This window comes from Vigna umbellata, chromosome 8 (genome assembly GCF_029865625.1).
Source record: "Vigna umbellata cultivar VRB3 chromosome 8, Vumbellata_1.0, whole genome shotgun sequence".
NCBI lineage: Eukaryota > Viridiplantae > Streptophyta > Magnoliopsida > Fabales > Fabaceae > Vigna > Vigna umbellata.
This window is the reverse complement of record NC_142172.1, coordinates 16,813,877-17,075,179: the sequence shown is the minus strand read 5'-3', so window position 1 is coordinate 17,075,179 and position 261,303 is coordinate 16,813,877. Positions and strand designations below refer to the sequence as shown.

Sequence of the window (261,303 nt, the reverse complement as noted above, 5' to 3'; positions counted from 1 at the left end):
GAAATATGGAATCGTGTGGTTGCTTGCGTGTGGGTGTGTGTTCGAATCTTGTGAGGATCTCATGGCCACTGCCTTTTCTTTCTAATTTTTTTGAAGACACGGCAGGCCAAGCTCCTTTCCTGCTGAGCTTGGTGGTTCGATGGAGGTCGGCCAACTTCTTTGCATCCTGACGCTAACCGAGGAGATGTTAAAAGAGGAAAATAGGGTAACTTGAATATAAGAGTGAAGCACACCAGATTAATCTTTTGTTAAAAACAGTAACCAGGAAACAAAGTCCACCACATGAATCAAACATAAATAAATGGGAACCAGAGTGAAACCATGAGGCTGTGTTAGTCTAGTAAAAGTTGTCTTGGTTATGCTGAGGGCTTTGATATTGGTCATGGTAAAAACTAATGGAGTGGTGTAAGAGAAGTGGATGTAGCTCAACTTGTTGTAATCTTAAAAAAATTAATAGAATCTTTTAGGAAAACGGGACGTAACTCATATTTGAGCGAATAAATATAAATATTATGTCTTAATGTTTTTTCTTTTAAATTATTGTTAAGTCTTTTATATCATCGTCTAACAGAATTTATATTTTTTATCCTACAAACGCAGTGTCTAAAAATAGCTCATGTTTGTATACTATTATTACAAATCGTTGAACGCTGTTGTGTGAAATTATTTTGAAAACAATATTCATCCCTCCGGTAGTGTTTTTCTATGCACTTTAGAAGGGCGATTACCTCTAGCCAAAAGTCTACCACCTTTTTTGTCTCAAGATATTGTATCCATAAAATCGAAGACCAAACTACAAAAATACATGGAATTACTGACGAAATTTCACCGACGAAATTATTTTCGTCGGTAAATGATGCATTACCGACGAATTTTATCGACGGATATAAATTATCGACGGTAATTGGTCATTCGATAATTATCGACGGACAAAATCTGTCGGTAAAGCCTTCGATAATTACCGACAGACAAAAGTCGTCGGTAATTTCATCGATAATACATATTTTAGTTACTGACGATCATAATCCGTCGGTAAAAAGAGCGGCAAAATTCCCGCCCATTTTTTCTCTCTCTCTGCGCGAAGAAGACTATATTTTTATATCTCACAGATCACCTTTCTTACCTCAAGACCATTTCTCAGCTTCTCTGCAACCATTTTTCTCTCTCGTGCAACCATCTTCCCACACTACCACCGCTGCCGTTGGAGAGTGCCACCGCTGTCGTGGGAGAGTGCCACCGCTGTCGTTGGAGAGCGCCACCGCTGTCGTGGGAGAACGCCATCACTGTCGTGGGAGAATCACTATCGTCGCCACCGCTGCCGTTGGAGAGCGCCACTACTGTCGTTGGGGAGTGCGTAAAAATAGTTGTGTATGCGTAGGAAAAAATAACACTGGAAATTTTAACGTGGAAAATCCTCTCGGAAAAAACCACGGGACCTAGTCTAGAAAATTATCTCCACTATGAAAGTAGGATTACAGTGTTTCTCTCACTCTCTGAGGATCTCTCAATAAATCTCACCCTCTCGGATGGTATACAAAAACACTCTCTTTTGCACACTCACAGTTTCTACTACACAGTATCTTTCACCTCTCGGTGATGTTTCTCTCTTCACGATAGTACCCGTGGCTTTCTCTCTTTCTCCTCTTGAATTCTTTCTTCACCGTTTGATTCTTGGTGAGTTGTGTTTTGCTGCACATTTTGCATTCATGTTATAATGAATGAAGGAAGAAAGGACAAGAAACATGGTTGGTGCATTGGAGCAATTTAAGGAACTTTAATGAAGGTGGAAGACATTCTTCCTCAATATATGGTATATGAAAACATTGACCCTTGTTTTCAGCATGTGGATGGGTCCCATCTTTTGTTTTTATCCAACAAAACTCTTCCATAAAACTCAAAAATGGGTATTCCATCCTTCATTCCATCATTGCATCCTATCTTTAGTTGGAAGGTACCACGACACCAGCACCTTGACAACAATCTTCAACCTTCTTGGTTGGTATTGACTTAGTCATCATGTCGGACCAATTTAAGTCTGTATGGATTTTCTCTATCTTCAATTTCTTCTCATCCAACGCTTCTCGTATCCAATGATATCGGACGTCGATATGTTTCGAGCGTGAATGGAACATGGGGTTCTTGGTTAGATGAATGGTACTTTGATTATCACAATTCACCACATAATCATCTTGATCATGTGCTAATTCACTTAGGAAATTGTTCATCCATAGCATCTCTTTAGAGGCTTAAGTCACCGCTACATACTCTGCTTCAGCAGTAGACAATGTCACATTTTTTTAGCTTTGACTGCCGAGAAACAGCTCCCCCTGCAAAAGTAATCAGATAACTTGATGTTGACTTCCTTGAATCGACATCTTCAGCCATGTCTGAGTTTGAATATCCGATTAGCTTTAAATCTCCATTATCAAAACACAAGCTTCTTTTGAAAGATCCTCTTAGATACCTTAGTATCCACTTAACAGCTTCCCAATGCTCCTTTCCTGGATTTGACAGGAATCTGCTCACAACTCCTACAGCATAGCCAACATCTGGCCTTGTACAAACCATTGCATACATAAGGCTACCCACGACAGAAGAGTAGGGTACCTTATTCATTTATACTTTTTCTTCTTCATTCTTTGGACATTGCAACTTGCTGAGTTTGAAATGTCCAGCAATTGGAACACGAGCAGATTTGGCATTGTGCATGTTGAACCTTTTAAGAATCTTCTCTATGTAATCTTCATGAGATACCCATAGCATTCTTCTAGAACGATCTCTGGAGATTTTCATTCCAAGTATCTTCTTCACTGCACCCAGGTCTTTCATGGCAAAAGACTTACTCAATGCCTTCTTGAGAGCAACTATTTTAATTTTGTCCTTCCCTACAATCAATATATCATCAACATACAAGAGAAGTATGATGGACTCACCATTTTCATAATGCTTCACAAACACGCAATGGTCTGCGGAGGTCTTCTTGAAATTATGTTGATCATGAAGGAATCAAATTTCTTGTACCATTGTCTTGGAGCTTGCTTCAGACCATAGAGACTTTTCTTCAGACGACACACAAAGTGTTCTTTGCCTAGTTCTTCAAAACCCTCTGGTTGCTTCATGTAAATTTCTTCCTCTAGGTCTCCATGTAAGAATGTTGTTTTGACGTCCAGTTGTTCAATCCCCAGGTTTAGTGTTGCTGCTAGACCGAGAATCGCACGAATGGATGTCATCTTCACTACTGGTGAGAATATTTCATCAAAGTCTATTCCTTTCTTCTGGTTGCACCCCTTCACGACAATTCGTGCTTTGTACCTTGGGCTTGGGTTGTTCTCTTCATTCTTGAGCTTGAACACCCATTTCTTCTACAATGCTCTTCTTTCTTTTGGTAATTCTACCAAATCATAAGTCTGATTTTCCTTGAAGGATTGCATCTCTTCTTCCATGGCTTGCAACCATTTGTCTTTGTCTTTCATCTCCATTGCTTCTACAAAGCTTTGAGGTTCACCTTCATCAGTAAAATTAACATATTCATATGAAAAATACCTTCTTGATGGTTGCTTCTGCCTTGTTGATCGCCTCAATTGGGTTTGTTGCGGAGCATTCTCAATTGTTTGATCTTCTACCGTCAGATTAGGTTGATCTGCTTCTTCAGCCATCTCATCAAGTTGTAACTCCTGATTTGTCTCAGCTTGACGAGTCTCTCCCCCTAAGTTGTTCATCACAATAGGGCTTTGATCACTTATCAGCTTAAGTGTTGGTTTCTCCACTTTCTTGATGTCTTGGATTGTCTGATCTTCAAAGAACACCACATCTCTGCTTCGAACAATCTTTTGTTTGCAGGATCCTATAATCTGAAACCAAATTCATCTCTTGGAGAACCAAGGTATATGCACTCTTTCGCCTTAGCATCGAGCTTTGCTCTTTCATCTTTCGGAATGTGAACTGATGCCTTACATCCGAAGACTCTCAAGTTGCGATATGAGGCATTTTTACCAAACCATACTTCTTCTGGTATCTTACCGTTTAATGGTCTTGATGGTGATAAGTTGATCAAGTGAGTTGTTGTTAACACGACTTCCCCCCAGAATGACTTGGGAAGTTTTGCTTGAGACAACATGCTTTTGACCTTCTCGGCAATCGTTCTGTTGAATCTTTCAGCTACGTCATTCATTTGAGGTGTCTTGGGAGGTACTTTCTCATGTCTGATCCCATGAGTCTTGTAATAGTGCTCGAATGGACCTCTATACTCTCCATCATTATCACTTCTCAAGCATTTCAACTTTCTACCAATTTCACGTTCAACTGAGGCATGAAACTCCTTGAAGATTCGTAGAACTTCATTTTTTCTCTTCAAAGGATAGACCCACAATTATCTAGAGTGGTCATCAATAAAGGTAACAAAATATTGAGCACCACCAAGGGACCTTTCGGATGTTGAAAAGACATCTGAATACACAAGATCCAAAATATGCTCTCTTCTTTTTCTATTATCATATTTATGGAAAGATACTCTGGGCTGCTTACCTGCTAGGCAGTCTTCACATAATTCAAATGGTTGTCCTTTTATACTCTAGAGATGATCTTTCGCACGGATCTCTAATCCTTTCTCGCTCATATGGCCCAGTCTTTTGTGCCACAACTCCTTACTTTCTTCTTGAGCAACATTTGTCTCTCCTTTGCATATTTTTCCTTGTATGACATACAAAAAGCCTTCCTTTTTGCCACGAGCAACAATCATGCTTCCTCGGCTAAGTTTCCATTTTCCATCTCCAAACTGGTTGTTCATTCCAACATCCTCTAACTTACCGACTGAGATAAGGTTTAGTCGCATTTCTGGAACATGTCTTACCTCCTTCAGCACAAGTTTGTTTCCATTTTCTGTCGTCAAAGTCACTTTTCCTATGCCCACAATTTTGCTTGTGACATGATTACCCATCTTCACTATTCCAAAGTCTCCTTTTTGATAGGATGAGAAGAATCCCTCATGAGGAGTAACATGGAAAGATGTTCCGGTATCTACTATCCAAGTGCAGTCATCAAAAGCAATATTTAGATAGTTTACCTCAGTGATAAGGAACACATTCTCATCATTTGATACCACCGTTGTTGTGGTCTTTTCTTCCAACTTCTTTTTGAGATCTATCACATCCGGGTGTATAGTTCCATTCTTCTGATCTCTTTTCAGGAATCTACATTTTTGCTTCTTGTGGCCATCTTTTCCACAATAAAAGCATGTCAAACCTTTGGAACGAGACTTGAATCTTCCTCGTGACTTTTCACATTTTCCTTTGCTTTTGTGTTCACTCCTTCCTCTATTCTCAACAACGTTGGCTTTTGAGTGACTACTTATTCCTCTTTCTTTCCTTCTGGACTCTTCATTCAGCAAACTGTCTGTAATGTTATCCAGCCTGAGCTTTCCATCTGGTGTTGAGTAACTGAGAGTGACCACCAATGTGTCTCAACTCTCCGGTAGAGAACTAAGAAGTAGAAGAGCTTGTAACTCGTCATATATCTTCATATTTGTCTTCATTAATTGGTTCACTATACCTTTGAAGGTGTTGAGATGCTCGATCATATTCAGGTCGTCAGAATACTTCAACTTTACGAGTCGTCTGACAAGGTGAGCTTTATTTCTCAGAGTCTTCTTTTGAATCATAGATTTAAGCTTTGTCCATAACTCATATGCATCGGCATAAGTCGATACATGCTCAAACAAGCTTTTGTCGATGTATTTCCGAATCATAACCATTGTTTTACGATTCAGAATCTCCCAATCTTTTTCGGTCTTCCCTTCTGGAATTTCCGGATTTGTGATCGACTCATACAAATCCTTGCAGTATAGATGATCTTCCATCATCGGCTTCTAGTAAGAGTAATTATCCGCAGTTAGCTTGAACATGTCTCTTTCCATCTTGAGTTTCACAGGATTCTGACTTTTTCGAACTGGTGGCTCTGATACCACTGTTGGGAAACAACGGTATTTGTTCCCTCCTCTGCTAACCCAAAATGGGCACTATGCGAAAGCGTAAAAATAGCTGTGTATGCGTAGGAAAAAATAATACCGAAAATTTTAACGTGGAAAATCCTCTCGGAAAAAACCACGGGACCTAGTCCAGAAAATTATCTCCACTATGAAAGTATGATTACAGTGTTTCTCTCACTCTCTGAGGATCTCCCAATAAATCCCACCCTCTCGGATGGTATACAAAAACACTCTCTTTTGCACACTCACAGTTTCTACTACACAGTGTCTTTCACCTCTCAGTGATGTTTCTCTCTTCACAGTAGTACCCGTGGCTTTCTCTCTTTCTCCTCTTGAATTCTTTCTTCGCCGTTTGATTCTTGGTGAGTTGTGTTTTGCTGCACATTTTGCATTCATTTTATAATGAATGAAGGAAGAAATGACAAAAAACATGGTTGGTACATTGGAGCAATTTAGGAAGCTTTAATGAAGATATAAGACATTTTTCCTTAATATATGGTATATGAAAACATTGACCCTTATTTTCAGCATGTGGATGGGTCCCATTTTTGTTTTTATCCAACAAATATTATGTTAAAAATAAGCATAAAGAACACATACTTATCAGTGATAAAAATCCTTGGTGAAAGACGAATATGCGATAGAGAAGTTCTATTCTATATCTTTCTTTATTGCTTTTGTAGAACTTTCAGGTGACGTTGTATATATTATACAAGTATGACTAACTGTATTAATATCATATAGGTCTAACTATCTATTTTTATCAATTTTACAATATTTTATTTAATAGTTTTATACTATTAAATGAAATTTTATATTTTTTCTCAACATCTAAAACAAATGCGTTTAACAATTAGCATTATATTAGAAAACATAAACTAATAAATTAAAAAAAAAGGAATTTAGTAAATAATCAATTGAAATGAATAGTTATCGTTTCAATACCTATAAAATACATTATTATATTTAAGTTTTGAAAACTCATATAGTTAATTAAAGGATTTGAGTTTTAAACTTCCATTAACGGCACAAGTCCTTTAAATTTCTTTACTCATTTTTTAACCTAAAACAAACTAATAAGATTTTAGCATATGGAGATTCAATTAACATAAATAACATAAGTATTTACAAAACAATATTAAGAAAACTATTTTGGATACATTTCTATAAAACAATATTAAATTAGCACAACAAAAGATAAGTATTTATATATATAGACCAATAAAAAAATTACTAACCACCTAGTGCAAAAATAACGTGTATAACGTCGTGCGTTCAATGTCGAACCATTAAAAATGACCGGTGGCATTTTTGCAAATAAATACAATTATTAAACGTCATTTATAATTATAATTCGACGTAAAAGGATATAAAACGTCGAATGTCCTAGCGTTAGACGTTAAAAGATTAGTGAATTCAATAAAAATTTGAGCGGGAGATTGAAAACTCATTCACTTTATCTTAGCGCGCCAGACTCTCTTATCTTCTCAAATTTTTCTCGAACAAAGTTTGACGACCATCACAGGTAATCTTTCTTTCATTTGATACAAATGCATGTTAATTAACTACTTTATGTATGATTTTTGTTTGTTTAGACGGATTATTTTCGTGTTTTTGTCCTTTCTAGACGCATTTTGCTTTCTCTCTCACGGGTGACAACACTTTATTTGTTTGTTGTTGTTTGATTGTTGTTTGTTATTGATCAAAGTTCATGATTTATGAAAACCAAAAACTGAAATTTTTTATTTTTCTACTTTTCAGATCGGGTAGAGTTGTAAAAAAGAACACAATTAATTAAAAAAAATAAGAAGATCGATTTTTTTAAAATTCGACGTTAATTTAACGTCTTCTGATATAACGTTGTTCGCAAATTCACTGTTAAAAATCCAAAATATTCGACGTTGAACGTGATTTTTGTACTAATGCACAAAAAGTTAATAAAAATGACTCGGATAACGGTTGAAGTTCATGAACAACACAAGTCTTTAAATTTCTTTACTCATTTTTAACCTAAAACAAACTACTAATATTTTAGCATATGAGGATTCAATTAACATAAATAAGATAAGTATTTACAGAACAATATTAGGAAAACCATTTTGGATACATCTCATCCTTTGTAATATTGACAATTAATAAAAGCACTACCAACCAAGTGTTAATGAAGATGAGTAGAATAACAGTTGAAGTTCATTAACAACAGATAATATAAGATACATAATAAAAGTAAAGAACAAAATTAACCCTTAAATACCGATCTTTATTGGTTTCTGTTTAATTCCATTCCAATATAAAAATATTGTTTTCATAAAGATCCATCGTATTGTTCGGATAAACTTAAATTTTAAAATTTTTTTAATAATTTTGTTTAAATTTTATTTTATTACTTTTGAATTTAATAATATTTGATTTTATTTTGATTCAGATAAAATAGATATAGATAGTTTTGATTTTTTTTTTTGTCGAAAGTTTTAATTTTTCATTTATTTTTCTGAATCCAAATCATGCAAATGTTTCATCCTAACCTCTAACATCTCGTCAACTTTTCTAAAACTTTCATTTTTAACTTTAATAAATATTTTTTCATTTTTCTTCTTATTAAAAACACTTTTCACCACCTTAATAATAATTTAATTTAATTAAAATTTAAATATTATTTAATATTATTTATATTTTAATAATTATTAAAATATGATTTATATAATAATAATAGTTATATTAAAAACATAAAAATAAAATAATATTAATAATAATTAAAAATAAATAATAATAATAATAAATTTGATTTAATATATTCAAATATATTAAATTATAATAAAATAAATTAAATAATTATTAAATTTTAAATAAAAATCAAAATTTTAAAAACTTGTTTATCAGATGTTAAAATCCGTAAAATATGTTAACATTTTTGTTAATTATTAAAATATGATTTATATTTTTATAATAGTTTTATTAAAAAAATTAAAATAAGAGTAATAATAATGAAAATAAAAATAACATTTAAAATCACATTTAATATATTTAAATATATTAGATTATATTAAAATATTAAATTAAAATTAATATATATTTAAGTTTAAAAAAAACAAAATTATGAAAAATTTGTAAATTGGATATAGACCTCCAATAAGTTATCTTACGGATATCTATATCCGATGAATAATTGGGTTTAAAAAATAATTTTATTTAATTTTTAATAATTATTTAGTTTAATTTAATATTTTAATATAATTAAATGTATTTATTTATTTTATTTAATATAATTTTATTTGATATTCGATTATTTTTAAAATTTTGGTTTTAGTTAAATTTTAATAATTATTTAATTAAATTTAACAATTTAATATATTTAAATATAATATTTAATTAATTTTATTTTTATTTTAATTATTCTAACTTTATATTTTTAATATAACTATTACTATAATATAAATTATATTTTAATAGTTATTAAAATATAAAATTATATTAAATAATATTTGAATTTTAAATTTAATTATTATTTATGTTAATTTTAACAAGAAAAAGAAAAAAACAAAAAGATATTCATTAAAGTTGAAATTGAAATTTTTTAAATAATTGAAGATGCAGATAACGATGAATTGTTACGAGATAGAAGAAGGGAATGGAATTGCATAATCAGATATTGGAGATGTAGGAGTGGCAGAAAGAGCGACCCTCTTCTGAACTACCTTGGCCTTCTGCTGGTTGAGTTCTTTTATCACATTTTTCATCTTCTCACAATCTAGAGTTAAATCGTCATTATTTTTTTGAAGTGTACGGCCAGTCTCAACTGCGCGCTTCTCAATCTCACGGGCCTCAGACAGTTCGGCGGCCATAACCTCTTGTTTCTTTTCGCAGTCGGCGTGAGCAATAATCATCTCATTCAACTTAGCGTTCAACTCAGAATTTATCTTTAACGCTTTATCCAAATCGAACTGCGCGATAGACAAATTTTCCTTCAACTGTTCGGCTCTACCCTCTGCAGTCTCAGCTTCCGTCGTCTCTTGATTGGACATCATCCTCACCAAGTCTTTCTCGCCACCACCTCAAAATTATCATATGCAATTCAGGTCAAACAAAAAAGAACATCAAAACTGTTGATGAAGTTCAAAAGAAAGAAGTTATAAAGAATACATATCCACTGTCTATAATAAATTATTCTACAAACAACGTAATTTATGGTTTACCATATCTGAGTTCAGCCTTCAAATCGCATTCTTTAAAATCTTCTTTTACTTTCTCCAACCTTCTTGCTATTTCTAGATTTACCTTTGCTTCAATCAACTTTGTCATCAAAGTCTTTGCTTCCATCTCTAAGATAGTCACATTCTTTTCCAACCTTTTCATCTCAAGAACTCTATCAACACGAGGTTTCAGCCATGACAAATCGAATCCACATATCTCAAGTTCTTCCCACAAAGTTTGGAGATGATTACAAGCATCATCATCCATGTCTCTCATCTTTTTAGTGTTGAGAAAATGAAGAACTCTACCAAGTGCTGTAAAAGCCCATTCAGTAAATCTTTGACTTCTCCTCTTCTTAGTATCAATGAGTGAGGGATATAATGAACAAACTTCTTCCAATAAAGGAATAAAATCTTTCTCTACTTTTCCTATACCTCTAAAATCCACCACCTCACCAAATGATGAGATTGAAATCATTTCCTTGGGAGAAATAGTCTCAATGCTTTCAACCATTTTATTGTCCATGTTTCTCACTATTTCATCAATTTGTTTCTAATGCTCTAACAAACCAATATATCAGCTTCAATTATACAAGTATGATTTATAATGAACTGCGACTAGAGTTCCAAAGTTCACCCAGATATGATTGCGTATTGAGAAAAGTTCATTGGATTGCGTATCTTACGAACTATGGCCTTGGTAGAAGCAGTTTATTGGATTTTGTATTGAGAAAAGTTTTGGAAGTTGTGTTTAATTATTCAATCCTCTTTTCCCATATGCTGGAAATTGAACCACACCAGGATAATCGTAAAAGTCACAAATTTTAATAATTCTACTTAATGTAGTATTTAAGAAAAGTTATTCATTTTCTTGGATGAAATATTGATATCAATATTTTTCTTTTTTCTGTTTTAACATAATTAAGTTTTGGAAGTTGTGTTTAATTATTCAATCCTCTTTTCCAATACGCTGGAAATTGAACCACACCAGGATAATAGTAAAAGTCACAAATTTTAATAATTCTATTTAATGTAGTATTTAAGAAAAGTTATTCATTTTCTTGGATGAAATATTGATATCAATATTATGATAATTAACATAATAATAATAATAATAATAATAATAATAATAATAATAATAATAATAATAATAATAATAATAATAATAATAATGTTTTGGATGGAGTTGAAGTCTCGTATACAAAGCATTAGTGTTGTTATGAAGAACGAATGGAGTCTCTAATTGTTGTGGATATATCAAAGGCATATTTACTCCCTCGTCCAAAGATATATTTACAATCATGTCTGACGTATTAATTATTAATAAATGATTTTTATCACTTTAATTAATTTTTAATTAATGATTATTATTTTATCAATTAGTTACCGTTTTTGATCGTGGGTTATTTCATTGTTATTCTTATTAATTGTTCATATTAGTTATCAATTAATTAAATTAATTATCGTTATTAACAAGTTGATCTTGTTAGATAGTCGACCTTATGGTCCTTGACTGAATGGTAATCATACAGTACAGATAATAATATACCTGATATACTGTATTATATAGATATATGGTATCAAAATATATCATGACGTAATCAAAGTATTCAAATTTGTTCAAATATATTATTTATATATGAATATTTGCATTAAAATATCTTTATGATCATTTTATGTTAAAAAATGGGTCTTCTTAGATTATATTAGTTAGAAAGTTTAATGTGTTGGATTTGTGCAATTTTTCTTTTCTAGCTTTATAAACTTGTATATTTATATATAATAAGTTGTTTTGTTAGAAATTTAATTTTATGTTTATAAATTAATTGAAAATGTAAAATTTGAAGAGCAACTATAATAATTTTCATTTAAATTCTGAAGTATTTGTAAAATAAACACAATTAGATTATTAGGGACCTAATTAAAATTATAAAAGATTGGCAAAGGATTAAATTGGATTTATTAAAAAATATTCAAGGACCATGCTGCAAATACAAAAATTAAATTAAGTACCAATTTGTAATTTTAAGATATTTTAGAAACTTGTATGTAACATGATTTTTTTTTTTCAAAAAATAAAAACTCAATTTTGTTCTTGAAAGATGTAGACTACATTTTTAAGTTAATAGGAAAATCGATTATAAGTAATAAAAAGACTAGGGGTTACATTATTCGCTTTGAAATATGGAATTCTCTCATATTTTTATTCTTTAAAAACACTTTAGAAAATTAAAAGGAAAAAGATATTTAATTTTTTTTAGTTTAATGTTAGATTATTACCTATATCGATACAAATAATACTGAGGAATCATTCTTTTTCTTTATCAACAATATAAACATGGATGATAAATAGACTTTTATATATATATTGCGAACTTGTCCCAAAAGTTGTTGCAAAATATCCAATTATCCTGTATATGTATTTATATATTTGTAGTAGACGTTTTAAATTAACTAAAAGGACAAGAATGTGTACCTATATACTTGACCGTTCCACATCTCCATATTCTTCCTTTTTTAAATAGTTGAAACACTTTATTTATTCAATCATTTGTTTGGAAACATATACAATTTGTGCTATTTTAACTAGCAAAAACACATAAACTTATACATTTGTATTCACATTTTATTACATTTAAATAATATAATTTTAAAAGTATATATATAATTTTAAAACAAAGTATTAAATAGATTTGACTTAAGAGATAATATATTATCTCTTAAATAAAAATGATAAATATTCCAAATTTAATATAAAATATAAATCCCTCAAGATAGGGGCGAACCTGCTTAGAAAACAGACGCTGAGCTACAGGCGCTTACATTTTCTAAGCACTTGATTAAATTTATTCACATTACTTTATAAACGAAAACAAATTAATATTATTTACTTTTTTCTTCTTGTCATCACCTAAAACATATTGGTTTAACAATTAATATAATATTAAAAAACATCAATTAATAATTTAAGAAAGTAATATAGTAAATAATCAATTGAAATGAATAGTTATGTTCAATACCTGTATAATTCATTATTATATTTATATTTATGGAGATTTGAGTTTTAAAACTTTCCTGAACTGTGAACTTCTCCAAAATTGATTTAAAAGACACAAGTGTTTTAAATTTCTTTACTCTTTTTTAACCTAAAAGAAACTACTACGATTTAAGAATTTGGGGATTCAATAATAAGATAAGAATTTACAGAACAATACTAAGAAAACGATTTTGGATGCATTTCATCGTCTGTAATATAAAACAATATTCAATTAACATAACATTGACAATTAATAAAAGTATTAACAACCAAATGTATGAAAATCAGTGCCACAATAGTTGAATCACAAATAATATATTACAATATTTTAAGACTAAAAAAGAGAGAAAAGTGATGCAAAAGGCATACGAAAATTTGAAATATAAAAAGGTAGATTTACAATATAACTGAAATGAATATTCATCCTTTCAACTCCTGTGTAATTCATTATTATATTTAAGTTTTAAAAACTCCTATATTTATTATAAGATTTGGGTTTTAAACCTGAACTTTAAACTTCTCAAAAAAATTGATTTAAAAGGCAGAAGTATTTTAAATTTCTTCATTCTATTGTTAACATAATACAAAGTTCTGAGATTTTTTTAGAATTTATGAATTCAAAGAGCCATTTGTCTTAATAACTTTGCTTCTCACTACAATTTACTAATATCATTTACGATATATTTCATAATTTGTAATGAAAGCATGTTCAATTAACATAATAAAATATGTGTTTATATATAGACCACTAATAGAAGTATTGACAGACAATCACTCTCGTTAACTGAGATTAGTATGACAGTAACCGTTCAATTTCATGAATAACACAAGAAATATACTATGCATCATAAAATAAACACAGAACCTTTAAATATTAATTTCATTCTATGATTCTGTTTAATGAAGATTAGATACATAGGAGCTATTAAACACAGAATGACTATAAGTATACTAGAGAATAAAGTTATCATATGCTATTCATGGTTTCCATAATTCAGCATCCAAATCACATCCTACAAAACCTTTTTTGTTTTCAGCAACTCTCTTCTTATTTCTAGATTTACCTCTGTTTCAATCATCTTTGTTCTCAAAATCTTTGCTTCCATCTCTAAAATAGCAACCTCCTCCTCCAAAGAACTCACATTCTCCTCCAACCTTTTCACAACAAGAACTTTTTCAACACAAGTTTTCATACTCAAGGCAGATTGTACTTGAGGTTTCAGCCATGACAAATCAAATCCACATGTTTCAAGTTCTTCCCATAAAGTTTGGAGATGATTGCAAGCATCATCGTCCATATCTCTCACTTTGTTCGTGTTGAGAAAATAAAGAACTCTACCCAAAGCTGTAAAAGCCCATTCAGTAAATCTTTGACTTCTCTTCTTGCTATCAATAAGTAGTGAGGTAAGTGAGGGATATCTTGAACAAACTTCTTCCAATAGAGGAATAAAATCTTTCTCTACTTTTCCTATGCCCCTAAAATCCACCACCTCACCAAATGATGGGGTTAAAATCATTTCCTTGGGTGATTGATCAACCTGTTTCTCATGCTCTAACATACGAACCAATATATGAGCTTCAATTATACAAGTATCATTTACAATGAACCCGCGACTAGAATCCCAAAGTTCATCCAAAGATATGTAAGAAGGGAATCCCCAGTCATCATCCATTGAACTGAACGTGTGGCTAGTTTCTGACACATTTAAACATCAAGAGTTAGTTGTGTATAGAGGTTAAAACAAAATCATACGATCCTCAAATAAATACATATAACTTCAAGCAAATATAAATATTATTTCTATAGAGTATAAAAATAGTAGATGAGTGAAGGTGGATCCTTTTTGTTGCTTCCTTTACCCAATCTAATAGAACACACTAATATTTGATCATGTCTACTTCTCAAGTAAAATGGTTTCTACTTACAAAATTTCCACCAAACCATTTGGGATAATATGTAGTACATGCCAATAAGAGTGACAAACAAGTAAAGGTTGGATTTTGAGGTATTAAGGAAAAACTTACAGATAGAAAAAGGTAAAGGGGTCATTAGAAGCTATATGATGTGATTCTTTCAGGAATTTAAAACACGTCCAAAGGAGAGTCTTCATGTGAAATTATGAAATTGCTAGCAGGAAAACAGTTTCATTCGCCTAAGAAAATAATATCCAAATATCAACATGAGAGATAAGGATGAAATATACCTTTGATTATAGATTCATTTTGAGCTGATTATAATCAGAACGAGTTTGAAATTTGCATATTTTCCCAGTACACAGTACACAGTAACTTAATGAGAAAAACAGATAAAATAATAAAAGGAACATGTACAGTACACAGTAACTTAATCAAGCACCATGTGTGGCCATCGAGAGAAAACGTATCCGAGTACAATTTATTGGAGTCCAACATGGAAAAGATCCTAATGGTCCATGTAAAGTTCATAAACAAACCAATACTTATATCCTGATTCTCCATTTCAATGACTTGTAAGCTTCAAACGTAGCACTGACAAAAACAAATAATATTGATTTTCACTTAAGAAAATCAAACGATTGAGTATCCATGAGAAACAAACATCTTTATGGTTGAGTTCACAAAGAACTTCAATAAAATCACACTCATAAAATTCTTACAAATTTCCGTGTCAGAACCATTAAAAACGCACCCAAAACCCCTCTGAACTCAACCATAAAGATGAGCGGACGCCAGGTGTCAAGCAACGAGGATTCGAAAATCAGATAGTGGAATGCAGGTGTCAGCAGATGAGCGGACGTCCGTTTTAAGCAAAACTGAGTTTTTTTGAAAGTTACGTCACACTCTCTGCATGCACCTTCTTCTCCGAAAACCCTGATCTTTCATTTTCTCCTCCTTCTCTCTAAAAGCTCTCCCTTCTTTCTACCAAAACTCAATCTTTCTCTACTCCGATCTCCATTCAGGCACCGTAGGAGCACTTCCGGCGTCCCAAGCTTCAGTTTGAACTGATTGGTTTCGAATTCTGAACGGGTAAGTTCTTCTTGTCCTTAGCCGTTCGTTCTTGTACACATGCAAACCGAGTTCTGGTTGCATGAGTTCTTAGTTTCATTCTGAACCATTTTGGTCTGTTGTTTGATTTTGGTTCGAAGAGTCGTTGAGCGTTGAGGGTAGAAGGAATCGTAGTTCGGCGAACTGAATTTTCGGTCTGTAGGACGTTCGTTCACGCTCAGAGGTAAGGGAAGCTTATTTAATTTAATTTGTATGTTTACTGTGCTGCATGGACGTTCTTTGAGTTGCAGTGAAGCATGATTTTTGTGATATTTGACTATATGATATAGGATGATTATTATGTTCTTATGTATGAGGAATATGAAATGTGCTATGATATGAATGTATGAAAATATGAAGTTATATGTTGAGAAATGACTTTGAATGTAAATGAATTCTGAATATGAAATTTCCCTATGATAATTTGCAAAGTCGTTGCCAATGGGTTTCACCCTACCACACTCACGAGGTTAGTCTGTTACCACTCGCCTTGGGCCATACTGAAAGCACCCGAGACTAGGACCTCCTGCTACTCCTCACGACATGGATCAATCCTCTCTACTTGAGAATGAAAGACCATTGGAATTTCAGGATAACCCCCAAGACTAAGCTCCTGCATCCATTCTAAACTTACTTGAATCTCAACTAGAGATTTCACTTTGAATCACAACATAGGGCACCACCGTGTCTCCTCTCCTTGAGGATCATGGAATTACGTCCATTAACCACACTTGAACTTTACACTTTTAAATACAACATACATCAATCACCACGGATATTACATGATACAACTTCAACTTACTTCATACAACACTAATTGTTCATTTAAAACAACTTAAGATCACAAGAGAAATGAACTAGAACTGAACCTCTCGCACAGCGACCTAACTCGCCTTGCGAGATCCTTAGACAGAGACCAACTCCTTTTAACTTCTTGCATAACGACTAAACTTGCTATGTGAATAAACTGTGAAATGTATCAGACCCTAACCCCTCACATAGCGTCCTAGCTCGCTATGCGAGAACCTCAGACAGAGACTCAGACTTCCTAAACACTCGTAGAGCGAGACCCACTCGTTGTTCGAATAAAAATAATAGTGGTTCCAGACCCCAACTAGTCGCATAACGATTTGATTCGTTATGCGGATTGACAAACAGAGAGCAATCCTCTCAATTCACTCGCATAGTGCACCCATCGCTATGCGAGTGCGTTGGCAGAAAGCACCTCGCCAAGGTGACTCGCTATGTGAATCCATTCGCACACGCACAGCGAGTCTGCATAATCTGCAGAACGAAATTCTGCAGAATTATGCAACTCAACCACTTCTTAACAATTCCACTCAACTTTCCCAACTTCTAACACTCCTAATTCGTTGTATATGCTTAATTAGACTTGACTAAGTGATTCTAGACCTTCCTAGCCTCAATATAAAGTGTTTATGCATCAAATCCTACTCTAAAACCTCAATTTCATCAACTTAGAGATCCAAATCCTAATTTACCACTTGGAACCTGATTTTAACTAGTTTGATGACTCAAACAAGTCACAAATGACCTATCTAAACTACCCCAGCAGCCTCTAACAGCACTTGACCTCTAATACTCAAATTCACTACCTCACTTCCTTTAAATTGACTCTAAACAAGCTCAAACCACTTCACTTCATACCTCATCACTACCACAACAAATTACTCACATTAACTACCTCCAACTTGCACAATTACATCACTTAGATTCATCCAAAACAATTCATCAACAACACATTACCGTTTCATAATTTCACCGTTTCAACACATTCAATTCACATTATCCTAAAACTAACAATTTAGTCCTAAGCAGTAAAATACTACCACATTCAACATATATACAAGTCATAAAACAATTTAATACAGTAGCTAGCTCCCCTTACCTCAGAGATTCCAGTCTCGCTCACAAAATTACACCGACAATTGACTTGCAACGCAAGGAAACTCAACAGAAACCTACAATTCACCAATTGGTGATAGAGAACAACACTTAGAACCTAAATTGAGCTAGAAAATGGAAGGAAGAACGGTTAACCACATGCGATACAGAATCGTTGCATGCTCACAGTCCAATGAAGAACAAATAACAGTGGAAACCACTTACTAACTGAAGAACACGAAATTGATCGGTCAATACCGAAGCCCTCAACGCCAAGATCGCCTAGGCACCTCCTGATCGTCGAACAGAAAACTCAGCAGAGAGATCGTAGAGAGAAGTTAGAGAACTCCGAGGAATAGAGTTCTAGAGAGATGAAGTGTGTTCTTAGAATAATGAGAAGTGTTTATAAAATACTATTTATATTATAAGATTATTTTAATTTAAAATAATCCGTCTCATTATTTTAACACAACTATCTGCTCTATAACACTCTATTTTTTCTATCTTTACATAAATAAATTATAATTTAGTAACATGAAATTATATTTAAATTTAATATTTTTTGTAATATAAGTTACTACAAAGTTGTATGATTTGATAGTTGTTAATATTATATATAATTATAAAAATTATTATAAGAAAAATAAAAATAATTTTTAAGATGAAAATAAATTATATTATTATTATTATAATATGTTTATTATTAGTATTGTTATTATGTTTTCATGGCCCAGACTGCGAGCGAACTTCACCGTATTGCGAGGAGTCTCAATTACCTTCTCTTTGGACATTCTGAGCTTGTACTCCATGTGAAGGGTGTTGCTCCCTCCACCTCCACAGCCTTCTCCCTCCACCTCCCCAATTATCTTTAATTCCAATTATATCCTTAAAGTTAAAATTTTTTATTTTTATTATTTTAATATTTTAATATTTAAATATAAACTAATATAAATATACATTATTAAAATACATTAAAAAGATATTCAAAAATAATAAATCAAAATATTAAAATATCTAATAAAATAATAACAGAAACATAAAATTAAAACAAAGCTTAAACGGATGACATCCTTCAACGGATGTCAACATCCGTTTAAGGCGAAACGGATGTCGACATCCGTTTTGCCTTAAACGGATGTTGACATCCGTTGAAGGATGTCATCTTCGTTTTCATTTTACGTTTTAGAGTTAAATGATTATTGGAAAGATTATTGGAAGGATTATTGGAAGGGTTTAGGGTTTAGGATTATTGGAAGGATTATGACTACGTACCTGGAGAGGAACCACGACAAGCACATTATACCACAAACGCACTGCACCACGTACTGCACCGAAAGCAAGAGAAAGATTGCTTGATAATTCTTTTCACGATCACTGAGCTTTGCAGAAAAATATTTTACTCATACAAGGAACTACGTAGGTTATCAGTGAAATATGTTATAAACGAGTAAATTAAAAAACAATAATTCTAAAAATAAAATTTTACTGAGGGGCAAAATAGTAAAGGGGAGATGGAGAGAGAAGGCTGTGGTGGTGGAGGGAGCAACACCCCATGTGAATCGCGCTGGTGGAATTGAAGGTGTGAGCCCTGGGCCTCTTCGCGTGCTTAACCGCATCCCAGGCTCTTCGAATGTCCTTCTCGTTGCAGCGCGAGAGACCGCAAATGACTGGAAGTTAACCGTCGTCACATTATTTTTTATTATATTTTAAAAAAAATATATCTCGGATATTCAGCGCACACTTACATAATCAATAATCTCAAGACTCTGTTTCTCCGTAATTTTGTTTGATTGATCTCAAACTATCATATTACATTTAAATCAAAGTTCTATTTAACATAACTATATCTTTGAATATAATAAAATAAGTATTTATAGAACAATATTACGAAACCATTTAGGATACCTTTCATGAAATATAAAACAATATTCAATAGCATAAAAAAATAATTTTATATATATATATTAACCATTAATATGAGTGAGATAACAGTTGAAATTCATGAACAACACAGAATATAAAATACATCATAAAGTAAACAACTAAATTAATCCTTAAATACCGATCTTCGTTTGGGTTTAATTCCATTCCAATCTTCCTAAACGTTGTTTTCATCAGAATCATGGTAACAACAAACGCAGTTGATAATTCAAATCATCCACTTCCGCATAAAAAGCGTCTCTCTCATCGACTAACTTAACCTTCTCTTGGATGAGCTCGGTATTCTGTGCGACAAGTTCTTCAATCACTTTTTTCATATTCTGACATTTTAGAGATAGATCGTCGTTATTTTTTCGAAGTTTACGACAAGCTTCAATTGCGCGCTTCTCGGTCACACGGGTCTCAGACAGTCGAGTAGCCTTATCCTCTTGTTTCTTCTCACAGTCGGCCTGAGCAATGGTCATCTCATGTAGCTTAGCGTTCAACTCCAAATTAACCTGTAACGCCTTGTCCATTTTTTCCTTCAACTGTTCGAACCTACCCTCCACGGCGGTCTCAGTAACACTTAGGGTTAACAGCGCCGCTTGGGTGTTCATCTGAAAGGCAGCTTCCAGCATCTCTTGATAAGACATCCTCCTCACCAAGTCTTTCTCGCCATCGTCTCAAAATTATCAAAAAAATCATATATTGATGATTAGGAGAACATCTAAAGTTGAAAAAAAAAACATGTACACTATCAATAATAAATTATTCCACAAACAATAAAATCATAAATTATGGTTTACCGTATTCACATTCTGTAAGGTCTTCTTTTTCTTTTCCTAACTGTCTTCTTTTTGTTTCTAGATTTATCTTTGCTTCAATTATCTTTGTCCTCAAAATCTTTGCTTCCATATCTAAAATAGCCACATTCTCCTTCAACCTTTTTACCTCAAAAACTCTCTCAACACGAGGTTTCAGCCATGACAAATCGAATCCACATGTCTCAAGTTCCTCCCACAAAGATTGAAGATGATTGCAAAGATCATCGTCCATGTCTATCACCTTTTTAAAGTTGAGAAAATGAAGAACTCTACCAAGTGCGGTAAAAGCCCATTCAGTAAATCTTTGACTTCTCTTCTTCTTAATATCCATAAGTAAGGGATATTGTGAACAAACTTCTTCCAATAGAGGAATAAAATCTTTCTCTACTTTTCCTATGTCCCTAAAATCCACCACCTCACCAAATGATGAGGTTGAAATCATTTCCTTGGAGGAGATATGAACCAATATATGAGCTTCAATTACACAAGTATCATTTACAATGAACCCGCGACTAGAGTGCCAAAGTTCACCCAAAGATATGGAAGATGGAAAACCCCACTTGCCCTGCTTTGAGTTGAAGGTGTGGCTGCAATCTGACAAATTCATACAACAACAGTAAGTTGTGTATCGAATTTAAAACAAACTCATACTATCCTTATATATATATATATATATATATATATATATATATATATATATATATATATATATATTCAAGCAGGATAAAACTATTATTTGTATAGTGATAAGAATAGTAGATGAGTGAGAGTGGAAGTATTTTGTTGCAGTCTTTACCCAACCTAATAAAACTTTGTAATATTTTATGTAAAATGGTTTCCACTTACAAATTTCTACCAAACCATTTGGGATAATATGTAGTACATGCCAAAAAGAGTGACAAACAAGTAAAGGTTGAATTTTGAAGTATTAAGAAAAAACTTATGGATAGGAAAAAAGTAAAGGGGTAATTAAAAGCTAAATAATTTGATTCTTCGAGGAATTTAAAAAGACATCAAAGGAGAGTCTTCATGTGAAATTATGAAATTGCTAACGGGAAAACAGTTTCATTCGCCAAAGAAAATAATATCCATGAGAGATATGTGAGAAATATACCTTTTATTATATTTCTTTTGTGATTGAGCTGATTAATCAGAATGACTCTGAAATTTGCAAACTTTTCCCATCCATGAGGCATGGTAGCAACACCAGCATCCAAAAAAATTGACAAATCCTCTTTTTGAATGATAAGAATCCTCCTAAAAGCAGTGACCAAACTTATAAGAAAAACGGATGAAATAATAGAAAGAGAAAGATGTAGAGTAGACAGTAATTTAATGACGCACCATATGTGGCCATCAAGAGAAAAGGCATCCGAGTAGAATTCCTGGGAGTCTAACGTGGAGAAGTTCGTAATGGTCCATGTAAACTTCCCATACATTTCAACATTTGTATTCGGATTCTCCATTTAAATAACTTCTAAGCTTCAACTGCAGCACTGACAAAAACAATATTGATTTTCACCTCAAAGGATTGGGTATTCATGAGAAATAGAGATCTTGAATAAAATCACACGTATAAAATAAGTATTGTCACGTGTCAATATATCATAACGCAAACCAAAATGAAATAGCTAATTGGCAGTACAGTTAGCCTCAAAGATAGCTATAAAATACACAACTATGGATATAATAACTGCACAAAATGAGTGCCACAAACCCACCACTTACCGCAACAATAGGAACTTCCAAAGTTAAAGAGATTGTGATAACGTGCGATGCGAGCCAGTGAACGTTTTGAACTCCAACGAAACTTACTTATAAATAAAAATCTTATTTTTAATTAAAAATATATATATTTATTCTTAAACTAAAAGAAGTTGTTTACATAAATCATTCTTTACAATTTAGAAAATTGAAGTAATAATTTTACTTTTATGAAATTCTTACGAACTTGGGCCTTAGTAGACGCCGTTTATTGGATTGGGTACTGAGAAAAGTTTTGAAAGTTGTTTTTACATTATCACACCAGGATAACTGTAAAAGTCACAAATTTTAATAACTCTGCTTAATGTAGTGTTTAAGAAAAGTTTATTCATTTTCTTGGATGAAATATTGATATCAGTATTTTTCTTTTTTCTGTTTCAGTTTTTTTTAACCTATTCTTGTTTTTTAAAATAAGTTTAGTAGGGTTTAAATTATATATAGAATTTTGTAACAAATATAAAATAATATTATAATTAATAGTCATTTATCATTCAACTGTCTACCCTTAATGTATCCTTAATATCATTGTATATTAACTATAGAATTTCACAATGCTATATTTTTAATCTAAGAAATAAGACGATGGTACAATATAATAGTATGTTATTCATAAAAAAAACAATAAAGTACGGTTAGGATTTAATATTTGTTATGATCTTATTAGGATTTAAGATCTTGTTAGGATTTAATATTTTGTTTGTTATTATTTATGTTTGGTATTATTTTGTTGATATAACTGATAGATTATATAGAATTATAATTAATTTTGTTATAATCTTAATGTATAAATATCTGTATCTGCATTATGCAGATTTGGAATAATACACAAACTATTTTTGTTTCTCTATTTTTCTTTCTCTGCATTGCAATCTCAATACTTGGTTTGAACGATGATTCTCATTATTTAAGAAGTATAAATATCTAAATAAAGGACTCGAAACTTAATTAAAAAAATACACATGTAATAAAAGATAAATATTAATGTTGGTAGTAAATACTTTAACCAAACACTAGTTTTTGGGGGAAAAATTTGTTCATGAGAAAATTTTCCTTATATGTAGAGTAGTTTAAAATAAAGAATTTATTCATGTGCACTCAAAAATTATTAATTAATTCTTGTTTAAGAATTACTTTTATGTCAAGGGCTGAAATACAGTAGACATGAGACTCTCAACAACCAAAAACAAGTTATAAGTCAATGTTGCAATATTATTGTAGTGTATGTGTTGTAACAAGTTATTCATGTACAATTTTTTTTTAATTTTATTTATCTAGGTAGATTATCAGGAAATTTATTTTCCAATCTAGACCCTTTTACAATTTTAAAGAGGTCAATTTTTTTATCATGTTTTTGTTTGAAGAATCAAACTTTTAACAGCATTTTTATTATTACTGGGATATGAAACATAGACATTCACACAAGTGTCAAGATATGGGTAAATTGGAGGATATGATATTGAGAGTTGGAATACAAAGAAGATTTATCTGTAAAAGATTTTTCAACGCTTAAGTCAGTAAAATAGTTTGAATTGAGTAAAATGAGGTGAATATGAAAGATTGTATTTCTTTATGAAATACCATGCGTATTTATAGGGTATACGGATCCTAGGATTTATGTGAAAAAAACATACAATATCGAGATGATATAAATTAATATCAAAATTAAAGTTGTTTGGTGGCTTCAACCTAATCTGACTCACCACGGGTTAGTCACTTACTGAGTCACCCCAATCAAATTCATTTATTAGTGAGTCGAAAAAATTTAAACCTAATCCAACTCATTACGAGTTTGTGATTAATTATAAGGTTCAACAAGCTTATTGTCGATGTTTCTCACTAATTCATCAAATTGTTTCTCATGACTTATGAACCGATATCTGAACTTCAATTATACAACTATCATTCACGATGAACCAGAGCCGTAAATTTCACACAAATTTTGATTCAAAATATCCCACCTTGAATTGAAGTTGTGACTAAGTTCTGACAAATTCATACTCAAAAGTCAGTTGTGCATCGAGTTTAAATCAAAATAATATGATTAAGTCTTAGTGTGAAATTTACCTTTTATTATATTCCTTCTGTGTTTAGCTGATCAATTAGAATGAATTTTAAATTTGTAAATTTCCTATGAGGAATAGTAGGAACACCATATTCCAAATAAACTAACCAACAGTAAACATAATTTCCATTGGAAAGATTTGAATCCTCCTAAAAACAGATGAAATAATAGAAAGAAGAAAATGTACAGTACACAGTAATTTAATTAAGCAGCCTATGTGTTCATAAAGAGAAAACGTATCCTAGTATATGTAGTCTATATGGGTCCATGTAAACTTCTGAAACACTTTAAACTTTGTACTATGATGATTTTTTTTTTCACATAACACAGGTTGTATTTTAAATTACTGGATAGAATATTGTTCATATTTATTCAAGTATCACACTTTTTTCTTAGGTTAAAATTCGGAAATCAAATTCCAATTTATATTTTAATTTTTTTTTATAAACATATGTTAGAATTCGGTTATTTATAATTTGATTTATAATTTTTTTACAAATGTAAGTTAAAATTCGATTTTTGGAAAATTGAATTCTAACTTTTATTTTTTAAGCATTTATAACAAAGCAAAAACAATCATAGGGAGTGTTAGTAAAATTGAACTTTCTGTACAAATGACCCTTAGGTATATGGTAATCGATTATAGTATTCTTCTAATCGATTTTAGGAACCACAATTCTAGCATTAAAGTCCACATCCCATTATGAGAAATAATTAGTTATTTACTAGTTTTAATGTTTGATGTACACATAATATCAACCATGTTTTCAAACTTTGTTAGATATAATGTCAACCATGTTTTAAACTTTGTTATGCAAAACGATTATGTTAAAATTAAAGAAAATGTTTTAGATGTCAATTACTTCGTCTTCGTCCTTGTTAATTAATTATTGTATCTTGGGTCAAAAAATGGAAAATTTTTACAAAAACAAAGTAACAATCATCATGTGAAGTTATTATTCTAAATGAAGAGTATAGTTGAATTTTTTTATACAAATGACTCTTAATCCTCTGATAATGATTCTTAGGATACTTATAATCGATTACATGAACCTTGTAATCGATTACCAAGGGCATGAGAACCATTTGTATAAGAAGTTAAACTATACTCTCTAACTGGAACAATAACACTTTCCATGATGGTTTTTGTTCTATTTTTGTAAAAGTTTTCCATTTTTTATGAGTGAGTCAATTCAATGCTACTGGGTGTGTTTCTTGCACCAATAATTCGAAATTAGGCCATTGATTTCTTTAAAAAAAATTATTTAAGTTGTTTCCTCTAAGAAGTGAGACGCAATGACCATTGTTCTTTCTTTGAAGGCCTGATAAAAGATTTAAAATATAGGTTTAATGTCTCAATAGATCCCTATTTTTGTTCAGAATTTGAAATAGGTACTTTTATTTTTTGGCGTCCCAATTAGGTCCTTATTTTTGTTAATTTGATGCAAATAAATCATTTCCGTCAATTTCATCAAACGGCGTTAATGAATGTGTGACGTGGCCTTACACGTGTCAATACTGTCCTCAGGCCACGTCACACATTCATTAACACCGTTTGATGAAATTGACGGAAAAGATTTATTTGCATCAAATTAACAAAAATAAGGACCCAATTGAGACGCCAAAAAATAAAGGGACCTATTTCAAATTCTGAACAAAAATAGGGACCTATTGAGACATTAAACCTAAAATATAAGTCAGGTTTCCTTATTTCAATATATTTTTCCTATAATTGTTTAAAAACCTACGTTTGTAAAAAAGATTAAAATATTAATTAAAATTCAATTTTTCAGAAAACGAATTTTGACTTAGAAAACAGTGTACTACTTGTGTAAATATAAAGTATGGTATTCTCGTAATTTAATACAATGCTATGTCAGAAAAAAAAAATCTTATTCTGATTCTCCATTTCAGTAACTTCTAAGTTTCAACCGTAGCACCGACAAAAACAGCCAATATTTGATTTTCACTTAGAAAGATCAAACGATGGAGTATTCATGAAGCAAACATCTTGGATGGTAGTGTTCACAAAGAACATAATTAAAATCACACTGATAAAATTCTTACAAACTTTTGAGAACAGTTTTGAAAGTTGTTTTTACATTATTGAATTATGTAAATTTATACGTATGAAAATTGAAGTAATGATTTTAACCTTTACGCAATTCTTATGAATTTCGGCCTTGGTAGACGCAGTTTATTGGATTGCGTGTTGAGAAAATATTTGGAAGTTGATTTTACATTATTCATGTTCTCCAATATTCTGGAAATTGAACTACAGCATGATAACTGTAAAAGTCACCAATTTTAATAACTCTACTTAACGAAGTCTTTCAGAAAAGTTTACTCATTTAAAATAAGTTTAGTCGTGTATTAAATTATATATAGAATTTTTTAATATAAAATAATATTATAATTAATGTAGACAATAAGAGTCATTTATCATTCAACTGTAAGATTTCACTTTAATCAAAGAAATAACACTATGTAACAAGATAATAGTATATTATTCATAAAAAAATAAAGTACGAAGTATATAATTAAAGGACTCAAAATTTAAGGTAACGAGAAAACACTAGTTTTTGGGGAAAACTTTATGTTCCTGAGAAAATTTTCAAATAGGTAGAGTATCTTAAAAAGGAGAATTTATTGATGTGCTCTCAATTTATTAATTAATTCTTGATTAAGAAATATTTTTATGTCAAGGGATGAAATCGAATAGACAGAGACTCTTTTAACAACCAAAAACAAGTTTATAAGTTATTGCCACGATATTATCGTAGTCTATGTGTTGTAAGAATTTATATAACAAAAACCATTTTGGATACATTAATATAAAACGATATTCAATTAGCATAAAAAAGATACCGAGGGACTAACCTGTTCCGACGTGTTTTTCTTCCTTTCAAAAATTGGGGTCGATTGAGTTGCTTAACTTTCTTCTGTCTGAATTGGGTTGACTTCCATTGTCTTCGTGTTCCAATGTAAAAGATACTCAGCGTGAATTTAAGTTAGACGTGAATTTGAAGAATCTTGGTTCTTAATTGAGTATTTAGTGAACGTTATCACTATGGAATATTTGGGTGTCGTGAGTTAAACGTATCTGGCTTGGGACCATGACTCTATTTATAAGTTGTCTCATGAACCTTAACTTGACATAAGCCCAATAAAATATAAAGAGAATAAAATATAAACAAATTATTTAAAAATTTGGTTGGCTATTTATAATCTGCTTATCAATATATTTTTACTTAATTATTTTATCATCTGCTCGACTATTGTTCCAATAACTTAAACGCTGGTCAATTGCAGCCCAATTTTTGACCTGATTAACTATAACAGATGAACCAAACGGTCTTGAGAGAATGAATCAAATGGTGCCAAATGTTAACCGTTTCACTAGATACCATATATTTGATAATTAATAAAAATATTAACCACCCAGTGTTAATGAAGATGAATGGGGATAACAGTTGAAACACTTAATTTCCGATCTTCATTTGTTGTTGTATAATTCCATTCCAATCTTCATAAATGTTAACAACCCAGCCAACCATCGAGTTCGGCAGAAAGACCGTTCCTCTCCCTCACTAACACAGCCTTCTCTTGGATGAGCTTGTTATTATGTGCGATAAGTTCTTTCATCACTTTTTTCATATTCTCACATTCTAAAGTCTCACACAGTCGGGTAGCCACATCCACTTGTTTCTTCTCGCAGTCTGCATGAGCAATGGTCAGATCCTGTACCTTAATGTTCAATTTAGAATTAACTTTTAACGCTTCGTCCAAATCGGACTGCACGATAGCCAATTTTTCCTTCTAGTGCTCGACTTTATCCTTAACTGTCTCAGTAGCACGTAGGTTAACGGAGCCGTCAGGGCGCTTATCTCAGGCATCTTCCAACGCCTGATGGGACATCCTCCTCACCAAGTCTTTCAAACAAGTTCATCATAAAAAATCATATTAATGATTAAGAGAACATCAAACTTAAAAAGAATACATGTTCACTACCTATAACAAATTATTCTATAAACAAATAATCATGAATTATGATTTACCACATCTCAGTTCAACATCCAAATCACATTCTTCAAAACATGTCAAGTTCTTCCCATAAAATTTGGAGATGATTGTCTCTGATCTTTTTAGTGTTGAGAAAATGAAGAACTCTACCAAAGTGCGGTAAACGACCATTGGGAAATATTTGACTTCTCTTCTTCCTAATATCAACAAGTGAAGGATATAGTGAACAAACTTCTTCCAACAAAGGAATAAAATCTTTCTCAACTTTTCCTATACCCCTAAAATCCACCACCTTATCCAATGATGATATTGAAATCATTTCTTTGGAAGAAAGACTCTGAATGCTTTCAACAATTTTGTTGTCCATATTTCTCACTAATTCATCAATTTGTCTCTCATCCTCTAACATATTAACCAACCAATATATCAGCTTCATTTATACAAGTATGACTTATAATGAATCGCGACTAGAGTCCCAAAGTTCACCCAGATATGATTGTGTATTGAGAAGAGTTTATTCTTACGAACTTCGGCCTTGGTAGAAGCAGTTTATTGGATTGCGTATTGAGAAAAGTTTGGAAGTTGTGTTTAATTATTCAATCCTCTTTTCCAATATGCTGGAAATTGAACCACACCAGGATAACTGTAAAAGTCACAAATTTTAATAATTCTACTTAATGTAGTATTTAAGAAAAGTTTTTCATTTTCTTGGATGAAATATATATATCAGTATTTTTTTTTCTGTTTCAGTTTTTTTTAACCTTTTCTCTTTATACTAAAATAAGTTTAGTCGGGTATTAACTTATAGACATAATTTTGTAACAAATATAAAATAATATTATTATTAATGTAGACAATTAGATTTATCATTCTACTCTATACCCTTAATGTATCTTTAATTTGTATATAGAATTTTGATATTATTAAAATATGAAAACATAAACTTTGATACAAGTGTCATGAAATGAGTGGATTGAAGAATCTTCGTATATACGTTTGAGGGTTGGAATATAAAAAATATCTACTTGAAAAATATTTTCCCACTCTCAAATCAATAACCAAATTTAGATTGAGTAAAAGAAATAAGTATGAAAGATTGTATTTCTTAGTGATAAAAATATAGAATATCAAGATGATATTAAGTAGGTAATATATATATATATATATATATATATATATATATATATATATATATGTGTGTGTGTGTGTGTGTTTCTACTAGAATGGGACGAGGAAAACTTCTGTTCGGGAATGCTTCGCCTCACCGATCGGTCCTCCTTGTTCCTGTCCAATCGCCTGGATCTTCCTTTCTCAATGTCAAAATGGGGGTGACCTGCAGGAAACACTCTGACGCTCAAGTCAAAATTTATCTCCGCAAGTCTAGTTAAAAATAGAAATTAGAGACCTTATCTTTCTAATCAGTTGTTATTTACATGCCTCAAGAATATAATCCATTAATTTACCCCTTATTGAGAATCAATGCAAACCTTAACCGCTCCACGGTGACCGTTACATAATTAATTATGCATTTAATGACATTCAAAGGTTGTCTCCAACAAACAGCTGGAGGGTTCACACAGGTATTACTCTATAGGCCAACCGGGAATGATCGACCTCCATCGCTCTAGCATGGCCGATCGGGCTAACCTAATCAGTAGTAACAATATATATATATATATATATATATATATATATATATATATATATATATATATATATGATAATTAGCATAATAATAGTAGTAATAAAATAATAATGTTTGGGGCATGGGTTGAGATCTCGTATTCAAAGCACTAGTGTTATGCTGAAGATTGAATGAGCTCCCGTTGTGGTACATGTCAAAGACACTTTAACGCTAAAGTTAGTGATTTTACTTAACAATGTCAAAGACACTCTGACGCTAAAGTTAGTTATTTTACTTAATAATTTTGTGATAAAGATGAGTAATGAGAATTAATTAGTTAAGTCCCTCGTCAAACATATATCTATAAATCTTATAATGGACATAAAATCATGTCTGACCCATTAATTACTAATAATGACTTTCATTATTCCTATTAATTAATTACTATTAATCTTATTAATTGTTCATATTAATTATCAATTAGTTATATATCATTCTTAACCTTCGTCGTTGAATGGTCGACTGTTCGGTCCATGGCTGACTGAATGGTCATACAGTTCAAATAATAATAATAACAAAAATATGATACCTTATCTTATATACTATATATTATGTAGATAGATATATGGTATCAAATTATATCATAACGTAATCAAAGTACCTAAACTTTTTCACATATATTATTTATATATGAATATTTGCATTAACAAATATATCTTATAATATCTTCTCACCATTCTATATTAGTAAAATGAGTATTCTTTTATTATATTAGTTAGAATGTTTAATGTGCAGTGTGAGGACATGAAAAATTAAAATTAGAAAGTTGATAGGTGTATTAAGTTAATGAACCAGATTTTTATAAAACACTTTAGTCAGTATAAATATAATTTTCAGAACATTGTGGTTCATTAACCAAATCCTTTTATCTCTCTCTAAAACTCAGTTCTTCAGATTCTCTCTACCTTCTCTCTACCATTCCTCCTCTCTAAGCCATTTGATTTTCGATCAGGTGGTGCCCAAGTATCCGCAACGTAGAGGGCTCCGTATTTGATTGATCAATTTCTTCATTCTGATCGATAAGTAGTTCTTCCTATTTCCTCCGCTGTTTTTGGGAAGTAGAACATGCGATTCTGCTAGTTGCATGTAACTAGAAATGTTTTCTCTACTTTGTTGTCAAACTCTAGCTTTAAGAGATAATCTTGATCACCCAGTGGTGGTTTGTAGGGTGTTGTTTAGGTTTCTCACCACTCAAGGTATTGTTGAGGAGTCTTTGTGAGTTGGGCAGTTCAACTTTGAGGTAAGGGGAGTTAGAATACTTCATTAAATTTGTTGTATGATATGTATGTATGCTGAAATTTAACTTGGTGTGCTGTTTTGGAGTGGTATTTTAGGTTTTAAATATATGGTTTGGTATATGTTGAAACTGAAATGTATGAAATTGTGTCGTGATGTCTAGAATTGATTTGGATGAGTTTGAATTGTTATAATTAATCAAATTGGAAGTAATTGAAGTGTGGAATCTGCTATAACTTTGGTTAGATAGAAAATTTGGAGTTTTGGGAGTGTTTCAAGTTACTTTGGAGGAAGTGAGATAGGGAAATTGAGAGTTAGGAGTCTAGGGCTCTTGTAGCCTGTTGGGTCAATATAGGGAGGTTATTTGTGACTTGTTTGAGTCATTAAAATGGTCAAAAACAGGTTCATAGTAGTAGAATTGGATTTGGGTCCCTAAGTTATGGAAATTGGTGTTTTAGAGTTAAATTTGAGTCTTAATTACTTTAGATTGGTAGTAAGGAGGGTTGGGATCATCTATATAAGTTTAATTAAGTATAAAACACGAATTAGGGGTGTTAGAAGATGGGGAAATGACTAGAAATTGTAAAGGGTGTGTGAGTTGCATAATTCTGCAGAATTTGCATTCTGCAGATTATGCAGACTTGCTATGCGAATGGTCTCGCATAGCGAGTCACTGTAGGGGGTGCTATCTGTTTGAGTCATTTGCTGTGCGAGTTAATTCGTTGTGCGAATGACTAGAGGGTGCTGCTCTATGTATGGTGATTCGCATAGCGAATCTGGTTGCTGTGCGACTAGTGGTGGCCTAGAGTTTTTGCCAGTTTCATTCGAAAGGCGAATTGGACGCATAGCGAGGGGTTTTAGGGGGTTGGTCTCTGTCTAGGCTCTCGCACAACGACCCGAGTGTGCTATGCGAGAGGTTTGAAGTCTGGTGCATTCTGTGAGTTAATTCGCATAGCGAGAGGTGTCGTTGTGCGAGCAACTCCTATCTCGCCTTGCGAATCAGGTGCGCTGAGTGAATCACCTGAGAGGCATGTGTTTTTTAGTTCCTTATCTTGGTTTGGTTTTAATACAACGTTGTTTGAGATGTAAAGTGTGATTGATGTATATGGTTAAAGTGAAAGTGTATGAATATAAGAGTGATGTATATGGTTTAAAGTGAAAGTGTGGTTAATGGACTTAATTCCATGATTCTCAAGGAGAGGATCCATGGTGGTGCTCTTTGTAGGTTTAGAATGATGTGCATGGAAGCTCAGTCTTGGGGGTTATCTTGAAGCTCCAATAGTCTTTCTTCTCACTTAGAGAGGATCGATATATGTCGTGAGGTGTATCAGGAGGTCTTAGTCTTGGAGGCTTCCAATATGCTCCAAGGCGTGGTATAGACTAACCTCGTGAGTGTGGTAGGGTGAAACTCATTGGCAATGGCTTTGCAAAGCAGTAGAAGCCACCCCGAGTGCACGACCCGCCATAGCTTGACAATCATTCTAAGTCCGAACAAGTCAAGTTTAAAAGTTTAACAAGTTATGTTATGTGATCCAGTAACTTAGAATTAAACTTGTATGTTGTGTGTGATTGTTATAACATGATTTTTGTATATCTAGCTCACTCCTTTGTTTGTTTTGTGTCTACTTGTGTGGTGTGTCCTTTTTGCAATGATTATTCATTTGGATGTGAGCAGAGGCAAGTGATGTGCCTCTAGAGGAAGCCTTGGAGGAATATTTGTATATTTATTTATAAATTTGTATATTTATTTATAATAAATTGTTTTATTTGAAATTTAAACTTTTTTATAATCTAATGTGAATATAAATTTTAGTTTATTTTTAATTTTATATTGGTTTAAACCCTCAGATGGTCCTCGTATTTGTTTTAAGGGATCTTAAGTAGGTCCTTTTGTTGAAAACAGTCTCAATTGAGTTCTAAATTTTATAAAATCGTAATAATTAAGCTCTCTCTGTTGAATGATCATAAACGGCGTTAAAATGTGATGACGTAGTGCACAGTAAATATGCTGAGGTGTATATTTTATTACGTGAAAATAATTAAATTATGATGTAGAATTTAATAAAATAAATTAAAAGAAAAGAAAAAAAAATAGGAAGATTCTAGAAATTTCAGCCATAGGAGTCTCTCGTCGAGAACCCTAACACTCTTCACCGCCTTCATCGTCGTTGTACCTTTCCGTCGTGCTTTTCTTCACCGTTAGGAGCACTATCAGCGCCATCCCGAAGTAGTACATGTCTGCCTCCGTTCGGGTTTCAGCCGTGTTGCAACCCAAAATCGAAGATCCATATAAATACGCGAGACCACGTGCTATCCTAATCTCTACATTGGTGTCCCCTGTGGGAAACTCGTGTAGCCACCTTCCAAGGTCGTCGTTCGCAAGAACCGACATCATGACAGTGCAAGACTGCAAATTCTTGCCATTCATTGAATTGAAAACGACAACGACCTTATTAACTTTTACACACTTAGCATACATGTCAAACAAAGTTGTTTCCAAAATGTAACATCCATGTCCATGTGACTCATTATAAGGTAGGAATGGACTCACCAGCACGGACATCAAGCATTTTAGTACAAGCAGAAAGCAAGTTAACCAATGTCAAAGAGTTTGACTTTACATTGGTTTCTTCCATTTGACCACTTAACTGAAAAAACTTAATTATTAGGATTTTACAAAATTTAAGACTCAATTAATAACCTTTTTAATAAGAGAACCCACTTGATATTTCTCCTCAAGGATGACTTTTTAAATCTTTTATATTTATAAATTAATTGAAAATGTAAAATTTGAACAACAACTATAATAATTTTCATTCAAATTCTGAAGTATTTGTAAAATAAACACAATTAGATGATTAGGGACCTAATTGAAATTATAAAAAAATTAGCAAGGGACTAAATTTGATTTATTAAAACAATTCAAGGACCAAGTTTTAAATACAAAAACAATTAAGTACCAATTTGCAATCATTAGAAAATAAATAGGAGTCAATTTCTAATTTTAAGAAATTTTAGAGACTTGTATGTAATTATGATTTTTTTTTAAAAAAAAAAAACTCAATTTTGTTCTTGAAAGATGTAGACTACATATTTAAGTTAATTGAAAAATCAATTATAAGTAATAAAAAGACTAGGGGTTATATTATTCGCTTTGAAATATGGAGTTTTGTCATATTTTTATTCTTTAATAACATTTTAGAAAATTAAAAGAAAAATTATATTTAAATTTTTTTAATTCACTCTTAGATGATGTTAGATTATTAACTGTATCGGTACAATATAGTGAGGAATCGTTCTTTTTCTATCAACAATATAAACATTGATGATAAATAGACTTCTTATGAGAATAATGTCCAATGTCCAAACTTATCGAAATTGTAGCATTGTACTTTCTTTTTGTCAAATTTCTTTCTTCCTATGCCTCTAAATTGTTTGCTACCTCTCGAGACTGCGTAATATTCCTTTTGATCAATACTATTCTCATCATTCGAATGTTCTGATGAATCTCCACATCTGCCTCCGCTTCTACCACCGGTTGTTTTGCCTCTTCCTCTCTTTCTACCACGACCTCAAAACTTGTAGTTGTTGGTTCTATCTTGGAAAGCTTGTTCGAGAATCTTTTCACTATCTTTCTTTCATTCATCAGTTGTTCATGTACTTCTAATGAATTTTGAAGTTCTTCAACAGACATATCTTTAGGATTGTTGGACTCTTCAATTGCAGAAACAATATGATCAAATTGAGGTGCAAGATTTCTAAGTACCTTTTCTACAATTTTGCAATCTTCCACCAATTCATTTCATGCTCGTACGGAGTTAATCAGTACCTTTCCAAAATACTTTGCAATGGTCTCTTGTTCTATCATAGAAAGAAGTTCATATTGTCTCCTTAAAGAAGTTCATATAGACCGGTAGGTATGGTGTTTGTGACAATTGTGGCATAAATTGAGATGTTAAAGATGCACAAATATTCTGAATGTTGACTTTGCTATAATGGTGATAGTATACTGTTATTTGATTATGATAATTTATTATTATGTTGTTTTAAGTGAATGAATCAGTGTGTAAGGGATGTGTAATGTATATAGGATGTTTGATTTCATGCTCCTAATATGATCACACTTGGTCGTGCTCTTATTATGGTACAAACTGTAATTATTGTAATGAAACCATATTCAATTAACATAATAAAATAAGTGTTTATATATGGACAATTAATAGAAGTTTTGACAACATATCACTCGTGTTAACTGAGATTAGTGGGACAGTAACAGTTCAATTTCATAACAAAAGAAATATACGATACATCATAAAATAAACACAAAAATCAACCCTTAAATATCAATTTCATACTCTGTTTCTGCTTAATGAAGATTAAGCAGATAGTAGCAGCTATTAAACAAAATCACAGTTTTCAATGCTTTTTTTGCTTTCACCAAGGCTCTTCTGTTTATTTCTAGATTTACCTCTGCTTTAATCCTCTTTCTTCTCAAATTCTTTGCTTCCTTCTCTAAAATATAGAGATATTCTCCTCCAAAGTAGTCACTCTCTCTTCCAACCTTTTTATCGCAAGAACTTTCTCAAGAGAAGTTTTCATGCCCAATGCAGAATGTACATGATGTTTCAACCATGATAAATCAAATTCAAAAGTCTCAAGTTCCTCCCATAAAATTTGGAGATGAGTGCACATGTCTCTCACCTTTTTAGTGTTGAGAAAATAAAGAACTCTACTTTTCCTATGTCCCTAAAATCCACCCTCACTGATTCATCAACTTGTTTCTCATCCTCTAACTTATGAACCAATATACGAACTTCAATTATACATGTATCATTTACAGTGAATCCGTGACTAGAGTCCCAAAGTCACCAAAGATATGAATGAGAAACCCCAAACACCTTGCTTTGAATTGAAGGTGTGGCTACTTTCTGACAAATTCATACATCAAGAGTGAGTTGTGTATCTAGTTTGAAACAAAATCATACAATTCTTGAATAAATAAATAAATAAATAAATAAATATATTTTGTTTTAGTTAAAAAAAAATTAATATTTGAAGATATTTTTATCAATAATTAAAATGTTATATATTTTAAAAAGTTACATAAGTTAGCAAACTTTTATTTATTTATATATATATATATATATATATATATATATATATTCAAGCAGGATATAACTATTATTTCTATAGAGATAAGAATAGTAGAGGAATGAGGTGGAAGCATTTTGTTGTAGCCTTTACCCTATCTAATAGAACTTGGTAATATTTGATCATGTCTACTTCTTAAGTAAAATGGTTTCTACTAACAAATTTCTACCAACCATTTGGGATAATAAGTAGTACATGCCAATAAGAGTGACAAACAGTAAAGGTTGGATTTTGAAGTATATTAAGGAAAAACTTGCAGATAGAAAAGGGTAAAGGGATCATTAGAAGCTAAATGATCTGATTCTTCCAGGAATTTAAAAGCACCTCCAAAGGAGAGTCTTCATGCGAAATTATGAAATCGCTAGCACGAAAAAAAGTTTCATTCGCCTAAGAAAATAATATCCAAATATCAAACGATGGAGTATCCATGAGAAACAAACATCTTTGATAGCAGAGTTCACAAAGAACTTAATTAAAATCACACTTATAAAATTCTTACAAACTTTTGAGAACAGTTTTGAAAGTTGTTTTTAAATTATTGAATTATGTAAATTTCTACGTATGAAAATTGAAGTAATGATTTTACCTTTACGCAATTCTTACGAATTTTGGCCTTAATTATAATATGTTAACAATTTTTTTAACAATTTTTTTTAACAATTTTTGATAATAAATATGTTATTATTTTATTGGTAGATATATTTGAAACATGTTAATCATATATTATAAAAAAAATTGTTAATTTTAAAAAAATATTTTCTTCTCTAACTTGGTAGACTCAATTTATTGGATTGCGTGTTGAGAAAAGATTTGGAAGTTGATTTTACATTATTCAATTATGTTTTCCAATATTCTGGAAATTGAACTACACCATGATAACTGTAAAAGTCACCAATTTTAATAACTCAACTTAACAAAGTCTTTCAGAAATTTTTATTCATTTAAAATAAGTTTAGTCGTGTATTAAATTATATATAGAATTTTTTAAATATAAAATAATTATAATTAATGTAGACAATAAGAGTCATTTATCATTCAATTGTATAGTGTATCTTTAATATCGTTGAATATTAACTATAAAATTTCACAATCCCATATTTTTTAATCAAAGAAATAAGACTACGGTACAAGACAACAGTATGTTATTCATAAAAAAATAAAGTACGAAGTATATAATTAAAGGACTCAAAACTTAATTAAAAAATATATACACGGGTACTAAAAGATAAAAATGTGTGATACTAAATACTTTAAGAAAATACTAGTTTTTGGGGAAAACTTTTAGTTCCTGAGAAAATTTTCCTTATAGGTAGAGTAGCTTAAAAAAGAGATTTTATTGCTGTGCACTCAAAATTTATTAATTAATTCTTGATTAAGAAGTACTTTTATGTCAAGGGTTGAAATCTAATAGACAGGAGACTCTTTCAACCACCAAAAACAAGTTATGTCACGATGTTATTATTGTAGTGTATGTGTGGTAAAAATTTATATTAGGAAACCATTTTGGATACATTTCAATATTTGAAATATAAAATGATATTCAATTAGCATAAAAAAGATGGATATATATATATATATATATATATATATTTAAAATTATTAACCACCGAGTGTTAACAGGAAGATGAGTGTAGTTACAGTTGAAATTCATGACAACAGAGAATATAAAATGTCATAAAGTAAACATCTAAACCCTTAAATTCCGATCTTCATTTGTTTCTGTATCATTCCAATCTTTCTAATTGTTAACAACCCAGCCAATCATCCACTTGGGCAGAAAGAGCGTTCCTCTCCCTGACTAACTTAGCCTTCTCTTGGATGAGCTTGTTATTCTGTGCGACAAGTTCTTTTATCACTTTTTTCATATTCTGACATTCTGAAGTTAGATCTTCATTACTTTTTTGAAGTTTACGACCAGCTTCAATTGCAAGCTTCTCGGTCTCAGACAGTCGGGTAGCCACATCCTCTTGTTTCTTCTCGCAGTCGGCACGAGCAATGGTCAGATCCTGTACCTTAATGTTCAACTTAGAATTAACCTTTAACGCTTCGTCCAAATCGGACTGCATGATAGCCAATTTTTCCTTCAAGTGCTCGACTTTATCCTTAACTGTCTCAGTAGCACGTAGGGCGCTTATCTCAAACGCATCTTCCAGCGTCTCCTGATGGGACATCCTCCTCACCAAGTCTTTCCGGCCACAACATCAAAATTATCAAATGCAATTTAGGTCAAACAACAAAAATCATATTGATGATTAAGAGAACATCAAACTTAAAAAAGAATACATGTCCATTACCCATAATAAATTATTATACAAACAACATAATCATGAATTATAATTTACCATATCTAAGTTCAGCATCCAAATCGCATTCTTCAAAACATTCTTTTACTTTCACCAACCTTCTTGTTATTTCTAGATTTACCTTTGCTTCAATCATCTTTGTCATCAAAGTCTTTGTTTCCGTCTCTAAAATAGTCATATTATTCTCCAGTCTTTTCATCTCAAGAACTCTATCGACACGAGGTTTCAGCCATGACAAATCTAATTCACATGTCTCAAGTTCTTCCCACAAAGTTTGAAGATGATTGCAAGCATCATCATCCACGTCTTTCACCTTTCTAGTGTTAAGAAAATGAAGAACTCTACCCAGTGCTGTAAAAGCCCATTCGATAAATCTTTGACTTCTCTTTTTCTTGATATCAATAAGTGAGGGATACAGTGAACAAACTTCTTCCAATAAAGGAATAAAATCTTTCTCTACTTTTCCCATACCCCTAAAATCCACCACCTCAGATGAGATTGAAATCATTTCCTTGGGAGAAAGTCTCTCAATGCTTTCAACAATTTTATTGTCCATGTTTCTCACTAATTCATCAATTTGTTTCTCATGCTCTAACATATTAACCAATATATCAGCTTCAATTATACAAGTATGATTTATAATGAACCGCTACTAGAGTTCCAAAGTTCACCCAGATATGATTGTGTATTGAGAAAAGTTTATTGGATTGCGTATTGAGAAAAGTTGTGGAAGTTGTGTTTAATTATTTAATCCTCTTTTCCGATATGCTGGAAATTGAACCACACCAGGATAATCTTAAAAGTCACAAATTTTAATAATTCTACTTAATGTAGTATTTAAGAAAAGTTATTCATTTTCTTGGATGAAATATTGATATCAGTATTCTTTTTTTCTGTTTCAGTTTTTTTAACATATTCTTTTCTGTCTAAAATAAGTTTAGTTGTGTATTGATAGACGGGGCCAAGCCCAAGTTTTAATTAAAGCATATTTTAATATTACTTTATATTATACATGTGATAGCTAGAATATCAGCACATGTTTTACATGGTAGGAGGGTTCTCGTCTCTATAAAAGGCATGCTATCACATTTGTAAAATCACTTTTGAGATTAATTGAATTGCATTTTCGTAAAGAAGACTCTGTAACCAATTCATCCTTGAAAAAGTCATGACAAGATAATCCAACGGATTCTCCCTGCCACCTTCCATTCACCTTACCATTCTCTTTCATTTCCCAAGTCAGATTCTCTCTCCTCCAGCGTAGCATCCAGCTCACGCCACTCTCACAAATCCGCAGCGTCCTCGTGGCTTGCGTCAGGATTCCTACCACGCGTGCATTTTCTCTCGCGAGATTCCATCAACACAGCCACACATCTTCATTTCGCGTCATCATTTATGTTCTCTCTCTCAAGCTCTTCAATCACGAACCATATAGTCATCGCAGATCCTTCACCGTAAGTCATTTTCCACCGATCTACATCTTAGATTTGCCTTCACCTTTCTATTTTGCACCTTCGCACCGATTAACCGCCCACACACTCAACCTCAGCTCATTATATAGGGTTTCTCCCAATTCCCACCAATTAAATCTTCGCTTCCAACCTTTTCCACCGTTTAATCAGACAATTTCACCGATTAAACCTCCGATCTAGCTCCTCCATCGAACAAACCTTCTATGGTTTGTTTGACGTATTCCCTCTTCAACACCGAAACTAGGGTTTATAGATATTTGTGCTTCTTTCACTGCATTATCTTCTCCAACTTGTTCAACTTCAGTTGTGATTATATTAGTGTTGTTAAAACGGATCATCCAGACCTATCTAATCTGACTTACAATGGGATTGGTCATTAAATAACTTCCAAAATGATCTTAAATTTAAGACAATTCAAAATAATAAAAAAAGTACAATACAATCCACATATATTTTTCGACCTAAACCCGTGATAAACTTCTTAACTCGCGGGTTGTAATCCATTTTCACAGCTCTAAGTTATATACATAATTTTGTAACAAATATAAAATAATATTATAATTAATGTCTACAATTAGAGTCATCTATCATTGAACCCTATACCTTTAATTTATCTATAATTTGTATAAAATTTTGATATTATTGAAATCTGAAAACATATAAACTTTGATACAACTGTCAAGTTGTGAGTGGATTGGAGAATCCTTATATATACTTTTGATGGTTGGGATATAAAAAATATCTACTTAAAAAATATTTTTGGATGCTCAAATCAATAAAAGAATTTAGATTGAGTAAAAGAAAATGAGTATGAAATATTGATATAAAAGTGCATCCATTTATATTTAAGTACTCTTTTAACTCTTTTCAATAATTAATATAGAAATAATTACTAATTTAATTTTATTCACTTCTTAAAATATTTCTTAACATCATTTCATAAAAAAAATTATAATTTAATATCTCAAAATAAAATAATTAGATTAAAACCTCGTTTTATCTATACGGGTCTTATATAGAACACGAGTTCTAATGGCTCATGGCGGTCGACTAAGACAAAAGTTAGGGAAAATGGGACAAAGACCGTCCCAAACGAGAGCGCCACTATTAGTAAGTAACTCGTGGTGAAAACTGAGAACACGATCAGCATTTTGTCGTTAGTTCTCGCCATTATGGACGTGCACATATATGAATAATTCGTCCCTCCCTACTTAAGATGTATGATGGGTCGACCGACGTAAAGGATCACATAAAGATGTTCACCAATCGGATGATGTTTCACACTAGGAACGACGCCATCTAGTGTCGAGCCTTCTCTCTGTCATTGGAAGGAGAAGCATAGGAATGGTTTAACTCATTGCCTTCCAACTCAATCGAGAATTTTGAGAGTCTCAAACACATATTTGGGCATCAGTTCGCGAGCAACCGCGCTTAGGACTTGACTGTTTTCACACTCGTGAATCTTGAGCAAGAGAAGGAGGAATCATTGAGGATATTTATTGATCGATATCAGAAGATCGTACGGCGGGTGAAAGGCCTCAACCCGGAGCTTGCCCTACAATATGTAATCCCGATCCTCAAACTCAGAGAACTGGCGACAAAAGATATAAAGATAGAGGAGATGAGAGAATCTCGTAAGAAGCAGAGTCACAATGGCATTTGCGCTTTCCATACCGGGCGGCGAACACTAAAGGATAGGGTGATCAGGGTCGGGTATTAATGACGTACACGCACCACTGTATTACGCAATATGGTCTCTCCGTGCTCGTTCGCCCAATGAAGAATGAACATCGTGGGACCTTTCTTACCTAGGCGGGCTCAAAAGAAGTTCTTCTTGGTCACCATTGATAAATTCACCAATTGGTTGATGTTTTTATAAAGCCCTTAAGAAAAGACAGACTTGGAGGTCTAAACAGTAACATAGTTATAGTTAGTTTTAGTACTTTGAATTAAAGAGAAATGTTATATTAATTCAAGTATCTTATACTATTTGTGCGTATTCTATTTTGGATTTTGTTGTTGAGTCTATAAATAAGTGTCATTAACTCTTTTATCTGGTAATTTAAAAAAGTATACGCAGGGTCCCAAGTTCTCTCTTCGTAACCAACAGAATTTACTTGAAGATGAAAAGTATTAAAAATATTGAAATCTGAAAAAATTACCAGGTTTATTATATCCAAAACAAACCAACCGCTAATAAAAATTCATTTGTTTTGTAGTGACTTTACTCAATGAGAAAAAGGTTTAGAGAGTCTTCAAAATTAAAATTAAGATTAACGACTGAAATAACGAATAAAAAAGAATTGGTGAGAAAAGTTAACTGAGATTACTGCGACAGTAACAGTTCAATTTCATGAACACAAGAAATATACAATGCATCATAAAATAAACACATAAAAAGAACCCTTAAATATCAATTTCGTGTTCTGTTCCTGTTTAACGAAGATTACCCGCATAGTAGCAGCTACTAAACACACAATGAATATAATTATACTAATAAAAGTTATCATATGCAATTTGTGGTCCTCCATAACAGAGTTCAGCAATATTACTCATTATCATAGGTAATTCATGGTTTTCCATAACCGAGTTCACTATCCAAATCACAGTTTTCAAAATCTTCTTTTGCTTTAAACAAGTCTCTTCTTGTTATTTCAAGATTTACCTCTGCTTCGATCATATTTGTCCTCATAGCCTTTGTTTTCTCCTCTAAAGAAGTCACATTCTGTTCCAACCTTTTAATCTCAAGAACTCTCTCAACACGAGTCTTCATACCTAAGGCAGATTGAACATGAGGTTTCAACCATGTTAAATCAAATCCAAAAGTCTCAAGTTCCTCCCATAAAGTTTGGAGATGATTGCAAGCATCATCATCCATGTCTCTTACCTTTTTAGAATCGAGAAAATAAAGAACTCTACCCAAAGCTGTTAAAGCCCATTCAATAAATTTTTGACTTCTCCATTTCTTATTATCCAGAAGTAAGGGATATCGTGAACAAACATCTTCCAATAAAGGAATAAAATCTTTTTCTACTTTTCCCATGCCCCTAAAATCCACCTCAACAAATGATGAGGTTGAAATCGTTTCCATGGGTGAATGATTCTCAATGCTTTCAACAAGCTTATTGTCGATGTTCCTGTCTGATTCATCAACTTGTTTCTCATGCTCCAATATATGAACCAATATATGAGCTTCAATTATACAAGTATCATTTAAAATGAACCCGAGACTAGAATCACAAAGTTCATCCAAAGATATGTAATATGGGAATCCCCAGCTACCCTCCTTTGAATTGAACGTGTGGCTAGTTTCTGACAAATTCATATATCAAAAGTCAGTTGGGTATCTAGTTTAAAACAATTTCATACGATCCTCAAATAAATATATATTGATAAAATATTACAAAGGTAAAGAATTCATCAAAATGCTTATATCCCACTCATTTATAATATATCATGCTTGAATATATATTATTTTTATAAATAAATGGAGTGGAAGCATTTTGTGGATGCCTTTTACCCAATGTAATAGAACTTAATAATATTTTATGATGTCTACTTAAGTAAAATGGTTTCCACTTACAAATTTCTACCAAACAATTTGGGATAAAGTACATGCCAATAAGGGTGACAAACAACTAAAGGTTGGATTTTGAAGTATTAGGGAAAAACTTACAGATAGAAAAAGGTAAATGAGAAAAACACATTAGAAGCTAAATGATTTGATTCTTCCATGAATTTAAAAACACATCCAAATGAGAGTCTTCATGTGAAATTATGAAATTGCTAGGAGAAGAACAGTTTCATTAACCTAAGAAAATAACATTCAAATATCAACATGAGAGATAACTGTGAAATATACCGTTTATTATATTTCTCTCGTCATTGAGCTGATTAATCAAAATGAATTTGAACTTCGCAAATTTTTCCCATCCATTAGGCATAGTAGCAACACCAGCGTCCAAATATATTGACAAAAAGTCCACTTTATTCCCTTTTGGAAAGATAAGAATCCTCCTAAAAGCGAAGTTACCAAACTTAATGAGAAAACAAGGATGAAATAGTATGAAAGAGCAACATGTACAGTACGCAGTAATTTAATCAAGCACCATGTGTGGCCATCGAGAGAAAACGTATCCGAGTACAATTTCTTGGAGTCTAACGTAGAAAAGTTCCTAATGGTCCATGTAAACTTCCCAAACAATTCAATTTTTGTATCCTGATTCTCCATCTCAGTAAGAGCTTCAACCGTAGCTCTGACAAAAACAAACAACATTGATTTTCAGTTAGGAAGACGAAATGACTGAGTATCCATGAGAAACAAACATCAAATTTCACGAAGAACTTTAATAAAATCACACTTATAAAATTCTTATAAGCTTTTGAGAAGAGTTTCGAAAGTTGTTTTTACATTATTGAGTAATGTACATTTATACGTATGAAAATTGAAGTAGTAATTTTACTTTTACGAAATTCTTACGAACTTCGGCTTGGTAGACGCAGTTTTTTGGATTGCGTATTGAGAAAAGTTTTGAAAGTTGTTTTTACATTATTCAATTATGTGTTTTCCAATATTCTGGAAATTGAACCACACCAGGAATAACTGTAAAAGTCTCAAATTTTAATAACCATTTAATGTAGTCTTTCAGAGAGGTTTATTCATTTTCTTAGATGAAATATCACTTTTTTTAACCTATTCTTATTTTTCAAAATAAGTTTAGTCGTGTATTAAGATATATTCAATTTTACAACAAATATAAAATGATAATATAATTAATGTAGTAGTGTTAAAATTTAATACATAGGAGACCCTCTCAACAACCAAAAACAAGTCATAAGTCCCAACATTATTGTAGTAGTGTATGTGTTGTAACAATTTTCATTTATTATGTACACTATAATTGTGAATGTGCACAATTATAGACTTTTTTTTCCTGTTTTATATATATTTTTGAACTTGTTAACCTAAGCAGACTATCGAGATATTTATTTTCCAGTGTAGACCCTTTTACTATTTAACTACAATTTTCTCGAACTTAAATTTTCATCATGTTTTTTCTGATTTTGCAAGTTGTTTGAAGAATCAAACTTTTAACCGCATATTTATTCTTATTGCGATTCAAAATATACATCATCTTCAGACAAATATCAATATTTAAGTGGATTTGAAGATTTTATTCTTTTCAAATCTGAAATACAAGAAAAGATTTAAAAGACGGTTAGACATTTAAGATAGTAAAAAAGTTTGAATTGAGTAAAAAAGAGTAAGTATGAGAGAATATATTTCTTAGTGAAATATTATATATATTTATATGGTATCTGAACACCATGACCTATGTCATAAAAATAGTGATATCAAGTAACATCAAAATAACATCTTATCATATACGGAATAATTAGCATAATAATAATATTATATCTTACTGTTACATATATTGTTAATATATGAATATTTACACTAATAAATATATTTTAAAATATTTTATGACCACTTTATGTTAGTAAAACAGAACGAAACTTGTTAGACAGTATTATTTAGAATGTTTTATGGATCAAGTAAACTTTTTTTTCTAATTTTATTGATTTGAATATTTATTTATAATAAATTATTTTAATTGAAATTTAAACCTTTTTATAAACTAATGTGAATATAAATTTTAAAAAAAATGTATTTAATTTAATATTTATAAATGAATTGGAAATATAAAATTTGAAGAGCCATTATAATAAATAAGATTATTTGAAGAACGTCTAATTTGGACAGAAATATCTTTGTTTGAACTCAAATCCTATTTTACGTCATGTATCATATAAGAATGTTAATTTGTAACAACTATATTGTTCAATGACTTATCATACCAAATAGTTTTATAGAATAATTATGTAACTATGCTATCAAAGTCCCTAATGACATTAAAAGAGATACTAAGAAAAAGGTTTGGAGAGTCTCTCAAATTAAAATGGATTAAAAATGTTTATAATAGTAAAATTAAAATTCGTTTTTATATAAGATTTTGATACATTTTAGTTTTTAAACTTTAAAAATAAAAAAATATAATTGTTTTAATTTATTTATATTTTTATTTTTTTACATGTTAAATGTCTTATATACTACCATGTGAATTATTTACACGTTTAACATGTTTCTCTTCAATATTTGTTTGGAAAGTATTTAACACATCAAAATATTTAATGTGATTAAATTAAAAAAAATTATATTTATTTATTTTTTAAACTTTAAAAATCAAAATATGTAAAAATTTTGATTAAAAATAAATTTCAATTTCATGTTAAAGTTATGAAACTAAAATCATATTTAACTAAATTAAAATTAGAATGAAAGACTAAAATCACAAATAAAAAAGAATGAGTAAAAAGAGATAATCAACTTAATTTAAAATTTGGAAACTTGGTGTTACCAAGTTTCTCCTCTTATAATTTGGTTTGAGCACAAAAGTTTTAACATATATCCTTTGAAACAAATGAACATCTCATAAGATTACCAATGAACTTGTCTCTGTTTGAACACAAATCTGATTTTGACAGGAATACGTATAATACAAAAAAAAAAAGTAACTACGGAGACAACAATAATATGTATTTATACTGCATCTCATTTACTGATAGAAACGTGAATGAAAAAATAAATTATCCGATATGAAAATAAAAATAAATTATTATTTAGAAAATAAAAACACAATGTAAATTCCGTAGTCATTCAAGCATGCGTATATCAAGCATCATACATGCACGAAAAATTCATTTATTCACTTTTCTTCAAATTCATATTAAAAAAAACATGGTAACCTATTTAAAAGCATATGCACACCAATAAGCATAATATGACATTAACGAATCTTTTATCTATAATTAGTTTCGTCTACCTTTAGATTAGTGAATAGTAAAAGTTCAAATTAATGAACAACACAATAAGTAATAATTTTACTTCTACGCAATTCTAACGGTCTTGGTAGACGCAGTTTATTAGATTGCGTAATGAGAAAAGTTTTAGAAGTTGTTTTTACATTATTCAGTTCTGTTTTCCAGTATTCTGGAAATTGAACCATACCACGATAGCTGTAGAAGTCACAAATTTTAATAACTCTACTTAATGTAGTCTTTCAGGAAAACTTATTCATTTTCTTCGATGAAATATTGATATCAGTATTTTTTTTAACCTATTCTTATTTTTTAAAATAAGTTTAGTGGTGTATTAAGATATAAATATGTAACATCCCAAAAATACAGTGTAAAACCATATAATTGAATGATTACATCTAATAATATTACAACTCAGTCTTTCAATAGAGATTCAGTACAAATTCGGTCGAACAGTCTTACAATATAACGAGGAATTAAAAACTGCACCAAAGCTGAAACTAGGTCGAACGGTTTACAAAGGACCTATACCGAACGGCCTACAAAAGAAGTAGCCCAAAAGATGACCGAACGGTCAATACAAAGAAGCCAATATCTGACGGAACGGTTCTACTATTCGGTCTTAACTTCCACCTCGACAAGATTTTCCTCTAGAGCTTCTTCCAGCAATTCCTCTCCTTTTGCTCACATCCATACGGATGATCATTGCAACAGAAAGACAACCAACGAACGTACAAAAGGACAAGACAGGAAATAGGGTAAGCTTATGTAATTTAATTCAAACATCAACATAGATTTCACACAATACAGATAAATATGATAATCCATTCACGTATACATACAAAGCCTAATACTATATTCTAACTGTCCAGACTGTACGAATTTTGTGTAGCTACGACGTTCGTGCACCCGGGTGATGTAGTAACTGGGATACCCTCAACAGTTGTCACCCGAGGTTAGTCCTATCTGTCCAAATTAACCATAAGGACTAGGACCTCCTGCCACTCCCACTCATGACTTACCCTTCTCTACGTGAGAAACGAGTAATCACGGAATATCAGGATGAACCGCCAGCTTAGCATGCCCACATTCATACTTTACCAAATCCAATATACATTCATGAGCTATTCCTCCCCAGAACGCTCGTTCATAACTCAAGTTCTTTCATCCATATCATATTCTATCATCTTTCATTATTAAGACCTCAACGAAACCAATTTGATTAAAGGTCTATGAGGATACCAAATGTCGAACGTTAACTTCGACTCTGAATAAGATCAAACGCTTGGAGCAAGACCAAAGGTCTCCAGTTCCAAACAGATCAAAACCGAGGGAATGAATATCGGGCTTAAGAAAGAGACTGATTTCAATAATAGTTCTCGAAGACTAAAAGAATCAAACTTGATTTACAAGGTGAGCCAATTTAATGAACTGACTCATGAGAGTTTAGACCGAACACCAATAAGTCTAGACCGAGTGCTAAGAAGACTCTAGGCCGAATACCATAGAATCTGATGCTATGGAACATTGAATAATAATAAGTGACGAAATTATGTGAAGAAACCGAACGCTATGAGTACTTAACTTATTTATGAATTTATCATCAAGGGGAACGAGTGTTAGTCGAAGACCGAGCACTGTAGAGAGCGAACTCCATTGAGTTTGGATGAACACTCTTATTATAAAGGTCGGTTATGGAAACTAGAACGAGTGCCTGACGTAAGACCGAGCACTTGCTTAGTACGAGCACTTGGTGTAAGATCAATCACTACTAACTTATAGAGAAAAGGCTTGATAAATATAATGGATACCATTTTTAGTAGTGTTTAAGAACAAACAAAATATACAAATACATATAGATATAATTGAGTTTATAACCAAATATCAAGGAACGACTACCCTTGGCCCAACGCTTAAGGACAAGGATTACAAAACGAAGATGCTCGTCCTCAAACCATAATTCTTTCCAAATGAAAGAATCCATTCCAACGGAGTCCACAGGAAAAACTGAACGGTCAAGGACCATTCAGTGACGAACGTAAACTTTCATATGGAATTACGTACTTATCATTCTTTATACCAATTCATTTCTTCAATATTTATTTTCATACATTCATACATCCATATCATAGTAAATATTTATACAGTCCGAACGTATAAATAAACATACAATCAAATTATATAAGCTTCCCTTACCTCTAACGTGACTGAACGCTTCGCGATAGTGTATATGGTTCACCTCTATACGTCCTTCTACCCTCAACACTCAACAATCCAAACTACACCAAGTGAAAACCCAACATTATCAGAACCACTCATTTGAGAAGGGTGATCAACACATGAAACCAGGACTTGGTTTGCATGTCCAGGAAAACGCACGACTGAATGAAGGGAAGAACTTACTAGCTCAGCTTCACAAACCGAACGATTTAACTAGAAGCTCTTGACGCCATAAGTGCTTCAGCGGTGTCTGAGTGGTGATCGGAGAAGAGAATGAGTGAGATTTTGTAGAGAGAAGGAAGAGCTTTTAGAGAGAAGGAGGAGAAAATGAAGTTTCATAAATCAGAGAAGAAGATGGTTGCATGCAGAGAATGGCGTAACTTTTGAAACTCAGATTTTACTTCTACCAACCAAAATCGAACGTCCAATTTCTTGCAGCCACCTGTTTTCCACTCTCTGAAATTCTAACTCTCTTCTCGACACTTGGCTTCCACTAAAAAAAAGTTTTGGATGTGTTTTAATGAGGTGTGACAAAATAGATTTTTGTAACAAAAATAAAATAATATTATAATTAATGTAACCAATAAGAATCAATTATCATTATACTATAACCTTATATATTAAATATAAAATTTCACAATCTCATACTTTTTAATCAATGAAAAGAAATAAGACGATGGTCGAAGATAATAGTCATGTTATTTATACAAAAAATTAAAGTACAAACATTTAATCAAAGGACTCAAAACTTAATTAAAAAATATATATAAAACACATGAAATAATAAAAGATAAATACTAATTTGTGATAATGAATACTTTAAGAAAACACTAGTTTGGGGAAAACTTATATATTAGTTCACGAGAAAATTTTCCTATGCATAAATAGTTTAAAAAGGAAAATTTATTCATGTGCACTCAAAATTTATTAATTAATTATTCTTTAAGAAGTAATTTTATGTCACGGGTTGAAATCTAATAGACAAGGAGACTCTCTCAACAACCAAATACAAGTTATAAGTCATTGTATGTACACTATGTGTTCTGAAAGTTTTCTATTATGTACACTACAAATGTCAATATGCATAATTATAGGCTTTTTTTTTTTAGTTCTAGATCACTTTTGGACTTTATTAACTTAATAGACTATTAGAAAATTTATTTTCCAATATAAACTCTTTTATTATTCAAGTACAAATTCATAGAGGTCAAATTTTCATCAAAATTTTTTCTAGCTTTGCAAGTTGTTTGAAGAACCAAACATTTTTAAAGTCTAATTTTCGATGACAGAAAATTTTAAATTGTTAGAGAGAATGTAAGAATATATATATATATATATATATATATATATATATATATATATATATATATATATATTAAAAGAAGATGGGGCGAAAACATTATTAAGAAAAAGGGGGTCATTCATTTTTGAAATTTTTTTAAGAAGCACAATTATTTGCTTGGAAGCACCAGTCGCCCCCATAGTAAAAAGTTGATTATTTTTATTTGGCAAAATGGAGAGCAACACAATTGATGTTTTTGTCTTCTTTTGAAAAAAAAAATTAAATGATGGTGCATTCATTCTGCTGAAGTAGAAAGTGGAGATGCAACTTTAGGATATTCATTTTCCTTAGCCTTTTGAGAAAAGCACAAGGAGGGCCCTTACTTTCATTTTGCACCATCCAGGGAGCACAACATGTAGGGAAGCAAGACTTGGCTTTAAAAATGTTGCACGGAGGGGATAAAAGGAGGAAGTTTTGGTCATCAAAAATAAGTTTCAAGGTAGCAAAGAAGTTTCAAGATAAGGGGAGCTAACTCAATTTAATTGTTTTTACCATTGGATTTAGCTAAAAATTGAATATATGAATCCTAAGACCTATTTCTTCACTTTGACCGTTTGGATCATCAATTAGAAGTCTCTACTTGGAGAAATAAATCCTGCATGTTTGAGTAAATTAATTACCCCTATAATTTGGTTACTGAGTCCTCTCGGTAAAATATAGATCCTGACCTATTTGACCGTTAGATCAACCTGAAAATTTGATATATGATCCCTAAGATATATTAATACACTTTGACCGTTCGGATTTGTGGTTAGAAGTCTGTACTTGGAGAAATAAATTCTGCATGTTTGAGTAAATTAATTATCCCTGTACTTTTGTTACTGAGTTCTCTCGGTAATATACAGATCCTGACCTATTTGACCGTTAGATCAACATGAAAATTTGATATATGATTGTTAGATATATTACCACACTTTGACCGATCAGATTTGTAATTGGAAGTCTGAGAAAGTAATTTTGAAAGTTTGAAAAATCTGATGAACACTATATTTCTGTCCTTAAGTTATCATGGTAAAAACTTCAGATATATTTCATTTACCGTTAGATTGAGCCCAAATTTTAGTATGTAGTTCATAAGACATATTAAGTCATATTGACCATTCAGATTTGTAATTAGATGTCTGGGCTTAGAAGAATTCGTTCCGCATTTTGAGTATAACCGAAAACCACTTAAAATTTTGTCCCTGAATTACCTCGGTAAAACCTCAATATCTATCTAGTTAACCGTTGGATCAACCTGAAATTTTAATATGTAGTTTCTAACACATAGGGAATTAGTTTGACCGTTCAGATTTGAAATTGGAATTATAGATTTAGAGATATTAATTTCGTATCTTCTCAGGGATCTCAATATTGCTTAAATACAAAAATTATGAATTATAATGATTGTATTTTATTGGAATTGAATTTATGCGTCTGAAAATGATGTGATTTATGTGGGAAGTATATGTTTGGAATGCATAGTATGATGTGATTTATGTGTGAAGTATGTGCATGTATGATTAATGTTGTATGTTTAACAGATTGTCATGTACATTATGTATGAGGTATGAGTGGTTGAAATTAACGTGGTTGTGAACTATAATGATGTATGTGAGTATGAATTGGACATCTCAGGGTGAGATGACTGAAAGTGGTTGTGTGGGGTGTTGTTGTTGTTATATATAACTGTATGGAGCTTTGAACTGGTATGTCTATCCCTACGCTCAAAGCATTGTTCATGCTCAAATAGAGAAGAACAATGTAAGTGGTGAGAGTAGAGGGAGGTCCTCGTCTATAGTCTTTGAGTTTAGACATAGACAGATTGGGGGATTTACCTTGCTAGTGTTGGGGAGGGCCAGCTGAACTATGCAAGTGCAAAGACGACCAATAGTTCGACAGTTATACAAATCTGGATGAGTCGTGTGAGTGTGTGAGTTGTGGTTTAATGGGTATGCTTTAATTGTTCTTTTATACGTAACTAAGCATGATAACATGGATTGATTGTACTATATGTTTATTGCTTGTTTACCTAGCTCACCCTTACTTCTGTGTTGTGTGCTGTTTGGGTATGTTTTTCCTTTGCGATGATCATCCACTTGGATGGGAGCAGATGTTGTCGAGGAGGTTCGCTTGGAGCAAGAGTTAGAAGATGCTGATGCTGCAGTATAGTCTTTTTAGGATTTCTAAATAAGAGTTGGTGTTATTTTGAAATAATCTAAACTGTTTAAGTTTTAAATTCTATCCTTTATTTGGATGACTGTAATTTCGCACTTAATTGCAAGTCATACTCTAATTGTTCTCTTTATTTGGATGTTGACGCCTATATTATAAGATTGGGGTTATATAATTGAGATGTCACATACGTCCTTTTAAGTTCTTTTTATTTCTCGATGGTAGTGTGATTTAATAATGATGAAGAGTATCTAGTCTTTTTCCTATTAATGTAGGGTTCAATTAGTAATTATGATGCATTTCGTAATTGTGGGGTGGAGGAAGCAGTAGCCGAACATGTTGGGCAAAACGTTCTATTTTATAAAGGTGTTAGTGTTTCTACGACATCAAACTTTGCTAGTACTTCAAACAGTTCTCCTGGACGATATTCAAATATACATCATTCTTTATCTTTCTTTAATTTTAAAATAGTTTGAAAATTATGTTTGCAGGAGTAAAAAAATGAAGAGTTGTTTCTGAAAACTTTTAAAATAGTTTGATTAAATGATATAAAATCTCTAAAAAATATGAAATATATATATATAAATATTAAGAAGTATATTTAAAATCTAATTCAATTTTATAAAATCATAAATTTATAGATATACATTTATTTATATATTATAAATTATTGTTATTTTTAGTTGATACGAGACTTTTAACCGTAAATAATAATAGTATTAATTAAATCTTATTAGTGTTTCATTCCGGGACAATTAAATAATTAAAATTATTTCATTTTTTCATGTACATCTCAAGGATTTATGAACATGGATGAGCCAAAAGAGTAGTCAAACCCTAAGATTTTCATATTCCTTTTATAGTATTGACTATAAAAATATATACACACACAAAATTGTTGAATATCTAGAAAGTGAAGAAATACATGCAAGATTTTAAGATTTTAAGAACAAACAGTACAAGAATAAATGGACCTGATTAAAAGTTCTCATTGATTATATATGGACAGATTCATTATTTTAAGGGTTAAATATGTTTTTAGTTCTTAAACTATTGACCGTTTCTGGTTTTCGTCCCTCTTTCAAAGTAAGGTACAATTTGGTCCTCATTTTTTTCGAAACGTTCGTTTTAGTCCTCATTTGTTGCTAAATGAGGACCAAATTTTTAAACAGTGTTTAGTTTTCGAGGACTAAAACGAACATTTCGAAAAATATAGGAACCAAATTGTACCTTATTTTGAAAGAGGGACAAAAATCAGAAACGACCAATAATTTAAGGACTAAAAACATAATTAACCTTATTTTAATTAACATAAGTAAGGAAGAGACCTTTTCCTTCATCATGGGTTTAATCATTATTTCCTTCCCGTCATCAGAGGGTCGTGCATAAAAGTCCAAATTTTATCCAATATTAACTATTGATTGTTATGAACGATAAAATCATTTATTAATATTTATTATAATCTATCTATTTTTGTACTGTCATGTTTATTAAAATATTTTTTTTATTTTTACTGAACTATCATTTTCTTTTTGTTAATAATTTTTTCAGATAATATCAACAGGTAGGTTCGCCAGCTCATCACGATTGGGTGAGTTCATTGATATCTCCAACTACGTTCGGTCTTTTTCTTAAATTGAAAATTAACTTAAAAGATTAATTTTATATTATAATATATGAAAATTTTAATATGTAATAATAATATAATTTAAATAATTAATATTTACAAATTAAATTTTAATTATTAGTTATAATTCACAATGAAATAATTTAATATTTAAAGATAATATTTTTTCAACCTATTTTGTTAAAGATATTAATTAGTTAATTAAATTTTAAAAAAATATAACTAAGTATGCTCTTAAAAAAGTATTTAAAAATTTGCATTAAGATGATAACAAGATGGAGTGTGGTTTCCCATATCCCATACATACATATATATATATATATATATATATATATATATATATATATATATATATATATATATATATACTCATCCTATTTAAAAAATCAGATATTATTATATTCATATATATCAAATTAATATGAAAATTTTTCATCAATAAGACGAATAAGACGAATTCAAACAATATAAAAAAAAAGTAAATTTATATGTCATGACATGTTGAATCAAGGTTATTATAGGTTAGTCTATATAACAAAATGAACTGGTTAGTTTTATTATTTTTATAATATATTACTTAATTATCGTTAATTATTTATTTTGTTAATACAAAAATGTAAATTAAAAAATTGTTACGATTTTTGAAAAGATTTAAAAAATTGACCAATAAAATAATAAATATGTTTAATTAAGTTTTGGGTACTTATAAATTTGAATATTTTTTACTAAATTACATTGCATTATAATTGTTTATTATCTCTATATGAAAAAAAATTATTTAATTAAGTTTAAATTTCTTATAAATTTAAACATTTTTAATCTATTTTTTATAAAATAAATTATTAAATAATTAAAATATTTATATTTTTTTAATTAAATCTTACTAGCATTTTATTTTGATTTTGTAGCACTGACTAAAGCAACACAAACTTCGACAGTAAAATAATTAAAAGTTTTGAAACCCTAATCATGTTTATAAAAAAAATGACGTTGTTTCATTTTATAAATTAAACATTAGAACAAAAATCAAATCAATAATATGAAGACAGAATCAATGTTACTTAATAAAAATAAATCTTTCATTTTTTTTATCGGCCAAATTCATAATGTTCTTAAGTATTCAATAAAAGAAAAATATTTAATTGAAGCTAAATCTTAAAAACTTAGTTAAACCAAATAAATTAATAAATCCGGTACATTTATTACGAAGAATATTGAGATTCAATTAAATCTTCAACTTTCAAATAGCCATTACATGATTTTTCTCCATCTTCAAACACAACATAATTGTTTCAAATTTCATAGGAAAAAAAATAAAAAATAGAATTATAAATAGTCAACAACCCAAATACAAATGGAATTACATAGTACCCTCGTGTAGCATGAAACCTTTTTTCTCATTTTATAATACATTAATAAAATACAAGTTCCAAATATGAATTAATATTCTTCTAATAATAGATATGCTAAAGACTAAACTAAACTATTGAAACAATCATATATTGAAATATCATGAAGTCCCTCAAATGGTAACATTACATCTATTATTAATCAATAGTACATATATAATTTATGAGAATTAATTAAAGATGCATTAATTTCCTTGCATAATTATTTTTGCTTTCTTTTGAATAAAAATCAGCACCACATAAAACTCAATTAAGTGCTTTTGGATGCAATGTGGCTCCACAAACAGGCCTCCATTGTTGAAAAGTGTTCAAAGTTAAAGAAAGCAAAAAGAAAAAAGCAGTGTACAAAGTATTTTTAAGTGTAACTACCAATACCTTAAAAACTTAGCTTAACATATATATAAAAAAAAAACGACTTGTAACCACCTATGTCGAATATTAAATTAATAATAAGAAAATCATTATTTATAACTAAATATATTTTTGGTTACCTAAAATTTTACATATAAATTCACTCATTAATTTTTATATATAGTCTTTATAAGAAAACTTTTATCGAGTTTTCTGTGGGTAAATCTTTTTTTAAACTTCAACAGTTCATATTATTCATAAGGTAGACATTCTCCTTTCACACCTCGAAACACTGACTTTTTCTATTACAAACAGAACTTTAGCTATTAAAATAATTACATAAATAATAATACCAATAAATTTGTAATAATATAATATAATAACTTCAAAATAAATTTATCATTATTTTAGTATATTTGTCTTCTGTTTTTTTTAATAACAACTACATTATTATGAATTGATTAATATGGCATATTGATAAAGTTTTATATCTGAAAATGGTTGGAAATTAAAACTAGATAATGAGGAAACGATATTATGAAACAGACTTTTTTTTTACATTGAATATTTTTAAAATTTAACATCAAATAACAGTCTGATTTGGATATATGGATAATATAAATTTATATTAAATAAAATATTTGACGTAAATTTACCATGAATTTAATAAGAACTTACATAAATTTTAAATCAATTTAGACATAAGATTAAGGACGCATATAATATTATTTTAGAAAATATACTTTGGAATTTATAACGTTATTCTATTAATTTTTAGAATTATGTTATGACAGTGACGTAACGTCCTAGATTATATAAAAATATATAATATAGTAGGTTCACATTTTAATACAAGAGAACAGTTGAGAATGAAATATCATTGGAATGTCAGGATAACTTTCAATACTGAGCTATCATGCAAATCATTCTAAAACACACCAAGGACACCACCATGAATCCTCTCCTTGAGGAGCATGGAATTACGTCCAATGACATAGGGCACTACCATGTAACCTTCCTTGAGATCCATGGAATTACGTCCAATACTGGTACTTTTCACTTTAACACCAACATGATAATGCATACATAAGCCCTTAAAGCAATTGGAACAATTAATTAAAATAACATACTGGAATAAATAGAGATATAGGGTGAACAGAAAACATCAACACATAATGAGCAAGACCGAACACCCTGTGAATAGTGGAGACCGAACGATATCTCACTTCCCAAAGGACAGGACCGAACGGTCCATAAAAGGTAAGACTGAAGAAGTGGCCGAACACTATTTAGGACCGACCACTAAGAGAGACCGAATGCTACTACGACCGAACGCTACTTAAGAGACCGAGTGCTACTAAGACCGAACGCTACCTAAGACCGAGCGCTACCAAGATCGAAAGCTACTTAAGACCGAGCACTACCAAGACCGAACACTACCTAAGAGACCGAACGCTACCTAAGACCGAGCACTATCAAGACCGAACGCTACCTAAGACCGAGCACCATCAAGACCTAACGTTACCTAAGACCAAGCACCATCAGGACCGATTGCTACCTAAGAGACCGAACGCTACCTAAGATAATGAACGCTACCTAAGATAACGAACGCTACCTAAGACCGAGCACCATCAAGATCGAACGGTCAACAGCGCATGGCCGAACGGTTATCAGTTCACGTTCGGCGAAACTGCATAATTCTGCAGAATTATGAACAACACCTAACATAACCATTTCTAACCATTTTTACTAACTTCTAACACCCTTAATTCTTGTTTTATACTTAATTAAACTTATCTAAATGATTCTAAACATTCCTACTACTATTCTAACGTGATTAAAAGCCAATTTCAACTTTGAAACACCAATTTTCCCCAACATAGGGACCCAAAATCCAATCCCACTGCTTTGCACCTATTTTGATCAATTTAGTGACTCAAACAAGTCACAATACACTAGTTAAGACTGCCCCAACAGCCCAATTGCGCTTTAGACCCCAAATGCCCAAAATCACTACCTCACTTCCCCTAATTTGCCCTAAAACACTATAATTTCACTTAACTTTCCATTTTATTCAAGCTATAACAGATTTATCACTCCAAACACTTCCAACGCACCCAATTACAGCAACTAGATTCAACCAATTCAGTTTACAGACCTCACGCTACAGTTTCATACATCACACGCATCAACATGTATGACCCAACTTACTTTAGAGCTTAAACAAGCAAACCATACAACACACCCATTAAAGAATTTAACATACATACAATTGATGCAAGCAAATTGGAAACAATATCTAGCTCCCCTTACCTTAGGGTTTCACAGCTAAGCTCACAACTTGATTCAACAATGCCTGACTCAGTAAGAACTCAACCAAACCCGGTCCGAATGAAGGAAGTAATCGGTTCAAAATAGAGTCCTCTATGCTGTGGACGCTTGGGCACCTCCTAAACGGACATGCACTGAGTCAGTGAGTATGAAGCTTAGAGAGAAGGTAGAGGAACTTGGAGTTCTGAGTTCTAGAGAGAGGTTGGTGTTTATGCTAATGAACCAGGATATATTTAAAATCCATTTATATTAAAATAAAATTTGGTCTCATTAGTATAATACACATATTCACTCTTTTTAACCCATTTTCCAGGTTCTCACAATTGACATATTTAAATTGGTTAAAATTCTTTATTATGACAGAGTAAGGTTATGTTTTGTTGTTCGTTCAGCATAGACAAGTACTTACTGAAGTTTTTCTTTTTTTGTTGTCAGTTCATGTGATTTTTCTTCTTTAACGATTAATAATGATGAACATATGCCTAATTGGACTTTGGATGACACTAAAGTGTTTTCTCAAAAAACTATAAAAAAAATTTACTATTTTAGTATGAAATGTATGGTTATATGAGGTTTCACTAATTAAAATTATGGTTCTTTGTAAATTGTTGCATGGTCGTTTCACTACTAAAAAAAGTGTATAGATAACACTTTTTTTTTACCTGTTGATTTGGAGGTTAAAAAAAAGGAATGATATTATGTTATGTGTTCTATGTATGGTAATAATGTTGAATATTTCTCTCATTTGTTATTTCATTGTTCTATTGCTATACGGTTTTGGAATGATTGAAGGATGTTTTTTAGTATTTGTAATTTTCTTCTTTGGATTTTGTTGTTCAGTTTTTGAAGTCTCCTTATAGCCCTTTTGCTTAAAATGATTAAATTGATTGTCATTACTAAATTATTTAGATTATTTGGAGGATGAGAAATTATAGTAGATTTCAAAATCCAATTGTGTTTCCTTATGATATTTTCTAAATTGAGGAGCTAGTGCGTATGGTTGGGAATAAATCTAAGAACATATGAGTAATAATGTCTATAATCTTTTAGACTGAAATTTTTAATTATTCAAACTATGGAGAGTAAGGTGGTTTATTTATGGACTATGATAAGTTTCATCCGCTAACTGGCTTAAGGTGAATATTGATGGTGTAGTTAGGGATTGGTCTCCTTTGTTTTATGTGCTAGTATTTTTAAAGGAAGTCAGAGTGAATATGTGGATAGTTTTTCAAGAGTACAAACTTCTATTTATGATGAGTTTATGAGAGTCATTTATGCTTTGGAGTATGCTTGGAGGGAGGACTTTTAGAGGCTTTGGTTGAAAAATGATTATTCTTTAGCTCGTCATGGTTTTTTGAATCAATGAGTAGTTCTTTGGAGTATTAGGGGAGATGACGTCGGTACTTGCATTTTTTTATATATATACACTTCAAAGTTTTTCATGTATTTCATGAAGAAAATCATTATGTTGATAAATTATTTAATTTATCTTTTAATAATTTTTTTTACAATAAATTATATGTCACTATTTTATTGATCCGTATATTTAAAACGGATCAATCACAAACTACCACATAATTTATTGTAAAAAGTAAAAAGGATGTCACAAAAATTTGTTAAAAAGATATTTTCCTTACTCAATATAATTGATACAAGAACTAACATCCAAAACAAATTTTATTTTAAAATACGATTTTTTAATTTCGATATTTGTAAAAATGACAAAAAAACTACACATGTTTAGTATTCAACTTGAATTATTTTTTTATTGTACATCACAAAACAAATTTTACTTTAAGATACTAATTTTTCAACTGGAACTATTTTGATATTGAGTATACTATAGAATTTACTTTTTAAATACTAGGTTTTAATTAACATTTTAAAAATCGAATAAAAATTATGTAAAAGATACTAAGACTTTTCAATCGTGTGCGTTATTGAGTTATTTTAGTAATGGACATGTGACCTTGTTGGTAGTATTATTGCTCTCTGACAACTTGTTTTGTTTGACGTGAAAGTTTAACTTTGTGCTTATTTTGTTCTACATGAATCAATACCAAAGGCAGAGACTTTCTTAAGATAATTTTGTTGTTGTTGATATTTACTGAAAATTATAAAATAAAATATCATCAAATGAAATGTGAAGTATAACAAGTATTTTGTAATTTTTAATAAATTTTAGTGAACAAAATAAAAAAATATAATAAAGATGAGGAAAAAGTCACATGGCTTCTTAAGTATCGACCCCACTTGTTCCTGTGACAATGTTGAAACAGCTTCTTCAGTCACACACACACACACACACACATATATATATATATATATATATATATATATATATATATATATATATGACTTGTTCCAAAACAATTATCATAAAAGTAAACAAATTTTTTTTAAACAAACTACATGTAAAAATGTTTTCATAGGTTAATTTATATATAAGATCATTTTAATTTATAGAGGAATTAATTTAAAGTTATTTAAAGAGATTATGGTCCTATCGATAAACATATATTTTTTGTACGTTTGTTTTTTTAATATTTATTAGAAGATAAAATCAAAAGAAAATTTAAACTGTTTTACATTTGAAAAATCAAGTACATTTTTATATACGATTATTTTCAATTGTTAATCCAAATATATTCGTCATATTGTTCTGTAAAAGGTTAGAGATTACTTATTTAATTAAAAATTTAATTAGTTGTTTATAATTTATAATTGATCTGTTTTAGGGCTTTAATACCTAAAGAAAAGAAATGAAAAAAAATAGATAATAAGAATCTTTCTAAGCTTATGTGAGAAACAATATATAAAGAAGTTGCATAATTAATTAATTGATTATGTTATTAAAATAGAATGTAGTTTTAGGTTTCTATATATATTGAGACTCCGTAATTTATTCTAGATATTTTTAATATTATAATATTAATAATTAAAAGTAATAAATAACCTTATCAATAATAACCATTTTCATCCATTTCTTTACATCAAACATTTTACCTTTTCACTTATAACGTTTGGTAAATTTATAAGAAGTCCTTTAGAGTTTCTCTCTCTCTCTCTCTCTCTCTCTCTCTCTCTCTCTCTCTCTCTCTCTCTCTCTCTCTCTATATATATATATATATATATATATATATATATATATATATATATATATATATATTTACAATAATGTATAACTGCACTATATATAATTAAAATTTACATCTAATTGTTTCCTTATTTACACTTTCAATCTCTCTTTTAAAGAAATTGAAAAACTTAATTATTATTAGTTCTATATATTTTATAACTTTGTTCACTTTTACATTATTATTAATTAGTGAAAACACATGTTTTAGTGCATGTGTATTTACCTTTTCTATAATAATAAAAAAATAAAAAAATTATTTTATTGTTGTTAATATAATTATAAAATTATATATGAATAATTTTTATAATTTTATTGTAAATAAATTTTATTTATTTTGTATAAATTAAAAAGTGGTTAAATTTAAAACAGTCAAATTAAAAAACAATTAAATTTTTAAAAAACAATCACTTAAACCATAAAATTAGTAAAATAATCATTTTAATTAAAAAAAATAGATTTTAAAAAATAAAATTAGAAAACAAATGTAGACACAAAATAAATAAATCTTCTTTATATATAATTTATATATAGGTATTGATAAAAAAAACATAATTAATAATTATTTAATGCAATAACTTAAATCCTCTTATTATTATAGGATAAAAGGTGAAAATAATTGAGTTAATCATTATTTATTATGGCAGGTCAAGAAAACAACACACTTAGTATACTTAGTATTCTGTACCACTAAAAAAAGAATAAAATTTCTTTTGTTTAAAATTTTTGTTTCTATGCCAAGTAAGAAAATAATTAAATCAATTATTTCTACTTTAAAAATATGTGGATTGCAAACTTAATATATACATATAAAAGGAGGACAAAAATTATGTATATCACTATAAAAAAATTCCTAAATGATGATTATTTTAGTAATTAAAAAGAATTAATAATTATAGTGACCTTATAAATTTATAAATTTAAAACTATAAATGACTAAAATAATTTATATTATGAATTAAAAATTATAATTAATTTATAAATTAGTTTTTAAATTGGTCATTAATATTAATTATTAATATTTTGACTACCAATTAAATTAGTCTAAATTGGTTCATTGATAGTCAAAATCTTGATAATTAATATTAATGATTAATTTAGAGAACGATTCACAAATCAATTAAATATTATATTTATAATAACTATTTTATTTACAAATAATTTTTAGTTTATAAATTCGTATCTAAATTAATAACTAATTAATTTTTGTCACTAAAATTGGTTTTTATTTATGAATTTTATTTTATTACATGATATCTTTTAAAAGTTTTTTTTTACTATAAATCATTAGAATTGACATATAAAATAAATTTTATATGATGATTGATTAATTAATAAGAAAAAAATGTAAATTTTTTGTATTATTTATACCTATGTCAATTTCAAAAGCATCTCAAAAAATTTATTTAAACTATCATAAATAGAAAATTAAGTATCATAAAAAGTATTTATTACGTGTTTTTCTATATCAGCAGGATATTTATTACATGTTTCTTATTTCTACGGACAAACAAGGAGACAAAAAATAAATGAAGCAAGTGCATGGAAAATAGTATTTGGATAACTTTGAAAAAGACAAGGGAGGGCACATATATTCATCAATTTATTGTTACATGAAACGTCTGATAGCATAATTTAATAACATTTTTATTCTTATAATACTTGAAGAATTAATTAGCACAACTGAAATGTAATTACTAATGTTGAAGGACATGGGTGTTGTTAAGTATTTTTCTTTTAACATTTAAAGTTGAATTTGCTAAGTTTAAAATTTCATATAACCTAATTTTAAATGATGTTATATTACCAAAGACATTAGAAATAAAATAAATTCATGGATTTTATCATATTTCTTTCCATTATATTAATGTTTTTTATTTTCAATTTTATTATCTGCATGTAAACTTATCAAACCCATTCGGATAAATTTGATTAGTTAATTTTACTTTTTATAAAGATTTATAAAGACTTTTTTTTAACCTTCAATCTATAGAGTATTCATCATTTAAATATTAATTCTTCCTAAAACGAGTAAGGTTGTAGAAAACAATTTGTCGTTTAAATTAGTCTAGAGCGTGAGCAAACAATAAATACAGTATTTAATAAAATATAATTAACATATATCGTAAAATGTGTTATTTATACTTATTGATTACGGGTACTTTGATGGGCCTAGGCCCATTGGTCCAAATATTTGTCAGCTTATGAAGTATTATTGTTAATCATGAGTTACGGTGATTAAGTATCTTGTGTGATGTTGTACTAGCCGAATAGGGATGAATTAAGTATATCTCGACTTAGTAGTTTGATATGTATTTGACCAAGGACAAGTCCTATACCGGTATGATTGAGAGATACTTGATTTATACAGTACACTAGTCCCCTAGGCTTTACATGTTACATGTTAAAGGCTTGCAAAGAGCTTCAATGTATCAATTATTGGTAGTCGATCTAAATTTTAAACTTGTCGAGATCATGATATTGGTACTCGTTAGTTATCTTGCAAAGAAAATTTGTATCCTTGAATATATAATTCTATAGGTATAATAACCACCCGTCTCAAGAAGTGCAACTATGAACATGTTGTAATGACGAAGTATCATATATGATGTGGTAAGGGAGATGAAGAGGCGTGAGAATGACGTTTTGCACAATAAATGATGCAGTGCCTATAAGGGATAGAGTTGCAACTTTTAACCTTCAATCTCCAAAATACTCGTCCTCCTCCTAAATGCTCCTTCTCTCGGGTAAGGGTGTACTTGTAGAAAATGCTCAAGTTAGCCTATAACGTGTCAAGAAACAATAAATGTGGTAATTAATGAAACATAATTAACATACCTTGTAAGATGTATTATTTATAGTTACTATTTATGAATATTTTCTTGGATTGGCCTATGTCCATTAACCCAAATACTTCTTAGCTTATGAATTATCATTGTTAACCATGAGTTATAGTAATCAAGTGCCTTGTGTGAAATTGTATTAATGAATCAAGAACATGTGGACTTAGTAGACTGACATGGATACAATCAATGATAAGTCTTTTATACTGATATAGCTGATAGGTACTCCATCATAGTGCAAAAATATTATTTTATAATAATTTTTCAATTTGGCTTTATTATTTTAAATATTTTTGTTGGTGTGAAAACAATAAATAATAAATAGTATAGTATTATTATAACATCATCACCGTCAATTTGATACAAAAATTAAATTAATTCATATTTAAATAAAATATATATATATATTATAAATTGAAATAGAAAATAGTATAATTTATTATATAATATTTAATAAATAAATAAATATTTATCTATAATATTTATAACATCTGATTACATTTTGTTATGTAGATTTGTAAAGAAGAAAGAAGGAGACTAGTATCCCTCTCATGAAGAAGAAAGATATATTTCAAAGTTAATTTTACTAGTTTTCCTTGCTTTGAATTGGAAGCGGAAGATGCACTTAGAAAAAATGCGTTTGAAGTTGGAATATGGAGAATGCATATATGCACATAGTCAACAAAATCTTTATAAGTTGCAACTTTGACCTTGCAATTATTAAATTTATTTAATTAACATTTAATTTTTATTATGGAAAGTTGTACCTGAATATGTTTGAATAATTAGGAATTAAAAGAATTTGATCTAATTGCTTTCATTTAAAATTAATTACACTCCATATTGCATGCAAATTAATTGCATAATAGATACCATTATGGAAACACCAAAAATGCTATGAGGCAAAACCCTAACATGTGTCATGTGAAATAAATAAAATCAACAAGTCACTTTTTTCTCTACAAATATATTTTAAAAAATAAGTTATATAAATTTAAAGACTAAAATTTGGTTTGTATATATTATCTGTATTTCAACTGTTTAAAAATGTTCTTAATGATTTAAAAAGGTTTTAAGAAAGTTACTTTATATTTGCATTTAACTTTATATAGTTATTTTTATTTGATGTCATTGCCAAATAAATATTAAAAAATTTAGTTCGAAAATTTAATTATTATTTAAGTTCATGTAAATTTATAGAATTTTATCAAAAAAATAAATTTAAAAATTATTTTAAATTTTATGGGTTAATTATTTTTCAATTTTATAAATTAGGTTTAATACTCAATTTTGTCCCCACTTTGGTTCGGAAATCTCAAGTTAGTCCCTTTATAGAAATGTGAGTTCAATGGATCCTTACTTGTAGTTATTTGACTCTAATGAGTCCCTTCCGTTAAATAGAAGGAAACGGAGTTAGTGGGCTGATGATGTGGCAGTTGTATTTGGTGAGGTGTCAATATGCAATTGTTTGCGTGCTTACGTGGTGTTAGGGTTCCCCATTTTCAAATTGGGTTTTATTAAAAATTGGGGATAAAAGGATTTGGGGCTGATTTGTTGGAGATTAGGGCATGTCCGAGAAAGAAGACAGAGGCAGGCAGTGATCGCGGGAAGACGGAGCAGTGGTGGTTCGCGGTTGGCGAGTTCTTCTTCGTTGTCAGTGGTTGTCTCTGTTTGGGGTTCGCTCTTTCGGGTTCACTCTTTGGGGTTCGCAATGTCTTCGAATCACGGTTGTTCGTCTTGCTCATGGGGGAGCTGTCGTGGTGGTTCATCCAGAGGATTGGTTGGAAGCCAAATATGCCACTGTGGGGAGGCTGCTGTGTTGAGAGTGGCAAAAACAATTAAGAACGAGGGGAAACAATTCTGGGGCTGCCCTAACTACAAGCGGACAAGAAATGAAGAACTTCAAGGATGCAATTTCTTTAAATGGCTTAGTGAAGATTGTGTAGATGATACTGTTAGTACTATTGCAAGGCAAAGGAGGAAGATTAATAGTCTGGAGAAATGTGTTAGGGAATGTCAAAAAAGGGAGAAGATGTTAATAACAATGATATGTTTTCTGGGATTGATTAATATCATTGTTGTGTGTATTTTGTTTAAAAGTCCATGATGTGTTCTGTTAGATAGTTTATGTGAAGAGCACTTTGGACAAATTGTAATATGATGTTATCAAATGAAGGTGAAATTTGAATTCAAGGTTATGAAATTATGGTTTGAATTCAAGGTTATGAAATTATGGTTTGAATTCAAGGTTCTGTTAGGTAGTTTGAATTTACAATAAAATGAGGAAGATTCTTCTGTAATCCAAAAAGAGAAATCTGTATAAGAAGTTCGTTTTTAGACAAGAAGAAGTACACTTTCAGTGTTTGTAATAGTACTTCTGTAATCCAAAAAAAGAGTTATGTAACAGAGGTACAACACACTTTCAGTGTTTGTAATATAATTGAAGAAGAAATTGATATGCCAAAATCTGTGAACAAAATATAAATATAAATTGAATCCAAAAAGCTGTGATCACAATATAATCAGAAATTGATATGCCAAAATCTGTGAACAAAATATGTGATTGAAATTGATATGGCAAAGGTCCAAACAGCATTCATAATTACATCATAATGAAAACAAAAGCTGTCATAATTACATCATAATGAAACCAAGTAGATGTCTGTGATTACAAAATACATGTCTGTGATTACAAAATAGCCATCACTTAAGCTAAACATATTGTCAGTCCTAAATCAGTTTTAAACTTGTGTTGTAGATGGCTGAGTAAGTTGACTTGGTCCAGTAATTGGCTGACTTTGTTCAGCTTGGGTTGCAGGTTGCTCACTTGATTGATATTGAGTTTGGTTTGCTGGAGGAGCTTGTGGACAACTATTTCTTTTATGACCAACCTGTCTACATATGGAACATCTCTTACGAGTTCCATTTTTCTTCAGTTGTGTGTCATCCTTCTTTAGCTCCCAAGCCTCTAGCCTTCTCTTCTTCTTTGGTCTATCAGGCAACACTCTTTTAGTTGGAGGCAAAACATCAGGCTGAGAAGTTGTTTCCCATAGCTGAGGACCATTGACAGGGTAGATGATTGGAATGTATGTTTCTTGGTAGGTTGACTTTGTAAACCAATGTGGCACGTAGTCTTCTCCATTGATGTTGATAAATGTCATGGCAGCTAGTGCATGACAGCATGGGATAGCTGTTAAAGTCCACTTTCTGCAACTGCATTCCAGTTTATCAATGTCAACGACATACTTGTCACTCATCATTGAAATGTGTCTGACCTCAAAAATTTTCTCTCCAGACCAACTGCAAATTTTTAAAAGAGAAATCAGTGTTTAAAAGAGAAATCAGTGAAATGGTAATGTGGTCATGTCAACATACCTAGGTATCCAGTATTTTGTCAGGTGCAGTTCCTTGTCAAATCTTTTCTTAATCTTTGGACAAATACTACCTTCATATGTGGATATTTTGTTTCTATTTGTTGCCCATCTCTTCATGAGGTACAGACGAATGTCTTCCATCATTGTGATGATGGGCTTACCTCTTGCATGTAAAATTACACTATTAAATGCTTCAGACATGTTATTCACTAAGGTGTCACAAACAACATTACTTGTAAACCTTGACCGTGACCAAAATCTAATTACACAAATAACAAGTGCAAAATATCAGCTATGAAAACAAACAACATCCTCTACCTCAACCTCTGCCTCCACACCAACATCCTCTACCTCACCCTCTACTTCTGTCTGCCCCTCCACATCAGACTGGACGTCTACATTCACACCATTTCCCTCTACCTCAACCTCTGCCTCCACACCAACATCCTCTACCTCAACCTCTGCCTCCACACCAACATCCTCTACCTCAACCTTTGCCTCCACACCAACATCCTCTACCTCAACCTGTGCCTCCACACCAACATCCTCCACTGCATCCTCCACACCAACATCCTCCACTGCATCTTCCACACCAACATCCTCTACATCCTCTACCATACCCTCTATATCAGCCAGTACATCAACCTCAACTTCTATCATTTCTGGATGAACTTCTGATTCAGGTTCTACCTCAGGTGCTATTGTCTGAACCTCTGCTTCACCCACTGCCTCAACATTTGCTACACCAATCTCTATCTGAACTTCCTTTTCAGCACTCTCTCTCTCAACTTCTCCTTCAACACTAGGTCTATCAACTTGCAAATCAGCACTCTCTCTCTCAACTTCTCCTTCATCACTAGGTCTATGAACTTCCAAATCAGCACTCTCTCTCTCAACTTCTCCTTCAACACTAGGTCTATCAATTTGGGGTTCAGAAAAGTATTCCAACTGCAGAAGATACTCAGGTTCACACACCCTATGGATAACATAGAGGTGAGCTTCACCATTCAACATAGCAATATTGATCAGATGACAAGCACCCTTGTCATCTAATAAAGGTTCCAAACAATCTTCTAATACAGGACCACGACCCAATGAATACCATAAGTCCTTTACATTCCTATAACCCATCTCCTTTAGAATGCTTAATATTTCAAAATAACTCCATCGATCAGGGTCTATTTTTATAGTTGTGGTTTCACCATAGTGATATCCAAATGTCCCATTATTCTCAAATTTCCCCCCATGGTGAAACACGACTTCAATGTGTGAGTTGGCCATATTATCTAATATAAAATTGGTCACAGTTAGTTAATCTATGCTTAACCCTTAACCCAAATGATATCTAAGCAAAAAACAAAGCATAAACATACTACTGTACAGACCATAAACAACTCAAACAAAACAAAACCACATTTATGACATTAAATAAAGCAAATGCCACAACACAGTACCACACACTATGAAGGGGGACCACAACGACAACGTTGCAACAGAAACAAAGCAAATGCACTGACAATGGGGCACACAACACAGACAAACCATAAAATAAATCAAAACTTCTGGGGGGACCACAACGAAAGCAACGAAACACAGAACAAAACCTACCATAAACGCACCTTCGAAAGTCGCTTTTCCTTATTTACCCCACCAATGGTCGTCCACTCACAAATGCTTTGTCTAAAAGTTCTTACGAGTTCCCGCGATCACTGCCTGCCTCTGTCTTCTTTCTCGGACATGCCCTAATCTCCAACAAATCAGCCCCAAATCCTTTTATCCCCAATTTTTAATAAAACCCAATTTGAAAATGGGGAACCCTAACACCACGTAAGCACGCAAACAATTGCGTATTGACACCTCACCAAATACAACTGCCACATCATCAGCCCACTAACTCCGTTTCCTTCTATTTAACGGAAGGGACTCATTAGAGTCAAATAATTACAAGTAAGGATCCATTGAACTCACATTTCTATAAAGGGACTAACTTGAGATTTCCGAACCAAAGTGGGGACAAAATTGGGTATTAAACCTATAAATTAATTATTTTTCAATTTTAATCCATACTAACTTTATTAAAATTAAATCAAGATACTTTTATATTTTTTATATTAACATATATCGTAAAATGTGTTATTTATACTTGTTGGTTACGGGTACTTTGATGGGCCTAGGTCCATTGGTCCAAATATTTGTCAGCTTATGAAGTATTATTGTTAATCATGAGTTACGGTGATTAAGCATCTTGTGTGATTTTGTACTAGCCGAATAAGGATGAATCAAGTATATCTCGACTTAGTAGTGTGATATGTATTTGACCAAGGACAAGTCCTATACTGGTATGATTGAGAGATACTTGATTTATACAGTACACCAGTCCCCTTGGCTTTACATGTTACATGTTAAAGGCTTGCAAAGAGCTTCAACGTATCAATTATTGGTAGTCGATCTTAAATTTTAAATTTGTCGATCATGATATTGGTACTCGTTAGTTATCTTGCAAAGAAAATTTGTATCCTTGAATATATAATTCTATAGGTATAATACCCCAGTCTCAAGAAGTGCAACTATGAACATGTTGTAATGATGAAGTATCATATATGATGTGGCAAGGGAGATGAAGAGGCGTGGGAATGACGTTTTGCACAATAAATGATGCAATGCCTATACGGGATAGAGTTGCAACTTTTAACCTTCAATCTCCAAAGTACTTATCCTCCTCCTAAATGCTCGTTCTCTGGGTAAGGGTGTACTTGTAGAAAATGATCAAGTTAGCCGTCTCAAGAATCAATAAATGTGGTAATTAATGAAACATAATTAACATATCTTGTAATATGTGTTATTTATAGTTACTATTTATGAATATTTTCTTGGATTGGCTTATGTCCATTAACTCAAATACTTCTTAGCTTATGAATTATCATTGTTAATCATGAGTTATAGTAATCAAGTGCCTTGTGTGAAATTGTATTGATGAATCAAGAACATGTGGACTTAGTAGACTGACATGGATACAATCAATAATAAGTCTTTTATACTGATATAGCTGATAGGTATTTGATCATAGTGCAAAAATATTATTTTATAATAATTTTTCAATCTGGCTTTATTATTTTAAATATTTTTGTTGGTATGAAAACAATAAATAGTATAGTATTATTATAACATCATCACCGTCAATTTGATACAAAAACTAAATTAATTCATATTTAAATAAAATATATATATATATATATATATATATATATATTATAAATTGAAATAGAAAATAGTATAATTTATTATATAATATTTAATAAATAAATAAATATTTATCTATAATATTTATAACATCTGATTACATTTTGTTATGTAGATTTGTAAAGAAGAAAGAAGGAGACTAGTATCCCTCTCATGAAGAAGAAAGATATATTTCAAAGTTAATTTTACTAGTTTTCCTTGCTTTGAATTGGAAGCGGAAGATGCACTTAGAAAAAATGCGTTTGAAGTTGGAATATGGAGAATGCATATATGCACATAGTCAACAAAATCTTTATAAGTTGCAACTTTGACCTTGCAATTATTAAATTTATTTAATTAACATTTAATTTTTATTATGGAAAGTTGTACCTGAATATAAAGTAACTTTCTTAAAACCTTTTTAAATCATTAAGAACATTTTTAAACAGTTGAAATACAGATAATATATACAAACCAAATTTTAGTCTTTAAATTTATATAACTTATTTTTTAAAATATATTTGTAGAGAAAAAAGTGACTTATTGATTTTATTTATTTCACATGACACGTGTTAGGGTTTTGCCTCATAGCATTTTTGGTGTTTCCATAATGGTATCTATTATGCAATTAATTTGCATGCAATATGGAATGTAATTAATTTTAAATGAAATCAATTAGATCAAATTCTTTTAATTCCTAATTATTCAAACATATTCAGGTACAACTTTCCATAATAAAAACACACACATATGTATATATTGTGATGCAAATAGTTTTAATAAAACACACACATATGTATATATTAATTGCATTTAACTTTATATAGTTATTTTTATTTGATGTCATTGCCAAATAAATATTAAAAAATTTAGTTTGAAAATTTAATTATTATTTAAGTTCATGTAAATTTATATAATTTTATCAAAAAAATAAATTTAAAAATTATTTTAAATTTTATAGGTTAATTATTTTTCAATTTTATAAATTAGTTATTTTTGAATTTTAATCCATACTAACTTTATTAAAATTAAATCAAGATACTTTTATATTTTTTATATTACCTAATTAATGTAATCTTTCTATCACATTAATGAAATCCACTACCAATATTATTTTTTCACTTTTCTTTTGAACTTTCTCTTTTTTATCTAAATTCAAAGAACCCCCCATCTTTAATTACTCTCTTTCGTCCAAATCCAAGAAAAAGATGTGAAATAAAATAGTAGCATCACTAGATTTTGATATGTGTAGGTGAAAGAGAAACGTACCAGTGAAATGTTGACTGAATCATATATAGAAAATGATTGGTGTGTTAGAAATTAAGTTATAAACTTGCCTGCAGTTGAAAGGTCAAGCAGCTATAACATCTAATGGCCCAAAATCTTCTACTTATATTTTCTGAGTGTTTTGAATTTTATATTATTCAATACATATAGTTTGTAACAGTACATTGTTTGACTTGGTTTTAAAATTGCTTAATGCTTGAGCCACACTCATAATTAACTTAATAAACCTTTTCTTGAGATCAGATTATGACTTCCTGAAAGCAATGGAACTGCCATTTAATAACATTACATTCTTTACCATGATTCATTGTGGGAGATTTAAAACTATGTTCAACTATTTTTAAAGGAAGAGATAACATTGGAAGACCATTGTTCTAAGCAATCTCTTAGTGGTTTTTACACGTTTTTTTAATCTTTATATGACATTGATAGCTACTTAGGATGAAATAATATGATTAAATAAATTCTATCCTAGCTCTAATATTACGATTAAAAAATATATTTTAAATTTCATTCAATCTCACAAAATTTACTTATAAAATAAAATTTACACTAATTTATATATTATAATTTTATCTTATTCATAATTGACCGTGAAACTTCTAATATCCATTAGATGAAATAAAGTGGTCCACGTATATACATAACTCTTGAGTGATTCTCCCTGTATCTCACCGCCTTCGTCCTGCACCGCCTTCGTCCTGCACCTCCAAAACATATTTTAATTCTAATGATACCCTTCGTCTAGAATATTTTGAATCTTTTAAAAAGTTAACTGTCTGCCGCATCTCAAACTCAAACCCTACACCCCCTTTCCAAATCAGTTCTCCCTCTTTTTCTCTCCCTCATTCTGCCATTTTTCTCTCCCCCGTATTCTGCCATTTTTTCTCCGGGTTCCCTGTGCCAAGCTGCGTTCGTGTCGTGCCAAGCGTTCGTCCTTCGTGCTTTGTGTTCGTTCGTGCTTGCGTTCGTCGTGGTTCGTCTGTTTTTCAGAGTGAGGTTTTTCTGGCGTCTAGTACCTTCCATCTGCAAAACCTTCCATCTGCTTTGTTTGCTGTTCTATGCATGTGCTTGGTTGGGTGTTTGCTTCGTGCGCCGGAGGTTGGTTCGTGTTCGTCGCCGGAGAACTTAAACGCCGTTGGAGTTGCGGTCACAGACGTCCGCAGTTGGAAGTGCGGTCAGGTGCACAGAGAAACCGCATTTCGAAGGCAAAAACAAACCGTAGTTCGATCTGCGGAAAGCACAAACCCACCCACCGCAGTTCGAAATGCGTAAAGCACGGAGATCCCACCGCATTTCGATCTGCGGCCGAGACAAACCGCACTTCGAAGTGCGTTAGATTTTTAGGGTTTAGTTTTTTTATTTTTTTATTAGGTTAGTATATATTTATTTTATTAGGTTTTATTTTTATTAGGTTAGTATAATAAATTTAATTTTTTATGTTAGTTGTTAAATAAAATTTTTTGTTTTAAAATATTTTGAATTATTTTATTTGTTTGTTAAATTTTGTTGAATTTGTTATTTTTCAACATATTATTATTTTCGTAATATATTATTTATTATGTATTTAATTTTATTTAAGTTTTTTAATTTTTTATGAAATTGAAATAATTATTAAATTGTTTATTGAATTAAATAATAATTATTATATGTAATGTTAAATATTATTTTGGATTTATTTGTAATAATTTAATTATTATATATGTAATTATTTTGGAATTTGTATCATAAAAACGTGCACATAAATATTGCGACCACTAGGAAACGTACTTCGAAGTGCGATTAGGAAACAACATAAATATATAAAACGCATTTCGAAGTGCGACCACTAGGAAACAATTAATTAAGTTTTGATTTTTTGTTAAATAAAGGGTAAAGAAGTAAAATTGGGGGTGACCGAAGGCAGTGAGATGCAGGGAGAATCACTCATAACTCTTTTACTTTATTTTGTTATTCATTAACTTCATATTTAAATTTTTAGTCAATTCTCTTCTTTACGGTCAACGTTAATCAATTGCTACATTTTTTATTTTAGTTTAGAGAATAAATTATTTTTACGTTTATTTAAAAGATTTAACTTTAACGTATTTATTTGACATGAATTTTAATTTTATATTTAGTTAATTTATTTCAGTTTTACTATATAAAGATAAATTTATGACACAATAAAACTAACCCTCAATTTTTATGCGGGACGAACCTATTCCATGCAAGATAGGCCAATCCAACTCAAACCTAAAGGGATGGATGAATCTATTTTGTCATCCTATTTCAAAATATATTGATACTGACATATTAAAAAAAAAAATTTAAAACATCAATATCAAAGTTTAATAAATTTTTGAAGACACATTATGTAGAGAAAAAAAATTACTCAGATAATCTAAATTAGTTGTTGTAATCAACCTCAAAAAATTAAATGTTGGGGAATGTCATTTCCTTGAACTTTCATAAGCGTAGCTTTGTGCCTCATAAAGTTGTGGCCTACTCCAGTTAAGTTTCCTTTAATTGTTTGCTGTTTGAAATTTCTACACATTAAAAATGCCAGTTTGATGATTCCTTGCACCAAACCACCCTATTTGCATTTGACTTGACTATATTTTATAGCTTCTTTGCCTTTCATTTTCTCTCTCTTGCTCATCTTTCTCCAAAAAGCATTCTCTCTCTTTCTCTTTTACTCTTTCTTTGTTATCTTTCTCTCAAAGTCATAACAAGCATTCATGATTGCAAGCCTTTGATCTCCTTCTCTTCTCAGCACCAGCACAACCTCTTACAGGATCTTTGTGAGTATATAAACTTTTGGGGTATATGTATGTGTATATATGTACGTATGTTCTTGCTATTTTGTTTGTATCTTGTAATATTGATTTCTTTCGTTTGTAATTACAGCCAGCACCAGATGAACATACCGGAATGGTGAATGAATTGAGCAGAAGTGATGATTTCGAGAAGTTCTCATGGAAAATTGAGGATTTCTCTAAACAAAATATCATGAAACTGCGCTCCAGGCCTTTCAAAATCCGTGGCTGTACATGGTACGTGAAGATGATAAACTTTAGACTGCTTCAGATTTGTGTTCTTTTCATAACCACATTACATAGGCTCAACAAATTGAAAACAAGCACTGAATAATCTCCAACAGCTAAAAGTTCCTTAACTGAACCTTATCCTTCGCTTGATTTCATTGCTGTGATGAGAGAAAGATAATCAAGAGCCTTGTTTTGGAGAGTTTCTATGAATCAACCATGGGTTTTCATGATATCACAGGAGGATCCTTGTGCATCCATTGAGGAGTGATGTCAACCATTTTTCAGTGTATTTGATGGTTGCTGATTCTTTGCCTCCGTACGGATGGACCAGACACACGTTTTTCAAGCTGGTTCTGATCAACCAAGTGGACAACAGCAAAACAATTGAAAAAGGTACTTAAGTTTTCGAATTATGTGAGACTTTCTTTTGGAACAGCTTAACCAGAGACATAAAGACGAGGCTATAATACATAAGTGAAAACAAATTTCACTTCACAGTTTGATTTTGTAAGGTTAATTTAAGGTTAAAATCCATATTTTAGTATATGATATAAGAGATAAGACAAAGTCAACTTATGATATATAACTTAACGCAGATTTTACCTTATAAGCCAATTTTGTGATATGTTGAATGATTCTTGTGATTTTCAGAGACCAAACAGAAGTTCAATGGAGGACATCGTTGCTGGGGTTCATTTTTCGTGAATCTAAGTGATTTCTACAACCATAACAAAGGATATCTTGTGAAGAACAGCTGCATCATTGAGGCACACATCTGCCTCTCGGATTTAGCACCCAATATTCAGGTTCACCCAAATTGTTCTCCATATCATGACTCTTCTTCATCAGGTGGTCAAGCAACAGAAACATCCTCGGATAGGGACAGCATTAGTCCGAGAACCTCCGGATCTAGTGCAGCAGAAGGGGAAACTCAAAAGGGTTGTTCAAACAGTTTGACACTGAGAGAACTCATAGATTTGAAGAGTTTAGCAGGAGAAGAAGAAGCCTTCATTCCACTTCTGGAAGAGGCTTGCACATGGCATCCAAACCTTATACAGTGCCAGAAGGAGAGAACTCGCGGATTCAGACAATGGGCATTCGCATCATTAGGCCAAGTTCTTTACTTTCTCAAGACCAAAAGGGTTAAAGATATGAGTGAAGAAGACATAAAGCATCTTCGTGATTTGTGGAAGGAACTTGTGAAATCGTCAGGGTTTGATTTGGAATGGCTGGAGCCTTATGTTGAATCGGCATTGGGTTTGAAAGCTTACATGGAAAAAGCAAAGCGGTTGAAGAAACTGAAGGACACTGTGGTTGGTTTGGAGATCAAGATGAAGAGACTGAGAGGGGAACTTGCTGCTGCTGAAAGATTGTTTGAGGTTTCAAGAAGAGAGTTATCAGAAGTAAGAAGAGGTTTCAATGAGATGGATATGAACTCTACAATTGGATATGCTATGTTTTAGTGCAAACTGTTTGATGTGTATATGATTCTGGTGAACTAGTTTTTGATGAGGCTCATGCCATGCACAAAGTTCAGTTCTAGATTAGTACAAATTATGTACGAATAATATTAGTGCCTTTTTTTTATTATTATTATTATTTTCAAAAATAATTTCTTGTTTTCTTTATTTTATATTTATTGGGTTCATAATTAGGATCATTTTTTTTATTGTATTTTCTTGATTTAATTTGTGGTTTATAGAATAGATATATATATTTAGTGGAAGATTTTGAAAAGAAAGAAAGAGAGGGATGCACTTAGTGTTTTATGGGTGCAAAGAGAAGAGAAGAAAAACATATCTGCTCAAATATCACATGCGTATCTCTAATTTATTTCGGTGCAAATCAAGGGAATTTTAATTTTTAAAATTCACAGTGAGTAATAGATTAAGAATGTTTGTACCATAAGGACCGGTCAGACTTATAGTCCGGGCGACACTGTTTCCTCTATATCGGATGTTCGTGTTTGCGTAAACATTGTCCAACTACGCGACCTAGCTACTCGTCATCCGGGCAGATAACAATTCAATGGATTATTAGGATGGGCCGATCGAACCTAAACCTTAAGAGGAGGGGCCGGCCGGTCGAATCGGTAAATCAGCAAGATCAGGATTAAGATTAAGGTAAGTGATTGTTAAAAACTATTGGATTGAACTTGGATCGTGATTAACTTTTCACTAATCTCAAGTCCATAGCAAAAATTATAAATACAGGTCAAAAGTGAGTGGTATATATAGGTTACATTCACTGTGCATTTATTATTATTCCATTGAAATTGTCATTGCTCTAACTGACTTTGACATCAGAGAATCTTTGACACGTTCTCCCAAACTATTGGAGCAAACGAAAGAGATTGGAACTAGATCGGACGGCAGAAGAACAAAGTGTGGAAGTGTTTGACGACTCAGTCCCTACAACCGAAACAATGTTTAATTTCTCTTACATTTGCATTTGCAATTGAATATAATTATGTTTTTTCTTTCTTATAAAACAATTTTGATACATTGAATTTTGAGAAAAAGTTCTTTACAGTTTAAATCCTAACTTAATTTATTTTGGTGAAATATATAATCGTATTTTTCTTCTACAAGTTATTTGTCTCCTAAGTCTTTCGTATGCTGTCATAGTTTACTTTGCATTTGGGTCATTATCTTGTTATTTATTGTCTTAACGGGATTATTTTGTCCTTATTCTATTCATGGACGTCAACTTTCGCATGTTTATATAATTACATCAATTAAATTAGTATTCAGCTTTTATTTTTCTAAAATCATTAAACAAATTTTTTTTTCACGTTAAATTTAATTTTGGTTTTTATATTTTAAATGTTAATTAATTAGTTTTCAATTTTTAAAATATATAAATAACCTTTTTATAGAAAATTGCCATTAAATTTTATTATTATAATATTATTAATATTTTATTGAACTTTTCTTATCAATTTTCTTTAAAAGAATTTACAATGGCTTTTTTTTTAACTTTTCTATTAATTTTAAAATTCTCAAAGAAAATTGAAATCTAATACAATCTATTATAAATTTAACTATAAATTTATAATACAATCTATTATAGTGAATAAATTTAACTATAAAAAAATTAAGATAACATCACATGTCACCTACAATTTATTATTATCAAGAATAAATTTGTTGGTAAAACAAGATTTATTGATGTTCGTCGATAAATTAAAATCTTTATTATTTATAGAAAATATTTTTTAACAAATATTTATCGATAAAATTCATAAATAATTTGATATTAAAGACATAGTTTTCTATCGGTAAAATGGTATTATATTTTTTTTTAGTTTTGATCATTTTATGATAAAAGATAATTGTGATTGAATTTTTTAAAATCATCAACTCATCAATAAAATAAAATTTTAATTATCAATTAAAAAGTCCATTAAATAATTAGACGTCCAATTTCTTATCAATATGACTTAATTAGAGATGTGTGAAAAAGAAGATAAAGAAGAAGAAGAGAAAATAAAGGAGTCACAGGATGAAAGGTAACAATAGTGTGAAAGTGATAATAGAAAGACAAGAAATAAAGGTGATGATGGTAGCTAAGATTTATCCATAACCATTTTATTAACGAATTTTTGGTTATCGATAAGTTTTTAATAATTTCTATTTACAAACAAATTTTAACTATTATCTACAAAATTTAACCATCTATAATATCACATTTTAGTTAGTTTTTATATTTTTGTGAAAATAAAGAATTAAAATTTAAAAGAATAAAAAAAATCTAAAAATGACATTTTGTTTAACAAAACTAAAGTTACCATTAATTTGAAATTGCGAAAAACATAAACAAATTTGTAAGACAAAATAATGAAATAAAAAATATATTGAAAATTTTCACACTATAGGATAAACTTATATGCTGTAAAACTCATCTTAAAATTTATATAGTGTAAGATTGAGTTAAGCATATAATATAAAATTCTTACAAAATCTCTATATAAATTTATTATCGTTGCCATACATATATAGTGTTACAATATACTGTGGATATAAAATACTTAAATGTAAGATAAACAAATTTACATACTATAAATAAGTATAAATCTAATATTTTTTATTTACAAATCGTTTTTAATTATATCATTAAATTATTTCAATAATAGAAGTGAATTATGAAGATTTATGCATGAAGGCAATGGTAGCATTGATGTAAAAGGTTTACACGTATTGACCTGTCATGCAAACATGGACTGTGGAGCTGCCAGGTCTCAAACATTTGCATGAGGAAAACGACACAAAAAACTCAAAAGAAGCGAAAGTGTGAGGGGCAAAACCGTGAGAATAAGATGGTGTAGATGATATAGAATTAATTATAAATTGTGATAGAAGGGTTGAACTGATACTGATAAACTGAGTAAAAGCCATGGAAGAAAGTGGAGTAACAGAACAACGAAGGATGAGGATGAAGGTGATGGTCGGTGTAGATGAGAGTGATGGAAGCTTCTATGCTCTGAAGTGGGCCATTGATAACCTCTTCACTGCCATGGCTACTGTCGGAGAAGCAGCTGAGGAGAATGAGGGCATGGTGATTCTTGTTCATGTTGAACCTAAAGTTCAAAACTTTGTTCACCCAGTTGGACCTGGTGGAGCTGGTTAATTTCATTCCCTATAATCACCTCTTCTTTTGGAAGATTAATTTTCAGATTAAAATTAGGTTAAAATGTCTTTTTAATAAGAATTTCAAATCTGTGTATTTATTCTCTGATAATTATTTATGTTCTGACTTTTACTCTTTCAAGTATTTATTAATTTACCTTTGATTTCTTAAAAAATAACACTTTTTTATATTTTATCCATGTTGCTGTGTTTCTGTTTGTTTTTGTTTATGTTATAATGTTGTTTTATGTTGTCATGTCGGTGTTTTTAGGTGATTCCAAAAGTAAATAGGATAGCAATTAAGAAAAAAAAAATATATTAGATTTCAAATGCAAAAGAATAAAAAAATATGTATGTGTTTTTGTGGTAAAAATATATGATTTTTATGGTGGCTTCAGCAGCATTTTATCCTGCAAATGTAGTGGTGGATTCAGTGAAGAAAGCACAAGAAGAAAAATCAGCATCTGTTCTATCAAGGGCATTGAAAATGTGTCATGATAAGCTGGTAATTGTCTCATTACCTTGCCAAAAACTCATCTTTTATACTAATTATAAGCAGAAAGTTGTTGAGTAAAGATATTATTATATAAACAGAGATTTGGTATGTTTTTTAAAAATAAACATTTTTTATATAAATTTACTCAAACATATTAAAAATCATAATGAGTTTTTGTTTTCTAAAGAAATTAAACAAATAAACCGATTTTGAGTTCTAACAAGAATATAAATTATCCTTAAAATGTTTATAGAGATTAGATTGTGATTAGCATTATTGAGATAGTAAAAAGATTGCATTGAATTTGATTGAAACATAAGTTTTTTATTCTATTTTGATCTCTCAACTTTAGAAAAAGTTTGTCTAAATCAACATAGAATATTAGAGAATAAATATTCCATGAATGAGTGATGACAATGCAGGTGAAAGCAGAAAGCATGATTCTGAATGGAGATCCAAGGGAGATGATCTGTGAAGCAGCAGAACAAATGCAAGTTAATCTTCTTGTTTTGGGGAGTCGTGGCCTTGGTGCCCTCAAGAGGTTTGTGTTACTGCCTTTGCAAATACATTTTTTAGGTTAAAATAAAGTTTTCATCTCTTATTTATATGTTACATTTTTTTAGTTTTTTTTAGTTTAAAAATATTTTTTTGCAGTTTTCTTGATAAACCAAACTGGTACTTTTGTCAATTTTCTTCATTTTTTTATACTGGGAATGTTGCTGTTAATTTTGACTTATGTGACATGTGTTGTAATTTATTATTGCTTTTGGATCAAATTAGTATGATATTGTAAAATAATAATCAATTTGATCTAAAAGAAAAGCTTTTAAAAATCAAGGTGGAACTTGTTTAGTGTAAGACTTCTCACTGAAATTTAAAATATCAATTATTACTATATATATTTATCATTTCATTTATTTAAGTTTATTCATAGATTAATTTCACTTTGCTCGTTTTGCGAATATCCTAATATTACATGACAAGAATAATAAATTACTACTGAGGCACAGTAATTTCAATAGTTAATTTTCTCATATTTGACTGAAATTAATTACTCTATTAATTTATTTTGTCAAAATATTCCATTTTTCTTCTCACAAAGTGCTACATCTGCATTAAATGTTGGATGGTAACTTAACACACTGAAACTTCATAATTAATGAAACAATAATAACAATAATAATAATAATAATATTATTGTTTAATTTGATTTTCTTTGGAAGATTGATGATTCTATGTATGTATACATTTGGTTGCAGGACACTTCTTGGAAGTGTGAGTGACTACTGTGCACATCATGCACGGACACCTATCCTTATTGTGAAACCTCCAGAGCAAAACAAAAAGCAGTAACCCTACTTTCCAGTTTCTTCTGCATTTGTTTGATGATGAATAGAAATGTATTTAATGTTCTTTTTCTCTAAAAACATCTTTTAAGTTTATCTGCATTAAAATAATTTAAATGGTGCTCCTTTATTTTGTACTAAAATATTTAAATGATTCCCAAAATATCATACCGTTGAAGATGAATGAAGGACTAAATTTGGATTTGCCATGAAAGCTACACTAACCAACAAAAAATGTTCTGAAGTCTTTATGGACTTTATACTCATTTTTGTCTTCCTGGGATTTTATACTCATCTTTTAAACTAGAGAATAAATAACTATTCTTGCAATCATCCATTGCAACTTGATATAAGAAGAAAATGAAGTATACAACCTAATTCAATGCTGACATCTAGGAACAATCTTTTGTCTTGTGCAAGAGTCAATGTAATAAATCACCTCATATTAAAATGATGATGTTGAACAAAAATCCTTGCCGAATCACACAACTAGATTCCATAGTGGAATTTCCTTGAGAGCACATGCTGCTGTCATTCACAATAGTCAAAGCAAATATAAGAAAAGATAGGTTTGATGGGTCCATTGAAACCAATTTTCTCGTAATAATCTAACACGACCCAAAACTGTGCCTCTTACAAGAAATCGAGACAAATGGAAAATATATTGGAGAGCAATCTCAAATTCAAATACACTTGTTCCCTAGAGGCTAATATCAATCCACGGAAACGATGATATTTTATCAAAATTTCTGGCAGAATAACTTCGATGTCCTTGTAGTGGCAAACAAGATCATCCAATCAACCCAACGTCATAATATATGCAACCGCAGCTTCATACACCTACATCATATTCCAACTATCATTTTCAAATTGGAAAATCCCGAATCGACCACAATTTATTCTATACTCATTTTCATACGCACATTCCTTATAGAATATAATTTATTCTACACTCACTTTCATAAGCACGTTAACATATGGGATGAAATTGAGTTTCTGACCAGCTGTAGGGGGTAAAATGTGCTTCAAAAATTGGCCAAATTTTGTAACTTCTTTCAAATTTGGTTTTAACCCTTAAAAAAATTATTTTATTTGGTCACTTTAATTTGGAGAAGTAAACTATACTTCTGATCCTTTAAAGTGATTCTTGTGACGGTTTATAACTGTCATTAAATGTTAATTATATAAGTTTATAACTACTTTCACTTTCACGACTATGAGTGGAGAACTTTAAAAATGAGATAGATAAAAATAAAAATTTTGAAAGAGAGGAACCAAATTAGGAAAATTTTAAAACATATACCCAAAGTTATTTTAGTTCCTTTATTGTAAATTTTTGTTTGGTTCTTGTACTTTCTAAAATGTAATGGATTTCGTCCCCGTTCAAGGCAATGAAGTCAAGAATGAAATCTTCAAAATCACCGCTTTTAAAATAAAGGAACTAAAATTAACTTTGACCAAATTTTCAGAGACTGAGAACATATTTTATCCTAATCTTTACACAGACATGTAATTAGAGACATGAAAGGCAAGGCAACCAAAGGAAAAGTATGTACCTATTTTTCCCACCCTCCTAGTCTCGTTTCAGGGTCATAGTTAGAGAACAACCGAAACTCATTTCCAAGTTTGCCGGAATGCTGAGGCCTAAATCCACAAGGATACAGGCCCAAGATCTCTGCTGCCCTTTCTTTCTGCACTTCCCCTACAAAAGTGTAATACAAAAATTACAATACCCAACAACGGATATAGTTATATTTCATAATAATTCTTCAGACTGATCATCTCGTCATAAACATTACAAGTAAATTATCATTTTTAGAGAAATGATAAAAGCACAATATGATAAAATTCATTGATACCTGTCAGCAGAAGCACAAATGACTCTCCAGGTTGTATGAGCAGACGAATCGTTTCAGCAACTTTCTCCAAGCACTCTTGGCTCTACTATCAAATAATTAATTACGTCAAGAAAATCATTAGTTATGTCACTATGTTTTAAGGTGGAAGTATTGTATACTGTCAGTCTCAGCCTCACACTTGATGTCTTTTCTATCTCCACACCCCAACCCCTTCCCCCAAAGGAACAAAAATTTCATTACAAACTGAATAACAAAGGCTCACCAGTTACACTCACTCCTATTCCTAGATTTTGGAACCATTTGGATGAACTTCTTAGAAGAGATTATTCGGGGATTACGATACTGGTTCAAGACTGAATTTTTTTTATCTGTGGTCAAGCTATTCACCCAAACGAATCTTTAGGCAGTAATATAAATTTTTCTCTTTATATTAAGATGGAATGACAAAAGATTTGTCATGTCTTGAATAAGACTAGATTTTCTTATAATCTTGTGGGTTCCTCTTCTGGTAACAAGTACAAATACAAAAGTCTGTTACGCAAAAATAAAGCAGACTGGTGATTCATTGCCAGAAGCTGTGAATACACAAAACAGGCTTTAAATTAGTTCACAGTGAGATATAGAAACCTATGTATCCATGAAAAATGCAATTCAACTCATTGAAAAGAGATGTTAAGTAATGCACCACACAGCACAGCCTTTGGTTTGTCCAACACGGCATAATTTTCTAGAAAGCAAAATAAAAAATTAGCTGCATATTGATTTCTACTTGCAATCAAACGTACAGGGGAGAGAGGAATATCTGCTTCATACCACAGTACTGTTATTGCTTTTAATCAGGAAATGATGGGGAAAAGGTATATAAGAGATGGAGGAATCCAAGTTAAGAGATGTAAGCAATAGTTTTGTAATAAATAAATCTTAGTTGACTCGGAATGTTTTAACTTAATTATGCTACACAGTTCAAACTCTTGCACACTAAAGTTACAAAAATAATTTTTCACAAGAAAAAGACACGATGATCAATTTATCCTCAGCCAATCAAACCATTTATAGTTTTCTGTCAAGTAAAAAACAATTGACAGAAATGGAAGCAAAAGGTACAGAAGACGCCAATTTACAAGGTAAATCGTCAGCAATTAATTCTCACCAAGTAAGGAGGATCTGCAACTACAACTTTGCAGGAATGTTTCAATTCTGATGGTATTTCATCAGGAAGATTGTAGTCATAAAATGTGTAATCACTTCCATATTGCTGAAAACGTTTGTCGTACTCAAGAAGTTGCACAGTAGCATTAGGATTCATTTGCTGAAGATTGAAGAAAAGAAAAAGAGAATGTTAGAACAAAAGCAAATCCAATGGAGTTGAATTTTCATACAATATCTATAACATTGTCAACTACTTAAAAACTAGAAAACACTCTAAATATGAACTTTAAAAGTATTATAAAAAAAATTGTCGTGCATGAATTTGACAAATGTATGATAGTATGAACAAGTAAAAAAAAAATTTACTGTCAGTGTATTCTAATTGAACTCATTAGGTAATACTAATTACTGAAAATGAGGCCTACTTCATCTCTTTACCTTTCTCAAATGAGCTTAATTTTCATAGACTATTAGCGTAAAGATTTGTACTCTGTCAACAAATTAGAAAACATCACAAGTATTACTTATTAAATAATTATCATAAAAGTTCACAAATTTATGATAAATAGCAATAATTGATTCAATGCATTATAAATAAACTACTTTCACCTATAAGGATTTGAAATTGTAAACATTTTCTACACTGAGACTTTATATTACAAATTAAGCCAAGACCACAACAAACATCATACAATCTTTTGGGTAATCATATTATTGTTTCAAAATATCCAGACTTGGCACATGAGTAATCTTCTCGGAAAAATCTCACTGACTATCTCCAGAAGAGTCTTCCTTCCTTCAGTTATATTTTTTTTTCACACAACAATCAAACTCGATCATGAGATCAAGCTTAAAGAATCTAAGTTAATTTCAACTGGAACCAACTAAACTTGGTCTAAGCAAATTTCATACATAATCCAGGTAAGACGATGCTCAATAACTTTTCAACCATCATGAAAATTTCATACCAAAATCGTGAACAGTAATCCCAACCACTCTCACTCAAACAAAAAGGTAAATACAATTTACTAATTAAAAGAAAAATAAAAATCAAATTACAATAGCAGAGGAGCCGCAACAAACCTTGAGATAAACATAGAGAGTAGGGCAAGCAATGCAGGCAACGCGAGCGTGGACGCCACCGCAGAGAGTGAGAACTTCCTCGGCCACGGTTTTCGCTGTTTCTGGAGTGTACCAGAACTGGCTCAAATTCCAATTCTCGGACAAGAGAGAAACCTCAGACCCTCCTCCGGCGTCGGAGTGATGCTGCTGCTCGGCGAGGAATTCTTTGAGAGCGGCGAGAGTGTGGAAGCTGAGAGAGGGTTCGTCGTCATCGGAGGGCACCGAAGACTCAGTGATTCCGGTCACCGAGTTAGGGTTCAGTTGGAGTTGGTCCGCCATTGCTCTAAGCTGGTGTGGGAGGAAGAGTTGGCGAAGATGTTGGTATGGATTCGAATACAAGCAAATATATTCCGGGTTCGGGTCTCAAATCATCGGATCCAAACCGAACCAACATGAACCTAAGGAATGGTAGCGAATGTAATTGGATTTAAGCGAACCTAGCCGAGTTATTTTTTTATTTTTAACTTCATGAACATATTTATTTAATTATTATTATATTTAAATATAAAATTTCTTCGTAAAATTATATTTGAAAGTTAAAATTGTATTGAATATTAAAATATAATGTTTAAATAGAGTTGAATAAAATTATTTAAAGAAATTAAGTAATGAATGAAATTTACTATATTATATATATAATAATCTCGAATTATCAATAGGTTCGTGGAAAGTAATATTTATAATAATAATAGTAATTAAATTAGTTGACAGTTATGGATGCATATAATTGTCTTTATATATTGTTGAAAAAAAAGAACCTGTACTTGTTGTAATTAAAATTATATATTCTTAATTTTAATAGTATATATATATATATATATATATATATATATATATATATATTGATTACAATTTACAAGTGTAATATTGTTATACTTAAAATTATTATCTTTGGCACGTGAAAACACATTTATTAGTGTGTGTTCACTCTTTCTTTTAATAATTATTGACAGTAAAATTGCTATTATTATTATAAGGGTAAAATATGTTTTTAGTCTTTAATCTATTAAGTGAATTTTCTTTTAGTCCTTAAGGTACATTTTAGTCCTTCTCTTTTAGGAAATCTTAATTTTTCGTCCTCCAAAACTAACGGCATTAAAAAGAAACTGAGTTGGCTAGCGGTGAAGTGCCAAGCCATTTTTTTTACCTGAGTACTTCCCAACTTTTCTGTCACGTCAATCTTTCTCGTCGTCAATGTCACATTGCCAACACAATGTTGCGCCGACCAGCCACCATGTCGTCGTGAAACTGTCGCTGCAAAAACCCTAGTTGTCGCCATCCTCCATCACGCACCTCCACCATCAACACCCAGATGCAAGCAACCTCATTGTGCCACCACCCAACGCGAGTAGTGCCATTACGAGTTCAATCTCTCTGCCACCACTCTTCCTTTGTCATCCTCTACAAGCTGCATCGGACCATCACCATGAGCAACCATTCACCATTGTCGCGAGCCTCCACAACATAACCATTAGAATAGCAAAACACCCAAACCTCTAGGAAACCTACACCGTGAGACTTTTCCCTACGCCCCAAGCAACACCGTCGAACATCCAAACGGCGAAGCTCCTCCTGACCTGCAAGACAAAACCCAGAAAACGCAACAGCCCAAAAAACCCTAAATCAAACCCAGAAACTCAGAAAATTTCTTCTTAATTACGTTTTGGATTAACAAAATCATGACCCAAATCAACAAAATCTGAAATTGGGGGTCATCAGTGGAAATGGAGATCGAAGCCTCGAGATTTGAGGGAGTTGAAGAAGAGAGAGTGTGAGGATTTGACAACGAAGTCATCGAGCAAAACGAGAACGCGCCGATCTGAGGGTCCTCTGGGGTGAAGGAAGTGCAGAGAAGATCGTGAGGGCCGAAGCGGAGGGAGAGGAAGGGGGAGAAAAGTGAAGTGAGGGTTGGCGTGGGAGGTGATCAGGAATTAGATATCGGAGGCATCGCGAAGTTCCTGGAAGAACTGCCGGCAGTGGCCGCAGGGGGCGGCGAAGATCGCGAAGGAGTCCAGACGGGTCTTGCCGTGGAGGGCCAGGTTGGAGAGGAGGAACTGCTTGGAGACAGAGTCGAGACGGCACCAGTGAGGGAGGGAGATTGACTCAGAAAAAAAAAAGTAACGTGGCATTCCACCGTTAGCCAGCTCAGCTTTTTTTTAACGCCGTTGAATTTGGAGGACGAAAAATTATGGTTTCTTAAAGGATGAGGACTAAAATGTACCTCACTTTGAAAGAGGGACTAAAAGCAAATTCGCTTGATAGATCAAGGACTAAAAGCAAATTCGCTTGATAGATTAAGGACTAAAAACATATTTAACCCTTATTATAATTATAAAATTAAATATAAATAATTTTCAGCATATGATTGGATTAAATTAGATAAACGGTTGGATAAATAAAAGTGAGGAAAATGGATAACTACGGTTGAGTTTGGACAATGAATTAGAACTTTATATATATCCGACTCGACTCCAATTTATATTTTAATATTTATAAATTTGTATATTTTTTTAAAGATTTAACACCTATTTTATTTTCTAATTTTGTCTGTTTTGTTTAAGGTGGTTTTCGACTTTTTCCGATGTTTAAATTTATCCCAATTTTTGTATTTTTTTGGTTTAATTTGGTTATTTTCAATGCATCTAAATGGTTAACGACATAGTGTTCACATAAACTATCAGCAAATGATGCATTCCCTTTTTTTTCTCATGTGGCTACCCATGGTGGTGATGTGATTAGAGTTTACTGGTTCGCGATTTGGCTTCCCAAAACAGCGCAAAGGTGGAGTTCTCGTTGTTGTGATTTGATTCGAAGTCTCTGGTTCCATTTGAGGCTTGTGTTTGCGGGGGGTTGATGTGAGGGTGGTTCCATATGAGGCTTGTGTTTGCGAGTGGTTGATGTGATGGTTTTTTATTCTTGATGCTTCCATAGTTGATCGTGATGATGATTCACGAGTTGGGCTTCATGGCTGTGCAAATCTATAGTGGTTGAACAAACATAGAGTCTTGTCGTGGTTGATTCGATTTGTAGTGGTGGAGATTTTGGGTTTCATTTGCAATTGATGGTCTCTGGCTTTCTGATTTGTAGGTTCTAACTCGTAATGAGACTTTGTGTGCAAGAGGCATGAAATGGATTGTTAAGGTTTCGTTGTGGCTTTTGTTGGTGGTGTGAGGATGTAGTGGCTCAAAGAGGTTTTGGCGGTGGTTCGTGGTTGCCCTATTGGTGGCTTCGCGTTTGGTTTGGATGGTTGGCCATGGAGGTTTTTGCGGTTTGGTACACGATTAAGGGTTTTTTCCCAGGTTGCTCATGAGGTTGTAGATCTGCAATTGCAGCTTGCTCAATAAATATGTTGGTTGTCTCGCGATAATGGTACGAGAAAGGAGATGGCAGTGCATTGCGGCGGTGTAGTGGCGGGAAGGGAGTATTTAGTGATGTGTGATGTGGCAATGATGGAGTCGAGGATTTTAGGAAAAACATGAGATGATGTAGTAGTCACGGCATTCACTAATAACTCACGTGGACACTTTGTCATTAACATTTTAGACGCCGTGAGTCAAAATGACCAAATTAAACAAAAATTATGACCAATTTGAGCGTCGGAAAAAGTTAAGAACTACTTTGAACAAAACTTACAAAAATAAAGACCAAAATAAGTATTAAGTCATTTTTTTAATTTTAAATTTTACTTTTAATATAATATTACTTTATTAGAATTTAGTAGTAATTATATAAAATCATATATGGTTATAATAATCATTATTAAAATTATACAAGTAATCTTGATAAAAATAATATTTTTTATTAAAAAATTTAGTTTAGTATAAATTTAATCTAAAAAATTTAATAGAATTAACCCGCAACTCAAACCATCTGAATCTAAGCTGATAAATTAAATGGTTAAATATAATTTTTAAAATATTAAAATTAAATTATATTAAGCCTAAATTTGATCCTGACCAATGTTCACCCTGAGTATGCCATCTTAAAACTACAGAAGAATAGTATGTAGGTATATTTATTTCCTTGCCAAGTTTGTGTTGTTGTTTGGAAGTATGTAGTTGTTCAAGATATTCAATTTCTGAATTTATTCCCTACACCACCCAATATATTGCTTCCTGTATTACTACATTTCTTTTTAAATTCCAAAATTATTCTTTATATTTTAAAATATCTTACACTCTCACCTCTTTATTAAAACGGATGTGCCACATATGACGACATCCGTGAAGTTTTTTTTTTAAGTTTTTATTTTTTAATTTATTATATTTTAAATTAATATATAAATATTATTTAATTTTTTAAAATTATTACTTAATTATTTATAAATTAATTTTATTTAATAAAATAATTATTATTAATTTAGTTTATGTATTATTATTTAAATAATAATTAAAAAAATTTGAAAAATCTATTAAACAGATGTGCCACACCCGTTATCACATCCGTTGAAGATTTTTTTTTATATATAAATAATAAATTAAAATATAAAATATGTGAGTAGATGTCAACATCCGTTGAAGGTGAAACGAATGTTGACGTCCGTTTTATAACAAGGGCAAAATAGGTATGGGGTGGTGCACGGAGCATGCGGTGGTGGTGATGGAGAGAGAAACACTCTAATCACATTTAGCCATTGTTTTTGTACAACAAGAAATTCTTGAATAAACACAGCATCCACTTAGAAAAAAAACATGTGGGTGGCTATGTTGACTTAGTAGTGTTATGAAATTCAAATACAATAAATTTCATCTTATCTCATTTCAAATTATTTTATTTTTCAAGTGATTTATTTGAATAAGGTAATTTAAAATTAGTTAATTTTAATTGTCTTTTTTAAATAAAATATTTTAACTATTCCTAAAATAAAAATAAATAAATATTCAATAATTGTTAAAAATTAAAAATATTAATAATATTTTGTAATTTATCTTGATTGGTGTTATTTTTTTTGTCTAAGTTATTCAAAAAGTTTATATTTAATATTTTTGTAAAACTTTTAATAAATTTCTATTAAGTGTTATATTATTTTCAAGTTATGAAATACTAAAATAAATCATGCTCAATGCCTAAGAAAGATAATACTAAGTTAAATTCATATAATGTTAAAACGAGTTAACATAGGTCAATGTGAAGTCAACTTACCTTGAGTCCAAGTTGAATTGAGTTGGTTTGGATCCAAGTTGCACCAAGTAGGTCCTAACTTCAATTAAGTCGAGTTGTCGTGAACCCAATCAAGCTGAGTTTGTTTAATTCCAACTTGAGACAAATCAACTTGGGTTCAAGTCAAGCCATGTTGACAATGGCTTAGGTTCAACCAAGTTTACTCATGTCAAATCGAGTTAGCTCTTGAATAAGCTAACTCAACACCAACCAAAATTGAGTATTATTGGAAAAAACCCATAACATTGAATTAAGTCAAGACAAATCTACGATTATTTGTGTCGCACTTCATGTCAAGACTAGTTTTGACTTATAATCAAGACAATGTCAAGTCAGGTTAATCTAATTCAACCACAACATGAAAGTTGAGTCAAATCACTCCAAAACTAAGTTTACTTGAATTAGAATGAGGTACATTTTATCTAAGCTGAGTCTTTCCACTTTTAGTAAAATTAGATTAGAATTATGTGAGTTTTAATTCGAACCAAAAATAATTCGATCAAGACTCTCTAAAGACAAGTTTAAATCAAGCTGAATCAACTTTATTTCAAATCAAACTAAGTCAGTACAGATTCAAATTAAGGTAATCTTTATAATTCAAGTCTAAGTCAATATAATGATATTAAGGCAAGTTAGGTTAAAATTATGTTGTCCAATTTAATAAAATCCAAATGAAACTAAGACAGATTGCAAAAGAAATTAGAACAAATAGGTCAAATTCAAATTAGACCCTTATTAAACTATTAGATCTATGGAACCAAATTGGATACAACCTAACACACCAAAATAATAATTAGAAAACATAAATAATTTCAAATAAAATAATAGAAATTTAATTTACTTTTAAATTCCTTATAAAACATAATTACATTATCAACTTGAAATACCTTAAATAATCACACTACTAAGTTTCTAATACATGAAAAGGACCTGAAAAAAACACCAAACAAATTATATATTAAATATTTTGTTTGTATCTATATATCAATATATAAATATAAATGACTTTTCTATTATGAAAAATCATAACCCTGTATTTCAACTTCAATTCCGGTTAATCTTACTTTCGAGTAGCTTGTTTGATATTCAGCATCATTACATTTACTCCTTGCCAAAGAGGACAGTTAAATTAACAACTGCATTTCTTTAAACTACAGTTCTTAAAATTGGACGATGACTTTAGAATTATATTTTATGACGCCTTTACCGTGACTCATGTAATCAGTCTTTGATTTTAACAAAAAATAGAACACGGGAAACGGAGATCATATTCCCATTTAAATCATCACAATAATTCAAAAACCATGCTAGTACTAATATGAATTTAAGTCCAAGAATCAAAATCCTTCGTTTAAATTCTTCCTTAAAAGGAACTAAAAATAAACTAAAGCCAAAGAAAGTATTACACAATAATCGAAACTGTGATAAATGAAGTACAAAGATCGAATCAAAATCTTTCTGGTACAATACATGCTTCGAACTGCTTAACGATTAGCCTTGGCAACTCTTTCAATTTCATCTTTTTTCTTGATGGCGTAACTGAAATAAAGTAGTAACAGGGATTATAATTAAATACGATAATGCAGTCTTCACTTAATCACTGAAAATTTATACCTGTTGGATGAACCTTTTGCGGCATTAATAAGTTCATCAGCCAAACATTCAGCAATTGTCTTGATGTTTCTAAAAGCAGCTTCCCGTGCACCTGTTGTTAGAAGATAGATGGCCTGATTAACACGTCGAAGGGGTGAGATATCAACGGCTTGTCTCCTCACCACTCCAGCAGATCCAATTCTAGTAGCATCTTCACGGGGACCACTGGTAAAACAAAAGCAAATAAATAACTACAATACAATCAACATAATATTTAATCCTTTACAATACCAAGAACAGAAGATTATTCCATTAAACAAAATATCGCACATTAAGAGGCTACTTAAAATGCAATTTAAAAAATAATGTCGCAAGAGAACATAAATATCTAAGCACAACAAATTAAATAACAAGTCAGTTCCCTGAGGTAATGACGCACACTTCTTTATAAAGTGAAATCAACCATAAATATCAACATAGGAGAATGATCAGATAGAGCTAATACAATAGCGCCATCATCCTGGCAATCAAACCAATAGGGAAATAAATAATCGTCATGTCATTCTCCATATGTTCCATCATTGACCTCTCACCCCGAAAAATATAAGTCAACCAAAAACCGACAATTAACTTTTTCCTGTGTTGGTAAATAACTAAAGCATCCTCGTATAGATTAAATGCCCTAAACCAATATAGGAGAATGATCAGATAGAGCTAATACTTTTGCCATCATACTGGCAATCAAGCCAATAGGGAAACAATTAATCGTCATGTCATTCTCCATGTGCTACAACATTGATCTATCATCCCTAAAAATGTAACTAAACAACGAAAATTGAATTTCCTAACTCCATAAGATGTAAAAGCTCCATGAAAAACAAGTAAAATAATTAAATCACCCATGAAGTCACTATGAGAAGGGACTATCTCACTTTCAAATACTATATAAATATAAAAAATAGTTTTAGGACAACCCAAATGCACACAATTCATAAGTCTATTCTAATTTATTTAAGGAGAATGATCAGATAGAGCTAATACAAAAGTGCCATCATACAGGCAATCAAACCAATAGGGAAATAAATGATCATCATGTCATTCTCCAACTCTCAACAATGATCCCTAAAATTAGGTAGCCCTACTAATCAATTTTGGATGTCCTTTACTCGTAGTATAACTGGCCATTGTACCACTTCAAGGGGAAAAAACAATGTTTACATGTTCTGACATTAACACATACTTAATATCTCTTTTCCCAGCCAAAATATTTTATCACTCACAGATAGTAATAAGTAAAAAACATATTGACGAGAATGGTCAGATAGAGCTAATACAAAACGCCATCATTGAGGCAATCAAACCAATAGGGAATTCATAATCATCATTCCATTCTCCAAATCCATATACTGGAGCCAAAACACATTAAAAATATTTAAAAGACACTAACTTACCCCAATATATCAAACTTACAATTTTATGATCACAAACTTTTTCTTAAATTCCTACAAACAAATTTACAATAGGCGAATATATATGTTAACGTGTTTCCAGTTTCATCGAATACTTTAAATACAACAAGTGGTCAGTATCACAGCGACATATACACATTAAAACTCAATAGAACATAAAAACATCACAAAATCGTTTTCAATACTAGAACATACCTATTGATGACGGCATCAACAATGACTTGAATTGGATTCTGGTCAGTGAGCAAGTGAATGATTTCCATGGCATGCTTGATAATCCTAACAGCCAAGAGCTTCTTTCCGTTGTTTCTTCCGTGCATCATAAGAGAGTTAGTAAGCCTCTCCACAATGGGGCACTGCGCTTTCCTGAAACGCTTCACCGAGTACCTACCGGATGTGTGAGGAACATAAGTGGCATGCTTGGACGACACCACTCCGATATAATCAGCCAGCGAAATATCGTTAACCTAATAACATAAAATTCCCAAGATAAATTAAAAAAAAAACTTTTAATAAGTTTAATATCAGAGTAATACCACCAACCTGATTAGAAAAAAAAAATCTCAAAATAAATAAACCACATTGATACACATTTCAATAAATTTCATGAAAAATCGTGTAATTTTAGAATATAACAAGATTAATAGGTAGGTCATAGCAAGAGATAAGTACCTGAATGTCTTCGAAGCTCCAGCGGTTGAACAGTTTGACATCTAGTTGGGTGGGATCCGCAACGACGCCAGCTTCGGTGACGACGTCCGCCATGGCTGCAGAAGAAAATGAAAAGAGGAAGTTAGCGAAGAGAAGAATGAGAGGAAGAGAAGCAGAAAGAAATGTGAGAGAACAAACTCGTTTGTATTGGCGAGGCACAGAGGGTGCAGAGAGTGGAGTGGCGGAAGAAGCTGCAAGTCCAATTGCACGACACAAACCCTAGGTTTATCGAATTGACATTTGGGTATTTATAGTGATCGAAAACCCTAAGTTGAACGGTTAGGCCCGGCCCATTGAAGTTTGGGTATTTCTATTCGACTGTGGATTTGAGCCTTGGTGGTTTGCATAGGGGCAGCTTCTTCCTGCACCCTATCATTTTCTTCCTCCAACCTATTACTTCCGAAATATTTTCTGGAATACAATAAATAATTCCGAATTTTTTTCTCCGGAAGCTAATCAACCCCTCTTTTTATAGAAAGCATTTTGATGGGGTGGGAGTGGAAATTTGATCAGCTGCAGAAAGTAATGGCCTTGTGTAGGATGTGTTTGTTTTTGTTTTCATAATATGGAGAGATGAGGTGAAAACACTGTATAATACGAAAAAGTGTACTTATATTCTGTATCAACTTCAGAAAATTGATTTTTTTTTTCTTTTCTCCCTGGCCATACAACAGAATCAGCTTATTAGAGTAGATAGGTTCATTGTTGTTTTGATAAGATTGTATAAAACAAAAATTTGGTTCCTAAGTTAATCAACACATTTACTTTTTTATTTGAGAACAAATTCTTTTTGGTGAGACTAAAGGGTTCATCAATCTTGGGAAAGATAAATAGTCTTGTTAAGGTAGTTTTGAGAAGTTTGATTTGTACAGAGAACTTGTCTTTTAAAAACATGCAATCCAAAGGAAAGAAAAAACGTTTTTGCTTAGTGCATGTGCGTGTCTTAGACACTTATATTTTAGAACTTGGTATACCTACCTTCTCTGTTATTTACAATCCATCAATTCATTAAATCTGCACATTGAAAGATATTATAACACAAACCATCTTTGTTATCATACAAATTTTATAGCATTAAACTTGTCATATCATATTGTTTTAGTTCCAACACCTATTCACATCTAGAGAACTTTTGGTAAAGAACAAATTGGAACAGCCCTTGGTGTGAAAACAAAAGAAAACTTGAAAAGTAGCATCTAAGATTGTCACTTTTTTTATTACATTTAACATGACCATTATTCACCATGCCAAAAGCTTTAATCCTTAGGAGATAAATAACATCCTAACTCAGACACTGAACTTCTCCCATATGTCATTGGCCTTTGATCATTTCCTTTCACAGTCGTTGCTGCTTCCGGATTTTTTCATTTCTTAATTTTAATTTATTCCCTCACTAATTGGTGATTCCGAATTTCAATGTTACCTTTTAAGTATCCATTGCAAGTTTGAATGATAATTGTTGGGCAGAAGAGGTTGCCTCAAAATTAAAAGTGCAAATCTAACTAGAAACAAATTCGGGGGACAATCTAATCTCAAAGCATGATGCTTCTTTGAAATAGGAAACCAAGAATATTTTAGACACCAAGAATGCCCAAAAATTATATTGGATTGATCACATCCATTGTAAAAGGGAACATAAAAGGAGAAGCAGTACATAAAACCAAAATCACAATTTTACTCAAAACTCTGCCAGCTCAATAACGTAAGAAATAGAGTCACGGTGCAAGTATAATAATAACAGATCCAGGATAATAAAATATGGCATTGTTAACAACCACCAAAAAAACAGCATTGTTTCTCTTGAACACTGAATCAAACAATCAAAAGACTCTCTAACGCAATCTCCTTGCTTCTCTCTCAGACTCGAGAAGGGTGAGAATGTCTCCTTCTCTCACTGGTCCCTTCACATTCCTCATGATGTGACGGTTCTGATCATCCAAAAACTTCACTCTAACCTGAGTCACCTGCCCTCTGGACCCAGTTCGGCCCATAACCTTGACAACAATCGCATGCTTCACCTGGGATTCCATTCTGCTTAAATATAAGCAATGTTTACAAGGATGTAGTTAGTAAGGACTGCATACCAAACAACTGATAGTACATTTGTAGGGAAAAGAGGGAAACACAAAGCAACACAGTCATTATATAGAATCATGAATTAAACATCAAATTTTAACAAATGCAGCGAAAACCAAAAGTGAAATACTAACAGGACATAATTCAGTAACTACTACTCAATGGTTTGTCAGATAAACCGTTTGTTCAAAATGACGTCGTACACTTATATAAACCAACCATGAACGTATTTCATCTTGTTATGGAGAATGATCAGATAGAGCTAATACATGAGTGCCATCATCCAGGCAATCAAACCAATAGGAAAATAATTAATCATCATATCGTTCTCCAACTTAACATCGTTCTATCTCCTAAACCCTAATCCACTGAAAACATATAAATTCCATAGCATTACATGAAAAACATGTGCATTATCATTAACAGAGCAAACAGTTTGATTTTATTTCCAAGTCTAACACCGTGAATCGAACATAAATATATATACATATATATAAAGCAAACCATAAGCGGGATCAACACAATCACCAGAAGTACAATCACAGTCATAAAATGTAGAGGAACAAACATATAATTCAAAGAAAACCCAGAAGAAAAGAGCATAAAAATTTGGGCATATAGAACCAGAAAATCATTAACCTTCAACAAATCAAAATTTATAATGAACAAAAGCAACGTTGAAATTCAGTGCAGAATTCAGAAACACCAATGGGTACCTGATATTAAGAAAGAAAGGGGAAGAGGCTAGGGTAGCAGCCGCAGCTTTCACTTCAATCTCGCACAGAAGAACAGAAGAAACAAACCCTAGGTATTGAAATTTATAGGAACACCAAATTAGTTGTTAATGACAATTTTATCCATGGAATATCATGTAGGTACATAAAATGAGTGGACCTTATTGGAAATTGCTATGTTCAATTTTAAACATTGTATCAATTTGTTGTTATGTTATTTAAAAATTACCAATACATAATATATAATACAGTAAATAATAAATATTTGTAAATTAGATTCTAACTATTGATTGTATTCTTGTACATGTAAAAATCATAATCTTCAACTAAATTATAGACATATATTATTTAGTTAAATATTTCTATAATTAAGTATGTGTTTATATATATATATATATATATATATATATATATATATATATATATATATATATAATAAGAAAATTAAAAAGTCAACTTGCTCTCTGATGAGGTATCTAACTATGAGGATCATTTTGTTAAAGAAACTTATTTTTGTACTTTTACTGTTTAAATTCTCTATGTTCATATTTGTAATTATTGTTTACATTTTTCTTGTGTATAAAATTAATTAATAAACAAATAAAAGAATTAAAAATTCTTATTTATTTATTTATGTATATATAATATTCATTAATAAATTCAGACTACGAAAGTAATTAAAATGAAGAAAATTCTTATTATTATTATTAATTATTTGAATCATAATTTTTAAACATCTTAAAAAAAATTCTCCAATATATTTATAATAAATTTTAGGTTTAAACTCTTTAGTTGGGTTTTTTTTCAGTTTGATATCCTTCTTATTAGAATCTCCAATTGAGTCCTTATAAGTACTAATTTGAATCAGTTGAGCCTCTGCCGTTAAATTTAGTTAATGGGGTTAAGTTTATGCATAGATGGGAGGTTGATGTGTCAAATTTTTTAAGACGTGGCATGGTGAGAGTTGAAACGGTGGCACGATTCATGAGAAGTGGTTTCTTGCAGGGTTTGCGTCACGATCTATGGAGAAGAAGTTCTTGGTGGTTACGCGCTTCTGGCTTTTCTGGATCTGCAAGTGAAGGTAGCGCGATGTAGGCTGATGCGATTCTGGGTTGTGCGGCAGTGATGGAGGAGAAGACTCACGATTTCAGGGAGAGTGGCGGTTTGGTTTCTTTTTTCGTTTTCTGGATTTTGGGAATTACAGGTGAAAGAAGGAGATCGCGCGAGGAGATTCACGGTGGTGCTCTGGATGCTGTTTGGGTTTTTCTGGGTTGGGTTTTTACTGGGAATATCAGCAAAGTCTAACCTCAGATATCAATCTCCTTTCTTCTTCTGGCAATAAGATTGTCCAACCGTGTGTTCCTTTCCAGCTCTAAATTTCTCAAATCCATGAGGTTCTTTTGGTCATCCTCTGTCCATTTAATGACAGATTTACTTTCATCTTCTTTGCCACCTGTAGCTTCTTCTTCCTTTTCTATGAACCCTAAATCCCATTTCAGAAATTCATATTTTTAAAATTTAAAAAGTTGCTAAATTCCACGTATTCAACTCTCAATATGTCACGTTTTAAAAATTTGTCACATACCTGTGCAAAAACAACTTAACCCTATTAACTAAATTTAACGGCAGGGGCTCAATTGATTCAAATTAGCAGTTATAAGGACTCAATTGAGGATTCTAATAACAAGGGGATCAAACTTGGGAAAAACCCACATAAATAGGACAACTAAAGAGTTTAAACCTAAAATTTATATTATAAAAACATTCATTTAGTAACTACAGAAGTATATCATATTATATAACATCTACTCCTATAATAACTACAATATGTATATGTGTATCAAAACATTGAGTTACTCTACCAGTTTTCATTTTCATTGAATTTTGCAGAAAAAAAAAATACTATTTTCTAGATAAAAATATATTTATTATTTCGAGTATGGGTTCAATAACTCCACAAAATGCGTTTCCAGGAGCTGAAGGAAAAACTGACGAGCGCTCCAGTTTTGATAATTCCAGACACGACCAAACCTTTTGAAGTGTACTGTGACGCGTCCCATCAAGGGTTGGGCTGTGTGCTTATGCAAGAGAGACGAGCGGTAGCATACGCGTCTCGTCAGTTGAAGATTCATGAACGCAATTATCCAACGCACGACCTGGAATTGGCAGCGGTCGTTTTTGCACTGAAGATTTGGAGGCATTATCTTTACGGATCAACGTTCCAAGTCTTCAGTGATCACAAGAGTCTCAAATATTTATTTGATCAAAAGGAGTTGAATATGAGGCAAAGACGTTGGTTGGAGTTCTTAAAAGACTATGAATTTGAGTTGCTTTATCACCTTGGGAAGGCCAATGTAGTGGCGGACGCTCTAAGCAGGAAGGCAGTACATGTATCGGTGATGATGGTGAAAGAGCTCGGTTTGGTTGAGAGTTTTAGAGATCTAAGGTTGCAGTTTGAGTTGGAGCCGAACAGCATTAAGTGCTGTAACCTTAGGATATATAGCAACATATTTGACCGGATTAGAATGAAGCAACGAGAGGATGAAGAACTGGTGAAGATTTTTAGTGCGCTCGGTTCAGAACGAGCCAAAGAGTTCAATGCTGGGACGGACGGCCTACTGCGTTACATGGGTAGGACGTGCGTTCCCAATGATGGCGAACTGAAGCGGATCATATTGGAGGAAGCACATCACAGTCGTCTTAGCATACACCCCGGTATGACTAAGATGTACCAAGATCTTAGACGCTCGTTCTGGTGGCCTGGAATGAAGAGTGATGTCGCTCGTTTTGTGGCATCTTGCTTGACCTGTCAACGTGCAAAGGCTGAACACCAACGACCAGGCGGCTTGCTTCAACCATTGGAAATTCCAGAATGGAAGTGGGACAGCATTTCTATGGATTTCGTGACCCATCTACCACGTACGGTTCGAAATCATGATTCAATCTGGGTAATCGTGGACAGATTAACAAAGAGCGCCCACTTCCTAGCAGTAAATTTGAAGATGTCAATGACTAATTTGGCTAAATTGTACATCAAGGAGATCGTTCATCTTCATGGAGTGCCTTCAAGCATAATTTCTGACCGAGACCCAAGATTCACATCTCGGTTTTGGCGATCGTTACAAGGCGAGTTGGGAAGCAAACTGCAGATGAGTTCAGCGTATCATCCTCAAACGGACGGTCAGTCCGAGCGTACCATCCAGACGCTGGAAGATTTACTGAGGACGTGCGTCCTAGATCACTTGGGCGCCTGGGATGAAATACTGCCGCTAGTGGAGTTCACGTACAACAATAGTTTTCAAGCTAGCATTGGTATGGCGCCGTTTGAAGCTCTCTATGGAAGGAAATGCCGAACGCCACTTTGCTGGTTCCAGGAAGGAGAGAACGTGCTGACTGGACCTGAACTCATCCAACAAACGACTGACAAAGTGAAGTTGATCCAGGAGAGATTGAAGACGTCCCTGAGTAGGCAAAAATCTTATGCGGATAGAAGAAGGAGGCCATTGGAGTTTGCTGCAGGGGATCACGTATTCTTGAGACTCAACCCAATTACTGGAGTAGGCAGATTCGTTCGTCCAAAGAAGCTGTCGCCAAAGTTCATAGGACCGTACCAGATTTTGAGGAAAATTGGACCAGTAGCTTATGAATTAGCATTGCCACCTCAACTATCAAATCTACATCCGGTCTTCCATGTGTCTCAACTCAGAAAGTATATAGCCAACCCCTCTCATGTATTAGAACTGGAAGACATTCACCTACAACCGGATCGAACGCTGGAGTTGCAACCAGTTCGTGTTGAGAACGTTCGCACAAAGTTACACAAAGGGAAGGACGTTCGTTTAGTAAAGATAGTGTGGGACGCTAAGACTGGTGACTCAACTTGGGAAGTAGAGAGTGCGATGAGAGACTTGTATCCACACCTATTCACGGGTAAGTTATAAATTTTCGAGGACGAAAATTTTTGTAGTTAGGGAGAATGTGAGACCCTGAAAATTTCTCTGTAAATTACCTGTCACATCACCATTAATGCACCCCTCAATCCATGCTTATCTCATTTTAAAACCCATTTCCAAATCTGATAAACTCTCTGACATACACTGAAACCGCACCCATCATTCTCTGAAAACGCACATGGCTTCACATGCACACACGCCACGTGTTGCAGAAGAAGCTTCCAGTTCAGAATTTAGTGGGCACGTGTCAGCTTGGGGTACGTTCGCTCAAACGAACGTGAATTTCACAAAACTGGATTTCCTAGAATTCTCTCTCTTACCTGCACCACTCATCCTCTTCCTCAGAACCTAAACCCTTCATCTTCTCCAACCTCTCTCTAGAAACCTTAAAACTTCTCTCTACTGTTACTCATTCATCTCTTCTCCGTTTAACATTCAGAACCGTAGGAACGTCCCTTACGCCGTGAACTTCATTTTGGTCCGAACAACTTCAGATTCTGTTGACGGTAAGATTTCCAACTCATAAGCTCGTTTCTGGAATTCCTTCGAACCCAGATTCAGTTACATGCAAGGGCTTAAGTTGATATCGTTTACGTTTCTTTGGTTAGGCTTAGTTGAAGAGAATAAGAAAGATCTTGGAGGGTAGAAAACCATAAGTTGGGCAAGTCCAAGTGATACTTTTAGAACGAACACTGCTATCCAGGTAAGGGAAGCTTATATGTTTAATTTATACTGCATGTTGTATGATCTGAGTTGTATGTATGAAAACTATGAAGTTTGAGCTGTTATGAACGTTCTCTGATATCGGATATGATTTCTGGGTTGTTGAACTGTATGTTGGTTTGATACGTATGAATGATGGATGAATATTGTAATGTATGAGTTATTAATATGTTGATTGTTGAATGTGAATTAATCTGGAAGTGAAAGTTATAAAGTTCATAGACTTGAGAATCGTTTGAAGTATAAAGTATATGTTAAAATGTTGAAATCTGAAACTTAAATCATCCCCTTTGATAAATGACGCTCGTCATCGTACGGTCTTAGACCGTTCGGTTTTCCTTAAAATCACTTAGAATGGAAATCTTTCATTTGGAAAGAATTCTGCTTGAGAACGAGCGTCCCCATATGGATGTCTGAGCGTTCGTTCAGCTCAGCTGTTATAAATATTTGAAACTTTATAAATACGTAACGCTCGGTCTTTAACCGAAGCGTTCGCCCTTATAGCGTTCGGCCTTCTGTCGAACGTTCGTTCTTAATAGCGTTCGGCCTTCTGTCGAACGTTCGTTCTTAATAGCGTTCGGCCTTACGTCGAACGTTCGTTCTTGATAGCGTTCGGCCTTATGTCGAACGTTCGTCCTTAGTAACGTTCGGTCTGATACCGAACGTTCGTTTAAATGACGCAAGGTATTCTACCAAAGCGTTCGTCCTAAACAGCGCTCGGTCTTATACCGAAGCGTACGTTCAAAATAGCGTTCGTTCCAACATTTGAATATTCATCCTCTTACGTTCGTTCAAATACTGGCATCAGTTCATTTAATTGGTAAAACAGAGAGTTACGTCCGTCCATCTAGTACTGTATTTGGACGTTCGTCCTATTTTCTTCAAAGGACTGAACGTTCGTCCTTTTGTACTCTTAAAGTTAAAGATGAGATTGATTATGAATTATGATAAGTTACAGAGCGAACGTTATATTAAGTGATTTTATGATTATGGAATTTGAACGAGCGTTCCAAGGAGGAACGTCTCAGATTTGTTGAATATTGAATTGGTAAAGTATGACTGTGGTTAGCTAATGCTGGCTTGGTCCATCCTGATATTCCGTGATACTCATCTTCACGTAGAAGGGGGTAGTCATGTGTGGGAAGGGCAGGAGGTTCTATTCCTTAGGGGTACTTTGGATAGAGCTAACCTCGAGTGGCAGCTGTTGAGTGTATCCCAGTTATTACATCACTCGGGTGCAAGGACGCCTGTAGCTACACGGTTCATACAGTCCGGACGGTCGTCTAATATAGATATATATATATAAATTACTATGATGGATTATGTTAAATTGTATGTTGTGCGTGTGCATTGAAGTGTTGAATGTGTATGTTAGATGTATGAATTAAATATTATAAGCTTACCCTTTCGTTTTCCTTGTGTTGTCAATTGTCCATGAACGTTCGTCTTGTCTTGCAATGATCATCCGTTGTGGATGTGAGCAGATGGTGGTACGTCCCTTGAAGAAATACTGGAAGAAGAAAATTTGGAAGAGGCGAATCTAGTTGGAGTAGAAGTGAAGGCCGAGCCTTAGAGCGCTCGACAGATTAGAATTATGAATTGTTAGCTTAGTTGGACGTTCGGCTAAATATTTTGTAAAGCCGTTCGTCCTAATTATCCCTGAACCCTATTCTGAGCGTACGTTATTTGTATCTAAAACCGTTCGTTATTTAGCGCTCGTTGTTTTGAGTTGTATATTGAAACTCTGCAACCTTAAGCCGTTTGGCTTTTGAACTTGGTTAATTGTAAAGACTGCTTATTTACTGTTAATTGTAATTAATTCTAAATTATGGTAATTACTATATTTTGGGATGTTACATCCTGCGTGTACATACATAAGTTTGCTATGTATTTATAACAAATTAGAAGTTGTTGTTCTTTCTTCCTGTTTTTTAAAACAGTGCTTAGAATGTACAAGATAAATGTTATAAGAAATTCTAGAAAGAAGATAAAATTTGGACGCAAATAATAAAACATTATTCTTTTTTATATATTTTAAGGCTTGATTTGAGCTTCAATAATGGTTATTAGTATTTAGAGTTTCTATCCATGATGAATTTCCTTCTTGCTTATACTCCTTTTGTGTAAGACTCATGAAAAATATTTACCTTAATAGTAACAATTTTATTATTAGTAGTAATAAATTTCTTTGTGAATGGAAAATATAATTAATAAGTTTATGTAAAAATAAAATGTGGAAAGGTAAATAAGAAATTTTGGTAGCTTAAATGGTAGAAAATTGTGGTGATTTCAAGAACATGAGTTCAAACTCTTTTCTACCTTTTTGTTTAAAAAAAAATTAAAATAGTGATAGTGGATAAACACTCCACGTTTGAAGTCATTATTGAGGGATCAGATATGTCAAGTGGTGATTAAAATAATAAATAATATTAAAAAATTGTTAAATAGTAAACTTTTTGGACTATAAATAGTCATGAGAGGGGAGATTATTCTGCACAAAGAGAGGAAGAATCAAGTAAGAAATCTTGAGAAATAGAGAAGAAAGAGTTAGAAAGAAATTTTTAGTTGCAAGAAGAGTAAAGTTTCTTGAGGGTTTTCGGGGAAACAAATTCTGAGCAAGAGATTAAGTCTGGAATAGAGGTAGGGGAGCTAACCTTTCTAAGCTCTTATATTATGATTTAGTATTGTTTTATTACTATTCATGTTTTGAAATTTTGTGTGAATACTGTTAATGAAAAACATATGTGCTTGTTATATATCTATCTATATTGAATTTCTATGTTAATATTATATGTTGTTATTGTGAATATGTAAATAAGAAATTTGTTAAAACTAGTTGAGGAACACTTTAGCTAAGGAAAGACTTGGTACTTAAGTTGTCCATTGTGACGCACCTCTCTTTCCTGGAAGTCTACTCGACAAGTTTTTAACTTAAATCTTATTGAACAGATTATGTACTGTTAAATTATTGTGCAATATATCTTGTTGGAATGAAAATTTCTGATGAATTCATGTTATTGTGGTAGATATGAAATTATGAATTTGAGCATGGTATGAGTTGAACATGAGTCTCCTGGAGAGATTTTGTAATGATATGGTATTAGTGTATATGTTGATGTTGAGGGTCCTATTGTTGGAGGTTATCCTGATACTCTAATAAACATCTAGTCTCAAGTAGAGAAGGATGAATTATGTGGTGAGAGGGGTAGGAGGTCCTGATCTATGTGCCGGTTTTGGACAGTGTTGAGGACTAACCTTGTGGATGGTATGGAGTATTTTGGAAGTGTATTTGTAAGAAGAAGTAGAAGTCATCACAAGTGCATAACCTCCCGTGACCGCTCATCAACGTATCATCCGAATGAGTGTCTATTGGGTATTGTGGGATGAGTGTCTATTGGGTATTGTGGAATGAGTGTCTATTGAGTATTGTGGGATGAGTGTTTATGGGGTATTGTGGGATGAGTGTCTATTAGAAATTGTGGTATGATGGGATGAATATCTATGGTGCGATTGTTGTATGATGGTATGAGAGTGTCTGACATAATTATTATATGATGTTTGTTGAGTGTATCAAAGTAATTATGCATATTTTATAAATGATTTGGTGCATGTTAGCTCACCCTACTTGTTTGTATTTGTGTATGTGCGATGATCGTATAATTCGTTATACGAGAGCAGATGAAGGAATGTCGTCTGATTCAGTGCCAATAAAAAAAGAGATAGAATAATAAATTAGAAGAATTCGAGTTATACTTATGAGTTTGTAGTTGAAATCTGAGTTTAAATTTTATATATATATAAAGTATGAATTATCAAATATGAGATTATGAGAGGTTACAAGATGGTAAATTTTAAAAGTTTATTCCTAAAGTGAGTTTCCTGCATGATTCAGCTCCCGAATGTGGTGTTCAAGGTTTTTTTATTTTGAAGTTTTATTCTCGTGGTTTAAGCATCAACATGATTTTTCGATCCTTAGTTGTGAAATTCAAATTTGAATTCTGATATAAGTGTCTTTCACCACTCATGTACAATTCTAAAGCTGTAATTTTTCAATTCTTTCAAAAAAATGTTGCAATTCACATAAAATACATTCCACAGGGTTGATTCTCGATACTTCATTTTGTCATTTTTAAGTAAAAAATGGTTGATTTACTTAAGATTAACTCAATGTCATTCAATCTAAGTGTCAAAATCACGTATAAAATCAAGTAAAATAGATACTTGTCAATCTTCTCAACTTCCTTTGATGTAGTAGCATATACAATCTTCTCGAAAATGTGATCATATGGATGAAAGTAAGTACTTGTTAATCCTTTTTCTTTAAGATAATATATATGGCACATTATAGCCCTTTTGCACAATCTTCCAAATATCTATAAAGTTTAGCATAATTTATTATTTTTATTATCATAAAGAGGTGAACACATACAGTATGTTTTCACTAGTAAAAATAATATAATAATATAAATACATTTATATGATAATAATATCAAAATTAATACTGTTAATCATATAAGTTAATAATAATATAATAATAATGTAAATATATCTATATCAATATACAAAAATAAAGGCAATTTTTTTTCTCAATATTTTTGTTTTTCAATTTTACTATTTACATACACAAATATATATACAATAAATAAAAGTTATAATGATCAAATATATTATTTAATGACTTATTAGAATCAATTAAGATAAAAATAATTTTATTTTTGTATCATAAAAATAATGAACTTTTATAACTTTTTTTTGTGTTATCTCGTCCGTCTCCTAACTTTTAGAGTCACATTCTGTTCCTTTTCGTCTGAGACTTTGATAAGTCATAAAAAATAGAGGTTGTTTCGCCTGTAAGACTTTGAGTTTAAGCAGAATTGATACTCATAAAAACTTTTATAATTAAGGAAAACAAATGATGACCGTAAGGCTTTATGCTTAAGCAGAGTATACTTGTAAGACTTATGGAAGCAACAAAGGAAACTAAGCATAATGTTATTTGTAAGGCTTATGGAATGAATAAGATTGAGCTCCTTTGGTAAGAAGACGGTGTTACGATGGGTGGATGACATATTGTTTGGTATCACTTTGAGGTGATGTGGTTTCGTGTGAGGTTGTTTAGTATCTCTTGATGGTGATGTGTTATGGTGTTTCATGAATGTGATGTGATTTCATGGATTTGAATGAATGATTTGAGTAGCGTAGGTGAGTGCAATAATTACTTATTATCTCATTGTTTTCTGGTTAGTTCACATTTACATGTTTGTATTTGTGCTATGATCGTATGATTCGTGTTGTGTTATTATACATGAACAAATGATATTAGAGATGATGCTAATTCAGTTTAAAACAAAGAGACATCTGAACAAATCTTAAAAAGAATTTTCAAAATATATCTTGTACTTTAATTTATAAAGTTTTGAAAATTATTATAATTATAATTAGATTATTTGTTATTTTTCATGATTTTCATTATTTTTATGAAATTTAAAAATCACATTTTTTAAATAATTAATTAATCCTGGAAAGTGATGTTATAATAATAATAATTTTATTATTTTTTATTACCATAAAAATTGTAAACTGTGTATTTTTTTTTCATACACAATAATTTCTTTTTACATTTATATATAAAGAGGATTCATTTTTTTTACATTTTTGTTTTCCAATTTTACCTTTTATATGTACAAATATACACAATAAATATACATTATTTACAACAATAATTATAATAATAATTTTATTATCTTTTATTATTATAAAAAAAAGTTAAACATACACACATATGTTTTCAATAGTAATAATAATAATAATATAATATAAATACATTTATATGATAATAATAACACTTAATATTAACAACAATATAATTTAATAATAAAATATAATACATAAATCAATAATATTAAGACAATAATAATAATAATAATAATAATAATAATAATTTTTACCATAAAGATAATTTAGTCATCTTATAATTTCATTTATTAAAATAACTTTTCTTATCCAAACAAAGCATTATTAACAATTAATTAAATATCAATAGTATATATTGAAAGTTATAATCAATAACCATTTAATTAAATTATATATTTCTATAAATAATCGTGTACATTCTTAATCATACACTTATTTCATTATTATTGTATATTCAACTATTTACAGATACATTTTAAATTATATATTTAAAAATATGAAATGTCAAACGAAAAAAGTGTTGACCAGTGCATTAAAAAATAAATTCATTTTTTATTATTTCTAACAATTATAATTATATATAATTAGTCTTTTCTAACACAAAATTTACAGGTTCATATTTATCAAATTTGTAATAATTCATTAGTTCCTCTTATATATCAAATTTCTGATCATAACAAATATTCATTTCAATTATATCTAACTATTACCTAAAATAATTCCTTAAACCCATCATCATACACCAATTTAATTATTATTATACATTTTAATATTTAAAAATAAACATATAATTATGTTTTAGTATATGTAATGATATAATAATATAATTATTTAACCTTTTTTTAAAATTATTAAACTTTTCATTTCGATATCACATTTATACATTATATATAATTATAATAGTTAAATACATGTATTTAAATTTTATTTATTTAAATATAAAAAAATTATATTATACTTTTACAAAAGAAATAATAAAGGAAAAATTGGTTTTATAATAATTTTCTTTTAATTTTACGCATCTTATCACCGTTAATATGTAATAATACGCTGATATGTTAAAAAAATATAAAAAACCAATGTTTTCTGTTGCATTTTTTTTTGGCCTTTGATGTTTTATGGTTTTAAATATTTATGTGTTCATCAATACATAATGTGAATGTCGAAAAAAAAAAGATAAATTTTGAGAACTTTTTTATATAAAATAGTAAACTAAATATTATTATTGTTGTTATTATTTAAAAAAAAAAACAAAGGAAAACATAATCTAAGTTAAGTGGTGGTGGCCATAGAAGAATGCTAGCTTGTTTGAGGACGGATAGGTCTGCCAAAATCAATGCCAATGAATGTTAAGCAATTTGCATCAGAAACTATGTTGTTCTTCCAAAAATCATGTTCTTAACGTGCTTTTGAGGCATTCACCTTGAACTTCAACGTATCCTACAACACTATGCAACTGTGACTGTTTTTCAGGAAGGAGTTTCCAGACAATTCTTTTGCCTTGTGTCTGAGATTTGGAGTGTTTTTTTTTGTTAGCTAGCTGTGTTCAGCTTCGCATGGAGCTCTCACTCTCTCCAACTCCACATCGGGTTCCTTCCACAATTCCCTATTTGAATTCAGCTAGACTGTGCACTAAGGCCACACTTAGATTTTCCAGTCACTTCCACTCAATTGGGTTGCAACATCATCAACACAGATGCTGCTCAATTCCGGTTTCCAAGAGACCGCAGAGACCCAGTTCCATAAGGGTATGTTTGCTTTCCCTTAAAGTTCCAATTTTGATTCATTTACTTGTGCTTTCCCGAGAAAAAGAAAAGAATAAAATTGATGGGTTTTGTTGAATGTTTTCAAACTGTGATTCCTTCTGTGCTTGGAATAGTGGGAAATTTCTCAATCTGTAAATATGATTGTCTGGAATGTCATTTCTTTTGAATGTTCCACTCCTCTGGTGTTCATGACTTCGTTCAAGAACTGGTTGTTCAGAAACTGGAGACTGTGATTGGTTCTGTTATACTGACCCAATTACCTTTTCTATCTTCCTTTCTGTCTTTTAATATGTATGTATGTGTGTGTACATACACACACATATATATAATTTTAGTTTTATTCATTATATATATTTATGATTTAGAGAATATGCAGCTGCTATATAAACTTGTTATTTTCATTTAATATAAGTAGGTTTGGAAGGATAGTTTCAACCACATGTGCTAGAGAGATTGTAAAGTTTCCTAAGTGAATTCATTGACCTTGGGGTGAAGATTTAGTATTTAACAGAAGTAAAAATATTACAGTAGACGTGTACAAATCATGTTTGAGATGGTTAGATTATGTAGTGATTTAGTTGAGTCTACAGAGAAAACAAAAAAAAACAAAAAATGACGACGATACCAATGGAATGTGGTTGGAGTAAGATAGAGGCCAGATCACTTCTACAAAGGCAAGTCAACGGGTAAGGCTTTTTGTTTGGTGATTAATAGGATCAATATTGCAATAATAGTATAGAAAAACTATGGTATCTTGACAAACTATCATGGCATTGGCATGGAAAAACGATCAAAACAATTCAATGTGGTAATAGAACAATTGAAATAAAAGGTGCCAACAATAACATGCAGCGATGCTGATGATTGTAGTGAGTTGAGCTGCAAATAGAGAAGTAAGAAATATGAAGTGACATGTTTTATATACAGTAAGAGTGTTAGTGGATTGTGGTTGTCACAGTGTTAAGTAGAAGTCAGTAGATATGATTTTTTTTTCTGATTATTTAATGCACATTGTATCAACGAAACTTGGAAAATTGGGCTCAGAAGATTACAATTTAACTGCAATTGTAAGCATTTAGTGTTTACTTAGTCTCTTTAACTTTACTATAACCGACTTTATTTTGGTTTAAAGGACATTTTTGACCTACTTTTTGATCTTGGATGATATTTGAGTCTTCTTTACAAGTTTAAATGAAAATAATGCTGGCAGGCTTGCACTGGAGTTGGAGCTGCTGGATCTGATCGTCCATTAGTTGAAAGACTTTTAGATTTGAAAGATGCTTGCTGGAGATTTTTAAGGCCACATACTATACGTGGTACAGCACTAGGCTCATTGTGAGTAACTTTATAACTAGCTAGCAACTGTTTCATGCAGCTTCATGCCAAGTATACTTTGTCTGAGCTTTATTTTCTCTTTGTTTTTACAGTGCTTTGGTGGCAAGAGCATTGATTGAGCACACAAATTTGATAAAGTGGTCTCTTTTGTTCAAAGCTTTCTCTGGTCTTTTTGCCCTGATTTGCGGAAATGGTTATATAGTTGGCATCAATCAAATCTATGACATTAGCATTGACAAGTATGGTGCAGAAATATAAGCAACTGTCTTATTACATGTTGTCTTCCACTTGTTTTTTTCCTCTCCATGATTCCCATTTCACATTTCTTACGAAGTTTCAATATTTTTTTCTTGAACATGTTTAACTGCACAGGAATTTCATTTTAAGATTCTTCTGTTCTGGTTCCAAAATTTTCCAGTTGTAGTTACATGCCTATGAAATAAATCCTGATAGTAATATTAGCCTAAGTTGGTTTTATATTCTTTTTCAGGGTAAACAAACCTTATTTACCTATAGCTGCCGGAGATCTTTCTGTCCAATCTGCATGGTTCTTGGTTATATTTTTTGCAGTAGCTGGGCTGTTGATTGTGGGGTTCAACTTTGGGCCCTTCATTTTATCTCTTTACACACTTGGCCTTTTCTTGGGTACCATCTATTCCGTTCCTCCATTTAGAATGAAACGCTTTCCTGTTGCTGCATTTCTTATAATTGCTACGGTATGATAAGTCCCAAACTTTTCAGTAACACCGACAATTTTATCAATTTGTTTGTTTTTTATTTTGGGAAATTAAGTTGGCAGTTGAATTTTAAGTAGTTGGGAATATATTTGAACAAGATTGACAGAAGAGTCTTATGCAGGTACGAGGGTTTCTCCTTAACTTCGGTGTCTACTATGCCACCAGAGCTGCCCTTGGACTTGCATTTGAATGGAGGTGGGTTATGGCTTATCATTTATTGCTTTGTATCTGTAATTGGTTAAGTTGAACAACTGAGCTCATGGTTTATGATGTTTAATAGAGGATCACTGAAGAGTATACTGATTATGATTTTTTTGATGTTTTATCCAAGAAAATAATTGAAAAAAAAGAATAAAATATCTAAGGTGGAGTTGCTAAATTGAGGGCACCTCTAACTTATAACAGTCATAATGTTAGAAGGACGAATTCCACATCTCCAATATAAATTGTGCTTAGCTAACATCAATGAAAGCTTATGGTGTTAGCTTTTCACCACATTTTTTTTAAGTGTGCAACTTATCTTTTGTGAGCTTATTATATATTTCTTGTATCTCTGGCTGCAGCTCTCCTGTGGTTTTCATCACAACCTTTGTAACATTTTTCGCATTGGTAATTGCTATAACAAAAGATCTTCCTGATGTTGAAGGAGATCGCAAGTAAGTTTTGGTACCCAATTGAGGTTCATTGATCTTATTTTCCTGAGCTGTTAATTTTTCTGTTCACCTCTATTCCAATAAATATGTGTATAATATATATGTGTGTGTGCATATGCTCTGTATAAAGCATAATCTGCTTTCACGCTTTAATATGGTGCTGCATGTCTTAACTAACTTCAGGTATCAAATATCAACCTTTGCTACAAAATTAGGAGTTCGGAACATTGCTTTCCTAGGTTCTGGAATTTTGCTGATGAACTATATTGTTTCAGTATTGGCAGCAGTTTACATGCCCCAGGTGAATATCAACTTGCATCATGTGCCTAGCATGAAATTCTACATTCATTCATGAAAACAAAACCTAATGTGCTTTCCGAACTGTTAACAGGATTTCAGGAGTTGGTTGCTCATACCAGCTCATATGACTTTTGCAATAAGCTTGATTTACCAGGTTTGTTAATTGGATTAATAACTGTTACAAATGTTATCATTCTAGTTTAGTGGATTTTCATAAACGTTTTATTTAGTCCAATTTACTCTGAATTGTATTTTGTTAATTATTTTTGTTATATTTGTTTACAGCTGTCGATTTTCTCTAGATTTTTTTTTAGTTTAACTTGGATACATGTGTTCCTGAACAATATGAATAGTAGTACTATATCAGTCCTCAATTATAAGACTTTTCCAGTGACTGAGATTTTTTTTTTCTCGGAATGTTTGAGGGTGGGGAAGTGGGAGGAATAAACTGATAGAAAAAGAGAGGAAAACAGAAGAGACACCAGAACATAGAGGAAGAAGCATTAGCTCTATTAAATAAAAACTCGTGACCTGAAACATGCAGGGGCTAATAAAACAAGCTTCTCCTATGTAGATAGAGATTCTAACAAGATATTCAAGCCAAATGCATCATAATCCAACATTAAAGAACCCATTTGCTCAAGGCTTTACACTCGTTGAAAGAGGAAAAGAAAAAGAGACATGTAACGATTCCATGTGTGAAATTACACAGCCAATGGTCTTATTCATATGAAGAGACATAAATAGGATGAACAACTGTTGCCCTAATTACATTAGCTTATTATATCTCGTAATATCTCTAAGTACAATGTTTCCCTATTAACATAACATCTAGCAATACATATTTCTACTTCCAAAACCAATGAAATAAACATAGTAGAGTTCCATCAAGACTTAACTTGTTCTTCACAAGGTTGTTGAATCATTCAGTATTAACTTCACAGAAGTTTTCCACCTTTCCTCTGACAGTTGGTGCTAGTATGCAGTCTGTGATATTAGTGGACTGCCCAGTGCCTACTTTCTGATTTTAAGTTCAAAAACCAAATTGTCCACATGAAAGGAAACCAAAATAGATCCCCAGAACTCTTACCCCTCTCATCTAACAGTATAGCTTTACCCGTTTTCATCTTAATATTAGATGGCATAAGATATAACCTATTGTGATCAAGACTGTGAGTGCTTTGAGATATCCATGGCACCATAAACTGTAGTATTTTACCCGTATCTAAGATTCTTAAGATTGTGGGGGACATGTTATGCTGATTGGAGTGTATTGACAATATATGCTTGTTGATATTACAAAGCAAAGCATTTCCCTCCTCTAGTGTTGTTGAGATTTTGTCTACCTAACGCACCATATGCTTATTGAGACCTTAGTGCTATGCAGGATAGACTTGTCTGGTGCTTCTCATTTTTCTGTTTCTTTCTTTTTTTCATAATGCACGAGTGGTTGTGAAATTGTAAGATAGACATGACTTGTTTTCTTGTATTTCAGGCACGGGTACTAGAACAAGCAAATTATACCAAGGTAATATTTCTATAAGAAAATGATTGTAGCAACTTATTAATTGCTTTTAATGCTCAGATATTGGACCTCTATTTTTGTCTCTTGTAGCAAAACGACTTTGGATGACGTGAATCACTTCAACTACTTATCAACAAACCTTCTTATGGCACATTAGTTAATATCATTACTTTTTTATTGGTTAAATACTCATACCGTGGCACTAAATAATAGATTGACTGATACAACATTCCTGTAGTTTAGTGTTATTAGGTCAGGATAACATAGCAATGCCAATTGGCTTTTTAAAGAACTTGCTTTCCTTGTTCTGGTAATTCCACTTTGTCCTGTTGGGGTCCATATAGAGACAGTTGGAAGTCTCATATCAACTAGAGGTAAGACCAATTTAGAGTATATAAGTGGGTGCAAACCTCACCTTACAAGCCAGTTTTGTGGAGTTGAGTTAGACTTAAAATCCACTTCTTAACATAGTATTAGAGCTATGGTTAGAGCCTATCATATACCTCGGCGTGAGGGGATATGTTGAAAGTCTCACATTGACTAGAGGTAAGGCCAATTTGGAGTATATAAATTTAGAGTATATAAGTGGGTGCAAACCTCACTTTACAAGCCGATTTTGTGAGGTTGAGTTAGGCTTAAAGTTCACTTAATAGAGACCAAGATTTTTTATTAATGCAGTATGAATAGTTCAATACTCTATTACTATAGGTGGCAAAAATGCAGTGACCAAATTATTCTTTTAAAAATATGTAGATTCCCACATCAATGATTTTATAATAGGACTGCAATAAAAAACAGTTTCCAAAATATTGAGTAAATAGCTTTTTGTACACCGTCTCTACTGGCCTAAGTGAAGCATTTTTTATTTCTTATCTCTTCCACGAGTGTTTAAGCTGCTTTTAAAATGTCTGTCTGTATGATGCAGGATGCAATATCAGGATTCTATCGATTCATATGGAATCTGTTCTATGCTGAGTATGCAATATTTCCTTTCATATAGGAAACATCGCTATGTTTTTCCTTGACAAAAGGTGCACACCTGCATAGTTGGAGAAATCTTCTTTGTTGTATCAACTATCAGTTAATAAACTAGCTATTTGGTTTTTTTAGTATGTTTGTATGTAAATGTTTGATATTATTTGCTTTTACTTTGATGTAATGCCATTAACATATTTCATAATATTACACAGAAAATGTTTTGTATTGTTTTTGTACCTCTACTATTTTTTGGTGATCAGTTTTAGCTAAAACATGTGTAGTTTATTTTACAAGCATAGAGATGTAAAGTGTCAAAACAAAATATGTTTATGTGGCATCACTCAACTTTTGGATTTCATTTTTGGGCATTGGGTCTGGTGACCAAGGTGCATAATTTTCCTTATAACAGTTGTACAACTCTAATTTTGATTACAGAAAAGTTAAAACAATACATAAGGTTTGATCTTTGGTGATACCTCCATATATAGTGATATATAGAGAAACAATAATCATGGTATTACATAACACATTTAATACGCATGTAAATACAAAAGATAAAACTCTAAACGTATATTTAATATGGATGTTGATGAGTGATTGGGAGACATACAATGTAGGGTGAAGAAAGAGGATTAAGGCAATATTGTATAATAGAAATTGTATAATGCTGTGTTGAACTTTTTGTATTTCTTTCTATCTTTTTGTAATTAAGAACTTTTTTTGGCATTATTTGCTATTTGGCTAATTAGATAACTTGTTGAATCAGATTAATTAATTGGGAAAACCTATTAATCTTAGATTAATAATATAAACAGGCATTTGTTGATTTTTATAATTAGTTGACTCATTTATTTAAGAAGCTTTTTGCATGTGGAGAGAAATTCTCATTAGATTTTTGTGATTTTTTTTTTATTCTGTTCTTTAAGTTATTGATTTAGGGTGACAGTTTTTTCTCAACTTATCAATTAATCTTATTTTGGCCTTCTGTTTCATCTTTTACCTCTTCTGTATTTTCAATTTTGTCAATTTTCATATTACTAATTTCATAAACAATCCAATTATCCTAATCCAAAATCAGGCGTTGATCAAATGTTTGTTTGTATAAGAGTTATTGAAGATCTACCAAGATGTGTGTGATAAGAGTTATTCAAGATGTACCAAGATGTTCAAGACGTATCAAGATGTCAACAAATTTAACATTCCTAATGGTTTGTGTAAAGTTCTTTATATTATGAGTGTGTAAACTATTTATTCTCATCTTCTTTTGTTTGGATTTTACTACAAATTCGAAATGATACTTATATGCATTAAAAATATAAACACTGTAGAATAGTGAGAAAACGGCTGAGACGATTACACATTTTTAATGATAGATAAAGGTACTCAAATCGTAAGAATCACGAGAAAAAGTAAAATATGCTTATGCAACCTAATCTCTTTATGTTCGTAATCAACATTTTCTACACAGTAATAACTGAAAGCAGGACTGTGTTTTATTTTCTGAAGAACTGCTTGAAATTAATGTTTTTCTTTTGTTTGGAACTGTTCTTTATAATAGAAGCCATAGTAGACAACATTATTGAAAAAAAGTGCAAATGTGTGATATGACTGATATCAGCCATGGAAGTTGTGAGCTGTTGCAATTTTAAACTCCATCAGCAACACGAAATGCATTCATCACCGGCTCTTATTTTAATTTTCACTCATATAATTATCAAAGTACTTCATAATGTGTTGTTAAGTGCACCTCTATCACTCATAGTTGAACTTCAAAATATAGCACATTGTACATACCTCAAATCTCAACCCGATCAGGGTGTTTATTTATATCTTATATTAAGGATGGAAACCACTACGCAACAATTTTGGTGTTGGTAACAATTAATATATTCTGACTACCTATTTCATCTTGTCTATAGTATATAAGATAAACAGAGTACATGTTTTGAAGGATAACAAAGGTGGGGATTTGAGAAATTTTCTGCGTAACTATACATGTTATTAATGATTTGCAAGTTGCTATTATCTCAATCTAGATTGGATGAAAGAAGCCGATCAGATTCTATCCTCATTGGGAATCAGAAGATACAAAGTTATTTTGTTCCTCTTCCATCACACGACCTACAAAAAACTATATGGCTTAGAAGAATGGCACTAAAAGCATTGCAAAAAGAACTCCTATGTCATTTTCTCAGCAGAAGTGGCATCCCTTAATTGCCACTTCATCCTATGTGTTGTCAGCTGATACACTAGCTGCTTAAGGCACTTGGAGCATCAGGCAAAGAAGGTGGAAAAGCAATATGAGGGCTGAAGCGGGATAAAGGTGGTAGCCGGGGAGATGGATTCGTTGTTCTTATCCTTGGAGACAAATTTTGCTGCTCCAAAATCAAATTCTGAAGCTCTAGTGGGTAGTCTCTCATGCAACCAATTCGAGGGCCTGCACCTGTTGTCCATTTAGTAGACAAGTGATTAGCCAATTGATATGATTTCCTTCCCTTGTGTGAATCTATCCTCTTCAAGATTTGCTCCTTTGGAATAGTATTCCCATCTTCATTTTGATGTTCAGCAAACATGTTTGATTTTGAAACCATGAATTCCTCCTCCTTTATGAATGATTCTTCTGCTGTCTCATAACCACTGTCTGATGACGCATAAGGAGAATAAAATTGGGTACGAGGACCGGTTTCTTGCTCTCCAAAAAATTCAGGCACTATAACTCTTTTTGGTATCTCAATTCTTGCTATTTTTGATCCCAGTCTTAGAGACAATTTTGACAAGGGTGGTTGAGAGGTTGAATCAGCATTAGAATCCTCATTTCTCAAGTCAGGGAGCTTTTCAGGTGATGTGTTGGTGCTTTCTGTTTCAATGTTTGGAGGTTTCATGGCCTCTAAAATATTTTGTTGGAAGATATCTTGGTTGCTTCCAGCTATGTTTTCTTCTTCGTCATCTGGACTTTTCTGGATATAAGAAAATGGCAATCAGCATTTCACAAGAATTTTCATTCATCTGATGGAATGAAAATTGCAATTAGCTAATTTTTTGTGCATGGTCAAAGTTAAAATCTAGCTATAATTCTATCCCAAGTTAACTATAAAGAGATAATAGTGAATATGTAGTTCTGTTAATCTAGGAGTTTAATTTTCTTCAGTAATGCAAATCCTGAAGAAAAGTTACCCTTTAGTCATTTTACCTTTACATCTGTAAGATCCACATTATTCTCCACAAGGAATGAAATGAGTTCCTCAAAATTTTCTTCTGTTGGGAGATAATGCCCACTGTGAGGCCAAACCGCCTTTGGAGTTTAAAAAGTCTATTGTCAGTATGCAATACAACAGCATATAGAAAGAAAAGGAAAACAATATTCTATATCCATTATCAGGTTTCTGTCCTTCTTCATACCTTAAGAACACCATCTTCTGCCACTAGTCTACCAGCAGACAATGTGGCTCCCCCTGCTAGGAAGCTTGAATGTTGAAATGTGCCCTTGATCTTCTGCCCTACATAAAGAGTCTTGGATGTACTAAGTACAAAAATCCACTTTGCTTTTCCTGTTGTGTCAACAGGTTTCCCACTTTTCTTATACATGAGCCTTCCATCCTCAATAACTACTTCATAATCCATTCTCTCCACCTGCAAAAGAAACAGCTTTTAAAATTACTTTTACATGTTGCTTGACAGTTAAGGTACATAAACAGCTTTGAGTTTTTCTCTAAAGTAAAATATCATGGCTTGTTCATGACATATTTTAACATGACATTGATTCCTATGGTTGAAAAAGAAGATGAAAAGGGAAATCAAAGGGAACAACAAACTCACTGGACCAAGATATTTGATGCACTGCTGCTGAAGTTTTAATCTGGAACATCTCTCAGAAAGTACTTCCTTGCCTTCCCCAACATCAAGCCTACACTTGTAGGTTGATTTATCCGTTAGTTTGATTGAAAGTTACATGTTAAACAGAAATTGGATTTTCATTCTTGTTACAATCTTACCAATAGAAGAAAGGTTCATAGCTATCACAGCGAAGCCATTTCACATAATAAAATTGAAGATTGTGACCATAGCGATGTCGAGGGTCAATCTGTTCAAGTTGGCAACCAGTTAGAGAAATTATCAGTTTAATTTGAACAATGTCACTTTAGCTATGAGACTTACTGCCTCTAGCCAGTGCTGCAAAGCAAGTTTCCGAGCCTTCACATCCTTAGACAGACCCTTTCCAACCTATTATTAAACACAAAGTGAAAACATCTTACTAGTCTTTCAATCTACAACATCAACAACTCAACATATTATGATACAAGTCATGTCAGAGCCTACCTTGGCAGCTCTCTTCCTCGCCCTAGACCACCGTGACATGGCGGTCTCCGGTTTCTCAATGTCAAAAAAGGATATTGAACTGCGCTTAAGTTCGGCAAAATCCAAAGCCTTCCACCTATACATACAAATTTAGTTCAGTAACAACCAATATCATGGACATCTTTGTCTTTCATAGAGAGCACAAGCACATGGGTAATGGAAACTTTTTCAATTCCCTCATCTTTCAACTAAATTTGACCGCACTCTATGAGATTGCTCAAGACTCCTAAATCTAAAAGTGTTCACTCTCATACAAAAGATGAGTAAATAGTATATACATTGACAATGTACATTATTTTTATTTGTCATCCAAACACAGATTATATAGTAAATTTGTTGACATTTATAATAGTTGTCTGAAAAATTATACCTACCCTGATGTATGGTTGGTTGACACTGTAAAAAATGAATTGACATACGAAGTAACAAATAAAATGGACAATGTTTTATGTAAATTCCAATTGTGTTTACCCAGGTACATGTGTTGAAACTAACCATCTCTGCTCTGCAAGAACTGCACAATCTGCAAGTTGCCTCCTTGTCCTAAAACTTTTGTAAACTTTCTGCAACCTCAGCGCAGCTTGATCCCATATACTATGTGTCCCCCGCAATGGCATGTATGTGTTTTTCTCCAACCACTTACCACTACTGTCTCTACTCTTTGTGCTTTCTGCTTTACCAAAGTCCTTTTCCAAATCTGCTTTAGGAGATCTTAAAGAAAACATGCTTTCTAACTCGACCGAACCTCCAACCATCATCTTCCCTGCATATTTGGATTTCTGCGAGTCAAGTTTTAAGTCTTAACCATTAGACTAACTCACAGAAAAATATGTTCTATATCTTCACCTCTGAAGTTGATCCACCTCAAGAGAAACTTTCACAATAATATCCAAATCAAGTAATATGCACGGTAAGGCTTTTCTCATGTAATAAATTGCTATAAATATAACTCAAATAAACAAAATTTAAGGGTACAACCAAGTTTAGAAAAATAATTAGGAAAAAAGAACAAAGCTTGGAGCCATGATTAGAATTTTATTACATGTAGCAGACATTAAGATCTTTCAATCTTCGCCTACTAAGGTTTTTGAAAAGCTTCATGGACTCTTGGCATTCATGATCCTTTGTAAAAGGAGGAAGGAAAAGAAATGCATGAATGGGCATAAATTCCAATAATTTTTATTTGGACTTCGAAATCTTCAGAGCAGAAAGAAAAGTGAATAAATTCCAATAATCGCCAGATAAAATTACTGGCCTATATAAGCTTTAATTATATTTTCTGTCTCAGTGTCTTGTCCAGCAAAAACCAAATCCAATAATTCCATAAAAATTGATACGCAAAAGACTTATCCGTTGCTTCATCAGATAGGTTTCTATAGAATCCAAAAAATGACATATAGAACAAAGAATCAAATCTTCAACAGTGACAGTTTAAAAAAAAAAATAAAAATCAAACATTGTCTTGTCTAACATTCAGAAAAGGAGTTGAGGGACATTGTCATTGTTGGTACCAATTTATAACAAACCAACAACAAAAAATGAACAAATTGTCTCTTAATCCTCCTTCCCTTATGAATGCTTTGATGCCATTTTCCTCACTCTCACCTCCCCAACGTAGAAAAAACCAATGCCATGGTTGTGATCAAACCAGAAAACATGCAACCAACATGGCACATATTCAATCATAAAACATTGTCACATCTTTATGCATGTTTGAATATTGAAAAAGACAATGACAACATATTTTTATGTATATACATATATACATATATCGTAGGCCAACACCATATAACAACAACATCATCAACACCAATGTCTTTGTCATTGTCATCGTCATTGATGATTATGAAGAAGCATCAGAGTACCTGAATATGTGAAGTGGGATGAAGGAAGAGGAAAGGCTGAAGGAGGTGTCCGGCAGAGACAGAGAGAGATGAGAGATTGAACAACAACAGCAACAAACAAAAGGGTAGAGAGAGAAGATGAATGTGGAGAGAAAAGAAGGAAGGGATCCACCCAGAAAGGAGGTGGCACAATGGAGGGTGGCAACGTAAGAGAGAGAATGAAAGAGAGAGCGAAGAATGTGGGAAGAGGGTGCCTATGTGTATTGCTATGCTGTGCTCTCTCTTCCTTACAATGCTCATTGCAAACAAACACGTTGTGCCATGTTTATATGCTATTCTTGCACCACCCTTTTATAGACAAAATAACATTGCAAAATAAATAATGAAAATACAGAGAATGGAGGAATGACAAGACCATGGAAATGGAAACACAAAATTGAAAAAGGTTACTTTGTTTGTTTCTACGATGTTGTTTGGAGTGAAGTGAGACATGCAAGCTGTCTCTCAAACTCTGACTAACTCACATAACATCTTTTTTTTTTCTTTTTCCTTTTGCATTTTCTACACACTTTAATGAGTTCATTCATTTATTTTCTCATTATAATTATAATCTGTATTTTTATTTCTTAATAAATTTTACTTCTAGACAAAAAAAAAATTATTCGTGGGAGGAAAAGTTTCACTAAGGGGAATCATATTTTCAGTAAAAATTAATTATTGAACAGGATGTGTGATCCTTTGCATCAAATTAGTTTATTTTTAGATGTTTATTTAGTTACAGTTCCATCCTTGTTGTAAAAAATATGCAATTTCAGTATTTTAATATGCCTTTTTTAAATTTAGTAATTTGGTTTTGTAAGTTATTATAAATAAGTAGATCTGATGAATAGTTTGAGTCGGTTGGGTCCAATCTCACCTAATATGTCACTTTATAAGGTTGTATTGAACAGTTGTAAGTGTTTGTTCTGTTTTCAAAGATAAAAAATTGCTTTAAATATAAAACAAAAACAAGGAGGCATTTTAAAATAAAGAAAATTATTGAATTTAATTTTAGATATAATAATTTCATATACAAATAAATATAAATTATAATATATATCTATTTATCTATGCGTATGTGTGTTTTAGAAAAATATTATTATTTTACTTTTTTTAAAATATAATTATTACTTTATAAATTACACAAACTTATAAATTTATGAGTTAGTCCATTCTATGTCCATTTAAAATGTAGGTTAAATTGGTTGAATAAAAAGCGACTTAATATAGTTTGGATAATTTTGTTTTAAAAAAAAAACAGTCAACTTGACTGAAATTATTTTAACAACTTTACAAACAAAAAATTACTTCATTACACTTTTTCTTTTAAGGTGTATACCATAGTTATCTGAAATTATGTCACATCAACTTTGCACCTAAATTGGTTAATTATACGAAAACTAAAACTATAATAATATATATCGTAATTGAAAGAGTATTTGTTAAATTTATCCTTATCAAAATAATTTAAATATGTAACAAAAATTGTCTGTTAATATATAAATATTACGAAAAAAACATTTGAAAGAGTGTCACTTATATACTTGGTTATAATTTTTATTATATGCATATTATTCGAAAATTCTTAAATGTTATTTATCTTTTATTGTATTATTAGATTATGTTTCTTTTATCGATGAATTGTTAGTATGTATTAATGGAAGAATTGAACTGATAACCTATATCTATTTCATAACAAAGTGTGACACAAATGATAAATAATATAAATTAAATATATTGGCTGTTAATTAATTAATTAATTAAGTATTGTGTGTACAATTTTTTTATTAAACTTAAAAATGAAAATAATAGTATTATAAAAGATAGCTTGAAGTGCAGATAAAAATGATTACCATCTAATCTATGTATGTCGATAGGTTATTTTCATCTAATAATTTTAGTTATATTTTCAAAATATAACTAATTTGTGCACAACTAATTATTAAAACAAGGAAAATTTTAATCACTTGCTCTTTTTAAAACCTAAAAACATATGCACTTTGACTCCAATGTGGATAATGATTACATGCAAATATAAAGAGAAATATCAAACTTTTTAGACTGTTTTTCTATATAAAAAAAATTATATATAGCCCTAACTAATGGATATCTTAAACTATAATCGACATAATAAAATTTTGCATATTTTCATGAAAAATATGTAGAAATTGATTTTTAATTTAAAAAAAGTTATATTTTTTTAATATTGAAATTTTGAAGTAAATTTGAATCTGGCCTCATGGATTAAAAGCAAACATTTTACTTCCTTCAATTTAGAAATATATAATTGTAGTCCCAATGACTTGAGAGACTGAAAATAATTTTAAAAAAATTACTTTAGTCTCTTATATTTAAACTTATTCTTTTTTTTTTAATTTGAGAAATTACAGTAAATTTTCTTGAATTAAAAAATTACAATCAGATTTTGTTTTCTAAAAGTTTAACATAAATCAATAATTAAATCACTATAAAGTAAATGAGTTTTTTTACATATAATCGTATTTACTTTAATTTTGTACGACATGTGGTGCGAAAGTGGCTTCAACAATGTATGTTATACTACAACTAATTTATTATTAGTCTTAAATACAATTTTGATTTATTTTGTTTAATTTGATTGCTTTTCAGGTGTTTAATAAGGTTTTAATTTTTATTAATTTGGTTCTTTTTGTAGTAATGTTTAAATAGAAGGTGAAAAATATACATCACATGTAAGTTAATTTTTTTTGTTTTTTTTTCTAATTTAAAAGAATATTGTCTACATGTTTAGTTAATTTTTTTTATAAGTGTGTCAAGTGTCTTGTATTCAATTCAGTTTCAATTTTCATTAATTTTTTTCAATTTAGTTTCCATTTTCGTTAGTTCTGTTCAATTTAATTTTAATTTTGTTGTTAAGGTCAAATTTATTTTTTATACAAATGTTATATCGAAAGTTTTATTAAAATTCACATTTTTATTAAATATTTCTTTCATTACTTTTAAACCAACTTTAACCTTATTATTAAAAAGAAATTATTAGATTTATGTATGTTTTTTTAAACTAATTCTAACCCTATTTTTTACATGTAAAAAAAATTAAACAAAAATCTAATAATTTTCTTTTAATAATATAGTTAAAGTTTGTTTAAAAATAATGAAGAAATATTTAATAAAAATTTCAGTATAATAATTATATGAAAATTAAATTTATTTAAAGATGGACAAAATTGTAATTGAATTAAACAAAATTAACGAAATTTAAAATTAAATTGAATAAAATTAACAAATTGAGATTAAAATAAATATAAAGTATTGTGACAATGATTTAACACGTGATATTGATATTGATTAATTTAACACGATACTAATACTAATTTAACCATAGTACTAAAACTGTCACATAATACTAATTTAACTCTCAAACAATTTTTTTAAATTGAAAAATTAAAAAACTATCAACTGATATATAACATATATATTGAACACTCGAGACAAAGAAAGATAAAAATAAAAATAAAATTTTTATTTAAACATAATGATTATTATAATTAAAATATTATTATTATTTTCGTTTAAGCATGAAGTTGGTGGAACCGTGTGCAATTAAGGTACATTTTTCCTAAAGTGTATGATGGAGACAAGACTACTTATACAAAGTGTTACTTTGATTTAAGGTTCAAACTCTAGGATGATGCTCGTATTTATATGGAAATCTTAAATGGGTCATTATATTTTTAAATATCTCAATTAGGTTTATATATTTACAAAATATCTTAATTGAGTCCAAATATTTGTAAAATTGTCATAACCGTTAAGTTGTCACAAACGGTGTTAAAATGTGTTGAGGTGGATATATTGAGGTGGATATTTTATTAAAAAAAATATGTTGCCACTGATGACATGGAAATTAATAAATTAAAAAAAAATAGAAAAATTATGCAAGCAGAAAAAAAGGGGGAAAATAGCCTGCACTCAGAAAAATCACATAGACCCAATTTGAAAAATCCTTCGAACCCTCGCCACTGCCCTCATCATCCTCGCCGTCATACTTCTTATCCATCTCAAAACCAGTAGAAAACTGCACAGGAAACACCAATTGACCATCAAATTCATCTTTCTTGTTTCGGTTCTGGATAACCGAAACCGCCAGCTCGTGGCTCCAGCAGACGAGTTCAAGGAACCCGCCTGCAACTCGAAAGTAGTCCGGAAACTCGGGTACAACCGTCTCGGTGTAGTCATCCGGTAGGCCAAGGTCCCACCGCAAGTGCTCAATGAGTGGTAGTGGGATTTTGTGGATTCTTGCAATCATCAAGAGTTTCAAGAGCCTGTCAGATGATTGGTGTTTGAACTGGTGTGATTGGTATACAAGTTGCTCCTCGGCGTCGAGGTGTAGGATTTCCGGTGTGAGGCGGATGTGGGGTTGAAGGATGGTGGGAGTGGGGAGGAACTCTTCAAAGACGGAGGGGTACTTGCGGATGAATTCGATGGGGCGGAAGGGGAAGTGGAGGGTGCTTTTGATGAGTGAAAGAGGGAGGGATTTGGAGGGTTCACGTTTGATGAGGGTTTTGAGGGAGATCAAGGGTTTGAGGCTTTTCTCGCGCTCCACCGCGTGATCCAGGCCGCGGTCACGGACGGGCTTGAATATGCCATCAAAGATGGTTCGGAGGTGGTGGCGCTGCTGGTAGGGAGGAGGAGGACGGTTCCGGGTTGGGGTGCGGCGGGACAGGAGGAGGAGGAACCGCGTTGCGCTGGGTTGAGGCATTGGTGGTAATGGAAGTTTGCTGACATAGAGAGGGGAGATGGGGCTTTCTCGGATGTTCACCTGATTCATTTTGGAGGAGGAGCTTGCTTCTGATAAGGCGTAAATACCAGCCATTGCCTTCCACCGATGCAAACAGGAAATACCACCACAAATGCCATTTGGTTGCGCCATCGCGAGCACTTTCCTTGCCCCAGATAGAAGATCAAAACGAAGAAGTGAACGACCAAGGGTTGCCATTTCATAATCTCTTAAATTAAATAAAAATTTCACGTAATAAAATATTTTGACATCAGCATATTAATTATGCAACACGTCAGCACCAACTAACGCCGTTTGTTACAATTTAACGGTGATGACAAAATTGGCTCAATTTTACAAAAAAATATGATCCAATTGAGACACTTGAAAACATGAGGACCTAACTGAGATTACCGTAAAAAAAACGAAGACCAATGGTTTAAACCTTGATTTAATTTATATTATAAAGTAGCTTTTATGTATATCTATATATAAAATTTTAAATGTTTTTTTTTGTCAAATATTCTTCTTTAGATCAAATTATAAACATAGGTAAAGAAGCAGAAACCCTAACACTATACCATGACGTAATGCATGAAATCATATAAACTACAAATTTTAAATTAAAAATAGTTTGAGTGATATCGTTCTAATTAAGGTATAAAATAAATTATATAAAAAATGACTATATGTATTTAAATTTTAGACTATTCAAAACATTATTAAATGATAATTTAAAATATTTTGTATCTTCAAAAAATATATAATAATAGGATAAACTTACTATAATTATAATTATTCATTTTATCTTAATTTAGTTCTTGTGAATTATATTGTTACATAGCTTTTGAGATTTTTATGTTATGGTTTTACTTTTATACAGACTTTTATAAGATTTATTGTTATTGTCAGAAATATATATTTTTGAGAATTTTTTTTGTCTGACCTCAAACCAGTTAAAATAATATTGATAGAGCATCTCAAGTATTATTAAAGTTTGAAATAGATTTTGTCCACTTAAAAAGTAGAGTTTAAGAAAATATATTTTTAAACTATCTTGATTAAGTTATTGAATGTACCAAAACAATTTTATTATTTTTATAACACATAATTTTAATTTATGTCCTATTAAAATATTAAGAGGTATTAGAAAATCCATCTTATTAGGCCTTAGTTTTATGAGAATGAATGAGCTGTAATAAAAAGGTTATGATTTGAAATTCCTTTGCATTCATGTGTAGTCGGTTAGGGCTACGAGTAAGATTATAGCATGTTCATAACACAACAATATTGTAAGTTGTTAAAGTGTCGTAGAATATGTTGAATACGAGTTCAACTTCTTTTTCATCTGTTAATCGCAAAATAATTCAACGCGTTTTTTTCCTTCCACTCAGATGTCAAACTCCCGTCACACACAGACACCGACACGACTGCTACCAGCCTTTCACACGTGTGATTGGAGAAACACTGAAGTTAAAGTTCGTACATAAAATAACTTAATGTTTTTCTTTAGTGAACCGTTTGGTGCATTAATATGTTTTTTTCGTTAAATAAATTTTCGATCCTTTAACTTTTAGTAAAAATTGAAATTAGTTCTTTTTTAAAATTTTGAACTAATTTAGTCTTCAAACTTTAGAAATGTGTGAATTTAGTTTAACCAAATTTTGTTAGCTTTATTTGATGTTTCAAACGCATTTCTCAGTTAATATTGAAGCAAAAATATGTCAAACGGTATAAACAACTCAAATGCTATCATGTAACGCACTTGAAATATCAAATAAACCTAACAAAATTTAGTTAAAAGGACTAAATTCACATATTTCTAAAGTTTGGGAACTAAATTAGGCCAAAGTTTTGAAGATGGACTAATTTCAATTATCACTAAAAATTAAGGGACCAAAAACATATTTAACCATTTTTTTTAATGTTTTGCATTGTTATGTTAGTACAAATCATGATAGAAACAACTAGCCAAGGAGTAAGTGGAGCATTATTCAAAACTAATAAAAATACATTTATAAACAAAAGGTGCAAATTTAAACTTTTCTATTTTTAGGAAATCAATATCTATCTAATAAAATAATATAATACGAAATTACCAAAAATATCGAGCTTTTTAATTTTTTAGTTTTTTAGTCCTTAGTGATTTTAGAAGACATACTCAATTTTTTTATTAATGAAAAGCTTGAGTTATAAATAATAAAATAATTAATTGAGTTTTATTTTATAAAAATTACTATAGTAGTAAATCCTTTTTTCTCCTTTGCACTCTCTCGTATTTTAATTATATTAGTCATTTGTCTTGATATTAGAGTACGTCATATGACTCTTGACAGTAAAACTTACAACCATATCCGATTAATTTCTCAAATAGAGTAAGTTTATCTTTTATCTTTTTCTAGTCTTTTTGGTGTATCTATTACATGTGGGATTTATAGAGTTGCATGTGTTATTTAAGGGTTTTAAATGATTGTCTGTTCCTTAAGATTGTTAAGGTATGATGAAATCTTGATATCAACTTTCGATGTAGAGATCCTACTTCTTGTCTGAATAAGAATACTTATGGGCAATGAAAGTTTTGGTGTTTTTAGCTTATATTCTAGGTGAGAGAAACTAGTATTTAAATATATTATTATCATTTTGATGTGAATGATTGTGCTTTTTTTATAGGTGGGGAGTGAAGCTTATAACATAGGTAGTTACTTTTGTTCTTCACGTGAAAATTTTTATTCACCTAATCTGTAGTTCTTGTTCTATCCTTATATATGTAATGTTCAGTTTAATAGTTTTATATTACTAAATTTGGGATGTTACATCATTGACATAAATAAATTAATTCTACTATAATATAACAACTTCAATATTGGTAGGATAGTAGCCAAAATATTATTATGAGTAAGGCAACACAAAGTCGTCTCCCAATAAACACAAAAATATTTTTTAACAAATTAGATCTTATAAAAACAATACAAATGTAGATTATTTACCTTAACATAAAAAGTGAACTTTCTATAACGAATCCATAACTGACATCAAATGTAGATTTTCTATGGCTAGTCAGAATTGGTATAAAAAATGGAAACTTTTTATGTTGGTTGTATCTATTATGGGTCCCTAATTGACATAAAAAGCATTTTCTAAATGGCATAGAAAACTTAGTGCGCTAATGTTTGTATGAAGTATTTCCAAGGAGAAAATGTTTACATATGTGGTTTTAGGTAGTGTATTGAATAATGACTCCTTAAATAAATTATTCATACTCTAATAGATGTTCTAACTCATATAAAGAAATATTATATAGGAGTGAGAGTCGATGGAGGTTCGTATAATAGAATTTGGTATGAAAGAAAACCATTCTCACATACTATAGTCAATTTACTTTGTCATGTGATGAGAACATAGTTCCTGATACATTGAGAGCAAAGTAGAGCATGGGTGGTAGCCAAAATCCACTAAGTGTTCATATAACAGGTGCACTATCTTTGATCTTCAATTCAACACACAAGTCTTCCGAAAATAGTTTTTAGTGTATGATAAATTGTAGTTATATAATTTGCATGTATTAGTAAAGTTACGTGATTACTATATCTATTGTTAAAATCTTTGTTAATATATTATTTTACCTTGATTTTGTTGTTGTTGTTTGTTTTATTTTATAATCGTGGGTTATAAGAGAGCAAAGGATCTGTAGATAAAAGTTCTCAACATTGAGTAGCTAAGAATATCATACAAATGCATATAAAAAAGTAGTATATGTATATAATTGTTTAGAATTATATTCTCTATATGTTTTGTATCTATATATATTGTTTCGAAAAACTTTAACTGATGGAGGAATGTAAAACTAAATTTATACATTTATTTTATTTGTATGTACATGATTGAATTGTTTGATAATGATAATATAACTACTATATTTTGAGTTGTTGTAGAAAGTATTTATTAAAAGACTACTAGGTTATATGAATATCCATGAAGTATAAAATTGAAGAAATTCTTTTCGTGCTAAACTAAATCTACAAGATGGTAAGTGGTTTGACAACTTTTCTTAAATTTACATGTACAAATTATATATTTGAGAAATATATTATTAACCTGAGTAAATTTCTTAGAGAATTACAATTTTATTTATATAATGAATGATCTGAAGACCAATTTTGACCACATGTATTAATTTTTTAACATAAAAAAATTTAATTAATGGGGAGAATTTTATTAATTTGTCCGTAAATATAGAGATGATTAAGCCAATTTCAAATGAAGAATTGTAATATGGTAAATTTTTCATTAGAATATGTTCATCGAGAGTCATCCTGATCTCACCAACCAATAAATGAAATGTATTTGTCTCTATATGCTACTTCTCTACAAAGGCTAATAACAATCATTTATGTATAACATCTTTATTGAGAGGGTTACTCCCTCCACCATCACAAGTTGCTCCTTGTACCTTCACATTCCCATTTTGCCATGTAGTTAAAAGTTTTTTTTTCATGACGGTTGAACAACGATGTCCCACCTCCTCGTATTTGTATGGGAATCTCAAGTGGGTCCTTATATTTGCAACTGTCTCAATTGGGTCATAATATTTGTAAAATTGAGCCAATTTTTCCCTAACCGTTAAGTTGTCACAAATGGCGTTAGTTGGTGTTGATATGTTGCATAATTAATACGCTGATGTCAAAATATTTTATTACGTTAAATTTTTATTTAATTTAAGAGATTATGACATGGAAACCCTTGGTCGTTCTCTTCTTCTCCTTTGTTTTGATCTTCTATCTCGCGCAAGGAAAGTGGTTGCGATGGCGAGACCAAGCGACATTCGGCTCGCGGTGGTGTGTTGAGCGTTCTTCTTCTTTCCCCTAGTTTTTTGCGCTGTTTCGCGTTGCAAGGAGGAACTTCTTCCCTCTTCTCTTTCTGGTGTTGTTCTAGTTGCAGGGAGGAGGTAGCTAGGAAATAAGAAAGAGATTATTTTATGGGTACCGCGGGACTGAGAAAGGGTAAATTGGATTCCTTAAAATATTCTGGTGAGAAAAAAATTTAGGAGAAATAATTTACTAGAGGCTTAGGTTTCTTTTCTTTTAATTACTAAAAGTATTTCATTTGTCATAACTGTTCAAAAAAGGAAGTAATTTGTTGGTGAGTTCGCTTTAGGATGTAAAGTGTGACGGTGGGTCATCGATGAGGAAAGAAATAGCTTGAGTTTGAAAACCAACTCCTGCAACTCGCGGTTAAATCCCTGGGAGATTCAGTCCTGGAGCTGAGAGAGAAAGCGGTGGTGAACAAAACCTTCACCACCGCCCAACACGCCAACTTTCGAATGTGAGAGTTTTTGTATCTCCTATCTCGAGCGCCAAAGATTTCCCCCCTTTCTCGAGGACCAGAGATTGCATCTTGTAAGTGAAAAACCTGTTTGCGTCCTGTGAGCTCGTGGAAGCAGTGCCATTGAGAGTCACCATAGACGCGAGAAGCTCGATGCAAGCTATTTTCCCCCTTTTTCGCTCGAACCCTAAGAGAGGGAAAAGTCCTAATTTGATTTTGCAAAGTTTGTGGAGGAGCTTGAGAGCCCTTTTGAGAGGCATTTGGGATGCAATTGAGAAGGTCGATGGAAGGCAATGGCTGGGATAATGCGAGGCGTGGTCATTTCGTTCACAGTTTGTGACAATCCAACTCTATTTGTTAATGAGCTGGTAAGCAATTGCATTCTTGATTAATATGAACTTATAAACCCTGTTGGCAGATTACTATTTTGTGAGTTGCGTGTTGGGTGGTGGTGAAGGTTGTCGTGGAGCTAAAACCTTGAGTGGACAGGTGAGTTGCATCATTTTGTTCACAATGATAAAGAGAGGAGCTGTGGTGAACAAAATAGGAACGATTTAGGTTCGCCATTTTGGGGTTTTTACGATGCTTGTTGGGAAAGAGAAATTGATAATGGCTGATGAGGTTAATGGAGGATGAGATGCTCTCTGGGTGAGGATGAATGAAGTTTCTAGGGTGTTTTTTTATGCTGCTTGCATAAGTTTTCTATTTTTTTTTAATTTATTAAATTCCATGTCATAATTTAATTATTTCCACGTAATAAAATATTCACCTCAGCATATTCACTGTCATCACATTTTAACACCGTTTATGACAACTTAACGGTTAGGATAAAATTGGCTCAATTTTACAAATATTATGACCCAATTGAGACAATTACAATTATGAGGACCCACTTGAGATTCTCATACAAATATGAGGATCATCCGAGAGTTTTTATTTTTTAGCAATTTTTTATACTTAAAAATATTATAAAAGTTATTAAATTACGTAAAAGCTACACAAATAAATATTTACAATGTTCATAAATTAAAATCTACAAAAAAAAATTAATAAACTAAAAAAAAATACAATAAAAGAGTTGAAACCTGAAGGCTTGAGCGAATGTAGGAAATCCATTCAGCCTTCAACGTATTTTGACATTTGTGGACGAATCTCAAGATCCGTTGAAGGCTGAACGAATTTCCTACATCTGTTCAAGCCTTCAAGTTTCTCTTCTTCTTCCTCCTACACAACACACCACATACATCCATTTACATAACACATATACAAAAAGAACAAAAAGAATAAAGCTTTAACCACAAAAATGTGTCAGAGAAGAATAAATAAAGAGAAAGAGGGAAGGGGTAGGGACTCTGTGTGCGAAGAAGAGAGGAAGAGAAAAAGTGGGGAGGTGGGGGCTCTCTATGTGAAGAAGAGAGGAAGAGAGAAAGTGAGGGGATGTGGTTTGTGTATAATTAGAGAAAGAGAAAAGTGAGGAGAAGGGGACTACAAAATTAGGATTTTGAAAAAAGTAAATAAAGTTAAATAATAAAAGTTAAAAATTTTTAACCTAAGATATTTTTGGAATAAGAAAAAGTCTACAAAAGTGTAAGGAGTAGTTGGGGTGATGGAGGGAGTGACTCTCCTTTGTTGATGGGATGCAGTGGAGCTGTGCAAAGGGAGCAAGAAAGAGAGTGGAGTAGGGTTTTTAATTTGACTAAAGGTGAAAAGGGAATTTTAGAATATAAGGGTATTTAGGAAGAAAAATTGGGGGTGTAAGAAGAAATGGCCTTGTTGGTTTAGTGGAGCACTGGCCATTGAAGTCCAGACCCATTAGAAAATTCTCGAATCCCTGTCTCTTTTTATTTCATTACTTTTCTTTTAGTCCCTCTAAAGTCTCAACGCAGAGTATGTTCTGACAGCAATCTTCTTCTTCCTGTTCTTCTAATCTTGTTTGCATCTTTTGATTCCTAAAGCTTCTTCGAAATTCGCCTTTCTCTTCTTTGCGATTTTATATTTCAGATTATTGGTAATTTGTTTCACAAGTTCTTGTGTTTCAGCCATGGTGGAGAATAATCTCTTCGAGGATATTTTCAGAGTAGAAAAACTAAACCCCGATGATAAAAAATTATTCGATAAAGGTATTATTATTATTATTATTATTGTTATTTGCATCTGTATTACTTCTTCAATACTTCAATTCTCTTCATATGTTGTTTGTTTAGTTTAGCTTGCCATGCTTTGTTGTTGTACGTGTCTAGGGTTTTTCCCTTTGAGCTCTCTGTATTATTGGCTCTTGATTTCTTTATCATTTTTTTATTTTATTTTTGGAATCTCGTTTTTTTTTTTTTTTTTGTGAAATGGATATCAAATTTCGTGGAATTTGAAATGCATGACACTGTTAGTGCATGCGCTTTCAATCTATATCAAAGAACGAACGCATCAAAGCTTTGGGATGGGAGTGGCCAGTGAGACCATGAAAAATATAAAGAATATCCCAAATTTTCATTTTAGGTGTAAAATTTCTATCTAAAAATTCTTTACATTTGATGTCTAAAGAAGTGTTTTTTATGTATGATATTTTAAATTCACTTAAAGATTGAATTTCCTTTCTTAAAATTCCCCATCAAAACTCGTCATTAAAGTTTGTCTGTTGTTATTCGATTTCCATTTGTAGCGTGTCATTGGTCTTACTAGAGATGTTTTTGATCTACTTCTGTGTATTTAATTTCATTCTAATACTTCGATTTTGTGCATCTCAAGTTACTCGAATTGAAGCAAGGAGTGAAAAGTTTGACATGTTTATGCACCTTGATATCAATTCTGAGATATATCCATTAAAGGTTGGTCAGAAGTTCACCCTTGTGCTGGTTTCATCACTTAATCCTGATGGAACACCAGACACTGGCTATTATACACAGGTAAGAAATTTATTATGTACAATGAACCTTTCTTTCACTGTGAAGGATTGTTATTATGATTATCAAGTGAAACCATTGTTCAAAACATTAGTTACTGTTAGAATGTGCATTTAATGCCGTATGTCTGCACTCATTCTTTGTCAATTGTTATTACGTTTCCTGTGGCTGGGAGCTTCTGTCTTTCATCATGAACTTGTAAATCAAATCATAAATTGGGTTAATGGTGGTGAGCATAGACAAGATTGATGTGGAAGGCGTGGTTCTGTACTTTTAATGCAGGGATCTTGATGATTACACGATATCATTGCTTAATTTATTGTTGTAAGAAGCAAATTTTCTCTGTTCAATACACAGTTTGCTCTTTCTAAATTTTTATTTAGTGCCTTTTTATTGTGTATTGGAATATTCAGTATCTATAGTTGTATCGAACCACTCGGCAACTGTTATTAAAATAAGATTCAAGTATCTAGGACTGTCAAATACATCTATATATCAATGTTTTACCTGTATGTGATTCTGGTGTTTATGTGATGCAGCTCGATAAATATTACATATATATATATATATATATATATATATATATATATATATATATATATATATATATATATATTTAGTAATACATTTGGCATATAACTCAGATCAGATAATTTAAATAGGATCAGAAGACACTATCTTTTCTTCTGTATCCTTAGACACTATCTTTTATAACTCGAGAGTGATACAATTCAAGAGTAGTTGATGGGTTTAAAGGGATCTGAATCCACCCTAAATAGGGCCATTCTTCTAACCACAATGAAAAGAAAATAAATGAAAAACTTCAATTGTTTTTAATCAATCCTTCTGACAATCCTCTGGCTTGAATTCCTATATAATTTAATCCTAATTAAAGATGTTTCTGTCCTGGAAAATCATAGTAACCAGGACACTGGTAACATTGCTGTGGAACATATGCCATCAAGTTTGTCAATCCTAGAGTCTACACAAACTCATGTAGCTTCTGTCATCAGAGTATTCCTAATACAAAAATATTTAAATAAAACCCATGAGTGCATCTAGCATTTAAACATAAAGTCGGGACCCATTACCAAATGTCAATTGATTCATAGAAAACAAACTGCCAATTTGAGAAGGCTAACAATAACGGGTGTTTCACTTTTTGTGAATGAGTTTTTCTCTGCCCAGAATCTTAAGCTCATTGCTAGTCTGTGTTGCTTTTAACAAACTTTGTGTCTATGCATATCCCAATTTAAAACTAATAGTTTCCGTTGTCTTTCGTAATTTGCTTTCTATTTTTATCTATTTGTTCTCTTATATTTTCTCTATTGGTTTTCAACTCAGTTAATTTAACTTATCTTACAGAATTCTGCTGTATATTTATTTTTTCCAGATCAATCGACAATCACTGGCCAACAATTTTGAATATGTCATGTATGGGAAGCTCTACAGGATAACAGAGGCTTCTGGGCGTGAAAAGGCGTATGTCTATTTCTAGTTTTGAGTTTCAAATGCATCACTTAATAATTTACTAAGTAACTAAATTCATTTTAGGAACAATGTGTTCGTCATTTGGATTTGAATTGTTTTTAATTGATTGTGAGCATGAAATGAATAAGTGAATAGCATATTTGTAGTTCATATAGTTCCGATTGATTCATTTTGTTTGTAAATGATCTTTGCATTGTATAGTTCTGTTGTGCCAATCAGTTATGAATTATCTTTTGATTGTGAGATAATGAGTTATCTGAAGTTACGAGATTACGTTTCGTAGTAGCAGCTCCCCTAGTCAGAGATGAATGCGATCATTTCATTAATACTTTAATGTTGTAGTGAATGTTACTCTTGTCATCCTTTTTAGTAATAATATTTTTTACGGGTTTTGAATTGTAGGGAGCTAAATATTTCATTTGGTGGGCTTCTGATGCTGCTGAAGGGAGATACCTCTCATTGCAACAAATTTGAGCTTGATCAGAGGTTGTATCTTCTTATAAGGAAAGTCTGAAAATTGTATTTAAAAAGAATGGAGGATGTGAATCCTTGTTGTGGCAAAAGCACAGCAGCTACTTCCAACTTAAAAAGAAACGAGCATCTCTACTATGAGTCTCAAATTTAGTATTTAGGTGTTATAACAAATTGTATTGGTTCATGTTGACGAGAGTTTTAAAATTAAGACTTGCGACTTGTATAAGACTTTAGATTTTAAAAATTAAAAAAAAATATGATTCTTATTAGACTTTAAAAATGTTTTAAAAGTAGTGTAACATTATGAGAGACTTGAAAGTAAAATAATATTTCATGTTAAAGTTTTATAGGATTTTTGTATCGGCGATGCTGTCACAAATATCATTATTTTTTCCTTCTTGGTGTTTTTGAGTTCCGGCTTTGGAGACACTCTTATTCCTTTGTTTATGCTTTTGTGTCATGGTTCCTATTGGCTTATAAAAGTTATTTCATTTGTGTTCTTATCGAGAATCTTATTATTTCAAGGTTCTTATTGGCTTATGAAGATTATTTTCTTTTTTATTTATCTATCACAACTCTTTTCAATTTATAAAAATCGTTTGTATTTCTTTTTTGCCTATGAAGACAGTTTCTTTCACGAGAACTTATGAAGACATTTATTAATTCAAGGTCATTTCATTGTGTTTATGTATTAATGCTCTTACAAACTTATCTAGACGCATTGTTATCGTGTTTTTCTAATTAGGTGTCAAATTTTATGACTCGTCACAGCCACCACATTCTTAACAAGTTTTTGTTTGCATAAATTCTAAATGCATGTTCATATTTTTTTTAAAAAAATAAGTTTAATGGGTTTTAAGGTTTGAATGTTCTAGATTTTATATATTTTAATAAAGAAGTGTGTCAAACTAAAATAATTTTATTGAAGATTTTATATTGTCTAAAAATAAAGTTAAATTATATTATTTCATGAAGTGCAAAAACTCATTATATTCGTGAAGTTGAATTGAGTTATTGTATAATTTTCTAGTAGGTTCTTAACAAATAAGACGAAAGAATAGTCATAATAAACCATTATTTTGTTCTATATTTTTTTAAAATTTTATCGAGTTTTGCAAAATTTAAACCCATTGTGTTTACTTTGAACTTTCAACAACATTTCATGCTAAATGTGAGTTCAAAAAATTAATGAGTTTTATGTCAAAGTATATTAGTGTTTAATTTCCTTTTTAACATTTTTAAAATAAGCCATTTTTCGTTTACAAATTCAAAATAAAATAAAATTAATATTAAGTTCAAAAGGCAAAAATAAAACTATTTTGAAATAAAACGTAAGATTACAAAATTATAAAATTACGAGAATATGAGATTTTGAGATTATAAAATTCTAAATTCAATGTTTAAGATTTCTGATTGGAGATTATGTCAATTCTTTCTTGATTGAATTCATTTCTCATGGTTGTCGTGTCTCTCTAATAAATATTTGTTTAGACTCATTAATTTGTGATATAAACAAATGTGTCACATGATAAATGACAAGAGATTTATACTTAAGAGAGAATGTTAGAAATCAAATGTCAGTCCAACTTTGACATTAACTAATATGAGAAAATTAAACAATATATAAATTTATTATCTTAAGGTTTTATATTGAATATCCTGCCAATTCCTTATATATTGAACTTATATTTAACTATTGTTATGTTTATTTTAAATAAAAATAATAATAACAAAAAGAGCTTTTGAATTTACATCATCTCACTCTCGTCTAACTAGATAATGAAATTTATGATGGACTACAATGTTACTAAATTGTAAAAAGATTGATGAATGAAAAATAATAAATGTTAACAATATATTTTTCAAATATAAAATTTCAATTGCTAAGCATACATCTAAAATTAAAGTATAATTAAGAAAAACAATTAATGAACAAGTAAATTTTAAAATTATATATATGCTTGAAGCTTCAATTTAACTTGTGTATACAATTTTTTGAAATTGTAAATCTCAAATAACACTCTAAATTTAATATTGTTATACATGTATTCCTATTAAGTTCAATAATATATCATCACATAAAAGTCGAGGTCTAATGCAATCTAAATCTTTTTTTTAACATTTGATCCTCTAAAGTGTTTTTTAAATATAAAACTGTGACGGACAAAACTCCAAAATAGACAATATCTTAGATATGTAGTAATTGATCCTAAAAATGTTATTCGATGGATTTAAGATCAAAATATTGACGTTCATTGTGAAACTGATAATAAATAATCCCACATTAAGATCTAAATTAATTTAAATAATAATATAATTTAAAGAATAATATAGTATTGAATACTCTTTTACTGTTTTTTTTTTCATTACTCATTTTGTTCTACCAAATACAACCAACGAAAAAAAAATTAAGACAGTAAGTTGGGTATAATTTTGTCAAACCCTTCACAACTAATTTAAAAAAAAAATTAAGACAGATTCCTCATTTAACTAACGTATGCAGAGTTATTAACGGAAATTTCAATTTTAGGTTATGAGCACATCCCCTAGCATTGAACATCAACATTCTCAATATAAAAACCCTAAATTTGTATCATACATTCTTTGCAACTTCTCATGTAACCCTTTCCATGCATCTGCAACCCCTCTTCACATCTTACCCAAAATCATAAAAGAAAAAACAAAGTAATAATATTTTTGTATTATTGTTATCATGGGACTTGAGATAGTGCCAATCAATTCAACTTTTGAAGACTATCAAACCCTATACGAAGAGTGGTTCAATTATGTAGATGCAGGTTTTTATTTTCAATCTTCATTGTCTTTTATCATAATTTCTATGTCTTATGCAAAATAAATAAATCTATTTGTATGTATTTATCGTATATAATGAGATTATTATTCTGCATTTTGGTGTCTTCAGATGGAGATGGTCGCTTTACAGGAAAAGAAGCCATCAAGTTTTTGGCCATGTCAAACTTGTCACGACAAGAATTAAAACAGGTTTTCTATTTTATACATTTATTTTATGCATTGGAATAATAACAAGTATATATATATATATATATATATATATATATATATATATATATATATATATATACATGTACATGTATACACATGTACATGTATATGTATATATATACATGTATATGTATATATATATATATATATTTATATATAACAAGGATAATGTATTTTTCGATTGAAGTTGAGACATTAACATTTTTAAAATGATGAATGATGATTGTATTAATTTTGAATGTGTTATATTTCTAAATTCTTTAATATTTTATAATCATATTTAAAATTTTACTTTTGTAATATATAGTATTTATTACCAATGTACGAAAAAAAAATATCTATTTTTTTTATCAACAAAAATATATATTAATATTAGAGCACTTGGATGCTCTAACCCTAAGTTATATGCAAGAATATCCCATAAAGTACTGTAGGAAATATATACAAGTTTTATTCTTTTGAAAAATTTCAAATTTATCTAGGTAAAAGTTTACTTAACATACCCATTTTTCCCATATTGTTAAAAATCAAATATGAGTTATTTATTTAAGTTACATTATTTGATATTTTTTACATCATTCTTTTAATATTTTTTTCTTCCTTATAACTAATTATTTTTCTTTTTTTCTCTTATTAAAATAAGGTATGGGCCATTGCAGATTCAAGACGAGAAGGATATCTAGGTTTCAAAGAGTTTGTCACTGCTATGCAGGTAGAAAAATAATTCTTTTCTTGTGAAAGTTTTTTTTTTTTTTTTTAAGTTTAATTTCTTACCAATTTTTAAAACCTAACCCATTTGAATTGCAGCTTGTTTCTTTAGGACAATGTGGATACTCAATAACACATGATCTATTAACTAGTGATGGTAATTTCTGTTTGCTTTTATGTTGTTTGGTTTATTTAGTTTTGTTGTCTGCGTTAATTAAAATTTTGTAATTTATTTTTATATCACTCATTAAATTTATATTATAGAAGTTAGTATATAACATATGGTTGACTTTTATTTCAGCTATGAAATATGTAAAACCACCCACAATGGAAGGTTTAGATGCATTAATTGCAGTGAGTATTTTTTATTTTTTTTGTATTGATTGTATACATTGATCATTTAGTGAGATGACTTATCATTAAATGTTTTTTATTTTATGCAGAAGAAAAAACGCAAACATAAAGATAAAGAATTAAATGGTAATGTATAGTAGTTTAATTAACAAGTGCACTAATTAATATTACTTTGTTTTTCTTTTTCTTTATTTATTTATTTATTTTTATCGATTTCACTCACTTATAGTCATGCAGTTAGTCCTCAACCATCACCCGCAAGTAGTTGGTTTTCTGGAAAGTCGAAAAAAGAGGTAAGAATTTGTTACTTTAATTGCTTAATATTGTTCATCTTTTACTGGCTTAACTCTATAATATTTGTTTAGATATGTTTGACTAGAAATAAATCAAGTGATTTTATTTATCTAAGAATTTAAGACGATTATTAGAAATGTTAGTTAATTATTTAATGGCTCTACATTTGAAATATTAGTCAATAATGATTCTATTTCTTTATTCTTTTAATGTATCTTCTAATGTTTTTATAAGTGTGTGTAGAAAGAGAAATTAAGTGAGAATTACTTGTTAAACTTTTAATTTTCTTATAGTATTTTTAATTTTGAGCATATGTTCTTAGGTATCTGTGGCTTCAGTGACATCAGTTATAGATGGTTTGAAGAAACTTTATCTTCAAAAGTTGAAGCCTTTAGAAGTTGCATACCAATACAACGATTTTGTCTCTCCTTTTTTGGTTAGTGTGTTATTTGTTTTATTTAATAAGAAATATAACTAGTTAGTTTAGACTCAATATCATTGTTTACTTAATCATGTAACACCATTTATATATGAGAAAGGTATGCAATTAATATTTTTTTTTATCGATCATTATTTTTATGCATTACAGGCAAATAGCGACTTTGATGCGAAACCTATGATTCTACTTTTGGGTCAATATTCTACTGGAAAAACAACATTCATTAAACATATGCTTAGAACTACTTATCCAGGCAAGTGATTCTTCAACTTCTAATTCTATATCTATAATATACATTTCAAATTCCTCACAGAAGTTATACAATTTGTATGGCCAATGTTATTAGGAGCTCATATTGGACCAGAACCAACAACGGATAGATTTGTTGTTGTTATGGTACGTCTAAATCTTAAACTCTGAATTCTTATATGTTAAATCTTGAATTATGTTGAAGTTTTTCATATATTATTATTATTATTATTATTATTATTATTATTATTATTATTATTATTATTATTATTATTATTATTATTATTATTATTATTATCATTATCATCATCTTGAAAAAGAAAAACAATTTTTACTTTAGTTTTGAAGAGTTAATTGTAATTGTTTTTGGCATAGTCTGGACCTGATGAAAGAAGCATTCCTGGGAACACTGTTGCTGTCCAAGCAGACATGCCATTTAGTGGTCTTACTACATTTGGCACATCATTTTTGTCCAAATTTGAGTGTTCTCAAATGCCTCATCCTGTAAGACTCTTTTATACCTATTTAAAACAAAATCTAAGAGATTTATTTGTTGCATTTGAAACTTAACTCTCTCATTTTGTATCATTTGTTCAAAGTTATTGGACTACATTACATTTGTCGATAGCCCTGGAGTTTTGTCGGGAGAAAAACAAAGGACACAGAGACAATATGACTTCACAGGTGTAACATCGTGGTTTGCTGCTAAATGTGATTTAATACTCCTTTTGTTTGATCCTCACAAACTTGATATTAGCGATGAGTTCAAACGTGTGATATCATCCCTAAAAGGAAATGATGACAAAATTCGAGTGGTCTTAAACAAGGCAGACCAAGTTGATCCTCAACAAGTAAAAACATACATTATTAATATTTTAATTTGACTTAATCTAATGTGGTTTTACTTAAGGTCAAATTTGGCTTATATTTTTGTTTGATCCAACGTTGCAGCTAATGAGAATATACGGTGCATTGATGTGGTCACTTGGGAAAGCATTAAATGTTCCTGAAGTCATGCGTGTATATATTGGGTAAGTCACTTTATAATTTGTATGTGTTCACTTCTAAATCTTAAAATGCCATGAACTTACACGTTTTTTATTTACATTCTTGTATAATTTAGATTTGGTTATACTTTTGTTTCATTCATTATCATATAAAATTGTCTTATCCATTTTATGATCAAACCTTTTTTTTTTCTACAGTTCTTTTAACGAGAGGTCTATACAAGATTCTATCTGTCCACTTGAAGATGAAATATTTCAAAAGGAACAAGATGATCTTCTATCAGATCTAAAAGATATACCAAAGAAAGCTTGTGATCGTAAAGTGAGTTTTATTTATAATTTTCATTATAATTTATCTCTACTTTAGGATTATTCATATGTATTCATGTTTGTTAAAAGCTATTTTGATGAAAAAATATTTACAAATACAAAATTGTGAATTTGAAATACTTGTTTATATAACTTTTCTCATGAAACATTTGGGAAGGGAAACAAAACCAAGATTATGACTAGTACTATGTTGGCATACAAAAGTTTCATAAGATAACTTACAGAAAATGAAATATTCTGACAAATATTTTATCATTTATTACTCTTAATTTTAATGATTCAAAATATTAATTTTTTTATAGTGTAATATTATAGTCATTATTGTAATTATTCATTAACACTCTATTTAGAAAAATATTTGTCTCTATTACCATAATTTGTACATTACTATTATTATTTAAATAATATATGATGAATGTAAATTATAACATTGAATACTTTTTTATCTTGATAAAATGTTAATTACTTTTACATTGCAGATCAATGAATTTGTAAAACGAGCTAGATCTGCTGTGATACATGCTTACATTATGGGTCATCTTAAGAAGCAAATGCCCTCTATGATAGGAAAAGCTAAAGCTCAACAAAAACTCATTGATAATTTGGAAGATGAATTTTTAAAGGTATGAATTTTGCTTTAAATAAATTAAACTCACATGCATGTTTAGTCATAATAATTATTGAAAATTGAAATGCTAATGTGTAACACAAATTGTAATCAGATACAAAGGGAGTTTCATCTACCAGCTGGTGATTTTCCAGATGTTGAGCAATTCAAAGAGACCTTGAACTGTTATAACATTGACAAATTTGAAAAACTGAATAAAAAGATGATACAGACAGTGGAAGATATGCTTGCCTATGATGTTCCAAAACTCTTGAGTACATTCAGAAATCCATATGGTTAAGTTGTTGGCTCATATTTATGACAAAAAAATAAATACTTGAAACTTGCCAAAGTAAATCTTTATGTATAACTGATATGCATATTAATGTTAATATGCTTCAACATTTTTGTAAAGTTATGCAATGGTTTCATCAACACTTGTTTAAATGAAACTATGTAAGACATGTAATATATATTCCTTTGATTGTGTTGTTAAATTAATGTAATGAAATACTTGTTACTAACATGTTAACACTTAGTAAAAAATACCTTCCTAAATGTGATTATGTTCAAAGAATGATTTTGTACAATAACAAACAAATGAAAGCCATCTTAATTTTTTGTTAGAACTCTGCCTTTATTTTATATATATATATATATATATATATATATATATATATATATATATATATACACGTGTGTGTTATTGCATTTGTTTTCCTTTACTTTAATGCATGACAACTATAACAGTGTTTTATCAACATTTATCAATTTATGATATCACTAAAAATTGTATAAAATCCCGCATGATTAGTATTTTCTTCCACCTCTCAATGAAACTGCAATAATTCATTTTTTATCAATCAATTTACATTCTTAAGCATCAATGATCCAAAAAAAAAAAACTCTTCAAACAAAAATATACTTACAAATAAGTGAAAATCTAAATCTAAATAAAAATACACAAAAAATTTAACTTAATATTAATTTTTCTAACAAAAACTACAAACCATATTTACAATTTTTTATGAAAATTGCAAATCTTTCAATTCAAATTTTCTGAACAAAATGACATATTCTTCAATGACGCACATCATACACTCATATATACTAATTTGTAGTGATGATTCTCTAAACAATTTTCCATTTTTTTATAATAGTTTTTTAGTATTTTCTTTTTCATATTATTTAATGTGAAAATTTGATGACCAATAATATGTCATAAAAAAATAAGATTAAATAACTAAAGAAGATGAAAAAAATTATAATTGTATTGCATAAAAGTTAATGACATCCATTTATTTATAAACAAAAATTATTATATAGAAATTTTCTTTACATTCCTTTGCATATATGCACACTATCACATTGAACATTGTACATTGTGTTATCATTAGGGATGACAAAAAAATCTGTAAGCACAGTATCTGCGTGTAAAATCCGTGGCAGATAGTTACTATCCGCGAATATTTACTATCCACGGGTAACGGGTAACGAGTATTTTAATACCCGCTTCTAAATGGGTCGGGACGGGTAGTATACCACCCGACCCGCGGGTACAGGTAGTATACTACCTGACCCGCGGGTACCCGTTACTCCCAAAAAATAATAAAAAAATTAATTTATATATATTTTTAATTAAATTTAATTGAAAATAAAATAAAATAAAATTATATTTTATTATAGATTAAATTTAATTATAATTAAATTTTAATTTAATTTATATTATATATATATTTTTTGTAATTTTATTTAAATTTTATTTTAAAATGTATAAAATATATTTTTTTGCGGGTATCCGCGGGTTTTAAAATACCCGCGGATATTTTCCTAAACGAGGGTACCCGCACGGGTAGCAAGTAGAGTGATTTTTCCTACACCTCACTGCCTTCATCCTGCACCCCCAAATTTACTTCTTTGCCCTTCATTTAATAAAAAGTCAAAACTTAATTAATGAATTTATTTTTGTTAACCACCAACCATTTTCCTAACTGCCAACCACAAAAATATTTTTTTGGTATAAACCCTCAGGTGCGCCCTGTTCTTCGTTTTCACTGTAGCAAGCATTGTTATTTTTCTTCTTTACTGTGTATTGAGTTGGATTGAGTTGGTGGTTAAGATTCTCGGGTGGTGGTAGTGCTGGGTTTGTTGGGAGATTTGGAGATCTGCTGTGACATTGTTCGGCGAGAGGAAGAAGACACTGTGACATTGTTTGACGAGAGGAAGAAGACAGGTACGCGAATCTCGTAACCGCACTTCGAGGTGCGGAAAACAGTGGTCGCACTTCGAAGTGCGTTTTTTATTTTGTAGCCGCACTTTGAAGTGCGGTTTGTGATATGTATTTTTTTTTATTTCATGCATGCTTTTTTTGTTTAATTTATTTTTCTTTATTTCATGCATGTTTTTTTTATTTAATGATTTTTTAGTTATATTGCTGCAATGCTTTTTTTTATGTTTTTTTTATTATGTTATTATTTTTTATTTAAATTTCTTGTTTTATGTTATGATTTTTTATTTTAAATTTTTTGTTCATGGATTATGCTTAGTCATTAGGCAGTGTATTATTACTCAAAGAATGAATTGGAAATACCTCTTTAATAATATTTAGGTTAGTTGATTTTTATGTTGAAAGATGAATATGAATTTTTTATTAGGCAGTGTTTTTGAATTTTTTATTTGTAATTTAATAAATCTTTAAATTGTAATATTTATTGTAGGTCATATTTAATTATATGAGATGGATAAGTATCCATATTTGGATTCTGAAATAAATTATGATTTTATATCGGAGTTTTCTTATTCTTTAAAAGAAGTGGGTGAGGGTGATTACACAGATCAATTTTTCACTGATAAAATATTCCCAACACGCGCCGATTTAATTGAATGGGTTCGAAAGATTGCATTTGATCTTGGATTTGTTGTCGTCACTATAAGATCTGACACAACAACTGGTGAAGCTGGTAGAAAGACATTTATTTTGTTAGGCTGTGAAAGAAGCGGGAAGTATAGGAAGTATAAGCCAGATGTTCAACCTAGTTTCTCTGGCACAAGAAAATGTGAGTGTCCGTTTAGGTTGAGGGGTAAACCTAAAGGAGATGGTTGGGTGTTGAAGGTTATGTGCGGCTATCACAACCATGACTTAGCAGAGACTTTGGTCGGTCATCCTTTCGCGGGTAAGTTAAATGCTGCTGAACAATCAATTCTTGTGGACATGACTAATAGTCAAGTAAAGCCGTCAAATATTCTTTTGACTCTGAAAGAATATAATGAAGATAACATGACCACGATAAAGCAAATATATAATGCGAGGTACACGTAAAAACGATCTTTGAGAGGGTCTAGAACTGAAATGCAGCAGTTGATGATGTTGTTAGATAGAGACAAATACATCTAGAGAAGTAGATGTTTTGACGATTCTGACGTGGTAAGTGACTTGTTTTGGACACATCCCGATTCAGTGCACTTAGTCAATTCTTTTAATATTGTTTTCTTAATGGATACGACGTACAAGACGAACAAATATCGACTTCCGTTGCTCGAGATTGTGGGAGTCACATCAACTGGTTTGACATTCACAGCCGCCTTTGCATTACTTTCAAGTGAACGCCAAAGTAATTTCACTTGGGCATTGGAAAGGTTCAAAGGATTATTATTGACATCAGAGGGCGGTCCACGCGTTATTATCACTGACAGAGACCTTGCTTTGATAAATGCAATTAATAATGTCTTTCCGGAGACTTATCAGATGTTATGTACATTCCACATTGCGAAAAATGTTAGAGCCAAATGCAAGATGTTAGTGGATAAGGTTGAGTCAGTGGATGTGTTGATGGAAGTGTGGCAGAATGTCATGGATTGTGACGACCAGTCTATGTTTAGTGCTTATGTTCATCGTCTTGAGTATGCATCTTCTGCATGGCCTCTATTTTTTGATTATGTCAATCGCACTTGGATAATTCCGTACAAGACATACTTTGTCAAGGCGTGGACGAACAAAGTTATGCATCTAGGCAACACTACAACAAACAGGTAATTTTTATTTTCATCGGCTTTTGTACTTATGTATTTCACATTTGTGTGTAATGTATTAATGTGATATGTGACAGGGTTGAGTTTGCGCACTGGAACCTGAAGAGATTATTGGGATCTAGTATGGGAGACCTATGCTCGTGTTGGGATGCTATGCATAACGTCATAGTCCTACAACATAACAAGATCAAGGCGTCCTTTGAAAAAAGTCTGAACGTAATAAGTGATGCTTACAAAGGTTTAATATATAGAAGACTTGTTAGGCGTGTTTCACGATACGCTCTAGGACTTATTGCTGATGAAATTGAGCGAGTAAATAAAACAGGTATGGACAATGGTCGTTGTGGATGCATTTTGAGCTCAACATACGGCCTACCATGTGCTTGTGTATTAGCACGATATCAACCTGGAATAATTCCACTTGGTGAAATTCATGTTATGTGGACCCGTTTAAGCATTTCAGGTATTGTTTCTAATGAATCGCTTCCAGAGTTTAGCATTGACCGTGAAGTTCAATTGGTACAAGAAAGATTCAACAAGGTTGACATCGGTGAAAAGATCAACATAAAGCAGAAGATGATCGAAATTGCTTGCCCAGAGATGACGTCTATGGTTGCTCCTACGGATAAAGTGAAAACAAAGGGTGCACAGAAGTCTAAAGTTGCACGGCATGAGAGGTCTACGAAACGTGACCCATCATATTTTGAGCACGTTGACACTTTACATTCGATGACAGAGTCTTCATCACGAAAAACAAAAGTGAAATCGAAGGCCAAAGAAGAAACGCGAAGGACAATACCTATGTTAAATCAATTTCATCCGATTTGTCATCCATTCATTGTAGATGTTGTTGATGTTGTTGCTGATGGTCATTGTGGTTATCGATGTATTGCTGCTATGTTGGGCCTAGGTGAAGAGGCATGACCCATTATCCGACATGACCTCTACCAAGAATTAACTCAGTGGCGTGATGAATACGCACAATTAGTAGGAAGCTACGATCGATTGGAAGAACTACGACAATCATTGATTGTCCATGATCGATCACAGGTATTTCTTATTTACCTTATAAACATGTAATATATTTATAATTTTGTATTTCTTTTCATAAATATTGGTTATGCATATGTTCAGAGTTTTACCATATTTCCACTACGAACTTCACCGCCTACAGATGTCACACAACATCGGATGTTATGCATTGGATTTGTTAATGGATGTCATTTCGTACAGGTAAACCTTCATAACAAGTGAAGCATTACCCATTGGATGTTATGATTTACTTACTAATATTAATTTTTCAGGTTCAATTACAACAGGGTTGTCCCTTACCCATGGTGGACATAATTTCGTCAAACCATTGTTACCCACAAGCGCGAGCATGGTCTACATTTTATACACACAGGATGCAATCATTTATGAATTTAATGACAGTTAATACGACTTATGTAGATCTTACAGAAGACTGAAATTAAGTTTGTTATGTAGACTTTTTTTTGCAGTTGTAAATACTTGTCGTTATATAATTTCATTAAACAAACGCGATTCATAGAACTTGTTAAATATATTATAATTAGTCAAACTATTAAAATCATACAAAGTTATGCAATATTTTAAACACTTCAAGTATAAATAACCGGTACATAAATAACCATTAAAAAGACAATCATATATAACAATGTTCTTTCAAGAAAATGATGCACGTCCACGCACATGACGACCACCTCTTCTAGTACTAGACTCATACTCCTCAACAGACATACGAGCTACATGTAGTGTCTCAGTAGTACGTTGATAAGCTACAGTGCCCTCTGTGACATCTCGACAGGTTAACATGCCCTGCAACATCCTGATCACACGCCTCATACCCCCCTAAAATTAAGATAACCAAAAAAAATAATTTAAGTAAACAAGAACAAAAATTGATGAAAAAATCAAAATCAGTTAGTTTCCAGACATACCAACAATCCTAGCTCAGCCGACCGTCTACGACGAACTGGAGGCACCAACCTGTCATCTGGAATGTCTCGCCTCATGCGCTGTGCAAGACTAGGTCGTTCATCGTCGTTGCCTGGAGTGATGTACGGGTGCGACACCCGCCTAAACCACGTTATGTATCCATCAACACACGCATGTGGCTCGTGAGCTTCAATGACACTAGTAATGGCATACTCTACATACCGCAACCAATTTAGATCAATCGTAGGAATGTCTGGCACCGGAAGACTATCAGGTGACCGTGGTATGTTCTGTTGAAAACCAAATTGACGCAACACGCGTTCAGATAGATGTCGATGAATCATGTCGCCTAATCGGATCCATCCCGAGTACATAATTATGGCAATGAATGGGCATGTACGTCTGTGCGAAACGTATGGATTCCAGATAACTACATCATAAGTGAGGGCATCCAGAAATGTTCGGCCCTCTGTCAAACTCCAACCCACCCTCGGGGGTATGTATCGTGAAGCACGTGGATCAAGTTCTGTGTACCTCTTAGACACTTGCCTCCTTCCCATTGTAGGAAAGTGCTCATATATCCAACTCTACAAAAAACATTACTTCAAACGTGGGTTTCATTGTCAAACAATATTAAAATAAACTTAGAAGATGGTAATGTACCTGTAGAAGAGTGGAATATCCAGCTATCTGTCTGACCTCACTGAAGCTAGCATCTCCTAGCTGCTCATATGTATGTGCAAGTGTTGCTGCTCCCCAAGCATATCTCGAACAAGCATTCAAGTCTCGCAAGAGAAGGAGATACGATACCCGAATTAGAGTCGCACTCTTATTCGTAAAAATTGTGCATCCAAGCAGATGTAACAAGTATGCCCGAGCAGCACACTTCCAACGCTCCTGCTGGATGCACTCCTGGTAGACCTCGCGTAGCCAGCTGAGCCTAACTTTTGGACCACGTGACTGTTTCATCTCAGCTGAAGCTTTAGCGTGGTCCACGCCAAGCAGCTCCATGATATGAGATCGAGCCTCATCATACTCTAACTCCTCAACCTCACAAAATTGTCCCATGATGGGTAGGTGGAGCAAATTCATAACGTCATCTAATGTGACACTCATCTCACCTATCGGTAGGTGGAAAGTATTAGTCTCTACGTGCCACCTCTCCGAAAGGGCAACGATCAATCCATGATCGGCATACTCGTATGAGAGGTTCACTAAACAACCCAACCCCGACATGGAGATATAAGGCTCAATGGCCTCATGATACATTCCAAAATGCTTCAATTTTTTGCCATGGGTGACAACCTTTATCCCCCTTCGATCCTAAATACAAACATAATTATATAAAAAAAATGTAACATTTATTAAACAATTAAAATTTAGGTTGATGACTAACCCGGCCTTGCCATATGGCAAATGCAACATGCTGGGTATAGTGAGTAAGTAAGGAGGTGTCATGTGGACCTCCTGGGAATCCACCATCTTCAGCTTCATCTTCATCTTCATCTTCATCTTCACCTTCACCTTCATGTTCTTCTTGACTACAGTCATGCTGCTGCTGAATATCCTCCTCTTCAACGTAATCATCATGACCATGTCCATGCTGTAATAACTCTTCCTGCTCCTCATCATCATGCTCATCAATAACGTCCACACGATATTCTTCTACTCGTCTTCTACGAGCAGATGCCGTAGGTCGTCTTCTTTCATCTGATGGCTCACTACGAGAGGATGAAGCCTCACCATGATATCCACCTCTAGTTTTAACCATATCTATTAACCAATTATATTATTAACATATTATATACAAAAAAGTAATTAATAATGTAATCAAAAATATTCAAACAAATAAAAAGTAATATAAAAATCCAAAAAAATTACATATATAATAATTAAATTATTACAAATAAATCCAAAATAATAATTATTATTTATTTCAATAAACAATTTAATTATTATTTAAATTTCAAAAAGATTAAAAAACTTAAATAAAATTAAATACATAATAAATAATATAGTACGAAAATAACAACTAAAAAAATTTAATTTATTATACTAACCTAATAAAAATAAAACCTAATAAAATAAATATATCCTAACGCAGATCGAAATCCGGTTATCCGCTTCTGCAGATCGAAACGCGGTTGTTTATCTGTGCCGCAGATCAAACTGCGGTTTGTGCTTGCCGTAGATCGAACTGCGTTTCTCCTTGCCGCAGATCGAAATGCGGTTCTGTGCCCTTTCTGCACTTCCAACTGCGGACGTGCAACTCCAACGAGCTCCGGTGACCGAACACGAACCACGAACCGAACACGAAGCACAAATTACAGCAAACAAAATTATAGCAGATGCAAGGCTACTAACCTGTACGCCAGATACACCTCAGATCTGTGAGGAAAACAACGGAGAAACGTAGCGTGGCACGAAGTACGACTGAAAAAGCTTGACACGAACGCAGCGGAGACAAGATACATGGAGACAACAATGGTAGAGAGGAGGACGACGGAGAGAAAAAGAGGGAGGAGACTCTTTGGAAAGGGGCTGTAGGTGTAGGGTTTGAGATGCGGCAAAAGAGTTAAAGTTTTACTAAACTTTTTAAAAATCCAAAATATTCTTCTCTCCTCGTTGACTGTGGCAAGGGCATAGTTGGAATTAAAATTTCTTTTGGAGGTGCAGGACGAGGGCCGTGAGGTGCAGGGAGAATGACTCGTAGCAGGTATAGTTTTATCCTGCGGGTCGGGTTGCGGGTGTAACACCCGAATATTTTAAAGGGTATTACTGATAGTAGAGACTAAATTAATTTGATATCTCATATAAACAATCAAACTTTATTTCAATTACTTCAAAGTACAATACCAAACTTACAAACTTTAAACAATATAGTCTTCACCATTGAAATTTCAACTTATAAATTTTACACAACATAATCTTCCCAATACAAATTTATTCTTTTTACAAAAATCCCTGAAAGTTTTTCCCCGCATCTCTCTCATCTCTAAGCTTTTTCAACCGCATCTGCAACATTATCTAATCACATATAACATGAGTTATATGATCATAGTACAAACAAATAAGGGTAAGCCAACCATATCATAAAATCATTAAACTTGTAACAAAAATATTAAAATCAGGTATTTCTGCAATTGATAAAATATCATTATTCCGATGTCATTAATTCATCATTATCAAAATCATCTTTCTCATTTCCATAAATCTTACAAGTGTACCATGCTTACTCATGAAGCCTTATGGTCAGACCGCTCTCTGCCTGCTTCCTTAAGCCTCACTTACATACTATGTCTTACTTTCTGAAGCCTTATGGTCAGACCCCTCTCTGCCTGCTTCCAAAAATCTCAGGTGTTACTTTGCTCATACCAAACTCTCATGGTATAACTCGAACATACTACTCCCGGTAGTAAACATCATTTTATAAGTAATGATTTCTCATATCCACTCCAACATTTCATAAAAACCAACAATTCATACCCTCTTATCCACCTAACTCAATCATGTTCATTCTTTAATCATGAATTCATAATAACCCGTTTTGGTATCGATAAATTAAACACATTGCCAGATATCATGCTTCATATTATAAACTCATTTTGCCCATAACGAGTATAACTCAACATATTTTCACCGAACAAAGATCATGGATCAACCAAAATACATCAACATATCTTAGGAACTACATATTAAAGTCTGGGCTCAATGTAATGATAAATAAAATATATATGAAATTTTTACCATGATAATATTATGCATCTACAATCAACTTGTTTTATTTTATTTTCATCCTAGTAGAGATTTTTCTTTACCCCAATTGGTCACCGGAGAGGACCCAGATGTCTGAACGCATCAAACTCACCTTCGACGCCAGCACATATGACTAGTCACAACTGACTGGACCAGGCCAGGGCTGCTCTATGATCAGGGATGTGCCAACTCAGGTTTTTAAGGTTCCTCTATCCTACCAACAAAGGGAGGCCTTCAATAATTAACAATTTATTTATTTAATTTATCTACCTTGTTTTCTTATGCTCTAAATCTTAAAATGCCTAATTTTACTTCCTCTCACAACAACCTCAAACACTGTATATATATTTAATACCAATATACAAGCTATTACAGAACCCTTATTCCAAACCTTCCAACAAGATTAATTTCAGCCAACAAACTCATTCAATAAAATCATTACAATAAACATCCATAATAGAATTCATACAAGATAATTATAAACAATTAACAATAATAAAACATTACTATAAATGGTCATAGAAGAATACAATATTTGACAATCATAACAATAATCTTAATATAAAAATTCATGGGGAAACAAGAAGTTGAATCTGGCAGAGCCGGTTAGACAACTTCTAATCCATCCATCAATACAATATAATTAAATAACAAGAACAATACATGTCTGGGGAAATAAGAAGTTGAATCTGGCAGAGCCGGTTAGACAACTTCTAATCCTTCCAAAAATGCAATAAAATAAATAAGTAAAGAAATAAATAGTTTGGGGAAACAAGAAGTTGAATCTGGCAGAGCCGGTTAGACAACTTCTAATCCTTCCAAAAATGTAATAAAATAAATACGGAAGGAAATAAAAAAAATTTGGGGAATCAAGAAATTGAATCTGGCAGAGCCGGTTAGACAATTTCTAATCCTTCCAAAATACAATAAAAATAAATAAGGAAAACAATAAAATGTTTGGGGAAACAAGAAATTGAATCTGGCAGAGCCGGTTAGACAATTTCTAATCCTTCCAAAAAAAAAATAAACCACTAATAACATACAATTGACATAACATAATCAATATCACATTTTAAAATTTTCACACTTGGATATTAACACACAAAAAAACATATTCTCATTTAAAATTCAAAATCATACAGAAACAAAATACTCCATATTTAAGATTTAAAATCAGACAAAAGAAAAATATAGCATATTCAAGACTCAAGATAATACAAAAAGAAATACTCAAAGTTAGCTTCCCTTACCTCTATTCCAGACTTAGTTTCCTCTTCTCAAACCGTTCTCCGGAAACTTCCAGAATTTCCCCTCTTTAACTAGAATTTCCTCTAACTCTCTTCTCTCACAATTTCTCTAGAATTTTGGTGTAAATCTTCAGCCTCCCCCCCTTGGCTATTTATAGCCAAAAATTTTACTATTCATTTTTACTATTCATTTTTACTATTCACTTTTACTATTCATTTTTACTATTCAAAAATTATTTTTTATTCACCATTCTTATCTATAAATGATTACTTCTACGTGGAGTGTTCTCTTCCATAATTTATTTTAATATTTTTTTTTAACTATTCACTATTCACTATTCACTATTTACTATTTACTATTTACTATTCACTATTCACATTTCTAAAAAAAAAAAAAAAAAAAAAAAATCCTAAATAAGTTATCAAAAATTTGAAGCTCTCCCTCTAAAATTACTATAACTTTATATCCAAAAATTTACATTTTTCTATCCATTAAAATTATTATTACTAATAAAATGTTAAAATTTACTATTATAAATATTTTTTTTTTTCATGGATCTTACATTTTAACATACAAATATTTTCAAGGATCTTACAATCTCCCCAACAACAATTATTTTCGCCCTCGAAAATTATTTATTTAAACAAAGACTATTTAACAAAAAAAAAAATTACTTACAAAAGAGATATGGATATTCCTTTATCATAAATTCTTCCAATTCCCAAGTCATTTCCTGTGTGTCTTCATTCCAAAGTACCTTTACCGTGCGAATATCCTTCCCTCTTAACTTTTTCATTTGAACATCTAGTATACGCACTGGGCCAACTTCCATTGTTAAATTTTCCTTGACCTGAATTTCATCAACTTCTAACACATGCTTTGGATCTGGAATATACTTCCTCAGTTGGGATACATGAAAAACGTTATGCAAATATGTCAATCGAGGTGGTAGTGCTATCTCATAAGCCACTGGCCCAATCTTTTTGAGAATTTGATACGGTCCGAGAAATTTTGGTGTCAGTTTCCTCATCTTGATAGCTCTCCCGACTCCTGTAGTTGGCGTTACTCGTAAGAATACATGATCTCCTTCTTCAAATTCTAACGGTCTTCTTCTTTTGTCGGCATATGACTTTTGTCTACTTTGAGTTGCTTTCATCCGATCTTGGACTAATTTTATTTTTTCTGTGGTTTGTTGTAATAGCTCGGGTCCCACTGTCAGTGCTTCCCCATCTTGAAACCAACACAACGGTGTTCTACATCTTCTTCCATATAAAGCTTCATATGGTGGCATACCAATACTGGAATGATAACTGTTGTTGTAAGTAAATTCTACTAATGGTAGTATCTCATTCCAACTTCCAAGATGATCTAATACACAAGTTCTCAGCAAATCCTCCAAAGATTGAATAGTCCTTTCTGTTTGACCATCAGTCTGAGGGTGATAAGCCGAACTCATCTTCAACTGTGTTCCCAGAGCCTTCTGTAGCGTCTGCCAAAACCTTGAAGTAAACCTTGGATCTCTGTCTGACACAATGCTTGTAGGTATGCCATGCAACCTCACTACTTCCCCGATGTATAACTCCGTCAGCTTTTCTAGTGACATACGTTGATTAATAGGCAAAAAGTGAGCGCTCTTGGTTAGTCTATCAACGATAACCCAGATAGAATCGTGACCTTTTGATGATTTTGGTAAATGTGTTACAAAGTCCATCGAGATACTGTCCCACTTCCATTGAGGAATGTCTAACTGTCGTAACATCCCTCCCGGTTTTTGATGCTCCACTTTTGCTTTTTGACACACCAAGCAGGCTGCTACAAACTCGGCCACATCCCTCTTCATTCCATTCCACCAAAATGACTCTTTCAGGTCCTTATACATCTTAGTCATACCTGGATGTATGCTAAGACGACTTTTATGGCCTTCGTCTAAAATTAAATGTTTTAATTCACTCTTTGCAGGGATACACACTCTGTTTTTAAATCGAAGTATGCCATCTTTACTTAGAACGAACTCCTTAGCTTGATCGGTGTCCAACAACCTGATCTTTTGCTGCAACTCTTGATCCATCGACTGCTCAACCTTCACTTGTTCTAAGAAGTCACTAGTGATTACTAAATGACTACACCATATGTGATCTGGGTTTAACTGCAACCCCAAGTTCATATCACGTAACTTTTCTAACAGTTCTAATTCCTTCACCATCATCGTTGTTATCTGAGCTTGTCTCCTACTCAATGCATCTGCCACCACATTGGCTTTTCCTGGGTGATATAAAAGCTCGAAGTCATAGTCCTTCATATATTCCATCCATCTTCTTTGTCGCATGTTCAATTCCTTTTGATCGAACAAATACTTTAGACTCTTATGGTCACTAAAAACTTGGAAACTTGCCCCATAGAGGTAGTGTCTCCATGTCTTTAATGCAAATACTACTGCTGCAAGTTCGATGTCATGCGTTGGGTAGTTCTTCTCATGCGCTTTTAACTGCCTAGATGCATAAGCTACAGGTCTCCTTCCTTGCATTAGAACGCACCCCAATCCTTGATATGATGCATCGCAGTACACCTCAAAAGATTTGCTAGAGTCTGGAATGATTAATACTGGTGCTGACGTTAGTCGTTGCTTCATATTTTCAAAACTGGCTTCGCACTTGTCAGTCCACAGAAATGGTTGATCTTTACGAGTTAACTGAGTTAGAGGACCTACAATCTTGGAAAACCCTTCGACAAAACGTCGGTAATAACCGGCTAATCCTACAAAACTTCGTACTTCAGTTACAGTTTTCGGCCGCTCCCACTTTAGCACAGCTTCCACTTTTGCTGGATCCACTGAGATTCCTTGAGCAGAAATCACATGACCCAAAAATTGTACTTTCTCTATCCAGAACTCACACTTTGATAGTTTCCCATACAGTTGATGTTTTCTTAAAATTTCCAACGCCACCCTCAAGTGTTCTGCATGCTTTTCCTTATTCTCTGAATAGATAAGAATATCGTCGATAAATACTACCACGAACTTATCTAAACATGACCGAAATATTCTGTTCATGTAGTCCATAAAAATCGCTGGGGCATTCGTCACACCAAACGGCATTACCACGTACTCAAAGTGTCCATAGCGAGATCTGAAAGCCGTCTTTTGTACATCTTCCGTCTTGACAAGAATCTGATGGTAACCAGATCTGAGATCAATTTTTGAAAACACCTCTGCTCCTCTCAACTGATCTAATAGATCATCGATTCTTGGCAAAGGATACTTGTTCTTTATTGTAACCTTGTTCAACTGTCGATAATCCACGCACAACCTTGAACTTCCATCCTTCTTCTTCACCAGCAATACAGGAGCTCCCCATGGAGACACACTTGGACGGATAAACTTCTTCTCCAACAGATCTTCGATTTGCTTTTTCAACTCTGCTAGTTCGGCAGGAGCCATTCTGTATGGAGCCATAGAAACCGGGCCAGCTCCGGGCACTAGATCTATTGTGAAATCGATCTCTCGACTAGGTGGTAAACCTGGCACTTCTTCTGGAAAAACATCAACATATTCTTCTACCACAGGTATTCCGATGATTTGTTCTTCAGTATTCTCTCTTTTCTCCTAAGCTAACACCACATAGCAGGTAGCTCCATCTTTGATATCCTTCGCAGCGACTCGAGTTGAGCTTAGTTCTAAATTGTTCAAATTTAGAAACTCTATCTTTTGTTTCCCACAATCAATAAGAACGTGATTGGCAGTCAACCAATCCATTCCTAAAATAATGTCTAGATTTTGAAGGGGTAAGCAGATCAAGTTCACTTTGAACTTGCGTCCTGCAATTTGGATCGGGCATCCGACACAGACTGAACTGGTCGTAACTGGTCCCGATGCTGGTGTAGAAACTACTAATTCACACCCTAGATCAAGCATCGGTAATCCGAGTCTTTCTAGACATGCTAGGGATATAAAGGAGTGTGTGGCTCCAGAGTCAAACAAAACATATACGCATTCTCCTAACAGCATACAGGTGTGTAAGATTAATGTACCTGGCTTAGTAGCCTCTTCTGCAGACATTGCGAATACTCTTCCTGTTGCCCGGGGCTTTACTTCAGCAGAATCTTGTTGTTGTGGTTCTCCCACCTTCTTTTTCTTTGGACAGACATTAGCAAAGTGTCCCGGATCATTGCAGATGAAACATCTCTTCCCTTCAATTCTTTCCCCAGTAAGTTTAGGGCAGTCACGTCTGAAATGTGCCCCTCCACACTCAAAACACTTCACTGTTCCTCGATATGATAATTGTGGTTTTTCATAAGGTTTCTTGTTGAATTTCATTGAAGATTCTCCCTTTGCAAGTCTGGAAACTCTACTTGGATCAAACTCCAACAATTCTATCATTCTGGCTTTCTCTACCAATGCTGGAAACTCTTGTATTTCCAATGGCATAAGTACCTTCTTCAGTTCATGCCTTAGTCCTCCCTCGAATTTTCGACATCTCCATTCTTCTGTGATATTCTGAGTATAAAACCTCGAGAGATAGTTAAATTTTACTACGTACTCTTGTACTGATAACCTTCTTTGTTGTAAGGTCAGAAACTCCGCCTCCCTTGCAAATTTTGCACTGTTTGGAAAATATTTTTCCAAGAACCTTATCTTAAAGTTCTCCCAATTCACAGTCTCACCACGAACCGTCATCAACTGTTGCATACTTTCCCACCAATATTCAGCCTCACCCACCAAAAGAAATGATGCATAAGTTAATTTTTGTTCTTCTGAGCAAGTTATTACCCGAAAAATCTTCTCGTTCTGCCTTAGCCAAGAGTCAGCCTCATCAGGAGTAGCCTCCCCATTAAATTTAGTTGGATCATGCCTTAAGAAGTCATTCAAGCTAGAATGATTTTGAGGTACTTGATCAACTTGTTGTTGCTGCATCTTTGTCGAGTTTAAATGATTTCTTCAAAAAGATAACAATACAATTTAGCATATGATATCAATTTCCTCCAAATAGTCATTTTCATCATAACCATTAATAGTTTTACTAAGAATAATAATTTCACTCCCCATAGTCCCAAAATACTTTCGAAAACCATTGCTCTGATACCATAATGTAACACCCGAATATTTTAAAGGGTATTACTGATAGTAGAGACTAAATTAATTTGATATCTCATATAAACAATCAAACTTTATTTCAATTACTTCAAAGTACAATACCAAACTTACAAACTTTAAACAATATAGTCTTCACCATTGAAATTTCAACTTATAAATTTTACACAACATAATCTTCCCAATACAAATTTATTCTTTTTACAAAAATCCCTGAAAGTTTTTCCCCGCATCTCTCTCATCTCTAAGCTTTTTCAACCGCATCTGCAACATTATCTAATCACATATAACATGAGTTATATGATCATAGTACAAACAAATAAGGGTAAGCCAACCATATCATAAAATCATTAAACTTGTAACAAAAATATTAAAATCAGGTATTTCTGCAATTGATAAAATATCATTATTTCGATGTCATTAATTCATCATTATCAAAATCATCTTTCTCATTTCCATAAATCTTACAAGTGTACCATGCTTACTCATGAAGCCTTATGGTCAGACCGCTCTCTGCCTGCTTCCTTAAGCCTCACTTACATACTATGTCTTACTTTCTGAAGCCTTATGGTCAGACCCCTCTCTGCCTGCTTCCAAAAATCTCAGGTGTTACTTTGCTCATACCAAACTCTCATGGTATAACTCGAACATACTACTCCCGGTAGTAAACATCATTTTATAAGTAATGATTTCTCATATCCACTCCAACATTTCATAAAAACCAACAATTCATACCCTCTTATCCACCTAACTCAATCATGTTCATTCTTTAATCATGAATTCATAATAACCCGTTTTGGTATCGATAAATTAAACACATTGCCAGATATCATGCTTCATATTATAAACTCATTTTGCCCATAACGAGTATAACTCAACATATTTTCACCGAACAAAGATCATGGATCAACCAAAATACATCAACATATCTTAGGAACTACATATTAAAGTCTGGGCTCAATGTAATGATAAATAAAATATATATGAAATTTTTACCATGATAATATTATGCATCTACAATCAACTTGTTTTATTTTATTTTCATCCTAGTAGAGATTTTTCTTTACCCCAATTGGTCACCGGAGAGGACCCAGATGTCTGAACGCATCAAACTCACCTTCGACGCCAGCACATATGACTAGTCACAACTGACTGGACCAGGCCAGGGCTGCTCTATGATCAGGGATGTGCCAACTCAGGTTTTTAAGGTTCCTCTATCCTACCAACAAAGGGAGGCCTTCAATAATTAACAATTTATTTATTTAATTTATCTACCTTGTTTTCTTATGCTCTAAATCTTAAAATGCCTAATTTTACTTCCTCTCACAACAACCTCAAACACTGTATATATATTTAATACCAATATACAAGCTATTACAGAACCCTTATTCCAAACCTTCCAACAAGATTAATTTCAGCCAACAAACTCATTCAATAAAATCATTACAATAAACATCCATAATAGAATTCATACAAGATAATTATAAACAATTAACAATAATAAAACATTACTATAAATGGTCATAGAAGAATACAATATTTGACAATCATAACAATAATCTTAATATAAAAATTCATGGGGAAACAAGAAGTTGAATCTGGCAGAGCCGGTTAGACAACTTCTAATCCATCCATCAATACAATATAATTAAATAACAAGAACAATACATGTCTGGGGAAATAAGAAGTTGAATCTGGCAGAGCCGGTTAGACAACTTCTAATCCTTCCAAAAATGCAATAAAATAAATAAGTAAAGAAATAAATAGTTTGGGGAAACAAGAAGTTGAATCTGGCAGAGCCGGTTAGACAACTTCTAATCCTTCCAAAAATGTAATAAAATAAATACGGAAGGAAATAAAAAAAATTTGGGGAATCAAGAAATTGAATCTGGCAGAGCCGGTTAGACAATTTCTAATCCTTCCAAAATACAATAAAAATAAATAAGGAAAACAATAAAATGTTTGGGGAAACAAGAAATTGAATCTGGCAGAGCCGGTTAGACAATTTCTAATCCTTCCAAAAAAAAAATAAACCACTAATAACATACAATTGACATAACATAATCAATATCACATTTTAAAATTTTCACACTTGGATATTAACACACAAAAAAACATATTCTCATTTAAAATTCAAAATCATACAGAAACAAAATACTCCATATTTAAGATTTAAAATCAGACAAAAGAAAAATATAGCATATTCAAGACTCAAGATAATACAAAAAGAAATACTCAAAGTTAGCTTCCCTTACCTCTATTCCAGACTTAGTTTCCTCTTCTCAAACCGTTCTCCGGAAACTTCCAGAATTTCCCCTCTTTAACTAGAATTTCCTCTAACTCTCTTCTCTCACAATTTCTCTAGAATTTTGGTGTAAATCTTCAGCCTCCCCCCCTTGGCTATTTATAGCCAAAAATTTTACTATTCATTTTTACTATTCATTTTTACTAATCACTTTTACTATTCATTTTTACTATTCAAAAATTATTTTTTATTCACCATTCTTATCTATAAATGATTACTTCTACGTGGAGTGTTCTCTTCCATAATTTATTTTAATATTTTTTTTTTAACTATTCACTATTCACTATTCACTATTTACTATTTACTATTTACTATTCACTATTCACATTTCTAAAAAAAAAAAAAAAAAAAAAAATCCTAAATAAGTTATCAAAAATTTGAAGCTCTCCCTCTAAAATTACTATAACTTTATATCCAAAAATTTACATTTTTCTATCCATTAAAATTATTATTACTAATAAAATGTTAAAATTTACTATTATAAATATTTTTTTTTTTCATGGATCTTACATTTTAACATACAAATATTTTCAAGGATCTTACAGCGGGTAGGCATTATCCGTGCCCGATCCGACCCGTTGTCATCCCTAGTTATTACTAGTAAATAAACAGCTTTTTAACTCGCACATTATGTTTCGGTTTCAAAAAAATAGAAACGTATAAAAAAATGGTGACAATTTCGTCATTCTAGCGACACTATATGCCTCGGTTAAGTTTGAACTGATGCCTAAGGAGGTATACTGCCTCGGTTCTCTGAATAACCGAGGCAAAAAACTCTGTTGAATCAGACTTTTTACCTGACACTTTTTTTTAAATAGGTCTACTGCCTCGGTTCTCTGATTAACCGGGGCAAAAAAGCATGATAGCTTTTTCAAAATAGGCTTACTGTGCCTCGGTTCTTTGACTAACCGAGGCAAAAAACCCTGACAGGTTTTTCAAAATAAGTATACTATCTCGGTTCTCTGACCAACCGAGGCAAAAAAACCCTGACAACTTTTTCGAAATAGGCCTACTGCGTCGGTTATTTGACCAGCCGAGGCAGTATGTCCTGTCAGAAATTGATTCTGAATGTTTCAAATCCATTTTGTCAATCTCTACTGCCTCGGTTTCGTTTTAACCAATGTAATAAACCCTTTATGCCTCGGTTTAAGCACGAACTGAGGCCTATAATTAGTAGATATTTTCAATTTTTTTTATTTACAATTTTATTTTCAATTTTTTCTCGAAGGTTTATACATCAGTTTTTTTATAATCGAGGTAATAACCTCTTCGATAGTTAAATTCCATAATTGTAAACACAGTAAGCATACTTTCGGTATTTCTTCTTCCTCTTCCGCTAGAGAACGCGAATTGTTGCTTCCAATCTCGCCCGAACAGTTTGTCGCTCCGCTGTTGTTGCCTCCACCACTGGTCGTCATAGCTGCCTCCACCATTGGTTGTCGTCTCCGTTTCATCCTCATTGGCGTTTCTGCCTTCATCCTCCTAGTCCTCTTCCTTACCTTCCTCATATGGGTCATCCTCCGCCCCACCAAGCCCCGCTTCACCTCCAAGATGCCACCCCCTTCACCTTCAACCTCTCCTCCCCAATCCCCAACACTCTCTCTCTTTCACCATGCAGATCACCCTATTTGCCCACAACTCTAACTCCCGCATCGGTGTCTACTAACACGCACTCCACCTCCACGAATCCTACCATAGCCAGCAGATCTCCCTCCCCATCGCCATCCTTGACACCTATCAGTGCCACCACGACTTCACCGTCTGGTTGCCCGTTTTCTTGAATAGGCAAAAGTCCCCATTTTTTGAAAATAAAAATAAAAAAAAGGCATCTACCGCCTCAGTTTGAATTCAACCGAGGTAAAAGACCCCCACATACTACCTCAGTTCTAAAATGAGGCAAAAAGACTACCCCTTTTTGCCTCGCCTGTATATACCTCGATTCATGAACCGTTGCGTATAGACGAAAATAACCGGTGTCGTTTTCTTTTACTACACTAGTGTATTTTAAGACTCTCATTTGAATATGTTTGGGTGACTATTATATTATATGTATCCGAGACCATATCGACTTATATATATGAGGTTATCTCAAGCAAACATAAACACGTACCAGACATCATATTGGTTGATAATAACCAAGATGATCCCAACTCATATTTATCTCATATCACTTCAAATAACTATGAACACCTACTTTATAACATCTCTTTTTGTAATGATTGAGATCATATAGTTTAATTGCATTGTAATAGTAATGATTAATTATAATTATTAAAGATTAAAAGTTAAAATGTATTAATAAATCATTAAACAAATTAATCACGTAGTTTAGGCTTAAGTTCATAAACCTAATATAAATAGCATTGATTATGTAATTTTTTTATCAGTAAAAAAAATATAAATATAATATCAGAGCACTTGTATACATACTTATTTGATGTAAAAACAAATAATATACCGAAAAAACTAACTCTAGTTATAACGATGTTGTCCTAGAGATGTTTTGAATAAAAAACTCTTCGGAAGCTATCAACCTTTTTGGGGTTAAATATGTTTTTAGTCCCTAAACTATTGGCCGTTTCTGGTTTTCGTCCCTCTTCCAAAGTAAGGTACAATTTGGTCCTCATTCTTTAGAAAAACGTTCGTTTTAGTCCTCAAAATTTTGTTTTTAGTCCTCGTTTTAATCCTCAAAACGTTCGTTTTTTCGACTAAAACGAACGTTTTTTAAAGATTGAGGACTAAATTGTACCTTACTTTGGAAGAGGGACGAAAACCAGAAACGGTCAATAGTTTAGGGACTAAAAACATATTTAACCCACCTTTTTGCCAACATGAATGAGACAAAGAAAAGATATTGTTGTACAAACTTTTTTTTCAATACGAGAAAACTAGTTACATTTTTATTTATTACAACATTTATTATAACGTGTGGCTTCAGTGTGGAATATCTTTTTAAGGGATAACTTTCTGAATTTTTAACTATACTTAGACTTGCAAACATTTTATCTTAAAAGCTGACAAATTAAAAGAGTTTGTATTTATAGTGTCTTTTAAGTCCTATAAAAACAATTATATTAATACTTTAATTAGGTTGCATGTGTTTATTTTTTATAATAAAATATTAAATTATTATTATAATAATTATAATTATAAATAAATATAAATAATTTTTATAATTTTATTGTAGATATTTTTTTGTTTATTTTGTAAGTAATTCTTTTATAAGAAATAGTTATTTTAGTTTAAGAATAATTAAACTTAAAAATATTAAATAAAAGTATAAATAAATTTAAAAAATATCTCATAAAAAATAAAATTAGTAAGAGAGTTATTTTATTTTTAAAAGATAATTATTTAAAGGGTAAAATGAAAAAGAAAATGTATATTTAAAACATTGGTTATAAGAAATCATTTTCTTCAGTTTCAGTTTTTTCGTTATATCTCGTCTTACACTCACCGGCCACCCTTACTCGCGCCACCGTACAGGACAACTCCGGCAGCCACCCTTGGTTCCTTAACTTTCTCTCTGTCTTTCTCAGGTCCTTTCTCTATTCTATCTCGATCTATTCAAATTTCAACTTAGATCATCTGTTTCCGTACCCATTTTGCGATCCTTCTTATTTATTTGATACATTTCTCTTTCTTTTGGGACAATTTCCTCACTTCATCCAATTTTTTTTTCGCCAGATGCGTTTTGTTTTCAAAGGTTAACCATTTCCCCCCAATTTTCCTTTTTCTTTACAGGGTTTGATGTTTCGAATTTTTTGAATTGCTTGCGATTCTATGATCATTTATAGATCTTGATTTGCACGGAATTGTGTTTCTTTTTCTTCAGTGCTAAATTCGATGAATATTTATTTAAAATTTAAAATTTTTGGCTGGGTTTTCACTTTTCATCACCTTGGGAATAGGGTTTTGCTTGAGTATTATGTTTTTGTTGATGGATTTATTATTATGTATAGTGTGAATTGTTTTCTGAAGTTCGATGAGTTGCTTGGTTGGAAAATGTTATATATTTGTGTATTCGGTATTGAATCTTATGCTTATGCTTTTGTTACTCCTTCATTACCTTTTATTTGATATTTGTTTTATCTTTTCTACATTGGAAGTGACTAGTTGAGAGAGGGTTTCTTTTAGACTATTAGTTTCACTTACAAATTGTTGTTTGGAACTAACTGTTTGCATTTTGTGTGTGTTGATAGCAGAAATATGCCTTCTCAGAAGGTTGAAACGGGTCACCAAGACACGGTCCATGATGTTGCAATGGATTACTATGGTAAGAGGCTGGCAACAGCTTCATCAGATCACACAATTAAGATAATTGGAGTGAGTAACACGGCCTCTCAGCATCTAGCAACATTGACTGGTCACCAAGGACCTGTTTGGCAAGTAGTGTGGGCTCACCCTAAGTTTGGTTCTCTACTTGCATCGTGTTCCTATGATGGCCGTGTCATTCTATGGAAGGAGGGTAACCAAAATGAATGGATTCAAGCTCATGTGTTTGATGAGCACAAATCATCTGTGAATTCTATTGCTTGGGCGCCCCACGAGTTGGGTCTCTGCTTGGCTTGTGGCTCATCAAATGGGAATATATCTATTTTCACTGCAAGAGCAGATGGTGGCTGGGACACTGCAGGGATTGATCAGGCTCACCCAGTCGGTGTCACTTCTGTGTCATGGGCACCATCAATGGCACCAGGTGCCCTGGTTGGCGCAGGGTTGCTTGATCCTGTGCAAAAGCTGTGCTCTGGTGGATGTGATAATACCGTGAAGGTATGGAAGCTCAGCAATGGACTGTGGAAGATGGACTGCTTCCCTGCTCTTCATATGCACACAGATTGGGTTCGAGATGTTGCTTGGGCACCCAATCTAGGGCTACCTAAATCTACTATTGCTAGTGCATCGCAGGATGGTAAAGTGGTTATATGGACCGTGGCAAAAGAGGGTGATCGGTGGGAAGGCAAGGTTTTGAATGATTTCAGGACACCTGTTTGGAGGGTTTCATGGTCACTGACAGGAAACATACTGGCTGTGGCTGATGGGAACAACAATGTGACATTGTGGAAGGAAGCAGTAGACGGGGAATGGCAACAGGTGTCAACTGTGGAGCCTTAGAATGTGATTTGCAGGCCTTGTTTATTAATTTGAAAATGGTTAGAATTTTTTTTTTAACTATAGTTGACATCTTGTTACCCTGCATATTATACAGTTGATTAATTTTGCTTCATAAAGCACTAGTTCCTTGATGTTTGTGATCCATTACATATTCTGTGATTTGAAGAATGAAGTTCATTAGTCCGAGGTATTTTCAGATTAGAAGAATGTTTTTGTAGTATATAATCTGACAATAGCTTCTGTTCTCGAAATTTCATAAATTGTTGCATTTAATTTTGACTGCGCGTGATTAATCCATCCCCCTTGAGAATTTTGTTTTTAACCAAGCCTGTGATAGCATCATGCGATCTTTATAATGACCTTGCTGGGATAAATATATTTTTATTGTTGCAGTGCATACCATATCAGTCAACCTAGCAACAGATTGGGGTGCATTTTTGCTGATGATTATCTTTATAATTGAAGTATTTCTAGAGTCATGTAACAGTTTAACTTAGGAAATGATCCCATAAGTGAAATAAGTTTAATGAACAAGGATTTGAAACGTATATATCTAAGATAAAATTTTAACAGGTAGAGAGAGGGGATAGAGAAGAAATCTAAGAATAGAAGAAACCCAAAGACAGGCACTAGTTTCCCTTACTTGATTGGGAAAACTACCACGGTTCTATACAGCGTATTACCCCGTCCCAGCTCAAGAAATTCGAAAAACGTCTACAAACCACAAAATCGTGATCAAAATAAATCTTTAGAACCACTGATCGACAAGAAGTTTGAAAAAGAGATAAGGTAACACATGCAAAGAATTCTATATGCATGTAAAGAATTCTATATGTATATGTATTAAACTAAGAATTAAAGAAAAATTAGTAGAAACTTACTTATTCTATAAGAAAAACCGATCGATAGATAATGGAGGACTCATTGTTGTGATATCTTAGATATCTCCTGATCGTCAAATAAACCATAAATCTTAGAAGGGAAATAGAACTCTGAGTTTTAGAGAGATAGCGAATGTTTTAAATAATGAGACGTGTTTATGAAATTTTATTCATATTATTAAATTATTTTAACATTAAAATATTCGGTCTCATTATTTTAAAACACATATCATTCTAATAATTTATTTTTTAGGTTCTTACATCAAGCATTTCAATCTTTTTACAAAAATTATTTAAGTTCTAAAAAATTACGTCATTAAGTATTTCATACAAATAACTTCTTAAAATTCTTTTTTAATTTTAAAAGCATATTAACATGTTTTTCTCATAATTTTATTTTCAATATTCTTTACTATTGAGATGAAATTTCCTGTGTGTTTTACCCACCTAATAGTAAATGTTAAAAAGATAGTATCGCAACAATAAATATTAAAAATATATTACAAATTTATCTAAGAATAAAATTCAATTGCTAAGAAAATGCCAAAAAATAAAACTAATTAAAAATATAAACAGAGACCATATAATTAAATTTAAAGTTTTGCATATATTTTCACCTCACACTTCTATTTAAACTGTATATATCCTTTCTTTGAAATTAGAAACCTCAACAGCGCCTAAAAAAACAAGTTACAGCAACACTGTTAATAATTACATGAAAAAAAAAATTGAGCGAAAACCTTCGATACGATAAAAACTTAGAAATTTTATATTGAACTGTATGGTTTAAGGCCTACTGGCCCTTTCAAACAAGGTATGTACCTTAACATTCGATCATAAAATAACATAATTTAAAGAATGTATATTAAAAAATAATTATTTAAATATGTGTTTAGTTTAAATATGTTTTTAGTTTCTAAATTATATGTAAAATTAAAATTTGTTGATCTTAACTTTGATGTATTTTAATCTTTAAATTTAAAACATAGAAAAGAATATTACAGTCTTTATGATGTGTACAACATAAAACACCTCATATGTAAAAAGAATTCATATGATAGTTAGAGAGATTATATTTATTATTTTTAAATTATAAACAAAATTATATCAAAAATTTAAAATATAGACGAATTTTAATTTTGTGTCTTTACTAAAATATGTTTAACCCAAGAATAATAAAGTAAACTATAATTTTAGTATCTCTTTTAGCTATAACCAACTATTTTGAGGTGCTTGAATTTATTCCAAATTAAATGAATTCATATTAAATGATGAGTCGTGTAATAATTTTGTCAACCCATTCTTATACTAATTTTAAGAAAACTTTCAACATGGTTTCCTCTTTTAACGTGATAATATGTAGTTATTAATGGAAATTCCAATTCCAGATTCTCAACACTTAACATAAACATTCACAATATAAAAAGCACGAAATTTGTGTCATACATGGTTTGCAACAACGTCAATGGGATAACCATTCCTCTGCAAGCATTTGAGACCCTCTTCATATCTCATATACAAAAGTCATAAAAAAGAATCAATTTTCTAAATTGTTCTTATAATGGAACTTGCCATAGTTCCAGTTGATTCAAGTTTAAAAGATAATCAAACCCTATATGAAGAGTGGTTCAATTATGCAGATGCAGGTTCGTTTGAACAACTTTTTTATCTTTGTTTCGTTCTTTAGGGATTAATATAAATTTGCAAAATAATTAAATTTTGAATTAGTTTAAAAACTGTTTCTATTAACCTTCCTATTTTTGTCATTTGTTTGATTGTTTTATGGAAAAATAAAGTTGTTCTTGTGCTAATAATGAAATTTTTATGTATTCAGATGGGGATGGTCGTTTCACAGGCACTGAAGCGATCAAATTTTTTGCTATGTCAAACTTATCACGACAAGATTTGAAACAGGTTTTGTACTTTATAAATTTGTTCTGTGCACAGGAACAGGAGGAGACATTGATAAGGACAATGTATTTGTGGATTAAGATTAAGAAACAACATTTTAAAAAAAAATTGTTTTGGAGATCCCATCAACTATAGATTATAAATTGATTTTGCAGAATTTAGTCACACACCATGATATTATATTGAATAAATTAAATGTTTAGAGTTTGTTCTTAAAGAATGACACCTAACATATTAATAATGAATATCAATGTTGAAAAAGAGGAAACTTATTTATAATATCAAGTGTTTTTCTTAAATCATCTATATAATTATACAAATATTTTTTTATACATGTTTTTTCAACCCTTCAAAATATCCTTTTATTTTCTAAGCGGTCAAAATAGATTAAAATTCATAAGTCAATTTAGTCCACTATTTATTCGAGTCGAATTGGTTTAAAAAAAATTACAAATTTAATCACATACTAAAAATGAATTTGGTTCACTAAGAATCTAACTCATCCAGGGAGGATTTGATTATTACCTTACCCATAAATTTTAAATATTAAATTATATTAAAAAACGAAAATCCTAAATGTTCTCTTATCTTTAAATGTATTTGGATTGTGTATTTTTGTGATTTAGGATTCTATTTAGGGTTAAATATGTTTTTCGTCCCTTAAGTATCACACGATTTTGGTTTTAGTCCCTACTCGAAACTTTGATAGTTTTTAGTCCTCATAGTTTTGAAACTCTTACTACTAGTCCTTAAAATTGGACAACGTTAACTTTTAGTATATGTGGCTAACGGCCAGCTCACGTGTGATGCCACCTTCCTTGACTACTTTTAATTGATGTGGTAGTAAAGGTGTGGTGGTCGGTCGGCCTGGTGACGGGTTATGGTGACGGGTTCAATATATGAAAGACCGAATGGTATTGGGCAAAGACCGAACAATGTTGGGAAAAGACTGAACGGTGTTGGGCAAAGACCGAACAATTATGGTGACGGGTGGAGTGCAATATATGAAAGACCGAACGGTGTTGGGAAAAGACCGAACGGTTATGGGCAAAGACCACCATGCCGACCACCAGACCGAGTGGCCGACCATCCACCAGGCCGACCGACCACCACACCTTTACTGCCACGTCAATTAGAAGTAGTCAAGTGGCATGACACGTGGGCTGGCCGTTAGCCAAGTCAAACAAAAGTTAACGTCATCCAATTTTAAGGACTAATAGTAAGAGTTTCAAAACTATGAGGACTAAAAACCATCAAAGTTTCGAGTAGGGACTAAAACCAAAATCGTGTGATACTTAAGGGACGAAAAACATATTTAACCCTTGTATTTAAAGTTTAAGATCATTTTAGATTGTATTTGGATTGAATTTTATTTATATTTCAATTAGAAAAAAATTATAATTTTTTTTAGAATTAAAAAAAATTTAATTGAGTCAACTCATTAACTTGTAGTGAATCGAACAAAATTTGAATTTTTTGAAATTACTAATAAATTAGCATAGTTGAGTTTAGTCAATGAGTGACCAACTCATAATGGATGAAACTGAGTCAAACCAATGATCCGTGTTGATAACTCTAATTTTTTAAACTTCAACATTTTTTATATTAAATAAATAAAAATTATCCAAAAAATAAACAAAACCTATCCCCAATAAATTATAAAAAATATTTATACTTATTTTTATAATTATAATTTTTATTATTGTAAAAATAATTAACTCTCTTTTGATATATTTCTTTCTTCCTTGTAACTAAGTTGTTTCTTTGTTGAAGGTATGGGCCATTGCAGATTCAAAACGAGAAGGATATTTAGGTTTCAGAGAATTTGTGACTGCTATGCAGGTGCAAAATTAATTCTTCAATATGATTTTGGAACTTAATGTTTTCCAATTTTCAAAACCTAACTAATCCATTTCAACTATAGCTTGTCTCTTTAGCACAAAGTGGATACCCAATAACACAAGATGTAGTAAATAGTGATGGTAACTTTTCTTTGTTTTTTCTTTCTTTGGTTTAATGGCTATATATATTTATATCAATAAAATATTTGCATTTTCATTTTTGTCACTTATTAAGTTTTTATGATTGACTTTTATTTCAGCTATGAGATATGTAAAACCACCCACAATGGAGGGTTTGGATGCATTAGTTGCAGTAAGTTTTTTTTTTTTCTTTTTTATGTTGAAATTGTATATTCATTTAGGGAAATAACATATTATTACATGGATTTGTTTGTGCAGAAGAAAAGGCGAAAGAATAAAGATAAAGATTTGAGTGGTAACGTATAATAATTCAATTATTAAAGGCATTTATTCACATTACTTTTATCCTTTTTCTTTGTACATTTTTTTAATCAATTTCACTCATGGGAAATCATGCAGTTAGTCCTCAACCATCACCTGCAAGTTATTGGTTTTCTTCAAAGTCAGTAAAAAAGGTAAAAATTTTGTTACTTGAATAATTACTTCATTATTTATAAGTAGTATGATTTGAAAAACATTTTGTCCCTTTTGGATAGTTATTGTAAGTAATAATTGGATGGTTTTGACTAATTTTTTTTATGAACTGCTAAAAGTTGTACCATAGCAAAAAATAAAAAAAGAATATTCTTATTATCTTTTAGTTGTATAATTTGTTGCCTTAACTTTTTGATATTGCTTAGTCCAACAAGTCATACTCCTCCATGACTAGATAAATAATTAAGTGATTTTATTTATCTTTGAATGAATTATGTATTAGATTTTTTTCATATTATGGTTGGTCTAAGAACTTTAAAAGATTTGTTTAGAACACCCATTAACTATTTTATGACTCTACATTGAAAATTGACCTAAGAAAACATAAAATTTTACATATTTTGTGCCAAATTTGGAAACTAAAGTTGTCAAATGCTTTTTTTTTTTTAACGAAAGATTTTTTGTTAAGAAACATTGAACAAAATATATTTGACATAAATTATAAACATCTTAGATTGGACTAAAAAACCCTGTTTTTCTTTTTTTATATTTTTATGATTTTTTATAATATTGTTATATAGGTTAATGGAGAAATCAAGCAAGACTTATTTGTATTTTTACTTTTTAATTTCTTCTAATATATTTATATTTTTGGGTATACGAAGGTGCCAGCTTCTTCGGTGACATCAGTCATAGATGGTTTGAAGAGACTTTACCTTCAAAAGTTGAAACCTTTAGAAGTTACTTATCGTTATAACGATTTTGTATCTCCTTTATTGGTTAGTAGTTTATTATATTTTCCTTTCTTTCATTAAGAAATACAAATAGATGTTTTTATATTTAATTTAATTTGTTTTCTCAGACAGACATGGATACATGTATACCCACAATTATATATATGTGGTTCGGTTTCCTATGATTATTTTTCTTTATGAATTACAGACAAATAGTGACTTTGATGCCAAACCTATGATTCTACTTTTGGGTCAATATTCCACTGGAAAAACAACATTTATTAAACATATGCTTAGAACCACTTATCCAGGCAAGTGATTCTTGGTCCTTTAATTTTTTTATTTATATTAGGTTAAAAATTTAAGTATGAGTGTAAATTTTCTATTAGATAAAAATAAAAAAATTAAGCGTAAAAACGTAAAACTTATTAACTCATTAAGTAGACTGTGATGTCAATGTAGTTAGATTCGGATTTTTAATAATGATTTTTTTTTTCTTCAACAATGTTATTAGGAGCTCATATTGGACCAGAACCAACAACTGATAGATTTGTTGTTGTTATGGTACGTTTAGACTCTAAATCTTAAAATCTAAAATGTTTCATTTTGTATTATTAATTATCATAAAAAAGAAAAACAATTTTTACTTTAGTTATGAAGAGTTAATTGTAGTTGTTTTTGGCATAGTCTGGACCTGATGAAAGAAGCATTCCTGGGAATACTGTTGCTGTCCAAGCAGACATGCCATTTAGTGGTCTTACTACATTTGGCACATCATTTTTGTCCAAATTTGAGTGTTCTCAAATGCCTCATCCTGTAAGACTCTTTTATACCTATTTAAAACAAAATCTAAGAGACTTATTTGTAGCATTTGAAACTTAACTCTCTCATTTTGTATCATTTGTTCAAAGTTATTGGACTACATTACATTTGTCGATAGCCCTGGAGTTTTGTCGGGAGAAAAACAAAGGACACAAAGACAATATGACTTCACAGGTGTAACATCGTGGTTTGCTGCTAAATGTGATTTAATACTCCTTTTGTTTGATCCTTACAAACTTGATATTAGCGATGAGTTCAAACGTGTGATATCATCCCTAAAAGGAAATGATGACAAAATTCGAGTGGTCTTAAACAAGGCAGACCAAGTTGATCCTCAACAAGTAAAAACATACATCATTAATATTTTAATTTGACTTAATCTAATGTGGTTTTACTTAAGGTCAAATTTGGCTTATATTTTTGTTTGATCCAACATTGCAGCTAATGAGAATATATGGTGCATTGATGTGGTCACTTGGGAAAGCATTAAATGTTCCTGAAGTCATGCGTGTATATATTGGGTAAGTCACTTTATAATTTGTATGTGTTCACTTCTAAATCTTAAAATGCCATGAAGTTACACATTTTTTATTTACATTCTTGTATAACTTAGATTTGGTTATACTTTTGTTTCATTCATTATCATATAAAATTGTCTTATCCATTTTATGATCAAACCTTTTTTTTCTGTAGTTCTTTCAACGATAGGTCTATACAAGATTCCATCTGTCCACTTGAAAATGAAATATTTCAAAAAGAACAGGACGATCTTCTATCAGACCTAAAAGATATACCAAAGAAAGCTTGTGATCGTAAAGTGAGTTTTATTTATAATTTTCATTATAATTTATCTACTACTTTAGGATTATTCATATGTATTCATGTTTCTTAAAAGCTATTTTGATGAAAAAATATTTACAAATACAAAATTGTGAATTTGAAATACTTGTTTATATAACTTTTCTCATTAAACATTTGGTAAGGAAACGCTATTGTAGAACAAAACCAAGATTCTTACTGGTACTTTCAGTACTATTTTATGGATACAAAAGTTTTATAAGATAAAATGTTAATTATCTTTTATATTGCAGATCAATGAATTTGTAAAACGAGCTAGATCTGCTGTGATACATGCTTACATTGTTAGCCATCTAAAGAAGCAAATGCCTACAATGATAGGAAAAGCTAAAGCTCAACAAAAGCTCATTGATAATTTGGGAGATGAATTTGTAAAGGTATGGATTTTGCTTTATATATAATTAAACTCACATGCATGTTTAGTTATAATAATTATTGAAAATTGAAATGCTAATGTTGTAATCAGGTACAAAGGGAGTTTCATCTACCAGCTGGTGACTTTCCAAATGTTGAACAATTTAGAGAGACTTTGAATGGTTACAACCTTGACAAGTTTGAGAAATTGAATAGAAAAATGATTCAAACAGTGGAAGATATGCTTGCGTATGATATTCCTAATCTCTTGAAGACATTCAGAAATCCCTATGGTTAAGTTTCTCAACAATTTATGAGGGGAGAAAATAATTTAAGAGAAAATGTGCAGGCCAATATTTATGTATGTATCATGCATATTAATATTAATATGCTTTACAATTTTTGAGAAAAAAATATTATACAATGGCTTCACCAACACACGCGTAGATGCAAGTTTGTAAAAGATGTACCGACATGATGATTTTAATGAACAGAAGAAATTTTTTTACTTCAAATTTCCAAAGACATCTCGAGCGTATTAATGGGTGGTTCGAATACCCACATAGATTTCGCTAGGATAGGTTCTAACCATGACTTTGATTCCATATTAAGAAGTATGCTTTAAGCCTAACTCAACCCGACAAAACCAACTTATAAGGTGAGGTTTGCACCCCACTTATATATTATAAATTGACCTTATTTCTAGTCGATATGAGACTACCAACACACCCCCTTCACGCCGAGATATAGTCGATGTGGGACTTCCAATACATTACAAAAGAAACACAACACAAATAATCACAACTCCCTAAAACTCACTTATTTGATTGCGCATGACGGTCAAAGGTCAAAAGTGGTGTCCAACGCCCCCAAGTTAATGGCATTGTCTAAGTGGCGCTCAGCCACACAACAATGGTGTTCGACAATGTATCAAATTCCTAAACTCTCTCATTAAGAATTGATTGAGTAATTTTAACACTTCTTGAGTTAATCCCTACTTAACATATCTCATGATACTTTTAAATTTGAGTTCTTATTTCATGGGGTGTCAAATGAGTTGAATTCAAAGAGCTCATGGAGACATTATTTCTAATCACAACCAAACCAAGACTTTTATGCTTCTCATAGATAAAATTTGAACTAAAACATGATGAACCATTTACCTCAGCCCATATGATCCAAATCACCAAATTTAGCTCTAATACCAATTCTAATATGATTTTAGGCACATTAAGACAAATTTACAATCAAATTTCAACTACTCATAACTATCAAAAACGACAACTAATAAACAATCACAAATTCACAATCATAGACAATCCAATCAACCAATTTGATCATGCAATTACAATTTTATTGTCAAATCAATCATCAAAGACTAATTCAAGAATAATTACAATTTAGCTTTCCTCACCTTATAAAACAACTCTAACTTCTCTAAATGTCAAAATACCTCCAACCTCATATGATGTTATATTTTCATATAGAAACATCACAAACATGATCAGGTCACACCATTATGATCACTAATCAGCAGAGACTCATATAAAAGACTCAAAAAAACACGTGCAAGCAAAGAAAGCCCACATGCAAGAAATAAACAGCTTCAACCAAGAAAAAAAGACAAAAAATCAATTTACAATAGAGAAATTAATCAGTCAAATTTGAAGAACTTGTTAGGTAGATCAATTCTACAACCTAGAATCTTTAAATAGATAAACAAATAATAAGAATGCGAAAAAAAGATAGAAAATTAAAACAAAAAATATTTCTAAATAGATTATATATTTTAAAATAATAAAACTAGTTTATAAAAAAATTTATTTATATTAAAAATACTTTAATATTAAAATAATTGAGTTTTATTATTTTAATGCTATCAATTTTTTGTATGTACTTACCATTTTTGTTTATATTAAAATACTTTCTATTTCCTTACCCTTTTTATTCAAATTTTAAAACAAAAAGCTATAATGTAATACTAAAATTAATAAAAATAAAACAAAACTATCAATTTTGCTTTACAAATTATATAGTTCAACTAATAAAATGAATATTACGTTTGTATTGATACTTACAATGATATATAAAGTTATTCATCCTTCATTTCCTTGTGAGGTATAAAAAAGAGTACAAATATTTTTTACTAATAAATGTAAATAATAAAACTAGACAGCTTTTTGTGTACTATTTTATTAATTTTATTTTTTTGTATTTCTAAAGCATTTCTTTTTTATTTTTAACTAGTTTTAAGCTTTTTTAATTTTACATTTATGAATAAATGATTTAATTTATTTTATATTATTTTAATTTTTATATTATGTATATATTATTAGTCTTGTATTATATCTTACAATATTTTATTCAATTTTAAAACAAATTAAAAGGAATAACATAATATTAAAAATAATAAAGATAGAATAAATCTATCAATTTTGTTTTACAAATTATAAAGAGTTTAACTAATAAAATGAATAATTATATTTGTATTATCATTTTTTTACTTACAATTATATATAAAGTTATTCAGGATGATCCCTTTACTTCCTCATAGATAAAAAAAATAGAAATATTTTTTTTCACAAAATCAATTATTACTTTCCTCAATATTTTTTAAGTGTGGTCTCTAATTATAATTATAACAAAAGAGTTGTTTATGAATATATATATATATATATATATATATATATATATATATATATATATATATATATATATATATATATATATATATATATATTGTTTCATATAGATTTGGAAAACTGTTGGATATTATGACTCTTTACTATGGTTTCATATGGTCTGTTATCATAAATTTTGACAGAATGATATATTGATTCAATTTAAAAAACAATGAACATTCAAACTATAGTGGAACCGAATTGAAAAAAATAAATTAACATAAGTGTACTGGACCTTAAAATGAAATAATTTATAAAATAGCATTTGAATTATAATTTATAAATATATTCTTATTATTATATAAGAGAAAAACTGATTTTTCATTCTTTTATATAAATAAGTAGAATTGCCTATTAAGAGATAAAAGATGATATCAAAGAAGTTATGCATTCACTTTGATTTCACTTTGATATAATCATGTTGCAGCTGTTATTGTAATATATACAATTTATTATTAACTTTATTTATATTCGTATATTTAATTTTATATTTTACTTTAATTAGGTTTGATAATTGTTTTTTTAAACTCAGTTAATATCTATAGTAGGAATTTCTTGTAATAAAATTAAAAATATATATATTTGTTTGATAGCTATTTTCTATGAGTTTTTTATTTAATTTAATAATATTTTTATTTTAACTAATAATAGAAATACATACACTAAGTTAAATTTAATAAACAGTAACTATTATTTAAAAAGTAAAATTGGGACAAAATTATATAAAAAGAAGAATTGTTTTAATAATAGAGGTAATTATGTAAATATTAATTTTTTTAATCTTTTATCATAATTAGGAGGAAAAAAAAGGGGATGGTAAATAATAATATTTTTGCATTGGTTCTAAGAAATCGTGTTCTCGAGTATCAGTTCATCAGCTTCTTCCTTAGATCTCATTTTAGACTGATCAGACCACCCTTTCTCGGGCCACCGTCCACGGCAGTTCCGGCAACCACGTTTTGTTCCCTTACTTTTTGTCTTTCTTTGTCTCAGGTCCCTTCTCTATTTTCTTTCTTTCTCTCTTGATCTATTCAAATTTCAAACTTTGGTCTTCTGCTTCCGTACCCATGTTAGGATTCTTCCTACTCGTTAAAAACTCTCGCTTTTGTTTGGGACAGTTTTCTCACTTCATCTCTTTTAAGGGATTTCCCCCATTTGTTTTGCTTGGAGCGGTTTGTTTTCAAAGATAAACCATTTCGTCCAATTTTCATATTTTTTTACAGGGTTTGATGTTTTTAATTTTGCGAGTTGCTTGGGATTATATAATCATTTATAGATCATGATTTTCACATAATTACATTTGGCTTTCTTTAGTGCTAAATTCGATGAATATTTGTGTAAAGTTAAAAACCTTTGGCTGGGCTTTCAGTTTTCATCAACTTATGAAGACTGGTTTTGCTTTAAGGCATTATGTTTTGTAGATGGATTCATTACTATGTATAGCGAATTGTTGTTTCAAGTTTGAGGAATTGCTTGGAAAATGTTATATTTTTGTGTATTTTGTATTAAATATTGTACTTATGCTTTTGTTATTCCTTCATGGTCTTTTATTTAAGATTTGTTTTGCCTTTTCTACACTGAAAGTTACTGGTTAACAGAGGCTTTAATTAGTTCAGAATATTTTTCACTTGCAAATTGTTGTTTGAAACTAACTATTGGCATTGTGTGTTGATAGCAGAAATATGCCTTCTCAAAAGCTTGAAATAGGTCACCAAGACATGATCAATGTGTGTGTTGTAGCAGACATGCTCATTAAAATAACTCAATTTTTAGGACGACCACATGTAATGGTTATGATATTTCAAACGATTAAAATAAATGTCGTGTAGTATTTAATCTAGCTTTATTCATTTGTTTAAAAGATGAAACACCTTAGTATTTTTATAAAAGAAAAGGAAAAAAAATAGCTCTAAAAAAATTAAGTGAAAGATAATGTTTTTTCTTTAAAAGTTTGTTTCTCTTCTCTCTTGGATCCCTATTGAAGGAAATGAAAATTGCTAAAAAAAGCTTATACTTTGCTTCTAAACATATTTTAATTTTTAACTTTAAATTAGTTTTGTAAAAAAAGTTGACATAGTTCTTTGGTAAAACTATGGGAGCATTTACTAAAGAAAAACTAGAGCAGTTTGGGTATAAAACAGATCAGAATAGGAAAGCATCACTTTTTCTATTAGTCTCCTAAAATTAGCTGTGCCATTAACCTCAATCAATCAATACGCTCTTCCATTACACTCTGATGTTGTTGGAATCTATGATCTTTTAGATCTCATAAGCAAAACATATATTGGTATGTCATTGTTTTTCCACTTTTTCTTTGAATCTTTGTCATTAATCAGACGGTTCATACTCCAAAACAAGGTTTAAAATCTTGAGCATTCTATGTTTTTCTGGTCGAATGGCTTAATAGGACGGAGTTCCACTGGAATTTTGGAATTTAGGTGTTGGGTTTCTTGGAAATTGATCAGAAGAGGTTGAAAAGGCAGAGTTTCAAATTTTGATTTATTGATATTTACCATCAATGGTTTTAGGTGTAATATGATGCGTTCTCTCTCTCTCTCTCTGCTGTGTTATCAGTAAATGATGTTGATGATATTGTATGGAATAATGAACTGCGATCATGGGAGAGCTAGTTAATGATGTGAAGTAGATGATGAAAATTTTCTTTTCTTATAGGAGATCTAGAACTTACTAAGTTATGAGGGTATAAGTAAAATAGAATTTTATAAATTGGAAGAGTTTTTTTGCTTGCGGTTTTGGTTTTACAAGATTGAGATGAAAGAGTGTATGATGATGTTTTTGCTTTTGAAACTTACTTTTAGGTTTTATCAAGAATGGAGTTGCCTTCAAATAACTTGGATCTTGGGCCTAGGCAGATTGAACAAGAGAAAGACGAAGGTCCCTTGTTGCATTGTGATTTTTGTGACATTGAAGTAGTTCATAAGCTGGCTCAAATGTTCATGCCAGCACTAGGCTGTGCCTGCGTTGATAACACAACAGGAGATCCCTTCAAGACCCCTGGTTTTGTGGCTGTTGATTTGAGAAAGGAGATGATAGAATTTGTCACCCAAAAGAGTGAATTATTTGTTGCCGAGTCTATTATCTCTGAGGAGGTTCCTGACGGTGAAGCTTTGGAACACCCTTTTGATATCATTTGTTTTTTTGTTGACGAATTTGTTAATTCAAAGAGAAATTTGTTGAGCCAGTTTTCAGGGTGGTTGCTAAGTGATAAGAGAGAGGACAAAATAGATGATTTTGTTCAGGAGATGGAAAAAAATGGTTTTTGGCCACTGGATAGAAGAGAAACACTTGCCAAAGATTTGCTCAAGAACGTTGACTTCAAAAGCTCATTTCATTGTGGCATGAGTTTTAAATCTGCAGAAGATCTTGCCAACCATGTTGATGCTTGCAACTTCAGGTCTGTGGTATGCCAAAATGACGGGTGCAATGATAGATTCAGTGCTGGTCAATTGAAAGAGCATGATTCAACTTGTGATTTCAAGATAGTTCCATGTGAACAAAATTGCACAGCTAACATCTTGCGACGAGACATGGATAGGCACTGCATAACTGTTTGTCCATTGAAGCTTGTGGATTGCCCTTTCTCTGCCATAGGTTGTAGATCTACAATTGGGCAAAGTATGATTAGAAAACATTGTTCGGATGATGTTGAGTCTCACTTACTACTAATACTTAAAGGCATCCATCAACAAGCATCAGACAAAGATCTTCAAAGACGTGTGGAGCAAATTGTACAGGTTAGTCAACATAAATGTCATAGTTGCTTTTGGTTTAACAAACAAATTATGGGACTGAAATCTAATACTGATATTTTTCTTATTAAAAAATTTTAAAGTAATAAATTTTGTGCTTGAAAACATTATGAACACTTGAAATGGTTTCAATTTAACTACTGGGGGAACACTGGAGCAAAATTTATTCATTTATAAGTGAATGGGTGGTTGATTACTCAGTTGTTTTCTGAGGTATGGCTACCAATCCTTTTTCCTCTTGCCTTCCTTCTTGTTTAATTAGCCACAGACATCATTAAATAGTTTTCAAGGCTTGCTTTTCATTTTATACTTCTAAATGTGTTTCCAAATATCGTATTATTTATTTTCAGTTCCAAAGAGGTCTAGCCTAATGTGAGGAGGCAGAGAGTAGGTTAAAGTTATGCAAGTAGCTCTTGAGTTTGTGGAAATATGGCTGTTAATTTAAATTCCCTATAATGATTTGCTCCTCTCAAACATATAATCTCAACGGCATAATTGGAATTTAGACCTACTTCGTTTCTAAAGATACTCATGAGCAATCATGCACCACAATCTGTTGATTGGTTGACATGGTATGTGTTCTGAAGTATATAAATTGGATATCTAAAAAGAGGATAGAAGGTATATAGTTATGGCAATCATTTGATAATTTTGTCAGCATTAGTTTTGAAACACTAGGGTAACTCTTATTTTGGTTGTGGCTATATGCTTTATTATGAGTATTATATTACGTTTTAGTTGTCTATGAACATTCTTGTTAGACACCTAACTCACGTTCCCTATTTCTGTTGCATTTCCTTTCTATATTTTGGTTTATGGTCTGAAAATATTTCTTAAGTAGAGAAGTGCCATTAGAAAGTGTTTTGAGGGAATGAATTTGGTTTTTAACCTAAAATTAATATCCATTTTTGTGGCCTTAGACCATTCCTTGTTGTATTAAGAAATTGTAAACTTTATCAGTAGGTTCCATTTATCTTCCCATACTATTTGGGAAGAGGTAAATAAAATTTTCTCAGTATTATCAATATTCAGACTTTTAGTTTTCACATTGTAGACCTCATCGAAAAGCAAATTAGCAGAGGCTAAGGATGTGAGATCTTTTAAAAGTATTGTCAAGGACCTTGAAGTTAAGCTAGGGTCTCTGGAAGTGAGTGCCAAGGAGAAAACTTGTGCTGAAGTTTCCAAGAATGAAGACAGTGAAGACAATAGAACTGGCTAAGCAAAGGGTGTCAATAAAGAGGATAGTGAACACACGGAAAATGGAAAACAAGTATAATGCATAACATAATCTTACAATATCCTAATTCTCAATAACAAGAGCATGTTGTTACTGTATAGCATTTTATTAATTTCTCTAATTTTGTTAAGTTTTATCATGATTCCTTAATATCACTTTTAGGATGCGATTCATTAATATTACTTCTGGTTCAGTCTCATTTCTCGTGTTATTTTTTCATACGATTATGTGGATTATTCTTGTGATTCTTGATTTTGCATTTGTAAAATTAATTTTGAATGAGTGTGATTTTATAGAATCGATTTTAACTGAATGTGATTTTTTTATGGATAATAAATATAAAAATAAAGGAAAAAGATAATTTTGACACATTATGTTGTTTAGGTATTGCAATAGAAATTGATTTTTAGGTGTTTAATTTGACTTGACTTTAGCATTGAATTATGATGTGAAATAGTAAAATAACTATTATAAATAATATAATTTAAAGTATCTATGTAGTAATACTAATATATTTATTTTCTACTGTAGTCAATATCTTTATCTAGTGAAATTTTAAATTATTGCTTATCTGATATGGAAGAAATGATATATCATGTCTTATAAAAACAAGTAAAAAGGAAATTTAATAAAGATTTTAAAGATAAAATTGAAATAAATATAAACCGTTAGAAGCTATGTTTATTAAAAAAAAATAACTTTTAATAGAAACTAAAAAGTTTATACATTTTGAGATTTAAAAAATAACAAATTAAAACAAAAAATAACAGGAATTTAATATATTATAAACATAAGGGTTAAATATGTTTTTGATCCCTTAACTTTCAGCGAAAATTGGAATTAGTCCCTCTTCAAAACTTTGGACTAATTTAGTCCTCAAACTTTAGAAATGTGTGAATTTAGTCCTTTTAACCAAATTTTGTTAACTTTATTTGATGTTTCAAACGCATTTCTTAGTGAACATTGAAGCAAAAATATGTGAAACGGTGTAAACAACTCAAATGTTATCATGAAACTCACTTGAAACATCAAATAAACCTAACAAAATTTAGTTAAAAGGACTAAATTCACACATTCCGAAAGTTTGGGGACTAAATTAGGCCAAAGTTTTGAAGAGGGACTAATTCCAATTTTCGCTGAAAGTTAAGGGACCAAAAACATATTTAACCCTAAACATAAATATGATATTTAAAGCATAAATATCTTATGTGGTAAAAATCTAGTACATATTTGAAGCAAAAATTAATATATTATAAGCACAAATATCTGATATATTTTGTTTAATTTTAAAAATTCAAAAGTTAATTCTCAATTAACCAATGTGTCATACGAGCTTTTATTTGCATTCATGTCCGCTAAAGTAATTAAAATATGCTATCTGACCATATTATACAATAAATTATATTTTTCATTTTTCGTTCTTTTTAAAAAAAACACTACTTTTAATTGTCAAAGTAGTTTAAATAACACTTTTAAAATGCTATTAAAGAATACTTAGTGTGTTTTAAAAATAGAGATACGATTTATTTTAAAGAAACTAAAAGTGAAATTCGAAATATTAACTAGAATTTTCTCTATAATCTTTTATTCAATATTAATTGTCACTAATTTAATTTCTAAAATTTTAAAATATTATTTATTAGTAAGAAAATCAAACAATTAAGTCACACCGATAATATCTTTAATTACATTCTTTAAAACGTGTTTTCTTTAGAATATGAAAGTTTAATATCACTTAAGCATCGCAAAAAACTATATCCATCTAAATTATTTATACTTTATCTACATTATCAAAATTCACGTAATATATAATAACTATATTGTATAAAAACTAGATTAATTTGATTACCATTTTTAGTTGTTTAGTCTGTGACAATCAAAATAATATTTAATTATAATTCAACAACCACATTACGAAAAGTTACATTCTATAAATAATTTGGGTTTTATTTATTGGTAGTTTTAATTAACTATTTTGTAATAATATCAATTTTATTTTCAATTTTCAAAAATAAAAAAATTAAAAACCATAATTTATGTGACTATGAGCAAATGATGTATCAATTAAAATAAGAAACAAATGAAATCTATCTTAATTTTTTGTTAAAAATTTGTCTGAATATTTTTCAAGAGCTTTATATTTATATATTTCTCGTGTTTTTCTGAGTCCTCTATCTGCGGCTTCTTGTTTTGGTTTTTCTTTTGCTCGTATGCATGTAAACCATAATTGTCTATTAGCACTAAAAGTTCGGTAAAAACATACACGAATTTGTAATTGCCAGCATATATTCTTACTGTACAATACATGCTGTAAAAAATGCATAACACTAACTCTTCTATGAAACTGCAACATGTGTAGGAGAAAGTATTTCCCTAAAATTATAAGGACAAAATCTAAATGGAATTTTGCTTTGAAAGCTCATCTCTTAAATTTTCATATCAAATTTGAAGGAGGGCTATAAGAGAGTGGATGATGTGAATGCTGCACCATCTAAATAAACAAAACAGGAAAAGGGAAGTAACATATATGAATTTTATTGCTTGTGATATCACTGCTGATTATCTCTGTTACTAAAATTAAATCATTCTTATACCATAGGACAGTCTCAGTTCTATGGAAGCACAAGACAGTTGGAAAGATCATAATGCGTTCACAGTTATTAACCACTTTCCCCTAGCTACCTTGATATGCACTACAAAAATTAAAATAGTTTTATCCCAGCAGGTAAGCTCAATTACATAGATCACACGATGTTATCATGTGATGTTCTCTATCACAGGCTTGGTTAAAAACCAAATTCTCAAGGATATTAAGCACAAATGGTGATGGATTAATCATGAGCAGCCAAAATTAAATGCAACAGTTTATGCAACTTCCAGAACAGAAGCTATTGTCACAATATATACTTCAAAAACATTCTTCTAAACTCAAATCAAAATAACTCCAACTAATGAACTTAATTTTTCCGATCACAGAATATGCAATGAATCACAAACATCAATGAACTAGCGGATTATGAAGCTCAATTAATCAACTGTATAATGTGCAGGGAAACAAAGATGTCAACTATATTTCAAAACAAAATTCTAACCATTTTCAAAGTAATAAACAAAGCCTGCAAATCACATTCTAAGGCTCCACTGTTGTCACCTGTTGCCATTCCCCGTCTACTGCTTCCTTCCACAATGTCACATTGTTGTTCCCATCAGCCACAGCCAGTATGTTTCCTGTCAGTGACCATGAGACCCTCCAAACAGGTGTCTTGAAATCATTCAAAACCTTGCCTTCCCATTGATCACCCTCTTTTGCCACGGTCCATATAACCACTTTACCATCCTGCGATGCACTAGCAATAGTAGATTTAGGTAGCCCTAAATTGGGCGCCCAAGCAACATCTCGAACCCAATCTGTGTGCATATGAAGAGCAGGGAAGCAGTCCATCTTCCACAGTCCATTGTTGAGCTTCCATACCTTCACAGTATTATCACAGCCACCAGAGCACAGCTTTTGCACAGGATCAAGTAACCCTGCACCAACAAGGGCACCAGGTGCCGTTGATGGTGCCCATGACACAGAAGTGACACCAACTGGGTGAGCCTGATCAATCACAGCAGTGTCCCAGCCACCGTCTGCTCTTGCAGTGAAAACAGATATATTTCCATCTGATGAGCCACAAGCCAAGCAGAGACCCAATTCGTGGGGTGCCCATGCAATAGAATTCACAGATGATTTGTGCTCATCAAACACATGAGCTTGAGTCCATTCATTTTGGTTACCCTCCTTCCATAGAATGACACGGCCATCATAGGAACACGATGCAAGTAGAGAACCAAACTTAGGGTGAGCCCACACTACTTGCCAAACAGGTCCTTGGTGACCAGTCAATGTTGCTAGATGCTGAGAGGCCGTGTTGCTCACTCCAATTATCTTAATTGTGTGATCTGATGAAGCTGTTGCTAGCCTCTTACCATAGTAATCCATCGCAACATCATGGACCGTGTCTTGGTGACCTGTTTCAACCTTCTGAGAAGGCATATTTCTGCTATCATCACGCACACAGACACAATACAATCAGTTAGTTTCAAACAACAATTTGCAAGTGAAACTAATAGCTAAACTAAACTAAACCCTCTCTTAACTAGTCACTTCCAATGCAGAAAAGGCAAATAAAACTTCAAATTAAATACAATGAATGAAAAACAAAAACATAAGCATAAGATTGAATAACATAAACACAAATATATAACATTTCCAAGCAAGCAAGTAATCAAATTTCAACAAACAATTCACTACACCAAATAATAAATCCATCAACGAAAACCTAATATTCAAGCAAAACCCTATTCCCAAGCTGATGAAAAATTAAAACCCAGCCAAAGGTTTCAAATTTTACACAAATATTCATCGGATTTGACACTGAAGAAAGAAAAAAACAATTCCGCGCAAATTATGATCTATAAAGTCATAAAATTGCAAGCAATTCGCAAAACTAATAACATCAAACCCTGTAAAAAAACAAAGGACAGTTGGGGGCAAATGGTTCAACCCTAAAAATAAACTGCAACTAGCGAAACAAATGGGGGAAAATCAAGTAATGGAGGTGAGGTGAGGAAATTGTTCCAAAAGAATAGAGATGTATCTAATGAATAGGAAGAATTGCAAAATGGGTACGGAATCAGAAGATCTAAGTTTAGATTTAAATAGATCAAGAGAGAAAGAGAGTGGAAAGAGAAGGGACCTGATAAAAAGAGAGAGAAAGCGAGGGAGCCAAAGGTGGTTGCCGGAGCTGCCGTGGAGGGTGGCGCGAGTAAGAGTGGTCGGGTGAGTGTCAGATGAGATCTAAGGAATAAACTGAGAAATTGAAAACGAAGACCAGGACTTCTTATTTACTACTTACACTACAAGAAAACATGTCTGTTACAGTACATGTATATGTTATTATCAAAAGATAATCAAATTATAATTATAAAAATAAATATATTATTAGTTTTTATTTATATTTTAGTTAAATTTTTATGGTAAATAATTATTTTATTTTCAAAATTATTAATTTTAAAAAATTAGTTAGATTTTAAAAATAAATATTTAAATAACATAATTAGTAAAATAATTATTTTAATTCAAAAAAATTACTTATTAAAAGATAAATTTAGAAGAAAAGAATGTACACAAAAAATATAAATCTCCTTTATATGATACTAGTATAAACACATATATTATATAAAATGGATTTTATTTGTTTGTAGGTAATTTGTTTTTATAAATAATTATTTTAATTTAAACTATAATAAGTTAAAAAATTATCAAATAAAAATGGTTAAATTAAAAAGAAATGGATACTTAAAATGTAAAATTGGTAAGATATTATTTTGGTTTAAAATATATATAAAAAAACAGTTATCAAAAATAAAAAATGTGCACAAAATACTAAAACTGATAAATTTACAATTCAATAAATGAATTTGAAATGATAGAAAAAAAATATGGAAGTGAATGTAAAACTCTTCATCATTGTTGTTGAAAACGAAACCAACAAACTAAATAAATAAATAATTTATAACCTCTTCAAAAGTACTCAAATCTCGTATTCTCTTCTAAGTCTCGTTGGAGTTAACTTAGGATCTTTTCTTTTGAGTGGATTTGAGGGAGTGGATTTGAGGGGATTTGAGAGGATTTGAAGATAAATTTTTTTGTCGTTTATTTGAGTGAATTTGGAAATAAAATTTGTGAGAATTAGTATAGAATTGTATTGACGTGACAAATTAAAAAAATTTATTTTCAAATTCACTCTCATTTACCTCCAAATTCACTCAAATAAACAACAAAAAAATTTATCTTCAAATCCCCTCAAATTCACTCCTTCAAATCCACTTAAAAAAACAGGGCCTTAGAGAACTCACTAAGAAGAGTTACTCCTTTCACCACCACACATTGCTTAGTGCATTTCTTCGTTACTCTTTTATCTTTAAATAATATTTAAATAGACGTGAATATGTGTTGGATTCTTATTGGTACCGTCGAGCTAACTGTATTTCTTACTTCTCCCTTTTTTTCATGTCTTAAAGAGCTTTACCAACATATGATTGCCAAGGCTTTAGCTTATTATTTTAAGGCCAAGTTACTGCTGTTAGATTTAACCGACTTTTCATTGAAGGTACGTGTGTGAGAAGTTTTGATCCATATAATTTGTTTCTACATTCTTCTGTTAATCATGTAAATAATGGCTGACTTGCTGTTTGAGCAGATTCATAGTAAATGTGGTTCTTCCAACAAAGAATCTATAAGCAATTCCTGTTTTTTTTATTCCTGTACAAAATACTGCTATTAATTAACCATCATGGATAAACATGTTTTCGTTTCTTAACCTAAAGTTTGTTTGCTTATCTTTTCCTTTATTTCCGATTGTAGTCTTTCAAAAGATCCACTTCAGAATCTACTTTGGAACGACTATATGATTTATTTGGTTCATTTTCAATCTTTTCACAAAGGCGAGAACTTAAAGGTACAATTTGACTTACAACTTCCGACTCTTGCAAGAACTATATTCATAATCAACAAAAAGCTTTGTCAATCTCTAATACAAGGTTTTTCAGTCTTATGGTTTCAAGAATAAATTTTACTTCGTATGTGGAGGAAAGTGATAATAATGTACTTCGATTATTTAAAAGATGATGCAAAATATTAGAAAGGGTATATGAATGGTTGTGCATATAGCTTTATCTGGTTTATGGTTCATTCTCTTCATTAAAAAGAAAGATAAAGGCCAAATCACTGATCAGGTGCATTCAATTGCAGGAAAAATGCACTGGCACCATGACCATAACAATGCCAGATCACTGATATCTGAAGTGTCTACTTATCTATCTGCGTTTCTAAAATAACGTGTTTTTTATGTATCAGACACATATAAGAAAAATCATGTTACCAATCTCACCTTGAGTAGAAAGCTTGGAATATAGTATAACAAACAAAACAAAGACATATAAAACGGGTGTCGATATCCGTCTACGGATGTTAACATCCGCTTAACAATCTAGGTTGCATCGAGAAAATTAAAGGAAGTTTGCATCAGAAAGTTTTTTGAGGGATATGAGGAGACAGAGAGAAGAGTGGAGGGAGAGTGAGAAGAAAAAAGGATATTAGTAGAGGGGGAATTAGAGAAGAGTGGTGCACTAGGGTTTGGTGGCAAGTGGTACAGGAGACATAACCCAACATTTGCAACAAGGTCTTGAGGAGGGATGTTGATGTAGGGTGAAGAAATGGGAAGAGAAGAGGTGGCGGTGGAGGAAGGAGGGGGTTGGTTGAGGCGTGCACGGTTGCAGCGGTGGACGTTCATGTGGCTGTCAAGAGCTTGGGTAGAGTAGAACTCCCTTTTGTGGTAATGTGCAGGTGTAGGAGCGTGGAGGTGTAGGGGTGCAGGGAGATTTAGAGTTTTAGAAAAGGTAAATAAAGTAGAAAATAAAAGTTAAATTAATGTAGGATAGTTTTGGAATAAAAAAAATAATGGAGAGGTGTAGGGAGCACTTGGGGTGGTGGAGGGAGCAACTCTTCTCTATAAGAGTCACCATTTGAAATCTTCTTTCTTCTCCTTATTTTCTAGAAGTCCAATATACATTTTTGGTTTCTTACTTTTTATTATGTTGTATGTGTTTCATTTTCCTTGTATTAGATATATTATCTTCATATTTTCTTTATGTTTTTATCTTAGTTTGTTTGTTATTATTTCTTATTTGTATTTTGGGCTTAGTTCATATTTCTTTTATTATAAACAAATGATCCAATATGTATATTCAATACAAGGGAAATTAATCACATACACAATTTTCACTATGTTTAACACGATATCTAGAGCCTAAGGTTCTTTAAAGGAAAAATTTTCTATTTCTTCTACCACTACACTGCCGCTGTCGACGACGCTATCTACCAGTACTGGCGACGACATCGTCTACCGTCATCATCTATTGCTGCTACTACCAGAGTTCAAGTTTCGACCAACGATCACACTGTTTTGATCATCTCGGTCAGGTTACCACCGTGCCGTCAACAACGCCTTCATCAAAGCTCTTACGCACTCTCAATGCCTTTTAAAGTTGTGGATCTGCTATATTTTCCGTCCTGCGTGGTGGCATGTCTCGTCTCCTCATAGGAATTGATTCAGAGCGTCGATGTCGCTCTTTTTCCTCTTTTAAGTTTGTTGTGCATTGTCATACATCCTGTCTCCTCTTAGGCAGATATTCAAAGCATCGAAGTTGCTTTTTTTCCTTTTTCAAGTGCCTGTAGAATATTGGATTTTTAAGGTTTCTCTCTTCTGTTCATCCATGACTTCTTCCGGTGTTGTTTCTTCATACTTCCATTTTGTCACCATTGCGTTTGACTCGTCCATATATGTTTTTTTTTCTCGTGACAAATATGACTTTTGTTAGTTTATTTATAACTGGCTCTTCAACAATAACTTTTTTATCCATTAGAGGTCAATAATGCATTCCTTAATGGTGATTTGCATTGAGAGATTTACATGGAGCAATCTTCTAGATTTATTGCTCAAGAGAGTCTTTCGGGTTGATATTTCGTCTTTCATGTCATCTTTGCAATCATTAACAATTTGGTGTTACTCGAGTGCAGTTTACTAAGTCTTTATGGATTGTAATACATATGATTTGTATGCACTAGCTCGAGGAAAGTCTTAAATATATTATATTTATTTTTTCTTTATCTTTTATCTTTAGTTTTTTATTATTTCTTATTTGTATTTTGGGTTTAATTCATATTTTTTTATTACATAAATAAATGACCCTATGTGTATATTTAACACAAGAAAAATTAATCATAGTTTTCATTAACATGTTATAATGGACTCCATGCACATTTATGTCCGTACTTAGATCATGTTTTGATATTCTATGCATGTGTCTTTAGTGGTTCCGTGGGTTGAAGTTGTGGAACCTGTCAGTGGGCTTTAAGAACTTCAACTAAGGTGAGGAAGCTAATTCTTTACTTTTATGATTGATTGGGGATATAAAATCTTTAATTCTATAAAATTAATATGTTTTAGGATTTTTGTGTGTTCTAAAATTTGGACTTTTCATTGATATGTGCAGTAAATGTGATGATTTTGCCTAGATTGATTTGTTTATCAGAAATTTGATGTGTGATGATTTTGCATGAATTGATTTGTTTATCACAAATTTGATGTGTTTTGAATTTGTATGAATTTAGAAGCGTATGTTAAAACATATATGAAAAAAACTTAACAAAAAATATTGACAAAATCAAGACTAAAACATTTCCTTAGATCTTATAATGTTATATGCAGAAAGAAATTTAAAAAATGTTAAATAATATAATTTAAATATTATGATGTTACGTAATTTAAAAAATTATATAAATTATAATTTTAATTTAATTTCACATAATACTAAAAATTAAAATAAAATTATGTAAAAAATTAATCCTATTTATTAATGATATAAATTTATAATAAAATTACTTATTTGTAATATATTTTAACAATACTTTTTTATTTTAATAATTTTAGAAAAAGTTAATTTTATTTTATATTATAATGATAAAAAAGAAAATATAAATTATTTTCTCTAATAAAAATAAAAAATAAATATAACAAATTACGAGACAATGTAGTAAAAACAAGGTTTAATTGCTTAATTGGTCCCTACATATAGAGGGTTTTTTCAGTTTAGTACCCGCTTATAAAAATACATCTGTTTTATTTCAAAGTAATATAAATTGTATCAATCCAGTCCCTTCCATTAAATTACCGAAAACAAAGTTAAATCGTAGTGACTTGGCCATAAAATCTGATTTTTTTCCTCTCTCTCCTGCAATGTGTAGTTTTTTCTCTCTCTTCTATTTCTAAGACAAATAACTTATCATATTCAAAAAAAACTTGAAACTTCATTAACCAATATTTCCTTATTTCCCTTATTTTTTTTCCTAGGTGCATGAAACTTCTTAAGCAAGAGCTTCTTCACCATCCTCGACCCAAACCTTATGAACCACGATTCCACCACGGAACCGAAACCACACGCCGCCCCACGTATTCTAGAAGCAGAACCGCGGTGATTCCAACGGCACGCTCGTGACCACAATCAGTACCATCAGAATCTTCACAACTAAAATAACGTTCAAAGAGCACTTCGCAACTTGATCCGAAACCGAGGTGACGATATTATGTTCAGTCTGAGGGTTTGGGAGACAAGGATCAGGTTGCGACGGCGACAACGATGAAGAGTTGGCCGAAGAGGGAGGTGGGGAAGCTAGTCTCGACAATGATGGAGCCGCCTCGTTTTGGTGATTAGAGATCCGCAACGATTTAGGAGATTCGAGGAGATTCGAGGGACGCACGCGATTCTTCTTCCAGGAAATGACGTGGTGGGAGTTGAAGACTAGCGACTCTAGAATGCGACCTCTTTGGTGAGAGAACACTGTTACTCTGAACCAATTTTTTTTTTGCTCACTATGGTTTTTATCTTATAGTGAAGGAGAATGTGTGTGTTTGTGTAGTGCTGATTCTTTCTCCTTTTTCAACTTTTCAAAACAGGGTTGGATTAAACATTTCAATACCCAACAAAAACCAATACAACTTGTTAGAGGGGAGGAAAAGCAGTGAAAGGATAGGTGACCATTTACCCAGCCTAAAAACATTTTAAAAAACCCAAAAAAATTCAAACTTGATAGGTTTTGAATATCAGAAAACCACATAATGATGAGACCAAAGAAGATTGAAGAAAAGGGTGAAGGAAACTTAGAGAAGAAAATGAAACAACGCTAATCCAAGGGAGAAAAATCATAGGATGACTAATTGAGAGAATAAGTAAAGAAAGCACCCCACCACATGTTTTGTTGTGGATGTTTTTTTTTCTTTTATTGGATTTGTTTATTTTTTCCCAAAGGTGAAAAAAAAATTGAAAAATGGAAAGGGGAAGAAGAAAGAAGATCAAAGAAGAAACGATGTTGTTGCTCTTAGTGGAGGATAAAGAAATGATATCAAAAATTTATGAGATACTCTTGGTGAAGGATGAAGAAATGATATCAAAAATTTATGAGATAGGAAAAATGAAAATCTGTGACTGCGATATTAAAGAGGAGCTATCCATTAGGAAATAAAATAAAATAAAATAATGAAAGAAGAATTATGTCAATTTAATGGAAAAAATTATGCAAAGAGGAATAAAAATCCTGCAATTATTATACTATAATGAAAGAAAAAGCTGGACATTACACGTGAAAGAAAAAGCTGCACATTGCAGGGAATAGCAGAAGAAGGAGGGAAAAAAATCAGATGTCATGTCTACATTACTAGGATTTAACTCCGTTACGCAATTTAATTGAAAAGATTGGATTGATACAATTTATACAGATAAAACAGAAATATTTTTAAAAGCGAATATTAAACTGAAAAAATCCTTTTCTGTATAAGGATCAATTAAGTAATTAAACCTAAAAACAAATAGAGTTTCGATATATAAAAAAAAGTGCTAAAAAAGGGAATTAGACAAAGAACAGGCACAAGAGGCTCAAAGTTGTCAGGCCCATTACAATAACCTCACGGTAACCCGTGCAATTGCATGTACTGGATCATACCTTCCTGTGAGAAGTTTCGCGAATATAGAAGAGCCAGGTTACAAATACTGCCAAGGAATTTAGGGCCCGGAATCAAACTCTCTCCTCATCTCTCTGCAACAGAGATTGTAATTTGCTAATTGTCAATAAGGTAATGTTAAAATCTTTGATATTCTTTTCATTCCATTTTTACATCTTTCTCATCCTTGTTTCTTGATTTGCTTGTGACGAAATTGCTAATTCGTATTAAATTACGATAATTATCATCTTTAGGTGATGGAATCTCTGTTTTATTTTTTATTTTTTATTTTTTTAATTTTATTCTGAATTGAATCGGACATGATTAGGTTTTCTCTGTTTTGAACCTGTTGATTCTCCAGTGTTGTTTTGGAAATTATGGTTCTCTAGGCATGACTTCCTCTTCCTTTTTATAATTTCTTTGGATTGTATTTTTTGGTGACAAGGGATTTTCATTTGGATAAAATCGATAATTACTATTTTTTGGCTGACTTATTGACAATCGGAATTGTTTGGAAATTGCGCTTCTCTATGTAGTGGATCTGTTTTTTTCTAATCTTCTTGAAAGGTAATTTCGGTTGTGGATCATATTAATAATTATTAGGTTTATATGTTTTGAACTTTCATCCTCCAAAACTGTTTTGGAAATTGCTGTTCTCAAGGCGATGGAATCTTCCCTTTTTACATTTGGGTTAGAAGTGATATCCGTCTCGATAAAGTTAGTTATATTTTTTCTTTCTTGGCGGTGGATATGTTGATCGTCGGATTTGTTTTTACGAAATTGGTGTTCTCTTGGTCGTGGAATCTTCTGCCTTTTAGTTTTCTTTGGAAATTTTGGTCGTGAGTAATTTCCATCTGGATAAAGTTTATCGTGAATAGTTTTATGATTTTTAAATCAGTTGATTCTCTAAACCTGTTTCCTTTTTTTTTGCATTGGTTAGAATTTTTGCCTTTTGTTTCACCAGAGTTGTGGTGTGTTTTCATTGTATTTTCGTCTGTGTAGGTGAAATAACATCAAATATGAGGGGAAGAAGCTACAGTTATAGTCCGTCACCTCCAAGGCATTACAGCCGAAGAAGGCGCAGTCCCAGCCCTAGGGGCAGATACAGAGGACATGATAGAGATTTGCCAACTAGTCTTTTGGTTCGAAACCTTCACAGAGATTGCAGGTATGTTTGTCAAGGATTTTTGCATTTCCAGTAAGTTTTTATATTTTCCGTGGTTTTTTGCAGTGTTGTTATTGTGTGTAATGTGGATCAGGATGGTTGAGCTTTTTTCTTTGTTGCTTGAATGTTACTTTGGCTTATCTTTTGTACTTGATGGAGTAATCATTGGTCCTAAAATTGGTATTTCAGAGAAGGAAACGTTTTTCTCATCTTGTACTACATCTATATATAATTTGAACATTTTTCCTCTCAGCTTCCTGATGAAGAAGCTTTGCAAAAAACGAGCTTCTTTTTGTGGTGGAGCTGAATCGAACATGCTTGGATTATTTTATTTCTGAAGAAATAATGGTTACTTATTTTATCAGTATTTTGAGCGACTATGTTTGTAATGCTAAACTTTTCTATTCATTTTGAAGGGCGGAAGATCTGCATGGTCCATTTGGCCAATTTGGTCCTGTTAAGGACGTTTACCTGCCTCGAGATTATTATACAGGGTATGTGGTTTTTCATTGACTAAAACATGGCTCCTTGTGTATTGAAAGATTTCTCAGCGGCCACTTTGATAAATTGCTTGTGATATTAAACTACTATGAAACTTTCAATGTTGAGCTATGCCTTGGGATTTCAGAAATTTGTGGTGGCTTTTACATAAGTATTTAGTTTTGCCACTTCTTTCTCAGTAATAATTAATACTCCAATTATTTTATGGGAATTTGGTTGTTTTATTGAAAGAGTTGAAGACACAAATGAAGTAATAAGAGTACTGTGTTGAAGAGAAGAAAGAAGTAATAAGAGTTCTATTCAAGGGTAAGTAAGTAATCCTTGAAGGTTTGGAAGGTTGAGTTTGAATTCATTGTGAAGAAGTTCAAGTCTTGAAGAGAGTTCAATCTCGATTAATTCTTTGGCTTCTACAAGGTTAGCATCCATGCGGTGTTTATTATTGATTTCTATGGAGTGTTGAGAGTGACTTGTGATAATTTGGAGTCAGGTTCATATTTGTGGATATCTGCAATAAACCCACCTTCCTCCTGATGCTGGTGTGTTTAGTTTTTAAACCATGCCTATAATGTATTTGATGATCTTGAATGTTATGGTACAGGGATCCAAGAGGTTTCGGGTTTGTCCAGTACGTGGACCCAGCTGATGCTGCGGATGCAAAACATCACATGGACGGTCAAATTCTTCTTGGTCGCGAGTTAACTGTGGTGTTTGCTGAAGAAAACAGGAAGAAACCTTCTGAAATGAGAGCAAGGGAACGGAGGAGGTAAGGAAATAGACACTTGGTTGTAAGGCTGATATATAGATTAGTGGAGTCACATGATCACATCAATATGAAAGCTTTTCTTTATTGTTACTCCATGTTTGATTTCTTTATTCTTTAATTTGATCAATCTCTAGGGATCGATCATATGATTACAGGAGATCGCCTCGAACCTATTCTCCTAGTCCGGACTATTCGTCTTCTCCAAGACGAAGACGACATTACAGGTTTTTGTTTTTTGATATTACATTAGCTTTGTTTGTAATAAATTTAAATAATTTCTGATGTAAATGATGCTCAGTGTTTGTACTCACCACCTTTATTGTAATTCAGGTCAATCTCACCAAGGGACAGAAAATATAGCGATCGATCATACTCTAGGTCACCTTATGGATCAAGAATCCGCAGCAGAAGCAGAAGTTACAGCAGGAGCTTGAGCGCAAGTCCTGGCTACTCTAGGTGAATAGTGCGGTGGAAAATGCTACTTTGATGTTTTTTTTCATCTTGTGTGCCGATGATGTACTTTAGATTCAGAGTGAGTATTTTGTTAATTTGGTAGAAAGAATCTGTAGTGAATTACGCCATTATAATAGTTCTATTGAGCCGGTGGTTAAATTAAGTTTTGATCTGTCACATATATTCTTTTTCACTGGGCTATGATTTTTTTGAAAGAGATGATAATCGAACTTATAAATGAAGAAGTTTCTGGATGAGATATTAGAATGGGAGATACATGAAAAAAATGAAGATGAAGGAAGAAAAATAAGAAAGAGGTAAAAGGGTGGACCATAGTCTCACATTATTAAAGAAATTGTCTTTGAAATTTGGGAATGTTGACTTGATGCTAGTAAAGAGCGTATTCCGTTGATATTTAAGATTGTTATCTATTCAAAGAAGTCTTTTAGTCTTCTATTTTAATTTGATATTCTTAACCATTGAACAAATTATGTTCACAAGGTATTGTTCCAATGATCTCCAACTTATCTTTTAAGCATTGAATCATCCTCTCTAATTACCCATTTGTTTCTGGATGATAAAATAAATTGATGATGAAGTTGCTGTATATTTTATTATATTTTAACTTATAAAAACGTTCCTTATAAAATACGAGAAAAAAATGGAAGAGAGACATGAAAGTAAAGAAAAAAAATACCATAAAAAAGATGACCTTAGACCATACTTCCCGGTGAAATTTATTTTAATTTAGTTTATAGGTAATCGGGTATTGAATCACAGTGTTTATCAGGTATGGATCAATATAAATTATGAGATCATCTCGAAATTTAAAGTATGAGGTAAAGAATAAGTAATTATATTTATTACAAATTCAAAATTTTATTAGATTAATTGAACTGTAGTATTAAATATTTGCTTATCAGGTAGTGAACCATGATTAAGTTTATATAAATTATAAGATCATTTCAAAACTTAAAGTATAAGGTAAAGAAATAGGTAATTATATTTATTACAAATTAAAATTTTATTAGACTAACTGAACTGTAGTATTAAACATTTAATAGGTACATCTCCACACAATTTAAAAAAGAATAAAAAGTTTGGAAAAAAAAGTATAAATGAGTGTTTTTTATTATGATCGGAAACTTTGCATCCAAAACAAATGTTAAAATTTGAAATAATGTTAAATATTTTACCAACTCCTCGAGTTGCGTTTTTTTTATGGAATAGTTTACCTATGAACTTGTATTTTATTAAATAACTTTGGTTTATACTCCATGTAATAACTTACTTTATAGACATATCATCACACTATTTTTCTTAAAGATTTCTCTTAAGAGAATTTTTCTACAAGGAATTGAAGTTGAAGAAAAGACAAAGTTAGATATGTGATGGCCCTCAGATCATAAAAACTCAGTTTTCATGTACTAACCACTCCATATCTCTTTCCGTTCCAACTAGTTGGTGAAACTACACTTTTTTTCACCAATAATACACATTCACATAAATAATACACAAATTGGTCCACCTTTTTTTTTTCAGACTTATAAGATTTATTTTTGTTTATCTAATTTCATATTTTATATATATATAAATATATTACAAATCTCAAATCAATTAAAAATACAATAAATGAATTAAACATGTTTTTAGTTCCTGAACTATCAAGCGATTTTAGGTTTCGTCTCTCTTTGAAAGGTTTGTTCATTTTCATCATCTTAGTTTGGAAACTCGTATTTTTAGTCCTTAAAAACCAATATCGTTAAGTTTTCTGTGAGGTGGCAAACAGTGAGCCACATATGATGTCACATTCCCTGACTACTTTTAATTGACTTGACAATAAAAGTGTGGTGGTCGGTGAAGGGATTTACCGACAGTGTCAAGGTCGTCGCTAAGCCATCGGTAAGTAGACATTACCGAAGGCTTCTAGTTGTTACTGAAGGATTATAGCCATCGGTAAGTGGATATTCCAATATTACTATTTTCTAACATATTTTTTAACTTTAAATATATTTCTTTTTCTTAATTTAGAGGAACTAAAACAATATTTTTAAATTTAAATGACTCAAATAAAAATTGTTCTAAATTTAACGAACTAAAGTAATATCCATTGATTAGAAGGGTTGTTATATGAAATTTTAATTTATTTTGGTGAGTTCTATTACTCTATGCCACTTTTAATTTTTTTTTTAACTTTTACTTTAATGGAAATGCTTTATATACTCATATTCTAATTAATGTTTTTTTTTTCAGGATATTCTTCATTAAGAAGATATTATGAAATTTCAAGTATTAAATTATGTAGATAAAATAGAGATATACTGATATACTTTTCAATATGTGATTTATTAACTATACTAATTAAGTAATTCTCAAATTCCTTTTTATCTTTCACAAAATATTTTTTCTTTAATCTCTAGATACTGCTTTTGAATCCAATAATTTCTTTCATTCTTAATTTACTTCTAAATTAGTAATTTACAACTATTTAAAAAATTAATTTAATTTTTAGAAAAACGAATAATACTAATGAAAATATTAATTCAACAAGATAAATCAGAACACACTTGTCTGAACTTCCATATAAACTACTGATATACAATATTAATAATGTATATATTCAATTTAAAAAAAACATTATCTTTAATCTAAAATTTCATAACAATTAATTTATGAGTCACATATTTCCGACATATATTTCAATATTTTTTAGTTAAATCTCTAAACTTTTCATTATTATCACATTTTTCTTTGTCAGTTTCTTAACAGAGTTATCAATGAATAACTAATTAAAAAAATACAAACACAAAAATTCAATTGAAAAGAAAATTTCAATAGTGAAATCTAAACCAAAATTATATCATATATATAAATGTATGATATCCATTCATATCCAACTTAAATATAATTTCTTTTTCAATGAGTTTTATATATGTGAATTGGAGTGTTAAACATAATTTTTTAAAAATTATTGCATTTATATGTTTTACGTCATGCTCAACTTTTCATGCTTTGGGACTTTTTTTTAGAAAATACGCACAGCACGTGACATGCAAAGTTGTTCCAGTAGGCTTGATTCAATGATATTAGGGTTTATGATGCATGTTATGTAAAATACTAATTTTAATTTGCAGGTAAAGTATTTATATTTTATTTATAATAACTTTTAGAATTTTTAAATTCTGTGAGATTTTTATGTAAATATTTAATTACAAAATTTACTTTTTACGAAATTCTGTAAAAGATTTAACAAAAATCGCAAAATAGGAGAAATTCTTGTGGTATAATTTATTAATTTTATTTCAGTTTCTTTTTTTGTCAATTTAGTTGAAAACGATAACAATCTGAGAAATAATGATGGAAAGTTAGAGAAGAACTATGCTCTTGACGATTATTTTTTATTTATAATCTAAAAAGATGAAGAAAGCATGAACAACTGGTAAAGTTATTAGCTAAAGTGTCACCCTTAGTGAAGCTTTTTGGAAAACAAAGTTTGATGTGAATTCTCAAATTTCAAATTAACATAGTTTTATATTTTTCAGTTCCTTTAGAGTTGTCCACATATGGAGTCATCTTCTCTGTCACTTTTTGAGTATCTGTTTACTAATTAAAACTTTCATATGCATTTAGTTTAAATCCATAATTCACTCATCATTATAAAGTATGTGATGTATAATGTTTAAAATGGATTAAATGTACTTTTTTTCATCCATTACATTAAAAAATAAGTTTTAGTTTTATATTTTAGAATTACACTAATATTAATTGAATACTTAAAATATCTTTCATTTTATCTAAGTTCTATTGAGTACAAATAACAACATTAAATACTATATAAAAAATCATAAAATTAATATTAATCTCTTATATAATTGAATTGAAGTTATATATATGGGTTTGCTAACGCGCGTACGCCTGTTTTTCAGTTGGTACATTTTAGCAATGTATATCGGGTTTTAGTAGACAAAAATACCCTTATATATTATGGATTCCAAGTTTTAAGGTTAAGGGTATTTTAATAATTTTCATTCTCAAAATTTAAAAAAAAAAAAAAGAAACCCCCAACCCTTACTCACCTCCTCTCTCATTCCTCTGAATCCTTTCTCTTTCGTCTCTCTCACTCCAACCTTTTCTCTGTCATCCCTACTGTAGCCCCAATTGAAAAAATCAGAAACACTTGCCTTTAAAAAATTTACCCTTTGTAAAGAGTTGAGTCATTGACATATTCACCTTCAAGGCAAAGGTTCATTCAAGATCTGTTCAATTTCATCATCTTCACTAACCTCTCTAATTTCATCATCTGTATTTATTGAATCATCATCTCTAAAAAAAATCCTCCAGGCTAATTACCAATTCTTTCGGATGTCATTATGCTTGTGAAAATTAGATAAAACTATATACGACAAAAATTATAAAATGAAAACTCATTATAAAGTCATTTTTTATAAGAAATTGTTTAACAACTGAGTGTTTCTAATTTTTTTTCCAAGCCAATTACAAATTCCTTTGATGTCATTATGCTTGTGAAAATTAGATAAAATTAGATAAGACAAAAATTATAAAATAAAAACTCATTATAAAATCATTTTTTGTAAGAAATTGTTTAACAGTGAGTATTTCTGATTTTTTCCAGGTCAATTACCAATTCCTTTATTCTTGTGAAAATTGGATAAAATTAGATAAAACAAAAATTATAAGATGAAAACTCATTATAAAATCAATTTTTTGTAAGATTGTTTAACAAGTGTTTCTGATTTTTTCAATTGGGATTACACTAGGGATGACAGAGAAAAGATTGGAGTGAGAAAGAGGAAAGAGAAAGGGTTGAGAGGAATGAGAGAGGTGAGTAAGGGTTTGGGGGTTTCTTTCCTTTTTTTTTAGTTTTGAGAATGAAAATTATTAAAATACCCTTAACCTTAAAACTTAGAATCCATGATATATAAGAATATTTTTGTCTATTAAAACCCGGTACACATTGCTAAAATGTAACTGAAAAACAGGCGTACGCGCATTAGCAAACCCCATATATATATATATATATATATATATATATATATATATATATATATATATATATATATAACATTTTTCTAATAATTTTTTAAAAAATTTTAATGACTGTGTTAGTACATTATGATATAATAAAATGTAAGTCTAAATTTTATATCAGGTAAAAATAAAAAAATTAAATATTATATAAAAATAATAATTAGATAAAAATAAAAAGAAATATTTAAAAAATTTTGAATTGACAAAATATTCTTAACAAATACTCACAAAATTTATGAATATTAATTTGATATTAATGTTTTTAACTTTTGTTTCGTATAGGATAAATATTAAAACATAAATTAAGGTTATCTTTCAACATAAAACTATATTAAAAATATTTAAGTATTCCTGAACTGAATATAACTTCATAAAATATTATTAACAAAAAAGTATATTTTTATTAATGAATCAATATATAACTAACCATATCTTAATTTTAATTTATATTTACTTTTAAACTAAACCATAATATTATACATCAGTTAAATCTTAACACTTTTTCTCAATTTAATAAATTTCACTTTATACTCCATTCTCATCATGTTCTTTTTATCAACACTTTACTCCAATTCAAATAAAACATTAATCCAAACACAACTTAAATGTATTTTTATTTCAATTTTATGATTGAACCATTGATTATTATTCCATGTATGATAAATTTCCTCTAACCATTCATAAACAGATTATGATATTACTGCATCAGATCACTGACCATATAATAAGGCAGACCAAAAGCTGAATCAAACTTCTATTTTATCTCATCTTTCTCACTTCTTTCTTTTCACTCTCTTTATAACTTCATCCTTTCTGTCACATCATAACATTCAATCTCCCACTTAACTATGGTGAAACCTTTTCACTTTTTTTTCTCCCTTTCTTTTTCTCCACGTGCACCGCACCTTCTCATCCTGCGCGTCATCAACCCCCTACACAACACAACAACAACAACAACTGCTAACAGTGTGTTGTTCCTTTGAAGCATTGTCTTAAGTCTTCCCACGCATTTTCCTCTTTCTGTGTTGTGCGTCTCACGTTTCAACAACCAGAAGAAGCTCTCATGGGTAGACTTGCACCATTATCTGAAGAACCCATCAATGAAGAAAATGAAGCAAACAACAACTCAAAGAAGTGTCTTCAATCATGGAGAAACTGGAACTGGATCAAGACTCACTTTTCCCTTGTCTTCAACAAGAAGTCTAATCTCAAGATCCTTCTCAGTGTCTTGGGTTGTCCTCTTTTTCCTCTTCCTGTCCACCCCTTATCACCTCTCAATGAGGCAAGGCCTGTTCTTCTTTCTCTCTTTTTTTTCTCACTCTCTTTTGTTCTGAATTCTAATGCACCATGCAAGAGAAGCTGCTGGTATTGCTGTCATTCCAGAACTTCTGTTATAAGCTATATATATCTCACCGGCATCAATCTTTTTTTGAAACAAGTGTTCACTTTTTGGTATATCTAAAACAAGATTATTTTCTCCAAGAAGAATGCCTTGTTGAAACCAAGAAAAAAGAAAACTTTTTATGAACACAGACGATTACTAGAAAAAAATACACCATGTGTTCTTTTTCTCTTGATGGGTTTTGTTTGTCAATGAAAAGTGAAGGGTTTTTTGGTACGTGTTTTAAAAAAGCACGGTGATTTGCTTTGTTGATCGAGATTAGAAAGTTAGCTGAAAGGGTTACTTTCTGACCTGGAAGGAGCATCTTTAATCTTTGTGTGTATGCCAGCGATTTCATCATGTTACCATGTGATTGCTGTAAAGGGTGTGGTTAAATATGCAAGGTTGATGTATTGTCTAAAGGAGAAAGAAAGAGGCATTACAATAAATATTTTTCTTGTTTTGTCGTGTAATAATAGGTGTCATCTTCGGCACAGTACATTATACAACACTTCAGGGCTGCAACAGGGTGTAAGAAGCTGGAGGGGACAGTGAAAAATGTGTTCACAACGGGGAAAGTGACGATGGATGTGGTGGATGATCTTGGATCCACCAATGGTGGTAATAATTTGGAGAAAGGGTGTTTTGTGATGTGGCAGATGGTTCCAGATAAGTGGCAGATAGAGCTGGTTTTGGGTGGTCAAAAGGTTCTGGCTGGTAGCAACGGTGCCATTGCTTGGCGCCACACCCCTTGGCTTGGCGTGCACGCCGCCAAAGGCGGCGTCCGGCCACTCCGCCGTGCACTTCAGGCAAGTTCTTCTTCACCTTCATCATCATCACGAAGTCACTATGTCTTGTTTTAAATTTTCCAACAGATTTGGTGTTGTGTTTGTTACTGGTCTTGTTATGTTGGTTGGTATAATGTTATGCATAGGTAACTGTTAATTTAAGGACATAATGATGATAATTTGAAAATATTATGTCAGTTTTCTCATTGTAAAAAATTACTGGTATGACTTATGACCTAATCCTTGGTTCCTTTGAATTGGTGGGGTACAGTGTTATAGAATAGCATAAAGGATAAGGGAAGAACCCCTTTTGTTTTAACATGGTGTTTGGAACTTATTTTGACAAAAAAAATCACAGAAAAATGATTGTTGATTTGTAACATATAAACATATCTGTTTTTTGACACATATAATACAAGTGTACTGTAATCTAATCAAATCAAATACTTTTGATTTGTTTAAATAGCCATAAATGCCAATTAACACTATAGTTCATTTTAATTAATGCAGAGCTTTCAACATATGTCACCGGCCAATTTAATGAATCTTTGATTACCTACTAAATTTCATTCATTTATTCCATCTAACCAAATTCCTGTGTTTCCTTTTCATTATTTCATTAATTTATTCCATCTAACCATGACATGTGATTATTTTGACTTAACTTTTCAATTAAGAGTCCTTAAATAAGAGTTGAATGTAATGTGATTTTCTAGCTTCTGGGTCCACTCTGCAGTGAGACTGAATTCATAGTCTACATCAAAATCAGTATCCATATGGATGTATTTTAAAACACATAACACAGAAAAATTGATCAGAAAATCTAAATTTCTGAGTTCATCATCATGAATAACTGTCTCTTGGTATCTGTGGTATTTGGTACTGATTTGAGTGGTTGTGTTCTTAAGGGACTAGACCCTTTGGCAGTGTCAGGTGTGTTCTGTGCAGCACAATACATGGGGGAGAAACAAATCTTAGGCATGGACTGTTTTGTGCTAAAACTCTCAGCTGATCAAAAGGACCTTGTTGAACGCAGTGACAACACAGCTGAGATGATAAAGCATGCCATATTTGGTTACTTCAGCCAAAGAAGTGGACTTTTGGTGTTTCTGGAGGACTCTTATCTGACCAGGATTCAAGCACCAGGCTCTCATCCCACATACTGGGAAACCACAATGTCAACGAAAATTGAAGACTACAGAGTTGTGGATGGTGTGATGATTGCACATGCTGGCTCATCAACTGCACTTATCACCAGGTTTGGTGACAACCTCAAGACTGGACCAGCCATCACAAGGTTGGAGGAGTCATGGATCATTGATGATGTTGCATTCAATGTTCCAGGCTTGTCCTTGGACTGTTTCATACCACCTCAGGAACTGCACACAGATTCTAGTTCAGATGATGATGTTTTCTATGCAAACTTGTAACTCTTTACTCCTTTTATTTTCAGCAACTAATGCTTCATGATGATGCTAATTGTCTCTTAACATGTATAATAATGCTTCTGTAATTGTATCACATTCTGGGGTTTTAGATCCTAGCTATTGATTGTTCATATGGAGTTTTTTTTTTGTTTGTTTTGAGTGTTGTATTGATAAGATATGAGGTTGTCTTTTGTATGAAGTCAAATTTGTTCCTTTTTTTTATGTAATGTAGAGTGGTTACTGTACTAATCTTAAAATTAAAAAAACCAAAAGAAAAAATATTTTTTTTAAATTGTTATATAATATTAACTTTTAAAGTAGTTGATTTGAAAGTTACAGTAATTATGATTGATAGTGTAAAAAAATTATATTCAAACAAAAACTTTTATACCATTAAAGATGATAGGCATAAATAAGCCTAACTACTATAGTAAAAGCTGTTTAAAACATTATGAACAATTGACAGAAATGAAATGATATTCATTTCTGAAATACCTACAATTTTTACATTTGTTACTATTCTTTTTATCTTTTACTTTTTTTTTTAGTAAAAATACAAAAATTTATTATTTTGGAATTTTTTTCCTTATATTATGTTTAAATATATGTCAAATAAATATAAAAGTGTTTGATTCAATATTATTATCAAGAAAAATGTCATTTTAACAATTTTTTTTACTACTTTTTTACAATAACTTATATGTTAGCATATAATTGATCCATTTCAGATATACAAAACAATAAAATAATTATACATAGTCTATTATCAAAAAAATTGTTAAAAAAACTTGTTAAAATATGATGGTCATGTTATGGTTTAAACCCTTTAGTTGTCTCTATTTGTGATCCTCATCTTATAAGTTTTGCTTGAGACGTAGCTTACACATGGGTTTTTTATTAAATAACCCTTTTATATGGCATTTTATAAAAGAAACATTTTAAACCATTCTCCACCTGCATCATCGGACCCCACCACGACCTCATCCACGAAACCCATCTCTCCCACATCTTTTCCCTCACCGCCAAGATCCTCACCTCCTGCAACGGCCTCCTCTGCCTCCGCCACAACACCGCCCTATCCATCCTCAACCCAGCCACTCGTCAAATCAGACAGGTTCCCATCTGCAAACATTTTGGCCTTCAACTACATTGAATTCGGGTTCAGCCCCCTCGCCGACGATTACAAGATCGTCTGAATCTCCATGTGCGTCGTCCCCTCGGATGACCAGGTGGTCATTCTCGACAACGTTAGGGTAGCAATAATGGCAGTAGTGATGACGAAATAGGGGCTTTTTTGGGTGGTTTTGGTGGAGGGATTTTGGGGGATTTGGGTTTTGGACTTGATGCTGGTGTAATCTTTGGAACCTTTTTAAAAGGAAAAAAAAAAGGAGTTCATCAAACGCTCAAACATCAACAGTTAATAAGTTTATGCAGAATTTGATTATCTCCCACGGCAAAATCTAATCGAGCAATCTGCAAAAGTACAAAAAGAGTATCTGATTATTATATATATATATATATATATATATATATATATATATATATATATATATATATATATATATATATAATCTTTTATAAGAACATCTAAACATTGTTTAGAATGAAATGAAAGCAGAGAATTTACTGTAAAAAAACCTATTTTTATTTAATCTGAGGGAAACCCAAATGCTGAAACTTGCAGAGATGAACATCAGCAGCAAAGACCAAACCTTTTATTTAGACTTACATAACCCTCTTCGCATTCTTCTCTTTACACTTGATAATTTTTTTTTTCAAGTTTTCACAATCTTCTTCCACCTCCATCTTCATGCATCAAAGTCAGAGAGACGGTGAAAGATGTAGGGAGCGAAAGAAGGAGAAGTTGGGGATGACAATGGAGGTGTTCGAGGTGCGCAGTAGTGGTGGAGTTTTCCAAATCCAATTTCTAAAATGTTTCTTTTATCAAATATCACGTATGTTAATATGACATGTGATAAAAAAACTTTACATTATTAAGTCAATTTAACGGTTTAACAGTAGAGACCCAATTTAGTCAATTTTTTAATATAAATAATTAAATTGACAAAATTTATAAAACGAAAATATAAATGGAAAACTCACGCTAAATAGGAACAAGTAAAAGATTTAATATTATAAGTAATCTATTATAAAAAAAAATTTAAATAAAGTTGTTAAAATATGATGTTAATGTTATTAAATCAGAGGGAACTAGTTAGTTTAGAAGAGTGTCCGTCGTCGGAGAATAAGAAATGGCAGTGTTCTCTTCATTCTCACGCCGCTTATTCAGAAAACAGTTTCCCCTCTTCTCCTTCTATTTCTCATTCTCCACAGTTTCGCCATCTCCGCCTCCGATCCGAGTCGCGCTCACCGAGTCCGTCGGCCGCGCCGTCTTCGCCACGCGCCCCATCGCGGCCGCCGACCTCGTCCACACCGCCAGCCCCGCCGTTTGCCATCCCTACTCCGGCCGCGCCTCCTGCTACTCCTGTCTCGCCGCGCTCTCCAACTCCCAACCACTCCGCGCGCCTTTTTGCAGCCAACACTGTCACCAACGATCCAAGGTTCTTTATCTCTCGTCTTTCAAATTTTATGCTCACGCATTATGCGCAAAATCTCCTTCAAAGTAGTGAATATTTGGATACTGTGTTAGAGGCATTATCAGTAACATTCTTATTCAGAGGAGTTTTGTTTCGCAATAACAATTAGCAAAGAACTTATTATGCAGAATTTTATTTCGTGGATTATAAACGTGTTATTCCCTTATACTATCATAAACAATTTTGGTGAATATTTTTTACCAATTGATATTTGTTTATTTAAAAATGTGTTCAGTTAAGAATTGAACATTTTTAAGGTATTTTTAAAATTTAAAATAATTGAGTAAACAATGAGTTGAAATTAAAGTTAGAAGTGAATTAAAAGGTAACTTTTCGCATTTCCATCTTCCCTCATCATGAGTTTCATCTCATTTTATAGGATAACACTTCAGATTTCTTTGGTATAGAACATTGAGAGAGAGAGAGAGAGAGAGAGAGAGAGCGCCAATAAGTGAAATAATTTGGTTAGTTTGGTTGGAGAAGAGAACGAGCATTTATTTTATAAATATGTTGGGAGTCATTCTACTATTTCTTAACTATTTTTGTATAATTTTATATTTTGTATTAAATTAATTAAGTTATACTACTTTCAAATGCTTCTGTTCTGTTTCTCATATTTCTACTTTACCCAATAATTAAATATCCAGTTTTTTTTTTCTCTCAACTTATTTCTTTTATATTTCGATTCTCTCTATTTCTTTACTCAAAACCAAATACATCATTAATGTTGTTTATTGGATTGATTACAAAGGAGAAGCTCCAATTCTGATCAGAGAGCATCATCGTGATCATCTTAAACTTTTTGATGATCTTGTTCTAACCACCATGAAAATTGGATCCCCTAATATTTAAAAATAATAGCACAATTTTAATATTTCAAAATGTTGTAATATGATTATATTTTTACTTAATAAAGCACACAAAATTTTGACTTCTTTATTTATGTTGATAATAATATCCAAACAGAGTATCAAACTAACACAACCTGCTACATAAAAAAAAAAAAGGTTATCCTTCTAGCTCTTTTTGAAGTAAATTTATCCACCAAATCTTAATGATTGGAGGTCTTGTATATTGTACCTTCTCCAAAATCTGAAGGCCCTGAATAATTTGGAGGTCTTGTATATTGTACTTTCTCCAAAATCTGAAGGCCCTGAATAACTGGAGGTCTTGTGGATAGGGTCTGTTTACTTAGGTTGTTCTACTGGTCTAAACATCACCAGGCCTAAACATCGTTTAGGGTCTGTAGACTATTGGTTAGTTGTGAGACATATAAAACATCTTTTAACTTAATATCTACATTGCCAAAAAATGTTCTTTAGTTAGCTGCATGTACCAAATTTAACTTTTAATACTTGTAAAAGGGCTAACTACTTGTAAGGTCTTGTATAGTGACAATTAGTATCTGACTTTGTGCTTATATGCCATAAGTAATTTGTAAGGTCTCATGTGTTGCATGATCAGCTTCAACAATTAACCCGAATTTTAAAATGCAATGAAGTAGTTTTGCAGTGAACATATTTAAGTTTTTGCTTGTCTGTAGATGTGTACTTATTTTTAGATTTGTTATGTTACTTAGGGATATTACGATGTTGAGATGAAAGCAAATTGGGTGGCTTTTGATGACTATTGTGGGTATGAGATTTCCTTCTCTAGCATCAGATTTTTGGCATCTTCAATTGAGACGGGTTTCAACAATATTTTGGACAGATTTATAACATAATTTTGTATTCATTCTTTTTGGAATTAATTTTCTCTTTGATTTCCTTAGTAATCCTATTAGGTTTTATGCACTACAATTCTTGAACCCTCGCAAAAAAAAGTTGTATATATTCATCCTTTCTTAACCTTATTGAATGTGGTTAGAGATATGATTTAATTGCAGTCAATAGGGAGACATGATGGCGGAAATATCTTACCAATTTATACTAAATATAAATAATCATGCATGTACGTGACACATTCTATTCATTATATTCTTTCTCGATTTCTATCTTCTCACAATGGTTCCAAAGGCGTACCATCCTGCGTGACTTGTTTTGTCACCAATCCTTTCAACAAATGCTTTTGTCAGCTGTTGATAAAATTTTTGAAACAGTTTTGGTGTTTGTTAAAACTTAACATCTTAGCTTATCATTTAGTATTTTACTGTATCTAAAATATATAAGTGACAATTTCCTAATCTTCTCACAAAGGTCTCGTGGTTTGAAGTATCCCTTTCTGGTAAAGCGATTGGCTTGCATGGTCATAGCAGGAGATGCCAGAAGTGACACTCTTGACATACTCCAGCCTGCCAATTTTACTCCTGAGATGGTATCAAAGGTGAGACAATTAGAAGTTTAGGATAATGACTACAAAATTCAAATGCTGGTTATTTTAGATAGCTGGTTTCTTCTAAAAACAATGATAACCTGATTCTGAAAGTCAATTAATTTTCTTGTGGACATCTGAATGATAGATGCACAACACAGCTTTTTTCACTTGTTCCTAGCACAGCTTTCTGCTATAAGTGGTCACCTTTTATATAAATTGTTCACTACAGCATGAGGATAGAATTATTGCTGTTTAAATTGGAATCTAATTTGGCTTCAGTTTTTTGCTCCTGTGATCTGTTTATGCATAGCGTCATTTTTCAGATGGAAGAAGAGTTTGTCTTGCTAAGGAATGCCTTTGCGGAGGCACTTATTGGAGATGATCATATTGCCTGTATCCTTCTTTTGTCAAGAACATTTTGTACGAAGTACTGCACAAACACAAGAGATGTAAGTTGAGAGACTATTTTTCTTAACATTTAAAAAGTTTTAACCAAGCAATGGTACATTAATGTTTTGGCTCGAATTCGAATCAATGCATTTCGCATTGAGTTGGTCGGAGGACTGTATGAAGATCTTCTTTCATTAGCTGTTGCATCTGTCGAAGCTGAGGCTGCTGTTGGAAATGCTGTCTATATACTTCCGTCCTTCTACAATCATGATTGTGGTGAGTACAGTTTTATTTTTCCCTCAATTTCTTGTATTCATTCATCTATGACTTTTCTCTTTTCCTATCTTTGATTACTTTCTCAAGATTTCCAACTGAAAACAAATATTTGCATTCCATGTTTAGGAGAAGTTGTTACTAAAACGTGACACACATACGTGCACACACAGTGTTGACCTCCTAGACCATAAATCTTTTTTTCCACCTTGAGAAAGGGGCAATCTAAGTCAATTTGTTTACAGATCCTAATGCACACATCATATGGATAGATAACGCTCATGCAAAATTGAAGGCACTCCGTGACATTGATGAAGGTTTGTTCTAGGATGTGTACTTTATTTAACTGAATGTCTTTTCTCTTGTAATTCTATAGGTTGCAACTAGTCTGTTTGGTGATCTTGGAAAAAAATATGCTCATGGGCTTTTTCTGACAGTAGTTGGCAATCTCCAATCAACACAATCCATTGTGAAATCATTTCTTTTAATGGAAAACTTTAGGCGAAATCATCAAATAAAGACTCTGCTATGAATGGTTGTACAAGGTTTTTGGTTAGTGGACACACGGTATTGACTGATCCATTCTTAGAAAAATTAGTTCCATTGTTGTACTTCCACTTTTGTCATTCTTGGTGGTCCATCGAAATGTATGTATCATTCATAATCATTTTCCCATACCATAAGTAAATAAAATATGGGATTTAATTAGGTCAAAGCAAGTGTTAAGAATTTATATTATTATTAGAATAAAAAATATTAGTCTTCTTGGCAAATAGCAACTTATTACTCCCCACTTATCTGAAATACTTTTGCTGAATTTGCATTGATGCACTACAATTCTCTTTTGGTAAACTGCAGGTGAAGAACTCAGAATCTGCTATATTGATGCCAGCCTGGAACGCGATGCCAGAAGAGAGCTTCTGTTTCAAGGTTTTGGTTTTCAATGCAATTGTAGTAGGTGCTTACATGGCGATTAATCATTCTTCTCTTAAGGTTTCTCCTGGACTCTGCAATTGTAGTGATTGTGTTCTGACATTGAAAAATTCCCCAAGTTATATGAGGTGCAATTTTTGGGGGAGAAGGATGGGTTAGAAAAAGTTCTAAGGATTTCATTTTCGATTTACGGATTTGAGTTAGGCATATTCCATTATGCTTCCTGCATCAGTGAAGTCTGAAACATTTTCTAGAAATCACATTCTCATTTTACGACATGTTTTATTTAGTGGAGTGTTCCATAAACTGCTGCAGAAACCTTGTACACTAATCTTGTCAAATGAAAAGTTTTTTTAGATTATATAATTTTTTTTTTAATTTTTGGATTACCCAATTTCAAAGTTATTTCAAAAAATAACTTTTAAATTATACAATCTAAAAAAATGTAAAATCGAAAAAAAATTATGGAGGTGAAGGAAAAACTGTCATTTAAAAATTATTCAAGTTGGATCTTGTCACTTTTCTAAAAAATATTAACAAAGATTACAATTAAAGTAATACTAAACTTAAATATTATATCTTAGCTAGAGCATATATAAACGTTAAAAACAATGTTTGCTTAGTGATATTACGATTAAATGAATCATATTTCTTTTATATTTTAAAATGAACTAAAATAAGTTTTATTATTCAAATATCTTTCGTTCAATGAATTTTTTTTGTATAAATATATGTTGGTGTTTGGAGTAACACTAACCTATAATATAATAAATTTATTAAATGATGGTTATTATTAGTTTGAGATATATTAATCAGTACTTAAATAAAAGTGTTTTAGGACACACTCATCACGAATATAAAAAAATGAAAAAACATTGTGAAGGAGACATATACCAACCTAAGTGAAAGGAGAGAAATATCTGAAATAGAAGAGATGGGAGGACAAAGGGGTATGAAAGATAGTATAAAAGTGAAAGAAATTAAATAATAATAAATATATAGTAAAGGGAATTTTTTCCAATTAGATAAAAATATTTAAATTTAAACAAAAGTAAGAAGATTGATTTTGAGATATAATAAATTTATTAAAAGATGGTTATTATTAGTTTGAGATATATTAATTAATACTTACATAAGAATGTTTTAGGAGTCACTTATCACCAACATAAAAAAAAATAAAAGGAGTGAAATATTTGAAATAGAAGAATTGAAGGACAAAGGGGTATGAGACATGTATAAAAAGCAAGTGAAAGAAATTCAATAATAATTAATATATAGTAAAGGAAATAATTTTGTAATTAGATAAATAAAAAATATACAATAATTAAAATGCGTTTGCCGGGAGTCGAACCCGGGTCTATTGCTTGGAAGGCAATTATCCTAACCGTTGGACTACAAACGCTACTTGATAATGTAAATCTGTCTAATGTTATTATAAAATAGTTATATATATAAAATTGTAGAAGAAATACTAATATTTTATATATTCATAATCATGCATTTATATCTTAAGAAGAAGAAGAAAATAAATTTATTTATTTTAACTCATTAACTCATATAACTCCCTAATTCAACATATCAAGTAATGAATTGGAATCACATGTTTGTACTTAATTAATTATTTAAAGAGAAAACAATTTTTGTTAATCAATTATTTATTATTTATTATGTAAAAATTAAACTAATATTTATTATCTATTATAATATAATAAAATATGATATTAGAAAAATTACCTTCTTATTTATGTTTATTCTGTTGATAAGAATCTTCATTGCGAATTTTTTTGTCATTTAATATTTTGTCATATTAATTATTTTTTCTACGCTACTTTCTTTTCTTTTATGATATTTCATTACTTAGTCACTTAATAAAATTAAATTTCAAAAATTTATTTTAATTTTATTTTGTAAAATATAATCATTTAAAAAAATAATTTAATGTTTTAAAAACTATCAATAATAAAACATATTTATATTAAATTATAATATATATATATATATATATATATATATATATATATATATATATATTTGTATTATTGAATATTCTCTTATATTTTAGTATGTAAAATTTAAATTGATATTACCTAATAAATAATTACACTAATAATGTCTAAATAAAATTATGTATAAAGGCTGTATTTAATAATTCATTTCAAAGAGTTAAAGTATATATATATATATATATATATATATATATATATATATATATATATAATATATATATATATTTGTAATATAAAAAAGCACAAATGTGATTATTTTATGAAATTTAAAATCTTTAAATCAATATCTACAACGTCAATTATATCTAATAGTTTAATTTGAATAATAATGATGATGATAAATATGTTTAAAAATATATGTCAAGCTCAACAATTAAAATTTATCACTTAAATTAATATACTAAATCACAAAAATTCAGACCTATTTTTAATATTACAAAACTTTAATACAAAAGTAGTAATTTACTCATATAATTATTAATAAGTGAACTTTAAACCTAATTCAACCCAATTCATTTATAAGATGATATTTATGTAAGGACTTGGATTTGAGTCAGCAAAAAGGGGATGACAAGTGGCAAAAGATGAGAGGTTGAGTACTTTAAAATAAAATTACATTAGTTTTGAAACATTGATTTTTAACTCATTCCTCTTGTCTGAGAAACCATTCCTCTTCCTGCAAGCTCTCTCCTCCTCCTATATCTTCTCCCTTTTCATTCTTCACACTGAACCATTAAATTCTCGATTAGGTGCCGCCCCAACGATCACAAAGTAGCGGGTCTTGCTCTTAGTCGATCCTTTTCTCTAATCAGAACCGGTAAGAAAACCCCCTTTCTCATGTGCCCTAGGGTTGTAAGCATGTGATTGAACTTGTTGCATGCAACCCATTTCGTTTTCTTCCATAATCTAGCTTCTATTTGGTGTTAAGATTCGTTTTCTATCATCAATTGATGATTTATAGGTGATTCTAACATTTTGAAAGTGCAAGCAAGTGGTCTAGGGTTCCTACTTGAGCTTGGTTGTCTACACTAGAGGTAAGGGGAGCTAGTTCTTCTTTTTCGATTTAGTTGTATGACGTGAATGCATGATGATTTTCAAATTGGTATGTTGTTGGAAGCATAATTTTGAATTTTGCTAACTTGAAATGCATGTATGGAAGTGTGAGTGTTACGTGAATTTGGTGATTGATGGATATGAACTGTTTGGGATGATTTTGAGTGATGAATTATGTATGTTGGAACTGTTTTGGTGTGTAAAATTTGTTGTGGTGTTGATAGGAAGGAAAATCAAGTGTCTTAAGGTCACTTTTTGGTCATTTTGGAGGAAGTGAGGTAGTGATTTTGAGTAAATGAGGTTTGTCATGTTTTTGGACTGTGGGGACAGTTTCACCCACTGTATTGTGACTTGTTTGAGTCACTAATTTGGTCAAGATAGGTGCAAAGTGGTAAGAATCAAATTTGGGTCCCTAAGTTGTTGAAGTTAGTGTTTTGGGGCTGAAAGTGAACTTTAATCACTTAAAAATGGTAGTAGAAATGTTTAGAATAATTTGGATAAGTTTAATTAAGTCTAAAACGAGAATTAAGAGTCTAAGAAGTTGAGAAAAGTGGTTAGAAATGGCCAAGGGAGATTCTGATACAGTCTGCAGAATTCTGAGAATTCTGCAGAATTAAATTCTGCAGAATGTGCAAACTGAGCGTTCGTCCATGTCGGAGTTGAACGCTCGGTCATGCCATGTGCTGAGTAGCGTTCGGTCAGTTGAAGGTTTAATTAGCGTTCGGTCAGGGGCTGAATTAGTAGCGAGCGTCCATAAGTAGTAGCGAGCGTTCATATTGGAGGCGTTCGACCTAGTGTTTGATGTCCGTCCAAGGGTGTATGACGTTCGTCCAAACAGTGTCCGTCCAAGGGTGTATGACGTTCGTCCAAACAGTGTCCGTCCAAGGGTGTATGACGTTCGTCCCAACAGTGTTCGCCCAAGGGCTTTTGACGTTCGTCCAAATAGGGTTCGTCCAAGTGCTTTTGGCGTCCGTCCAAACAGGGTTCGTCCATTTAAGTGGTGGTGTTTTCTGTTTTATTTCCTCTCATTCCAGTAAGCTATGTTATTTAAATATTTCAGTTACAATTTATGAATGCATTTTCATGTGATCCAAATTGGTTGAAAGTGTGTGGTTATAAGTGGTTTATGATGTACATTGTCGATCCAAAAGGAATATCATGACATTTAAAATGGTCGGATTTAATCGGAAATTAGATCTCTCGGTGGGATCAGTTAGTGTATTGAATGAATGTAAGAGGCTTCCATATGGGGGGTTATCCCTAACACTCCAACGGTCTTTCATTCTCACTTAGAGAGGAGTGACGCGTGTGGTGGGAGTAGTGGGAGGTCCTAGGGTAGACGCTATCACTGGAGGTCTATTCCGCGGTAACGGATTAGCCTTGTGTATGGTCGGGTGGAACCCCTCGGCAATGGCTTTGCAAAGCAGTAGAGGCCATCACAAGTGCACAACCCGCCCCAGCTCTACATACATTCTATGTCCGGACGTGTCTAGAGTCTTAACATGATAGGATGCTTGTCTTGATGAGTTTTATGAAATAAATGCTAATGTTTATGATGACTTATGTGTATGGATATTCTGGTAAATGCTAGATTGGTTGAAAATGAATTGTATGATTGTTTGAGACCTAGCTCACCCTTGCATTTGTATGTGTTGCATGTGTTTGCTTTCCCCTTGCGATGATCATCCAATCCTTTGGATGTGAGCAGTAGGTGATGATGTACCTTTGGAGCAAGCTTTGGAAGTTGAGGAAGACCCAGCACCTAGTGCTTAGGATTTCTACTAGCTCTTATGTTATATAGCTCTTCATTTTGAAAGACTTCTAGACTTCATTTTATCATGATCCGTCATTTCGGGAAACTTTTTAGGTCTCTTTAAAATTTCATTAGTCTTGTATTTTGGAGAATTATGAATTTGTACTTAAGTTTTAAAACTTCTCAGCCAGACTTGGATAGTTGTACTCCTTAATTCTATCTATTGTGTACCCTTAACTGCTTTCTATTATTATAATCGATGCATTCTACATATATATATTGCTATATATTTTGGGATGTCACATTTTACATCACTCATATATTATAAATTGGTTTTATTTTTAATTAGTGTGAGACTTCGAAAAATAACTAACACTATTTAATTGTTTGCTTTATTTGATATTTTTTTTTATTTGACAGTCTAATCTTCTACAAACTTACTGTTATCTAAAGGTAAAATTATTTTGTCAATCAATTTTTTTTATCCTTATAAAACAAACAGAATTTCTTACATCAATTTCTTTCAAATAATAAATTGAAAATTTAATCCCTATTGTATTCTTAAAAATTACTTTTAAAGTAAATTGATTTTTAAAATAAACATATAAATAACTTTTTTAAAATAAACATATAAATGCTTACACACATTTTAACTATTACTAAAAAAAAATTCTTATATATTTTCAATATATTTATTACGTTAAAGAATAATTTATATTACTTTATGATTTATAATTACTTAATCATTTAATAAAATTAAATTTATAAAAAATATATTTTATTTTTATTTCTTAAAATAATATTTATTTAAAAAATAATATATGTTTATTGATAATAAAATATAAAATAAACTGATGAAATAATTTTATCATAAAAAATTTACCAATAAAAAAATATATTTATATTTTATATTGAACAATAATATAAATATTATTTTTATTTTTAGTATGTAAAAATTAAATTAATTTTATCTAATAAAGATGAGCATTAATGATATATGTATATAAAACTCCATATAAGATTTTAAATAATTATATTTAAAATAGAATAAATTAAAATATTGTATTTAATAATTTATTTTAAGGTTTAAAATATATATTTGTAATAAAAGAGTTACATTACTTAATATTATCATTTGTAATTTACTTAATACTTTATTTCAAATGTTTAAAAAATATATTTGTAATAAAAAATCATACATCTTAATATTATAATTTTGGTTTTAAATTTTTTTAATTTATTTTTTATTATTTTTAATTTCAAAATGTAATAATCTTAGTAAGACCAAAACAAAAAAGGTAAAAACTAACAAACTTCTTGCTTTAAAATATATCACTTATGTATTTATATTGTCATTAAATAAATATAAAAGCATACATTAAACCTATATTGATTAGATGAGTTTATAAACACACATTAGATGATTATAAAAAATATTTATACTGAGTTTAACAATACACATTGGACAATGTTGTCCATACACTAATTAGATAAGTATAGGAAAAACAATTAGACAAGTCCACTAATCTATCTATACATTAATTAGACAAGTATAACAAGAAACATTAAATGAGTCATTTTATTCATTAATTAAACGAATATAACAAAAATTATTAAACGGGTCTTGCAATACACATTATACCAATTTAACAATATACATTAGACGAGTCGTTTATATACTAATTAGATGAGTATAACAAACAAATTAGACGAGTAATTTCATTCATTGATTAAACAAATATAACAAAAAAACATCAAGTGGGTCTATCGATGTACTTATTAAACAAATCTAACAATACACATTAAACGAGTTTATCCATACAATTAGTAGACAAGTATAGCAAAAACCATTAAACGAGACATTTCATATATTGATTAGAAAAGTCTATTAAATATATTAGACGAGTTTAGAAAAGCAAGTTCTTTCATACATAGATTATATAAGTCTATTAATACACATTAGACGAGTCTGTTCACTCACTGATTATATGAGTCTTGCAATACACATTAGACGAGTTTGAACATTGATTAGACAAATCTAGTAGTATACGAGTGTGTTCATATACTTATGAGACAAGTCTAGCAATACATATTAGAAGAATTTGTAAATGCATTAATTAGACGAGTTTAAGAATACACATCAAAAAAGTTTTTTCATACATTTAATAGACGAGTATTGCAAAAAATATTACACGAGTCTAACAATACACATAAGATGAAACTATAAATACACTAATTAAGGTCAACTTCTCATACATTGGTCAATTCTAGGATAAACTCTCACACTTATGCTATCATATCTAAAAATTCCTTTCTCATCTTTCATCCCTCTACAATGCTCTATTTCTCTTTCTTTCAATTTTTACGTGTGATGGACAAATTTATGATCACCAAAATATGATGTCACAAACTTGTTGAACAATCGGCAAGTATGACCGAATCGTTTCAAGTAATAAACTCGGTAAGACCAAGTATCGTTCTCCCAAAGGACTCACGGCCTAGTTTAGTTATGTGATTTGTTGATTAGCTAAGACTTAAGAACAAAATAATTGGATTTTACTATGCAAAAGACGAAAATAAACATGTATGCATGAGGTTGATCAATGGCTAAAACAAAATACAAACACTTTCAATGGATTATATTAATGAATATGTTGTTGGGGTTTATCAAATTCATCTTATCCACTCTCATATATTTTAGGAATTCAACATTCAATTCATCATTGTTAATGCCACTCTCTAAATTACCTTTCAAGAAGGCTTCTCCCTAATTACGAGTTCATACGATTCCTAGCATTCCTAATAATTAGTTTATTTAGCACAGGAGCTTAAGGCAACCAATATACTTATTGGGAGAAATTCCCCGGATCTAGATTTCCCCGTACGTTCCCGTATCGACAAAATCAATAATCATGCATTGACTGAGTTAAACAAAGCAAGCATTAAGCAAAGAGGAAAAACCCTAACTAATGATGAAAGAAAGCATAAATCTTAGATTAAGATGCAAGCACAAATTCCATATATGAGAGCTTCAAAAGATTACATTGATTCCCCCAACAAACATACAAGGTTTAGTTCACCATATTCATGGTGAACCTAGATGAACAATAATGAAAGAATGAAAGATAAAACCCTAGAAATGTGAAGAGGTAGCCGGAGCATCCAAGATCCTCCTTCAAAGGGGTGGAAGAGAGAGTGTTTGCTTTGTTTCTGCCAAAGATACCAAACCCTAAGACATATATGTCTTTAAATAAGACATAAAAATAATAGAAAACGGGTCCAAGCCCAAACAGATCATAAAATCGCAGAAAATTGGCCCAAAACTCGTATGGTTGACTTTTTCCGTATTCTGGTTGACTAGTTGACTTTTTGGTTGACTGGTTGACTTTTCTGATTCCATCTCTCTCCTTCTTCACTTCTTTCACTAAATTCACCTTAAAACCTGCACAAAAACACTGAAATCAAGCATAAACCAGTTTTCTTAAAATAAATTCTCTTAACTAAAGTAAATCACTTACTTAATGCTTCCTATAATATCTCAATTGGTTTGCTACGTTCTATTTTCTAAATAAAAGCAAAGGTTTTCCATAAACCTCTCTTTATGTTCTACTCAAGACTTGCACAAGTGACCACGTAGTCCATCAAAGAGCTTTCACCAACTAAGCTACACCACATCTTGTGAACTCATGCAAATTCTAATAAAAACATACACAAGTCTTATTTACCAGCTCTACATTTTCTCGGATTTTACATGTGTTCATATATTAATTAGACGAATCTAACATTAAATATTAGATGAACTTTTCGATATATTGATCATACGAATCTAGCAATACACATTAAACCAATATATTTATACCCTAATTTGTATTTATAATAAATATACTCAACGTATTTTTGTATAATTTATTCTTTGTATTTTTAGGAAGTTTATTCCATATATTTTTCACATGTTATATCTTTTTAATTTTTACAAAATTTACTCTTTATATATATATATATATATATATATATATATATATATTAACTTAAAAATATTATCATTTCTTTCTCAACTTGTAAATATCTTTTAATATAATATATCTTTAAATATGTTTTAATATAATATATATTTATTAACATAAAAAATACATACAAAACATCAATTCTAGACACAAATTTAAAACTAATTATCTCTTATAAAAAAAATAACAAATATGAACATTTTCACCAAAGTTACAAGCTTGTTAACTAAAGTTTAAAGTCATAAGTCTCCTTTTTAGGTTCATTTTAAATCGCAGTCCTTTTCCTCAATCTATGGCCAACACCCATTGACCATTATGATATTGCAAAATCTCATCTGCTCTCTGCAATGACTTTGACACATCATTAATTACAAAGAAAAACCTCATTTATTGATTATTATTTTAACTTAAAAAAACTAGGTTAAATTGGGTATGGCGTTTTTGTTATAGGAATAAAACTCCTATGCCATCTCTAATAACGATTGTATAATGCTTAATCAATAAATCAATCCAATTTTCAATTATTGATTTTTTTTTATCAATAACCATTGAATTATATAACACTATTGTGATTCTATAGAATTAAAGCATCGTTTTACATATAATTTAAAATTATGTAACCGTATAATTTAATATATATACTTTTTATATTATATATATATATATATATATATATATATATATATATATATATATATATATATATATATATATATATATTTAGATAGATAGATAGACACACACGAAAGAAAATGGTACCATTAACTTTATTTATTTTATGGGTGGATATTCAGTAAAGATGAGTGAAAAAATATCCACATTTCAAACTCACCTTATTGCTTTTAGTGAGAAGTCTTATCAAAACGTCAATCATATTAATTATTTCTGTAAAAATAAATCATATCAATTCTTAAATAGTGAAAATTAGGCATAATTTTTTTAATATTTAGTTATATAGGTTGATTTTCATTCTAAGAACATTAGAATATATGTTTAGAGATAAGTTTATAGATCACACAAGTACATATTTAAATTTACAAGGATTGTTTTTCCCATTTAGAATACAGTGCAGTAAGATCAAATTATTTCGAAAAGAAATCACTTTTGAATTTTATTATACAATAAATATCTTTTTTAATGTCCTTCTCCTAAAATATAATATCATCAATATTATTATGAGACTAAGTAAATCACTTACAAAAATATTTTGTATCATTCTTTATTTTAATTTTACAGTAGTAATTATTCTATCAAAAGTATGTTAAAGGAAAAAATGTAAGGAAATATAATAAATTTATTTTATACTTAAGATGAAAAATTTTAATTAAATCTTAAATTAAGCATATTAATGTACTTTTTCAAATTGAGAAACTGATGAAGTAAATTTTAAATCTATGGAACTAAATATACAATTTTTAAAATTTAAAAGATTAAAACAAAATTTAACGTAAATTTGAAGGATTAAAAAGTATTTTAGACAAAAAAAATTAAAAACACACAAGTTCTCATCTTATTTTCGTCACACATATAATTTGTGAAGTACACGTTCGTTAGTCATACTCATTAGTTCTTGATTATTAAAAAAATATTTTCTGAAATTAAAAAATTAACGAACTAAAACATATTTTAACCATTAACTCGTATAATCCAATTTATATAACTGATTAATTCAGCCTATCAAACATTGAATAGAATCGTATACTAGATAAAACTTTATTAATGTTTTAGAGTAGATATGTAATTTAATGTGTTATTTACTTTTTTTGTTTAAAATTGTAAAACTCATGTAAAAGCAAATTTCTGTTATAGAAATTAGGGTTAAATATGTTTTTAGTCCCTAAACTATTGACCGTTTCTGGTTTTCGTCCTCTTCTAAAGTAAGGTACAATTTGGTCCTCATTCTTTAGAAAAACTTTTTAAAGATTGAGGACTAAATTGTACCTTACTTTGGAAGAGGGACGAAAACCAGAAACGGTCAATAGTTTAGGGACTAAAAACATATTTAACCCTAGAAATTATAATTCAAGATAAATAAACATAAAATTCATTATAATCCATTAAATATCAAATAGATTTCATGGTTTTATAGTTTTCTTAATTGTACTGAATCATACAATTTAGAAAGAAAAAAATTAGATAAAAAATTAAATTAAATATACATTAATTAAACCACTTTAAAATGTGTTTTGAAAAATTGCGTTTGCCGGGAGTCGAACCCGGGTCTATTGCTTGGAAGGCAATTATCCTAACCGTTGGACTACAAACGCGCTTTTGATTTTGGTCATATTTTATTTATATTAGACTATTAAACTTTGATTTAGTAATAAAGTATAAACATGCAGTTCTTGCATTAATATGTAACTTTGAAAATATAATGATGCTAAGGTAGAATTTGGCAAAATATTGTATAAAAGGTTGAAATATTACAAATTTGGTGATTATAAAACATATTACAAAAATGGTACATCTTAGTTCTCATCAAAAGCATTTTTTCAAGATGGCATGTCAAATCTTACCCATTTTAAAGCTTCAATTTGTTTTTTTTATGTATTATATCATCCATTAATAATCAATATTTAAGTTGAAAAAGATCAAATTTGAAAAAAGTAAAAATCTAAAGTAACAAATAATGCAAAAAAGGTTTAATATTTAGTGTATGATCCAACATGATGATTATCTGTAAAATATTACATATGTGAAAAAACAGAAGAAGCAAAAAGACAAAAATATAGTTAAGTCTAAAGAGGAAACAAAACCAAAACGAGTGTCTCACACACTGTCACACCCTTTCTTCTGCTACATTTTCTACCAAAGCATAGATCACAGAAAACCACCACTTACCAAGAAGAGAAAAAATCAAACATGTGAAACAAAGAGTGTTTCCTTCTTCTAAGCTGTAGGTGCCTGCATGTGATGTGAGGTGTAACAATGAGGCAAAAAGAGAGTTTTTTCATCTCTTTCATTTCACAAAAACAATATTATAAGCACCTAACTCTCATCTTATTCATCCTTAAATCCACCCTACCTTTCTTTTCCCTGCATTCATTCTTTTTGTGCACCAAACCAACCAAACCCTTCTGTTATCTTATACACTTCAGTTTGTTTACTAGCTTTTCTTTTTGGTTCAGTTCAAGTCAACCACTTTTAACTGCACAACATCTAGAAATCACTTCCTTTTTTGCTCTGGACTCTGATTCTTGTTTTCCCTGCTAGACATGGGGGTCTTGTCCATAGGTTATTCTTATTCATCAAGTTTGCTCAGTAAACTCATTGAAGTGCCACAAAACAGTGTGTGGTACTCTTCAAGGAGGAAAACAAGTGTTGTGTACTGTCAGGGGGAAGGGAATGTGATCAAGTCCTCTGGCTTTTCTTCTGTGTTGACAGAAAGATCATCATTGGTTGGCACAGATAATACCACTGCTGCAACTCTGATGGAGGCAGGGAGCTTGGTCTTGTCACAAAATGTGAAAAATCAGGCAGAGATTGTTGTGAAGGATTTGATGCCTTATGGTGCACCAACAACATTGATAGGGTTGGAAGATGGAATAGGCATTGTCAAATTTCTCAGAGGGAAGAAGTTTTTCATTACTGGGGCAACTGGTTTTCTAGCCAAAGGTACGTATGTTAAATATAATCATTTTTGGAGATAATATGCTAAGGATCTTTAGAGTCTTCAGTAGTTTAATTGCTTTGACTATGATATATAGTGACATTTTGTTTGCTTTGATTCAGTTTTTATTGAGAAGATTCTAAGGACAGAACCAGACGTGGGAAAAATGTACCTTCTGATCAAGGCGAAGAATAAGCAAGCTGCTATGGATAGATTGCAAAATGAAGTAAGGTTTTTTAGAAATTCAGAGAAAAAAGAAAAAACTATTTTCACGCATAGTTACAAAAAGGGTATTTTAATTTCGCTTTGTTTCTAGATTTGTACATGAAATAGTCATGTTTTTGCTGTTTCTATATGATTCTTTGGAAATACAGAACAACCAGAAAATAAGATGATGTTTTTTGTAGTTTTGAATATAGGAATGAGTAGAAAATGTTGTCATGCCAACAAGCTCTTGTTTCTTCAGCTTTCATCTGTCAAAGTACATGGCTTCATTTCATGATCTCATTGATATTTTGTTCGTGTGGTTTAGATCATAAATACAGACCTTTTCAGATGCCTTCAACAAGTCCATGGAAAATCGTACCAAGCCTTTATGTTGAGCAAGCTAGTTCCTGTTGTAGGCAATATTTGTGAGCATAATCTTGGACTAGATGAAGATATATCCAACGTTATTGAAGAGGAGGTAGATGTCATTGTAAATTCTGCAGCTAATACAACATTTGATGAAAGGTTACCCTCTAATACTCTCCATAAGCTTCTCCACCAATGATAAGTTCTTTGTCTAATCATTGACTGATGTGATCAGATATGACACTGCTATCAACATAAACACCATAGGACCATGCCGTCTTATGAACATTGCCAAAAAGTGCAAGAAGCTTAAGCTCTTTCTCCATGTTTCGACAGGTAAAAATACAACAAAGAGCTTAAAAATCAAATGCATGTGCTGTGTATGATTTACATGTATATACCAAAATGAAAAAATATTTCTTGTAATGTTACAGCATATGTCAATGGACAAAGGCAAGGTAGGATCATGGAAAGACCATTTAGCATTGGACAGTGCATAGCAAAAGAAAAATTCATATCTGAAGTTTCACCAAAATACATTCCCACACTGGACGTTGAAGGAGAAATAAATCTGGTTTCAAATTACAAAGGGGATGTTGAAGACAACTTACTAGCTCAGAAGATGAAGGAGATTGGCCTAGAGAGGTATTCAGTGTCCGTATGAAGCTTTTAAACTGTTGTTGTGGCTTCATTGCAATCACATATGCTACAAAAAGTTACAGATAAATGTGACTGATGCAACTACTATTACTGTTGTGGATATTCCAAAAACCTTAAAATTACAGCCACAACTATGGTCGCAGACAGTTTATTAACAACTTTTGTCTTACCTTTGCAATTTTTATCATTTTGTGATAAGATCAAGAAAAACAGTAGAAAGAAACAGAAGGGTTCACTCTCCTATTTAGATTTTGATCTTAAAATTCAGAATATGGTTTGATTGTTGAGTTATTTCCAACACAGGGCCAGAAGATATGGGTGGCAGGATACTTATGTGTTCACAAAGGCTATGGGAGAAATGATGATTGACAAATTGAGAGGGGATATTCCAGTTGTTGTAATGAGACCAAGTGTCATTGAGAGCACTTTCAGTGAACCATTTCCTGGGTGGATGGAAGGAAATAGGTGAGTTATTGCCTCTTGCATTAAAGAAAAGTGAAAGAACTTGAGAACATTTGTATAAGCTTAAAAAAAGTGATTTTAAGATAGCAGAAAGTAATTTTCTTTTAGAGAACAACTTTTCAGAAGTTACTGTTTCATAACTTCTCAAAAGAATCTAAAATCTGATTTCCTTCTTCAAATTCTAATTCTTTTAAATGCTTGACAAATCCTTTCAACATGTTTCAAAAGTGAGACTTCTGAGAAGAAGAATCTGAACAAAATGTACTCTAAAATTGTCTGATATAACTAAAATGTGTTTCTTTCAATCCACCAGGATGATGGATCCAATAGTTCTATGCTATGGGAAGGGTCAGCTAACAGGTTTCTTGGTGGATCCAAATGGAGTGCTGGATGTAGTAAGGGACATTAAAGAATTAGATTATTTAAACAATTCTTAAACTCCATAGATTGATAGATAATACACAATTCTCAGACTAAATAAACAGTGCTTCATTTGCTCTCATCATAGGTTCCAGCTGACATGGTTGTGAATGCAACCTTAGCAGCAATGGCAAGGCATGGAGTGACCCAGAAGGCAGATATCAATGTGTACCAAATTGCTTCATCAGTGGTGAACCCCCTAGTCTTCCAAGACCTGGCAAAGCTTCTGTATGAACATTACAGTTCCTCACCATGCATTGACTCAAAGGGTAGGCCAATTCAAGTTCCATTGATGAAGTTGTTTAGTTCTACAGAAGAATTCTCTGGTCACCTGTGGAGAGATGCAATTCAGAAAAGAGGTCTCACACCCTCAAAGGGGAAGAAAATGTCTCAAAAACTTGAAAACATGTGCAGAAAATCAGTGGAGCAAGCCAAGTACTTGGCCAACATTTATGAACCATACACATTTTATGGTGGAAGGTTAGATATACTCATTTCATTTCCCACTCTTCAACTGGTAGCAGCACTAGTACTCAGATATGCAGAAAGAAAGAAAAACATTAATTTTCATGTAAACTTTTTGCACATATTAGAAACTAAAGTCTATAACTTAAGTAAAGAATCTTACAATACATAACAGTTTATGATTACATGATACTGCAAAAAATGTTACAATACATAACAGTGTAAAATAGTTTACTGATTTTAAACCAAGAACTGTGATGCAGGTTTGATAACAGTAACATACAAAGATTGATGGAAAGTATGTCTGAAGAAGAAAAGAAGGAATTTGGGTTTGATGTAAAGAGCATTGATTGGAAAGAGTATATCACCAATGTTCATATACCAGGACTAAGGAGACATGTGATGAAGGGAAGAGGAATGAGTAACAACCAGTAACTTACAAGTTCTGCAATGAAATCAATCCTTTTATTTATGCTGGAACAAACTGTACTAATATGTGCATTTCCTTCTTTCATTGAATCCATTAGGGTGTGGCAAAAACTACAACAAGGACATGCTTCATTATTTATACTGTAATTTAATAGTAAGAATAATCGAATCTCTGTAGAAGTTTTTCAAGTTTCAATCCTTAATACAAAATACAAGTCTAATATTTATAAAGCATAAATTCTAACTACCCATTACAATCATTAATTTTTAACTATCACTGAGCCTTGATCTTCAATGTTTACGGTTGATGGCATTCTAATCTTTATTTTCAAAATATTCAATATCTAAGTATCTTATTAAGATACTGTTTTATAAATAAAAAATAGCCGTAATTAAACACAGTTTTGCTTGTTGAATATGAAGGAATTAGAGAGTGGATAAAATACAAACATGAAATATAAAAACATTACTATTTCAGATGTAAAAGAAGGAATATATTGAACATATAGATAAAGTTAAAAGAAGGAATATATTGAATAAATAGATAAAATTAAGCAAATTATGTCTAAGATTCCTAGTAGAATTTGTTTAACATGTGATATTTAGATGCAATTACTTTTACAAGATATATTTGTTCAAGTGTACACTTTGTTGATAAAAATTGAAAATTGACAAGTAAGATTCTTAACTTTTATGTTCATAGAAATTTATTATGTAATTGTGAGTTTTTCCATGTAGGATGTTGTGCTCATACAATTTGATAGTTCAAGATGATATAAAGGTGATTGATAAAGCACTTCATAGTATTAGAGAGAATATTAAATATGTTAATCATAGGATGAAGAACTCTCAAATCCAAATATTGTGTTAGTGATGGTATAAATATGAGCATTGTTTGAGATTAGATGTGACTACAAGATAGAATTCGACCTATTTAATGCTTGAATGTGCAATCATATACAAACTTTTTAAATTCTCAAAGTGGTTGATAGAAATTATAAAAATTGTCCATCTTCTTGAGGGATAGGATAGGAGAGAGAAAATATGTCAATTCTTAGAACCATTTTATGATATTACAAACATGATCTCTAGTTCATCTTATCTCACTTCAAACTTGTATTTTATACAAATTTGAAAAATTCAACTTATCATTGAAGAGAATTTGTTGAAGGAAGATGTCACCTTAAAGGATATGGCTTAGAATATGAAAGAGAAGTTTCAAAAGTATTGGAAGAAGTATAGTATTGGGTTAACTTTTGAAACTATTCTTGGCCCACGACTAAAGGTTGGTTTTATGACGTATTGTTATAAAAATTGGATCATCATACCTATGTAGAGAAAACATAGAAAGTGTTAAAGAAGTTCAAGAGGTTGTTTAAAGAATATGTAAAGAACTTGTCTATCTCTAGTGTTTCTTTTTCCTAATCAACTATTGAATCTATTTTGATGTGCATTTGATGCTTATTTAGGTATCATTTTATACCTAACGTTCATTGTTTTCATTTTTTTCTAGTTTGGCTTTGATAATTAATATGTAATGCTAGGATTTTAAAACATACTAGAATGAATCAAAATCTATCGTGGCAAGAATGAGATAGATGCTTATTTAGATGAACCAACAATACAGGATGATCAAAACAATGAAGATTTTGATGCGCATTTGATGCTTATTTAGGTGTCATTTTATACCTAATGTTCATTGTTTTCATTTTTTCTAGTTTCTTTTTGATAATTAATATGTAATGCATTATAGGATTTTAAAATGTATCAAAATAAAAATGTGTCATTGGCAAGAACGAGATAGATGCTTATTTAGATGAATCAACAATAGATGATGATGAAGACAATGAAGATTTTGATGTGCTCAAATATTGAAAGACTAATGAAAAAAAAATGTGTTATATTATCTATAATTGCTCGAGATGTGTTTAGTATTCTCATTACTATAGAGACATCATAGTCAACTTTCAACAAAAGTGAACGTGTACTTTTAAAATATAGAAGCTCCATTATTCTCGAACTTGTGCAAATGTTGATTTGTGCTCAAAATTAGCTATATGAATTTTCTGAAAATCCTAATGATAAGTTTATATGTTATTATTTTTAAAAGGTTTAATACATCATTTGGTCCTTAGTTTTTGGATTTTTGTTCAAAGTCGTCCTACGTTTTAAAAAAGTTCAATTAGGCTCCATATTTCGTTAAAAAATGTTCAAAATGGTCTTTTTGGCTTACGACGTTAAAAACATAACGGTGTAGTTGCCTGCGTGGCCAAAACTAAATGACGTGTAAAGCTTTTGCAATACATGACACATATTATATATTTGAATGTGTAAATTTAAAAAAAAATGACATCATGAAATGAGTTAAATCAAATTACCCTTATCTAAAAATCCTATCGTTATTTCTGGGTTTAACAATCTGGTGAAATTGGTCTTGTAATCACTATGGCGTGGTGTTTCCTTGAAGGTGAAATTTGAAGAGCGTATGTACGTGAGGTAAGTGTTGCTAACCCTATCCTACTTACTTGATGTTCTTGTTGGATTTGGGGGTTAGGGTTTGAGGTGGAAATAGAGGGTGGAGTGGAGGTTGAAAGTATTGGTGGAGAGGAAGTGGATGGTGGAGTGGAGGGGACAGAGATGATGGACTGGAGGTGGAAACTAATGGTGGAGAGGAGGTGGATGGTGAAGTCGAGGTGGACAGAGATGGTTGAGTGAAGGTGGAAACTAAGTCAGATATCATTCATGTGTTTTTCGTTGATATCCATTTGGGACCAAAGTACATAGTTTTAAATTGAAAAGGGGACCACATTACACAGTTTTTGACCAAAGGGGAAACTAAATTTAACATTACATATAAACACCTGAACGTAAACATTGAGTTTCACCTTCAGAGTACATGAACATAAACATTGACCTAGACCTTAATGTAAACATTGACCCACCTACGAACATCAACTTAAACATGCTCACATTGTCACAATGTTCACCGTAATAACAACACACACAGCTCCAACTAACAATTTTATCCTTTCTTTGACAATTTCACCATCTCTTTCGTTAATCTTTTCTTCATTACACCACTTGAAAAAGTTACAGTACATCCCTCTTGAAGATTCACCCTATTATTCACCAAATAAGCCACCAAAATTGATTTTTTGTGAATTGCAAATTGGCAATTAGGGTTATGATTTTGCACATGATTTTGTGAAGTGTGAACTGATATTTTGATTTTGAAAATTGCAATTGGGATTTCTGATTTTACACATGATTTTGCACAAACCCTAACCCTTTTGTTTTACCTAATAACTTCAACTTTTTAACATTTCCACCTACCTTGCCAACTCAATTCACCTCACCTTGCAACACAATCAAAAACTGTGTTACCAATAAGGAGTATTGGTAAATCTTGAAGAAATTTGTTTTGATGATGCTGCAAGAAGTTTTAGTTGAAGAAGATATTGGAATTATTTAAAAGCAATTTGTAGAAATTAAATATAGTAGGAAAGTCTTGTAAACTTTGTAAAACTTGCATTTTTAACTGCAATAATCGATTATGGAATGACAATAATCGATTATCACAAAGTCATCCAGGAATAATCGATTATCACCTCATATAATCGATTATCACATTTTTGAAAAACCTGTAACGGACTTGAATAATCGATTATCACTTACAATAATCGATTATTCGTGGCAGTTGAGACTTAACCTTAGATATTCAGAACAACTGGCTATATATTGGGTTTCTGTGAAGATCAAAATGGAGAAGTTGTTGAACAGAAGCTCTTGCAGAATACTGTTTGTCAGAGGAAGTTCTCAGAAGCTATAGTTCAAGTTCCCTTGCTTGGTCACGTGAACAGGAGGGGCTCGCGTGTCGTGTGTCGATAGTCGGAGCAAGCTCTCTTCGAGTTAGCAAGGTGCTCTGCCTGGTCTTGTGAATAGGAGAAGCTCACGTTTCGTTTGTCGATAGTCGGAGCGGTTCTCTTCGAGTTGTCAGAGTGTTCTTCTTCCGATTCGTTCATCGGAGGAAGGTTTATTTATTTGTTTTATTCACTATTCACTAGTGCAAAAATCACATTTTATAACGTACAAAAATGACCTATTATAACGTACAAACCGGGGACATAGTTCTGGGCGTTATAGTAGATCTGCGCATTTTATAACATAGCAAAAAAGTACGTTATAATAAATTCAACCTATTATAACGTAACAAATAAAGTACGTTATAATAGATTTAGCATATTATAATGTAGTTCTTTTTACCTATCATGTACGTTATAAAAGGTGGTTTTTTTTAAAAAAAAAAATTATGCTTACATTTTGACATCCAATCAAATTTCCTGGTATTATCTTTTTATGTAATCAATATATAATCAATATAACATGTATTATAATCAATTTATAATAAATAAACAAAATGAAATTCATTTCATACATTAAAATGTCTAATAATTTCCAGTTCATTAACCTCTAGTAACATTTCCGGTTCTTTCACATCATTTTCATCTAAACGAACTGTTGCTAGACTTGCTCTAGTGGCTCTATATATCTTTGATCCAATGGTGGGGAGGCAACAAACCAATTTGCAGCACCTGATCCACTGACGGGTGATGATGAACCCCTTTTTCTTCACAAGAATCAGGGAACTACTAATTTCATAATCTTCACCAAGTAAAGTATGAACTCAATATGTTTGATGCCTAAAGCAAACCTAAACATACACACAAAAAAAGAGCTTGAGTAGAATGACAGTCACCTAGTTTGAACTCAATATAAAGACATACTAGAATAAAATAATATACTCAAGTAAATAGCCAAAATAACAATTAGCTCACAAGATAAAAATAGAAAAGTATAGTTTGAAACAGCTGATTTGTTAGGAATCGAGATATTTAACAGACAATGAGGAAAGGCAGAGAAGGGTGAATATCAAATATTCGCATTTTTATTTTCCCCTTTTCTTTTCAGTTTACATTTGAGGAAAGGCAGAGAAGGGTGAATGAGTCAGGGGTTAGTAATACATACTTGTTTACGGCATACATCTTTTCCTGTTGTTGCTCTAGCAAAGAAAGACCCTCTTCAAATTTTCGTAGGTGAAAGTAGGCTTTAAGCATCATTGAACAACGCCAAATTCTGAAGTAGAAACCTTTTGAGAGTTGTGAATTATCCAGATCTGTGACTTCACAACCAACATCCGATGGACAAGCATTCTTCTATACAGAATCAAGGGTCTTGTCACATAGCTGAATCACCTCGTCATATCTACAAAGCTGATACGTGTGGAAAAAGTTATCCAACACAAACATAACTGGTACAAATTATAGCACAAATAGATTCAAGACAAATTTTGAGAGTCATCAAATCATAACCTAAGCTTAGTGAAATTCCATCTTATTATAAGAAAGAATCACTAACCATTAGCAACACCTCCGCTTTCATTTCGAGCAATTTTTCAGAGTATGAACTTATCATTAGCGCCTCATCAATATGTTTTAGTGCTCTCTCTGCATCAGTTGATGTTCGTCTTAGCAAAAGCTGAGCTGAATGATTGATGACATCTGATACTTTCTGTCATATGCATTAAAAACACTAATCAGTTTGAAAGTGAGGGACCAACATTCACATCAGACACATAAAAAAGTATAAATTAAAAAACATTGAAATCTGGTTATGGTGAATAGAGAAGGAAATGCCAAAAATGTTTAGAAAAGGCAATATTAATGCAGATCAATAAAGAACCGAACAAACAGATCAACCACCTGACGCATATTAATTAGTATAAAGTAAACACTAACACCAAGCAAAGAAGCAAGAAAATAAAAACATGAAAGAAGGAGCGAGCGTCAATCAAGAACAACGAGCACAAACCAACATATAAAGAAATGAAACGATGCCGGTTAGATCAGTATCGAGGGAAAATGGTAAAGAGAATTCAAGTACCTTGGGATCGTCCTGCTTCTTCTGCAGGAGCTGGTTCAAGACCTCGACGCACTCGGCGAACTTGCCAGACTGAAAATGCAACGCGGCATCTTTGGCGAGTGCCACGGCGACGGTGAAAACGCCGTCCTCAGTCTCAGTGCCGGAGGAGGCATCGCGGTTGGTGGTGGACGACGAGGACGACGACGGTGAATCTCGGGATTCGATGTCAAGATCGAGTAATCGGATTGCAAATCGTTTTGGAAGAGGGTTTTGGGGAAGAGAGCGATGAAAAGCCCTAAAGTTGAGTGAAGAGGTGCGAAGTGAGATGAATCTGAATTACATTCAAAATCAAAGTAAAGAAAGCGCTATAGTTGACAAATTTGAAGTGAGAAACCCTAGGATTTGCTTGCTTCGATGGTATCTGGTTTTCCTGTGATAGAGAGAGGAAAGAGTGATAGAAGGAAATGAAAACCTATTCGCCGAATCGGGGGAGTTTCAGATAGAAAGAGAGTGGAAGGTTTGGAGAAGATGTTTCATTTTGTATACAAATCACACAACAACAAGCGAGATGTGGTTCGGTGATGGTGAGGAAGGAGTGTTCTTCGAGGAGTGAGGAGTGCGCGGTTTAGAGAAGAAGAGATGAACGAGAATGATATTATAACTGATTTTTAAGAACTCCGTTATAATAAATCAAGAAAATTCTAACCGCATTTCATATTATAACTGATATACAAAACTACGTTATAATATGTTTTAAAATTATTTACAAGTTTGCCACCGCATTTTATATTATAACTGATATACAAAACTACGTTATAATATGTCTTAAAATTATTTACAAGTTTGCCACCGCGTTTCATATTATAACTGATTTACAAAACTACGTTATAATATGTCTTATTTTTATTACTATTCTGCCACCGGTCAACCTATTATGATGGATAATTTTTATTTGTCATAATAGGTCTGTTATAAAATGTCATTTTTCCACTAGTGATTTGTTGTAATCTGTGAAACATCTTTTTAGTGGAACTGTTAATCACTTTTTATAGTGATTAACGACTGGATGTAGATTCTGTTGAATTGAACCAGTATAAAAATTACTCGTGTAATTTTCTATTCCCTACATTTTTTATCTTTTACGCATATCAACTGTTCGATAAGTTTTCTGAAAGAAAATTGATTTTCTAAAAACAGACCAATTTATTTTAAAAAGGTGACCGAACACGCTTTCTGCTACTCTAGATTTATTCCGCTGCGTTACACTCTGTCTGGTACCAACCAACAAATTGTACACATCATTCATTTTTTGCCACGGAGGCAATTGCACCGTTATGTTTTTAACACCGTAAGTCAAAAATATCATTTTGAACCGTTTTTAATGAAATATGGGGCCTTACTGAACCTTTTTAAAAGGTAGGACAACTTTGAACAAAAAAACCCAAAACTAGAGACCAAATGATGTATTAAACTTTTTTAAAATTACTTTACATTAAATTATTAACTCTATACTAGTTGTTTGATTGTATTTGGATTGGTTGTAATAGATGAAGTTGTTGAAGATATTTTTTATCATGATAAAATCATTAATGAGTCTAAACCTTTTAAAGATGTTGAAAAAGCCAACAATGGTACTTCTTCCTGATATATAATTTATACAATTTTATATTAATTTTTAAATGACATGGATATTTGAGTTTTTTTTCCTCCATGCAAAAATAGAAGACTGTTGCACTCTCTCTGCATGAATTTTTATTTTTAGATGTGATATATACTAACAATTTCTCTTTTGTCCTCATAATATTTAATTCATAAAGAATTAGAGTAACCGATCAAATTACACAAAAAAATTGTCCATTAATTAATTCAATGAGATTAATGTTGTTTAATAATATATTTTTTTATAAGATGGACTATTACTGTATTGCTATTTTTAATTACCATACTGTCTTTTGAATTTTGTTTTTACATTTTTTTCTATTTGAACATATTTTAAGCTCTTGTTAGTGAAATGTGAAATTATTTTGTCTTTTAAGTACAAATGGACACTTTTTCCTTCAGTTTTGTTATGTATCCTTATGGAATGATAAAAAACACTACTGATGATTGTATTTTTTTTAGTGTCATCAAGCAATCGTTATGTTTATCATTGCTGAAGAAGAGTACCTCAACTCTTTTGAATGTTTTTCAGCTGTCTTGCTCCATCTTCAGTATCAAGATTTAGAGCCTTGGCTATGAAAAATAAGAGGTATGAATGTTTAAGCCAATATAGAAATGAACAACGATTGATGTAACTGATGTGCACCATGTAAAACCTTGAAAATGACACCTAGAAGAGAGGGGCAAATGTCTCAACTAAGAGTTTGAGCATTTTATAGGATTTTTCCAAAGCACAGCTCATCCCATTTTCTCAGAATCTGTATCTCTCTAAAAACTAAAGTATTTTCTTTTCTCCTCCTTCTCTCTACTTTCTTTCTTATATTTCTTCATCTTCTCTCTAAATTTTATCCTTCTTTCTTCTTCCGATCAGCAATCTGGTGGTGCTTGAGCACTTCTGGTATAAAGGACTTCATTTTTCACCGATCAAAATCCTCTCTTGAAGCTGGTAAGGTCCGAACCTTCTTCCTGTGAATCCTCTGCGTTTTCTGTACATGCGAGCATTTATCGGCTTGCATGTGTTCTTGCATTGTTCCTGAGTCTTTTCTCTTTTGGTTTCTTCGGTTGTTTTCGTTGTACCAACTAGAAATTGTGGCTGATTATAAAAAGTTATTGGATTGAAGTGTATAAAAGTGGTCTCTTGGATTCGAGGTAAGGGAAGCTAGCTAATTTAATTACTTGGTTTGATGTATGAATATATTGTTTGATGATTATGCATGTGTATGAAATTGATTTGGAGGATTCTGTATGAATGTAAAATTGAATGATTTGTGTTCGGTTGAATTGGTGTGGATTGTTAAATGAAGATGTTCATGATGATTGTATTTATGTTGAGTTTCTGGTTCATTGTCGAATGCATTATGAAGAAGTGAGATAGTAAAATTTGAGAAAATGATGTTCGTTGTGAATGTGGTCGATATAGAGAATCTGAGTAAGTGGTATAGGACTTGTTAGAACCCTTGAGTTACTTAAAACTGTAATAAAGTTAGGAAATCTGATTTTTGGTCCTTGAGTTGATGATTCACCAGAATTTACTCTCAAATCTGAGATGAAACTCTCTAAATGATGTTAGAAAGGTTTAGGTATTCTTAGTTTAGTTTAGAAATGTGTATGATTCATGTTTGGAGGATTAGGAATTTGTAAAAATGTTTAGTTTTAGTAAAATTTGATGTGCTCATAATTCTGCAGAAGTTTCTATAGAATTATGGAGAAAACTGAGGGTTCGTGGTTGACCACTCGGCCATGCTCTGATTTGGCCGTTCGGCCTTCTTTTGTGTTCGATTATTAATTGGGTTTGGTGTCTTTGAGTCCTCCCAGTTCATGACCGTTCGGCCTTAGTAGCGCTCGGTCTCGATAGTGCTTGTTCTGTACTACCGCTCGGTCTCGGTAGTGCTCGGTCATATGCCAGCACTCGGTCTTAGTAGTGCTCGGTGATGCACTAAGCGCTCGGTATTATACTAGCCATTAGGCTAATGATAGCGCTCGGTCTTGTACTTGCCATTATGTTAGTGATAGCGCTCGGTTATGTACTGTCTTGGTAGTGCTCAATCTTGTACTAACGCTCGTTCTTGGTAAGTGATTGGTCTTGGACCAGCGCTCGTTCAATATAGTGCTCGGTTTTGTACTAATATTTATGTTGGTGTTAGCGATCAATATTATTGAGTTGTATGGTCTTTTATGAGCACTCGTTCTCATACTTGTGCTCAATATCATATTTGTACTAAGTTAGTAGTGTTCGGTCTAAGCCAATATTTTTCGTTCTGAATCATTATTGATTCATATAAGTACGAGTATTAGACTCCTTCTTGAGTCTTATTGTCTACATGACTGTTCGGTCATGTTCACATATTGGGAGTACTCTCCCGCTCAGTATTGTTCACAGGTTAGGATTGATCCTTCATGTTCGGTCTTAATCAAAGGTGGGGTATTGTTTTACTGAGACATGTGATATTTATTAAAAGATTTGAAGAATAAGGAATGATCATAATTCTAATGTATTGATGATGAAGTATGATGATATCTGAAATGTGATATAAATGAAATAGTATGGATATGAACGAGTATTCCCGAGAGGAATATTTCTAGATTTGTTATGGAATTGTAAAGTATGAATATGGTCAGACTAAGCTGTCATTCATCCTGACATTCTAATGGTCACCGAGTCTCAAGTAGAGAATGGTGGTGCATGTGGTGAGAATAGCAGGAGGCATGGTTGCGTATAGCTTGGGGTTCCAGCTATCGGACTAAACTCATGTGTAGACTTGGGTTTCCAGCTACAGTGAGGGATGAAGGGCTAACCTCGTGTGGCGGCTTAGGTTTCCAGCTATGGTAATTATGATGATTTTCCATATTACCTTTCCACGAGTGCAAGAACGTCGTAGCTACAAAATTCATACAGTCCGGACAGTCAGAGTAAAGTGAACAGTCAATGCATGCATTGTTATATGATTATGGTTGGAAATGTATGATTGTTTGTTGCATGATGGACTGATTGATTTATATCAGATTTATGTGAGTTACCTGTTTACATAGTTAAGTAAATTACACTAGCTTACCCTTTAGTTTCCTGTCTTGTCTGGTTGTCCTTTTGGTCGTCCTTGTCCTTGCAATTATCACCCTGTGGGTGTGAGCAGAAGGAGCTGAAGTTTCTCTGGAGCAGGCGCTGGCAGGAGGAGGTGGTTCTTGTTAGAGTAAGACCTTTCGGTCTTGTGGTGGTTTTGTATTAGTATAGGACCGTTCGGTTTAATACATTGCTTGTTTATCGATCGGTCTGCTCTTATGAGTTGTGTTAGTATATGTTTCTGTAAAGTTGTAAATTTATGGTTATATTAGGATAAATGTAAGGACTCTTAAGTATAGTTTAAAGCTATAAATTAACGTTTTTGAAGTTTCCTTTTAAAATTCATCAATGCTGGTTGTTAAGGGTTTTGGTTCATTTTAATTAATATTCGAATAATTTTTCCAAACATTACAAGCAAATATAATGGATCTTTGTTTTCCTACTAAATTCTCTTCATTTGTTGGATCTAACCACATTCTTCTGTTTCCTTTTCTTATTTATGGAGGGGCCTATGATGATGACCACATATGACTGTTTTGGCATGACTTACTTAACTCAAGATTCTCTTATAAAAAAAAGTCTTCAAATAGTGTAACACTACATTGCAAATATGTGATTTAGATAAGTTTCAAATTAATTATGTGATTATCAATTAGAGTTTTATCGTATTCTATACTTATATTTAATTATTTTCATATTTATGGTTGGTTTAGTATTATATTTTTCTTATAAAAAAGTATTTATAGATTAATCTTGACTCATGAGATTTTGTCTATAAGTTTTTTTAATAAAAGATTTTATTGATATTGTTAAGGGTTAAATATGTTTTTAGTCCCTAAACTATTGACCGTTTCTGGTTTTCGTCCCTCTTCCAAACTAAGGTACGATTTGGTCCTCAATCTTTAAAAAACGTTCGTTTTAGTCGAAAAAACGAACGTTTTGAGGACTAAAACGAGGACTAAAAACAAAATTTTGAGGACTAAAACGAACGTTTTTCTAAAGAATGAGGACCAAATCGTACCTTACTTTGGAAGAGGGACGAAAACCAGAAACGGCCAATAGTTTAGGGACTAAAAACATATTTAACCCTATTGTTAACTTTTTTTACTCCAACTCAGGTCAACTAAGACCAAATTATATAATTTGATAGAACTAGTTACAACCATTAATTTTTAACATCAATCTTCAATGTCTACCATTTTTAACATTCGAATCTTTATTTTCAAAATCTTCCATATTTAACTATCTTATTAAGATACAGTTTTTATAAATAAAAAATAGCCATAACTTCATTCTAGGGATTCTAAAAAACACATTTCTGAACTTCATCAAAATAAATCATTTTCATTCTTTTTAAATATTTATTTTTGTTGATTTTTTTACATAAGAATGAATGATTATCAATTTTGAGAATTTTCAACCACACACACTCTTAGCTTATTTCGTAATTTTAAAAAATAATGATTTCACTTCATTTGAAAACATTTCTTTTATTACACATTTTTTTTCAACCGTTCAATTCATTCAATATCACTCAAATCTCCGAAATATTTTTTCTTTTAATATTTACAAAAATAATAAATATTTACAAAATAATAGATGTTATAGTTTTCACAAAATTTCAATTGTGTATAATAGTATTATACACATTTATATTAAAAAATGCACCAAGCCAACAAGTATTTGTACTTACAAAAAAAAAAGTATTATTACTTAAAGCTGTGTAATCCGCAATATATATAACACAACAAAGGGCGTTTTCTTTTCTTTTCCCTAGTTTGTATTGGCCACCACTCTACCATGAAATCCAACACATCCACGAGGAAATTAATATCTATTACTTTTTTTTGTAGAAAATAATCATTCAACTTTCATTTTCAAATAAGGAAAAACATTTATATACACGTTTAAAAAATTCTTGCCAAACACGATTAAATATATGTCATTTAAATTGTTACATTTCCTTTCGCTATGCACGGCTTAGCTATTCATTAAAACTTTAGTAGTACACCTAAACGATGCACATTAAAATAAATTTTGTACTTCAAAAATAATTGGCAAAGTTTATTATGTACATCTTGGGTCTTGGTTGATTTGAACATGTTTATTAAGAATATCCTCATAATATCAATAAATAAATAAAATCAATTAAAATGTTAAAATATAATAGTTCATTGAAATAAGTTAAATATATCATAAAAGACTCTTAGGACAAAAGCAAGATTATATCCTCTAATAGCACCATATGATAATCATATTATTTTATTAAAGTATTAAGCAAAAACTAAATATAAATAAAATATAAAAATATAAACATTTTCGTTTCATAACTAAAATAATTTTTAGTTGTTGTTTATGCCCAAATCATGTTGCTAATTTAACCCAGTCCCACCACTAAAATGCAAGAGTTCAGCATAAATTTGCCACTTTTTTTGTATGCCCATTGTCTTGAAATTTCTGTTGTGTTTGGCTTTACTCGGTTATTGACTAACCAACATGGTGAGGAGAGGGGACATGTTTGACGAGTGTGTATTTTTTGTACTGCCTATCTTATCTCAGACCAAATCATAAACACCGATAATGTAATGAAATTTAACGTAATTAGTATGAACAGAACTGAATCACTATCATCATGCAGCTTTAACTGAAAATCGATGGCACAGAGCAATGCAAATCATCAACAGATATAAAATCCACTGCTACTAAAGACAGGGAAACACAAACAAAAAAATATCCACATTTCGCCGGAATAATACATTCTGACACTGCCATCATCTAGGAGATTTCTCCAATAGGATGTCCAACAAGTTCTTGTGCGTCACAAAAAAAACTGGAATTTTACCTGCCTATTTTACATCACAGCAGTATTGGGCAGTCACCGGAAATGTTTGGAGTGCGTACCCATAATTAAGTGCTTACAGCAATCTCATCAATGAGGATGAGGATGAACAAACTACACGCAATTTGTGCAGAATGAGTTGTAACTATGACACCGGTACGATATGCCGCAGTAACATCATAGGAAGTAATCAGGCGTTCTACGGGTAACATCAGGTTCTCCTCTTCTGGGAGCAGGGTCAAACTGCAAGAACATTTCAAATTTAGGCCCAGCGATTCAGGCACATGAAAATATTTACCCTGCAGTGTTGAAGAAAATTTATGTTAAAACAAGAAAGGAAGGGAAACCTGGATAAATGTGTGGCCCTTGGAATCGTCAACCTCCAAAATTGAAGCCATGTTCCCACATCGGTAACAGTAGTTAGGTGCACTAAAAATGGTAACCACCTTCTGTTCCTGTTTTCAACAAAACAATGGACGTCTAAACTTCACTCCTTTAATTCCAAAAGGTAACAGACAAAAAAGATTATTCCGTGAGAAGGTCAATTACATGAGCCCAGTTAAATCCATCCATGACCAGCTGATGAGCTCTAGCGATTAACTTAAGCTTGTTTGAGTGATTAAATTGTTCGGATATATCCTGAAAGAGAGTGTGAATTTGAATTAGAAAATAAAATACAGTAGCACTCCCTCAATGTTTTAAAACTAACATCTAACAAGGTATAGAATCGAGAAATTATATCTTTAGCTACCTGACCAAAAGTATATCCTGCACCACGAGGAGAAATTCCCCAGCCACACCTATCATCAGGGTCAGACCATAATAGATCACACATCGGCCCTTCATGAGGAACTTCTTGAACACGATCAAAGTTCCTTATGTTATCAAGAGTCTCAATTGAAGGTGAAAGCCCACCATGCAAACAGAATATTTCGGACTCAACCTGGAAGGGCCATATTAAATTAGAAGCTGAATGATCAAAACCCATAACTGTGACCTTCAACCACCAATTTTCTACCATTATGGCAAGAAACAATCATTATAATGAAAATGAATGGCAATTGAAATAGTTTCCCATTACAAACTAACAGAACAAACTTGAGCATTTAAATTCACTAACACAGAAATCCAGTGTAGTTTCATGTTCATCGTCTTTTGCTTAAAAGACCACATAGATCACCTTTAAAAGGCAGAAATTTCAAAAAACTAACTAATTTGGAAAATAATCAAGTACAAACCCTCTCTATGCTTTGCACAACTTTGTGAATTTGTTAAAATTGCCGATATCATGACTTAATCCAGTATCACACTCATCCCTCCAACATTTTACTTTCTCAAACATGTAAATTTTTAGATTAAAATTTGAATAAATGGGTACTGCTCGAGAAAAAAGGGTTCCTTGAACTCTCAATTGACTAAAAAAAGGGGAATGTTGATAATTTTGATTAATATAGGACAAAGAATATATCTTAAATTTACATAATAACTGATATGAAGTTTATACTCAATTTATTGTTCTTCCGGCAAGTTAAAATCACAACCGAGGAAAAAAAATAAACTAACCAATGCAGTCAACGGAAAGAAATCAAAAAGGTCTGTAAAGGTCTTCCAAACATTAGCATTACCATACCTGCAAATAAAAATCATATGAATTATTATTGTGCATTAAAGGAAATATGGAATTAGATAAATCTATAAGATAACATTTTATTATCAATTCATAGTCTCATAGAAATGAACACAAAATAGAATTAAATCCAGATCAACTCAAGTTGAATGTCGATCTTAAATCCAGTCAATGTAGTTAAATGGCTTGGCAGATTTTTTGTCAACTGCCACAGACAACAGTGAAGGGTGGCTCACTACGGCAGCATCATAGGGTGCAATGATGTGTTTATAAGGAATAATTTAGGCCTTCCTCCATTCACAACACTGAATCCAATAAACATATAATACTTCAAATTTATTAGGGGTATTAATCATGATGAGCTCAAACCTATTGACATTAAGACTAATGATCCTAAGATATTTCTACAATTTTTTATCAAACCATATTTATTACCTCTTACAGTTCACACTCATGAATGCATGGGTTACCTTTACCCTATGTTCGGATAGGAAAAGAGAATAGGGAAGAAAATTTTAAAAATTTGATTTCTCTTGTTTGGTTGGAAGAGAAGATAAAGAGAAAGCTCAGTTCAACAAAACAAAAATGTCAAATTTTCTATCCAATTCAATTCAAAATTTTCTTTTCTCCCATCCAAACGAAAATCCAATCCCAAATCTCTTAAGTATTAAAGCCTTCATTGTACATATACTTTACTTCCTTTTTTAAACAAAATACATCATCAGGTGTACCAGAACCAGCATAAAAAAAAGTAATTTACAACAGGAAGTAACTTGACAAAGGATATATTCAAAACCAAAAAATTCCTAATAGTTGTTGCCATTTATATATTTAATAATACTAATAATAGAAACACAAAATGAGAGCAAGAGTCGTTAAAGAAAGATTTGCAGAGATAACATCTTATGCAGCCTCAATCCTCCCTCAAAAAGAAGCGTTCAGCATTCCTTTCTGAAGGATAACTCGTTTAAATTTGTTTTTACCAAATGCAAGTGGACAGACACACTGATGTTATCACTTTGTCTAGGTCATCTAGTCTGCAAAAATTGGATCCCACAAATTATTCTAATAGCTTATTATATCTTTGTCCTACTTCCAATTTAGACAAATGCAGTAGAACTATAGTCTATATATATTCTTTACCCGTATTAACAAGAACAAGAGATTGTACACCAGCAAGAGTGTGTACCACACAACTTCCACAACCCTGGTCAGATGTTGCCATATATCGATCAAAATAAAAAACTGAACATCTCCAAATGGAGGATCGGGAATGAAATGGTTGTATACAGTGTTAAATCTCTGGAACAGCTCAGACGATCACTCCAGTTCTGTGTGTGTAAAGATACTTGCAAATGAAATCTAATTCTAAGAGTACACAAATGAAAATTGCAGGAGACAAATACAAAGGATTTCCCAAACAGCCTATACAGTACATGCCTTAAGTTTTTAACATAAGTTCATGAAAACAACACAGTCTGCAAATTATAAATATATACATTGCCCTTTAAAAGAATTATTCCCTTCCCACCAAATTGAACTCTAAATGAAGGTGTTGAAACTCACTTTCTGAGGCACTCGTCGTAAAAACCATATACTTGAGTGATCTGTGCAAAAAAAATAAAAATTAAAAAAGATTAAGAAAGGAAGAATTAGCTCAACAACTAATACTTGTCTTAAAATCAAAGCCAACAACAACACATTATGCAACTAAAAAACCCTCCAAGACAAGTTAATTTTTGAAGCGTTAAAGAATACAAGCTACACAGTAACTCCATAAAAAAGTCAGAAAAATTACCTCAGAAAATATAATATATAACTTTGAATGGAAGATTATGAATGCATACCTGACGACTTTCATGATTTCCTCTAAGAATAGTAATTCGCTGAGGATATCGCACTTTCAGTGACACAAGAAGCTGGAGAGAATAATTAATCAGTACCTCCATCACACAATACAACAATAAGAAGCAAAGATACCAAGATACGTTAAAATAAATAAACATGCAGCAACTTCACCATTATTAAGTTATCCAAGGGACAATTGCAGCATAAATAATATCCAGAAAAAATATTTGCAATCTTTTGGATGTAGTCATGTACATAAACATGCTGACATTAAAGGAAAGGAAATAACTTCAACTGATGATTAAAATCCAGTACAATTAGATAGAACCTTCAATGATCTCAAATAAAAAATGTCAATTTCAAAACAGAAATCAAATATACAACCATAGCTTGAAATATATTAATTTCAGATTTGAGGTTTCATCAGAATATTAATTTCTTTAACCCCCAAAATACCTAAAACTCTCAGTAACACCTCCACCTAATATAGTGCATACTTATTTATAACATTTATTATCAACTGCAAGCCTTTCTAAATCTAACTTTGTTGAAAAGGCATCAATAATGCTGCATGGTGCAAATTCTAATTATATTGCCTTGTTATTATGTAATAAGTAAACTTGAAACTTGAAAGGAGCTACTTGCCATTTGGGGATGATCCAATATTCTATTTCACGCTAATAGCAAGAAGCAACTTCAATGCATACCCATACTTTCATATAGATCTCATAAGCCAAAAAATGTGAAAAACATAACATGCAAACTCCCAGAGAGGTTTTTTATCCCTTTTTTCCTTTTGAGGTGAAAAGGAGTAGGGACGAACAGCTAAATCACAAAGCAACAACTATTAATAGGTGCAGAATACTCAAGAAGTTTATCTTCAATGCACTTACTGTTACAGTTTCGACTGAATAATAACCCCGGTCCACATAATCACCCATAAACAAGTAATTAGTATCTGGACACTGTAAAAAGAACAAAAATTCTTAGATTCCATATCTAAAAAATCAGCAAAGTATAATATAAAAAACAAAAACAGAAACCTTATCACAAAAAGGTTCATTTTGCACCAGTGACACATGTTAGTAAACTTTAACGTGGTAATATTAGGGTTGAAGTGAATTCAAGGAGTAGTTTCCTGGTTATACAATCTACTCCGCAATACCTCTGAAGCACTTCAATCTTCAAAAGCCTTTTCTTTGGCAGGTCTCAATTAGTTAGTTAAGACATTCCCCAGCTGAAACAGAGAGTTGAATACAAAAGGAAAGTGATAGTCAGAACTGATACCTTCCCTCCAATTCGAAATAGTTCTGCAAGATCATGAAACTGCCCGTGAATATCACCACAAATTGTCACGGGGCTTTTCACAGGCTGTGATACAAGAGAGAAAGAGAGAGAGAGAGAGAAATTAATGTTTTCTTTCTTCAAGAGAAGAAAATAACATTCAATTAGAAGTTCCACAGAAATAGTGAGATGTATGGGCACCAAAATAAGTCATAAAACTTGAGAATGAACCCAGATAAAAGTAAGAGACAATAAAAGAAATAATATCAGACAAATGATGCCAGATAAGGCTGATGTCCAACAGGCAACAACTCATTTCTGCTACAAATGGTTACTTTTCATACAGAGCATGGAACAGATGACAAAGCGTTGAAAAGTAAGAACAATATCTAGAGAAATATTGACAGATAATAAAAGGAAGAAAGGGTTGCACCTGGACATTACTTTCATCCATCAAAATTTCCTTAGCCTTCTCACATAAAACTCTTACCTACAGCAGAAACAAGAGCAACTATTTATTTTTATGTTTATTTATACAAAGATAACATTAGTTGGAGGAGGAAAAGATTTTGGAGACAAAATCCAAAAAAAAAGAGCCATGATTGTGTCGTTAAAACAATCCGCAAAAAGAAAGAAACAAAAACCAACATTAGCCTATAGCAAAACAAGTGTCAAGGAGCAAATAGGCCACAAAAGAAGCAATGGAAGCTATTCATTTTCCCATTTAAGTCAATTTTCATTTTTCAAGATACAAACTTTGAGAGACAAGATCTCTTTTGCAGGGCGAAACAAAAAGCAATACTGCCTCATCCAAAAAGAGTAGTAAAGCACGAAATTATTATATAAAGTAGACAAGATCACAGATGTAGCAGTCTTGCGCTTCAATGTACAAGTTTAGTGAGAAAACCCACAAATGTCCATAAGTACTGTCAGCCATGATGCCAACAAAGCTGTTACAACCTTACGCACATAACTCTTACTAAGTTATGACAAGAAACAAAATCACTTCATCTCAAAGTACATTACAGAACGAGCAACGCTCCGCGAGAATTCTGAACCCAGAATCAAATACCCTTCAAAAGACAAACAGACAAGGCACAACAATCCCGAAAATTTGGGACAAGGGTCAGACTAAAGCAACATCACCCTTACAAAGTGAAGAGCCTGTGCATTACAACCACCCTATTACACCATCACAAGGGACATGCCTAAAACAGGCTGTTTGGTTCGCACCGGTTTAAACAATACTCTCGTCAAATTCCCACATCCAAAGTATAAGCTATTCCATATAGCTTCTGATTTTCACTGTTTTCTGCACCTCACTTGCCAGAGTTTCAAAATCAAAAAATCCTAAACTAGATTTTCCAAATATCATACATGCCAAACCGGAAACGTCTCATAACAACTTATTCCTAAATCCTAACTTATGGAAGCAATTCGTAACATCCACATACCATAACCAAACAACCATAATTAAATTTCCTTCAAAATCCACGAAATTGATCACTTAATTTCCCTATCCAACTGTCCGACTACATCCAAATCCAATCAGGACTACAGGAACTACACTCAAAATTGCCGAAAAGGGAAATCGTTTTTTTGTTCATTTTCCGAACAATTTCCATTTCTATAAAAAAAGAAAGTTCATATCCGCACACCTTGTAAAAGCGACTTTCATCTCGATCCTACCGGTTCTCTCATTCTCGGAGATTCCAAAGCCGAAAAGAGAGCGAAACAAAGGCAAAACGAAAAAAATAACCACCGAAAATTTTCAAATCTTGCCAAAACAGTGAATTCCGCATCGACACGAAACGGATCGTGTCCGACGAGGAGAAAACAAACCTGGTGCTCGGATAGCGGCTTGCATTGCATGAGCTGCGAGATCTGCTCATCGAGATCGAAGTTTGATTCCGCCGATGGCAACGAATTGGCGCCCATGTCGCTGCTGGATTGGATTAGGGGAAAATGGAAACCCTAACCCTAACGGAGAAAGCGATTTGGTTTTCTCCGGTGTGGGGAGAGAGCAGAGTGAGGAGTGAGTGAAAATAATGGAGTGTTACGTAATGGCGGTTGATTTGCATAAACTATGTGCTCTCAGTAAAACGCTCTTTTTGTTTGTTTCTTTCTTATTTTGGTTTTTTCTTCCCTTCTCTGGCGTTCTTCAATTCGCAGTTTATCATCATTGTATGCTCTTCGAACAAGGTGACATTAATTGTTTTTTAAAATAGAGAGATTAAAGAGTTTATGTTTAATCATTAATTTCTTTTAACAGAAATAGAAACAATTAATTTCAAGAGTTTAATCATTAATTAAAAATTTAAGACCATTAACTTCAAGACTTTAGTTTTTCATTTATTTTTAAAAATATCAGAGATAATTAATAACTTCATTTCTTTAATTGAACAATTTTATGTTCTAACTAATACAAAATAATAAATTATTATCATTATTGTAATTATAAAATTAAATATAAATAAATTTACAATTTTATTATTAATTATTTTATTTATTTGTAGATAGTTTTTAATTAAAAATATATATGTTTAAAAAATTATTCAAATCGAACAGAAATGGTTAAATTAAAAAAATATTACTTAAAGGATATAATTAAAAAAATATTATTTTAATTTAAAAAACTTTTATTTAGAGAGTAAATTAAAAAAATGTGGACACAAAAAATAATCCAATTTATATAAATGAATCCTTTTTATATAAGTACAAGTATAGCTAAAAAAAATTATTTGTTATTTAATAAAATAAGTTATTTGATTGTTTTATATATGGTAGATATTTAAAAAAATTAATTATAATTGTGAGGATATTTAATGAATTTGATTATTTTATTAATAAAAATTGAGCTTATAAATAAAATTATGAGTTAATCTAATTTCATTTTTAAAAGATTACTTTCTCTTTAAAACAAAATATTCCTAAAACTTTTATCTAATATTCTCATTAATTTATTTAGTTGTTTAAAAATTAAAGTACTTTATAGGACTTTTGGAATCGAGATCTATAATCTTATATGGTAAAATTTTTGTATGTGAAGTTAAAGGTTCAAGATTCTTTGAAGTTATAATTGTTAGAGTGTGTTATAATTGTTTATCAAAGTTTTATATGTCTAGGTAGAGAAATATGTGTGAGGTGGAGTCTATGAGGTTTGTGAGAGTTGAACATGTGAATAACATCTTTTGGAGTTAAGAACATCTATCTACTTAAAGGAAGCTAAATTAAAGATTAAATAATACTACTAAATGATGGTTTGATACGATAAACTAATTGTGAAATTGAGATTGGTGTCGTGAAATTTAATATTTAATTTTATGGTTGTATGTGTGTTAATCTAATATATATAATTAGGTATTTGCTTATTTTAAGTGGTATGTTGTAGTATGAGTTATAAATGACTAGATATTGGCCTTACTTAACTATATTGGATAGACAATTTTGGTATATTGTGTTAGAAGTTAAAAATATGTAATTAATTTGTTTATGTTGTATTTGTTGATTGCTTATGGAAATTTTATGAGATATTGTTGAGACTTTGGCAAGTATACCAAATCGTTTCAAGTAATAAAATCGGTAAGATCGAATTTCGTTTCCCAAGATACTCGTGTCACCACACAATCGTATAATTTCCAACTAACTTAAACTAAAGAATGGTTCATAATTTGGGTTTTAGTACAATTAAAGTAAGCATGTAACATAAATGATAAAAGTGATCTTTGATACTAAAACACTTGGAAATGGGAAGATTTGAAATAATATGGAATGATATTGTTGGGGGTATGATTTCACCTATTTCACTCTTATGTATAGAAAATCACTTCCTCTTCATTAATATGCCAATGTCAATCTACTAAATTACTCAAACCCAATCCCTTGGTAGAGAGAGCCTAGACTTCTTTATTAGGCTCCAATCCCTTGGAAGACCTAACAATTATTTCTGCATTAAAAATTGAGCTTTAAGACAACCAAAGGTCCTAGTTCTATCCCTAGATATTATTTCCTTTAGGTGTTTAATCCAAGTCCAGATTTACCCAACATTTCCCAATATCAAGCAAACCCTAAAATCATGTCATGGGTAGCAACTTCACAACAAGCATTGAGAAAAGGAATTAAACACTAACAATCAATGAAAGAGGCATATATTCATTCAAAACACAGCAGTTTACATAAGAGTTTAGTGGCTACATCCATCCCCCAACAACAATGAAACTAGCTCTCCATGAATGGAGAGCTTGAGCTTACAACAATGGTGGAAATGGAAGAAGGAAGAAGACCCAAGGAAGAAGATGGATTGTTCCCACAGCTCCTAGCTCGCCTCCAAGAGCTCCAAATGAGAGAAAATGCGTCTGGGTGTAAAAAAATGTCAAGTTCTTCGTGCCTCTGAGTTAAATAAGGCAAATCTACCATGTCAACAAAGTTGACGCTCCAGCCCCCATAAGAAGGAGGCTCAAGCGCACGACAGTCATGATGCACTAGCGCTCAAGCCCCCATAAGCCAGGGTGCCCGAGCTAGCTTCAGCAGAATTCTGGTTCTTCATTTGTGTTGTTTTTCTTGCTCAGTGTCTTCATTTGATGCATAGACTTCTTCCAACTACTTTAAGCACTGATAACACTCTAGATTTACATATTTTTCTTTGTTAAAAATCATTTCTTAGATTTCTTTAGTTTTTAATTTCTTAGAATTAGGCTAGTTTTATGTTTTTCTTTTAATACTTTAGAATTGTAAAATTTTAGTTAAAAATAGGTTTTTAGATGTAATTTTTAATCTTTGATAATAATTAGGAAATTAGTATGTTTTTGAAATTCTTTTAATAAAAATGTTTGGTTTTAAATAGGTTTTAATCTCATAATATTTTTTTTCTAACTCTTTTATTATTTTAGGATCTGGTTTGGGCTTGAACAGCCAGCAGAAACACTGGGCTCTGATCCATCTTTGGGCTATTTTGTGGCTGAATCTATTGAACAGCAGGGAGCAACAATTGGGCCAATTCTCCTTTAATGAAACGTTGCGTTTCAGAGGCTGTCATTGGGGGTCTCAGGTTTGCAAATCATTTTGGCAAAATGAAGAAGTCTTCGTGCATTTGAGTAAAAGAAAAGAACCTTCGAGCTAAGCTAGGGCTCTCATGAGTGAAGAGAGTTGAAGAGAGGAGCACATTACCTGCCCGGAGAAGATGACTGGAGCTGACCAGTGAGAAAGAAGAGCTGACCGGAGCTGCCACGTGGAGAGCTCGAAGCGTCACAGCAAGGTTCTCCATCTCCCATTTTTCTTTCAAGGTTCTCCATCTCCCATTTTTCTTTTTCCCCTTTCCTTTTCCCTCTTTCGTTTTCTTTTGTTTTTCTGACCCTATAAAAAGGGCTTTCACCTTGTAAATAGGATACTTTACACACTTTGAGATACACTCTCTGTTCATAGTTCTAAGCTCTTTAGGTTAGGGTTCCTTTCCGCTTTCGTAAAAGTAGAGTTCTCGACTTTTGGATTTTGTTGAGACGATCGCGAGGGTGACAGGCCGCGAGAGTCTTGGTGATTTCCGGTAGTTTGTAAAATTTTCTTTTCATGTTAATAAAGTTGATTTTGTGTTCTTGTTCTGTTCTTGTTTATGTTTCGATTTTGTTCTTTGTTTTTGATTTCTGTACTTGTTATGTGTTGAGAAAATGATTTGGATTCTGTAACTCTGCACTTCTATGGTTCCGTTTGGAATTAAATGTCTCCGTAGTGAGCATTCTTCATCGAGATGTCTTCTCGAGACAGAGAACAGTCCAATGCATAAAAATTGATTCAAATATGTGTTTCTTGAATTTGTTTGTGCATTTTAGATTGATGAATAGGTTAATGAACATTGATTGGAAAAATTAGTGGAAAGAGTCAATTTAAAGTTCTGAAATATGACTTAGAATATCCTGTATTGGAATTCATATTATCAGGATGTCTTCCTGAGAGCTCTAAGCACTCTTTTATTCAGTTCAATGTGCAATTCACCTATGACTTCAATTCTGTTTTTTTTTATTGTGATACTGTTTTTAGAATTTAGGTACTGTTTTTGATTTGTTTCAATTCTAAATTCTGTTATTGATTGATTTCTGGTGATATATAGATTAGGATAGAGTGATCTGTTTTGCATTTTAATTTTCCTTTGATTTCTGTTTTCCTATGAATAGACTAAGTTTAGTAGATTAGATGTTGAACTGTCTACTCTTAGAATCTTGTTCAGTTTTAGTTTTAGTTTCATTTTGCTGTATTAGGTGAGTTTTAATTGCACTCAGTTCTCATTTTAGTTAGGTTCTGTTTTGTTATGCAGTTATTTTACAAGTTAGATTAGGTTCCAGTTTTTTTTTTATTTCTTTGCATTTTTTTTCTTGATTTTTTTTCTTTCATACAGATTTGATTCCTTTATTCTTTTCTCTTTAATTTCATTGTTTCATATTTCATTTCCCCACCTTGCTTTAGTAGTTATTAGATAGTAAATAAATACAAGATTTAACTCTACACTTTAGACTTAATTTTAGCCGAGTCTTTGGATTGATACCTAGGTTGTCCCTATACTTCATTAGTGGGGAAACTTAGTTTGTTCTGTTTTTGTGCGACGAAAAACAGTTTAACAAATGGCGTCGCTGCCGGGGACTCGGCGAGTTAAGTTTTAGAGTGTTAGGTTAGTCTTGTATAGGTTTAATGGTTTCCTTTCTTTTTGCAAATTCTTTTTAGTAGGCTTAGGTTCTGTTTTTAAAACTGCAGTAGTGTGAATTTTAATTTTGGATTTTTTTTGCTGTTTTGGTCTTTGATTCTGATGGCTGTCTTGGAATATTTTTGTTTTTTTTTTTGGTTGTTCTGTGTGCTTGATTAACAACTCTGTTGAGAGGTTTAGGCTGAGTGTGTTCAGCCAAACTCTGGGGAATTAGTGAGATTATCTTGGGGTAGTTTTAGTAGTCTGAGAGTGTGGTAACTGAGCTGTTTAGTATGACTTTTCCTCTGGAGAAGTCCATGAAAGAACTGGCCAACCAAGAAATGAGTCACCAGCCAGTGTGCACCCATTTACCCCTGGAGGGGAATGCATCTGGAATTGAACTTAAACCTGGTTTCATAAGGTTGTTACCCACCTTCCATGGATGGGAGCATGAGGACCCTCACCAACATATCAGAGAATTTATTCTGGTGTGTTCTTCTATGAAGCCGTTTGGAGCTGCTGAAGAACTGGTTATGATGAAGGCTTTTCCCTTATCCTTGCAAGACACTGCTAGGTATTGGATAATCTACCAGCAGCAGCCTTTTAGAAGTTGGGAAGAGATGCAGTGTAGATTCTTGAATAGATTTTTTCCAGCATCAAGAGTATCATATTTTAGGAGGCAGATCTGCACCATTGAGCAAGGGCAGAATGAAAGTTTGGCTGATTTCTGGGACAGATTCAATAAGTTATGCCTCATGTGCCCAAATCATCAGCTGCAGGATTCTCTACTCCTAACATACTTCTATGAAGGTCTGCTGCAAAGAGAGAGAATGTTTGTTGATGTGGCTGCTGGAGGATCCTTAATGAATAGAACTCCAGCTGAAGCAAGACAGTTGTTGAGTAAAATGGCTGAGTGCTCTTATCAAGGATATTTGTACAATACAGCTGCTGTTACTGTACCGGTAATTGGGGCAGAATCCAAAGACTTAAGGGAATTGACTCAAGTAATGTCTCAGCTGGTGGAAAAAGTGAAGTTGCTGAATCAGCAACCTTCAGAGAATAAGATGACAACGTCAGGAATGTTAGGCTGGTCTGATAACACTTTAAATGCAACTTGTGACTCAGCAGCCAATAATTTAAAAGAGAACTGGGGCACAGTGAATCTGAAGGGATCTCAACAAAATTCTTGGGAGAATGAAAAGATAACTGGTTGTATAAAAGATGTTGAAGAGAGCAGTGTATCAGTGGAAATTACACCTGCAGAGGAAAAAGAGACCACCAAGTATATTCCTCCCCATTTGAGAGGAACATCTGAACTTGGAAAGATGCAACCAGCTCATCAACCAAAGGTGCAAGTAAAAAGGACTGCCAGTACCAATGCAGTCATGTTAAGAAGTGGAAAGGAGTTGCATGCTTCAGTGGAGAAAGAAAAAAATTGCTGAGAATGAGCAGCAACCAGAAATCATAATTGAACCACCTTTCCCTGTCAAATCTGCACCTGCAGAAAAGAAATTGGAAACTGATGCTGAGTTATTGAAGATTTTTCAGAAGATAGAAATTAATATGCCTCTGCTGGAAGCAATTAAACAGGTGCCTAAATATGCCAAGTTCCTTAAAGAAGTGTGCACCTATAAAAGAGGATTGAGGAGGCCACAAATCAAAAATATTTCTACTGTTTCCAAGTTGGAGCTGCCTCCTAAACATAGTGATCCAGGGCATTTTACCATCCCATGCACCATTGGAGAAATTTCCATTGCAAATGCTTTAGTGGACTTGGGAGCATCCATCAATGTCATGCCCAGTTCTGTTTATAAGGCTCTGCAGTTAAGAAATTTAAAGCCTACATCTGTCATTATCCAACTAGCCAATAGAAGCACTGCGAAACCTTTGGGCATTGTGGAAGACGTGTTAGTGAGGGTAAATCAGTTAATGTTCCCAGCAGATTTCTATGTTCTAGAAATGGAGGGTGAGAATTCAAGGCAGAGTCCTACATTGATTTTGGGAAGACCATTTTTGATGACAGCAAAAACCATTATCAATGTGCATGAAGGAAATTTAACCATGGAGTTTGGAGACACCCAGGTCAGATTCAACATTTTTGAAGCCATGAGTCATCCTCTGGAAAACCATTCAGATGTGTTCAGTTATTCAGAAATTTGTTGTAATAATTTGGAGCTTCAGGTGCAATCTGATTTGAACATGGCAGAGGGAGAATTACATTCAGAATTCTGCATTGGGTGTGAAGATAAATTCCTTGAAAATATGGACGTGCAAGCACTAGAAGAAGACGTTTTTGAACTTGGCGAAGAACCTGCACAAGAAACTCTAGAGCAGCAGCAAAAATCTGAATTAAAGCTGCTGCCTCTGCACTTAAAATATGCTTATCTTGAAACTGGAAACAAATTTCCAGTGATCATTTCAGCAAGTTTGAACCCTGAACAGGAAGAGCAGTTGCTACAAGTCTTGAAACAGCACAAGAAGGCTCTTGGGTGGACTTTGGAAGATATACCAGGAATCAGTCCTGCCTTCTGCATGCATAGAATATTGCTGGATAGTGATGCAGTTCCTGTTAGGCAGCCTCAAAGGAGGTTGAATCCAATTATTCAAGATGTGGTGAAGGAGGAAGTGAGCAAGCTCTTAAAAGCAGGGATGATTTTCCCCATTTCAGACAGTACTTGGGTATCACCAGTTCAAGTGGTGCCAAAGAAATCTGGAATGACAATTGTAAAGAATCAAGAGGGAGAATTTGTGCCTACCAGAGTTGCAAATAAGTGGAGGGTCTGTATTGATTACAGAAAGCTAAATCAAGCCACAAGGAAAGATCACTTCCCTCTCCCCTTCATAGACCAAGTCATTGAGAGGTTGGCAGGTAAACCTTTTTACTGTTTTCTAGATGGCTTTTCTGGGTACATGCAGATTCATATACACCCTGAAGATCAACATAAAACCACATTTACATGTCCATTTGGCACTTATGCTTACACTAGGATGCCATTTGGACTATGTAATGCTCCTGCAACTTTCCAAAGATGCATGTTGAGTATTTTTTCAGAATTAATAGAAAGTTGCATGGAGGTTTTTATGGATGACTTCACAGTGTTTGGAGCTTCATTTGAGGAATGCCTAAGCAATTTAGAAAAAGTTTTGAAAAAGTGCATTGAAACTGATTTGGTCTTAAACTTTGAAAAATGCCACTTTATGGTCAATGAAGGGGTAGTACTAGGACATGTTATTTCTGAAAAGGGCTTCCAAGTAGATAAATCTAAGATAGATGTGATTTCTGCCCTGCCTTACCCCTCCACTGTGAGGGAAGTGCGTTCTTTCCTAGGACATGCAGGCTTTTATAGGCGATTCATTCAAAATTTTAGCAACATAGCCTTGCCACTGTCTAGACTCCTTCAAAAGGACACAATTTTTGAATTTGAAGAGACGTGCAAGGGAGCCTTTGATGAACTGAAAAGGAAACTCACCACTGCACCAATTCTTCAACCTCCAAACTGGGAATTGCCTTTTGAATTGATGTGCGATGCTTCAGACTTTGCATTGGGAGCTATGCTGTCCCAGAAAAAAGAAAAGATCCCTCATGTCATTGCATATGCGTCTAGGACCCTTGATGCTGCCCAGAAAAATTATACCACCACAGAAAAGGAGTTGCTGGCAGTCATTTTTGCTTTGGAGAAGTATAGGCCATATTTGCTGGGATCAAAAACTGTGGTTCACACAGACCACTCAGCCTTGAAATTTTTAATGAAGAAAGCTGATTCAAAACCCAGGCTTATGAGGTGGCTGCTTCTGATGCAGGAATTTGATATAAAAATTAAAGACAGAAGTGGAGCCTTAAATCAAGTGGCTAATCACTTGAGCAGAATAGCAGGGAAGGAGGAAGAAATTCCACTGAATGAAAAGTTTCCAGATGAGTTTGTATTTTCTGCTCTAACTCAACCTCCTTGGTATGCTGAATTGGTTAATTATTTAGCTGCTGCTGTTTTACCTGTTCATGCATCTAGGCATTATATTGATAAATTGAAATCTGATGCAAAGTATTATGTGTGGGATGACCCTTATTTGTGGAGGTTTTGTAGTGATAAAATCATTAGGAAGTGTGTGCCTGATACTGACATAAATGGAGTCCTGCATGGCTGTCATGATACATTGGTAGGAGGTCACTCTGGCCCAACCAGGACAGCTAGAAGAGTGTTAGATAGTGGATTCTTTTGGCCCACTCTTTTCAAGGATGCCTATAATTTTGTGAAGAGTTGTGAGGTTTGTCAAAAGGCTGGGGGGAATATAACTAGGAGAAATGAGATGCCTCTGCAGAATATATTATTTTGTGAAATCTTTGATGTATGGGGCATTGATTTTATGGGACCCCTGCCAAGCTCATCTGGGTATTCTTACATTCTGTTGGCTGTAGATTATGTGTCTAGGTGGGTAGAGGCAAAAGCAACCAAGTCAAATGATGCTAGAACAGTCTCAAAATTCTTGAAGACTAACATTTTCTGCAGGTTTGGGGTTCCAAAGGCAATAATTAGTGATCAAGGCACACACTTCTGCAATCAGCTTATAGCAACACTTCTGAGCAGATATGGAGTGAAACATAAGGTGTCTACACCTTACCACCCCCAAACAAATGGGCAGGCAGAGGTGTTTAACAGAGAAGTGAAGAAGCTGCTCCAAAAGCTGGTCCAGCCAAATAGGAAGAATTGGAGTGAGTTGTTAGATGAAGCACTGTGGGCACAAAGGACAGCATACCGAACACCTCTTGGGATGTCACCTTTCAGGGTAGTATTTGGCAAATCATGCCATTTACCAGTAGAGATTGAACACAAGGCATTCTGGGCTGTTAAGAGGTGCAATTTGGAGTATAATGAAGCTGGGAAGCAGAGGAAATTGCAGCTGCAAGAGCTGGATGAAATCAGGCTGGAGGCTTATGAGAACTCAAGGTTTTATAAAGAGAAAGTGAAGAGGTTTCATGATATGAATATATCAAGGAAAGAGTTCGGCGTTGGGCAGAAGGTGCTCCTGTACAAATCCAAGATGAAGCTGATAGCTGGAAAGCTTAGATCAAAATGGGAAGGTCCATATGTAATAGTCCAGGTATTCCCAAATGGGGCAGTGGAGATTAGGAAACCAGAGGATGATAAGTCATTCACGGTCAATGGTCATCAATTAAAAATCTTCCAGGAGAAGCAGCCTTTAGAAAATGAGAAAAGTACACTGCAGTTCAATGATCCAGTTCTAGAAAATCCACCTTGAATATTCTTTATCTCCTTTTCTGCTCTTGTTTTTTAATACTGTGTTGATTTTCCTACTGTAGATTTTATATTCTGTTTTCGTTATGATTTTTCAATATTTTTATTTTTTTGTAGTTCTGACTTGTATATATATTCATGTGCTATCTGTTTTGTGCATCTGTCTTGATTCTGTGCTGTTTTGGTCTTTCATTTGTGTTGCTGGTAATTACTGTGTTTGTGGGTGCTTAGTCAATACATCTGTTGAGGAGGTTTAGGTAGAAATAGAAGTGCATGTAATGAAAAATTATTTTATTTTCTCTCTGAATTTGCAAACTAACAGGTGTTCATCTAGCTGTGAGAGTTGAAAGTGTATGACCAGGGCTAATCACAGCCCTTTGTTTACCCTGGATCCAGAAATTGGCAGAAATAGAAAAGGAATCAAAAAGGAGAAGAACCAGCGTGAATCTGAGGCTACTGGATCATTTCCAACTTCATTTGAGTGTTTATCAGATACATCTGAGACTGAAGACATGACTGTTGAGCAAGGAGAGAGAACATTAAAGGAGCTGGCGAATCAGGAAATTGGATTCCAGCCCCTGTGCATCCAAGTGCCATATGTGCAGGGGGCACCCAACTTTGATCTTAGATCTGGGTTCATTCAGCTTTTGCCAAGGTTCCATGGGTCAGCAGGGGAGGACCCTCACAAGCATATTATGGAGTTCACAGTGGTCTGTTCAACTATGAAGCCATTGGATGTACCTGAGGAGATTGTCAAAATGAAAGCCTTTCCCTTTTCATTGCAAGATGCTGCCAAGGAGTGGCTGTTTTCTCAGAATGTACCCATAGTTAGCTGGGGAGAAATGAAGAGAAAATTTCTGGAAAGGTTCTTCCCTGCCTCCAGGACAGCAGCTGTGAGAAAAGAAATAAGTGGAATTAGACAACTGCCTGGGGAGAATCTGTTTGAATACTGGGAACGCTTCAAGAGGTTGTGCTCCACCTGTCCCAACCATCAGATCAATGAACAGCTGCTGCTGCAATACTTTTATGAAGGGTTGCTGCCTCAAGAAAGGAACATGATAGATGCAGCAAGTGGAGGCACTCTCATGGACAAGACACCATCTGCAGCAAGAAACCTCATTGCAAACATGGCTGAGAATTACCAGCAGACTTACACCAGAGGTGGCAGTAGTAAAGGAGTTCATGAGATGCAACTGAATGCAATCTCAGATTCAGTGAGAACCAACATGTTTACTGAGAACAACCTGCTGATGGGGAACAAAATTTTGGAGCTAATTGAGCTGATGAGGCAGATGGCTTTAGGAGGCCAAGTGAATGTAGTGAGAAAGCACTGTGGTCTGTGTGCATCAGATCAACACTTCACAGACCAGTGTTATCAACTTCAAGGCACCCCTGGAGCTGAATCAGTGGCAGCTGCATTCCAATATCAGCAAGGAAACTTCAGGCAGAATCAACAGCAATGGCAAACCCAAAATCAGCCACAACATTACAACCAAGCTTCCAACTCACAAAACTCAGGATGGAGGAATATGCTGAACCCAAGATACGAAGCTCCTCCATACAATCTGCAGAGTGGACAGCAGTCAAATGGGCTGATGCAGAGCATGAATCAGTATGCACAGCAGAATAGGCAGACTACATCATATTATGGAGGGCAGAACCAGCAGTATAGACAGAACCAGTCACAAATGCAGCCTAGGATGGACCCTACTCTGGAGGCAACCATTCAGGATATGAAGATGCAGATTGGGCAGCTGGCTCATGCTGTAAATGAACTGGTGAATCAGAAGGCTGGAGGCATTCCTGCTCAGCCAGTGGTGAACCCAAAGGAAGCACCAAGCAACACATAGAGCTTCAACGAATAAGCTTTCTTTTCTTGTTTTCCATTTTCAGTTTATATTACTGTCACGTACATTGAATAATATGTTTCTTTTGGTTCTGCTTTATACATTCTTTGTTCCAGTTGTGCCTTTAATTTTTGCATATATCCATTAGTATCTGTTTTGTGTATCTGTTATGTTTCTGCTGTTTAGGAACCTTACCCATTCACACATTGAGGGCAATGTGCCTCTTAAGTGTGGGGGTGGGAAGGTATAGGTTGGTTTAAATTTTTTTTTTTTTGTTTTGATGTATATAGCTTTGTTAGCATCTGTTTTTGAGTAAAATAGGGGTAAAATTTTTTTTCTGAGCTGTTAGTTTTAAATACCTAGAGTAGTTTCCCATTCTTGTTTTAGTCTATAAATACCTATTTTGTTACTGATTTGTTTTAGTTTAGTTTTTAGCTCTGTTGTTAATAGTTTTTTTAGGTTTTTACAGTTCATTCATTTTCTGGTTTATGTTGTTTCAGCTTAGGTTCTTTTACTTTTTTTTTTTATCTGTTTTAGAACTTCTTTTAGGTCCCTTTTCTTTGCTTAATTCTATTATTTGTGTCTTCCTTATGCCAGTTTCTTGCTCTGTTTTAGTTCTTCATTAGTTTCTTTTCTTCATTTTATTTTCATGCTTGTTTTAAGTTTTCAATTAGGATTTTCTTTTCATAATTAGTTTCTATTTTCTTTCTGCTACTGTTTGTAAAATTTTCTGAATTTAGTTTGTCAATACTTAGTTTTTTATGCTTTTAGAATATGTTTTAGGCGGTAGGATTAGACTTTATTTTTGCTTATAGTTTCTGTAATTAGAATTCATATTAGAATTTCCTTTCTCTGCTTATATTCTTGCCTTCTATTTCACGTATTAGGTGTTCTTTAATTTCTGTTTTAGCATTAGCAATTGTCTTAGGTGTTTTACATTTTCATATTTTGTTTTAGTTTTTGTAAATAAGCATTTGTTTCAGTTTTATTTTCCCTTATAGGTTCTGTTCTGAGCTTTTAATTTCTGAGTCTTATTCTGGTTTTTAGTAATTT

General features: G+C 31.7%; 26 protein-coding genes, 1 long non-coding RNA gene, 7 other non-coding genes and 2 pseudogenes across 49 annotated transcripts; 14 read left to right on the top strand and 22 right to left on the bottom strand.

Moving 5' to 3' along the window:
- Positions 1-9,541: 9,541 nt before the first annotated feature.
- LOC148194140 (uncharacterized) lies at positions 9,542-10,724 on the bottom strand. The gene is made up of 2 exons (XM_088097892.1): positions 10,177-10,724; positions 9,542-10,034 (listed from the first exon to the last, which is right to left on the bottom strand). The coding sequence occupies exons 1-2, from the start codon at positions 10,697-10,699 to the stop codon at positions 9,592-9,594; spliced, it is 966 nt and encodes a 321-aa protein (XP_087954018.1). The 5' UTR covers positions 10,700-10,724; the 3' UTR covers positions 9,542-9,591.
- A 3,464-nt stretch (positions 10,725-14,188) lies between these two features.
- LOC124843218 (MATH domain and coiled-coil domain-containing protein At3g58200-like) lies at positions 14,189-15,688 on the bottom strand (annotated as a pseudogene).
- Positions 15,689-20,854: 5,166 nt separating this feature from the next.
- On the bottom strand, positions 20,855-22,349 carry LOC148194139 (MATH domain and coiled-coil domain-containing protein At3g58250-like). The gene is made up of 3 exons (XM_088097128.1): positions 22,228-22,349; positions 21,998-22,140; positions 20,855-21,477 (listed from the first exon to the last, which is right to left on the bottom strand). The coding sequence occupies exons 1-3, from the start codon at positions 22,347-22,349 to the stop codon at positions 20,855-20,857; spliced, it is 888 nt and encodes a 295-aa protein (XP_087953254.1).
- A 16,199-nt stretch (positions 22,350-38,548) lies between these two features.
- LOC148194138 (uncharacterized) lies at positions 38,549-41,749 on the bottom strand. The gene is made up of 3 exons (XM_088097127.1): positions 41,663-41,749; positions 39,146-39,755; positions 38,549-38,988 (listed from the first exon to the last, which is right to left on the bottom strand). The coding sequence occupies exons 1-3, from the start codon at positions 41,747-41,749 to the stop codon at positions 38,549-38,551; spliced, it is 1,137 nt and encodes a 378-aa protein (XP_087953253.1).
- Positions 41,750-43,147: 1,398 nt separating this feature from the next.
- LOC124843221 (MATH domain and coiled-coil domain-containing protein At3g58270-like) lies at positions 43,148-44,809 on the bottom strand. Its single transcript, XM_047319912.2, has 3 exons — positions 44,688-44,809; positions 44,441-44,595; positions 43,148-43,890 (listed from the first exon to the last, which is right to left on the bottom strand). The coding sequence occupies exons 1-3, from the start codon at positions 44,807-44,809 to the stop codon at positions 43,148-43,150; spliced, it is 1,020 nt and encodes a 339-aa protein (XP_047175868.2).
- Positions 44,810-67,611: 22,802 nt separating this feature from the next.
- LOC148194137 (uncharacterized) lies at positions 67,612-69,525 on the bottom strand. Its single transcript, XM_088097126.1, has 4 exons — positions 68,770-69,525; positions 68,563-68,697; positions 68,478-68,503; positions 67,612-68,170 (listed from the first exon to the last, which is right to left on the bottom strand). The coding sequence occupies exons 1-4, from the start codon at positions 69,523-69,525 to the stop codon at positions 67,612-67,614; spliced, it is 1,476 nt and encodes a 491-aa protein (XP_087953252.1).
- Positions 69,526-75,328: 5,803 nt separating this feature from the next.
- On the top strand, positions 75,329-77,414 carry LOC124839300 (MATH domain and coiled-coil domain-containing protein At3g58280-like). Its single transcript, XM_047315110.2, has 4 exons — positions 75,329-75,533; positions 75,640-75,785; positions 76,018-76,172; positions 76,431-77,414. The coding sequence occupies exons 2-4, from the start codon at positions 75,664-75,666 to the stop codon at positions 77,240-77,242; spliced, it is 1,089 nt and encodes a 362-aa protein (XP_047171066.1). The 5' UTR covers positions 75,329-75,533; positions 75,640-75,663; the 3' UTR covers positions 77,243-77,414.
- A 2,728-nt stretch (positions 77,415-80,142) lies between these two features.
- LOC124839691 (Adenine nucleotide alpha hydrolases-like superfamily protein) lies at positions 80,143-82,433 on the top strand. 3 transcript variants are annotated; one of them, XM_088096936.1, is made up of 4 exons: positions 80,143-80,403; positions 80,806-80,912; positions 81,326-81,444; positions 82,163-82,433. In XM_088096936.1, exons 1-4 carry the CDS (start codon positions 80,175-80,177, stop codon positions 82,254-82,256), a joined length of 549 nt encoding a protein of 182 aa, XP_087953062.1. In that variant the 5' UTR covers positions 80,143-80,174; the 3' UTR covers positions 82,257-82,433. The 3 variants fall into 3 exon arrangements, with proteins under 3 accessions (XP_087953062.1, XP_087953064.1, XP_087953063.1); XM_088096938.1 differs by having other exon boundaries at positions 80,144-80,403; positions 80,830-80,912; XM_088096937.1 differs by having other exon boundaries at positions 80,144-80,403; positions 80,809-80,912.
- A 275-nt stretch (positions 82,434-82,708) lies between these two features.
- On the bottom strand, positions 82,709-86,757 carry LOC124839556 (nucleic acid binding / methyltransferase). The gene is made up of 5 exons (XM_047315448.2): positions 86,341-86,757; positions 85,259-85,417; positions 84,109-84,190; positions 83,806-83,951; positions 82,709-83,089 (listed from the first exon to the last, which is right to left on the bottom strand). The coding sequence occupies exons 1-4, from the start codon at positions 86,656-86,658 to the stop codon at positions 83,806-83,808; spliced, it is 705 nt and encodes a 234-aa protein (XP_047171404.1). The 5' UTR covers positions 86,659-86,757; the 3' UTR covers positions 82,709-83,089.
- A 6,029-nt stretch (positions 86,758-92,786) lies between these two features.
- Positions 92,787-95,610, bottom strand: LOC124839472 (small ribosomal subunit protein uS7). Its single transcript, XM_047315327.2, has 5 exons — positions 95,451-95,610; positions 95,274-95,368; positions 94,797-95,068; positions 93,154-93,357; positions 92,787-93,078 (listed from the first exon to the last, which is right to left on the bottom strand). Exons 2-5 carry the CDS (start codon positions 95,364-95,366, stop codon positions 93,024-93,026), a joined length of 624 nt encoding a protein of 207 aa, XP_047171283.1. The 5' UTR covers positions 95,367-95,368; positions 95,451-95,610; the 3' UTR covers positions 92,787-93,023.
- On the bottom strand, positions 93,615-93,697 carry LOC124839925 (small nucleolar RNA Z102/R77). Its single transcript, XR_007028974.1, has one exon. It is a non-coding gene; the product is annotated as a small nucleolar RNA Z102/R77 (small nucleolar RNA).
- LOC124840033 (small nucleolar RNA Z102/R77) lies at positions 93,831-93,911 on the bottom strand. The gene has a single exon (XR_007028990.1). It is a non-coding gene; the product is annotated as a small nucleolar RNA Z102/R77 (small nucleolar RNA).
- On the bottom strand, positions 94,151-94,233 carry LOC124839863 (small nucleolar RNA Z102/R77). The gene has a single exon (XR_007028969.1). It is a non-coding gene; the product is annotated as a small nucleolar RNA Z102/R77 (small nucleolar RNA).
- LOC124840094 (small nucleolar RNA Z102/R77) lies at positions 94,444-94,524 on the bottom strand. Its single transcript, XR_007029001.1, has one exon. It is a non-coding gene; the product is annotated as a small nucleolar RNA Z102/R77 (small nucleolar RNA).
- A 1,357-nt stretch (positions 95,611-96,967) lies between the features above and the next one.
- On the bottom strand, positions 96,968-98,241 carry LOC124839384 (small ribosomal subunit protein eS28). The gene is made up of 2 exons (XM_047315221.2): positions 98,105-98,241; positions 96,968-97,343 (listed from the first exon to the last, which is right to left on the bottom strand). The coding sequence occupies exon 2, from the start codon at positions 97,340-97,342 to the stop codon at positions 97,145-97,147; it is 198 nt and encodes a 65-aa protein (XP_047171177.1). The 5' UTR covers position 97,343; positions 98,105-98,241; the 3' UTR covers positions 96,968-97,144.
- LOC124839982 (small nucleolar RNA Z102/R77) lies at positions 97,635-97,717 on the bottom strand. Its single transcript, XR_007028989.1, has one exon. It is a non-coding gene; the product is annotated as a small nucleolar RNA Z102/R77 (small nucleolar RNA).
- Positions 98,242-109,761: 11,520 nt separating the features above from the next.
- LOC124845334 (homogentisate prenyltransferase) lies at positions 109,762-117,125 on the top strand. Of its 3 annotated transcripts, none has more exons than XM_088096682.1 (11): positions 109,762-110,240; positions 111,469-111,593; positions 111,686-111,832; positions 112,084-112,309; positions 112,452-112,525; positions 112,894-112,986; positions 113,167-113,284; positions 113,375-113,437; positions 114,779-114,811; positions 115,734-115,839; positions 116,865-117,125. In XM_088096682.1, exons 1-10 carry the CDS (start codon positions 110,049-110,051, stop codon positions 115,806-115,808), a joined length of 1,146 nt encoding a protein of 381 aa, XP_087952808.1. In that variant the 5' UTR covers positions 109,762-110,048; the 3' UTR covers positions 115,809-115,839; positions 116,865-117,125. The 3 variants fall into 3 exon arrangements, with proteins under 3 accessions (XP_087952808.1, XP_087952809.1, XP_087952807.1); XM_088096683.1 differs by having other exon boundaries at positions 116,893-117,124; XM_088096681.1 differs by lacking the exon at positions 116,865-117,125 and having other exon boundaries at positions 115,734-116,016.
- Positions 117,126-117,703: 578 nt separating this feature from the next.
- On the bottom strand, positions 117,704-120,900 carry LOC124845335 (calmodulin-binding family protein). Its single transcript, XM_088096917.1, has 8 exons — positions 120,614-120,900; positions 120,104-120,218; positions 119,942-120,007; positions 119,779-119,867; positions 119,603-119,690; positions 119,186-119,416; positions 118,977-119,078; positions 117,704-118,743 (listed from the first exon to the last, which is right to left on the bottom strand). Exons 1-8 carry the CDS (start codon positions 120,898-120,900, stop codon positions 118,036-118,038), a joined length of 1,686 nt encoding a protein of 561 aa, XP_087953043.1. The 3' UTR covers positions 117,704-118,035.
- A 4,939-nt stretch (positions 120,901-125,839) lies between these two features.
- On the bottom strand, positions 125,840-126,766 carry LOC124848105 (protein WHAT'S THIS FACTOR 9, mitochondrial-like). The gene has a single exon (XM_047325729.2). The coding sequence runs from the start codon at positions 126,764-126,766 to the stop codon at positions 125,939-125,941; it is 828 nt and encodes a 275-aa protein (XP_047181685.2). The 3' UTR covers positions 125,840-125,938.
- A 7,205-nt stretch (positions 126,767-133,971) lies between these two features.
- On the top strand, positions 133,972-137,379 carry LOC124848104 (DNA-directed RNA polymerases II, IV and V subunit 8B-like). Its single transcript, XM_088097889.1, has 4 exons — positions 133,972-134,226; positions 134,849-135,006; positions 136,397-136,485; positions 136,897-137,379. Exons 1-4 carry the CDS (start codon positions 134,148-134,150, stop codon positions 137,006-137,008), a joined length of 438 nt encoding a protein of 145 aa, XP_087954015.1. The 5' UTR covers positions 133,972-134,147; the 3' UTR covers positions 137,009-137,379.
- Positions 137,380-139,612: 2,233 nt separating this feature from the next.
- LOC124848103 (EH domain-containing protein 1-like) lies at positions 139,613-144,281 on the top strand. 2 transcript variants are annotated; one of them, XM_088097388.1, is made up of 16 exons: positions 139,613-139,766; positions 139,892-139,971; positions 140,636-140,704; positions 140,800-140,857; positions 141,002-141,054; positions 141,144-141,180; positions 141,292-141,347; positions 141,671-141,784; positions 141,938-142,040; positions 142,134-142,183; positions 142,412-142,540; positions 142,636-142,887; positions 142,988-143,067; positions 143,242-143,365; positions 143,853-143,996; positions 144,096-144,281. In XM_088097388.1, the coding sequence occupies exons 1-16, from the start codon at positions 139,682-139,684 to the stop codon at positions 144,279-144,281; spliced, it is 1,620 nt and encodes a 539-aa protein (XP_087953514.1). In that variant the 5' UTR covers positions 139,613-139,681. The 2 variants fall into 2 exon arrangements, with proteins under 2 accessions (XP_087953514.1, XP_087953513.1); XM_088097387.1 differs by having other exon boundaries at positions 140,800-140,866; positions 141,144-141,190; positions 141,296-141,347.
- Positions 144,282-146,717: 2,436 nt separating this feature from the next.
- LOC148194136 (uncharacterized) lies at positions 146,718-147,299 on the top strand. The gene has a single exon (XM_088097125.1). The coding sequence runs from the start codon at positions 146,718-146,720 to the stop codon at positions 147,297-147,299; it is 582 nt and encodes a 193-aa protein (XP_087953251.1).
- Positions 147,300-147,473: 174 nt separating this feature from the next.
- LOC148194135 (uncharacterized) lies at positions 147,474-148,933 on the top strand. The gene is made up of 2 exons (XM_088097124.1): positions 147,474-148,009; positions 148,087-148,933. Exons 1-2 carry the CDS (start codon positions 147,474-147,476, stop codon positions 148,931-148,933), a joined length of 1,383 nt encoding a protein of 460 aa, XP_087953250.1.
- A 3,855-nt stretch (positions 148,934-152,788) lies between these two features.
- On the bottom strand, positions 152,789-159,423 carry LOC148194134 (uncharacterized). The gene is made up of 2 exons (XM_088096013.1): positions 158,999-159,423; positions 152,789-152,995 (listed from the first exon to the last, which is right to left on the bottom strand). Exons 1-2 carry the CDS (start codon positions 159,393-159,395, stop codon positions 152,964-152,966), a joined length of 429 nt encoding a protein of 142 aa, XP_087952139.1. The 5' UTR covers positions 159,396-159,423; the 3' UTR covers positions 152,789-152,963.
- Positions 159,424-165,770: 6,347 nt separating this feature from the next.
- Positions 165,771-167,609, top strand: LOC124839588 (protein transport protein SEC13 homolog B pseudogene; annotated as a pseudogene). Of its 2 annotated transcripts, none has more exons than XR_015781448.1 (2): positions 165,771-165,902; positions 166,569-167,609. The product of XR_015781448.1 is annotated as a protein transport protein SEC13 homolog B pseudogene, transcript variant X1 (transcript). The 2 variants fall into 2 exon arrangements; XR_015781449.1 differs by having other exon boundaries at positions 165,784-165,902; positions 166,566-167,609.
- A 2,235-nt stretch (positions 167,610-169,844) lies between these two features.
- Positions 169,845-175,930, top strand: LOC124839589 (EH domain-containing protein 1-like). Of its 4 annotated transcripts, none has more exons than XM_088097363.1 (16): positions 169,845-170,005; positions 170,194-170,273; positions 172,044-172,112; positions 172,195-172,252; positions 172,372-172,421; positions 172,511-172,547; positions 172,652-172,707; positions 173,392-173,505; positions 173,669-173,771; positions 173,975-174,024; positions 174,148-174,276; positions 174,372-174,623; positions 174,724-174,803; positions 174,976-175,099; positions 175,374-175,517; positions 175,607-175,930. In XM_088097363.1, the coding sequence occupies exons 1-16, from the start codon at positions 169,921-169,923 to the stop codon at positions 175,790-175,792; spliced, it is 1,617 nt and encodes a 538-aa protein (XP_087953489.1). In that variant the 5' UTR covers positions 169,845-169,920; the 3' UTR covers positions 175,793-175,930. The 4 variants fall into 4 exon arrangements, with proteins under 4 accessions (XP_087953489.1, XP_087953488.1, XP_087953487.1 ...); XM_088097362.1 differs by having other exon boundaries at positions 172,372-172,424; XM_088097361.1 differs by having other exon boundaries at positions 172,195-172,265; positions 172,379-172,424.
- Positions 175,931-179,021: 3,091 nt separating this feature from the next.
- Positions 179,022-183,381, top strand: LOC124839590 (uncharacterized). The gene is made up of 3 exons (XM_047315463.2): positions 179,022-179,168; positions 180,995-181,930; positions 183,000-183,381. The coding sequence occupies exons 2-3, from the start codon at positions 181,007-181,009 to the stop codon at positions 183,162-183,164; spliced, it is 1,089 nt and encodes a 362-aa protein (XP_047171419.2). The 5' UTR covers positions 179,022-179,168; positions 180,995-181,006; the 3' UTR covers positions 183,165-183,381.
- Positions 183,382-186,184: 2,803 nt separating this feature from the next.
- LOC124839587 (protein transport protein SEC13 homolog B) lies at positions 186,185-188,081 on the bottom strand. Its single transcript, XM_047315460.2, has 2 exons — positions 187,922-188,081; positions 186,185-187,222 (listed from the first exon to the last, which is right to left on the bottom strand). Exon 2 carries the CDS (start codon positions 187,216-187,218, stop codon positions 186,313-186,315), a length of 906 nt encoding a protein of 301 aa, XP_047171416.1. The 5' UTR covers positions 187,219-187,222; positions 187,922-188,081; the 3' UTR covers positions 186,185-186,312.
- Positions 188,082-194,757: 6,676 nt separating this feature from the next.
- Positions 194,758-197,841, top strand: LOC124839585 (serine/arginine-rich SC35-like splicing factor SCL33). Of its 2 annotated transcripts, none has more exons than XM_047315456.2 (6): positions 194,758-194,914; positions 195,785-195,950; positions 196,364-196,441; positions 197,047-197,211; positions 197,346-197,435; positions 197,542-197,841. In XM_047315456.2, the coding sequence occupies exons 2-6, from the start codon at positions 195,802-195,804 to the stop codon at positions 197,669-197,671; spliced, it is 612 nt and encodes a 203-aa protein (XP_047171412.1). In that variant the 5' UTR covers positions 194,758-194,914; positions 195,785-195,801; the 3' UTR covers positions 197,672-197,841. The 2 variants fall into 2 exon arrangements, with proteins under 2 accessions (XP_047171412.1, XP_087953412.1); XM_088097286.1 differs by lacking the exon at positions 194,758-194,914 and adding an exon at positions 194,931-195,036.
- Positions 197,842-203,561: 5,720 nt separating this feature from the next.
- Positions 203,562-206,485, top strand: LOC124839583 (lipase (DUF620)). The gene is made up of 3 exons (XM_047315454.2): positions 203,562-203,995; positions 204,574-204,903; positions 205,791-206,485. Exons 1-3 carry the CDS (start codon positions 203,777-203,779, stop codon positions 206,310-206,312), a joined length of 1,071 nt encoding a protein of 356 aa, XP_047171410.1. The 5' UTR covers positions 203,562-203,776; the 3' UTR covers positions 206,313-206,485.
- Positions 206,486-208,459: 1,974 nt separating this feature from the next.
- SDG38 (SET domain protein 38) lies at positions 208,460-213,093 on the top strand. 5 transcript variants are annotated; one of them, XM_088095981.1, is made up of 7 exons: positions 208,475-208,870; positions 211,102-211,228; positions 211,543-211,612; positions 211,706-211,885; positions 212,128-212,199; positions 212,320-212,449; positions 212,741-213,093. In XM_088095981.1, exons 1-6 carry the CDS (start codon positions 208,491-208,493, stop codon positions 212,412-212,414), a joined length of 924 nt encoding a protein of 307 aa, XP_087952107.1. In that variant the 5' UTR covers positions 208,475-208,490; the 3' UTR covers positions 212,415-212,449; positions 212,741-213,093. The 5 variants fall into 5 exon arrangements, with proteins under 5 accessions (XP_087952108.1, XP_087952109.1, XP_087952107.1 ...); XM_047315467.2 differs by lacking the exon at positions 212,320-212,449 and adding an exon at positions 210,486-210,541 and having other exon boundaries at positions 208,500-208,870; XM_088095979.1 differs by lacking the exon at positions 212,320-212,449 and having other exon boundaries at positions 208,476-208,870.
- A 1,052-nt stretch (positions 213,094-214,145) lies between these two features.
- TRNAG-UCC (transfer RNA glycine (anticodon UCC)) lies at positions 214,146-214,217 on the bottom strand. Its single transcript has one exon. It is a non-coding gene; the product is annotated as a tRNA-Gly (tRNA).
- Positions 214,218-223,826: 9,609 nt separating this feature from the next.
- TRNAG-UCC (transfer RNA glycine (anticodon UCC)) lies at positions 223,827-223,898 on the bottom strand. The gene has a single exon. It is a non-coding gene; the product is annotated as a tRNA-Gly (tRNA).
- A 750-nt stretch (positions 223,899-224,648) lies between these two features.
- Positions 224,649-228,492, top strand: MS2 (Jojoba acyl CoA reductase-related male sterility protein). Its single transcript, XM_047315455.2, has 9 exons — positions 224,649-225,246; positions 225,364-225,467; positions 225,774-225,973; positions 226,050-226,150; positions 226,249-226,459; positions 226,778-226,939; positions 227,250-227,331; positions 227,445-227,836; positions 228,085-228,492. Exons 1-9 carry the CDS (start codon positions 224,847-224,849, stop codon positions 228,254-228,256), a joined length of 1,824 nt encoding a protein of 607 aa, XP_047171411.1. The 5' UTR covers positions 224,649-224,846; the 3' UTR covers positions 228,257-228,492.
- A 4,219-nt stretch (positions 228,493-232,711) lies between these two features.
- On the bottom strand, positions 232,712-234,787 carry LOC148194133 (uncharacterized). Its single transcript, XR_015781400.1, has 4 exons — positions 234,191-234,787; positions 233,666-233,818; positions 233,276-233,520; positions 232,712-232,961 (listed from the first exon to the last, which is right to left on the bottom strand). It is a non-coding gene; the product is annotated as an uncharacterized LOC148194133 (long non-coding RNA).
- Positions 234,788-241,554: 6,767 nt separating this feature from the next.
- On the bottom strand, positions 241,555-248,667 carry LOC124839591 (serine/threonine-protein phosphatase PP2A-4 catalytic subunit-like). Its single transcript, XM_047315465.2, has 11 exons — positions 248,327-248,667; positions 246,918-246,974; positions 246,488-246,571; positions 246,094-246,165; positions 245,200-245,271; positions 244,919-244,959; positions 243,289-243,355; positions 242,477-242,668; positions 242,275-242,364; positions 242,073-242,180; positions 241,555-241,968 (listed from the first exon to the last, which is right to left on the bottom strand). The coding sequence occupies exons 1-11, from the start codon at positions 248,420-248,422 to the stop codon at positions 241,903-241,905; spliced, it is 945 nt and encodes a 314-aa protein (XP_047171421.1). The 5' UTR covers positions 248,423-248,667; the 3' UTR covers positions 241,555-241,902.
- Between the last annotated feature and the right edge of the window lie 12,636 nt (positions 248,668-261,303).

What these genes read in the sequence shown, in the direction of transcription:
- LOC124839589 (XM_088097361.1), top strand. Translation starts at nt 169,921, where the DNA reads ATGGAACTTGCCATAGTTCCAGTTGATTCAAGTTTAAAAGATAATCAA. An exon ending in CTTCAAAGTCAGTAAAAAAG is followed by an intron (nt 172,708 to 173,391) that starts GTAAAAATTTTG and finishes GGGTATACGAAG; the next exon opens with GTGCCAGCTTCTTCGGTGAC. An exon ending in TGGGAGATGAATTTGTAAAG is followed by an intron (nt 175,518 to 175,606) that starts GTATGGATTTTG and finishes TGTTGTAATCAG; the next exon opens with GTACAAAGGGAGTTTCATCT.
- LOC124839583 (XM_047315454.2), top strand. Translation starts at nt 203,777, where the DNA reads ATGGGTAGACTTGCACCATTATCTGAAGAACCCATCAATGAAGAAAAT. An exon ending in CCTTATCACCTCTCAATGAG is followed by an intron (nt 203,996 to 204,573) that starts GCAAGGCCTGTT and finishes GTGTAATAATAG; the next exon opens with GTGTCATCTTCGGCACAGTA. An exon ending in CACTCCGCCGTGCACTTCAG is followed by an intron (nt 204,904 to 205,790) that starts GCAAGTTCTTCT and finishes TGTGTTCTTAAG; the next exon opens with GGACTAGACCCTTTGGCAGT.
- LOC124839472 (XM_047315327.2), bottom strand. Translation starts at nt 95,366, where the DNA reads ATGGCGGACGTCGTCACCGAAGCTGGCGTCGTTGCGGATCCCACCCAA. An exon ending in GGAGCTTCGAAGACATTCAG is followed by an intron (nt 95,069 to 95,273) that starts GTACTTATCTCT and finishes TTATGTTATTAG; the next exon opens with GTTAACGATATTTCGCTGGC. An exon ending in GCAAAAGGTTCATCCAACAG is followed by an intron (nt 93,079 to 93,153) that starts GTATAAATTTTC and finishes ACTTTATTTCAG; the next exon opens with TTACGCCATCAAGAAAAAAG.
- LOC124845335 (XM_088096917.1), bottom strand. Translation starts at nt 120,900, where the DNA reads ATGATGGTTGGAGGTTCGGTCGAGTTAGAAAGCATGTTTTCTTTAAGA. An exon ending in TGCAGCACTGGCTAGAGGCA is followed by an intron (nt 119,868 to 119,941) that starts GTAAGTCTCATA and finishes CAACTTGAACAG; the next exon opens with ATTGACCCTCGACATCGCTA. An exon ending in GCATCAAATATCTTGGTCCA is followed by an intron (nt 119,417 to 119,602) that starts GTGAGTTTGTTG and finishes TTTCTTTTGCAG; the next exon opens with GTGGAGAGAATGGATTATGA.
- MS2 (XM_047315455.2), top strand. Translation starts at nt 224,847, where the DNA reads ATGGGGGTCTTGTCCATAGGTTATTCTTATTCATCAAGTTTGCTCAGT. An exon ending in AACTGGTTTTCTAGCCAAAG is followed by an intron (nt 225,247 to 225,363) that starts GTACGTATGTTA and finishes GCTTTGATTCAG; the next exon opens with TTTTTATTGAGAAGATTCTA. An exon ending in CAAATGGAGTGCTGGATGTA is followed by an intron (nt 227,332 to 227,444) that starts GTAAGGGACATT and finishes CTCTCATCATAG; the next exon opens with GTTCCAGCTGACATGGTTGT.
- LOC124843221 (XM_047319912.2), bottom strand. Translation starts at nt 44,809, where the DNA reads ATGGAGAATCAGGATACAAAAATTGAATTGTTTGGGAAGTTTACATGG. An exon ending in TCTCTCGATGGCCACACATG is followed by an intron (nt 44,596 to 44,687) that starts GTGCTTGATTAA and finishes CTTCGCTTTTAG; the next exon opens with GAGGATTCTTATCTTTCCAA. An exon ending in CGAGAGAAATATAATAAACG is followed by an intron (nt 43,891 to 44,440) that starts GTATATTTCACA and finishes TGAATTTGTCAG; the next exon opens with AAACTAGCCACACGTTCAAT.
- LOC124839585 (XM_047315456.2), top strand. Translation starts at nt 195,802, where the DNA reads ATGAGGGGAAGAAGCTACAGTTATAGTCCGTCACCTCCAAGGCATTAC. An exon ending in CCTCGAGATTATTATACAGG is followed by an intron (nt 196,442 to 197,046) that starts GTATGTGGTTTT and finishes GTTATGGTACAG; the next exon opens with GGATCCAAGAGGTTTCGGGT. An exon ending in AGACGAAGACGACATTACAG is followed by an intron (nt 197,436 to 197,541) that starts GTTTTTGTTTTT and finishes ATTGTAATTCAG; the next exon opens with GTCAATCTCACCAAGGGACA.
- LOC148194137 (XM_088097126.1), bottom strand. Translation starts at nt 69,525, where the DNA reads ATGGCCAACTCACACATTGAAGTCGTGTTTCACCATGGGGGGAAATTT. An exon ending in GTGTGGAGGCAGAGGTTGAG is followed by an intron (nt 68,504 to 68,562) that starts GTAGAGGATGTT and finishes TTGTGTAATTAG; the next exon opens with ATTTTGGTCACGGTCAAGGT. An exon ending in GTCACGGTCAAGGTTTACAA is followed by an intron (nt 68,171 to 68,477) that starts GTAATGTTGTTT and finishes AAAAATTTGCAG; the next exon opens with TTGGTCTGGAGAGAAAATTT.
- LOC148194139 (XM_088097128.1), bottom strand. Translation starts at nt 22,349, where the DNA reads ATGGAGAATCCGAATACAAATGTTGAAATGTATGGGAAGTTTACATGG. An exon ending in TCTCTTGATGGCCACATATG is followed by an intron (nt 22,141 to 22,227) that starts GTGCGTCATTAA and finishes CACTGCTTTTAG; the next exon opens with GAGGATTCTTATCATTCAAA. An exon ending in CAAAAGAAATATAATAAAAG is followed by an intron (nt 21,478 to 21,997) that starts GTATATTTCTCA and finishes TGAATTTGTCAG; the next exon opens with ATTGCAGCCACACCTTCAAC.
- LOC148194136 (XM_088097125.1), top strand. Translation starts at nt 146,718, where the DNA reads ATGGATAAGTATCCATATTTGGATTCTGAAATAAATTATGATTTTATA.
- LOC148194135 (XM_088097124.1), top strand. Translation starts at nt 147,474, where the DNA reads ATGGATACGACGTACAAGACGAACAAATATCGACTTCCGTTGCTCGAG. An exon ending in GGCAACACTACAACAAACAG is followed by an intron (nt 148,010 to 148,086) that starts GTAATTTTTATT and finishes GATATGTGACAG; the next exon opens with GGTTGAGTTTGCGCACTGGA.
- SDG38 (XM_088095979.1), top strand. Translation starts at nt 208,491, where the DNA reads ATGATGTTAATGTTATTAAATCAGAGGGAACTAGTTAGTTTAGAAGAG. An exon ending in TGGAGATGATCATATTGCCT is followed by an intron (nt 211,613 to 211,705) that starts GTATCCTTCTTT and finishes ACATTTAAAAAG; the next exon opens with TTTTAACCAAGCAATGGTAC. An exon ending in CTTCTACAATCATGATTGTG is followed by an intron (nt 211,886 to 212,127) that starts GTGAGTACAGTT and finishes ATTTGTTTACAG; the next exon opens with ATCCTAATGCACACATCATA.
- LOC124839591 (XM_047315465.2), bottom strand. Translation starts at nt 248,422, where the DNA reads ATGGGCGCCAATTCGTTGCCATCGGCGGAATCAAACTTCGATCTCGAT. An exon ending in ATTCAGTCGAAACTGTAACA is followed by an intron (nt 245,272 to 246,093) that starts GTAAGTGCATTG and finishes TATTCTCTCCAG; the next exon opens with CTTCTTGTGTCACTGAAAGT. An exon ending in GAAATCATGAAAGTCGTCAG is followed by an intron (nt 244,960 to 245,199) that starts GTATGCATTCAT and finishes TTTTTTGCACAG; the next exon opens with ATCACTCAAGTATATGGTTT.
- LOC148194138 (XM_088097127.1), bottom strand. Translation starts at nt 41,749, where the DNA reads ATGGCGAGAACTAACGACAAAATGCTGATCGTGTTCTCAGTTTTCACC. An exon ending in TGGCGCTCTCGTTTGGGACG is followed by an intron (nt 39,756 to 41,662) that starts GTCTTTGTCCCA and finishes GAACTCTAGTAG; the next exon opens with CGGTTCATTATAAATCATAC. An exon ending in GGATGCTGAACTTAGATATG is followed by an intron (nt 38,989 to 39,145) that starts GTAAATTATAAT and finishes GTGGCCGGAAAG; the next exon opens with ACTTGGTGAGGAGGATGTCC.
- LOC124848103 (XM_088097387.1), top strand. Translation starts at nt 139,682, where the DNA reads ATGGGACTTGAGATAGTGCCAATCAATTCAACTTTTGAAGACTATCAA. An exon ending in ATTTTGTCTCTCCTTTTTTG is followed by an intron (nt 141,785 to 141,937) that starts GTTAGTGTGTTA and finishes TATGCATTACAG; the next exon opens with GCAAATAGCGACTTTGATGC. An exon ending in GTTCTCAAATGCCTCATCCT is followed by an intron (nt 142,541 to 142,635) that starts GTAAGACTCTTT and finishes ATTTGTTCAAAG; the next exon opens with TTATTGGACTACATTACATT.
- LOC124839590 (XM_047315463.2), top strand. Translation starts at nt 181,007, where the DNA reads ATGGAGTTGCCTTCAAATAACTTGGATCTTGGGCCTAGGCAGATTGAA. An exon ending in GTGTGGAGCAAATTGTACAG is followed by an intron (nt 181,931 to 182,999) that starts GTTAGTCAACAT and finishes TTCACATTGTAG; the next exon opens with ACCTCATCGAAAAGCAAATT.
- LOC148194140 (XM_088097892.1), bottom strand. Translation starts at nt 10,699, where the DNA reads ATGGACAATAAAATGGTTGAAAGCATTGAGACTATTTCTCCCAAGGAA. An exon ending in GAAGGCTGAACTCAGATATG is followed by an intron (nt 10,035 to 10,176) that starts GTAAACCATAAA and finishes GATAATTTTGAG; the next exon opens with GTGGTGGCGAGAAAGACTTG.
- LOC148194134 (XM_088096013.1), bottom strand. Translation starts at nt 159,395, where the DNA reads ATGCCATTGGAAATACAAGAGTTTCCAGCATTGGTAGAGAAAGCCAGA. An exon ending in AGAAGAGGCTACTAAGCCAG is followed by an intron (nt 152,996 to 158,998) that starts GTACATTAATCT and finishes ATATGTGATTAG; the next exon opens with ATAATGTTGCAGATGCGGTT.
- LOC124845334 (XM_088096682.1), top strand. Translation starts at nt 110,049, where the DNA reads ATGGAGCTCTCACTCTCTCCAACTCCACATCGGGTTCCTTCCACAATT. An exon ending in AGAGACCCAGTTCCATAAGG is followed by an intron (nt 110,241 to 111,468) that starts GTATGTTTGCTT and finishes TAATGCTGGCAG; the next exon opens with GCTTGCACTGGAGTTGGAGC. An exon ending in GATGTTGAAGGAGATCGCAA is followed by an intron (nt 112,987 to 113,166) that starts GTAAGTTTTGGT and finishes AACTAACTTCAG; the next exon opens with GTATCAAATATCAACCTTTG.
- LOC124848105 (XM_047325729.2), bottom strand. Translation starts at nt 126,766, where the DNA reads ATGCCTCAACCCAGCGCAACGCGGTTCCTCCTCCTCCTGTCCCGCCGC.
- LOC124839587 (XM_047315460.2), bottom strand. Translation starts at nt 187,218, where the DNA reads ATGCCTTCTCAGAAGGTTGAAACAGGTCACCAAGACACGGTCCATGAT.
- LOC124839384 (XM_047315221.2), bottom strand. Translation starts at nt 97,342, where the DNA reads ATGGAATCCCAGGTGAAGCATGCGATTGTTGTCAAGGTTATGGGCCGA.
- LOC124839691 (XM_088096936.1), top strand. Translation starts at nt 80,175, where the DNA reads ATGGAAGAAAGTGGAGTAACAGAACAACGAAGGATGAGGATGAAGGTG. An exon ending in AGTTGGACCTGGTGGAGCTG is followed by an intron (nt 80,404 to 80,805) that starts GTTAATTTCATT and finishes TGGTGGCTTCAG; the next exon opens with CAGCATTTTATCCTGCAAAT. An exon ending in AAATGTGTCATGATAAGCTG is followed by an intron (nt 80,913 to 81,325) that starts GTAATTGTCTCA and finishes ATGACAATGCAG; the next exon opens with GTGAAAGCAGAAAGCATGAT.
- LOC124839300 (XM_047315110.2), top strand. Translation starts at nt 75,664, where the DNA reads ATGGTGAATGAATTGAGCAGAAGTGATGATTTCGAGAAGTTCTCATGG. An exon ending in AAAATCCGTGGCTGTACATG is followed by an intron (nt 75,786 to 76,017) that starts GTACGTGAAGAT and finishes ATGATATCACAG; the next exon opens with GAGGATCCTTGTGCATCCAT. An exon ending in CAGCAAAACAATTGAAAAAG is followed by an intron (nt 76,173 to 76,430) that starts GTACTTAAGTTT and finishes TGTGATTTTCAG; the next exon opens with AGACCAAACAGAAGTTCAAT.
- LOC124848104 (XM_088097889.1), top strand. Translation starts at nt 134,148, where the DNA reads ATGGTGGAGAATAATCTCTTCGAGGATATTTTCAGAGTAGAAAAACTA. An exon ending in TAAAAAATTATTCGATAAAG is followed by an intron (nt 134,227 to 134,848) that starts GTATTATTATTA and finishes GTGCATCTCAAG; the next exon opens with TTACTCGAATTGAAGCAAGG. An exon ending in ACACTGGCTATTATACACAG is followed by an intron (nt 135,007 to 136,396) that starts GTAAGAAATTTA and finishes TATTTTTTCCAG; the next exon opens with ATCAATCGACAATCACTGGC.
- LOC124839556 (XM_047315448.2), bottom strand. Translation starts at nt 86,658, where the DNA reads ATGGCGGACCAACTCCAACTGAACCCTAACTCGGTGACCGGAATCACT. An exon ending in TTGCAGATCCTCCTTACTTG is followed by an intron (nt 84,191 to 85,258) that starts GTGAGAATTAAT and finishes ATTTGATAGTAG; the next exon opens with AGCCAAGAGTGCTTGGAGAA. An exon ending in ATTTGTGCTTCTGCTGACAG is followed by an intron (nt 83,952 to 84,108) that starts GTATCAATGAAT and finishes ACACTTTTGTAG; the next exon opens with GGGAAGTGCAGAAAGAAAGG.